The following is a 258018-nucleotide window of genomic DNA, read 5'->3' on the forward strand; positions in this document are numbered from 1 at the left end:
AATTTTTATCATAAATATTAAATTAAATAATCACCCTTTGTTTTTATTTTATTTTCCCTTAATTCAATATGAGATATGCCAGCAACAAGAAAACTTAATGCTAATGTTATGTTAATCATTTTTTAAACATTAATGAAACATTGACGTTTTCTGCAAAAACATACAAACCATGTTTTTCCATAATTAAATGTGGAATTACATAGTTTTCTAACAGAAATGTTAAAATTAAGTAAGGCCCCGGCAACTATCGAATATAAGAAACTTGCAAGCTAGTTAACGTGACAACGCCACGCAACCCGCCAATATTTGAACTTTTACAATTAAACGTACAATTCAGCGCTGAATAATTGTAGTAGAGAAAATTAAATTGAAATCAAAATTTGACCCAAAAAAAAGCTTTCGATGTTCTTTGTTTTTAGGAAAGTATACATTATTAACAAGCAATTAGCTCATTAGGAATTTTGCAATGCGAAAATGGTCAGCCAATAAATGCTATCTTAATCAGCGATTCATACATAGCTACATTTGCTACAAGGTATTTTAGTAATTACGCTCGATTCGAATATTTTCAGTTCAAGTCTAATTAGGGTACTAATTCCGTACTAAAATCGGCTGAAAATTATTAAAATGGTTTAGTATGTCCAGGGTAATTGCAGCAATGAAGTTTCTCCTATGGATCTGCGTGTTCTTCATTGGCCTATCCCAGGGTTACGTACGCTTGACAAATCTTAAGTGTGAAAGCTTAGACAAATCTTATATAGATTTTCCGGAATGTCGACTTAAAGTGCTTGGCAGAGGAATAATCGGCGCAAACATACATGTGAAGCTTCTGAAAATACCAGTGAATAAAATGATCATAAGATTTATCACATATCGAAAGCTTAGCGGCTACCACCCGTTCCTATTTAATGTTTCCAAAGACCTTTGTCGTACATTAAAGTATCCGAATCGCCAGGATGTGTTCTACTACGTTTACAGAGCATTTTTGCCCTTTTCCAACCTCAATCATACCTGTCCCTACAATGTGAGTATCTTAAAAATAAATATTGTACTTAAAATAATGTAAGCCTCTTAGAATGATGTTTACGTGAAGAACTGCACCTTGGACGAACGGATGTTTTCGAAGGTTCCTTTACCAAAGGGAACCTATTTGCTTACTCTTGAGATGAACGATGGCATCATAAACTGGGTTTCTATTGTGTCAGTCTACTTTGATATTGATATGGATTAGCTAAAGGAAGCACATTATATAACAGTACCGTTGAAGACAATTTGTAAACTATTTAAAAAATGTTTTTATCTTTATAAAGTAATGGAAATTTTAATAATGAAATCTTATTCGAATTAGTTCACTTTATATATACACTTTTTTTTTAAACAATATCAATGGTATTTCAAATAAAACACGCATGGCTCACATACTTATTTAAATTACTGTTTAATATATGGAATTATTTCAGTAACGATTTATTTTTTTAAAGTGTTCCATTTGAGCAGTTTCAATTAAAAATCCATCAGCATGTAAAAAAAAGCATTTAAAAACAAAGTTGTATCTCAAAAAGTTCAATATACATATATATACATAGGTATGTAATAGATGGCTTTATTTTATTCAAGCATACTTTTCATAATACTGAGCTGTTTTAAATTTGAGTGCCCCTTTGAATTTTAAACACTTCGGTATTCCTGGGAGAAGGTAATATGCCTATTGTCGATACGAGAATATTGGCGTTATCAGCGGCATGGGTGTTATCACCGGCATTTGAACAGGCAGAAAACTGATTGCGGCGGCAAGGCGTCTACGTTTTATCAATAGTTAATGTTTATTGAAATTTATTTTCTTTTCGTTAGGGTGGTCAGAGTAAGCTGCTCCACGTGGGGCCAGCATATACAAAATATTATCTCACGTCGTGTCTTTACAATGTTTATTAGAGTATGAAGGATGTGTGTGCTGTGTGCTGGGAGTGTTTTGGAACTGATACGGGAGTTAGCAAAACTTCCATCGGTTGCCGCACTCATTGCACATGACAAAGGTGGTCATCGGTTCGTCGGCGGAACGGGTCTGCAGCTGGTTGTAGGTGCAGTTGCGCTTCTTGCACTTGGCGCACTTAAGGAGATCGGTCTTGGTGCCCTGCACGGTGGCCAGCTGGGCATCGTTGATGGCCTCCTTGACAAACTTCTCGCGCAGCTTCTTCATCTCATCGCTGGCCATCTCCTCAGGCGTCATTTTGGCCAGCTGCTTGGCAGTGACGGCGCCGCACATGAAGTTACCACGTAAGCCAGGGTTCTTCGGATCCTTGAGATTGGCCACGCGCGATCTAATGCGATTCTTGTACTTCATGTCCGTGTTCTTGAACTCCGAGTAGATGGCATCCTCCAGTTCTGCGGCCATTTCCTCGGGCTCCCCACATCCTTCTGGCACTTCGCCTATCTTCAAGGCGGCAGCCAGCATTTCGCGGCACTTGATGCGCACGGCATCCGTCATGCCGCCGGAGGGAAACGATGACTGTGAGGACGAGGAAGCCTTCTTCTCCTTGTCCTTTGAAGAGCTGCTGCCGCTGCTATTGGACTTGTCCTTGCTGGAGGAGGACGAAGAGGACTTGGCGGCGCTCGATGACTTGGAGGCACTGCTGTTGTTGGTGGAGCCCTCCTTGGAGGAGCTGTGATTGGGCGTTGTGGGCGCCGGGCTGGCCAGAAAACGCTTCCAGTTCTTGATCAGAGTCTTGGCCAGGGCAATGACCTCATCGTCCTTGCTGCTCTTGCGCAGTTCGTTGACCGTCATGCCAATTCGCGTCTTGGTCAGGATCTCCAGGTTAATATTCAGAGTTTGAAGGGCCTTCAGCAGGTCCAATGCCTGATCCTGTCCCTGTATAACGAATACACTTTTTTTATATAAAATCTAAGGAATGATCCTAAAACTCACCGTGCCGTCGCTGGACGTCGATATCTTTAACATCTTCTTCTGGATCCGAAACACTTCCTCCTCCACGCTCATTTTAGCCGACTGTATCTGCTGTGCATACGCGACGTTACGGATCAGAGGTTAGGTAAACTGTAGTCAGCTACCGGCTGTCGTGTATATTTCGGGTCTGTGACAGATATTTGACGGCAACTGACCTACTTCCTTTTTTCCCTCCAATAAAAGTTGTTTACTATTTTTTTCGTTTCTGTATTCGCAGAACGAGTTGGGAGAATACCCTAATGCGTTTTAGTGGTACCGCATAGCGGCTTGTCAAGAAATGCCGGCCCATGCCGCACACTTACAAATTGCATCTGGAAAAACCAAACCATGGGATAAGTGTTACCGTTTATATAAGGGAAAGCACAATGGGCCAACCTCTGGAAAAGTGAGCGACAATTTTAGAAGAAATAATTTAAAATTTGAGTTTAAAGGGTGAAAATACAACTTAGCCACTTGAAGGATATTAATTTTAGAACAGTTTTTTATAAAAGTTTGATGCTACTTTTTATTTTGTTTTCTATATTTAGTTTAATTACAAAAATAATAATTTTTTATGGTTTAAATGCCAATCACCCACTTTCAACGCAATACTTTGCGCACAACGTTGCCAGACCGTCTATGGTTGGAGTCACAATTTAGCGACAGTCAAAGTATTCCACCATGGGTTGAGTCCCCGCTTAACGTATATTTAAATTCCTGTTGTGCCATATTTAGTACATTTTCAGAGCCAGCTGGTTTCCTACCAAAAAAAATAATAACGAAACGAAGCGGGTGCGAATCGCGGGCTATAAAAGCGATTCTCAACCTCCGATTTCAATCCAGACGCGCACAAGCAAGCGAGTCACAATAACTGCAAAGCGGCGGAGAAACAATTAAGTGAATAACAAATAATTAAAGATTTAAAGAGTTGCCGGCATCTTGCATAACTGACATAATAAATCCAAACAAAATGCAATCCATAACCCGACAAACGGTGCGAGCCCTTCCCCAAGTGGGCAAGCAAGGTGTGTGTGTGCGCTTTAGCGGTTGACCACTGTGCAGTGCTGATCCTAACGATCTATTTCCGTTTTACCAGTGAGCTATCTCTCGACGAGCGGAGCCTGGAGGGCAGCAGCAGGAGGTGGCGACATGGTGGTGGAGATCAAGGAGCCAAAGACCCGAACCGAAAAGCTGATGGCCTTCCAGAAGAAGCTGCGTGCCAAAACGCCGCTGGGCAAACTGGACGAGTTCTCGCGCCATCCCTACCAGGAGAAAGAGCCCCTCAAGCCCTGGCCCAATCAGACGAATCCCTACACGGGCGAGATCGGTGGACCCTCTGGACCGGAGCCCACTCGGTACGGCGACTGGGAGCGCAAAGGTCGTGTCTCCGATTTCTAGTCCCCAAAGAGTTCCTTAACTAGTACTTAGGCTGTTATTTAAATGCTACCATCTAAGACTTGAAAAATCAAAAAAACAAAAATGTATACTCGTGAAAAACTACTTATTGAATAGTGTAAAAAAATAAATATTTTTAAAGTAAAATATAATCATTAATGTGTTGAATTCATTTGGCAGATGGTCTTGACTCTATAGTAAAGCCAAAACAATTTTATTTTTAGGACATTGAAAGAACGTTGAAAATCGATATTAATTAATTTTTCACATCATGCAAGCCCAATTGCTAGATGCCAAAGTTAACTAATCTTTTTGGTCCTCATTTTCTGATGACTCATTTTGAAAAAACATATTTTACTATAAATCTGGGATTTTAAATTTATTTAGACAATTATCTGTTTCGGTTGACTTTTTAAATTTGTATTACATTTATGTGAAAATCCCATTTATTTCTGGTCCTCAAGCTCCGAATACAAGTTTCTCCAGGTTTTAATGCTAATAGAACTTAAAAATTATTTATGTGTATATATATATTATAAAATAACCAACAGCCTGACTAATGTTGTTCCTCCTCCAGAAGTTCGGAAATCAAGTTCTCACTGAGTTGCCATAGTTGCTGCTGCAGTGAAGTACCTTTAGACAGTTTGCTGGGTTCACAGAAGAAGCAGTTATTGAAGTACAGTCCGGACAACCCCGTCAGCTCGTTGGCAGTGGCACAGTAAATACTTGTGGCAGCGGCTTGTTGCTGATATCAAGTGGATAAAAATAATTAGTACAAATTATTTTATTAAATATGCTTTTTGAACCCACCAAGGACTTAGTAAATGGACGCACTATGGCAAAGAGTAGCCGGTAAAACCAATAGTTTCGCGACAGATCGGTGGATACCATATTGCCCGGATGCAGGCTGAAGACGGAAATTCCTCGTTGCTTCCAGCGCTATAAAAAGGGTTAACCAGTTGTATCTAATTGACCCGATTTCAATTTAATTTTGGGCATGACTCACCTGGGCCAGCTCCTGGGCGAACAAGACATTGCACAGCTTGGCATTGTTGTACGCCATCATGCTCCAGTATTTCTCCGGCGGCGGGGAAAGATGATGCACCGCCAGATTCTCCACGGGCAGATTGGCGAATCTGCAATAAAGGGGGATTGGGAAGTAGATTGTGTACGACGCATTTCTTTGACAGTCCCACTTAAGGAGCACATACACACTCTGCGCCCAGCTAAACCCACTGGACTTTGCACTCGCCGGCCGACAATCGCAAAACGAGTCTTGATTGGCATTGCCGCTGGCATAGCCGGCTCTAAAAGCGCTCTTTATTAATGAGAATGCAGAGGGCACAAACAGAATCAGCAGAGTGCAGGGCACTGAATAACTCTGGTGACAGTGACTAAGACCCACGGACAATGGCGACAACAAGTGGCTGCTGAAACAAAGCCACACAATAAACAAGGACACTCGGATATGAATATTGAACTCTATGATGAACCCACTATTCTTCCCTTTTTTTTACGAGGGAAGCCCCAACATCTTAATGTGTAGCGCATGCGCTGGCCGCATATTCCCCGAGGAAATAAAGGCGCAACATGAAAACATTTCTATCTACAACACCTCCGCGCACATTTTGGACTTTGGATTTGTTTTCATTTTATTGAATCTCTACGCTCGGCTTGGGGGCGATGTAAATATAACGTCGCAAAATGTATGCAAATTCGGTTTTATTTATAAGTATGGGCCGTACTCGGCGTCCATAATATAACCCGTTGTCGCTGTTTATTCTTGTTGTGGTAGGTACTGGCTGAGCAAGTAAGTGTTCTTTATCTGGTCTGATGTATGTATATACTTGAGCAAATTAAAAATTTATGCAGACTGATAAATGGCTGATGAAAGTAATTAAAATGCAAAATCGATTATCTCTTTGTTTACTGGGGTTTTTAGTTTGCAGTGGTGGGGATTATCTATTAATCAATATAAGGATTTTGTTTTATTTCAAATATATTTGATAGATATTATTATAAATATAGCTTCGAGTGAGATCTACCTATAAATAAAAGATTGAAAAGCATTTTTTGTTTTTGAATCTAATAAAGATATTTTTGTACTGTGCATATCTGAATATGTCTGAGTGAATTAATAATTTCTGCAGTTTGATGTGAAAAGAATTTCAATTGCACAAACAACCAATTTGTTTATGTGCTGTTCGAAAGTGGCTATCAGTTAGCACGGAGCTCTGATTGTCTCGCATTGACCCCAATAGGAACTGAGCGTAATTCATCATATCTGAGCGCTTTTGGTGGCATACATGACTATCCGCGAGTACTCCAAATGGCGCACGAGACTTTTGCTGCACGTTCGACAGGGTGAGAAAGATATGTGTGTACCCGCTCCATGAAGCCAAAAATGTTGTACGTGAGCAAAGCAACGAACGCAGCAGATACAAAACCACCTCCAATATCAACTACATCCATTTCAGTTTTATTTCGCCTTATGCTTCTTCCGTTGCTTCACGAGACTAGTTCCCCAATGATTTATTTTTTTTGTGACAGCATGCACAGTGGGTCATACGTTTCCCTAAATTAATCAATCTAATTTAGCGAGTTAGCGCAGATTGGGGGAATTGTGGGTGACTATTTAAATCTGCAGGAGCTTTGTAAGTGATTTCTACTTTGTTACATTTTCAAGCCGACTGTTGTTAGTAACTTTACATATATAACTAATTTATTTAAAATCAAATATAAATTTTTGTGAGTAAGCTTATTAATACCGAAGTTTAAAATTCTATAATTCACAAAATAAACAATTTTTGTTTGCTTTGTGAAAGTTAAATTTATACATACACATAATAATAATTTAAGAATGATATTCTAATGCCAAAGTTTATAAATATTAAATTCATTCTTATGTATTTATGTATGTACATCGCTTAAAAACAAGATAATACAAATACATTTTTTTTTATTAATTAAAGCAGGCTTATTTTTAGAGCTATGGAACTCTATCATTCCACTGTGCTTCCATCTGCACGTGAGGCTGATCATATTGCTTTTATGTACAAATTAGGGACCAGTTTTGATAATACAATCACAGCTGCGTCAGCATCGTAATTGTTTTTCTTTGGGGCTTTGTTTGATTGCGAGTGCGCAGCACGAAATGTAAACGAAGCCTTTGGTTGGGAAAAAATAATATATTCCAAGCCGAGTTCAATTACGTTTTGCCTTGAAATCGGACCAAGCCGAAAACATCTATTGTAAACAAAACTCAAGATGTGGGCAAACGAAAAACATTTTGGAAAACGCTACACTTGCCGGCATGGCTGAGGCGGAATAGATTTATTTCTGGCCTGGGCTATGAATAGTTGTGCCCCAAAGCGCGAATAGAAACCGGTCGGTCCAAAGTCCACAATGTGGATTCATAAAAGTGCAATCAACTTGCAAAAATAAAAGAAGACAGCTTGGAATGCCAGACACATATTTAAATCTGTGGGTGTCGACTATGAAGTATCCACTATAATACTTATTTTCTTTAGAAAACTTTAACGTTATTATTGCATACTAATTTTGCAAGGTCTTGAACAACATTTTAACATTCAATATTCTCACTTATTGGATGAATTAAGTATGACTTTATAAGACAAATTTGTTATTAGGTCCATTTATATTTCTTTCTTATTCATCTTATAAATGAAATATATGATCATATAAAATAATTTTTTTTTTACAATATGACATGTCCACAATTCAATCTCAATTAAATAAAATCCCCTTCAGATTTTTTTCAAAAACGGGTTGCACTAATGGCAAAAGCCCGCCGACAAAAAAAAGGTGAAACAAAAAAATGTGAAACGAGATTTACAGTGCCAGCAATAAAAAAATGTAACTGATTAACGTATAAGCTTAACCGCATTAAATGAATGGTTTTTTTTAAAGTAAATGGAATCAATTCAAAATAGTATACAACATGAAATATGTCGCCAAATAAAATATTTTTTAAATATAATTCAGTTCTTATTTTTTTCTACAGCAATTGAAAAAAATTTATTTTTAGCAGAATATTTTTAGTTAATTTCTAATTAGCGCCACGAAACTAGATCTTTTGCCTTTTCAAATAGAATTGAATTTATTTTTAATAAATTAGAATTCCTCTGCTGGTTTACAAATTAAAACATTAATTAAAAAATACATATATATTTAAATCATACTCCAATTCTATCCTAGAATCAGATTTAAACTTGAACTTCACGGAAAAACATATATTGGATTTTACCATATCAGAGTGATGTTTTCTGGGGCGATATGGCCGATATAGAAACTCAGACAATAAGCTATTCAAATCAAACTATTCCAATATCCCCTTGAATGTACTAATATCATATTTCAAACATTCTATAACTGTTGTAACCTATTCACCTCTATCTGTTTACGTGCTTAAGTGTACAAATGCCAATTTACCTGTGGGACTCGGATGACAGCACAACGATCCGTGTTTTGTAATCAAACAGTGTCTCCAATTGCAATGTCAGGTAGAAATGCGACAGGTGCGAGACCTGGAATGTGGTTTCCAGACCATCCTCGGTTTTTGTGTGGGGCAGTGCGAATACGCCAGCGTTCAGAATTAGATAATCAATATGGCTGAAATATATATAGATCAAATAAGCTTACTGATATTTGGGTTGATATGATTAGTAGCTAACCTTACGGTCTGCTTGATTTCATTGACAAATCGCTGGACTGAACGCAAGGAGCTGAGGTCAAGTGCGGCGAATCGACAGCGCGAACGGGCAGCCGGTCGCTCCTGGGCAATCCTTTCAATGGCAGCCTCTGTGGAGGTCCTGTTTCGGCAGGCGAAAATGATTTCACAGCCGTGTTGAGCCAGTGAACGAGCTGTCTCGAAACCAATGCCACAGTTTGCACCCGTAATCAAGGCCGTGCGTCCGTGCAAATCCTTGCCGTGCAGCACCTGCAGGGCCGTGGAGCAGGAGTCGAATCTCTGGCGCACCTGGGCCACATTTTGGGTGGGCTCCTCCACGGCGAAGGCCAAACGGGGATCCACATTCGTTCGCTGCTGCGTCTCTTTGTTGAGGAACATGAACCGCTTGCCCTGCTCATCGTAGTACTTCTCCCAGCCCAGAGGTAGCTCCCCGGTAATCCGCTTGGAGCGTCCCGTCCGCGGATGTGTCCACTGGGAGGTTTTGCCTTGCTGGCTAATGGAAAAATATAGTTTTATCAGATTATGTTTATGACTCTACTTGACCCTTGACTTACTTCACATAACAAACTTTTCCGTCATCGGTGGCCCGCTCCTCCCAACCTGGAGGCAGTTCATCCTCACTATCCGAGTCGGGTAGGGATATCATCTCGACTTGAATTTAATCTAGTTTTAAGCTTAATTTACATAAAAATCAAACTTATTTGGGAAAGGCAAAACAGCGCCGGCTTAAAAAAGTGTTGAAAAGTTTGCGAGGGATAACAGCTGATTGGTTTAACAGAAACAGATAGGCGAGACGGTTATTTAACATACCCGTTTGGTTGACAGAACCGGTAAACAGATGCCTTTAGAATTGAGCGGTTGTGCTTTTAAATTCAAAACCAATGAAAGTTAAAGAAGTTATTTTCAAAAAAAAAAGTGTAGTTATCAGATAATTTATATTATCAATCTAAATCGTTCACAAAGAATCTTTACAATAAAATCCTTACATTTATGTCAGAACTTAGTTACAACTATGGTAACCTAGCATTAAAAAAATATACATATATACAATAAACAAGACGATTCTGCGTCGCTTACTTTTGTGCTTTTACTTGGCTTGTGCAATTAAGACTTGATTTTATGTTTGATCGCCCATTACGTTTTTAAAATGATGAATTAAAAACGCCCACTTACGTTGATTAGAATTTAAGTGTTAAAAAGATCGTAGGGTAAACTTAACCTAATGAAACACAATTAAAAAAGTAATTATGCAAATAAAAATAAACTTCGTTACATTTTTATGATGAAAGCCCTAACCCCAAAAACTGCATTTTCAAGCCCATAACTTTTATTACAGTAATCCGATTTCAACGTGGCATACCTCTAAATGATTGTGGTTTAATCCTCTAAAAATCTGTATTTTCACTTTACTTTTTATTTTTAGGTCGATTTTTCGTAATTTTAATGATGTCACCACTTTCCAAATTTTCGGAAAATGGCTTTGCAGAAAAGTGACCAAAAACCTGCACTTCTGAGCCCATAACTTTTTTTACAGAAATCCGATTTCAAAGTGGCATACGTCTAAATGATCGTGGTTTAATCCTCTAAAAATCTGTATTTTCACTTTATTTTTTATTTTTGGGTCGATTTTTCGTCATTTTAATCACTCCTTTCCAAATTCTCGGAAAATGGCTTTGCAGAAAAGCGACCAAAAACCTGCACTTCTGAGCCCATAACTTTTCTTAAAGAAATCCGATTTTAATACTTCTAAATGATTGAGGTTAAATAAAATATCAGTAATATAATGGTATATTAGTGTAAGTCAAAAAGTAATAAAAAATGCATGGCTTGTTTTACTATATTATCATTTAATTTATTATTTTGAATCATTTAAAATGATTTATAGGCTTCCTAACTAAAAAGTCAACGGACTTACGTACTAAACCTTTATTATTTAATGATCCTTGGGATTAAGCAGCTGCTGGGGGCTCATTTATGAGGCCGTAAAACATCACCAGTTTGGTGGGATCGTGGCGCAATAGCACCATGAAAGGAGTGTCTCCTCGGAAGACAACATCCGGTCCGGATTTTTTGAGGTACGTCACCGTAGACGCCGCCGCCTCCGTTCCCTGCTCGTTCACAATGAAGTCAACCTTGTGGACAATGTCGTCCACCACCAAATCGGATCGCTCTCCTCCCAATCCGGCTCTTCGCTGGGCCTCCAGATTCTGCAGGCTGTTTCCGCCAAGCGAATTTGTCCTCGGGACCTCGTTTGTGCCGATCAGAGAGAGATCATTCTGCACGGGGCTGAAGATGCCACCCAGACCCATATTCTGCATGATTGTCTTCAGATTCGCCGTCTCAGTCAGATGCATCTTTGGGAATGCGACCACGGCGGAGCGTCTGTACATCCGGCTGATCATCTCCTCAGTCTTAGCCGCGGTCAAACGCTTCTGCAGCGCCAACAATTCACTCGCCGATGACTTGAGTGGCTGGATGATGTACAGAGTGCTTAGGTTTCCCCTGTAGGGCAATCCAATGATCTTGCAGCCCATCTCGTGATCCTCGTGGTAGGGAAACGTGCCTCCGGTGGCCATCATCTGTACCTTCACCACTGGACTAGATCCCTCTCCGTTCGGATAGAAGTTATCGAGCCTGGTGGCAGACTCAATAAAGTCCGTTTCCCAAAAGGCCTTGAAGTAAAGTGCGTTGGCCAGGATCATCCTAGTGCTTTTCGGGATATCGCCGGAGATGATGTTCTCGATGAGGTTATTCGTGTGGCCAGCCACCCAGGAGTTGATGTGGTAACGGGCTGTCGCCGGACTGCCCTCGAAATCCTGAACCTCCAGAGTCGAGTCGTAGACCTCTGCGATCACCCGTCTGTAAGTATACAAAAAAGTGGAGCAGATAAGTAAACAATCAATCAGGGTATGCAAACATCGTTCGGGAAAGTGGAGCAAGATTATTGAAGGCAAGGAATGGGAGAGAATTGCAATATTTTTAACCAGGTCCAATGGAGTCCATGTTTATTCAGTGAAATACAAACTTTCTACAATTTGTACATAAAGATAGATTTATTTTGTTTTGGTTAATCGAATCGGAAGGTTGTATAATTCTTATCAGTGTATTTTAATATAAAAGAAATGTTTTTGTTTGAAGTTTCTAAAATTTCAGTTTGTTAAGCTGATAAGAAAAGTTTTCTGATTTTATAATTTCAGGGTCAGTCTCGGCATTATGTAATGATTGTATTTTAATAATATTGTATTTTCTCCGTTAGAAATCTGTCATGCCATTTCAATTCGGATAATTTGTCTTGCTTTAATCTTATTAACCTTTTCTCTCTTTATTTTCTCACTTTCTCGGTTAGAAATCTGTCATGCCATTTCTATTCGGATAAGTTGTATTGCTTTAATCTTATTAACCTTTTCTCTATCTTTTTTTTCTCATTGCCCCCGCACAACGATGTCACTGGGGAATTCTTACAAGTTCTCCATTTAATTCTAAGCATTTTACTTATATGTTTCTCAATGAAAGCTTGGGTTTAGAAGTCCCATAAACAAATATGAAATTATATGTGTGCATTAGTCAACTGCAACTGTGAACTCTCTCATCCACTGAAAGTAGTTCCCTATATAGTCGTAGTCATGTTTCGTAAAGTCAATAAATGAAGAAGAGTTGAGAGCTTGAATAAAGCGTAGAAATGGGTAAGCTCATTTCTCCCCGGCAAGGTCTTTTTAAAACACCTATTGAATGTAAAATGAGGTTTAGGAAAAAGGATTTTATATTCAATTGAAAGATATAAATTTGTTCTCTGTGTAACACCTCAAGGCGATTGTTAATCGACTGGCATTTCCCAGCGCCCATCCCCAACCTGATCTCACTTTAGATCCAGTTTGCAGTCAATTATCCGCAGCGAAACTCACCTGTAGTCCGGGTTGAGTGAATAGCCGATCTGTGTGAATATTCCGTTGGCCAGCAGCACCACATGGGCTCCAGGTCGCTGGGCCCGTCGATTCGTTCTCATCGGGCTGTTGACTCGCCAATTGGTGAGTGGTCGTACTGGGGAGATACCCTCTATGGTGTTCTGCTTCAGCTCCTTAAGCATCAGACCGAACTGCTCGTGCAGCTTGACGGTGTCCGATATTCCAAAGACCGTGGATAGCTCCTCGTAACTGCGACCCTTGGCGCCCAGCAGTAGCAGAGCCAGCGAGTTGACAATACTCAAGGGCGAGAAGATTATCGTTTTCTTATTGCCATTACCCAGGTGCTGTCCCAAAGTGTTTGCAAAATGTAGCACACTTTGCGCAATAAGATCGGAAGTGGGCAGGTCCACGTGGGTGGAATAGGCAGCCGGAACCGGCTGCTTGATGGAACTTCCCGATTTTCGAGTCACCACAGGGTCGACTTGGGTGGCAAGGCTATTCACAAGGCCGGGCGATTGCAGGGCCGGCAAACTCGGCAGGGGAACTGGCTGGATAAATTGCGATTGCGACTGCTGTTGCCTTTGAGTCTGCTGACTTTGCTGGATTAGTCTATCTATATGGGCCATTGCTTCCGGAGTCCTAATGTCATCCCGAAATAGTTCCGATTGGCAACACACCGCATTCATCATGACAAGAGCCACCAGCAAGCGCCACATTTTGTAACAATACAGTTTTAATCTTAAACACACACAGAACTATATATGGATTTTGATATATATATGTGCGTATATATATTTTTTTTTTCTAGGGCTAACGCGATGTGGCCGCTTCAGTTGTTAGAGCCTGACTGAGGTTCTGTCGCTCAGCGAGCATCTTTATAAAACTGGAATTGCAAACTCGTTATCAAGCCAAGCAAGCACACTCCTTCAAGCGCTCTCCAGCCCCAGCTGATCTTGGAGAGCTTTTTGGATGACGAGTCACCGGTTATACCCCGAGTTTGTTTACATGGATTGGCATATCTCTGCACTTGTTATTGATTTACAATGATCGGTACTTTCTGCACTGATGTACTGCCCCCTATTCAATGTTCTTCGAACTCTGGGCGGAAATCCGTCCAAGCTCACTCTCTCGCTCAAAAAACCTGGGCCCATGACGAACATATTAAAATTCTCCCGGCTCCACTCTCTCTCTCTCGCGACGGGTGAGTAAATGTTTTAAATATTTATAAGCTATACTTTAGAATTATGTTAGATGCGTGTTCTCGGGCTTGTCATTGGAAAGTTGCCCATTGGAACCGTGATAAAACTTGGGTAACTCCCGGTGTTAGGATAAGATGAGCACAATGCTGGTCCATAAGAACTATATGCAAATCGGTTTTAATGACGATAGAAAATGCCATCGTAGGTATACGTAGTAAATTAAAAATAAGCCTGACTTGCATTATAATCAACTTGGAAAAAACAAGTAATTTGCCCAATGAACAATGAATAAAAACATTTTAAAATGCTGATTTTAGAAACCGTGCTAGGTAATACCAATAAAATGTTAGTGAAAGCTGACTAGAATCTTAAAAGGTGAATAAAAGATTCAAATTTTAAGTTTGATATTTTTAGTTGGCCTTGTGGTTTTTTTTTAAGGATCTGTATGCAGAGCGACTTTTTTATTTTTAAAAGCTTTCCTTAGTCGGTAAAATATTTGTTAGGGTACAGCTAAATAATAAATAGTGGTAAGCCTTTTATAAAATATTATATTCGCATATAAAATGAAATGTGAACATATATTTTGTCATAAGCTTATATGTTACAAAAGCCTGTGATCATCAATAAGATAACCTGATCCGGAAATTCGTTACGGAACAAAGAAAGATTTTATCACACGTTTCGGCAAGCAAAAATAAAAATTAAACGTGACTATAATTTTAAAGTACAAAAGAAAGGTTAATAACACCCTTAAAAACCATAAATATTTGAAGACCACGCTAAAAATGGTTTGGTTTGTATCTTGCACAAGGGTTAATTATTTTATACATTTAAAAATCGTAACAAATTTTATTATAAGCCAATTTAAATTTTAAAAGAGTTTTACTTCTCCCAGACAATTATAACCTTAATTACCTCTATTATAAAATATAAAGATAAGTATGTGCTGAAAGCCCCTTATTAATAAAATAGGAAATCTTCAATTACAATTGTCACGCTATTGCGAGTATTAAACTATTCTTAAATTGAAAGCATGATAATAAATCTATAATTCGATCAACTATATGGTGACTGAGCCGCTGCCAATAATTAACTTTGTACTAGTAAAATTTAATGGCTAACGAGTCATATAAATATTAAGTTACCAACAAAGTTATCCTAAAGTGGCAGACTGGAAACTTTCAATAAGTTAACAAATTAATGATAACTTACTATTGAACCCAACACCAAAAATAAACAATTTGTCTATCCAATGCGAAAAAAGTGAAAGAATAATATCCTCATAATCAGTGTTTTAACGAGTTTACAAATTTTATATAACATAAAATTATTGTTAGAATATGTCTTTGGAATAACATTATAGCTCTGAGGAATATTTAAATAAACGTAAGTATTCTTTACAATCAGAATACCTTACACCCTACATATTGTTACAAAAGCTTTAATTACATACGTCGGTTGTAAGATTGGGCCGAGTGGAAATTATTTGCTAGACAAGCATTTCCATTTGCACTTTAATAACAGACACTATGTTTACTCGTTTTATAATGTGAACTGCATTTATTTCATGTATTTATTTAAATTAGTACGTTAATAATAACTTTTTCTCATATAGAAATCGTTTGGTCTTGTTTGGCTGTGATCCCACTTTTGGCTCAACATTTTTAATTAGCCCAATAGGTTGTGTCTATAGAACGGAAGCCAATTTTTTCAAACATGTTCCTTGAAGCAGTGTTTTTGGTCACCACTGGGGCCATAACTTGATCTCCTAGTGCGGAAATCTTCTTGGCCATTGATTTCACCAATAAGCTGCCCAATCCCAAACGTTTGTGTGATTCCAAAACTTGCAGTAGACCCAAGCTTCCGATAGGTAATCTAAAAGGGTAAAAAATAATAATAAAGTCAAAACTGAATAGTATAAATATATTTCAAAAGTTTACCTCAAACACCATGCAACCAACTTTCCGCTGTCATCATAGGCTCCCAAACTCACATTATACTTAATTAAACATCTCACAAACTTTATTGAGCCGGGTCCACGATGTGGCCAGATTTCATTGATGGTTTCAGCATCTTCGACAGCCAAGTTTAATAGAGTTATGCCAGAAGGAACCCTGTATTTAAATGAATTAACATATTTGCCAACTAATCTAAATTAAATCAACTTACTCAATAGTAAATGTATCTATGAGTTCTTTGCTTGCGCTATACCAACACGTGTCGTCAGTTGTAAGTTCTTTAGTGGCATAATATTTCTTGCCGATATGTTCAACCACAGGTTTTAGGCGAGAACAAAATCCAAAGAAAACGTATTTATTCTCAAATACGTTTAAGCATTCTAAAGCTTTTGTTGCTCGATCCAAATTATGACTAAGAGTGTTGAAGTAAAGGTGCTTTAAAGGAGTTTCCAAGTCCACCTAAATGTAGGAAAAATTACGATCTGAAATATTAAGTCATTTATAAATATGGCAACACTTACAGTTAAAACAAAGGTTCCATCTTTCTCCCAGTCACCATTCAACGAAAAGAACTTAACTTTTAGTTCCGGATCTTTTTCCACCCATTTAATGAAATTATTTATGCACGGATAACCTTGGGGATCAGTATCATTTGTCACATACAAATCCCGCAGTTTAGTCCAATCGCTGCGGGGAATCTCAACCAACGAATCCGCCTCCGACATGCCGACTACCTCTCTTAACGAATGTCGATCGCAGACTAATCATGAATATTAAAACCAAGCAAAAGTAAAATACATTTTCTGGGTTCTGGCTTTAAGAGAATTTACTTTTTAAGAGAGAGATAAAGAAACAGTTGTTTGTTTATATTCCAAGTAAAACAAAACTAAAGAAAAATAGAAACACAATCTTCCGTGTGAAATTATCGTTGATTACGTCTTTATTTTTTGTATAGTAGAGAATGAGATTATATAATACACAAGTTTTTACATTTCTATGCAAATAACTGGTATCCGTTAATCGTAGATTAAAAGCGTTTATTGTATTCGTTGGAAAGTATGTAACAGCTAGAAGACTGGTAGAGGCTTAAAAAAACTTTTTCGGTTAATAATTACAATCAACACACTTGACCCCTTTTTATTATTTAATAAAAAGATGGAACCACAGCCCAGTACAGTTTATTGATGGGCTTAAAATCCAATTTCTCAAACATTTTTTGGGAGCTTTTGTTTTCGAAAACAACTGTAGCCAGAACTTCAGAGCCCGTGGCCTTAATTTCGTGAGCCATAAAGCGCACAGCCAAAGATCCCAATCCTTGCCGACGATGGGAGGGCAAAACATGCAAGTTGCTCAGGCTGCCATGGGGAGATCTAAAATAAATAGAACAAGAAAGGAAAGCTAACTTCGGGCGGAGCCGAAGTTGATATACCCTTGCAGAATACTCTATAAATTATATTCTCCAAAATTATTCATATGATGTATTCTTAATATTTATACAAAATCCCAACTTCCTAACTTTAACAAGAAAGGAAAGCTAACTTCGGGCGGAGCCGAAGTTGATATACCCTTGCAGAATACTCTGTAAATTATATTCTCCAAAATTATTCAAATGATGCATTCTTAATACTCATAAAAAATCCCAACTTCCTAACTTTAACAACACCAAAGTTATGACATTTCCAATCGTTCAGTTATATGGCAGCTATAGGATATAGTCGGCCGATCCTTATGAAATTTGGTAGGTCGGATTATCTGGCCAAATATAACACCCATAGAAAATGCCAACTTCCTAACTTTACAAACACCAAAGTTATGGCATTTCCGATCAATCAGTTATATGGCAGCTATAGGATATAGTCGGCCGATCCTTATGAAATTCGGCATGTCGGATTGATTAGCCAAATATAAAACCCATAGAAAATCCCAACATTCTAACTTTACAAACACCAAAGTTATGGCATTTCCGATCAATCAGTTATATGGCAGCTATAGGATATAGTCGGCCGATCCTTATGAAATTCGGCATGTCGGATTGATTAGCCAAATTCAAAACCCATAGAAAATCCCAACTTCCTAACTTTACAAACACCAAAGTTATGGCATTTCCGATCGTTCAGTTATATGGCAGCTATAGGATATAGTCGGCCGATCCCGGCCGTTCCGACTTATATACTGCGTGCAAAGGAAAGAAGGGTGTGTGCAAAGTTTCAATCCGATAGCTTTAAAACTGAGAGACTAGTTTGCGTAGAAACAGACAGACGGACAGACGGACAGACGGACAGACGGACAGACGGACAGACGGACAGACGGACAGACGGACAGACGGACAGACGGACATGGCTATATCAACTCAGGAGGTGATCCTGATCAAGAATATATATACTTTATAGGGTCGGAGATGTCTCCTTCACTGCGTTGCACACTTTTGACCAAAATTATAATACCCTCTGCAAGGGTATAAAAACACCAAAGTTATGGCATTTCCGATCGTTCAGTTACATATATGGCAGCTATAGGATAAAGTCGCCCGATCCTTATGAAATTTGGTAGGTTGGATTGATTGGCCAAAAATAAAACCCATAGAAAATCCCAACTTCCTAACTTTACTAACACCAAAGTTATGGCATTTCCGATCAATCAGTTATATGGCAGCTATAGGATATAGTCGCCCGATCCTTATGAAATTTGGTAGGTTGGATTGATTGGCCAAAAATAAAACCCATAGAAAATCCCAACTTCCTAACTTTACAAACACCAAAGTTATGGCATTTCCGATCAATCAGTTATATGGCAGCTATAGGATATAGTCGGCCGATCCCGGCCGTTCCGACTTATATACTGCGTGCAAAGGAAAGAAAGGTGTGTGCAAAGTTTCAATTCGATATCTTTAAAACTGAGAGACTAGTTCGCGTAGAAACAGACAGACGGACAGACAGACGGACAGACAGACGGACAGACAGACGGACAGACGGACAGACGGACAGACGGACAGACGGACATGGCTATATCAACTCAGGCGGTGATCCTGATCAAGAATATATATACTTTATAGGGTCGGAGATGTCTCCTTCACTGCGTTGCACACTTTTGACCAAAATTATAATACCCTCTGCAAGGGTATAATAATTTAGAATAAACAAGAAAGGAAAGCTAACTTCGGGCGGAGCCGAAGTTGATATACCCTTGCAGAATACTCAGTAAATTATATTCTTCAAAATTATTCATATGCCATATCCCAACTTCCTAACTTTAAAAACACCAAAGTTATGGCATTTCCAATCGTTCAGTTATATGGCAGCTATAAGATATAGTCGACCGATCCTTATGAAGTTTGGTAGGTCGGATTGATTGGCGAAAAATAAAACCCATAGAAAATCCCAACTTCCTAACTTAACAAATACCAAAGTTATGGCATTTCCGATCAATCAGTTATATGGAAGCTATAGGATATAGTCGGCCGATCCTTATAAAATTTGGTACGTCAAATTGATTGGCCAAATGTAAAACCCATAGAAAATCCCAATTTTCTACCTTTACAAACACCAAAGTTGTGGCATTTCCGATCGTTCAGTTATATGGCAGCTATAGGATATAGTCGGCCGATCCCGGCCGTTCCGACTTATATACTGCGTGCAAAGGAAAGAAGGGTGTGTGCAAAGTTTCAATTCGATATCTTTAAAACTGAGAGACTAGTTCGCGTAGAAACAGACAGACGGACAGACAGACGGACAGACGGACAGACGGACAGACGGACAGACGGACGGACGGACAGACGGACAGACGGACATGCTTATATCAACTCAGGAGGTGATCCTGATCATGAATATATATACTTTATATGGTCGGAGATGTCTCCTTCACTGCGTTGCACACTTTTGACCAAAATTATAATACCCTCTGCAAGGGTATAAAAAAATGCAGAATCCAGAGACCATTTTTATACCCTTGCAGAGGGTATTATAATTTTGGTCAAAAGTGTGCAACGCAGTGAAGGAGACATCTCCGACCCTATAAAGTATATATATTCTTGATCAGGATCACCTCCTGAGTTGATATAGCCATGTCCGTCTGTCCGTCTGTCCGTCTGTCCGTCTGTCTGTTTCTACGCAAACTAGTCTCTCAGTTTTAAAGCTATCGAGTTGAAACTTTGCACACACCCTTCTTTCCTTTGCACGCAGTATATATGTCGGAACGGCCGGGATCGGCCGACTATATCCTATAGCTGCCATATAACTGATTGATCGGAAATGCCATAACTTTGGTGTTTGTAAAGTTAGGAAGTTGGAATTTTCTATGGGTTTTATATTTGGCCAATCAATCCGACCTACCAAATTTCATAAGGATCGGCCGACTATATCCTATAGCTGCCATATAACTGATTGATCGGAAATGCCATAACTTTGATGTTTGTAAAGTTAGGAAGCTGGGATTTTCTATGGGTTTTATAGTTGGCCAATCAATCCGACCTACCAAATTTCATAAGGATCGGAGGACTATATCCTATAGCCGCCATATAACTGATTAATCGGATATGCCGTAACTTTGGTGTTTGTTAAGTTAGGAAGTTGGGATTTTCTATGGGTTTTATTGTTGGCCAATCAAACCCACCTACCAAATTTCATAAGGATCGGCCGACTATATCCTATAGCTGCCATATAACTGAACGATTGGAAATGCCATAACTTTGGTGTTTTTCAAGTTAGGAAGTTTGGATTTTTTATGAGTATTAAGAATGCATCATATGAATCATTTTGGAGAATATAATTTACAGAGTATTCTGCAAGGGTATATCAACTTCGGCTCCGCCTGAAGTTAGCTTTCCTTTCTTGTTTGTTTTAATTATGCCACGTAGCGGCGGAGAGTGTCGATTGGCGGGGGATGCGATGCGGCGAGTGTTCTGAATTTCCACGAAAATTTCATGTAATTATGGGCAGGGGTTCGGCGGTGTATGCGGCATAATTTTTATACCCTTGCAGAGGGTATTATAATTTTGGTCAAAAGTGTGCAACGCAGTGAAGGAGACATCTCCGACCCTATAAAGTATATATATTCTTGATCAGGATCACCTCCTGAGTTGATATAGCCATGTCCGTCTGTCCGTCTGTCCGTCTGTCCGTCTGTCTGTCCGTCTGTCTGTCCGTCTGTCTGTCCGTCTGTCTGTTTCTACGCGAACTAGTCTCTCAGTTTTAAAGATATCGAATTGAAACTTTGCACACACCCTTCTTTCCTTTGCACGCAGTATATAAGTCGGAACGGCCGGGATCGGCCGACTATATCCTATAGCTGCCATATAACTGATTGATCGGAAATGCCATAACTCTGCTGTTTGTTAAGTTAGGAAGTTGGAATTTTATATGGGTTTAATATTTGGCCAATCAATCCGACCTACCAAATTTCATAAAGATCGGCCGACTATATCCTATAGCTGCCATATAACTGATTGATCGGAAATGCCATAACTTTGGTGTTTGTGAAGTTAGGAAGTTGGGATTTTCTATGGGTGTTATATTTGGCCTATCAATCCGAACTACCAAATTTCATAAGGATCGGCCGACTATATTCTATAGCCACCATATAACTGATTGATCGGAAATGCCACAACTTTGGTTTTTGTTAAGTTAGGAAGTTGGGATTTTCTATGGGTTCTATTTTTAACCAATCAATCCAACCTATCAAATTTCATAAGGATCGGCCGACTATATCCTATAGCTGCCATATAACTGAACGATTGGAAATGCCATAACTTTGGTGTTTTTAAAGTTAGGAAGTTGGGATTTTTTATGAGTATTAAGATTGCATCATATGAATAATTTTGGAGAATATAATTTACAGAATATTCTGCAAGGGTATATCAACTTCGGCTCCGCCCGAAGTTAGCTTTTCTTTCTTGTTTTACCTAAGACACCATGCCAAGGGTTCTCCAATGGTATCCAAAACACCAGAAGTAGCGCCGTTCTCTATAAACCCCCTTATCAAAGGCAATGAATCGGTTGACCGATAAGCCCAGTGTTGATCTACCAAGGCCGCATGACTTGCACTTAGACAACCAACTTTAATTGAGGTACTTAAGCTGTAAGGATAATAAAGAATAAACTAATATCCCTAAAATATATTTATATTTACCTTGGTTTCCAAAGTGGTATTTTAGATTTCGAAAGGTGATAAACTATAGTGCCCTGATGCTCTAGTTCATCCAAGTCCTGACCCAAATGTAACCAATATTGCTCAACTAGTGGCTTTAGACGTTCTTCATAGCCACAAATCAAGTGAAATACTTTCAGGTCAAGAGAACACAACAATGAACCTAGATCCTCTAGGGAGCCACAAACGGTATCGAGGTAAATATAGGCCTTGCTTTCCAATTGATGCTAAAATTAAAATCTCTCATATAGTCACCAAGGCTTTCTGTAGTTGGAAATAACTTTTTACAATAAGTATATAGCTGCCATGAGTGATCCAGTCCTTATCAGCTGTATAAATCTTTATTGAGTCATTACCGGATGAGGGCTTATAATTTATAAAGTAGTTTATTAGATCGAAACCCGTGAGATTTGTTCGATCGCTGGCATATAAATCTCTCAACGCTGGCCACTGTTCACGAGAAATTGGTAGTAATGTTGAGTCCATTGTATTGTTAATTGTAACTGAGACTGGAAAAAATATACTGACAAACAAACCCAGCAGAGAGTTTTTATTAAGTCTGTTTGGGTCGCGTTCTCTTAATTTTCTTTACAGACTGACGTCAGAGAGCCAATGGGTTTGTACTTTCGCGCTAAACTAATCAGCTTCGTTAATTATTCGATAATATTCTTGCTCATTTTTGCGTGCTAATCGACTGATCGCCAACAGCTGTTGAAACTTGTTGATTTTGTTTACGTTCTTCAGCATGCAGATTTTTATATCTTTAATATAAATATATACAAAATATGTAATAAGTAAAAAAATTTTTAAAATATATATGAAGATTAAAAACCAGCCTTAAAGTATTCGGCAGACAAACTGGGAGAGTAATTAAAGATATTTATGGTGGAAATGAAAGGAAAACTAAAGATAAAGATATTTGAAAAAAAAAAGTTTTTTTAAAACTAAAATATTTTTGTACATTTTATTTACGACAGTAGCTAATGCCTAACTGGAATATCACATAAAATTACCGTAAATATTCCTAATGTATTTATGGCCCAAACTGATCATTTCTCAGAAACAGCAATATTTCAAATTTAATATCAATAAAAGGCGTTTTTAATATTTGTAATACATTTAATTAGTAACTGAGCATTACTCATAGCCCTCTTGTTTTTAATTTGCGTTGACAGGAAGACACTTCATAAAATATTTGTACACACAAAAAAACATATTTATATTTTGATGGTTGAATAAGATTTAATCGTCAAAAGGCAGAATTAAACTATTTTTTATCTTAATAAACAACATTTTTCATATATTAGTGTGCAATATTGTTGAAAAATATGAATGCACTTCTATACAATAAAATGCTGTTATCTGGTCAAAAATTATATTTAATACATCATATCATATAAATTTGTAATTCTGGGTAGTGTAGTTTCCAAGAAACTGACCATTATGCAAAACACTTTCATTTGAGTTTGCGTTGACAGAAAGATATAATGACAGCCACACCCCTTGAGCATCCTCGACACCTGAACCAATGAGTTAACCACGTGAGTTCGCACCAAGTAGCAATCAAAGTCAATAATAATTTACTATGTCCCTATTTTGTGTTCGATGCCACTAAAGCCGATCAATTTACTTACGCATGTCTGGTTTTTGGACACCCGAGGCCGTCGAGTAGATGACTCTGGGGTCAGGCATATGTTATGTAAAATGTGAACACTTCAGAGAAGATGCCCGATCTGTTCGGCGGCTAGAAGGCCTAATCAGTATCTATCGAATGTTTGAGCGTTATAGAACGCTTCGGTTCACCTCCGTCGACGGCGATGACGTGATCGCAGCTGTTACAGTTTAAGCTGTCTCGATTTTTGCATTCCGCGGGCAGTTTAACCAAAAATGACACGCCAGTTAATTGGGGACAGCGCAATCGTGGGGTTCTAGTGAAGCAGCAATATTCCGAAGTTCAAATACCACTCCTACAAATTCATCAAAAAATCAACAAAGTGGGGCTTATCATAGGCAGGCGAACCGGTTTGCCCACCAGATAATATTTATTTGGGTGTAGTTCGAATTGAGACATGGGTCAGAAACTTTCGTGTTGCAAAAAGTGCGATGATTGGGAATGGTGCAAACGCAAAGGCAACGGGGAGCCAAAGCTGCGAATGCGCAATGTCAATGCCAACTATTTGGCAGGTGCTCCAAAAATAGACGAAGCAGGTAAGTCAATATCACCAAAAATACCATATCAAATTAAGATTCAGTGATGAGGCTTTACTTATCTATTTGGAATACTTAATGTACATGTGCCAGTAGAAAATATAAGAAAAAACTGTTATTTTATGTAAATTATTAACCGCTTACTTATTTTTATTTTAATGTTAGGCAATAACCTACTTGCAGTTTAGATATTTTAAAATACTATTGCTCTTTCCTAGCTGCATTGTGATTTTAAAAAACAAATAAACATATGAACGATCTCTATTTTTTTACGAGTACAATTATTTAACATTTACACAGTCAAAGATCAAACTTAATTTTAGTTCTACCCAAAAGTGCCACTTTCTTAATATGTTTTGTTGGATTTCAATGTGTTTCAGTAGTATTAAAAATTGTTTTATTTTAGTGTATGCGACCGTTAAATTTGATTTGATCTTTGCGTTTCTCTTACTGAAATTGATTTATTTTATAGTGTATGACACCGGTTCGAACAATTATGCATCTGTTCTATAGTTTATGCCTTTTATGAATGCAAATTTGGTGCCGTGGGTGTTAAAAACTCATAGTTGTGCTACCCACAGTGTAGTTTGCTCCTCGAATTGCTCATTTTATACCTGGAATTTTTGAAAATTGAATTAAAATAAACAAAGCAAAAGCAGCTGCTGACTGACAGAGAGCTTACACAGCAGTTTGTGCCCCCAAAAATGTGATACAATAATTAATAGTGAAGAGCCAATGAATAAGAGCGAGCCTTAAATTGCCAAAGCCAATTGATGATGGGGTTTTTCATAAAGAATCGTTTTGGAGAGCACTCGATGCTCACTTAATGACCATGTAGAACAAGATGTTGCCAATGAACGATGACGTAGTTGCTCGAAAAAGCCAACAGCTTCCTAACAACAACGGGTCCATACCTGAAGCTAGGCTTCCCGTACATAATTAATAATAACCCAGTAGAACTCAGAGAGAGATTCCGAGAGAATCGAAGAGATGTGGTGAGCAGCACACGCATATAAGTCGAAACTATTTGGCCCAGGCAATTTCCGATCAGTCAAGTTCAAAGCGCCGCGGTGTTCACATCGAAAGATCTTCGAGCGGATCTAGTGAAAAGAATCTTTAAAGCGCAGTTTCCGTTAGTTGTATTCTTCTTTGGTCGCTATTACCGGTGCTGCTTCTTGTGCTAACCGTAACACATTAATTGTGGCTTAGAGCGGGACTTTTTGTATACCAAATCGTATAAGCCGGAAGCCAGAAATGAGTTATTGGTATCGGAATTATACGCCCAGTTGGCTGCAGCGATGGTTGCCCAACACTCAGCCCCGAAGAGTAAATCCTTTTCGCAGCACCCGACCTTCAGCTGATCTTGAAGGTACCTTTACACCAAAAAATTAAAAACCACTAATTACATTCGGTGGTGAATAAATAGCATCACTAAAAATATTATGTGAATCATTCAAATTGGATTATAATTGCTTTGGTAATTTATTTATTCGGTCTATGACCTCATTTTGTGTGTTGCTAGTTTGACAGTTTAAAAGGGTTCCCCATTCAAAAAATAAACAATTCAAAATATTTTGTCGAATTCCAAAGTTTTAATGCAAATTAATTGAAATTGATTTTTAAGCTGTTTTGCTTTTTTCGGTAGGTGACTTCACTTGGCGCGTTTTTTCTCTCTTTACCAATTTTTGTTATTATTTTGAATTTTTGTGTGAGATGTTTGGCAGGTTTAAGAAGTGATTTAAAAAGAATAAATCTCCACCTTTATAAATAGCTAAATCAAGCCAAGATTAATATCACGAAAAACAATCATGTTGTTTTCCCCTAATCTTTAGAATTTTCTATTATTAAATAGAACAGAATAATAGATTTTTTTTGCTGGTCTATGACTTCATTTTTTGTGCTTTTGTCTTGCTTATTTTTATTTCCGTTTTGGATTTTGCTTGCTTGCTAATTTACCACGTTTGATGGGTTTCGCTATTTTGTTTTGTGAAATCTATTACCGCATAGCCACACATATTTGCGTATAAGCTAAACTCAACACTTTTAGTATTCAAACAAATATTTGAATATGGATGATCGATCAATTTACTTATGCATATTGCAATTGAGAAGAATTTTCTATTTTTACGATTGATTGAAGATGAAAGCAAAGCGGAAAAGGTGATCAGATCAGCCATGTGGAAACATATGCCCCTAATAATCATAATTGCAAGTATTTCATGTTTTATCACTAAAAGAGCTAACTCTTAATTGATTTTTATTATTTTTCTGAAAAAATCCAATCAAAGAAAACTATTTTTGTTCCCAGCAAAATTGTAAATTTGTAAATTCTAATAGTGCGTTGGCGTCACATTGATTGTCCACTACGAAAATTAATTAGCTTGGCATTGATCTGTGGCACAAGTTTCCTATGTTTATGGCAAAAGGCGATTAGTCAATTTGATGCTGCAGCTTTGGGGACCACAATTGGCAGCACATTTGCTTTATGATATCATGGTCTGCCCCGAACACAAAAATACAAACGAAAATAAATCTTTTGAAATACTAAACGAATCGTTGACAGATTTTATTCAGACCCTGTCGAAATACTAATTATTGGCTTACTTAAGGAATCATAAGAACTATATATTTGGCAATATCTAGATTTTAGTTATAGATCAGTCGGTAAAACAATTAACCATTATATTTGGTTAAAATATAACAAAATTTCCATTGTTGACTGTCGGTTCTAGTTGCTGATAAATCGCATAAGTGGCAATGAACTCGTTCATTGATATATGAATAAATAAACAATTTAATTTTGAATATCAAAAAACTAAATATAATTAAATATTATTAAGATACATGCATTTTGGATAAAAATAAATTGGGATTTTAACTGGTTTTTACAGGTTTCAGAACACAATACAAATTTTCAGAGACTTAACTATAGATTAACCCATCAACTTATTTGTGCTCTTTAATAACTAAATACACTTTTGTATCTGACTCAACAGATGCCGCCAGTTCAGCAGTGCTGGGCGTATTAAGAGTAGATCTCTGCCTGGAGGACAACCATGATGAGCACCACACTAGTCACTTCTATGCGGCGGCTGCCAAGGAAGCCCTGATCGTGAGGAGAGGTGAGCCCTTCCGGCTAAGGATCCATTTCAACCGCGACTACAGCCCCAGCAAGGACGCGATCAGCTTCATCTTCACCGTGGCGGATGACACCAAACCGAGTCCTGGACACGGAACCCTCAATGCCCTTGTTCCCCATGACGGAATCGATTCTCTGGGGGACACCCTGGAATGGGGGGCTGGGATTGAGTCGCATGAAGGTCAAACGCTCACTGTCCTGATCAAACCACCATCCACCTGTCCGGTGACCGAGTGGAAACTGGACATTGATACGAAGCTGCTGGGAGATGGATCGAGGAGCTATCCCCTGCCCCTGCCCATTTATGTGCTGTTCAATCCCTGGTGTCCGGATGATCAGGTCTATCTGGAGGATCGTGATCAGCGCAAGGAGTACGTGATGCACGACACCACTCTCATTTGGAGGGGCTCCTACAACAGACTGCGACCCTCGGTTTGGAAAATCGGACAATTCGAACGCCATGTGCTGGAGTGCAGCTTGAAGGTCCTGGGAACTGTGGGCAGGATTCCGCCAGCCTACAGAGGTGACCCCGTGAGGGTGGCCCGTGCCTTGTCCGCTCTGGTCAACTCGGTGGATGACGATGGCGTCCTACTGGGCAACTGGTCGGAAGATTTCTCGGGCGGTGTGGCACCTACCAAGTGGACCGGGTCCGTGGAGATCCTTCAGCAATTCCACAAAACCCAGAAGTCGGTGAAGTTTGCCCAGTGCTGGAATTTCAGCGGAGTCCTGGCCACCATTGCCCGGAGTCTGGGAATACCGGCAAGGATCATCACCTGCTACTCCTCCGCTCACGACACCCAGGCTTCCCTGACCGTGGATGTTTTCATAGACTCGAACAACAAGAAGTTGGACGCAGAGACCACCGATTCGATTTGGAACTACCACGTGTGGAACGAACTTTGGATGCAGCGACCGGATTTGGGAGTGGGTCAGCATGGCACCTTCGATGGCTGGCAGGTGGTCGATGCCACGCCCCAGGAGGCCTCCGATGATATGTATCGCGTGGGTCCCACCTCTGTATCGGCAGTGAAAAACGGCGAGATCCTTAGACCCTTCGATGGAGGGTTTGTCTTCGCGGAGGTGAACGCGGATAAGCTCTATTGGCGCTACAATGGACCCAGTCAACCGCTAAAGCTCCTCAGGAAGGATACCCTGGCCATAGGCCATCTGATCAGCACCAAGGCGGTTCTGAAATGGGAAAGAGAAGACATCACCGATAGCTACAAACATGCAGAGCGTTCCGAGGAAGAACGGAGCACTATGCTCAAGGCCCTCAAGCAATCCCGTCATGCCTTCAGCAGATACTATCTTAATGACAATTTCAATGACATAGAGTTTGAGATGGAACTGAAGGACGACATTAAGATCGGGGAGGAGTTCAGTGTGGTGCTAAAGGTGACCAATAAAAGCGAGAGTCGCGCCTACCTGGCCACTGGTCAAATCAGCTGCGATGCTGTTCTCTACACCGGAGTGGGTGCCGTGGAGGTCAAGGCCTTGGGCTTCGAACTGGAACTGCAGCCCATGAGCAGCGACTATGTGCGCATGGAGGTCATCTTCGAGGAGTACTTCGGCAAGCTGTCCTCGCAGGCTTCCTTCCAGATTTCCGCAGCCGCCAAGGTAAAGGACACCGACTACGATTACTTTGCCCAGGACGATTTCCGGGTGCGGAAACCAGACATTAAGTTCCAGTTGGGCGACGCTGGTATCGTGGCCCAGAAGGAACTGGATGTTATCGTGCGTCTGGAGAATCCACTGCCCATTCCCCTGCACAAGGGTATCTTCACCGTGGAGGGGCCTGGCATCGAGAAGCCTCTGAATTTCAAGGTGCGTTGACATAGCCATTGATTTTGGGAATGGTTTGGGTCTAGCTTAAGTTTTAAGTTCCTTCCAAATATAACTAGATTGTGTAGATTAATACTAAAGTGGCAATCTCATTCGTAGCTTAAGGATATTGTGGTCAAATTTTAGTTAACAAAAAAGTTCTTTCCAAAACCAACCATTAACTGAAATCTCTTAATTATTTTCACAGATCACTGAGATCCCAGTGGGTGGCACTGCGGCTGCCACCTTTAAATACACCCCGCCCTATGCGGGGCGTGGCACGATGATAGCAAAGTTTACCTCCAAGGAGCTGGATGATGTGGATGGCTACAAGCACTACGAAATCGAACCCCGACCGGAGGATCTGCTGCAGCCGAATGTAAGCCACCGGAGCAGCAATATCATCCGCAGACGCACCGATGTTATAGCCTGATCTAACCTCAGTTGCAATGAATTTCCTTTTATATTTTGTAGGTTAGGAGATATGTTGTACATAATATTAATAATAAATATTAATTTTTGATATCTAAACTTTATAGAAAATGGAATTTCCATTGTTTTTGAGTATCATATCAATTTTTCTTGTATCCAGAAAAGAAAATACAGATCGGTTTTCAGAATCTTAGATTTTCGGTTATTTATGAATCACATTTACAACGTTGACATCGTTTGATAAGTATGTTTTCAAAAAACATAACGGCAGAATAATAACCTTACGCATAAAAAAAAACCATGAAAAACGTTTTATGTATAAGTAAAGTTATTACTATACCATTATCTAATATATACATGAATATGATATCTAAGCATTCTTTCAATTACACTGGTCTACATAATAAAATCGACAATTTCAGAAATAAACATTTTTATATACAAATAGACAGATAAAATACTTTACTTTAAACTTTAACCAAAAAAGATTTATACATAGATATAATTTTTTAATCAGGGAGTTAAGCTCCAGAAAACCAAGCTATCTTTTTTGTCAATTAATTTTGTAAGCATTTGTTGTAAAATTAAAATATCTCGTCACCACATATTTTTCATGACGATTTCTTTAAATTTTTAGAGTTATATAAATGTCATATCTTCAAAATTTTCCTTTTTATTAGTAATAATTGTTTTTAAAATAAAACTGAACATTACTCACAACGCCGATGACTGGGAAGTCTTTAAATTATTTTTCGTATAAAAGCAGCAAACATTTTCTTAAATTTTAGTTGAGCTTTAAGTTTGGTGGTGTTCGAATCGAAGAATTAAGGATCGGTCCTTATTTTATATTATTCCTCTTTTGCTAAACACGAAAGTAAAAAATGAGTCATAACTTTAATATGCTCAGTTGGCTCAACCGATTGTTGCCACATAATGAGCCCCGAAATCTAAATCCTTTCCTCAGCAGGCGACCTTCATCGGAACATGAAGGTATATCAATCTCCTAAAATTAAAATAGTTATATAACCTTAAAAGTGCACTGTTTTTGAAGCCATTTTTGAATATCTCGCTGATTTTGCAAAGGGAATTCAAGCAAAAAGTTTTTAATTTGTATCAAAATCGTACGGTTTTATCATAAAGTTACTTAATCGTCGTTGTTTTTAAATATAAATCGAAATACAATTTTAACATTTCAACAGATGCGACTGGTACAACGGTGCTGGGTGTTTTGAAAGTAGATCCCTGCATGGAGGAGAACCACAAGAAGCACCACACGAGATACTTCAACGCGGCTGCCAAGGATGCCCTGATCGTGAGGAGAGGAGAGCCCTTCAGGCTGAGGATCCATTTTGACCGAGACTACAGCCCCAGCAACGATTCGATCAGCTTCATCTTCAGCGTGGCGGATGACACCGAAGCGCAGCCCGGAATGGGGACCTTTAGTGCCCTAGTTCCCCACGATGCCATCGACTACCTGGGGGACCCTCTGGAGTGGGGGGCCGGCATCGAATCCATTGATGGTGGAACACTCACAGTATTGATCAAGCCGCCAGCCAACTGCCCGGTGACACAGTGGCAAATGGAAATCGACACGAAACTGTACGGAAGGGGATCGAGCTACTCCATGGCCTTGCCCATCTATGTTCTGTTCAATCCCTGGTGTCCGGACGATCAGGTCTATCTGGAGGATAGTGCCCAACGCAAGGAGTACGTATTGAACGATACCACTATCATTTGGGTTGGCTTCTCCAACAGTATGCATCAAGTGCCCTGGAAAGTCGGTCAATTCGAGCATGACATACTGGAGTGCAGCTTGCATGTCCTGGGCGCTGTGGGTAAAATTCCGCCAGCCCTGAGAGGTGATCCCGTGAGGGTGGCCCGATCTTTGTCCGCACTGGTAAACGTATTTGATGATAACGGCATACTGTGGGGCAAGTGGTCAGAAACGAACGATTACTCGGGTGGTGTGGCACCCTTCGATTGGACTGGCTCAATGGAGATCCTTCAGAAATATTACAAAAACAAAAAGCCGGTTAAGTATGCCCAGTGTTGGGTTTTCGGTGGTGTTCTGGCCACAATTGCCAGAAGTCTGGGAATACCTACTAGGATTATATCCTGCTTTAACTCAGCTCACGATATCAAAGGCTCCTTGACCCTGGATATTATTTATGACTCAAATAACAACAATTTGTCTCCTGAGTCTTCATGGAACTTTCACGTGTGGAATGAACTTTGGATGAAGCGACCAGATTTGGGAGTTGGTCAGCATGGACCATTCGATGGATGGCAGGTGGTGGATAGCACCCCTCAGGAAAGATCCATGGGTTTGTATCAACTAGGACCCGCCCCCGTTTCGGCTGTGAAAAACGGTGAGGTCCAAATATCCTACGAGTGTAATTTTGTCTTCGCTGAGGTGAATGCGGATATGGTCAAATGGCGCTATACAGGACCCAATGTACCGGTAAAGCTATTAAGTACCGATACCCAGTATATAGGTCAAAATCTCAGCACCAAGGCTGTTTTGAAATGGGAAAGAGAAGACGTAACCGCAAACTACAAATTTGCAGAACGTTCGAAGGAAGAAAGGAGCACTATGTTCAAGGCGCTCAAAAAATCGAACAATGCCTATAGCAAATTATACCTGAATGACACATTCAAAGATATAGAGTTCGATATGGAAGTGAATCACGATATCAAGATCGGAGAAGACTTTAGTGTGGTGCTGAAGATGACCAATAAAAGCGAAAGTACCGCACACGTGGCTGCGGGAGAAATTAGTTGCGACACCATTCTCTACAACGGAAAGGGTGCGCTGGAGGTCAAGGCCCAGGACTTCGAACTGGAACTGCAACCCCAGAGCACTGGATATGTACACTTGAATGTCGTTTTCAAGGACTACTTCGAGAAGCTGCGCCCGCACGCCGCCTTCCAGATAACCGCAACAGCCAAGATTAAGGACACCAAATACGAGCACTATGCCAACGAAAATTTCATGCTGCGCAAGCCGGATATTAAGTTCAAGTTCGGCGACTCTGAAATCGTGGTGGACAAGGAGATAGACGTGATTGTGCGCCTGGAGAATCCTCTGCCAATTCCCCTGCAAAAGGGTATATTCACAGTGGAGGGACCAGGCATCAAGAAGCCTCTAAAACTTAAGGTAAGTTGGATTTGTTTAACGATCCTTCTTTGAAATCAATAAGGATTCCTAGTCAAGCAGTGATTCCTTGTTGTTGAGAGCAATAACACCTAACCTCTTATCAAATCTCATTAAATTACAGGTTATTGAGGTTCCAGTGGGAGGAACTGCGGCTGGCACCTTTAAATACACTCCGCCCTATGCGGGGCGTGGCACACTGCTGGCCAAGTTCACCTCCAAGGAACTGGATGATGTAAGTGGCTATAAGCATTATGAAGTTGAGCCCCAATCGTAGGATGGGCTACAGCCCTATGAAAGACACAGGAGGAGAAACTTAGCCTGAATTAACTTTCATTGCCATTACTTTGTATTTTATACGATATGTCTTAAATAAACATATTTTACATCAATATTATTTATGTATAAAGATAAAGGAATATCAGTTACTCCAAATATCATCGATTCCCAGGGCATAGCTCGGTTTGTTGGCCGTCTTCACAAAGAATATTCCTCGAGCCTCTCGTGGAACAGGATCTCCCATTAAGATTTTTCCGCCTGTACAATTTTTTCCCTTAAGTTCGTCTAGTCCAGAGCAGGGAATACCATAAAAACCTTTAGGGGAATTAATGGATTCGGCATAATATTCGTAGGAACGTCCATGACTGCAACCAGCTACAAAAAATTGTGAGTTATATTTCAATTTATAAGAAAGCTAGAAACTCATTCCCATACTCACTGAAAATCTGTGAAAGCTCTTTGCAGCCAGGCTGCGGTGGTCCTCCGCCATTGGGGTAAAAATCCACCATACCGATCGGTTTTCGGAATCCCAAATAGCCAGCACAACTGTGAATCACATCCACAAAATTCGCATCCGTATCGTCCAAGTGATTCTCCGGCCCAATGCAATCCTCGAATGCAGGACGAGCTGGATCCAGGCCCGTGATGCGATTAACCCTGTATTTGGTGTATGAGCCAGCATAGCCCATTATGTGGGCACCCAGACTGTGCCCTATGAGGTGGATCCTCTGCGGATCCGCATCCTTTTCCTCCACCAAAAGATCTATTAGCTTGGCCACCGCCCTGCCCACTTGCACCGTATATCGAGCCGGGGTCAGATAGTAAATATTATCCGCCTGATCCTTCCAGTTAATGGCGAACACGTTCACCTGACCACGTTCGATATAGGCTCCGCGAATTGATTGGATGGAGTTGCTCATGGTGCTGGACTTCCAGCCGTGGACGAGAATCTTTGTGTCCAGGTCCGGATTGAACTTTTCAGCCATCTCCTGCCAAGTGTCTCGCTTGTGGCGCTGCGGAAATTCAAAATTATTGTCATCTATCCAGAAATCGGCACTGGAACTGGATTCGCTGTAAATGGTAAAAAAAAACAGCATTATCGAAATATAAACTATTTAAACAAAATAGTTTGAATGTTTAAAAAAATTTGGTTATAAGATTAGCTTGATTAGTTTGTTTAACTCAGACAGAACACTATTATTTTTGGCATTATTAATCAATATGTTTTGAACGTTGCAATACTATATAAATACAAGAAAGGAAGCAAACTTCGGCAAGCCGAAGTTTATATACCCTTGCAGTAATTACAAAATAATTTTATTTTATTTTTTATTTTACTGGAATCACTTGTTATCAGGCCAATTTAATTGAAGTTTGACATAAAAATTAACCATATGGCTTCTTTTCGCTTTCATAAAAAATTAGAGAATAAATTTATGGAATATTCAGGCAGAAACAATTTTGTTTGGCCAACATCTTGTTTATATGTATGTCAAATTATAATCATGTTAAGAAATCTATACGCACATGGCGCGGTTTTTATAAAAGCGAAAAAGAAACCATAACAAACCATAACTGATAACAAGTGATTCCAGTTAAATAAAGCACTTTACAAATACCAAAGTTATGGAATTTCTGATCAATCAGTTATATGGCGGCTATAGGATATAGTCGGCCGATCCTTATGAAATTTGGTAGGTCGGATTGATTGGCTAAAAATAAAACCCATAGAAAATCCCAAAATCCTAACATTAAAAACACGAAAGTTATGGCATTTCCGATCGTTCAGTTATATGGCAGCTATATGATATGTTCCGACTTATATACTACCTGCAATAGAAAGACAACTGTTGGGAAAGTTTCAAGCAGATAGCTTTAAAACTGAGGGACTAGTTTGCGTAGAAACGGACGGATGGACAGACGGACATGGCTAGATCGACTCTCCTGGTGATGCTGATCAAGAATATATATACTTTATAGGATCGGAAATGTCTCCTTCACTGCGTTGCAAACTTTTGATTGAAATTATAATACCCTCTGCAAGGGTATAAATATCACGTGTCTTAAATTAATCAATACCAACTGTTTCTCACTCACCTTCCATATAGTTCAAACTTGATGAGCTGGGGCAGATTGATGCGGTTTTCGGGCGGAGGTTCCACCAGATAAGCCACCTCCGGCTTACCCTGTCCATTGGGCATATAAATCCAGGTCTTATTGTAATCCTCCTGGGTCAGCGCCACCTCACCACGAATGCCAACTAAAAGAGGAGGGGTGGAATCTGTTTATAAACTAACCAGGATGATTTGAAACCTCTTTACACAGCAGGAGCACGGGTCGCACCACCTGGGCGAGGGCGGCAAAGCCAGTGATAAGCCACTGGACCACCACAAATGTGGTGGAGACCTCGTTTCGACATGGATTTATCACATTGCAGATGCAAGCCAGCGCATTCGAGGACATCTTGACCAGCTAACCGTCGATCGTCAACTGACCAGGCACCGATATCCAAAGATGACCCAAGGCCCAGATCGGAGCTCCCAGCTCCAAGCTCATTAAGACGGCTGACGCATTAGTAATCCTCGAAACCGGTTCCGACCCAGCAATTAAAACTTGGCCTGGAGCGCTTTAATTACTCAGCATCAGAAGCGATGTGTGTACGTGAATCTCGGTCAGCGGAGAAGTCGATGGAGACAAAGCCAGCTATGTATATCCGATTCCCCGTAACTCACCCATCCCATTAAGGGCCAAACCAAAGAGCCAGCAAAGCGCCAACATCTTTGCTGAAAATTAAACTTCACTGCGACTCGGCACTCGAAGGTGTTGATTTTATAGCGGGTGAGCCGTTGGGCAATGATAAGCTAGAACAGGGCTAGGTGTCAATCAAGACTGGAGTTTCGGACGGACTGCTACCCATGTTGAAGCTTCGGTTTTATGGGTCTTATCATTCCTACTCAGTGGGATGTCCAAAGCACGCCGCTGCTAAATTGGGTTAAGCCAAGTGGTTTGATGCATACTAAACAATGCAATGCAATTGCCCCATTATTGGAAAATAGAAGTAAATATAAATTATTATTATAAATTAAATTGTTTTTTTTTTTAAATGCTAAAAAAACGTTTTATTTATTTGGTAAAGTTAAAAAGATGTCTAGATACATTGAAATAATACATTTTGTCAAATTTTTCTTTATGTAAAATTTATTACTACACAATGTAGAATATATTTTATATTCAATATAAAATTTACAGGTTAGCTAAAAACTATAAAATTAAACAAATTACATTTTTTAAATTAAAATATTTTGAATTCTTATTTATTTGAATAAAGAAAATAACAGAGAATTAAGCATTTAAATTAGTGGTATGCAAATTATATTTTTTGAAACTAAAAAAGCATTTTGTGGTATTTACTTTTAAACCCGGTGGTATTTTTGTCGTTTTCGCCGCGGTCACACTGCTGTTGTGCGTCATTTTTAGAAACGCCGCGAATATTTTGCTATTGAAATCGCATCTGTTGATATTTCGCAAGGAGCAAACAAATAACAAAGAGTAGAAATGTCGCACACTTCACAGAAATACCGGAACTTTGTGGCGGAACCGATGGGCAACAAGGCTGTGACGGAATTGGCCGGAATAGGCGAAACCCTCGGCGGCCGCTTGACGGAAGCTGGATTCGACAAGGTGCGTGTGTAAATACGATGACGCCATGTGCTTAAATAAACAATGCGGAGCATGTTCACAATTAATTGCTTTTCAAACAATTCGTAGGCGTACACAGTTTTGGGCCAGTATCTGGTGCTGAAGAAGGACGAGGAGCTGTTCAAGGACTGGATGAAGGAGGTGTGCCACGCGAGCTCCAAGCAGGCATCCGATTGCTACAATTGCCTCAACGACTGGTGCGAGGAATTCTTGTAAAGGAAGCTCTTTGAATACGAGTACTTCGATCAAAGAGAATCTGCTAAAGGCACAGGCAAATCAATTAAATTCACGGCCAAACTGGTGGCGCAATCCTAGCTAAGCATTTCATGGTCATAAAACTTTATGTTAGTATGTAGTTAAGATGTAATTTAATGTCTAACCGGAATAAATGTACAGTCATGGAAAGGATGCTGCGGTTGCTTTGGATTTGAATGGGGTAGAAGTTGATACGTAGGGTTCCAAATGGCTACACATAAGCTGGAATTTGCTGACTGTCGGTTTAATAACGTTTGAAATATACTTTTGCAGGGATTCCGAGGACTCCCCGAATTAAAAGAAGGATCCAAGCGTAGTTAACAGCGAAAGAATTTACAGTGCCCTGTTAACTCGATAAAGGTTGTCGATAATTATGGCTTGCGTCTCAGCTAGTCGAGTTCATCCCTGCCCTGACAGTATTTTTTAGTATATTGAACATTGTGCTTTGGTATATTTCGACGGTCCTCCTACGGTCTGCAGACAAGAATTACGCGTGAAAAATTACCAATGAAAATCACGGCAAAAATTGCAAAATACAGCCAAGCGGTGCAATAAAGCGCAAAGTAAGCGATACAGAACGCGACCGCTCTTTAAGCGACACACAGTTCATAAACAAGATACGACGAATTCAACAAAGTGAAATTAACTCGGCTTTGGCGTATGCGTTTGCTTGTGCAATTGTGTGTGTGTGTTTTTCTTTGTATATAGACTCGCAGAGCGAGACGCCCGTATACGACGTCCGGACGGTGCGGCAGGTGCGCGAGTGCGAGCGAGAGAAATGCTCTGCGGGCTGCAACTCTGTGTTATTTCAGAGTTCCAGGCCAAACATTCTGATGTGCGGCCGAATCTAATCGACTTTTTGTGTGCATCGCCCAGCACTCGCCTTAGTTAATTAGTAATTGCGAACGGGTCCAATTATGCACTAAATTATGGACTAATCGGTCGTTTTTAGCGCACTCTCCTCCCATTTGCACATCCATATTCGTTTGCTCGCACTAAAAACGGTGAAAAGGTAGCAACAACGTTTCCTTGGAAAAAGCTGTAAATAGTAAACAAAATTGTCAAGTAAACGAGCAGAAGCTATCAAAAAGGTTCGAGTGCGTTGGCATCGGCTGCCCAGAGCGAAATACGAATTCCCACTTCAAGGAGGTTTAATTGGATAGCTAGAATTTAAAAAATTACAAAAAAAGAAGGGAAACAAGAACCCCACCGTTATCCCCGCCGTGTGCGTCTGTGTGTGTGTGCCATTCAAATTTCCCTGCGAGTGGGTGAGTGTGCGTGCGCGTGTGTTAGTTTTTCCTACCAATATTAGCCATTGGAAAGTGTAAAATGTAAGAGTAACATCTTCGAATATAGTTAAAAGCTAAACTACAGCCTTACAACAGCTGTTCCACGGCTTTTTGAGCTATAATTTACGATTTTTGCAAACGCCGTTGGCAACACTAAAAAGTAAAGAGAGTGCGGGTCGCGTGTACGTGAAGAGAGTTGCAGCGAGAGTGAGAGAGCGAGGTGGGGGCGTAGTAGTAGTACATAGGGATAGAGCGAGCGAGAGGGAGGCAGCCAGTGAGAGAGTGTCCTGCGGTTGCTCCCCCTACTCCCCCCTTTTTCGGAAAATTCAATGACCTCATTTGTCTCATGTACGGAACTTTGCTTTTCTTTCAAAAAACAACGAAACAGGACCAACCGTAAGACCAGCGAACAAACAAGTTCGAGAGAGCCATAAACAAAGGACTTTGCACTGGGCACCCAACGGCAGACGGCTGGCAAGACAAGATTAGAAGGAGCAGGAACAGGAGCCGGACCACGATCAGGAGCAGCTACAACACCCGGCAGACAGTACAGCCACTGAGAGCGACGTGAACCAATGGGCACCAACTCGGGAGCCACCGCTGGCATCAACAACAAGCCGGTTGGCGGTGCGGGAGGAGCCGGCGTCCTTGGCGGCGGCGGAGTGGGCGGTGCCAACTCCTCAATCGGCGGCGTCCTGTCTAACAGCCTGGGTGGCGGCGGCAGTGGCGGTCTGAGCATCAGCGGACTGAACGCTGGTGGACAGAACGCCAATGTTGGCGGCCTGATCGGCGGTGTCGGCGGAATGGGAAACGTGGGCGGCGATGACGGTGGCAACGGGATGGTCGGCGGCGGACCCAACAACCAGCAGGCCACCACGCCCCAGTACACAATACCGGGCATCTTGCACTTCATCCAGCACGAGTGGTCGCGCTTCGAGCTGGAGCGATCACAGTGGGACGTGGACAGGGCCGAATTGCAGGTGAGTGTTGATATTTCGCAATGAGTAGTCTCTTTTAAATAACGATGTTATCCGTTTGTCATTCAGAAATTAATTTTTGGTTTTAATTTGTTAGCCATCTGATTTAGATTATGGCCTTGTATTTTTTCTTTATTTTTCGATCGTAGGATTTTGAACAATAAAATCACTTATTTATTTTATCAATGCAGTGAAAAGTAAATAAATGATTTTATTGTTTCAACTACATGCAATTTTTTTTTAAATTCTTGTTATCTCAAATATTAATTCCGATTACAATTGCGAATATTTCTTAATTATACTTAATTTATTAAATTGCCGAGAAGGGTAATTTATTTACTGTGAATATATAATTAATGTTAATCCAGGGGTTTCCTAAGACAGTACTTAAGTTACCGTCCAATAACACTATTCGTGTTGAAATAATGTGGTTATACCCGTTACTCGTAGAGTAAAAGGGTATATTGTATTCGTGCAAAAGTATGTAACAGCTAGAAGGAAGCGTTTCCGACCCTATAAAGTATATATATTCTTGATCAGGGTCACTAGCCGAGTCGATCTAGCCATGTCCGTCTGTCCGTCTGTCTGTCCGTCTGTCCGTCTGTCCGTCTGTCTGTCCGTCTGTCTGTCCGTATGAACGCTGAGATCTTGGAAACTATAAAAGCTAGAAGATTGACATTTTGCATGCAGATTCTAGGAGTTCCTACGCAGCGCAAGTTTGTTTCAAAAAGGTGCCACGCCCCCCTTTACGCCCACAATCGCTTATATACAATTTTAAAAATTTAAATATTTCGAAAAAGTAAAAATGCAGTTTTATTGTGTTTATCAATACCTATCGAAATGTAGAAGAAATTTTTCAAATCGGACCATTCGTTAAAAAATTATGCGTGATCAAAGTTTCTCTCTCCATCTCCCTCGCACTCCCTTTACCTGAGTAACGGGTATCTGATAGTCGGGGCACCCGACTATAGCGTTCTCTCTTGTTTTAAAATATATTCATGCAATATCATGATTACCTTTTTTTATTTGCCAAACGTTATAGAAAATCGCTAGAACAAAAGCAATTTGGCAAGCACGTTTTTGAAGGTCCACAGAGGGTTAAAAGGTCCTTGCTTATCGACAGTGGGGGCTCACTTTCCATTTCAATGATTTTTCGAGGCGCTAATGCATGAACATGCAAGGAAAACAGCGAAGAGGAGGGGGTAAAGGAGGAGCCACAGGGTTGGCTGTCGGCATGCAAGCGAATCGAGTTGAGCAATTGCCGTAATCGAATTTATGCTCTGTTTGTCCCATATGGCAAACGATTCCCCAAAAGCCTTTACCGAAAAAACGAAGTTTTGCCCCGGGGAGGATGTTTTTATCTCATCAGCGGTGATGGATTCTCCCTCCCTTCATCGTCAGTGTCAATGTCGACCCACGCCTTATCGCTTTCACCTGTCAACCGGTATTGATAGCGATTCACCCACCCCACCCCTTGCAAACAATCCGTTACGGTCTAAATGCAACGTGACATTCAAATCTCTCCCTGCTTTGCATCATGTGGAAAATGGCAAGAAAAAAAACAAGTTACCAACGCACATTTGTCGCCGCGATTTTAGACCTGTTTGCCGTTTTGGCCAAAGCGAACCGGGTTCGGGTGGGCAGAGGCGACGCCATCTTAGCTGGGTACTTTTCACCAGTCGTGGATTCGTTCCCTGCCAGCATCTATTTATATTTCCATCCTCACCGCACATCTCTTTGTGTGTCAGTGCCGACTGCTGCGAATGCAACGTCCTTGTCTTGCTCAATCTCAGTTCCCCCGGTCTTCCCATGAAACCATCCACTTCCTACTCGTCCGGCTTTTCCAGCTCCCGTCAGGCAATTAACTTGTACAGTGTTAAGATTGTATTGGTTACAAGAACAATCTTATTTTGTAATATATATAGTATGAACATACCACATATTGTATTAAACTTACCAGCAACATCATTTTTAGTACGAAAGTGAGTGGCGGGTATCTCATAGTCGGTACTCTAGGTTATTTTTTATTTCGTTTGCTTTCAGAGACATTTTAGAACAGTTTTTACAATGATTTGCATACATTTAAGTCGATACTACTTTCATTTGTGAAATACCAAATATGGTAGATACAGGTGTTGGTTATGTTCCAATATTAAAGCAAAAATATTATCGAAAAGTATTTTTGAATACTTTTTATTTATTTCCAAATTTTAAAGGAAATGACTCTTAAAAATGAATTTATATTTTCAAAATAAGTTACTGTATACTTATGTTTTATCCTCACAATGCATCAGATTTAATCTATTCAGTTACACTGTAGACAAGAAGGGCGCGACAGCTGCTAATACATTTTCAATAATTGCAATTGTGTGCGAATGCATTTTTAGATTAGAGAAACCAACGCCGATGGCACTTGCCATATTAATAATTCTATTTTTACGCCCATGTATAGAATATAAGCATTTCCCAACTGTATTATGCAATAAAGAATTCCAAGCTCCCTCTTATTTTTGTTACAATGCGTTTCTAAGAATTGTAAATAAAAATTTGTAGGCTTCTTTTGGTGCAATTAATTTACAAATGCGCAATTGTCATGGCATCCGTAATTTGTAATTGCGGATACACGTTGAATGAAAACTAGTTGCATGTCACGAAGCGATTTGTGAAGAGCCTGCTTAAAAGGCGTTGGCGTGCGCACCTGGCCCTTTTGGCTCCATCGCCCATCTATTCCGAATATCCGCAATATTAGCGCTGCTTTTAATTAGCCAGCTTAAGGAGCCAAACGAATTGCCATTGAGGGATAATTTAAATGCACAACATGTTTCCATTAACAGCAGCAGCACAAAGAGTGTCGCTCCCGCTCGCACTCCCGCTTTTTTGTTACTATTAGCATGGGCAAATTGTTTTTGTTGCTAGTTCTGGTTCTGGTTCTGCGCGCGGCTCATTCCATTCCGCAGTCTTGCGTTTGCTTTCTACAATTGCTGCCAACAAAATAGGTACTCTTAAACTAGAAGCTATTCAAATAACAACCTTAAACAACTGTAAGGTATTTCATTTAACACTTCTAAACCAAGTATTTACAGGGAGATAAAGTACTTTCCTATTAATAGCATTATATTACAACTGACTGGCTTTCGCAAGAAACAAAAAGTACGTTATTAATTAAAAATTAAATTAAATTTAAAGCAATATATATGAAACTTGTAGGTATTGTAGGTAAAATACATTTGAAAATCATATATCCTAATGATTCAGAACTCTAATGTTTACCACATTCATTTAAGGCACACATTTGGTTACTCATTTATGTATAGATTACATTTTGCTTAATGTAAACATCAAAAACTATTTAGGCGACCTCATATGTATGAACGTGGGTGCCGCCCACATCCCATCTATTGTTTTTCTGCAGGAGGCGTCGTCATAGTTCTGGCAGAAGGGAGGAAGGGAGCAAATGGGAAAGCCGCAAAAGCAAAAGTTTCATTCTTTTACGCATTGCAACTATGTCAGGTGCAGTGCCTCGGATCCTAAAATCCGACCACCTCCTCGATTTTTCCTCCCAAGTGCTCTGCGAATTGCGCAGTCATAACTGCACTCTGTTGCTACGCTTGCTGAATGAACATGAAATGGGTTGGTCGCGGGGTGGAGTGTATTAAGTGGGGTATATTGCAGTTTTTACGCATTTCGTTTAATTGAACCGACAGCAAACTTAGATACCCCCACTGCTCCGAAGTTGCCTCTCCAGTAAATTGTGCCAGTTGAAGTTTTTTTTTTGTATTTCTATTAATTGAATTTAATTGTTTTCGTTGGCCTGACGCAGCCGAGCGTCAATTATGCTTCGCAACAAACGCAATTGGATTGCAACGGCAGAAAAAAGGGGGACAAAGCCATATGGGAAAGCTTTAACCAGCAGTATTAATTAATTTTCCATAATTTATAGTTTTAATGTTTTCCACTTAGGATTTATTACACACATCAGATAGCAGTAGCATTGCAAAACTTTCTCTTTCACAATTTGAATGATATTTTTACTTTTTATAATTTTGAAAAATTTGCATGAATAAAATTTTAAAATTATTTTCTTTAAATGATCATTTCGGGTGTATGATGAAATTATGTTGAATCTTTATGTATATCGAATTGAAAGTAATCATTGCATATTTGTCCTTATAGGCTCGCATCGCTATGCTCCTCGGGGAGCGCAAGTGCTTGGAAAGTCTCAAATCGGATCTGACGCGCCGCATCAAGATGCTGGAGTACGCGTTGCGCCAGGAGCGAGCCAAGTTCTACCGGTTAAAATACGGCACCGACCCGCCGCAGCTGAACGAGTTCAAGCCTTCGAACGAGGACGCCGGTCTGGCCGGGGAGGTGGCCACTGATTCGGAGGTGCCCTACAGCAGTGTCTCGAACACCACGTGGCGACAGGGCCGGCAGATGTTGCGCCAGTATCTGGCCGAGATCGGCTACACAGACAACATCATCGACGTGCGCTCGAATCGGGTGCGCTCGATCCTCGGGTTGAACAACAATGCAGAGCACGACGGCAGCGGCGGTGGTCTGGGCAGCGGACTTGGCAGCGGCACTGGCGGCGAGAACCTTAGCCCAAACATCAACGGAAATGAGAGCAACAAGCGAGCCTCGGAGACGGAAGGTAGGTGATTGTGTTACGACCCCCTGTTGGGAGATTTGAATAATTTGCTCACATCAGGCCGTCATACTCCCGCTAAAAAAGTGCAACAATCGATCGACGAAATAATCGTGGACACCGAGGCAGCTGTGATGGCGAACTTTGAGTTCCTGGGCGCCACCGAAATGTCAGACGACGACGAGATATCTGACGACCTGGAGATGGTGGCCACCGACAATGACGACACGGACGTGAAGTTGGCCAAACGCGCCAAGTCTGGCAAGGATATGCTCACCGAGGGTAGGTCCTATCCCTGATTACTCCCTATATTGGCCGCAGCCTGCCCCCTTCAGCCCTCTTCCCGCATGGGCCCGCCTCGCATTTACGCATTTATGTTCGCCAAATCATAGCGATAACGAAATCAATTCGGTTTTAGCCCCCAGCTCCTGTTTATCCCCTTGTAGAAATCCATCCTTGTTTATGGCTGGCTTCTTGTCTTACGCTTTTTGTTTCTGCTTCTGTTTCTTTGGCATCTCTATCTTCTACGCTCGTAGATCTTGAGGCCGATGTGGGAGAGCAGCTATTGAACGATATGAATCTCATGACCGAAGGTGCTTTTCAACAGATCAAAAATGCTTTCGCCCAGAATACAAAATCTAAACCACTCAACCCTCAAGCGAGTATACCGATAATGGAAAATCACAGAGAATCTTCTTACCTAACAGCTCGAATAAATCTAAAAAAGAATATTGTCCGTAAATTTGAGATGGTAGATATTTCTTAATTATTTCTACATATTTTGCAAAATAAAAAGTTCAAAAAATACAATTTTCGGTGTAGGAGCAAACCCAATAACACAGAGAATAGTTTAAATACAGATTTTGCTTCTAAATGTTGATACTACCAATACAATTCCTGTGGTAATGCAGTCTCGTAATCCTTGAGGTGTTGAAAAGAGCAATGCTATTTGATAAATACTTACAATATCTGTTAATTTTCCCACAGAGGTGGACGGCTCATTGGGACTGGGCGAGTTGGCCCAGCTGACGGTAAATAACGATTCTGATGGAGCGTACGATGCGAATTCCAAGGATGGAACTGGCGCCAGTGCCGGCGGTGCTGGTTACCGCAAGACCTGGAACGCCAAGTATACGCTTCGCTCGCACTTTGACGGAGTGCGCTCACTGATTTTTCACCCCGAGGAACCGGTACTGATTACCGCATCCGAGGATCATACGCTGAAGCTGTGGAATCTGCAGAAGACAGTGCAGGCCAAGAAGTCGGCTAGCTTGGACGTGGAGCCGCTGTATACTTTCCGGGCCCACACGGGTCCAGTTCTGTGCCTGGGAATGTCGTCCAGCGGGGAGACATGCTACTCGGGAGGCCTGGACGGCAACATCGAGTGCTGGCAGTTGCCGTCGCCGAACATCGATCCGTACGATTGCTATGACCCGAACGTGCACTCCGGCACGCTCGAGGGACATACGGACGCCGTGTGGGGCCTTACCACCATGCAGAGCAACATTGTTTCATGCTCAGCGGACGGAACAGTCAAGCTGTGGTCTCCCTACAACAAGGAGCCGCTGCTGCGCACCTACACCGCCTCCGAGGCGGAGGGTGCGCCCTCATCAGTGGACTTTGTGCGGAACGAGGTGGACCACATCGTGGTGGCCTACAACAGTGCCCACTGCATCGTTTACGACACCGAGACGGGCAAGCAGGTGGTGCGGCTGGAGGCGGCACAGGAGATGTCCGGCAACACGGGGAAATTCATCAACAAGGTGGTGTCGCACCCCACGCTCCCCATCACGATCACCGCGCACGAGGACCGCCACATCCGCTTCTGGGACAACACCTCCGGCACTCTGGTACATTCGATGGTGGCGCATTTGGAGCCGGTCACCTCGCTGGCCGTCGATGCACACGGGCTGTATTTGCTATCCGGCTCGCACGACTGCTCGATACGGCTGTGGAACCTGGACAATAAGACGTGCGTGCAGGAGATCACTGCGCACCGCAAGAAGTTCGACGAGAGCATATTCGATGTGGCCTTCCATGCCACAAAACCGTACATCGCCAGTGCCGGGGCCGATGGTCTCGCCAAGGTGTTTGTCTAAGAGGGACCACCACCTTCCAGGCCACGTCGGATCGAACGAATTCAGAATTCGAAATCCATAGTGCAGATTGCAGATGCCGAATCCACAGCCAGCAGCTCACAGCTAAGCGATTACGAGTTCGAGTTAAATAATTATACATACATTATAAATATACTATACATTTAAATCTAATTATACTTCAACCGAGAACAACAACCAATTATGCATACAATAATAAGAGAGGGATGAAACCACAAACATAAAAACCAATTGCTATAAAGTAAAACAAAAAAAAATAAATTCAAAACGAGAAACGGCATTTCGACAAGAGCAACAGAGTCAAGTAACAGACGAGAGTCGCGTAATCTAGGAACGTAATTATAAAGCAATGCATAATACGGCATATAACCACAAATAAGTGCAACAAATAAACATTATGTATTTGTTAAAATAACACACCGTAGCAATGAAAGAGTTTGATCTTGCTGTAGATTCCCCGAACAATGGGCGGGATCAACCCAAGATCGACCCTCTTTTCGGTTCTAGTTTTAATAGCACCACTTGCACAGCGATTGTTCGAAAACGAGTCGCCTATGAATCAGTCAGACTCCTGTACATTTTATATACATACACAACCACACACATATACATATATATATACTTATTAAATGCCCATGGCACAACTTGAAATTGGATCGTCTGGCTGGACAGATTCATAGGCACCCTCGCTGGGCAAGTGACAGGACACGTTTCCTTCCCTGCAGGGCGAACGAATGCGTCCTGCAGCTAGAGGAAAGTGGAATAAAACATTTACGTAACGATGTAGACGATCAAATTGAATAGACTAAGCAAGGCATATACACATAACCAACCAACCATATAAACCGACCCCATATTAGCGAAAAAGCGAGAAGAAATTGTATATTAACATTAATTAGAGGACAGTCGAGGTGAGACTAGGATGAAGACGGGTTATTAATGTCGAGAAGCGAGTCGAAAACGCAACCATACAAATCGCGATGTGAAACGAAAACCTTTAAAACTAGAATGTGCAGAATGCTTCTATAATTTCTTTTGTAATTACAAAGGGAGTACGCAATGCTTGATGAATTACGACCATGTGCAGATGAGATATAAATAATATTTGCAGGCAAAGCTATAAACCGTATGCTAAGCTATTTATTTAATTTATGCGTAGTATTAAATGAATGAAACAAGCAAAATGTTGGCGCCAATCACTGATCCAATGGATTTCGTAGTTGAATATAAATTAGATTCGCTTAACATGGATGCGTACTCGTAATTTTAATCAAGAAAATTTACGTTGAATGAAGATTTAGAAATGTGACTTGAACGTGAACGCCGAGCAACTCAATATTAGTTTTAGTATTACCAATTATTATTACTATTACGTGAAAACTTTCACTGACACACTCTCCACACACTTTACACCCAAAACTTGATATTCGAAACCGATGAATCAGAATCAAAAATCTGTTTACACCAAGCAAATCCTCTATTATTTTAATTACGTATTTTAATTTACGCCTTAGTTGTTACATTCAAGAACCCGAATCACGTTCTGAATCCCCCAGTGATTCAAAACGCTGATGAGAAGATGACGATGATCGCGATGGTAATAATAATAAAAGTGGTTGACCAGCAAGCGTCTACTCACAGTTATATAGCAGATTTATACATTTACTTATACATAAATCTATTGATTTCTAATTTTAATTGTAAATTTTTGATTTTTTATTACCATGTATTTTTATTTTAAATAAAGTTTTACAAAATGAGCCGTGTGACTTGCGACTGCCTTTTAATTTCCAAAATCCCTCAACAGAACCACGTAATTGATGAGAACGTTGTAGACCAGCTGGCTCTCGTTTGCAACGGTGGCAAAACTTAATAACTTCTACCGAAAAATCACAGAACAGAAACTCCAAGACACCATTTAACGTCAAGAAGCTGTTGCCTTTTCATTTTGGAAAAGTTTTCGCTGCTGGCAGCATTTTTCATTTCTTGAATTGGCGGATTACACCGCACAACATGAAAACATTTTTGTTTCCAACCAACACAAATCCACTGCCGTTAAAGACAAGATTCACGCATGCGTTTCGTTCCACAGTAAATGAAAATCCGAAACAAAATTGTCTTAAATTATGCAAACAAGATTATTGTAATTTTCCTGCATGCAAGCCGCGAACTAGAAAGTTGTAACAAATATAAAATTGAGAATACAATCTGGCTTTCGACTATTACTTAAGCCGCAAAAGTGTAGTCGAGGAGAGCACGATAAGCATTACTTAACTAAGTCAAAAAACAAAGTTCATTGTAGATTTGAGCATATAGGAAAGGTCCCAGGTCCTAAAGGAACACCCAGCACATAAGTTTATACATACATATATATAAAATGAAAAACAAAAATGCATATTAACTGAACGATACTTTTATAATAAATTGAAGATGAAGTACATAATACTCGAAGAAATACCATTCACACATTTCATGTTAAGATATAATAAAGTGAATAAATAAAATATTTAAAACAAGCTGATCGTTATATTTCTTAATGGTTATTTGGACATCAAATCCAATAAGATATGTATTTTTGAATTGACAATTTCTGGTACATATTTATTTATTTAAGCGCTAATGAATAATCATCCTTTAACGATTTTTACCATTGATTTACTTTTAGGGATAGCTAATCGTAAACTCTTAGTTTTGAAAAACCTACGTAATATTTTAATCTTGGTTTAATCCGCTCATTGTAATTTGCTTTATTCAAGCACATACACTTTCATTAAAAACATCATTATGCAGAAATTAAATTTATATACTATAAGATTAAGATCTATAAGATTAAACTTAATTTTGGTAGGCCTTATTTATGACAATTCTCTTCAGAAAATCGGTTTTTCAATTCGTCTACATCAGGCTTTGGATTTAATAGATACAAAAAACCATAATATTAAAAATAATTGAGTCGATTAGAAAACGGAGGTAAATTACACAGTTTTTGTTAATAGCTGCACATATTGAAAAACAGTTTCCTTTTAAAAGTGTTTTTTTACCTACTGCCGGAGCTTATGGCAGAATATACAAATACCTCGAATAACAACGGTTTTCTTTAAAGTGGAACTTGAATCTAACAATCTTTAAGCTAGTTCTATTAATAAGTTCTATAAATTCCAAATTCATTTGTTAAAATAAATAGAAGAATAGATACGAAAAATTTGTATCGCAAAGCTTACTAAATAGCTGTTTTATAACCCCTCTGAACTACGCCTTTGCAACAATCAGCTGTTTGATAAGACAATGCCGCGTTGCCAACCATCGCGCAGATGAATCAGCTGCCGTTGATTCGTTTCTGTTTGATATTTGTTTGTTCGCTGAACTATTCCTGCCCAATTAATTCAGTTAATCAAGCGAAACACTGTGTAGAGGATTCCACCCATCCGATTCAATTGAGACCAATCAGCGATGGACTTCACGACCTTCGTAAAGCCCTCAAATGGCGAAGGCGGCGGTGATGCGGATGGTGGGCAGAAACTGGAGTTCTGGAAGCATGTGGAGTACATCGAGAATCATGGAAAGCAGGAGGACGACTACGAGTACTGTATGACCGAGTTCCTGCGCATGTCGGGCATCTATTGGGGTACCACGGCCCTGGACATAATGGGCCAACTGGACAGGCTGGAACGGAAGTACATAATTGAGTTTGTAAAGCGGTGTCAGTGCCCGACCACTGGAGGATTTTCCCCCTGCGAGGGACACGATCCTCACTTACTGTACACCCTGTCGGCGGTTCAGATCCTGTGCACCTACAATGCCCTCGAGGAGATCGACTGCGAGGCAGTAGTGCGATTTGTGGTGGGATTGCAGCAACCCGATGGCAGCTTCTTCGGCGACAAGTGGGGCGAGGTAGATACCAGGTTTAGCTTTTGTTCGGTGGCCACCTTGACGCTCCTCGGGCGAATGGAGCAGACCATCGACGTGGAGAAGGCGGTCAAGTTCGTGCTGTCGTGCTGCAACCAGACGGACGGAGGATTTGGTTCCAAGCCGGGCGCCGAATCGCATGCGGGTGAGTCACGTCACCATGGCATAGCACTTATTTCTTGGCCCGTAGTCAATATCATCTCAATTTAAATGTTTCTATTATTATTAATTTTTCCTTTATTAAAGAGCACTGACAGAAAAGCTCACCAGTGTTAAGGAGAAGTTTAAGTTCCTTACCAATTTCTTAGATTTAAATTCTGCATCTTTTATTAGTTCAATTTTAATAGGTATATATATATATCCCAAATAACAAAACATAATTGTAAAGACCAAAAGTGTCTATTTGGTTTCTAAAGATAAATTTGTGGCCTACAGCACTTCTAAAAATATGAATATACCTGTCAATACGTTCCTAATTCCACCTATTTATCTTCCAAAAGGCCTCATATACTGCTGCGTGGGCTTCTTTTCGCTGACCCATCGACTGCACCTGGTCGACGTGGACAAGTTGGGCTGGTGGCTCTGTGAGCGCCAGTTACCCTCGGGTGGTTTGAATGGGCGTCCCGAAAAGCTTCCGGACGTGTGCTATTCGTGGTGGGTGCTGGCCTCCCTCACCATCATGGGTCGTCTGCACTGGATCAGTTCCGATAAGCTGCAGCAGTTCATCCTGTCCTGCCAAGACACGGAGACTGGCGGATTCTCCGATCGCACAGGCAACATGCCCGACATATTCCACACGCTATTTGGCATTGGTGGACTCTCGCTGCTGGGACATTCCGGCCTGAAGGCCATCAACCCAACGCTGTGCATGCCGCAGTACATAATTGATCGGCTGGGTATCAAACCGCAGCGATTGGCGAGACCATAAGGTCTTCAAAGAACAGTAGTTATAGCCAATATGTAGCTTAAAATCAGAACAGACCTCTACTGTATTCCCACACGAGTCCCCCTTAGTTTTATTTTGAAAAAGACCAAAATTCCACCATGCATGTACTCAATGCTCTTTGGGTTTTAACTTTGCTGTGCATTTACACAGAATGTATCCCCTCGATAAGCTATAATAAATATAGTTTGTAAAGCAAGTTAAAATCAGCAAATAAATATTTTATTTTATTACAGCAAGCCATAGAAGTGTTTTTAAATCTGAGTCTATTCAAGTAATAAAAGTAATTGTTGTACACTTAACAAAATTGGCTAAGGCACACAACATTTATAATTTCATTCAATAATTATTACATTATTTTCTACCCCTCTATGTTTTTCCCCACCGAAATAAACATAAAAGACATATTAGATCAGTTAACATTTGATTTATTTGCAAAAATAATTAAACTAACATTTGCATATGTGCAAAACAAATTGAAATGTTTGCATGGTGTAAATTTATATACATGAGGATACCAGTGTAAAGACTAAATAGTTAAGATCTTGGCAAAAAATTGCATTACTAAGATGGCGAATCACACAAAATTGGAATTACAAACTAAAAGCTAAGTGTAAGTGTAGTAACCGTGTGGGTTAGCTTCAATTAGAGACAATTGAAATGAATTTTACAGAACACAAATAATATTAATCGACCACATACATATATAGGCAATGTCCGAGTGTTTTTGGGTCGGTGTCGTAAGTGTGTTGTAGTGTGATTGTAGTATACTCGATGCACGTCTAAGGCACTCTATAAACAATTTCAGCTAACAATCTTTTTAAAATGTATTTCTTCAACTACGGACTATTAGAGGAGCATTAGGAATTACTGAATTTTTCGTCGCTAGTCAGAACATTATATGCACAGCCCAGGGCCCAGGAGATTTCGTGGCCATCTATTTTTTTGTAAAGCTGTAAATATAATTGGAATAAGAAAGTGAAACGAACTCTTTCATTAAAGGTGGACTCACCTTAATCTTCTTTCCATCGTTGAGACCAAATCCTTCGCGCAGAAGTGTCGAGATAAAGGTGAGGTCAAAGCACATGAAAGGCTGCTCATCGTTGGGGATTGCGCAGATCTCCTGAGCCTTCTTGCGGTAAGCCTCCACTGTGGTCTCTCCGCCAGCTAGTGGATCCACCAGTCCCGACTCGATGGCGCGCTCAAAGTAGTAGCTAAACGCAGCCACCGCATGTTGCTTCAAAGTGAACGGCTTGGGCTTGACCAGTGGCATCACCTTGCTTTTTACCAACTCTAAGCAAGCATCAAAGTCCACAATGGGCTGCTCGGCACTCGACTTGCCGTTCTCCTTGCCACTAACCTTGTAGTTGACATTTCCGTACGTCCACGTACGATTAGCGATTATCGGATTCACGCAGACGCTCTCCAGCACCGAATCCTCCTTCTTGTAACCATGCGTAAAGACGGCATGGCGGGCGGCCATCAATCCCAGTCCCAGATAGCTATGGGTGAACACATTGATCTTCTTGCTGGAGGTAACCACCTCGTGCATGTACTTATCGTACACGGGCACCTGTTCCGGATCCGTTGGCGAAAAGGTGACCTGTGTGCTGCCGCCACCCAAATCTAGTGCAGCTGCCTGATTCGTCTTGGACAAGCGGCCCAACAGGAAGTTCACGGTGAACCAGCTGAAGATGCCCTCGTCCGTGCCATCCATAATTTCCACGGCATCCATATCCACACTGAACTCGGACTTGGCAAAGAGATCGCGGACGGCATTTAGGATATTTTCCGCCTTACTGGCGGGCAGAAGTCTCAAGCCAGCTGTGGCCTTCAAAACCAGCGGCGTGGACGACCAGTGCTCCTTGGGTATGAAGGCTCTGGCTTCATCCAGCAGGAGTTTAATAGAGTGGGCACCCTCGGCGGGATTATCTGCAAATGAGCTCAAGCCCGGCTTGCGCTCCTTGAACAGCTCCTCGTAGAGCACCAATTTGTTGTCGATAAAGCTGCGGTTGAACTTGTAGGCCAACACACGGCTGCCCGTGGATCCTGCATCGATGATGGCCGCATACTGGACCTTGCTGTAGCCAAATTTGGAGGCCAAACGGGCCAAATACGGACTGGCATTCTCGGAGACAAAGCCTGCATCATCAGTGGTTGGTGGTTGTGTAGTTGGTGGTTTTTTAGTAACAACACGGCGAACAGAAGGCGAAAAATGAGGTTCCACATCAGAGTAGCGTACAGTAACAGTTGGAAAATCAGAGGGTTTAGTTAGTACAGGTTTCGAGACGACATTGTCTTTTACATAATACAAATGGTACACACCGAACACAAAAAGCAGCAGGATGACGGAGATGACCAGGCACAGGAAGGAGATCTTCAGGCCGCTGGGACCGCGGTTTCCACCGCTGCTGGCATTTGGGGAACCACTGCTTTTCCGCCGCGGCGGTTTCTCATCCGTGGCCAGCTAGAAAAATGCGTAAATCAATTAGTCTCGGTCGGAAAGTAGGTTATTTATAGTGATATTTTTGGCATAGATATGGGTCTACCAGCTTATATTCGTATTTCATGGCTCGTTCCGTTCCCTGCAATACCACAACTTTTATGCATTGCCGGCTTCTTGGTTGAAACACATTTCAGTTGTTTGCTCTTCAAATATTAACACGTTGGCTATTTGCTATCTCTTGAAATGTCAATGATTATGTTTTACATTTTTTTATTCTACTGTGGGCTTTTATCGTTCTCATGTGCCAGGGGTGCAGAGATAAGCTCATCGATAACGTTAACCAGGGCTGCAACATAGCTTTGGCAACGGTAATACAAGTTAGCTGCTAAAAAGCCGTTACTTAGAAAGTAACAGCTAAAATGGACTTTAAAAGTACTTTTTTCTCGCATTTAAATTCATATTTATTTTAATTCTTTCATTTTTAAAATCTCTGCTTCGATCAATCTGACAATATTTTTTTCAATAAACACGTTTATAACAATAATATTAAACATATCAATATCACAGAAAATTTGACAAATGTATTTATTCAAAAACGCTGTATATGCCTACACAGAATTTGCACAAGCCCCTTGAAATTAATTATCAGCTCTAGCTAGCCGGCAAAAATTAGGCCCTCTCAAAGTTCAAAGTCATGCCAAATTACACATTTTGCTATGGGAGCCGCACAGCAGTGTCCATTTGATTAGAATCAAGGCCTTATCAAGTAACCTTCTGACGATATGACCAATGATAAGACGCAATCAGTTTGGCTACGACAACCATGTCTGGGCCCACTAGCAACAATCATAAGTAGAGCAAAAAAAAAGATATCTTAAAGCCTTTTTTAAATATTAAAGTAGGGGCCGCAAACATGCCTGATGAAATTCCCATTGTTTAAACAAATGTTTCGTTATTATTAAGTGCCTGACGCAAAAATAGCTATAGGCAATGAAAAAACAAAACAAACTAGGGTCTAAAGTATATTTGGTTTACGAGTAATGGAGTTGACAGACGACTATATACATAAGTACAGCCATTAGCCATTCAATTTCAAAGCAATTACATTGATGGAATAATTAAAATAAGAAAAAAGAATGCTCATCAAACATTCAGGGTGTGAACTTATCGCATATGCTTCGAATGGCACGCTACTGTAATCAATAAATCAATTGTTATCTGAGGGCGACTTTTGTGCCGATCGACAATGAGTAATGCTTTTCAAGACATTTAAAAAGTATAATCATACGGAATGCTTTAATCGGGTCTACGAGGTATTCTTTAAATGATTACTATTTTTTATCACCTTGGAATATTCACCGTCAGATTTACTTTTGTTGGGCACGTATTTTTTTATAAAGATATTAAAATTATATATATTAGTAGATAATAAGCTGGATTCACGTTGTTGTATTTTTTTAATGAAAATAGTTTTAAAAAAATATGCATTTATGACTAAATTTATGACAATGTAAAACAAATGTTTTTTTCTAACCAATCATTAATATACACAAATCTATGAGAAAATTTTGTTATATTTATCTACTCTTAAAAGTATTAAAAACTTTAATTTTATATAGAAACACAAAAAAAGGAATTTTATCTTTTGGTCAGAAATAAGTGAGATTTGTGTTTTTTTAAATTTTAAAAATAAGTTATTCTGAGTAATCAACCGACCCTACATTTATGCTGGTAGGCAGTGGGGGTTCTTAAGTGGAGATTATGGAAAATATAGCAAAGAAGCCGGAGTAAAATCAATAACTTTGATTGCTTTGACGCATCTAACCAATAAACATTGGCAGTATCGATTAAGATATAGAGCCACACACGAGGGTTAAGGCCACGATCGCACTCTTTGCACTCACTTGCAACCTGTTCCGGTTTTGCCCCATCCTGTTCTCCACCCACATGCGATGCATTCGAACGTTTCAATCGTCCCCAAAAACAATTCGGTGTGTGTATCGGAGCTCTTTAAGGTTCCGTGAAAGTCTGAGATCTTCGAGGTTCCGAGAAAGCAATTGAAAAGTTGTCTAGCGAGATTCAGGAACGGGTGCCAACTCAATTGTTGTTTGTTTTTTTAGTAGCCCCCCAATGACCTTGCAAACGAGAAAATCGCTCAGCCTGGCCACCCTACAAAATATTCAAAGATAAACCGGCCGGCTTGAACAAAAATCCAAAACATGCGTACATACATATGTATATAAATTCAAATTCGTTTTTGTACCAGCCACCTATGATAACAATTAAATCATTATGTTAGAAAAACCCGTTTGTCAGACCCCTGTATATAATTATATACTCTCTATATGTAAATGGCTTGTAAAACACAATTTTAAATAAAAATTGGCACAATCTAAAAGAACTTGAAACCATTATTTAGCTAGTCATTTGTTTTTTTTACTTCCGCGTCAAAAGAGCAACAATTTGTAGTGTCTATGTGTGTGTGTAAGGCGTGTGTATGTGTGAGATGAAATTGGCATAAAATGTCCGCTTTTATAACCCTTTTAACCTTTGGCTTACTTTTCTCTTTCGCAAATCGGTGTTCGTCATGTTGTTGTCTTTACTTAATTATGTAAATTCACGAGCGGTGTTGTTTTGTTTTCGACTATTTCTGCGATCACCGAGCGGAACGCACTAATGTCGATCTAATAACTAGTTTAATTGGGCGCGCGTTCTGAAAGAACTCTGAACGCAAGCGAACGCGCACGGAATGGCGTCTTAAAATCAACTAAACACATTTATTTACCACCCGCTCACTTATATACTGCAGCCCTGTCAGCTGTTTGTTATCAGCGGAGTACGGTCACTCTGGGAGGGTTTTCAGGGCTCCGAGGGATGGAAAAAAATTAGAAGGTTTCTGAATAAAATATTAACCACTTTAAGACCTAATTAAATATAATTTAACTAAGTTAAAATTACAAAGTTGTATAGCAGTTTTTTACTGAATAATCCTTAGATAATCCTTGATTGGCCAATCTGCCTTCAAATTTATACAGAATAAATATAAAATTTGTTCGATATTATTATAACATACATATGTAGCGATTCTTATGATTTTTTAAAGTTAATAAACAAAGTACAATTCAAACTTTAAAATTATCAACATTAAACAACAACTTTATTTATTTCATCATAACGCTAAAAGATTAATGTGTACTAACGTTGAGAATATTTCTTACCTTAAAATGCATTAATTGATAATTTCAGCAAGAATGATAAAGAAACAAACATACTTTCCAAGAGATAAGACAGTGACTCCCAAAAATACAAGAAACCAATTAGAGTTGTAGGTGTCATACTATCGTTTAAATAAAAGTTTAAGGGCATTTATTGCTGAACTATATCATAAGCTTCTACGGTATATGTAAAAAAGCAAAACAATAAAAAGAATACATAACAAGTTAATTTAAAAAGCTTTCAGCTAAAAACATAATAAATGAAACATTGAGAAATTCTACCAGTGTTGGGTAGCGAGTCTAAACATTGCATTTAAAATTAATTAGCAGGCTGATGGTTTAAATAGCCACAAACTTACTTAAAAAGTATTCCACTTAAAAAGAAGATATTGTAAACAACTATAAAAACGATAATTACAGGTACAAAATATGTTATCAAGCTACAGACAAGACTGCTGTTTTCCAACACTGAGCCTATCGCCGCACAGCTGATTGCCCGCCAATCAGCTGGGCGATAGTTGCCTTATCGATAGCCCTGCCATCGATAACGATATGTGTATTTTCTCTCTTCTCTGCACCAACACAAAACACGCAACTAAATTTCGTTTAAAAACCCAAACTAAAAACAATGCAAACGGAACCAATTAAGTGATTAAGTGGCTAACGCGGCGGCGCCGAAAGCGAGCGCAGTGAATTTTCCGGATGAAATCGCGTTTTCGGGAAAACTTACACAAACAAATTTTTTTTCGTAAGCGCTCTCATGTTGTCTCTTTCGCACAGCAGAATTACTAGTTGCTGTGTGTGTGCGTGCGTGCGTTTGTGTGTGCCGTGTGCCGTATGTGCGTGTGTGTGTGTGAGTGACTTTGACTGCAGTTCGCGTACGTTTTTTATTAATACCACACAAAAACAACAACATCAAAAAGTAATGGAAACTAAACATATTTAAAGCGAGGAGAGCTGAAATCGGCAGAAAACAACAAGGCTTTGCCAACACCACCGCAACAACAACAACAAATTACTACGTGTGTGTGTGAGCGTAAGAGTATTTGTGTTAAATAATGTTTAAACATTTCTGATTTCGCACACAAAACAATTTTGAGTTGTAGTCACCAGAGAGAAACAATTGAAGCAAACGAGAAAGAGGTAAGTGCAAAAAGATATAGCCAATTGTTATAAACAAAATGTGTCAAAAGTTCGTCATGTCGTGCTCTCTTTTTCTGGCGCTCTCTCTCTCCCGCCACGCCGAAAAGAAATTAATTTTGATATTTATTTTTTCCCTGCTTTTGTTGCCCTCTCTCGCTCTCGCAAACTTTTAATTTTAATTTGCTATGCGCAGCGAATTCGCGCGCAAAGGCAGCAAAAAAAGAGGCAAAAGCAATGGCAGCAGCAACAACAATAAAGGCAAAGTTATAAACGTCAAAATGCCAGACGGACAATGCCGCCTCTCTCTCTCTCGCGCGCTCTTTCCGCCGTTGTGTGCGTGCGTGTGTGTTTGGGTTTGCTCGCTTTTTGTTTTTATCTATTATTTAGGTGTTTGCCTTAAAAGAATTACTAAAACAGCCATAAAAATGGCAAATTTTTATACATTTCTCAGTCAGAATTCTAAAAAATAGGGTTAAATACCAGTAAAAACTGAAAAAAAGAATGCGAATGCTTTAAGAAGGGGAAAGAGCAAAGAGGAGAGACCGAATTTCACACACACACACCTCAATCAAATTCTGATAAGAACAATTGTTAAATGTTTGAAAACCGACATTCCAATAGTCCATTCGCGCAGCCATTGGAAATAATCGGAAATGGTAAATACTATTTTGTTGGTATTCTTGGACATCTGATGAAATTATAATGCCAGACGGCATCAGAACAATGCCGTAGATTTAAGTTTGCAATTGGTTTGGTAAATTAACTTTTGTTAGTAAAACGTTCATTCTCAAAACCACCTATTCCAAGAAATATTTGTTTTCAATAGTAAGAAAGTTTACTCAATAGAGATTCCACTCTTTGAAAAACTTGTAATCTTCGAGGTTCAATTGAAATTGGTTCCACGACATGACTTCAATCACGTCGGCCATTAATGTACCTTTCTTTTTCTTTTAAGCTCTCTCAATAACTTTTCAGTAATTTTATTTGAACCGGTTATCCTATTTAAAAAATTGTTTAAAGTGCAGTTGATCTGGGATATTGATGAAACATCAACTTTTCAGTAATTTTATTTGAACCGGTTATCCTATTTAAAAAATTGTTTAAAGTGCAGTTGATCTGGGATATTGATGAAACATAGAAAGATTTAGTTCCCGAATTGCACTTGTAAATGCCATCCTTTTTACCAGATTGATAATTTCATATCTGTAGCATTTAGTGATAAATAAAACCATTTAATTTCGCAATTATTTGCAGTAATTAGGTGTTATCGGAAGGTCAAAAATATGTAAATGTTCATATTAACTTATAACTTTTCTTACTTATTGTGTAACGTTGCAGAATGTTATTTATTATGTTTTTTGCATTAAGATTTTTCAGGTTGTATATACGAAAAATCAGAAAAATTATAGCTTCTTTAATTTATGTTCTAGCTAGCTAAGCTCCAAAGATTTTATAAACGTACTTCTCTCACATATTTTCTGATTGGGGTTCCTTTTGTTTTTGTTATTCAAATGAACTGACGACGTCATTAAAATTGATTCATAAAGTCAAATTACAAAACAATCCGAACAAAAGGCAAACGCCGAGGTAAAGAAGATGACGAAGAGAGCGTTTTTTTTCTTTTGTTTTTCGCACGGTCTCAAATTCGAATTCCAATGTGTCTTCTTCCCTTTTTGTCGCTCCCGGGCCATTTTATTTACCCGAAATTGTTAAACAAATGTATAATCAATTAAAATTATAATATAAGACGATCTTTGGCACTGTTAAGTCGAACTCGCTCTTAGTAAACAGTTATACTAACAGTGAGTTCGACTGAGTTTGAGTTTGGGTTCGAGGGTTCGAAGCGGCTCTCTTGTGTTGCGTGTGAGTTGCATGCGGTTCGAGTGAGTGAAACGTCGCGTTATAACGGTAAAGCTATATAGTTCGCAGCCGGTCGAACACAAAATCGGCACCGCCGTCGCGACGTGTAAAAAATGTAAAGCGAAAATAGCCAAAGAAATATATGAAAAAAATTAAAAAATCGCGCCGCCCACTCGAAAATCTCCAATCAAATTCCAATAAAAGTGCTCGCCATCTATATATTTTATATATAAGAAGTGTGTGTGTGTGCAATCAAAATTTTTTCTGTGAGCAAAGTTCAGAGGCAAAAGCAAATAGAAAAAGCAATATCAAATAGCAAAGGCAAGAGCAAAAGCAAATAGAAAAAGCAAATCTTAATCTAAATCCAATGTAATCTTAATTTTAAAAACGTAAGTTTAAAAAGTGAAGAGTGCAAATGATAAAATGGAGCACATGTGCCATCCCCTTTCCACTCCGCCCCCCCTCTCGCTCTGGCTCGCTCGCTCGTTAGCGAAATTTCCAATGCAAAACGAATGGAAATCAACAGATCAAATACAAATACAACAAAAAATTCGCTTTCGCAAACAAAAAACAACAACAGTCGATTCGAAAAACGGAACAGAAGAGACTAACGAAAGAGGAGAGCGCAAAAAAAGTGAAATGCGCATTTTTTTATTGTCAATTTTTCAAACGGCACTTTTGGACCTGGACCGTGTGATTGTCTTGCTCTCTCTCTCTCACTCGATCGGTCTCTTTTTCTCGCACGATCGCACGCTCACTCTCCCGTTCTCTCTTTGCTGTGGTTAACGGAATTGCCGCCTTCTTCTTCTTCTTCTTCTTTGTTGTTGTTGTTGTTAGGCAAAAGCAACGCCAAAAAGGAAAGGAAACTTTTTTTTTGAAGCGGTGCGTTGCCCTTTTGCTCTTCCAATAACAACAACCACAACAACTAATGAATGAACGAGAAGCAGAAACAGAAACAACAACAAAGCAGATACATCGCTATAATTTTCTCGCTCAACTGGCGTCTTTATGACATTATGTACGCTACATTTTTGATTTTATATTTAACACCTGCTGTTCTTCCATCAACATCTATATGTGCATGTAATCAGTGCATCAGTATGTGTGTGTTTGCTGCAATTGCGATCAACAGCTGTTTCTGGGAGAGCCTCAGGAAGAGCACGCGATGCGAGAGCACGAGCGAATATGTGCTTTTGTGTGTGTGTCCTTGCGTGTGGTTCGGTTTTCTTTTGCGGGCATTTTGTTGTTGCAGCTGGAAGACTGCTTTCCGAAAAGGGGGTTTTTTGGGGGTTGTGGAAGATTTCAATCCGCAAATGACATCGGGATGGGATCATTCAAAAATTCGAACTTATAAAAACATTTAAAGCTTTGTTTAATTAATGAGCTAAAAATATTTGTGCACTACATGACGAACTTTAAGACACATTATTTAACATCCATTTAATTAATTTAAAGGACCATTTCATATTTACAGCCAACTTTATTATTAAAATCGCCTCAAATACAAGCAATAATAAATAATATAAAAACCGAAAGTAAAAAGTTCAACATTTAGTAAAGGAAAACAAATTAATTAAACACACTTGCATTAACGAAATCGTAGCCATTAGCTTTAAAAACGCGTAAAAATTTTGAGCAGAACTTAGCAAGCCTATAAAAGTACGCCTTCCAATAGTTCTTATATATACACGCATTATATACATATGCATATACATAGCCATAGCACTTACAATATAAATATATATACAACGGTCAAAGGGAATTAAAAACCAAACGGGAAACGAAGAAACGATAGAGAATCGTGGGAAAAGTGCGTTAAATTCTAACGGTGCAATCAAACCTTAATGTAGCCAAGCGATATTACAGCTACAATAACATATATACCATATAAATATATAGATATATATTTCTTACATCCATCAGATAAAACAAGAATTTTTACAATCCGCAAAAGTTAAGCAGCTTCAAAATCAACCAACGCAATTACTTTAAGAGAATTACTTTATCGGTAAATAGACAAGCATATATTGAATATAAAACGAATATTGAAGAAAAATTAAAAAAACAAGTGCAAATTACAACAAATTATTCTAAATATTAATTAAAATGAGAAATTTAAGAAATTTTCAATATTTAAATAAATAATTAAATTATCCTATTATTCATAGGTTTAAATAATGAATTACAAATTTTATAAATGCGCCCCAAGTGCTTAATTAAAAACAACACCACACAACCAAACAAAAACTATGTAAAACAACAACAACCTCAACAAACAGCGAATCGAGCAATATTATCAATAATAAATCAGTAAATTGTTAAATGTTAAAATTCAAATTTAAACAACGCTAGCAACCTGCCAATAGCAACAATTATAACACCAACTAATGCGGTGGATAAAAAACATCGCAAAATTAAGCATCCCACAACAAAAAAAATCAACAAGAGAACCCCAAGGAGTCGGATATCAAGTGGGGCTGGAAAAAGGATACGTGGTTTTCCCAGCAACGAAGTCCAGAGGCCTTGGATTAACTCAACGTCCATGAGGGCGGAGGGATTTCCTTCTATGAGTCAGCAAACAATTGCAGCAACAGCACCGATTGGATCCCCATATGGATATTCATATGAAAAAACTAACTAAGCCACGGTAAGTCGATTTACTGAATTTTGTTATAACATTATGCTATTTTTAAAGATATACAAAATGTCAAATTTATAATGGAATTTCTAGGCAGTTTTTCCAGCCTAACAGATTTTATAAGTGGTTTGGGGCTCAAACCCATAAAAATGTTAAAGAATGTTTGCAACACAATAAAAACTTTAAATAAAATAGGCTTACATGCATATCACTGTAGAAGAATTCTTTTAAGATAAACCCAATAGTTTAAGGCGCAATAAATTGATCTAGGACCAAGTTTAATCTCTGGACATTTCTTTCTTGTCCGTCACTCACAATAAACCAAATGCTACGCACACGACATCAAATCGGATCTGTTAAAACTTTTCTCATTTCTGCGACCGACCCCTTTTCTTTCCGGCTCTTTTCCTCATTTTTTATTGTCAATGAGCTGCTGCGGCCACTAAAATGTATAATTGAAAATTGTACGCCCACATTTACTGCGCTCACACAGGCAGACAAACAAACAAACAAGCAAACAAGCACAAGCACAGGCACTAGGCACATCCATAGAATAGATACGTATAAAGAGCAGTTCTACCAAAAAAGCAGAAAAAGGAGAAGAAAAAACGGTCCCCAGTTGCTTTTAGCGCCATGCAATAAACAGAGCGAGAGAGCGTTGCCAAGTTTTGCGGGTTTTCTTGGCCTGCTCTTTTACCAACAGACGGCTGAAAATCCACCTTCTCCACCACCCCCTTTCCGTTGGCTTGTCCTCTGTTGTCCCACCTTGAGCAAAGTAGAAAAATCTAAGTTTTTTCATACCAGCTTCTTTGAGAGTGGAAATGGGTATGTCGAATTGGTAGTAATCCATCGTACCTGGACAGCTTAAATACTGACCTATCAAACAAATCCTTATTCAAAAATTAACTTATTTTAAGTTAATTAACTTATTTTAAGTTAATTATCAGATACCACACAAAGTAAGTAATGTTTTACTCTGGTAATTCTTGATATTTGATAAAAAAAAAAAAAAAAGCCAAACTCCATTCGTTTTAATACAGTTGTCTGCATGTTCTGATTTATTTTAGAACTTGAATTTGAGAATTACTACTGACAATATATGTCATAACTTATTGTACTGAACTGAGGACAGCGTATTGCATAGTCGGAAAATTCCGCTTTAAGATTCTTTCTAGTTTGCTTCCCACTTTTCTTCGTGTTTCGGTTTTTTGTTGTACATTTTGCCGGCGTCGCCACGCACTGTTTCCCCATGGCTAACCCATTGTGCACTTTTCGCTGCAATTTGTCGAAAACTTGGTATTTTTTTCCTATTCGAAAGTTTAACCATAACAGATTTCTTTAGACCACTTCCTTCTGGGCGGAAGGGTGATGGTTTTAAGTTGGGCTTTAGTGGTCCCTAAAACTCTTGAGCCTTCATTTGATGCCCAAATTTTCCCAGGCGGAAAAGCTTGAATGTAAAAGGGTACGTTAAAAACATTTAATTTTTTTTTTGTTGTGTTACAAAAAACAAGGAATTTACTTCAATCATAATTAGTCCATCGATTTTTTGTAAATCCCTTTCTTTAATTTCAACTGGACTTTATTGAATTTTGTTTAAAGAAATTTGTTGCTATATAGGACTCAGCGTAAAATGGTTTATGATCATCTTAAAGTACATATAAAAAATAAACTTGTTTTGTTTATTATAAATATAACTTTTTGCAGTTACCTAATATTTTTTAATCTAACTCTCTAAAAACGTAGCTTTAAAAGGGTCTAATCTAAATAGTATGGAAAAACATGAACAATTTATTGTATGGGTTCTTGGTCATTTTATGACTTTTGTCGGCCCGAATATTGGTTGGGAGAATGAGAACTCAAAAGCAACTAGCGCACAAAACGTGTGCGACACTCACAACAAACTGATAAAATTTTAATTTCTCCAAAATTGAAATTTTAATGTGTGTCTAGAGCGCGGTTTACCCCTGCACCACCAACGCCTGCTCATCCCCCTTACGAGTGCACTTTGTGTCCTCCCTACTGGCTTTTCCCACCTTGCTGGGAAAATGTGCTATACCCTATGTGGCATTCAGACACACACGCGCACAAGTTTTTGGTTTTTGTGGGTTTCCCCAACCAACCAAACACCCACCCACCAGGCAAGACCCCCAACCACCCACTCGGCTGCCCACATTCTATTGCATTTCGGTCGCCCCCTTTTTGGCCGACTTTCTATCATTCGCTGCCTTTGGCATTGGCCAAAAAGCGAATTTCCTCCGTTGCGTCCACATTATAAAGTTGAATTATTAAAATTTGTCTGGTTGTGTGTGCCAGTTATGAATAGCTAAGTGGTTGCCAAGGAGTAGAATACGTCTATATATATATATATATGTATATAATAGTCTGCTTAAGAAGCCCACTTATACGGATTGGTTGATGGGACTAAGAGGAAATTTGCCTTATGCATGATTTAAAGGTGATGTAAATCGAATTATTGAGTTGTCATTCCTTAACTGATTTACAACTGAATGGCTGGGGGGACGAAAAGCTAGATCAATAATATTGACACATTTGGTGGCCTTAAATAGTTAAACTTCAAAATGAAATGGTATTTGACATTATTAAAAATATAACACATTTCCCATACTAATGATTATCCTTTACTGGCCCACATTTTAAATATTTGGACTCGTTCGCATCTAGGTTACACACACACATCAAACTGATTCAAATGACCACTCAAAAAGCATGAAACATAATCCTTTTTTGGCCATGATGCCAACTGAAAGGCCCATCATTGGGCTGCCTTGCTCTTTCACCTCCATCATTGGTCCACTTAAACTATTGACCCACACACCTAATTGATATGCTACACGTATAGTCGGCAATCAAAGTGCGGTATGTGAGAGAGGGGGTGAATGTGTGAGAGATAGCAGAAGCCAGAAGCCTTGGGCGCAATGAAATCTCTCTGGGGATTTTATTTTTTATGTCGAAATTATACATTTTATTATGTCATTTTAATGCTACAAAGGCACCGAACGTAAAATTTGAAGGGAAAAGGAGCAACAACATGCAAACTAAACAGTCATCCAACATTGCCTCCCCCGACGTTCCCCCATCTTATGTCAGACCATAAATCAGCAACAGTTAGGACCCAGAACGACCAGGTTCTGGGCAGGAAGGAAGTGCTGGGTAGTCCTGTTTTCATTTTGTATGCAAAAGTGAACAAGGTGGAAAATAGAAGAAGCAGCAGAGAAAGAAAAACAAATACAGGCGGCAGTGTACACTATACACACAAAAAACGAATCATTTGGAAATTTATATAAGAAATTTTTTCCAACTAAATATTTATTCATAACTATCAAATTTCTCAAACCACAAATTAGTAAAAAAAAGAAAGTGTTTTTGCTTTAATATATGATATTTTTTTATATCCCTATTAGAGCGTTTATAAGGTAGCATAAAGGTTTTATTTTTAACTGAAAAACTATTATAGTATTATTTCCCTTTCTGTAAAAATCGGTTTTAAAAAATTAAGGACGCTTTCGTACTTTGGGTTATTTTCCTTCTCGGGGACCCACCAACGGATCGGGTGAGAAAAAACCATGTAATTTTTATACCTTATAAAATTAAAACCAAACAAAAGGAATCGAAGATATGTGCGCACACACAAATGACAGATGTTAGGGTGGAATGGCAGGAAGGAAGGATGAGGACGAGTATAAGGACGAGGACGACGACGACGAAAGCAGGAACGAGAACTGTCATTGAGAGGCAGCCAAATTGTTTTATGTCTATCGATAAAGTAAATCACTTCCCCTTCTCGCACTTTTGTTTGCAAATAATTCGCTTCGTACTTTTTACAAGGGGTTTTTCATCCGAGTCCTTCGTCCTTTGACTGTTTACGCTTCTATATATATGTATATACATGGGTGTATGTGTTTCGGTGTGTGTGTGCATTGGCCGTCGCTTTATTTAATGACCCGAAGCTTGTGTTTGAAGCCCAAACCAAAAGCAAAAAAGCAAGGAAAAACAGCAAACGAATCTGAGCCACAATTGACACGTGTTGGGATTGGCATTGTACATATATGGGTGGTTTGGGTGGTGGCTTATAAAGGGGGCAACCTGAATTCGATTCAGGTTCATGCCCATTCACATATGGCATATACACAATCTGCGAGTTGCTAATTAAACAATGTGGGAGACGATAATCTTTGTGGTTGCTAAGTGATAACCTATAAACTCCAACTCGCATTTAAGTGGAAAAATATGCGCTAAATATATCTTCAAATAAGCAATGATAATTGTAATAAACATTTGTTGACTATGGAAAACTACATATCAGTAAAAATTTTTGTGTTGGTTTAAATCATGTCCTTCAATGCAAAGTACTTCTTAAGTTGTAATCTTTTCAAGATGAACTAGTTGATAAACCAACAGGTAGTAGAAAGGCATGTAAGATCAATTCTATAAATGTGTGCCTTCAAGTCTTAATTTTGTAATTCATAAAGCACCTTGCCTTCGTGCACCTTCCTGAAAGCCACTCCCAGAAATGTCGACCTGATAACACCCGTCCCTCCCATTTCTGCCATGACTTTCTCATCTAAGATGTTACCCCTTACCGCCACCACCTGAATGATTAACTGTTGCACACCGCGCCACGCCCATCAGTCAGTTGCAGTTAAAATGAAGGACACATATTGTGGAGGAGGTCAGAAAATGGGTGTGGTGGGGCTTAGGTGCAGTGTGTTGTTGCCTTGGCGATGTCCATGTCCATGTGAATTGTGTGGCTCCAACACTCTCCACCTCTTTCGATTTTGCTCGCACATTTCACGCACAAGTGCCGCCACTTTAAGCCAGCACACGAGAACTGGCAAAGTGAAGACAAGAAGAACTACTGGAAATTCGCAACACCGTCGCCGTCTGTCTACTCCCTATTCTTTGTCTTCTCCCCGCTCGTTGATTTATACCCTCCTAGCCAAGGATTGGATATTTTAAGATAGTTATGATGTTAAAAGAAGTGGTACCTTGACTCGGCGTTCTGTTGCTTCGAGGCATTCGGTTGATTTACGTTTTCTCTGTATATTTTTGATTTGTTGTTTACTGTCGTGCTTTTCTAAAAAGCTCCTTTTTTAAGTAAACCCAAGAAGAAGGAGTTTTCATTACATTATTTTATTTTTTTTGCGCAAAAAAAAAACATTTAAAATATGATAGTAAAGTAAATTTAAAAAAATGGTAATGAAAAAGATTTTAATAAGTTCTTTAGCATTGAAGACATTTTCCGAGACATAATCTAAACGATACTATTAGTACATATGGTCAAGTTATTATTTCCTATTAAATAAACAAGCCTTGACATAATAAAAAGTATATTTAGACTCAATGAAAGAGTATCCTTAGTTGCTGGCCTTCATATGCATGTCCTCTGGCTGGCATTTCTTGATGCCTTATTTTTGCCCTTTCTTAGATCACCCTCTTCCGCCGCCTCCTTCCGACCCGTCTACATAGATGACCATCCCAGGAAACAGTAAATAAGTTGCACTTTTCCGCTTACTGGGGGGTACCAGTGTAGCTTTGTGGAGGATTTTTCATCAACCTTCTCTTTGCCAAGAAATGGGGTGATGGGAATCCTTGGTGGGTTTGGTTACCGACAAATAAAAACAAAAAACTTATTTGCTATTTATTTGCAGTTGACTTTGTTTCTTCGTTATTAATATTGACAGGAAGAGGGCGGGGAATCGGCAAGGCTAAAGTGCGGGTAATCACGGGGAATGGGAAACGGTGGGGGAAAGGACATCGACAAGCCTTTGGGGTCTTTCGTCGGCATTGCGTGTTTGTTTTTCAGCTTAATGCGCTAAACTGGACGCTTCCAGCTCCGTTTTCCTCTTTGCCACTCTGTCGCTCAGTGTCGCTTGCGTTTTCCCACTTCCGGTGGTGCAGCGGAGGACTTAAGTTGTGGTTGTGGTTTAAAATTGTAACCTGAAGCTTTATTGAAGGACTTTTTAATGAGTGTTTCTGTTTGATTGCCGAGCACTGCAGGCGGGGAATTCGCTTCTTGGATTTTCGAACAAATCTTGCTGACCTGAGAAACGTGCTCTCTGAAGAAATTTGATCGAATAGCTAAATATACAGAAATATTATGCACAATATAAATGAACGTGGGTATCGGTTGGCAGCTGTGTACATCCGGTTCAGAAAAGTTTAATTTAAATGAATTTTTGAGATGATGGGATGATGTTTAACGAAAAGTATTCCAGTTTTAGCTTATCATAAAGTAATATAGTTTTATATTATAATTTAAAGATAATTAAAGAGTACTGACTAAAATAGAATACGATACAAAAAAAATTATTTTTTCCAAATTCTATTCCATTCTCTCTTGTCATATTTATTTCTAATTATCGGTTGCCACTTTCTGTTCTCTTCATTTGGTTAGTTTGTTGTTTCTACCATTTTTGTGGGCTTTTTCAACGTCAGCCGAAGCACCCACACAACAGCAACAATAAAACTAACACTTGGGTGGGTGTTGCCGGCGTCCTTTCTTTCACCGACTTCCCACTTCCCGGACTTTCGTCCTTTTCCGCCCGCCTCACACGTTCACCATAATTAGGTGTTAATATGACATTTTGCTTGACATTCAGCAACGGCAACAACAACTGAGCAAAAAGCTAGCTAAAATATTAATGCAATGCTTTGCCAACCTGAAATATTTGTGCACTATTAATGTGTGCACGTATGCACTGGCAGGAAAAGTCTGTGAAGTTCTTGAATCACGTAAGATGATATAAAAAGTCCTTAGTACTACAAGTCTACGTCTAAAATGACATTAAGTCGCTTTTTTATGCTAATTTGCGTTCATATTTCTTTCGGTGTATATATTTATTATTTATATGCATTTGTATGAGTAAGTGCTTTTTACTTGTAGTGCCCGCTCGCTCTCAACAATTTTGTTGTTGTTTGCTTAACGATCGATAAACTGTTTCAATGTGCGTTTCCTCCAGCTGTGCGTGAGTATCTGTGTGTCTGCATATGGCAGGGAGTTAGTATTGGTACTTTTGGATTACATTGTAATGCTGTTCTTCCGCTGTTTCGTCCCCTCTCGTTCACTCCACATATAGTATTTTGTAAACACACTGGGAAAATGCCACGACGTGCGAACAGTGATGGCAACAACGGGTTACAAAAAGTGGATAATAAAGTATCTGCAAACCAACATATTAACCTTCAAGAAATGTAGTTTAGTAATCTAGTCACACTTGATTATTTAAATTAATATTTTTTATCGAGTTTTGTTGAAGTTTGTCACCATAATCTTGTCTTTCGATGGTTCTTAAATATACAAACTCTTGAATGTTAATTAATCTTTACGTTATTAAAGAATATTATAGGTAAACTAATAAAATTGTAATTTTCTTGTGCAACATTCATTATTCTATTGCAAGATATAGAAAGACTTTGGAAAGCGACTTTTATTTGACTAAAAACAGTTCATTTGGCAACACTACCAGCGAGCACGGCGCTTTTCACTACCCGCTTTTCTTCATCTTCCTCCTCTTTGTTTATTTTATTGGTTGTTGTACCTTTTAGTTGAACATTATTCGAGACGTTTGCTCCTCGTAAATGTTTATCGATTGCCTATCGAATAGGGGAATTCCCCGCCATAGGGGGTTAACTTTGTATAACCAGGGTGTGTATAAAATGTAATTGCTGAAATGTGCGCTTAAACAATATGACAAGTGTTGTGAGTAGTTGAAGTGGGTTTTGAAAAATTTGAGGTAATATTGTAGAAAATTAATAGATCTGCTGAATCTCTCTTTTTTAAGCAAACTTTGTAAATTACCCTAATGGATTATTTGACAGTAATTCAAGTTCAATACAATTTAGTGAGGTAATCCCTTGCGGATCAAACATCCTACCAAAAGCCATTCATGAATTATTCACCTTAACACTTAAACCCTAAAATGAGGAGAAATGCAGCCCAATAACCATGGGTTGTGACAAAGCAACGACCCGACGTTGGGACATGCCCACATTTCGTTTATGAAAATGTATTCATTGAGTGGAGATGTGTGTCGCCGGCAAGGGTTAGACATTCTCGTAAATACAAAACAAGAAAAATGAGTGGAACCATCGACCCCTGAGAACTTGCCCGAAGTTGCCCCAGTTGCGTGACAGGGACGGCCAGAGGATGTGGGAAAGAGAGGTGCGACTGTGTATGAAGAGGGTTAGTCAGCCAAACTTACCGCTTTCGCTGTTATTGTGGGAAATTCTGGAAATCATCATAACTTTCTTTATTGTTATTCCTGGAATATTTCATAGCTCGAAGGTCAATTAAGCTGGGTCGAGAATGTACGATTTTTTTTCACTCCAAGCGATTCTTGTTTAATTTTGCTGCAGTTTTCGTGTCGATATGGTAATTCTTAACCTGTGAATAGAAATAACCCCTTGTCTTAATACTGATTAAATATGAATATGAATATAAATTATAAAAGATTTAATATTTTGCATAGATACCTATAAACTATTGCAAAGAATTTCAATCTGCTTTTCAATTGCCAAGTCCAATTGGATCTTCAGGTCACACAAACAGACTAGTAGAGAAAGAAAGGACCGGCAAAAGTTTTGTTCCTTTATACGCTTGGATGCAGGCCCAACATTGCTGATTAACACTTCATTTGCATGCAAAAACTTCAATCACTGACAAAGACCCAAGACCAAGGCGATGACAACTATGATGACGTCGTCATTCCAGCAACAACAATGCAAAAAACGTGTAAATGCATGTGCCATGAATGTCAACACACGCGCCAGAAGAAGGGGTTATGGAGGCGGTGGGGAATGGCAGAGAGGGGGAGGGGCAAGTCGGGACCCAACGCAGACATCCCAAACACACGCCCACACTTCCTAATCTCCCATCACGGCAAATGGCGAAGCCAAATGCATTTGGCACTAAGGAAAAACTTTTGGATTGCCTGGAATCTGCAATATGTTGCATTAGCTTGAGAGCCTTTCTCTTTTTCTCTCTGTATTTTATTTTTCTTCATTAGCCATTATTTTACAGTAACAGGATTATCATTGTTTATATTATTATAAGTTTGAGTTGTGGTGCAACAGTTTAACTAAGAAACAAGACAGTTATTTAGTACCTTAAAATGTGACTTAATCCATAAAAAGGTTAAGGACAGCCATTAAGAAAGGAAATATGCAAGTCATTATTAACCAGAATCATTTTTCAATCACCTAATTGGCCACCGAGCGAATATCTTTCATCGTCCGGCTTGAATTATAAACCCATTGATGAGTTAGGCAATCAATTCTTAATCACACTGCGGAATCTCTAAAGGGGTGGCACATGTCCTTGCTCATCCGCCAGTTGCGATTTTTCCAGAGAATATATTTCCATTCAATGCCAAAGCGGGGAAATTCCACAAAATCCAGACAGGCAATGTCGGTGAATTTTTTTTGTTTTCGTATTATTTCTGACCACCCACTTAACGCAAATGAAAAGCAGGCGGCAACAAAAACAACAATAATAAGAATCAGAAAAAAAGTAATTTTAGCTACAAGTTTGTTGTGTGAAAGCGCGCGGGGCGGCTATTTTAAAAATAAACATCGACAAGGCAGCTCACGCGGCATCAGAAAATAGATAGCAACTGAGGTGAGAATGGCCCAGAGAATTGCTGAGCGAAAGAAACGTGAAAGAGAACAAAATTAGATGGAATAAAAAAAAGGATAGTTCGTTAATTTCTAAATGCAATTCCCATGAAACTTATCTTAATTCATTATTTAGGTATCCCTTTAATAGCTTCTTCTTGCGTTTTCAATTAGTCCGTTGAATGATTCATTTATGCTTGGAATAGTTTATAAACAAATTTCATTTTCATTGCTTGTGTGTGTTGTCTGCTGCCAAGCAAACCCCCTTTATTATAAAAACAATTTCTCATAGCGCCATTTTAATGGCCTTATAATTGACAAACGATTCGTACAATTCTATTTTGAGATCTCTTCATCTGTTTATACCCTTGCAGAGGGTATTATAATTTTGGTCAAAAGTGTGCAACGCAGTGAAGGAGGCATCTCCGACCCTATAAAGTATATATATTCTTGATCAGGATCACCTCCTGAGTTGATATAGCCATGTCCGTCTGTCCGTCTGTCCGTCTGTCCGTCTGTCCGTCCGTCCGTCTGTCCGTCTGTCCGTCTGTCCGTCTGTCTGTCCGTCTGTCTGTTTCTACGCGAACTAGTCTCTCAGTTTTAAAGCTATCGAATTGAAACTTTGCACACACCCTTCTTTCCTTTGCACGCAGTATATAAGTCGGAACGGCCGGGATCGGACGACTATATCCTATAGCTGTCATATAACTGAACGATCGGAAATGCCATAACTTTGGTGTTTGTAAAGTTAGAAAGTTGAGATTTTCTATAGGTTTTATTTTTGGCCAATCAATCTGACCTACCGAACTTCATGAGAATCGGCCGACTATATCTTATAGCTGCCATATAACTGAACGATCGGAAATGCCATAACTTTGGTGTTTGTTAAGTTAGGAAGTTGGAATTTTCTATGGGTTTTATTTTTAGCCAATCAATCCGACCTATCAAATTTCATAAGGATCGGCCGACTATATCCTATAGCTGCCATATAACTGAACGATTGGAAATGCCATAACTTTGGTGTTTTTAAAGTTAGGAAGTTGGGATTTTTGATGAGTAGTAAGAATGCATCATATGAATAATTTTGGAGAATATAATTTACAGAGTATTCTGCAAGGGTATATCAACTTCGGCTCCGCCCGAAGTTAGCTTTCCTTTCTTGTTTTATTATACCCTTGCAGAGGGTATTATAATTTTGGTCAAAAGTGTGCAACGCAGTGAAGGAGACATCTCCGACCCTATAAAGTATATATATTCTTGATCAGGATCACCTCCTGAGTTGATATAGCCATGTCCGTCTGTCCGTCTGTCCGTCTGTCTGTCCGTCTGTCTGTCCGTCTGTCTGTCCGTCTGTCTGTTTCTACGCGAACTAGTCTCTCAGTTTTAAAGATATCGAATTGAAACTTTGCACACACCCTTCTTTCCTTTGCACGCAGTATATAAGTCGGAACGGCCGGGATCGGACGACTATATCCTATAGCTGTCATATAACTGAACGATCGGAAATGCCATAACTTTGGTGTTTGTAAAGTTAGGAAGTTGGGATTTTCTATGGGTTTTATTTTTAGCAAATCAATTCGACCTATCAAATTTCATAAGGATCGGCCGACTATATCCTATAGCTGCCATATAACTGAACGATTGGAAATGCCATAACTTTGGTGTTTTTAAAGTTAGGAAGTTGGGATTTTTGATGAGTATTAAGAATGCATCATATGAATAATTTTGGAGAATATAATTTACAGAGTATTCTGCAAGGGTATATCAACTTCGGCTCCGCCCGAAGTTAGCTTTCCTTTCTTGTTTTAACTTGTTTTTGACTTGACGCCTGATTTTTGCACATTCTTCATGGCATTAAATAATAATTGTCATTCAACACGTCATTAAATCGGTATACCATAAATATTTAATAGTGATGTAGTTTATGCTAACACATAAAAGGACTTTTATTCCTTAAAATTTCCATATCAATGCGAACTTTTAAAAGCACAATATATTGACAAAAATATTAGACAAATAATAATATTTTGTTCGAATTGCCGATTTTTTGCATTAAACATTTTTTTAACTTTATTAAATGTAATGCTTAAATAAAGCATCAATTCCACAAAGCATTAAAACTAAACGTGCTATACTTAATTGACTTTCATCCAAGCCAACTAGTTTCGCCAACAAACTTCTTAACTTGGCCTGAATCACCATTACCGCTATAATCAAGTTCTTAATACTTTTCCCCCATTTCGAATCGAACCAAATAGAGTTTGTCTAAGCAGCTGAGCACCGAGAATTAAGTAGCAGTCAAAGTAGCAACTCACATGGCATTCAAGGTTAACCAAGTTAATAATCTTTTTTCTGCCGATTTGAGGGCTTGCTGCCATCACGTTTCATCTGGCTGATAGCGCGTTCTTAGTGGGAGCGAGCAGGAAAGGCAGATGAAGATAGAGGGAGAGGTCAGAGAGATACACATTCAAGCGTATATAGATGTCTGATAAGTTGCCACTTGATAAGACAGCCGAGTGAGCTTTTTAATCGCATTGTTATGGAAATAATAATTCTATACGTTATTCTTGGACATTTTTGCACGTTTTCGCATTCGTGGGCGCGACTCTTTGTTATTTTTGTTTTGTTTGATGCTTTTGCTATCTGACTTAAGGATTTTATTGGCTTTCCCTTGCAAACCTGGTTCAATGTGTTGGTTATTGCATGGGAAATGTTTTTCAAGTGCTGTGCGATAGTAATGTTTAATAAGGCCAAAGATAAGGGTTTCCTGTATATATAAAAGTGTAATTATAAGTTCCAACAAATACACGGAACAAGTTTAATGTTCAGATTATGGGCAAATATGGCTACAAATTTGTAAAAATGGCACTTACAAGGTAAGGGTCCAAGTATGCTATTTTGTTTTTGTCTCTTTTGGGCTATTTGGTATAATAAATGTTATCTAATACTGACAAATGTGTAATCAAATCTCAACACTCTAAAAAGTTCTCCGTTAGGGGTTCGTAGCGTAAATCAACTGAACTCAATTTGATATCGATAACTGCAAGCAATCACACATTAGTTTGCCAATTTTTCATTTATACTTCCAATCGAATTATAACGGGCGTGTGAAGCCAACAGCAACTCAGACAAACCTTCCACTTGCACAACGTACAATGGTCATCAATGGGTGTTTTGTTTTCAGATTTATATTTTCGGTACAACAAGCAAATATTTTTGTTGTAAATTTTAAAAGTCTTACGATCTAAATTGTACCTATTGGAAAATACCGAAAATAATATTTGTTTTCTTTTTTCCCTTATATATTTATATTTAAAACTAATAAATTAACTAATAACTTAGTTTCCTTAAAAAATCCTTGCCAAGTTCTACTTGATATAATAATAGATAAGTATTTTCTTTAAATTTTATAAATTTTTACTCCAAAAAAGTGAGTTTGTCCATTGTGCTTTGGCAAGAAATTTGCCTGGCAAACGTCGTCGCTCCCAAACTAACCGAAACCTTAACACATTTTCATTTCTTTTCAACGCGCGCGCGGTTCCAAACTTGAAGTAACAAAGTTAGTTCCCTTCACGTCTCCTCTCGCAACACACAAAATATAGCACATAAGTACACTCAAAAAATCGTGATTAAATAGTTGATTTATAAAACAGACTTCTAGTTGATTTTGACAAATTAAATAAATATGATAATAAGGTTTGTCTCTAGCTTAACAATTTATTTTGTACTACTTAAAAATCGATAAACAAAGTTAAAATTCATTTAGATTTAAGGATAGTTGAATTAGTTGGTCCAACACAATTTCTGAGTGTAAGCGGTAATAGCAGGGAGCAAGATTCCGAGTCACGTAATTTAATAAAATGCCAAAGTCCTTGCTGCACACACCAGACAGAGAAATGCTGTGAGAGAGATGCGAGGAACGTGAGTCTCGACTACTTTGCCCCTTCGCCTTTGCCCACCTGCTCAACTGCTCACCTGTTTCGGTGACTCCCACGCGTGACACTACCCCCTTTTCGCCCAAGTTCTGGCACACGTGTCAATAAAGAATCGGCAAATTGGTTGGGTCGGAAAAACAGTTGGGTCTGCCAAAGGGAGTATCGAACGGTTGTGTCGAATGAAATTTCCATACAAATGCAGAACTTCTTCTGTGTCGAGAAAGTAATGCGCGAGCCGTCTTCTGTTTTGTTCACAATTTCTCGGTGCCCTGAGCTCACATTACACTTATAGTATATGCAATTGGCAACTCAACTGTTCTAAACGTAAAATAACACTTTTGGGTGGGAATGGAATGCAAGTTATTGGGTTTATTATTAAAACAGATGTTAATTTTGGTGCTGAGCAGTAGGTGCTCAGTGCAATAGTTATTAATCTTGGGATTATATGCCATGCTTAATTCGTTACATAAGTATTGAATACGACAAAATAATACTTTAATCTTTGAATCAAAGAAGGCATTTGTGATGATCTTCTTAAACCTTAAGATAGATACAATAGAATCAAGAACTTTAACAAGTTTTAATGCAATTTAAACATTAAAACTTCTTTACAACCATTCAAAATGACGAGTGCAACTGATTTGCCTATTTCATGTCCCTAAAACATTGCCCGTTTTCATGTACCACACAGCCATAGGCACACATTTCCACAGACTCACCTCAATGACGTAAAAGGCTATGCAAATTGCAATTGCAACATCAACATAAACAACAAACAAAGTGCAAAACTCTCTCTCAGACGGCGACTGTGACTGCAGCATCCCAAGTGAAATAGCAACAGTTGCACTCGAGGGGAAAGGGAAGCGGGACGGCGAAAGTTGGGGACGGAAACCGAAGCCAGGCCAGAAGAAACCGCACCCAAAAGAGCCAACAACACATTTACATTTCACCATTCTCTATCTCTGTATCATCCCGCAGCCCCCTCTGAAGTCCTTAACTCAACTTGACTCGCTCGTTTGGCGCTACTTTTGCGGCATATCCTTGCATATCCTGCCGCCTCCACTCCTGCTGCACTCTGTCATTTTCTTTTGTGCCTTTCTAATATGGTCTCGTTGCCTCGTTGCCGCCCGCCTTCCACTCGCTTTTAAGTTGAGCGCCTAAAATGCGACTGCAGCAGCAGCAGCAGCAACAACAACTACAACACGTACAAGGAACACATCCTTTTTACTTTGAAAATGCAACATTGAACTGTCAACTGCCTTCGCCCTTGCCTCTTGAGCCACGCCCCTTTCATCGTCGGCATCTCACAATCCATTGCAGTTTGGCATGCAATTTCCAAATGCAACTTACTCGCACAGCCTACAAAATCGTCAGTCGGTTGGCAAGGGACTTGAACACTATACTCTGGTATTATTGAAATACGCACTGGAGATGGGCGATGCAGTCTGGAGTATGCTAACAATTTTGTGTTTAATAAGATTAAGATTAACAAAGATCGAAAACACGAAAACAAATGATATAGGGTACAAACATGCATTTTTGTTTTAATTTTTTTAAAACAGACTACTTATAAAGACAAAACTGAAAACTTTTAAAACAATTTATAAGATGTACTATTTACTCTTATTATTTAATATGCCAACTTTTTAATATTTTACACATTCTATTTCACATTCCCATCTCTAATCTCTGCATTCCCTTGCTACTTTTTATGTGCGCTCCATTGCCAGTCCGAAAGGATTCTTCTGGTTCTGGTCGTGCACGGTGTCTCCTCTGTGTTTTGCCCGCTCTGGGTTTGGCCTCCGCTTAGTTTAGGGCAAGTTTAATGGTGGCTATAACCCAGAAATTGCATGAATACTCAAGTGCTTCCTTCTGTTCCCGTTGCGCCGTTGCTTCGTTTCTTCGTTGCCGCTCCTGTAACGCTTACTACAGTCCAGGGCTTGGCCCTCGTACATAAATCATCATTGCTTTTGAGTTTGCTCCGACTCGATGTCGTCGTCGGCAAATGTGAAGTTGTCCTCGTCCTCGTCCTCACTATCGTCGGGAAAATCGTCCTTCGTCCTTCGGGTTGGCCACCGCCTCCTTGGGCTTTTCGCCTATGTCTTTTGTTTTCGTTTTCGCCGCTTCTTCTGGCCTCTTCTGTTCGTTCGTTTTCTGCTTCAAGTGGCAGTTTCATTCTTTTCGGCTTGTAAACCTCTCCCTCCTTTTGGGCGGGAGTCCTTTGAAGCTTTTTTTTTTCCTTCCTGGCTGCTTTTTCGTTGTTTATGCCTGTCAGTGTTTGCCACTGCTGATATGTATTTTATAGCTCATTGGCGGCAGTTACGCTTCAGTTTTCCGAATCTTTAATTGAGCGTGTGCAAATGGAGTTTTCCCAGAGGAGTCCAGATTTGAATTACGGATAGGAAGTTTCCTCCTTAAAAGAGTGGGCAGAGGTCATGGCAATAAAATCCATCATGATTGATATGATGGCATTTTAAATGTATCGAGTGGAAAATGGATATTGTCTTTTGAGTAATGTTATTATTTCATTTTCTTTGACTAACCATCTAACGTTCCTGTTGGAAAGTTATAGTACAGCATAATAGGTGCTCATAAAGATTTCTGCAAATGTCTTTATAAAAGTAACCCTTCAATCATAGATTATAATACACATTATTATTGCCCTCTCTAATAGAAAAGGAAATTTGTTGTTTTGTGCGATAATTTGTTATCAATACACAGTAACCTATTAATACAGCGATAAATCGCCAAATGTCAGGGTATTTGATGTCAATAGCATCCATTATTTACCAATATTTAATAATATTTACATGCTGTTATGTGTGTCAATGCGTGTTATTTGATATGGGAAGCAACTTAATCCGCTTGTCAGTGAGCTTCAAAGCGGAATGCGAATTCCACTCGGCGGTTTTGTACACGTTTTTTGCAACTTGTTCTCCTTCTTTTTACCGCCATTTAACGGTGGCAGCGAGACGGCGCTTCATTAAACAAGCTTCTTGTGTGACCGACATACTTTGCTTAATTTATCAATACCAATTACGCAGCGTATGCACTCTCTTTCTCGGTCGTGTTTATGCTATAAAATCAATGAAATATTAAATTCGTGATAAAGTTGTCAGAAGTGTGCTGGTTATCAACTCGATGATAAAGCAATTTATTGAAATCGCTTAAATAGGCATGGAAATTAATTTATAATGTCGAAATCAAAAATAAATCTTTCGGCGTTGCCACTTTTAAGCCGAGCTACATAAACTGATGTTTATGAACATACTTTTTTATCCCATTTCATGAAATGGTCATCACATAAACGTAGTATGTGTCCGTTTAAAAACGCTTACATTGATTGATTACCTCGGAGGCGCGACTTTTGTTGCGTTTTTGCACGCGTGCCCCTCTCTTTCTCAGTCTCTCCCTATCCCTGTTCCCCTCTTAAGCTCCCTCAACAAACTTATGCATATGTGTGTGTTAATTGTTGTCAAGGTTGCTTTATTTAGTTTATGTTTTTGCTCATTCTTTCAGCTTCTTCCTCTTTCTCGCTTTTGCATATGTTTCTCGTTTTTTGACGTCTGGTTTTAGTATTTTCTCTGCTTCTGTTGTTTCTCTCTTTTTTGCTTTTATACCCAGTAATTGTCGATAAGGGTATATGGGATTCGATTCCAACCTTATGACAACCGCAATAATATTGAGTAATTAACAGTGTTTTTTTACTGATTTTAATTTTAAGATGTTTGATTTTAAAATTTTATTCAAGACTATTTTGTGTTTTATCTAGATTAAAAAAAACTAGATTACGAGAAAACTACTCTTAAGAAAGATAGTTGCAAAAGGGCAGTTATTGCCGGGTATCAAAAAGTTGTGGCACTAAACTTGAACGTTCTTTTCAGTTTTTTTTTCATTTATTTATTTATCTTTTTTGTTTCAACTGCTTGCTTTCTTTTTCTCGGTCGTTGTTGTTGTTCCGTTTCAAGCTTCAAAAGTTTTGTGTTGCTGTGATTTGGCTAATGCAATTTGGTAGCCGCTTTGTTTGTCTTTGGCCTACATTTTTTGTACGTTTTTTCCTCACTTTTGTCAGTTTGAGTCTTTATTTTTTTTTCAGAGCTTTGTTGCTGTTGATGATTTGATTTGATTTCACGCAATATATACACACATTTATCTGCCCCTGAGTGAATTTCGTTTTTAAGTTTTTGATTTTTCGGCTTCAAGAAATCACTTTTAATTTTATTCATCAGACATTCGGGTTAAGCGAAATGAAAAAGAGATGATAAAAATAATTGAAACCAGGCCACTGAGAAGTGTTGAGGCTTGTTTTTGCTTTCCGCAAATATTTTAATCAGAATTGCAAGCAGTAAATTGCAGGCAATAAAAAAAAAGTAGGGAAGAAGAAATATATAAAACGCGCTCAACTTTCTACCCAGTGGTTGTTGGAGTTGTTGTTTCTTGTTTTTGCGGCCGCCTGCTTCCATTTGTCACTCTCAATGGAATTCCACGCAGTTTGATCGATAAAACTTTAAAATAGGCCAAGAATAAAAACTGGTAGAACCACCATAAAAGCCGTCAAGGTCGTCTAAACGGGGGAGTTAAATTGAGAATAGTTAGTGTGAGTTCTAGAACCCATTTCAAATTCGATGGATCATAAAAATACCCTTATCTTTTAATTGGCACAATATGACTAAAACGGAATTCTAAATTGAATTAAAGTGTTTTCTATAAGCCACAAAACCAAATTTATTTGTTGACATTTTGTGGGGAATTAAACAAACATAAGCAAACTGTGAATATAATCATTAGAAATGGATGTAAGCGTTTCGAAGTCTACTTTAATTTAGGAATTTTAGGAATTCTTGTTTTCTTTTGTGGTTTCGTGTCTGTATATGTAAGCCGCAAACATGACAAACTGATAACAGGCAGAATTTGTACCATTAAATCAAGAGTGTTGAATCGCTTAAAAGTAAAAAAAACTGAGCAAATCTATAACCTGCTATCAGGCAAGCAAACAAACAAAGGGGAAAACGAAAAGAGATCGCAAGAAAGATTATCAAGAATATCAAGTAAGTATATTAAACTAAACGTTACGCTTCACTTGTTATGAGCAATCATTTACGACCGTTTTCACAATTTCCTGTGAAGCTATGAAAAAATAAAACTGGTCAGTTTAGCCTTTTAGCAAGTAATTAAATCATGGAAAAGGTTTTTTAAATATCATTATAGGTTGTAAGACAAGAGCAAAGGTTTTTACATCGTTGTTTAAGTAAACTTAAATAAATTAGCAAAAATAAACTATAATGGCTTAAAGATAATAGAAACAAAACTAAAGGGTCATTAGTTATGAAATTTTTAATCAAACTTCAACTTAGTTTTACATAACCACCATCACCTCCAACGACAATTTCCTTTCACTATAAAAAGAAAAAGACTTGCCCAAATTATACAACATTTTAGCATACGACAACTGTTGCCACGACCACATTCCATTCGTTTTAATTTTGCGTAGAAAACCTCCGATTTATACTGTATAAATGCCCTCTCAATTTAAAACTTTTATTTATTTTTCTCTTTACAGGTGAGTTATCCACGCATGGAATAATATTAGTAGTACTAGAAAACAAGCCAGTAAATGTAAGTAAATTCTTGATTTCTTATTTGCTAGAGAGAAAGTTATAGCCAAGTTCTTTCTTTGAAGTCCGTGTGCTGCAGTTGATAAGCCACTTAAGTGGAAATTTATGACTAGTTGCAAAATCGGATGAGTAAGGAAAATTAAATTTTTAACTGCCTTAAAACGTGTGAAAAGACACCCACTGATCAAGAAAGAGACAGAGACGTAAAACATTGTTGTGGTGGATGGGTATAAGGAATCGCAAGGAAAATGCTGTGTGAAAAATTTTATTATAGATTTCACTTTCACAACGCAAACCTTGCAAAGAAAAGTTTACGAGGCGTATGCTTGATGACTTTTACGACATTTTGACCTGCTCTAAAACTCTCCGTCAACCCCCAACAATGGTGCTTATTAAAAAAGGTCGAGAAGCAGGGCAGCAAAGAAGATTGGACTTTGTCATAAGCAGAAAGTGTAAATACGCTGTAAACTTTGTGGCTTAAAATGTTCTTCAAATTGTTTTAGTAAATTTAACTATTTTATACTATTATTTATTCAATTGGTTTTTAATGATGGGAAAATAACAAGGAAGTAAAAAAAGAAAAAAGGTTTATAAAGATTGCGTTTCAAGTTTATAATGCTGTGTTATTGATGATTCGGTTTAACAATATCTCCAAGTATGTTTGGGTAGAGCAATCAGTGACCATGGGAAAATTCTTTAAAGCCGAATTATTTTGTTAAGCTTCTCGTTTCGTTGTCAACTTAGACCTTTTCGTCAGGCTGTACCCGCGAGCAAACACTTTGGCTGCTCCACCCGGCATCAAACTTCGACCTTCTCCCCTCCTTCGTGTACTTATTGTGTTTGTCATCATACAGTTTGACAGCCTTTGGGTTTCACTTTTCTTGTCTTCTCCGTTGGCACGCGATGCGTGTGCCACTTGTTTGGACCAAGTTACCACCACCGTCTCGACGATGAACTGTCGTTGCTTGCTGCCATTTCTGCCTGTGCTTGTTATTGTTTAACTGGCAATGATTAATGGCAATGGCAGGGCAACAACAACAAGAAGAAGGTGTGCAAAGAGTCTTGAACATCGTTGGCATTTCTTTTTGCCAGTGACCCAGAAACATTTTACGCTGTCTTCTCATCGCCATCTGCCATTCACCACTCGAGGGTGATTAGAATTTTCGCCAACACAGAAATGATGGTGATAATAAAAGGAGCATTTTTATTGATTTCTTGTCTGACTCATTGGGCTGTCGGTCAACAAATGTGGGTACACAAATAATGTGAAATCTGAACGATATTGGTAATTTTATAAGTAGGAGCTATATGTTTACTCAGTTCCTAGTTAATTGGTTTCACTGCAAACAACCCGTATTTTTAATACTTCTAACAAATTCTATACATCATTTGGGCTTTTCTGAAACTGTTCGGTTGTTATGAGCAATTTTAAACCGACTTGTGTTTTTCAGAAACTCTGATTCATCTTCCCCCTCTATATTCAAATTATATTGCTAAGCTAACTGATAAATTTTTGAGTCACTCGATTAAGTACGAGTCAAGTTTATCATAAAACGAATCTTTGAATTCAATATTATAGAAGGCGTTATTATCCACTGTAACCCATTTCCTTTGTAAATATGTATTTTTGCGATACTTTTTTCCATTTCGATTCAATGATTGTTCAAGAGACAGCGCACAAAGTATTTACTTTTCCTTTGCTTTAATTTTCTGTGGCATTTCACATGCTTGGAGATATATTTTACATTGCTTTTACCTGTTTCATTTTATTTTCTTTGCCCGCCTTTTTATAAAGCTTATTTTATTACACTGCGAGCGACGCTCTTGCCATATTTCCCTCTCGCTCGCCCGGTCTGTGCGTCTCTTTCGCTTCGAGCTGACATCGTCGTTATGTGAAAAAACCTGCCTCAAGGTTATTGCCTTCTACCCGAAACCACCAAAAAAAAAAAAGAGACCACAAAAACAACCAAATTTCTCCATTACACGATGAGGCGGCTCTTTGTTTTTGTTGTTGTTGGCATCAGCTCATTTAGCTGATGCTACTTTTTTTGTTGCCTCTCTCTCTGAGGCTTTGCGGAAAATACACACCGAATAAAACCGAAAAAAAAGATAATACTAAAAACTTCTCGAGTTTATTATCTTGTGTACTTGGAAATTTCGACACTAATAATAAGGTCAAGGATTTTCATATGTTCTGAGTGCTTAAGAACATTGATTTTTTTCTAGCTCCTTTGATTATAAACCATTTGGAAGAACTTAAAGGACTCAAAATATTTTGAAATGTTTAGAATAACTCACAGATTTGGGATTAAATTAAAATTTTTACTTGAAGGACCAATGTGAACAAGAAGATTGGCAGACCAAAAAAAGTACACAAACTGGCCGAATATTATTGTAAACCAACTTCACATAACAATTTTAAGAAATTTTATCTACAATCTTAACATCTTGAAAATAAAGCAACAGCTTAATTAACACTTTACCCAGCAATCTACAATGTAAGCAGTAAAACATTGTATTCTCAGCCAAATGTTTGCTCTAACCAACATTTCAATGTCATTTGTTAATGTGCAAGTTCAAAGAACTTAAGCCAAATGCCAACAATAATTTTTCATTAGGCCAAAAACAACAAGATCGAACAATATTTGCTATACTTAGTTAATTGTGCTGCGGAGGTGAGAGAGCGGACAGTGGGATATTATATCGGGGTCGTTCGACTCTCTTGCCATTGTTGTTTACGGCAAACTGTCAACGGTGTCAACAGCACGCTACAGACATTGGGTCGACGTCATTTGGTCATTTGTCAAAAAAAAAAAAAAAAAAAATTACAGCCGAAGGCAGTCAGACAGACAAACAGACAGGCTCGTGTGCCTTTGGGTTGTGGGCGTTGGGTCTTTTTGGGGGGATGCCGCAGTTGGGGACAGCCGTCGAAAAATGGGAGAACAAAAAGCGCCCCTGTTTAAGTGAATCACACAACAAGCCAAGTTGCAGCCGGTGCTGCCAAAAAAAAGAAGCTAAATTAAGTAATAATATAATAAAATCTAGAAGTGTTTTCGATTCTTTTGTAATTCCTCTTTTACAAATAACATTTTTTTATACAACTAATAAATACCAGAACACCATAACTAAATATAATCAAACAATGTAATACTTCCATAGGTCTAACCACAATCCGTCACTAACAAATTTAAGTTAGAGGGATTTCAAGTTGTATTTTTGATTTTAGCCTTGTTAGAATACAATATGTTAGAAATTTTCTTCCTTTCAAAATTGTAATGCTATGATTCCAGCGCCCTAAACTACCATTATTAAAGTCAACATATTCAGGCATCACTGAGGCTATTTTTCAATTTAAGTATGACAGCAATATATTTTGTTGTTAATCATTTTCATCCAGCTCCAACTGATATGGTTGGTTGTTGCTAGTTTGCGCAAATTAAAGTGGCATGCAGAAGTTTTTCCATAGAAAAAAAGTAAGCGAAGAAAATACCAGCAATCACACCCACACCACTGCCGTTGATGAAGAAAACTAGAAGAAAAGTATGGAGAGCACCACCGTGCCGTTCTGGCAAAAAAGTAGCAGCAAAACAAGTTGATGAGTCTAAGTTGTTAAAGAAGTTGAAAAGTCAAAACTGGACGATGCGTTCAGTCTTCCTCTTCTGTGAAAAAGGGAGTTGGGATGAAAAGTCTGAGCGTTACTTCAAGCAGCTGTTCGGAAAGTTGTGTGAAGTGCTGTTGTTGCTGCTGTGAGTTTTCCATTTGCTGGTAAAGAAAGCAGGAATGAAGTAGGGCCTCTATTGCGCTGTGCTTTTTGATTAAAGGATGGTCGAATTTTTAAGGAGCTGACAAGTTGAGAGATACTTTAGTTAAGCTCAAGGGGAGCAAACAAAATACAAGACGATGAGGTCAAGTAGTTTGTCGTTAGATATATGTAATAAACCTTGGGTGATGCAAGCTTTTTGCATAGTATGGTTTGTATTTTACAGGTTATAGGCTTGAAATAAGAAATCGGGTTTTGTATACACAATAGAAGCTTTATTATCAAGTTATAACTATGAGTCTATCATGGTCTTAAAGTAAATTCCTAAAGAAAAGTATATCTGTGATTTTAGTTTATCAAAAGCTACTTTGACTATGCAATGTTTCGAATAAAATTATTTCCAACCCAGCTATATCAATTATAAACCAATGTTTATTAAGGCAAAAATAGGTATAATGAAATGAATAAAAAACAGTCGCGAAGCTCTAAAGAAACAGAAAGAAAACACTTGAGCCAAATAGGGCGAACAGGAGGAGGAATTGGTAGTACGAGTGGGACAAAATTGTAATAAAGGGGGAGTGTGCGCGGCAGGCAATGCGAAAATGTACGAAACAAGCTTTGTCCAACGAAAAACAAGCAAACCGACGAAATGTTAGTGCCGCAGGCTAGAAGCAACAACCAACAGCAGCAACACCACAGAAAACAGCAACAACCAGCTTCAACTTCATTCCAGATGAGACATCGAGGGTACCGGAGGTTTAAAGGGCAGAGGGATTTTGTGGGCATAAGGTCGTCCGTCGCTTTGGTTGCCAAATCTTTACCCCTCCACGCCTTCCATTTCGCCATTTGCAACTCCACCTTCTGTTTGCGGCTTTATCCTCTTGCAACCAGTTGCCACCACCAACGAAGGCAACAACATTGGGGCGAAGTTCCCTTTGAAGAGTCACAGGAACAGCTGCCGCCCCCTTAGTCTCCTCGCGAAGCATTTGATGAGTTTTTAATTGGTAGTTTTTTTTCCCATCTTTGAGCTGTGTTTTTCCTTTTTTATTTTAGGTGGCTCAAAATGGAAGCATAAGGTAGAGGGGGCTTAAAAAGCGGCTAGGACTTGATGGTTGAACTGCGTTGGGAGTTGGTTTCACGTATATTCAGCTGCTTATGCAAATACATCCAGATGCCGTTTACTTAATTCGTTGGTCAGATGATTGTAAGGAGGGTAAACATTGCTAATTGATTAATACCAAGAGTTGTTGTTATAATTAAATGGTTAAATGATGAAACTAAATAAAAAATCTATAAAACAGTTTTGCCTGATATTATTGACTTTTTGATTATTTTGCACTTAACCACATTTCGTTTGACTTCAGTCCATTTCATAACGAAGTGCGCTTATCTAAATTTGGATAAAGTCTGTACTTCGGGCGCATTTCTCTGTTGAGATAAATTAGCCATACATGTCACAGACATTTGTGTCATTGTCGTGCCAAGCCAAGCCGGTTCTAACCAAAAACACCACTACCTCCATATTTCTGGCCGCAATATCTTACCCCTCCATTACTGTCATCTTAATGATGTTTTGGGTGAGAAAAATTATTGACCACTCTCTCGGTGTTTGATATTAATTCGCTTGGGTTGCCGAATATGTATGTATATGTTTGCCTGTTTTGATGCATGTATACCATTTTTGTTTAATGTTGCTGTTTTCATTGTTATTGTCTTTATATTTCTCTGGGCTGTGTATTTCATGATTAAAATAGCCTTTTTTATGTATTTAATTTATATAGTTATTTTTATCCGAATTTCGCTGTCAATTTGTATTTTTGAGACAACTCTTAACCGTTAAAACGAGCTTAGCAACAGTTTTTATGACCGTTTTACTTCTTTATGGGTATTTAATATTGAGAGGGTTGATTGTATTAACCACTTGCTTTTATTTGATTTGTAATAATTTTTTTGCAGTTGTATTAAATTGTGGCATTTTAAATGGCTTCCAATGTAGGTTTAATTCGATGTAAGTAATTTATGCTGAGCGACATTTAATTTTTATTTCATTGTAAATTACTTGCATCAGGCATTTCAATGAACTGCTTTTTTTTTTGTTGCAGATGAGGTCATAGTAATGAATCACAAAAACCTTTCACCGAAAAAAAATATGTAACTTAATCCATTTAAAGTGAGAAAATTAAAAGAATTTGTTTATTTTAATGAAAATTCTGTGTATCATTGTTAGGTTTTTAAATTGATGATGTGATTATCTTTGTAAAGTTTTCGGATAATCGCAGAAATTTGGCATAACAAGTAACCCAAATTATGTGGTGCCATCTGCCAAATTTTGGGGAAACACCCGAAACGATCGACCTACAAGTAACTTGGCTTGTCTTACCTCCACTTCCAGGGGCTGCATTTAATGTGTGTCATTTAATGTCAACTTAAATCAATTGAAATGTCAATTACAACAAAACATGAAACGAAACGAAGACCCCAAAAAAATAAGAAAGGGAAAAGCAACCAAGGCAGACAGTGGTAAAGTTATGGACAAAGCAAAGCGGTGGAACTAAAAGGGGGAAGTCCTTATTTTTTGTGCAAGCCTTACATTTTCCAAAGCAATCGAGTCGAATTGAAGGTGAAATCGGATAGACGGAGAATGTTGAATGTTGGTGCCATCCAGGGGCTTCATTCACGACAGTCTGCTCCGTCTATTTTTAGGCGCACGAAAAACGGGTGTCAGTTTGGAAACAGGTTGACATCAAAGTTTTCGGTGTTTCGCAGTTCAAATGTCATCGCAGCCCGGCCCCAGCTATCCAAATTGTTGGGCATGCCCACCAAATCCGTTCAAGGAAGCTATGGCTGGCTACAAATTTCCGAGGACATGGCTTGGTTTGGTTACTTAGACCAGGAATTAGCACAAAAGGAAAAACCGTTCAGGGGAAGATAGACAGTGAGCAAACATGAAACGAACTTGCAATTACACAATCTCTCTCTCTCAGCGACAAGGCAAGTGAAAAAAGTTTGTCAAACTCTTAGCTGTCGATTTGTTTAAGCAGCTTTTTTGCAGTTGTGTGTTATATCTTTTTGCCAATTTCTTTTACTTTTGCACTTCTCGTCTCGCATTTTCTTTCTTTGTTGGTTTATATTTTCTGTTAGCTCTTGTTATGCAAACGGCATCCGTTTGAGGTAAATTTAAAGACGATGCTGGGCTTTTGGAGCTTGGGTTCACCTTTGATTTCTATTTGGAGAGTTGTGCAGCCAAACTACTAATTAGAAAGCCGAGAATGTATAAGCAAAAGAACGTCAAATACATATCTTCTTGAGTAAAAACCGGTTAATAATACAAACAATTTTGTATTTCATAATTCAAGAAGTAATTTGTAACAAAACAATTTACATTTTTAAATTTCTAGTATTAAAGTTCTACGATCATTTAAACGGCTCAAATGGGTATAAAAAAAATGGGTTTCTCTTACATTGTTTAGCAACACTTTTCTCTTTCATTGCTATTCTAAGGTGAGAAGTAAACCACTGGTTGGGAATTTGAATGGAGAAAAAAGTACGGGTGCTATATACGAGAAAAACATTTTTATTTTTCCGGTCCACGCTTGTCCTCCTTGCACATAAAAAATATCTGTGCATAATTTCATAATGAGGCACTGAACTAACACGTGGGCATCGTCTGCGGCAACTAAGCGTGGGCGAAAGGGGCGTGCCATGCTGGGGTGTGGGGGATTTCAGCATATGCTTCGCTTGGCATTTGGAAATGCGCTCGCATTTTCACTTTGAGAATGAGCAAATTGCTCATACGCCGCGTTGGGCGCGAGATGCGGGACAAAAGGACGACGGCGGTGAAGAAAAGTGAGCGACATTGGGTGGGGGTGCACGTCAGCTCATAATTATGGTTATATGAGCCGTGATTATTCGCTTTTGGCTGCAACGACTGCGGTGGTTCCTGTGATTTGGCCTGTGGCAATGACTAACTGACTAACTAAATGCCTCTTCAGGGGAGCTTTGGGGAATGGATTGGAATGATTGACTGACTGACTGAATAAGTGATGAGTCGGCAACAGAGGTCTTCTGAAATGGCTTGCCTTAATAGACGCTTAATTATCCTATTTCCTGGTTGGGTGTACACGAATGCTGTTAATCATAAACACGGAAAATTTAAATATTTTTTCTTTGGTTATTGAACTATACTTAAATTACCATTGTTTTTTGTTTAACGTGAATCTTGTTTGTTGACCTTGTAATATATTTTTCTCCTGCAAATACATTAGTTTATGTATTCCTTGAAACTACGTGACCGCAAGTAAATAAACGAAAGCAGAAAAACAGTCAGACCGCCAAACAGAATGCTCAATAAATGGAAAAAAAAAAACAAATGAAAGCAGCGGAAAAATGCAATAGATTCAGAGGCGGATAGATGGTAAGAGAACCGCGTAAAGGCAGTAAACTCATATTTCAACTATAATCTTATCAGATTTTCGATGTTGAATTATAGCCCGAAAAGCCCAATCAGAAGGAGAAAAGAGAATACAAAAAATGCATAAATAAACAGGGCTGAAAGTTGAAGAAATTTTACAAAATAAATAAAATATTTTAAGTTAAATGATTTTTATACCCTTAGCAGAAAGAATTATAACTTCAGTCCACGATTGCAACGCAGTGATGGGCACATTCCGAAAAATCGACCTAGCAATTGTGTTTAAGCATCTAAATATGGAATATTTAATATATAAACCTCAGATGGCCGAAGTTGACTTCCTTTCTCGTATTCTGTCAAATTTATAAGTTACCAAGGGCGCAGAAATCAACCAATTCTTAAGCTTCTGATGGATAAGCACATTCGGTTTTGAGCTGCTCACAGTCCTGATTACAACTTAGATTATCTTTAAGTAAGGCTCTTCTTAAACAGTTACAGTCAATAAAGTATTTTTCAAGGAATTAGTTTTATTACGATATTGCTAAAGGGAGAATGAGGAGGAGGGTGCCGGATGTTTGCACACATGGCTCTTTGCTGGCCTTATTCGAAAATAAATTTGCATGACGATGGCGACGGGAACGGCGGCAAACCAACAATTGTTGCGGCAGTGTCCTGCCACACCCCCTTTCCCGCCCTTAAAAAAAGCAACAGCAACAAAACCAACAGCAGCCAGTGGACGCCTGCAGGGATACACTTGCTCATCTCCAGTCCTCTTTTTCCCAGCCTGCTCCCAGTTGCTTCAAAATTTACGAGCAAAAGCATTTTCAAGAGTTTTATGCGCGTTGAGTGGCAGCGGGAGCTACGTTTTAGGGGGAGGACCCAAAAATTTAACTTTGCAAAAAAGAGGAGCATATCCTGCTGCACACACAGTTACGAATAGATATAGACTATACATGTATATAGATATGCGCACAGCGAAAAAAGGAAATAAAATCGCGTTTCATTTGAGTTTCCATCTCCTCTTTCATTTTGGTTTTTCTGTGTTAGTTCTCGGTAGTTGTTGTTGATTTTTAGTGCATTTTCCTAGCCAGTTCGTCAGCCAGGAAGTAGGAAATTTTCCGGTTTTACTGTTGAGCCTCCTGCTGCCAGGAAATCGCTCCTAGTGCTGAGAAGAGAGAAAAAAAAAACAGACACACTCTCTCACACACAAAATGAAAAGCGCGGAAAGTCCCCTTGGTCCTTCGGCGGCCCATCTATCCATCCACTAACCCCACCAAAGGCAATTGGGTTGACGGGCGTAGTAATTTCAGTTGAGAGACAGAGCAAAAGAGAAGGCTCTCTGGCGAATGGAAATGGAGCATTTATTGAACTTTTCGCAAAAGATATTTTTGTACTTTTTCGAAATGGGTTAACTGGGGGGGCCCCTGAAATGTAGGCCGTTTATTTTTGGTCCCGCATCCCCGCAACTGGGCGAATGAGATTGGATTCTCGGTGAGTGAAGAGTTTGTTCTGCTACTTTAAAGTTTTCCCCGGTTTTACCCATGCAATTGTAATGAGTTCAGGTTGGCGTTGGAAATGGTTGTAAGGATATTGACCAAGAATGGTGGCTATTACGAGGGGTAATAGTTTTGTGAAAACCATAAATAATATGTTGAAAGTAAATTTACCTTTCCATTTATTAAAAGCCTAACATTTTAAATTAAGTGCTTTATTATTTATTAAACTTTTCTCTTGAATGTAGTTTAGAGTTAAATGACAAAAAAAATTGTTATTTTTCTGCTAACTTTATAGCAATAGCTCGTTCACGAACAGTAAACAATTCTTAAAATATATAAAATAATTAATCAACAATTTTTACTGACAAGTGTTTGCTAGTTATTTTTGGAGTTTTGCAAATGCCGCAACAACCAAATAAATTGCCCAATTGCAACTCTCATATGACTGGCAAAGCAACTTTTGACCTCGACAAAAGAAAAACGAGAAATTCAACGATGTACACGAATATTCCATAGTCAATGCCGATTTTGATATGTAAAGCGTAAACATTTTTTTTTACGTTTTACTGGAAAGAATGAAAGTTCAGAGCAGCATATGCGGATTGCTCCTTGCCTGTTTGTTTGTCAGTGAAAATATAAATAAATAAATTATTTATTCTCCCGAGAAAATTCCTCCAACAGAACGAAAAAGAAGGTGGAAAAGAAGATCAACAATTTTTCCTTTTAATTTGTCACCTGTGCGAAAAATGTGCGGAAATAATTATCGTTCATTCGTTGCGTTGACACATTTCTTCGTCGTTTGTTGACTTCTTCGCTTTTATTTGCTTGTAAATTGCTTTTAATTTACGGCGAAATATGAAAAACCATATTGTATCAATGTACAAGCAATAACAACAATAATAACAATAACCATAAGCAACGACAATACAATCGTTTGCTATTTTTAAAGCGTTGCCAAATGTTTCATGAATCATTTCATTTGTATGGGCATGTTGGAAAGAGGTTAGCGATGAAGGCAAAGGGGGTTCTGGGGGACTGGAGATTAATAGGGTCGATGGTCAGAGAGCCACATTTGTGGAAATGGCAAGGCATCCCGCCAGCTGCGGCCAGATGAAAATGTCAAGTCATCGGGAAAATACCAAGGAAAATAAAATACTATGGTTTGTTGACTCGTTTGATTTGTGTATGAAATTACACATACGTATTTCATTATCAACTTGTGTTTTATTTTCCTTCTTTCTATTTACAAAATAAGTAATTACTTAATCCAATTTGCATTACTGACCTATCAAATAGTTATTTCCGTCTTTATCATTTGATTGGATTTCTTCGCAGTCTCTTTTTTATTGTTTAAGAGCTGCAAAACTAAAATCAAGATTTTCCCTTACTCTGCTTTGCATTTCTCGTTATTCTCTCTTACAATCTGTGCTTATTTCTGCTTTCTATTTTACACCTTGATGTATTTTTTTGCATCGTTTTTACATTATCTTTTTTTTTTGTTATTAAAAAAGAATTTTTCTTTCTGTTTGCTTCGTTTGCATTTCCGTTGGTCTTATCATAGCAGTGGGTGAATGTTTTCCCGAGAAACGCAAGGAGTAGCAAACTGAATACTAGAAAAAATAAAAACGACATACCAAAGCAGAAAATGTCGCGTTTAGCCAAGTTATAGTTGGTCTTGGTCATATTAAAAAATTAAAATGCTCTATAAAACTGAAGGCTTCAAAAACCAAAAGCTTTGAATTCCAAAAAAATGTTGTGATTAATTCGTTTGTTTTCAAGTTGAAAGTTGTAAAATTTGTAAGAAAAAACAACGATTTTTGAAAATATTGCCACTTATGCATGCTCGAGTTTTGCAAGCTCATATTACTTTTTGTCAAGTTGGATGAAAAGGGTATACAAGTAGGGAAAAGTTTGCTTTCCGTAGAAATCGTTCCCCTCACAAGTTACTGAATGTTGTGCGAGAGGATTTGTTTTTGTCGCTGCTTCTACTGCTCTGATGATTATATTGTAGTAAATATACGTATATAGTATATTGTGTCCCCCCCAATCTTTTTCGGTTAACAAACGCAACAGTGGAAACCATCAGAAGGCGGTAAAAGGGGAGTTCGCTTCTGGTGACGTCTTGCGGTCGTTCATCTAACAACCTAAATAAGTTTCGCTGCCTTCGCCTCCATGGAGAGAATACTATACATTTGTTTGTGTGCATATTTTATTTTTTATGGTAATGGAGCACAGACCCCGACGATCATCATCGTCATCGCTGTCGTCGCAGCCGCCGCCAACTCACTTGCTGTCCCACTGTTCCATCGACCGACTGATTCACTCTATGAATAGGCCTAGCCTAGCCCAAAACAACATAAAATAATGCCAAGAAAAACAAGAAAGAAAAGCTAACTTCGGGCGGAGCCGAAGTTGATATACCCTTGCAGAATACTCTGTTATTATATTCTCCAAAATTATTCATATGATGCATTCTTAATACTCATAAAAAATCCCAACTTCCTAACTTTAAAAACACCAAAGTTATGGCATTTCCAATCGTTCAGTTATATGGCAGCTATAAGATATAGTCGGCCGATCCTTATGAAATTTGGTATGTCGGATTGATTGGCCAAAAATAAAACCCATAGAAAATCCCAACTTCTTAACTTTACAAACACCAAAGTTATGGCACTTCCGATCAATCAGTTATATGGCAGCTATAAGATATAGTCGGCCGATCCTTATGAAATTTGGTATGTCGGATTGATTGGCCAAAAATAAAACCCATAGAAAATCCCAACTTCTTATCTTTAAAAACACCAAAGTTATGGCTTTTCCGATCGTTCAGTTATATGGGAGCTATATGATATAGTCGCCCGATCCGGCTCGTTCCGACTTATATACTACCTGCAATAGAAAGACAACTTTTGGGAAAGTTTCAAGCAGATAGCTTTAAAACTGAGGGACTAGTTTGCGTAGAAACGGACGGACAGACGGACAGACGGACAGACGGACAGACGGACAGACGGACGGACAGACGGACGGACAGACGGACAGACGGACATGGCTAGATCGACTCTCCTGGTGATGCTGATCAAGAATATATATACTTTATAGGGTCGGAAATGTCTCCTTCACTGCGTTGCAAACTTTTGACTGAAATTATAATACCCTCTGCAAGGGTATAAAAAGAGTGCGGGAAAAAATGGCAAACGGCGTTGACAGGCAAAGCTTGAAGTTCTTTTTTTCTGTTTTCTAGGAGAGTGCGTGTATGTCGACGACAACTCGTTGTGGCCACCTATATTTAGTCAAAAGTCCAACCGGGTTACCTTTTTAAGTGTGCTTGGTCGTGTTTGCCATTAAAGTCAAAACAAAAGATATATTTTTTAATATATTTAAAAAATTCGTATTAGTTCAGAGCTTTCTTAAATACTTTGACTGCCAATAACTCTATCATTCCATCGGAAAGTTAATTATATTTTAGCAAACTATCCACACTTAGAAAGTTTTAAGCTATTTAAAAGTATTTTACTTGACTTAATAAATGAATCTTGGCAAACAATCAATAGATTTTCATGACCACCTTGTGGACAATAGTTGAAAAACGCCTGTAAATTGATAAATATATTATCCTATCAAATCCACTTGACTTTCTAAACTTCGATTGAAGATATTTCAATCGCAACGAATATTCAGTTTGATATCGTAAAAATATTTTTAAATAAATAAAAACACAACATTTCAGTTTGATGACTCGACAAATGGCGTAACTGCAAATAGCAAATTCAACTAAATCCCCCATTGAGCCGGTTCAGCGGAATAAAAAAATACTAGCATATTCAATAAATAACAAAATAACTGTAAAGGTATTAAAAATCGATGGTCGGTAATTTGAATACACTTTCCAGAAAAATAACGTTATATGCAAATCGTTTACAATTAATATTTTAAACTTTTATCAAGATGAGCTAGTTATTGCACACAATTCACTTTTCTGCCAAATAAATTCCCAAATTATTTTCTACTCAATATCCAATAATAAAATTCAATCTACCTTGTACAAGGGCATGCAAAAATAACAGCAAACCGCACAGAAATCAACAAATCGACAGACCGACAGACAGTCGATGGGGAATGGATGGATATCAATAAAAACTAAATTACAAATACATAACAGATGTAAAAATAGCTCAAAACATTTTTATATTCGAGCCAAAAAATGCAAACACTTCAATTTGCGTTTGGAAGTGGGTTATATTGGGTGGTGCTGGCAAAACACTGGTGTGCAATTTGTCCTAGAGGTAAAACTCTTACTGAAATTCTGATACATGAAACAAAAAATCTAAAAATAAGTGAAGTCAGACAGGGAGAAAAATAACTTAAATTCTTTATTTCGTGACAGTGCGTCACATTATGAAATAACAGTTTTGTCTTATTTGATTATGGGAAATTGTATTCCATTCATTTGTTCATTTTCTGTAATTTTACAAATCTTAATGGAATATGGATTTTGTTTTATTTGAAACTAGCTATTGCGATCGGTACTGTTCAAAAGCTGTATCAATATTCATTTTCTCCCTTCCTAAAAGTCTATTTGTTTATTTTGCGTTTTCTTTTTGCGAGTTTTGTCATCAGAGCCCAGGGGGTTAATGGTTGAGGTGCACATACATATTCGCCATTCCGTCAGTTGTTCTCCATCTGTCGCAGACACCTGCTCCTCCTCCCCACAAAAAAGGAAAAACAAATAATGCGAAAAAAGTGGAAATAAAAAAATAAATGTAAAGTAGAATTTGTTTTGACTGAATGTCATTGTAGTCAACAGTCGTCAGTAGCCGACGGCACTGAGTTCAGCCAGCATTCTGCCTGTTTGTCTGCCTGTCATGGACTCTATGACGGTGATTATACATTTTTATTTGTTATCCCTGATTTTAGTATTTGTTTATTGTGCCATGTTTCAATTGGCCGTTAATTATAACTGAATACTCTTTTATAGCATTGCTGACATTCTATGGCACAAAAAAATGACTTAAAAAAGCAAAGTTTATGCATTTTGACAAAAATATATATTCTACTGCTATTGAGAACTTATACACTTAGCATTATAAAATAGTCTTAATTCTGATTTATTCTAAGAATAAATATCTGCATTTAGGTATTATTTATAATTACACAATTCAACTTCCTTAAAGTTTTCTAAATATCTTAGAAATATAAGGGGCGATAATCAAAAATGAAGGATCATTTTTATTCTAAGTGTTATCTGAACTCTAGCAAACAAACTCGCCGTGCCAAACCGAAAACGTTAAAAACTTCTAAACTTAGTTTACTTAGCCACACGCTGTGCCGTCCGATCTTATCCCCCACTCAAATAAAATAGTAATTTTGACAATGCAGGAAGAGGAGAGGCCGAAAAAAGGAGAAGAAAATTAATTTGCAATGCAAATTACTTTTAATAAATTTTATAACATTTTTTTTTCGCTTCCTACTAGCAAGTGGCAATGGGTATGGGTATGGGGCAGCTGTTGCTCACTTTTTTCTTTTAATGGTGGGTGGGTTGGCTGCGATATGGGGTGGAAAGTGGGCGGTGGGCTGCTGTCTATCTCATTGCTTGCCAGACAGACGGCGGGCAAAATTAAGCGTCGCAACGGCATTTTATGAAGTGGAGAAGAGACTTCAGACGGGGGAACTTCAGGCGGAGCACTGAAAAATGGAGGAATGGACAACAGGAACAGCCGATGACAGGGTGGATAATTTATGCCAGGGGTGAAACGTCGCGGAGGGGTCGATGGGTTCGTTGGAAGCATTTAATAAAACGCGCAGCAGCAAGAAAATGAAACCATGAAGAGGGGCCAAACTCCAGACATTTTTTGGCCAACTTCAGAATAACAGAAAACTTTGCTTCATCAGGGGGATTGGTGAACACAAAAATGTAAAATGCTTGTTGTCTTGGCTTAATTGAGGCTCGAATAAAGTTCGTTCGTAAGTTCAATCAAAGAATTCGGAAATTGGTCTGTTATAGTTTTCCGATGCAGCTGTTTAATTTACTTTAAAAAGAAGGGAATTTACATATTAAAATATAACCCGAGTGTCGAAAGCGTAGCACAGAATTAAGACGGTGAAAACAGTTGTAAATAAATAATAATAGATTTGCTTCATTCCTTATTTTATTATTATTTCTAATGACATCGCGTGCCAGACCAATAATAATCCAAAACCACGCCCCTCAATTGCCGCCACCCTGCCAAATTACCTCTAATAACTTTACTGGTTTTTGTTGCTTTCTTTTTCTCTATATTGTTTGCTTTTTATACCCTTGCAGAGGGTATTATAATTTCAGTCAAAAGTTTGCAACGCAGTGAAGGAGACATTTCCGACCCTATAAAGTATATATATTCTTGATCAGCATCACCAGGAGAGTCGATCTAGCCATGTCCATCTGTCCGTCTGTCCGTCCGTCTGTCCGTCCGTCTGTCCGTCTGTCCGTCCGTTTCTACGCAAACTAGTCCCTCAGTTTTAAAGCTATCTGCTTGAAACTTTCCCAAAAGTTGTCTTTCTATTGCAGGTAGTATATAAGTCGGAACGAGCCGGATCGGGCCACTATATCATATAGCTGCCATATAACTGAACGATCGGAAATGCCATATCTTTGGTGTTTTTAAATTTAGGAAGTTGGGATTTTCTATGGGTTTTATTTTTGGCTAATAAATCCGACCTCCCAAATTTCATAAGGATCGGACGACTATATCCTATAGCTGCCATATAACTGATTGATCGGAAATGCCATAACATTGGTGTTTGTAAAGTTAGGAGGCTGGGATCTTCTATGGATTTTATATTTGGTTAATCAATCCGACCTACCAAATTTCATAAGGATCGGCCGACTATATCTTATAGCTGCCATATAACTGATTGATCGGAAATGCCATAACATTGGTGTTTGTAAAGTTAGGAGGCTGGGATCTTCTATGGATTTTATATTTGGTTAATCAATCCGACCTACCAAATTTCATAAGGATCGGCCGACTATATCTTATAGCTGCCATATAACTGAACGATTGGAAATGACATAACTTTGTTGTTTTTAAAGTTAGGAAGTTGGGACTTTTTTTAAGTATTAAGAATGCATCATATGAATAATTTTGGAGAATATAATTTATAGAATATTCTGCAAGGGTATATCAACTTCGGCTCCGCCCGAAGTTAGCTTTCCTTTCTTGTTTCTTTTTTTTTTTGTCGTATTTTCTATTACCAAATTTGTATTTAGTTTTTCTTTTACCTTAGCATGGGGCATTTCATGTTGGTCAGTAATTTATTGTTCAGTGAAGTCTTATTTTGTATTTATTTTATTTTGGTTATATCCATGTATTAAATGGAAATTAAATTATGGTATTATAATTAGAGTTCTCTCAATTTTAAAATAATAGTTAGGGTATATCTACTTTGGTTCGCCTTTGTTAGTTTTCACTTATTTCGCTTATTTATTTGTTTGTGTTAATTTATTTTCATGTTGTTGTTGCTAGCTTGCTGTTAATGGGCTTTGCATTTCAGGTGTTACTTTTTTTTGTTTGTTTGTTGGTGTTGCCATGCCATTTTGACTTTTGAACAACAGATAATATGGTTTTTATTTGTTGGTTTGACTTTTGAAGTCATAATTCATTTGTCTTTTGGTAGGGGTTTGTACAAAATAGTATCAAATTAATGGCTTCTATTAATCAATTGTTTATCATACTTTTCCAAAAAACAACATGGAAAACAATCAAAGAGATTATTCTCTTTTAATAAATACATTTTTATTTAACAACTTACACTTTTTTGGTGCAACTCTAATTAATTAATTGATGTTCAATAGTAAAAAAAAATGTATGGAAAAAATATACACAAAAGTATTTGAATCGGCATTATACCTTTGAGTGAATCCTATTAAGGCCTGCTGTTTGCTGACAAACCTTTCATGGCCGTAAACCCCCTGATTCCCCCACTTGCTGCTTGCATGATTTATATTACTCTTTTGGCAGCTAATTACAATTGCCGAGCTAATAAATTTAAGTTATATTAAGTGCATTGGCAATAACAAATCATGAAGAACCAAAGTGGGAGGAACAATTTTTGCTTGCTAATTAAAATGCAGTCAGCCGAAGCAAAGCAAGCAAAAAGTATAATATGCATTCTGCGATAAAAAAAAACAAACTATATTTCCAAGCCATAAGTAAAATAAAACAAAGCTAAAATAAATACAAAATTGTATGTCAAAAAAAGTGAAGGTCCAAGCATAAATAAGCAAAAATGTAAACAAACTTGCTCTTTCTCACTCGCTCTTTGCCACATTCTCTATAGAATTATGCAAATTAACCGAGTGATTTTGTCCTTGAAAATTAGTACGATGCGCGTGAACTGAACGCTTTATACAACAAGTATATATAAGGAATATAAATGTTGATTTAAGGCGTGATAGAACTATTCTTCCAATTTTAGAAAGAATTTCATTTTGGTTATTAAACAATTGTAAGATTAATGATAGGTAAACACACAAACAAACAATGTAATTGAAACACTTAAGTTTCTATTCATTAATCATTCAAATTAATTTGTGTAAAGTCAGAACTGGCACAATTGAAGGTGTATATTCCCAATAGTATTTAAACTATTATAAATCTTTAGTGTGATAAATACCCAATAGCCAAGTGATTGTCTTGCTTTGATAATCACTTATTATTTTGAAGCCATTTAGGTAACATGACGTAAAATGAGAACTGTCACTGATTGGACGAAAACAATTCTAAATCGTTTGGAGAAAAGCTCGAAGGCTTTTGCTTGACAATTAAGGCCAGATGATGATGACGACCAAGGGTGCGGCTAAAAGGGGAGGTGTTAGGCGTTGGCATTTCGTGCAACACGTTGGCAAGGACATAACAAGTACAAGCCCTTTCACACATGTTGTTGTTTCATACGTTGGCCATGAAAAACGCGACTCGCAAAATTGTTGCGTGGTCAGAAGGCCGGAGAAAAAGGAGTTGGCTTAGTGTTGCGTACTTGGTGGACCACCGTAACATCACATGCTACATATGGCAGTCACTAACCCGCCCCCACAACAGCCACGCCTCTCTTTTAACCACATCCCCAACAGCCGGCTGTGTGTTAGTGTGAGTGTGTGCGGTTTCTGGGCAGTTTGGTGTGACAATTTTCCTACGGTTTTCCCGCATTTTTATTTTTCGGAGTCCCCGCACTTTACCCATTAGCATGGCCAATAAGCATTGCGGCTGGTTCTCCATCCCTTTGTTTTAGTAATTGCCGCTCAGTTTGAATGGGAAAACGAAGTTGGTCAATGTACGTGCATACATTGCGGGTTAATCCCCTCATTAGAGTGTTGGGAGGTGCGTTGGTGAGGGAAGTATAAGCAGATTTACGATAAGATCTGTTAAATACATACTTACATTTGTAGCTGCCGAAATAAGCTGTTTGATATGTAGTCTATTGAGTCTTAATTTCGTTAATTAAATAATATTGTAACTTATATGTAAGCCTTAAGCCTGGTCTATACAAAAAGTTACGAAACTGAAAAAAGTAAAGTTCGTTTAATATGTCAAGCAATTAAATGCACATTTTTTCCAGATCAGTATTTTTTCCTGACCGGTTTTCTTCGCTAAAGCGAACCACAAATAAGAATAATAATAACTAAAACAGTGACAAAATGAAATAATGTTAAATTAAATTTTAAACGATAAAATATGCTCTTCTGGGGTTTAACTATTAAGTGTCATTCACATTATTATCCCTTGATTATAATAAATCCATTTCCCTTCAGCCTGGCTTTTATTTTTGCTGTTAATTGTTGCATGTCTCGTCAGGGAGGCCAATGAACCTTAATTGTGGGCACGTGTCCTTCCAGTGGACACGCAACATAAATCCCACGGGGGGGTGAACTCACAAAAACAAACAAAAGGCAGAATATTAAAGCGTATATATTTTCGAAGTTGTATATTCAAAAGACTACCTGAAGGTGTTAAAATGTCATATAGAAAACTGAGGAAACAATGCAATGGTAAACAACGTTTATATTGTTTGTCTCTGCCTTACTAGCTTTTAAAGCCCCTTGCTAATATTTGCGTTTGCTTATCAACAAATGCGACTCGGTGTTTCTTCACACCAACGGCGACGTATGCAACGTATACGTAATAGGCAATCAATTGCTAAAGTCTGTGAGAAATGTTGACAACCAGCGTCAAACCCATTCGACAGTCAATGAAAAGAGAATTGTGCGAGAATGCCCCGACTTGTTTAATTTTTTCTTACATGCTCTTTTGCACTTATTTTTGTTCTCGTTGATTCTGTTGTTTTTTTTATTTATGTATTTTATTCGATTTTTTTTTGTATTGGCTTTGCGTCATCATCTGTCGCTCTTTTTCTCTCTCTGTTTCTGTTTTTTCCGTCATTTGCTTCGACTTCCCACATTGTCGTTCGCTTTTGTTTTAATTCTTCCCTCTATTTCTTTGCCTCTTGGCTTACATTTGGATTGCAAATTTTTGCTTGCTATTTATCGCTTTCTAGCCGATTTAATTAATTTTATTTCCACACACAAACATACATATGTCAACTAATATTAAATCGAATTTTTTCCATTTATCTTTGCAGGTGAGTTCAAAACCTTTTTTGTGAGGAAATAAAAGAGTGAGTGTAAAAATTAGCTTCTAAATATATTCCAAATAGTAAATCAATGCAAATTTATTTATTAAATCAAAAGAGAATGATACGATAAAAAAATAAATACGGATCGTACAAATGTATACCGCTTAAAAATGGTAAATTTATAAGTGTGTTTAAAAACATTTATTTAAAAGATTCAAATGTTAGTAAAAGAGTGTATCATCCTAGTTATCCACTTGACTTTTACATTCAAAAAGTTAAGAGTGCCCATCAACAAGTACATGTGGAAGTTGGGGTGGAAACTCATAAGTGGACATCAAAACCCTTTCCTGCAAATATAGTCAAAGGCCAAGTCTAGTCCAGGAATTGAGCTTTTTTTATAGTGAAAAGCCTATTGAGCTTTTTAAACAATAGTCGGTGAAAGAGAGGCTAGAGGCAGAGCAAAGAGAGAAGAAGGATATACTTTCTAAAGGCTTGATGAGTTGACTATTTGCAACGTGAGCAACAAATAGGAGCAGATCCTTTAAAACAACAATACCAAAACGATGATGATAAAAGCCCAAAGAGAACACAGAGCGAAAGGACATGACAAAATAGAAAAAAAGAGAAGGAAAAAACTGACATATGCTAACAAAAGCCTGGCTGGTGTTGGAGAGAAAGGGGTCAAAGTTTGTTCGGGGCGGGGAAAATGGGTAGCATACCAACTGTGTAGAGTGCATTAAACTGCACCGAAGTCAGTGCAAACATACACAAGAGGCCGAATACGTATGTATTGTTTTATGGCTAGAATGAGAGAGTGAATTGTGTTGAGGCATAAATTATGATAGACTCTCAATAGAATTTTATATTAATCACGTCTAACAATGCTTATAATATCTCTAATCAATATTTAAGCAAGAGATTCCTAATTTTTCAATCAAATTTTTTATTTTATTTATATATCGTTCTGAGCATTGTAAATAAAATAAAAATTTTGCCAAAATCAGCAGAAAAATAGCCAAGTGATCATTTCTGCCCGCTGTGGAAGTTGTTCGACGATGGCGGCGACAATGACGACCAAGTCGAGTAGCTTACGGAGACGGCGATTGGCGGCAAAAATCCAATCCACTGGTGGATTTACAAAAAGCTTCAGCTACATGCCAAAACCCGCCCATACACACACACACGTATGTTGTCGAAAACAATAATAAATCTCAGCAGTGGCAGAAAAATCATAAAAAAAAGTAATGTAACAAAGGCAGTCGGAGGCCCATAAAAAAGCACAAATAACTCAAATAAAAAGAAAGACAAAAGTACAAGTAAAATAAAATGAAATAGGCGGCGCCTTACCCCCACCAGCCCCTTTCATTTCATCATCATTCTCACACTCCGCTATCAACTACAAATCGAAACGAATCGAAGAGCAGATGCAACAAGAAGTGTAAGGCTACGAGGAACCAGTCAAAGTAAATGGTCGCCAAAAGGAAAGGAAAAAATAGAAAAAAGTAAACTTCCGAAAGTGTGGGAAGATGGTTATGTTTTTGGTCTGGTGGATACTGTATGAAATAATAACAGCGAGGGAAAGCTTTACAGACGAATATGAGTGTGGATATACATACATGTTGGTGCAATGCGAAATAATAGTACAAATGGTGTAATAAAACATCAGAAAGCAGCATAAAGAAAATATCAATATGAATTTTTATTGTAAGCCAAAAAACTTTAAAACGGGGCGTGGGTATTTGAAAATTTGTTGATCGATAAGACAAAAAAAAAACACTCTTTTAATATTACCTTAACTAAATATATCTCTAAGTTCGGCTATATTTATTTCAAAATAATCAAGTCTGGATAGATAAAAACACAAAGGTCAAAGGAAATGCGAAAACCCACTTACATTTCGTTAGGTAATACAAATTCATTTCGCTATATACATATATAGGCGAGCGATTGTTGGTGAACAGATATGACCCGACTCATTTAGACCGGCAAAATAGATGCGGCAGCAGGAGTAGCAACAAAGTTAGCCATTTATTCTGTCCAAACGGGAGGGAGAGGGTGGGGGGTGGTTTATAATTATAGTCGCTGTTGTATTTGCTAATGGGATGGCCCATGAATGGGCTTCGTTCGGGGCGTGGCAATTAAAGCACCTTGTCCAAGTGCTGCGATTTCGGGTAGAGTGCAATCAGTTAAATTGCAATTGGCGTATTTGGGAATTGGGCTTTGTAGCCATTAATACTGTATTTATAGAGGTCTTGTTCACCACGGTGATGACCTGAGCGTTGTAAATTTGGGAAGTAAACACAACTCCATTTCATCAATTGTGGTTGAAAGGATAGCGATATAGAAATATGCAAGAAACAGAAATTATAAATGTGAAATACTTTGGTCTTGTAATATACCTAATCCACAGACTAAATTAACATAAAAATAACAAAACAAAAATGAGTTGGATTTACTGAAAATAAGAGCTTTTACTCTTGTAGTCATTTAATCCAGTCTATTAGCTTCCGAAATGTCAATAAATCGAACATGCCAAAGCTAACAAACCAAAAAGAAAGTTTGCCTTCGACTATGCTTGCATTCCATGTGCCAGTAGTCAAGCAATCTAATATCAACTCAATATTGGCTAACCAAAAAAATGAAAAAAAAAAATCAAGGCCGAAAAAAGTTGGCAATTTTTTTTTTCAGCTTTCTAGTTACTTTTGGTCAAACGGAGTTGCAAGTTGAGCCGCACATCAACAGGATTTCGTTTCGCTCTCTCACTTTTGGGGTACAACATGGCGTATGTGTGATATTACGTATACGCAGGGTGTTTCAGCAGCACTTTAGACATTTTGATAATTGCTTCACAGTAATGTTGTTCTTGTTGCTGGCTTAGCTCGGCAGGGTCAACATGTCATACTAATTTTATGGCCTGCCTCTCCGTCTCATCCCGAAAAAGCCAGCCAAGAGTCTGTCTCGTCTCGTTTCGTTTGGTCGTCCGGTCTGTGAACTGTGAATGGCCTTTTGTGTATATAGGAGCAGGACATGGGTATTGCCAGGGAAAGTTCAGTGTCCACTGGAGTCTGGATTTTGGGATTGGGCAGAGGAAAAGGGCAAATGAGAACGAGGGTGCCCTGAGCTACGCATTTTTGTGGTGTTATAGTTGTTGAGTCGAGCTCTACTTGTCTTTTCTATACGAGTCCTGCCGCAGCAACTTCCAAGTGAATGAACACTCAAACGGACACACGACAATGATCGGCCACAAACTATGCTATAGTTTTCTCGGTTGCCCACCATTTTTTGGTTGAACACAAATGGGGTTAACATACCAAAGCAGTTGAAAATCGATGCCAACTTAAAAAGTTCTTTCGCATATGCTTTCAGCATACATTTTTTTTTTTTTTTTTTGGCAACTTTAGCTCTCGAACTTTCTGGCACTAGTTTCAATAAGCTACAAAATTCATTGATAGGGCATTGAGTTCCTTATTTCCTTGGCAAGGGCTGCACATGATTATTTGTCGATAATCATATGTGTTCCAATGATTTTAAGACTGCTTAATAATACAATTATAGTCATTCATAAAAAGGAAGAAATAAAAGAAAATGTGTATCTGATTCATACTTTTCAGTGAAAAAAAATAATTGAATGTTGTTCTTATCTAACTTTTCTTCACGACCAATCTTTCTGAATCCTTTCGATCGATAATTCAATTATCCGCCAAGAGGGGCTTTTCATTGTAGGACATCAATCAGAACTCCTCTATTAAATCACTCTGCGGCATGATGGTACAGAACAGAAAGTGAACAGAAGAAAGGAATTCAAATTGCCTGGCCGGCGAACAAGAAAAGCTCTGCACCTGACACTCACCTCGAAACGAATCTAGCTATTGGAAATAGGCCTAACTGTTGACCTTATAGCTTTTCCGTTTTTGCTGGACCGCTTCTCTGTGTACTTCCCTGGACTTTCTTGTTTTTGCAATTTTTTATCTTCAACAAGATTTATGCGGCTTTGTGTCATAATTCTAACGCTCTTTTCGTTTTGTTTTCCTTTTTTTTTTGTCTCTCTATGGTGCAAACTTATGTCGGAGTCAGGCGACAGGGAAAAATATGAAACACAAAAAGAAAGGCTGCGAGTGCAAACTAAAGTTTTCCGAGTTTTGTGCCATCTTTGTGGCTGATTCATTTATTATTGTCCTTTCAACTCTATATATTTTATCACACATGATCAATTTGTGGTAATCAAAAACGACTGAAAAGTATTACAAGAGTATTCACAATTAGGCTTTTTTTTTATGCTGCTCCTAATGCGATTTAATGTCTTACCTTTGCTTAGAGAAGTGAAGGAATGCCAATATTGTGGTCCAAGTGCCACACACGCACATTTATTGGGTTCTTTGCTAAATCCAGTCTTGAGGTTCCCTGCCTTTTTTTCGTTATTATCTGCGTTCCAGGGATTGTGAGTTATAAAAAAGTCGTTAATACAACAGTTTCTTTGTAGGTGATTTGTGCAAAATGAATAAAAAGATTACCTCCTCAATATACATTTAATTAAATGTGTAGTTGAGCCTTTGGGTAAATACCGAAATTAAATATAAAATACTATATGTATATGTATAATTTAATTAATACACAATATTCCTAAGTGGAATGACCAACTCGGTGCCTGTTGGTCTAGATTAAAAGTGAATAAAGTAGAACTATAAAAAAAATTACGCCTATTCTTGCGAATGCTGTCATTAATATATTTTAGTATTTCCTGCTAATTTTGACATCATTCAGTCTCCATATTTTGCGTTAGTCACAAAGTCATTGGCGAAAATATTCCAGCAGCTCAATTTGCCGGCGGAAAAATGTCGTTTTCTTATGGCTCACCCTCTACCCGGGCAATTACAACCAGTCCAACCCACATTTGACACCCAGCTGAGGAGCTCGAAGCGAAAATTTCATCAAAATCTGTCACGTACGTGTGGCCACCAGAATCCAAAATCCAGCACACACCCATCCACTTAACCCCATGATGATGACGATGTCGTGCTGGCTGCTGTGTGTTGTTCTTGGCCTTCCCAGCTTTGTTGTGCACATTAATTTTGACGAAAACAATTTCATTTAACGGCATTTCCGGCAGAGCAGCAGCAAGCATCAGTACATATCGCATCGCTAGACAGCGACACACAACTACGACATTTTAACCGAAAACCAACCCGAAACCCAAACCCAAACACACAAGTTGGCAGACAACACAAGATGAGTTAACCAGGCGCATAACTGTATAAGTATGTGGAGGACTGCGACAGCAACAAAAGGCCCGTTTGGCACGAGCATCTGGGCCTGGTCAATGCATTTCCCGGGTCCACTTGATTGTATTGTCATTGTCAGGGGCTTTTGAGTAGTTGACCGTTCTTGCGGATTCTTAATAGGGGTATATCTGTGACTCTGCTTAAAAAACAAAGCTTGAATATGTTTAAAAAATTAGGAATTAAATGAAAATGTCATTCCGAATCAGTATAAAATGAAAACACCTTAACACTGGAGTGCCCTAGAAAAAAAAGAAATTTAGAAGAAAATATATGAATGGTAAGCACACTGAAAAGAGTTTAGGAATCAAATTGAATTTTTAATAATACTCAATCTGGTTTTTAGGATGAATAATTAATGTGCGCTGAAACAATTTCTTATTATTGTTGAGTCATTTTGCTTTTATTTGTTTACAAATAAAATAATACGAATTTTAAGAGCAACTGAAATAAAAATTAATAAAAACAAAGTACAAATTGAATATAAGAAAATGCTTAGGATAAGAAATAAAAAAATTATTTTTTTTCTATTTAAACACTTGGGTATCATCGGCTTCGTTATGACGGAATAATTTCAGCATTCCTTGTGCTTATATATTTGCCATATTTGAAATTCCCATTATATTCCCGACTGCTCCACTCGCAAGTGTTGTAAGGGGAAGTTGTGTCTAACACGCACGTACGGCCAATGGCATGACCCTGCGCCCCCCGCCCTTTACCACCCCTTACCACCCAATTCCGCTCATCCCTCCGCTATCCCCTTTCATCCGACTTGACAAGATGCTTTGCTCAATATGCCAGTCAGTCACTTGGCCGGGAAAACATGGCCAAAAGGAAAAGGGGTAGGGGAAAACCGGAGTAGACATTTGGCGAAATGATTTTCATATTTTGCGTGCGAGGAGAGCTTGCTTGGTTATGCCTTCACATACTAATGCGATGTAAGCTCACACTCATAGGAGGAAATTTCATTTGAAACCAGTGCGCTTTTGCCCCTTCCACAAAATTCAAATTAATGAGGCGTGTCTCACTTATGTTTCGTTGCCTGTGTCAATATACTCGCAATAATATTATCGTTATTGTTATTTATTGTTGCTGCATATTTACCCAATGGCCACGCCCCGCATTTATGGCTTTTGCTAGGTGGCTATCGTAAGCCGCTTAAATAATTAGTTAATTGATTTCACTGGCTCTCTTGAAATATGTGCAATTATTTTTCGCTTTTCAGTGGTTTTTTTTCTGCAAATCATCATATGTGTAAAACGCTTTGGTCATTATTTTGATTAATTTTAGTTTTCGGTAATGCTATTTGATTGGTTTTTTTGCCGGATAATTAGGAGGCGCAAAAAGGTAGAGGATTAGTTATGAAATTATTAAACATTTATGCGAAAAACATTTTAAAAAATTGCCATGTTTTAAAAGACAAAATGAACAACTGAAAATATTTTGTATATATCGCCAAGAAGAATTTGTGATGGTTATGCATTCCTCGAAGCTTAAGTCTGACTGATTTATCATTTGCACCCAAAATGCACTTCAACACCTCCGCATGCCAATAAAATCGGTAAATCTGCTTCGTTGACTTCTTGCCCATTTACGCTTAATTCCTTTATTTATTTAGCTACGTTTTGACACTTAATTCCTCAGTCACATCATCTCCAGTCACTTCGAGTGCTGCTGCTCCAACCTCATCTCCATTATCATCATCTTCGACTTTTGTCTCGCTTTTCGCCATGGCAACCGCAAACAGTTTAACGCGACCACAGCGTCCACGGTTGTAATCAACTGCCACTCGTCCTGCGGCAGTCCACAGTGGGACAAAGACTAAAAGTACTCAGTAGATCTTTGTTGTTTATAGTGTATTTGTGGAAATTTAAAATAAACTAAAAGTTTTAGTTTCGCAACAAGAACTGTCTAAAAATTACCATATGCTTTTCTAGTGAGTGAAATCGTTACATTTAAATTTATATATTTATCGCAGTATTCCTGAAAAATAATTTTGACTAAAAAAGAAAATTAAATAGTTAAAATACATAGTTAAATTTAAGGTTGTTTTCTGTTTGTTGGATTTTTATAAACATATAACCTGTGACTAAGGAATATCCACTGTTGTTCTTACATTTTGTTTACGTTAGCGCTGTGTTCGCATTAAAAGCTACGCGGTTTTTTATTTATGGCCATCAATATTTTATGACGCGCAACGCGCATGAAAAACGGAGGGAAACTGGGAAGAAAGGAGCGAGTGAAGTAAGTGGTTGAACAGACGTAAGCATGCTGTCCTAGGAAACCAAGTTAGGTTTCTACCCTTCGGCTCCCGGAATCCCCTCAGCTAGCACTTAAAGCATAAACGCAATTAAGAAAAAATAAGTGAAGAAGCCAAGCCGAAGGACGAAGGAAAATAGGGAATGATGATGGAGAGAATCTCTTTGCAAATTAGTTTAATTATAAGGAAATGCCAACAAAAAGGCGGGAAAAGCGAAAAGCATCTGTAGGTATTTCATTAGCTATGCGAATAAACTTTGCTTGGAGCTAGCCATGTGTGATGTGATGCTGATAGCAGCATCAACTGCTAATCCCAGTCCATTTAATTAATATTTATGGGTTACAAATCCAGATAATTAAAGCAACAAAAAACTTCACTGCTTTACTGAGAAGCCATTATCTCAGTTTCCAAATAAATAAAATTAAAACAATACGCAAAGCGAATACATTTCCGATAGATTAGCTTATGCCCACTAAAAAATCAATAAGATTTATTAGTTTATTATAATTTATTTTCGTCTCCATTAAAATTTGGTTTGTTTTTTGTGTCCTTTTATCATTTCTAGTTAAAAATATTGTCCAAAAACCAAGCCAAAGGAAGTACATTTTATGCAATGGAAAATGTTTAGCATAATTTATGCAGAAATATTAAAAATAACGACACAAAATAAATACGAAATTTTCATACAGATTGCAAGTGCTGCAACAGAAGAACAGGCAAAGCGTAGGATTGTAATAATCCAGACTGAATAGATGAAGGCAAGCGGAAATAACTGTTTGCTGGTATTACTCGGAAATTGTGGAGAGTGATTCTAGAGTTAAGTAGTCTGCGTTAAAGAGGGAAATAAATGATAAATAAACGAATACTAGTTTGAACACGTACTGCTTTGTAGGTATCACAACTAGCAGGCAGAAGTCAGTAACAAGTATTCCTGCTATATATGCATTATTTCATTTACCTTTTAGGGCAAACAAATTTTATCGGCCTACCCGTGGCATTTTTGGAGTTTTGCAACGCTTTGCAATTTTCGCTTAATTGTGTTTTGTTGTGTGTTCGCTCGCGAATAAAAGCTAACCCCTAATGTCAGGTCTAAAGTATAGAGTGAAACGTGTGGTGGCGATGGCTGGACCCCAAAAAAACCCACACTCGTTGGCATGGGGATTGCTGGCATCCCACATCCCACATCCACATCCTGTGTCGGTGGCGCCAAAGCGTCCGCATAAGTTTGTTTTTAATGTAACCTTGTTAACAGCAGTCTGCGTTGCACACCGCCCATCTATCCATTCGCCCTCCATTACCCCACCACCCGTTTTGTCAGCTCCACTGGCCAACAGGTCGATGTCGATGGACATTAGCTGGGTGCTAATAAAAGGATCTTGTTACCCCTGCGGTTCGCAGGGTTCAATAACATGACGGCAAGCAATTAAAATAATTTGCATTACGTATACGCACCGTTGTTGACCGAACGAAAATTTCATTCAAGCCGAATTTAACTCAATTTCTGGCTTGTTAATAACGAAAATGTGTGTTTGATTTTGGGAAAATTTACGTACACCAGATATATATATATATATACCTTTTATTTAGAGTGTAAACCAAATAAGAGCTTGTTAAAGTTGCTTAAAATGGGTTGCGAAAAACGCAATAAATATAGTGAATAACAATACAACCGATCGATATTTGTTTTCTCATCTTTAGGCCAGAAATATAAATAGCAACCCTCGTATATACATAGTTCTACCGATAAAAGAAGAACTGGTATCTATATCTGTCTGTGTTGTCGGGTCTAGTCTTATCACTTCCCCCCCAGAGTCCCCAAACAAAACAGAAAGAAAATATAAAAATGGAAGGGAGCGCGCACATGTTGCAGAAAGCAGCGTAGAAAATACAATAAATTACGACAGATAAACAAGAGAACAGGGAGCACAGACAAAATAGAAACGCGAAAAAGTGGGGGCAGAAAAAGTTTGCTTTAACGCTTTGCTTCTCTCTGTATTTGCTTTGCCATTTTCCTTATTGTGGCTACGAGAATTATTATTATTGTCAGTTTTGTTTTATTATGATTTTGTAAATTTTTGTTATTGCCTAATAAATAATATGCACATAATTTTTGAGTCATCCGAAATATATCATAAATTAGTCAATTGTTTTGTTATGTTTATTTTTCATTAGTTTTTGTACATTTTTTACGAACTTTTTGAATTAATTGTGTTTTAAATTGTTTTGATATTTATCAAGGATTTAACGACAATTTTATGTAGTCTAGTTAGCAAATTTGTCATCTAAAAATAAAATCAAAAATATATTTAGTTTTTTATTACACCAGTAACATTGGTTTCTTTCTGGAAGTCACGTTTTCCGGGAAATTTAACAATAACAAAACAAAAATAGGAAACACTATTTAAGCCTATTTCTGGGTACAGTCGAGAACTAGATTCGTCTTTTGTCACGTTCTTGTTTCTACAAAAAAAAAATGGTATAAAAATGATTTAACAAAAATTATTTTTCAGTTTCATTGTTAACTTTTTTATTTCGCTCGGTGTTTTCTTTGCACACAATATTTACACAATGGAATACAGAAACTTGTTTGTAGCGATTGTTTTTCATCACGTTTTTGTGATTTTTCACCATTTAATTGAAATTAATTGATTAATGTTGAAAACGTTTTTATTGCCTTTGTTGCTGATGGTTTCAGTTGTTTCTGCTGTTCTGCCGTTTGGGGCTGCCATTTTCCAACTTGTTGAAAGTTTCCCCCGTCGGCTGTGTGTGGCCCCCCTTTTCCCGGCCAATAGTTTTCCCTTAACAAATTGCGCGATAATTTATTATGAGAGTGAAGACAACGGCGAGACCTCATCAGTTTTGTAATTATCTCAGTCTCGCCATCTCAGTCACTTCTTCTGCTACCATCTCTTTTTCGCACATACAAGATGAATTAGTTACGTTTACATTTTGGCAGCTGTACGCGATTTGCGGTCAAGTTGAGTTTACAATTTCAGTCGTTGGGGATGCAAAATAAATTTACCCCCGACTTGTATAATGAAAACAACATTAAATATGAATGGTATCACTTGTGGGATTAGACGAGTTTATGATTTATAAAGCAGACAAGGTAAACTGGCCACAAATATCGGCTTTCCTTACCTAATATTTTGATTTGTATTTTGGCCTGAAAATTGAGACGGAAATGCTAGTCAAAGCAACACTTGTGCATAACAGAATTCATAAAGTTAATTGATTTTCCGGTAAGTCGGTCAAAATTCAATGCAAATTCTATGCATTTTAGTTATTGGGATGGAGAATTGGCTTTGCTTTGCAGAAAAGCAAATACAGATTGTTTTATTTTTAACAGCAAATAGAGGCGAACCTTTTTTTTAACACCTTTTGGTTCCGCCCTTAACCGCTTAAAATACACTACAATCTTAACCACACGAAAACAGTTGAATAAAGTCCCATAAAATAATACAGAACCACAAATCGCTTATATCACTCAATAGAGCCTAAAAGCAGGCAAGGAAAAACAATTTAAAGTAACATCGACAACTTTAATGTCCCAAAGGGCAACAAAAGAGCAGTCCAAATAATGTTGTTAGAATGAGACAGGGAGAGCTTGAAAGGGGGGATATAGAAAGAGGCAGACATATAAAAAGAAGATGGACCGACGAAGGGGCTTCGCGCACATGTGTTGCCAAACGCAGCTACCAAGCAAAGATATCTGCTCGGGCATATAACATATAAAGAGGGGGTGGTTCTACGGTCGCGACGCACGAGTAAGTTGTCAAAAACAGCGGCAAGCGACAGCGGCAGACCCAAAGCGCCAAAAAATGTTACCCCAACTATCAAAGTGAAACTTTTGTGAAATAGGGATAGAGCGGGATAGAGCAAAGCGAAATGCTATAATGTAGATTATACACATACAAACTTGAAGTGGAAACGCCAGCGAAGAACTACCAACAGTCATGTACATACATATATGTGTTTGTTGGCCATGGTGGAGAGCAGTAGATAAAAGAATAAAACTCCCAACTAAACTTTAGATACATTTATTTCAAATGGAGTCACGGAAACCAGTCAGCAGAGTTCGCAACAGGAACTCATTTAGGCCTTAGAGGTACAATATCACTAAAGGTGCTCCTTTTTTATTTGTCCGATTAAAATACGAACTAGCTTAGATCATCATACCCAACATTATACCCAGTTGTATACACTTAAATATTAAATATATACATATCGTCTTTGGTAACCGGGCAGTAAGTAATGGATATCTCGTCGTTTTTTCTTATTTACATTTACATGTCGCTTTTAACTGATTTTGTATTGTTTATATAAAGTTGTTTGATAAATAACATAAATCTATATGCACAACAAAATTGTAGGATTGTTTAACTTGTATACAAAAATAGAAAAATCAGCAGGCCAGATGAGACTCCAGTGAAATTGGCCATTTTGGTTAGTTCAGTTTGATTAAACAGTGCTTGTCCAACTGTAGACCGGCAATCAACAGTGGCTATGGCGCCAACAACAAAAAGTGGAACGAACAATTGTTGCCAACCGCAAAACTTTTGTCGCTCGTCACTGGCTTTTGTTGGAAATAATGAAAAAAGAAGTAGATGGTTTTTGTTTCACTGACTGTTGTTTTTCCCCCGATGCTTTTGTAGTTCTTGCAACAATGCAATTTCAATTTAAACTGTTATTATTTTGTACATTTCACTTGAACAATTTCTCTGATTTGTTTTTGTTTTAGACGGCACAGCTGCTCGCTCGTTGGTTGAATGGGCGTTATTCTGACCCAATGGACGTGCTAGCTTATTGGGAATCGTCCTGTTCATGTACAGATATTTTCCCTTTGCTCTACAATTCATAGAACTTAAAGATATTACCAATACCAATACCAATGGTTTCTGAAATATTGTCCCTATTTTAATAATGTTAATATTATATATATAATTAATTTAAATATTTACAGGAAAGAAGTGTTTCCCATCGGTCCCTTTTTAAGAAATTTACCAAATATATATCCTTTTGATGGTATTTTTGTTTGCATCAGATCAGGAACACTTCAACACTCATTATTCTAGGTTTTCATAAACTTGCTTGTAAATCCCTTATTGCACCACTGATTTAATTATTACCTTCACTTAAAAGATACAGTTTTTCTGATGCCCACCACAAAAACAGTTTCCTGATCATTTTTATACCTTTTAATCCCAGTAGTCAAGAAAATTTGTACGAAGTCAATAAATAACTTTATTAATTATATTAAGCGGATTGAAATCTATTTATGAATTGCGCTACCGCCTAATAGATACTTAAATATATATAAAAGGAAATATTTTCTTGTAATTCAGGTTTCTCGGCACGATTGCTTTATACGCTTACACTATATCAGCGGGGCTTGAGAGACCTGGGGGAAGTGTAAAAATACCGGCGGTTAACCACAGGATGTTGCAGCCCACACTCACTTGCACACAACTCCTACTCCCTAGGCTATTGCCAGCACTTGTGGGCGTTGGATTCAAACCCCTTCGTTTAAAGTTACCTTCATATCTAAAGCCTGGCAATTTGAGACACTTGATTCAGTGGCCACGAGCAGTGCAATTTTGCTAACAGATCCACCGAGAAAGGGATAGATTTACAAGGAGAAGGATTAAGGCGAAAGAGGAAATTGTAGCAAATGTTATGCCATTTTATTAATGGAATTTTTATGTTGCTCATCCCTCTTTGTGGAATCTCAACCCTTTCTTTAAACACCGAAATTTGTTTACACAAAAAAGCAGCATTGCGCACAAAATGCAGTAATGATTTCATTCTCGACTCTGTAACCCACATCAATTTAAGTTAAATCCCTAAAACTATTATCATTTTAATCAAATCAAGACGTCGGACAACGAGCATAACAACAAAACCCGGCAACACCAAGCACAGTGCAACCATGCTCTAAGGAAAACGAAAACCGGTGGAAAGAATTAGGTGAAGACTAGAAGGGATATGCGGATAGAACTTGGGTTAAGGAAGAAGGTAGAAAACCTTTTCCATAAAGAGTGGTAAACATAAAATACTCTATTTTTAGCAAAAGCAAACAAATTAAGTACTAAAATTAAAGTGACAATTCCACGTTCATGCTTATAAATTCGCGGTGTTTTACCTACCTAAAGCTCCATTATCGACCACAAGAGCATTCTACTGTTTTTCTTCTATATTTAAAGCAGAACAATTGTTAGACTATAAATCTCTTTTCAAAAGCCTTTAATGTTATTTACTTTAATATAAATAAGAAAAATCATTGAAGGAGTTCAATGCGCAATTCTAACTTGGAAAAGTATTAACAACCAGGAGTCAAAGCAGGTAAAAAAGGAATACGCTAAAATGGAGCAACTAACACAAATGGCCAGGGCAGCCAGCCGGCAGAGGCCCACTGTGGATGCCGGAGTGGAGCAGCAAGATGGGAAAACTCTGACAGGACTTAACTAGGTGGAAGGGGAGCTCGAACTAGGACGACGACGTCTCGTTAAAAGCCAACGCCAGGTGGGAACAAAAAACGATAAAAGTAAGAGCTGAAACGCAATGCAGTTTTTTAGACCCTCGTCGTACGGTAGCATACTTTATGGCGGCGTCGCTGTTAATGAAGCAGGAAATATGCGTCAGCATCAATATGAAGCCAACCGAGCTGTTTGTATTTGAAAGCTAGCTGGAAGCCAAACGAACGTCGGACCGGACAAGTCAAGGTGTCCGGACAGCAGATAAACGCTGCATGTGCAGATAATAGTCTGTCCACTATGTACATACGTTTGTATATCCATGCAAATTAAACCAACTTGACAGTAAAGAAGCCAACCCACACGCTTTTCGAATGCGTGTGCATATGAAATTGATTGGAAACAGCAGGCAATCCAAAAAAGTAGGCAATTCGAATCAACTCAATCAAGGCTAATTGAAAGACAAATTGTCGTTCTATTTGCAAAAATAATATGCCCAATATAGAGAGTGCAGCCAATTGTTAACATAAGGTTAAAGCGTTCAATTAAACGACAATAATTTGGCTTTGAAAATTGGCTTTGAGTAATAAATTCAAAGTGGTGTTACAATTTTAAAACAAATTATTTGTGCACTTTACTTTATAAAACGCAGTAAAAGTAGGAGGACCCTTTAAAGCTATTTTCAATTTATAAAGAATTAACATTTCTAGTAAACAGATTGATTTTACACTTGACCAAAAGCTAAACTGCTCAAATTAATTAAATAAATTTCCAACCCAGAGACACAAACGATCTCTTTCGCCTCCGGCAGGTGGAAGACCTTAAAGATATAAATTAACCCACCTAAACCGAGTGGAGTCCAAAGTTGAATTCGAGTTTGAGGCGCTTTGCTGAAAGAAAGTTTAATGACTACCATAAAATTTGTTGACTTTGCTTGTACAGACATACGAAAGTACTGTGCTCGGTGCCATCCAAGGACTGTGTTGAGGAGCGGGAGGCAGGACGTGGGAAATGGGAAATGGGGTGGTGGCAGCAGGACACACGGTGAGGTAAAGCGACTGTGGCTATGGTCGTTAGTCTATGGCGCCCATTTGATAATAAATCCTGTCCAACACACACAACCCAGGTCACACTCCGAGGAGAGCAGACCTGGCTTTGTTTATGCACTGCCCAACAAAATGGGGATAATTCATCCCCCCGCCTCAACCAACTAGCTTCTTCCCCCTCTCTTGCTATCTGTTTCCTCTTAGCTGTATAGAATACCCTTGTCAAAGGTATTCTAATTTAGTTGGACATATTAAAAAGAAAAGTTGGCTTAGCTAAGCACTTAGCACTTAGATTGGCACACAAAGTTTATTTCTTAAAATTTATTGACCTTCAGAAATAAATCAAACTAACCGTGAATTCTTTTGAATGAACTTATCTTCTAAGAAAAGTCGAGCGGGATTTTTGTTGACTAATGAAATAATCTGAAATAGATTTAATGAAGTCTACTTATTTTATTCAGTAGTTTTTCAATTCGGAGCTATGATTTAAAAATTTAAAATTTTTGAGGATATCCAATAATATATCCATAGACATATATCCTTGTTCATGGGTATTCCATGCTTCGGTCAACCGAAATGGACTTCCTAGATTCCTTTTCTTTTTATTTTCACCTCTCCAGTTGGCGGCTTAGCGGCGGCATCGCTGCTTGTAGTTTCCATAGGGGAGTTAAGTAGACTTTTGTGTTATAAATTAGGCGTGCCAATGTGTGCAGTGACTGCCTTTTGCTTTCCTTGCTGTTAGCCCACTCTATTCCACAGCTCTTTTCTGTCCCAGCGTCATCATCTTGTGCTCTTGGCTCTGTATTGCAGCCACCTCCCTCGGCTGGTAGTTAGTCTAAATATGCATATGAATATGAAATTAGTCGCATGTGTTCGTTCGTTTCTGCCTTGGTCTTCATCCTGCCTTCGTCCTGCGCCTGCCCTGCCGTTGCCCCTTGAATTGAATTGAATTTTCTATGCCAAGAGCCTTGTGTCTTGTGTTCCATTGCCTGTGTCGGGAAGCTCTGGGTTTTCTGGGCGCTCTCGGTAAAAAGGAATTCCATGCGTAATTTAATGTTTGTGCATGTTGTTAAATGATTCACGATGAGCAGGCTGCAGCAGCCATGAATGAAGTGAACCTGATTGCCATTAAGGATCATCAAAACGAAACCAAAAGAGATTCTATTCTTTTGGTCATCTTTTAAGAAAAGGAAAAAAATCCTACTTTTCTGGTTGAGTAATTAATTGGACGATCTGATAACTGGATATGAAAGTAACCAGAAACAAAAAAGGCCCTTTGACAAACAGCATTCCTCAGACTTGTTATTTCGTTTATCAAAAAATATTCCATTAAAACTTGTTACTTCAACATTTCTTAACATAGCACACACCATCTTACCAAACTTATAGAAAACACACAAACGAATTTTTTTTGAACACCCCCAAAACCGATTTAAATGTTAATAGAGCAACGAACCCACTGGAAAACGACGAACAAAACAAATAAGAATTTATAACGTCGCGAATGGTGCTGAACTTTGGCAAGGAAGAATAGAAGTGCCAAATGGGGTGTTGGGGACCACTCTCCTGAAACATTTTTGCATAAATTTCATAACATATGCCCCAACGCAGGCGTCATCGGCTGCCTCTGAGTGTGAACTTGCCTCTTTTGGAGCCTGCACTGGGAATGCATCGATGAAATAATAAGAATTCAGTTTAGGTTTTAATGTAAACAATTCTAAATAAACAATAAGTTCTTCTGGTTAGAGAATATTTTTTTCGATGCCTTATCTATAATCTTTAAAAATCAGTGTTGAATTTTTTTCAGTGTACCTAATACACAGCAGAGTTTATATGATTTCGTATTCTTTCCTTTTATTCTCGACAAAAAATTTAATATCCTTTTATGCTAAAAGTATTAAGCTTTAAGTATTAACATTTTAATCTCAAATTTATCTTAATATTTTATTGTTTTCTTAATATTAGCTTTATCCGTAACAATATTGTTTTGTGTTTTCACAACCAGTTAAAGGATCAGATTAGTTCCTTTTGCTATCTGTTTGAATGCTCTATGAAAATTATTTATAAATACGTCCACTAAAATTGCAATCCCTAGACCAAAGCAAAAGTCAAAACGCAAATATACCAAATGCCGAAACGCACAAACAATAATACAAACGCACACGCAGAGTAGAAAAGGACAAATTATAGTAGCTTTAGATTAAATGGACGCACATTAAAACAGCCACACAGGACGGGAAAGGTTTGGGTGGTTTTTTTGGGTGGTTCGTCGGATGAGTTCAGTGGTTTTGTCCTGGACAGTCAGCTATACATATACATATAAATTAAGCAATAGCCAGAAACCAAAAAGGCGGCCCAGCAGAGCCAACATCAGAAAGTTTGTCAAGCTTTTGCTCTGGCTGCGGGGACTCGACTTCCATTTATTTTCGGTGACGTACATAAACTATTTGCAAGCACTGTGGGGGTAGGAAAAGTTCTTCTGAAATAAAATAATTAAATGTTTGCCTCTCTGGTTCTCCCTCAGTTGAGATGTTAACAAAATTTATAAGACAAATAAATTGTAGCAGGCAAAAAACACAAAACTGAATGCCCAAAGCCAGCAGATTTGTGACTCTACTTCTTTCGCGTTCAGTCAGTCATTCTGTCTGTCCCCTTTTTCGACTGAGCGGTAGGAAAAAAAGGGTCAACTTGGTGCGTCTGTCGCTTATGACCAAAAAATTAATTTAACTGACACGTTTTTCATTCATAAATAAAAAGTACATTGTGTCAACAAAAAAAAAACATCTGAGCGCTTACATTAAGAAATGGATAAATGGTTTAAATAGAAATGTAAAGAAAGTATTGCTTGTTTTTTACATGTCTTGTTTTGGACAAATAAACGGAGAAGGTGATTAATAGCTGAAGGTTTATATTTAAAAAATATTAGTGTTTTCAACCATCAAATCTAGTAATTTTAGCTTATGATGATTGTAAGCACTACAAATCGGCGTGTGTGAGTCATTAATTCTTCGTAAATATAAAAGAAACCATTTCTTGTTTTTTTTCGGAAACAAAAAGTGTTTTCAAATTTTCACTTAAAAGTTAAAAGAAAACATCGACACCCACTCTAATTCAAGGCACTTTGGTAACCGAGTTTTCCGGACTTAATTCACCTAGCCTGTGCAGTTCAAGTTGCAAATTTTCCATAAGAATACGCCCAAAAGGACATCGTTGTCCTCTGCCAGTCTCGGGTTAAGTGTATCTAAGCGCTGCACTCCAAGCCAAGCCAAGCAGATGCCGCATTTCCTCGGTTCTCGGCTTCCAGTTCTTGTGGCAAGTTCTCTAAATGAGGACTGAGAACTGAGGACACAGGAGTGTGACGTGCGTCGGCCATAATCCTTGCAGCCATATGTGGGTGGGTTTGGGTAGTTCGGTTTCCGTTTGCATAATGAGAAGGCGAGTGACATTCACTGTTGCCTGATACAAGTACTTATGTGTGGGGCTTGGGTGAACCCAACCAGAATCATAACATAGAACAACTCAATCGGTTACTTTGGGCTGCTACTTTCAATTTTTTTTGTAGTTGGACAACACTGCGAATGAGTGTTTCAAAGTTTCCAGAAAAATTACTTATACGAGAAGTATGCAAAATACAAATTTGTTGAGGTCTACATTATATAATGTATGTGATAAAAAACAAGTTAACACAATATCGCTTATTCCACGGTTATTTTATAAATAAAAAATATATAAATTTATTGTAGTTGAACAAGACTGCGTATGCGTGATTTAAAGTTTCCAGAAAAAATACTTATACGAGAAAGATGCCAAATAGAATTTTGATTGGGGGTACATTTTCTAATGTATGTTTTTTGTGAAAAAATGATAACACAATATCCCTTACTTCTCGGTAATTTTCTAGTTAATTAAATTGCTCTTAAATTTATTGTATTTGGACAACACTGCGTATGAGTGTTTCAAAGTTTTTATTAATGTTACTTATACGAGCCGTATGCCAAATAGTATTTTTATGAAAAAAGTATATCACAATATCGCTTATTTCTCGGTTATTTTCTAATTAATTAAATTTCTCTGAGAAGTAGGCAACTAATTTTTTTATCTTTTCTCCGCTCTATTTTTCAGGTACTGCAACTTTATTTTTCCTACTCACACATACACACACACACTTTTAGCGACGTACTCAAGCAATAAAAGACTATATAAGATACGATCAAAATACCCAAAAAACAAATCAAATTCAGCATTTACGAGAAAAGTCTGCGTGTAGAAAAGGAAAAAAAAACAACAAAAAAACAGAAAAGCAACAACGTAGTGCTTGTCAAACTGCAGAATACCAAAATGTTGCAAGCGCAAAAACAAAAGCAAACCAAGAGAAGCAACAACAAGAGCAGAAACAGCACTAACAATTGCCATTGCAATTGCAACAGCAACAACAACAACAAAGCGACGTTTCAGCGTCGCAAAATTACAACGATAACATAAACGAGCAATCGAGCGAGATAGTTAAAGAGCGAGAGGAAAAGAAAGGAGAAGTTTTGTTTTGCAATTTCCCTTCCAATCCGCCGCCCTTCCCCTTTTCCCTTCCCTCTTCTTTGGCTGTGTGCGTGTGTCTGTCTGCCTGTCTGTATGTGCCCTCTCAGCTGAGGATAATTTAATTATTTTATTTGTACTAAGCGCGCGTTATGGCACAGCAGCAGCAACAACAACAGCAACATCACAGCAACAACAACAACAGCATTCTCCTTCTTCAGCACCAGCAGCCACAACAAGAAGAACAACTACAGCAATACAATAACAATTTGTATAGCCAAAATTATAAGTAAGTTTTAGAGTCACCGCACTCTAGCTCTGCCTGTGTCTGTCTTCGTCTCCGTCTCTGTCTATCTCTTCGTCGCTGTTCATACATTCATATATTTGTTGTGTTCTCAAGCATGTCTGCACCACTACCACTACTAGACTTTAAAACCAGACAAAATCAAATGCAAACATTTGCACAAATTTAAGAACCCCGCTTCCCCTTTTGAAGAACAAATAACGCTTTCATAGCCATCAAACTGTGCTTGCGTGAGTGCATGTCTAACCAAAGACACCCATCGTATGCTTGTCAAACTATTGGCACCTAACAACACCCATGTGCACAAGTGGGTTAAATATTGACCAAAAAACAAAACCGGGTAGGTGAGGCGTAACCGTAAAAAATGTGCCAGAAAGTTGCACAAAATATTAAAAAAAAATGTTTATTAATTCCTTTTTTCTCTAGAAAAAACATTGTTTTGTTTTTTAATTACAAATATTTCTTATCTTTTGTAAAGTGTTTTTTTTTTGTAAATCAAATGGTCGAAAACCTTAGTATAACTACAAGTCTTTTTCGCCACATTACCACTAATACGAACATGTACCATATTTGTTTACAAATACGGTTTGCATTAATACAAGAATTTTAAATAACCATAGTTCTTAGTAAGGGAAACTAACAATATTTTTGAAGTATAACCCATACTATGCTTTTTGCCCATTTAAACTGTGGATTACTTTAGTCCTCGCCGAAACTTAAGCACGCAATGCATGCCAAATGGCTTGTTCTCGACGAATGTTTTGAAAATGGCAACTGTTTGAACGCCTCATGTTTGTTGTTGTTGTTGTATTTCCTGTGATGTTTGTTTGCTGTCTAGTTTATGTTGTTACTGCAACCAATAACAAAAAAAAACAAGAAAGGAAAGCTAACTTCGGGCGGAGCCGAAGTTGATATACCCTTGCAGAATATTATGTACATTATAGTCTCCAAAATTATTCATATGATGCATTCTTAATACTCATAAAAAATCCCAACTTCCTAACTTTAAAAACACCAAAGTTATGGCATTTCCAATCGTTCAGTTAAATGACAGCTATAGGATATAGTCGGCCGATCCTTATGAAATTTGGTAGGTCGGATTGATTAACCAAATATAAAACCCATAGAAAATCCCAGCTTCCTAACTTTACAAACACCAAAGTTATGGTATTTCCAATCGTTCAGTTAAATGGCAGCTATAGGATATAGTCGGCCGATCCTTATGAAATTTGGTAGGTCGGATTGATTAACCAAATATAAAACCCATAGAAAATCCCAGCTTCGTAACTTTACAAACACCAAAGTTATGGCATTTCCGATCAATCAGTTATATGGCAGCTATAGGATATAGTCGGCCGATCCTTATGAAATTTGGTAGGTCGGATTGATCGGCCAAATATAACACGCATAGAAAATCACAAATTCCTAACTTTACATACACCAAAGTTATGGCATTTTCGATCAAGCAGTTATATAGGATATAGTCGGCCGATCCTTATGACATTTGGTAGGTCGGATTGATTGGCCAAATATAAAACCCATATAAAATCCCAGCTTCCTAACTCTACAAACACCAAAGTTATGGCATTTCCGATCAATCAGTTATATGGCAGCTATAGGATATAGTCGTCCGATCCTTATGAAATTTGGTAGGTCGGATTAATTGGTCATATATATAACCCATAGAAAATCCCAACTTCCTAACTTAACAAACACCAAAGTTATGGCATTTCCGATCAATCAGTTATATAGCAGCTATAGGATATAGTCGGCCGATCCTTATGAAATTTGGTACGTCGGATTGATTGGCCAAATATAATACCCATAGAGAGTCCCAACTTCCTAACTTAACAAACAGCAGAGTTATGGCATTTCCGATCAATCAGTTATATGGCAGCTATAGGATATAGTCGGCCGATCCCGGCCGTTCCGACTTATATACTGCGTGCAAAGGAAAGAAGGGTGTGTGCAAAGTTTCAATTCGATATCTTTAAAACTGAGAGACTAGTTCGCGTAGAAACAGACAGACGGACAGACAGACGGACAGACGGACAGACGGACAGACGGACAGACGGACATGGCTATATCAACTCAGGAGGTGATCCTGATCAAGAATATATATACTTTATAGGGTCGGAGATGTCTCCTTCACTGCGTTGCACACTTTTGACCAAAATTATAATACCCTCTGCAAGGGTATAATTATAAAATAAAAACCAACATAAAAGGCAATTAGTGTAAGATAAAGCAGTTTAATAATAAGTTTTTAATCTTTTTGCAGTATGGAGGAGTACGAGCGGCGAAAAAGACGAGAGCGTGAGAAAATCGAGCGACAACAAGGCATACAGATCGACGATCGGGAGACTAGTCTTTTCGGGGAGCCGCGGCGGCTGACAGAGGGAGATGCGGAGATCACGGCCGCCCTGGGGGAGTTCATCGAGGCGCGGGTGTACATCAATCAGTCGACGGTGGGGATCAGTCGAAATGCGCCCGGCGCCGGCAATCCGCGCCTGCAGGCGCCACTGCCGTTGCAAGCCAAATCCCTTGGCCACTCACCCTCCTCCGCGTCATCAGGTTCCACTTCCGCATCCTCCGCAACATCAGCGCTGCCCGGCCAGCAACAACAACAGCACCACCAGCAACAGCAGCGACCGCCGACGTATCTGAAGCAGGCGGACAACAAGCCGCCATACAATGGACGCGGCGGCTATCCGGGCCAGCCCATGAAGAATGACATTCCGTCAAGCAGTGGCATGGCTCCGCCACGGGGCCCACCCAGATCCAATAGTTCCAGCAACAGCAACTCGTCCAGCGCCACAAACAACGCCAGCAGCGGCGGAGTCCCAGCCAGCACGGTGTTGGGGCCACCTCTATCCACCCAGATGCCCAATGGGCGGGAGAAGTCCTTTATTGGGCCGCCGCCTCCGACGCTGCACAACGGCACCGACAGACGCTTTGTGCCACCAGCGGTCAGCAAGCGACCAGGAGCGGGACAGCAACCGCCGCCTCCGGAGGTAATATTTTAACCAGTTACTTGAAGTTTTCAACCTGTTCAATCTTTTGGAATATATAGAACTTGGTAACACATTTTTTATTTTCACTTTGCAGAAGGACGTCAACAAGATATTTAGCGATATAGCGAATAGCTTCTCGTTCACGCCGCTCACATCGATAGCAGCCACGCCGCATGCGCCAACGCGTGAAAACTATAACCTAACGGCCCCCAATAAACAAAAGTATGCCATCGACATGATCGGATCACCGCCCTCCGCTGAGCCTTCGGTCGTCTTCTTCCCGCCCTCCGCTGAACCTTCGGTCGCCTTCTTCCCGCCCATTGCGCCTATTGCCTCGCCAATCGCCCCGCTGTTAACAACACCACCACAGGCTAGCCAACTGCCCTTGGGCGGAGTAACAGGTGTAACGACGTCAGCAGGAGAGGTTTTGGCGCCGCTCCACCAACTGCCACCCACTCCGCCCAAGGCAGCTTCCATTGTGACGTCACCGGTATTGGCCAAGCCGCTTAAAACGGAAAAGAACCACTCGCTGGAGAAGCAGGACTCGTGGTATGTGATGCTTCCTAAATTATATTATTGTTATACTTCAGCTTCCTAGCTAATTGCTTTCTTTGTTCTATTATTCAGCCTTGAAAACGATCTGGAGCTTTCCGATTCGGATGACGACCGTAAGAAGGAGAGGTAAGCCGAATTCCTGTGATGATTAACAACACACAAACTAAATCATCAACATTCTTCCAGTCGATCGGCGGTCAACAGCAGCAACAGCTCAGAGTCGGATTCCAGTGAATCGGGCAGCGAATCAAGCAGTAAGAATGATCTGCAGCACGATCCCAACCACCAGCAGCCGCATCAACAACTGCAGCAGCAGTTATCTATCCAGCAGCAGCAGCAAGTGCTCCAGCAACAGCATCGGCCCCAACCACTGACGTCCAACGGAGCCCAGAATAAGAAGTATAGGCATGAGATCATTGCCCGTGGCAGCAATACGATAACAGGACTGCTCAGCTCCAGTGGATTTGCAAGTAGTGGCAGTGGAGGATCCGGTGTAAACTCCAATGCATCTGTCGCCGCAGGAAGTGGATCAGGCGGAACTTTGAGCAGCGGAGGCAGCTCCTCAAACAAGACACCGTCGCCAACGGAGAGCAACAAGTGGACGCTAAGCCGGTTTTTCCACAAACCAGCCAATCAGACAAACTCCGAAAGCGTCTCGCCCGGCAATGTGAGCATGAAGGTGCCTGGCATCCTGCCAGGGGGCGCCCAAATCATTCCCGAGTCCATTGATGTGACCACGGCGATTGTAAAGAACGAAAAAATCAACGACGATCACATGGATATGGAGGAAGGCGAGGAGGAGGACGACGACGAGGAGCAGCAGCAGCAATTGCGCTATGGAGCTGGATTGAGTGTCACACCGGTGGCAGTGAAAAAGGAGGCCATCGATGCCGTATCGGAGCTGGCACTGGGGGCGATACCAAAAAACCAAATCAAACGCGAGTCGGCGGAGGTGCAGAATGCAGCCCGACTCTCGGATTCCGGGACCAGTGTCAGTGGCAGCTCCTCGAGCAGCAGCAGCAGTTCGGACAGTGCGACTGGTGGCGAGGTGGTGCCCATGCCGGGTCCCGGTGAAACGCTTCAGCTGCCCGGTGTTCCAGCCGCCATCACAACAGTTATGCGAGTGCCGCCACCTCAGTCACAAAAGGCTCCACAGAGCAACAGAGTCACCCTCACGCCTATCCTTCCACTGCCCACGTCACCGAAGCAAAGGCAAAAGAAGCCGCGCAAGAAAAAGCCAGCCACAAGTGCCCCCATTCTTGACTCGAGCGATGACGACGAACCGCCGCCCAAGCATCCTGGTCTGGACCATTCAGCAGTTTCAGTTCAAGCGCAGCCCGCAGCAGATACAGTGAAAAAGGGACGTGGACGACCTCGAAAACAGCAGCAGAGCGGTGGCAGTGGCAACCTCAGTAGTGCATCCGCCGGAAGCAGCTCCCAGACCAAGGGTCCCACGCTTACCGCCGCCAAGAAGCCGCTCGCTAAGACACCTCTAGCCATGAGCAGAGCGAGAAAACGCGACCATTCCAGCCAAAGCAGCTCCAACGGCAACACGCCCACCAAGAAGTTGGCGACGCCCCTGCTGGTCGCCGCCTCCCTTAAGCCGAAGGATGTCCATGCTGGCAGTAGTAGCTCCGACGAGGACAGCTCCTCAAGTGCCGGCTCCAGCTCCAAGTCGAGCAGCTCCTCTAGCAGCAGCGACGACACGGAAACGCAGAACACGAACTGCCGAATAGTCAAGCTGAACAAGACGAACGCAGTTCCGCCGAAGGCGCTGCTGGGCAGCGGGAGCAGTTCGCCGAGCAGCAGTGGCAGCGAACAGGAGGATCAGGCCAGAACGCAGATCGGAAGTGGACAATCGCTTACGCAGCAGCTACCGTCTTACAAACCGCTCCCGGTTAGTCAGCATAGTCAACAGCTTAGCAGTTCCGAGTGCTCTTCATCGAGCGGTGGTTGTGGAGGCGGCGGTGGCGGCAGCAGCAGTAGCGGCGAAGAGGACGAGGCGCGGCGCGAGAAAGAACGCGAACGGAAACCCAAGAGCGACAAGAACAAGATAAACACGCTGACGAGGATCTTTAATCCGAAGGAGGGCGGCGCCAAGAAGCAGGGTCAGGTTGTAATAATGGACCTGCAGGAGGAGCAACAGCAGGGAAAGCTGGATGCGGTGACACAGCCACTACAGGCTCCAGCGGTTGTCGCTGCCAACGTTATTGCGAAAACACGGATGACGCCCACGCAGCAGCAACAGTTGGGAGCCGGCCTAGCTTCTCCAGCGAGAACAACCACACCACACCTTACCTCCTTGATCTGCAAGATCGATTTAAGCAAACTCTCGCGAGAGCGCATCATGCGCCTTAAGAAACTTACGCCCGCACAGCAGAATGGCCATCTGACGCCCAAGGATCAGTCGGCGACAGCAGTTCATGTGCCCAACGGCTATGCCGTCGATACAAATCCCGCGACCAAGGTCAAGCACGAGCATCCAGTGAAACCGGAGCCGGAGCTGGACGCCGGCTATGAGGCCAAATTCAAGCCCAGCAGCGTGAAGCAGGAGTTCCAGCTTAAGCAGGAGCGCGACCGGGACAGGGAAAGGGAGAGAGAGCGGGAGCGGGAAAGAGACCGCGAACGTGAACAACCTCCCGGGCGTCGGCGGAAGCGCAGCTCTAGTTCCAGTTCGAGTCCCTACAAGGAGAAGAAGCGGAAAAAGGAGAAGGCCGACCAGTTACAGATGGGAAAGGAGCTGCTGCCTGTGCCTGTGCTTCTGCCATCTAACAACCACGAGCGAATGCAAAACCATGATCGCTTGTCATACGACAAGCTGCAGCTGCTCCATGAAGACGCGGCCGCCGCTGCAGCTGCTGTTGTTGTGGGTGATGTGTCCGCTCCAAATGGCAGTCCCAGCAAAAAGCTGCTGGCCATGTCACCCCTACCGCCTCCACCGACGGTGGCTACCGTCGCCTTGGTAGCACCCGCCACTTGCAATGAGGCTGTGCAGACAACAGCGCCCTTGGCGACGCCAATGGCAGTAGCAGCCACTGGGGCATCAGTTTTAGCAGTAAGAGCTCCTCCGGCGCCAGTCACGAAGCTTATCTACCGCTCCTACTTTGATCGCGAGGAGGAGCATCCCAGCGACGATCACAGGTAATTATCTCAATTAAGCTTAATTATTATTTTTCGACCACGGTACTAAGAAAAACTCGTTCTTTTTTTATGAATTAGAAAAAACAATCAGTTCCTGCAGGAGGCTATCAATCGAAAACATGCCGCCGACTCGGAGCGCGACTCCTTCAACCAGGTGACTTTGTATTTGGAAGCCGTTGTCTACTTTCTGCTGACGGCCGACGCTATGGAGCGCTGCAGCTCCGAGGCGGCCACCTACACCATGTACAAGGATACCCTGTCGCTTATTAAGTGAGTAAAGTGTGCCAACGTTTGTGCGCCCACCATTACGGGAGTGGTTGGAACTGCCATCAACATTAACATTTCAACAACTTTCAGATTTATATCCACCAAGTTTCGTCCCTACCAACAGTCAACGAACGGGCAGCACGAAACGCACAACAAAGTGGCCATACTCAGGTAGGTTATGGCTTTTACTAACTATAAAGAATAATTAGACATTCTAACAATGACGTTTTTTTTTCCTTCACACAGTTTGCGCTGCCAATCGTTGATATCGCTAAAGTTATATAAACTACGGAGGGCAAACTGTCGCGCCATCATTGCCAACCTCACGGATTTCTTTCGCGTTGGCAGGGGGGACATTGTCAACGGCAACACGCCGTCCTCCATATCACCGTCGAATTCGGTAGGCTCGCAGGTAAGTTTCCCCAGCAGCTTACAATCGAAGAATGCTTTTTAAATGCCGTGTAACTTTGTATTATTAAAGGGCTCCGGTTCGAACACGCCGCCAGGCAAAATAGTGCCTCAAGATATACACAATCAGCTGTGCAAGCAGAATGAGTATCTGAGTTATGTGAGTAGTGCTCACGAGTTGTGGGATCAAGCCGATCGATTGGTACGCACAGGCAATCATATAGGTAAGTTGAAAGTCTTATAACCAGAACTTCATTGATCGATTAATATCATCATTTCCCTGCAGATTTCTTTCGCGAACTGGATCACGAAAACGGCCCGCTAACGCTGCATAGCACCATGCACGAGGTGTTCCGGTATGTGCAGGCGGGTCTCAAGACGCTCAGGGATGCCGTGTCGCATCCGACGCATCAGTCGCAGTAGCGACAGCGGCATCATCAACCGCAAACGCAACGGAATCGGAGACGGAAACACCACCAAACGTGTCTAAATAAAAGTCAGGCCAAATTAGCAACTATTATCTACTACAAGCTACTAATTTAGTTAGTCAACAAAGGAGAAACGAAAGAAAAGAAATCGAAACCAACAACCTTCCAACAAAACGAAGATAACCACAACAAAAAAAACAACACAAGAAATGATTTGTTATTAATTTATAATTTTTATATGTATGTATTTTGTATATGCACACCATTTACTTATTTCCTTATGCTCAATTTTCAATTGTTTTAAGCATGTTAAGCTTTATATTTATGCCTAGTTTTAATTGATATTACCACAAACGAAAAAAAACAAACACACATTACAAGTTATATTAGCTATACGTCTAGTCTGTAAGCTCAAAAACAAATATCCAGCCCCTTTCCAGTCTCACCCCAAAAAACACAAACATTTTAGTTGAATTTTGTTTTTTTTTGTATGCGTACAGTGCACAGGAGGAACGGCTTTTTAAATTGTTTAAGTTTTAGTTAATTTTGCTTTGCAGCCTTGGTAAGGAAAAATGTTAGCAAATATAAATATATATATTATCGCCAATATAAAGAAAAGTTATAGTTATAAATTCTTTGTAATATTTCAATATGAATTATGTTTAATGCAACTATTTTATTAATTTTAAATTAATTTCTTAAAAAGCAATCACAACACGTTTTTAGAACAAAATACATGAATGAAAACAATATATATATAGATTAATATATATTTAAAATATATATATGGAAATGTATCCTTTGTTTGGTTTTATTTGTTTTACCCAACCAACCTGTCCCCAAGATATTCGATTTAATTCATAATGGGTGCCTCAAAACTCTCACACAGACGCAACAACTAATAGTGCATTAGTAGACTTAAACGAGTTAAAAATCAATCGAAATAGACTTGCCCTTGAAATAGATATATAAGCTGTACATATAGCCGCCGATATACAAGAAATATATTTTTAAATGCCAAAAAAACGGAATGATGTAAACTACTTTAAGCCGATTGCAATCGGCAGGATTTGGGATAGGATAGGTTGGTAGACATATGTATGAACATAATGGGCATATATAGAGGGATCGTTGAGTTAAACAGTCAGCATTTTCTCGTTGACTCATTTTTGGCATATAGAAAAATCGAAAACTACGAAAATCAAAGTAAAACTGTAACGAAAAACAAAACAGAAAGCAAACAACAATTAAAATGATTATTAAATTATTATTAATAATGGTTCTGGGGAAACAAAGCATTCGCATTCAACAATTGAAATGGAAAACAAACATTTAAATTATAGACAAATTTTAAGTTGCCACTAAAGAATGCCGATGGAGAATATGCGCAATTTTATTGTGCAATGCAATTAAGTGTAATTATTATAAATTAATACACATACATATGTATTGTTAATAATTAAAACGCTGTAAATAATACAATTACGTAGACAGGAACACTCGGACACACACATGCATATAATTAAATTAAACATAATTACATGCATATTTATACACACTTATATATGGGTATATATAAAGATATATAAATATATATATTTTTATATATATACACGATGAATAAAACTAAACCAACGTAGAAATTATAGTTAAATTTTTCAAAACGACAAGATTAACTTGCAGCAATATGCAACCGACAACAACAAGAACAGTAACAACAAATACAACAAACGAAATGCGCCTAGTAATAGTTAATAATTATATTTTGTTAAGCGTTATTGTAGTGAAACAAAGCAAGCAGGCAGATCGAACAGCAAAACCAACAGAATTAAGTTTTAAGCTGAACATTTGAAAAGCAAGGCGAGAAGAAAACCAAAATAAATGCAAAACAGCAAGTTGTTCATAAACAAAACTAGAAGTAAATATATATTTTGTACAAATATAATTAAATTCAGCCGCAGCTAAAACCAAGTACACTTATTAAAGTTTAAGCAACAACAAACAGAAACAACCAATTTAATATGCAATTACCGTAACAGTAGTTGATAAATCAAACGAATAAAACATCAAAAATTGTAACATTTACATATCTTTCTATAGTTTTATTTTCTAATTTCAGGGGTGTCGTGTTGTAGAACTTAAAATTATTAATTTTTTATATAGTTACGGGAATAAAGTCCACTTTTTGTTTTTGCCTTTCAACATCTCGTACTTTTTAATTATTTTATAGTATGGTCAAGTATCAAGTTACAAGGGGAAAACAAGTTAGCTAAGATCATCTGTTTCAATGCAACTAGTCTACCCGTTTTAAAATGTTTTAAACTTTTGAAGTTGCCCTTTTTAAAAACAATTTTTTCTTGAGGTATGCAACACATTTTAGTAAGATACAAGTTATTTTTGACGCACGAATCAGTACGAATTAATCATCATAATAATACTTTTTTATTTGATTATTTTTAAAAGCGTGTAAAAATCCTTTATTAACAATTCTTTATCGTGCAGTGTTGATAAACCACCAAATGATCTTAAAGCGCTGCCAACCCAGCTCAAAGTGTTCGGTTTGCTTACAACACCGAAAAGCTGCAAGCGTGAGATCTGTTCCTGGAAATATTTTTCGCATATTTTCCGAACCCAAAGAGGCTGTTGTTAAACCGTAAGGTAATTTGCCATTTCATTGGCTTAAGTGCTACTATGTCCAATCAAGAGCACATTTTGAATGTAGACAAATCAACAAAGTACAGTCGCAATAAACGCAGGCGTTTCCAGCGCCAACGATCCAAGGTGCTGGCACAAATCCCAGCCCTAACTAGAAAAGAACCTGAAACTATGGACTCCGTTTCTATTCGACAAAGGAAACGCCGCTTTAAGAGCCACGTTTCTGAATGCATCAGCGAGGAAGAGGTCGCCATTAAAAGGGAGTTGCAAATGTCCGAAGAGGTTCCAGTTAAGTGTTGGAATATGGAGGAAAAGGACACTGCTTCCGCACAATTTTCTTTAGGTTCAAAATTCCAGAACCCCAAGGAGCCCTTAAGTTTGAACCGAGCACCATATCATGCCCAGCCCTGGAAACAACCAGTACTATCATCGGCTATGCACCAATCAAACCAAATTGGAAATTTCCAAACCAAACTTTTTTTTAAAAGCCAAAATCTACTGAAAAGTGGGCAAGCCAAAAATGATTTGACGCATTGGAATTCTGGAATAACTCAACATCGCCAGCATGGGAACGTTCCAGTAAGATCAGGAGCAGCTATCCATCAAGATGTGAATCGATTACAGCAATTTACAAGTCGAAATTTTAACCCACATCAACAGTGGAACGCAAATATAAATTATCAATTTCCAACCGGATATTCGGCGTCAGTTCAACATGGGAATCCTGGAAGTCAGTACCTTGGCCCTTCGATGGGATTCAGAAATGGTGGTATTTATCAACACCTACCTCCGTTTAGGCAATTAAACAACAAAACGTAAGGTAAGGGGAAACAATTTTTACCCAAATATATGTTCAATAATATCAGCGATATTTAAAAACTCCATTTTTTTGATCCAAAATTTAAAATATATATAAAAAACAAATGTCTTTATAACATATTGTTTTTCTACCTTGCTTGCTCGAATCAAATGAGTATTCTGAAGGTGTGAAATCATTTTATTCTGACAATTTACAAGGAAAACTTGAGGCAATTTAAAGCCTAATATATTCAATAGAACTTAATAAAAAAAGGTAAAATATAAAATAGATAAAAAAAAAGCAAAGTCAAGTGGTAATTTTATTTGTTTTTCTGACACTGCTCAAATTATCAAAGTTAAGTTACCAATAGTTTTGGACGCACTGCTCCCAGCGATAGTTTCGAAAGCATTGGGTTTCATCGCCTGAGCATAAATAAATGCGCGTCCGTTTGGGTGGGTGGGTTGTTGTTATTGTGCACAAACAGCAACAAAACAAACCACATAAATAAGGAGAGCGAGGGATTGTTGCATACTTGTGGGCACCGCGGTGGGGTTGGGGGTTCAGATGGGCCATTCCGCTCGCAGAGTTCAATGGTCTTTTGACACAAATGATGTCAAGTTGAGCTCCCGCTCCCAAGCTCTCTATTTTTCTCTCTTTGTGGATGCCAAGCCCCTCTTGCCACCTCCATCGACTTTCAGTCAGCTGCCCCTTGGTTGTTGTTGTTTAAGTGTTTGTTTGGGTGCCTTTTTGGCTCTCAGCCGGCTTACGGTTCTCGGCTCTTTCACTCTTTTTGGGGCTCGCTCTCTCCTGAATGGAGAACCTACCGCAATTCGTTTCGTGTTCACGGCTGCATTTCCTTGTTTATGTTTTGCGAAGGCGAAATGTAGGGTACATCGGTTAAGTGCCGAGCCGAGAGAGAGCGAGTACCGTTATGTTGTCAGAGCTGTTGCAGCCTGCGCAACTTGCGGCTGCAGCTTTTTATTATTTGCAATTCCTTTGACTTCGTATTCTTCCTCTTCCCCCTATTAATTTTCGTGTGTTACAATGGGACAACTTGTATAATGGTAGTCACAGCCCACCTAGGTCCTAATACTTACATATGTATGTATCTTTTTATTCTAAAGTATGATAAGTATGTGCAGATTAAGTAAGTGCAGATTACTTATCATACTTTACAATAAAAAAGATATTAGGACCTAGGTGGGCTGTGACTACCATTTTTTATATTTTTTGACGAGGAAAGGGGCGTTTTTAATTCCAAAAACTATAACAGAATTTTGAAGTTCACGAAACCAAAAATCGAAATCTTGAATATAAATGGCCTCCTAGGGTCTCATTTTAATTTTCGTTCCCAGATATTTGCCCCACTGTACATGCCAGTGCAAAACTACGCAGTTATGCTGTGCATAGGCCCCTCTTTCCCCCTGAAAACTCTCTACCGCTCCCCCGGGCCCCCTCTTTTAAAACAGTACTCAACTGTACGCCAATTGGAGGAGGAGCTGCTGCTGCAGCCGACGACCGCGACGCGGCAGCGCTGTCGCGGGTCCTGGCTGCAGTTATCCTGGCGGCAATCGAACACTTTAATCATTTAGTTCTTGCACTCTCCGGCAGCAAGTTGTGTTTTTTGATTCTCGTCGTATTGTCGTCGTTTCTGAATTGTTGTATATCGGTATCAAAAATACACACATCTTGCATACTTACGCCACTACGCCCACATATGTACATTCATATGTAAATGCACGTAGTGTTCAAAATACATCGGAATCTGTTCAAAAACCCTTAGTGTGTGCGTGCTAAACTTAGTTTTGAAACACTCATTTGCAACGAAGGAAATTTTTCAGTTTTTTTCACCACAGAGTTGTGAAAATTGGTGTGGTATACTTTGCGGCGCTGGCAAATAAAAGTAAGCAAAGAGGAAGACTGCAGCGGAAATAGTTACAGCACAATATTTGTCTTGTACCGTGGAAAGTTGAAAGTGCCCACACCCAAAGTCGATTTTTCGCCTTGCATATGTGCAAGTGTGTGTGCGAATAGTAAAACGGGACTCAATGGGGGCTCACAGTCGGCGAAATCTCAATTTCTCTACACTCTGATATATATTTGCCGCCTACACACACACCCAGCAGCATTTCGTGCAGCGCCGGCATCAAATTTTTTTTCGCTGCCTGCAGCCGCCATTTAACCTAAAAAACGCTGCACAGGAGCGCACTTTTAAAAGGGGGGTGGATCCAAATTCGGTCCAAATAGATTTTGGGGCGCTTTTTTGCCTTTTCTAAAAATTTAAATTTTATTCTTATACTTTCGACGATTTTTGTTGTTTTCTATTTCCATATTCAAATAATTTAAAATATACACTAGACACTAGGCTTAGAAATATAAATGTGTAATATATAAACTACGATTTCCTTTAATACTTTAGAAAAAAAATAAAAGTCTTTTCAAATTATGTTGCTTTTATGATTACCAATTTGTTGTTGACTATAAATTTAAACCCTTTTTTGCGGGAACCGTGTATTTATAGACCGTCTATTTTTTGTATACTTTTTTTGTTATTTTAAAATGTAATTTATTATCTGAGTCCCTGATCACGGGGCTCCCCTCCGAACCGACCCTGCTTCGGCAGCGCAGTCAACGTGGACGCTAGCTTGCAGTTCAGTTCGCTCTCAGAGCTTGGTTTCTCTCACTCTCTCGAGCTCTTTCCATTGCATATCTTGTGGCGCGCTCAGCTGACTGCTGCGCTTCCGCTGCAGCCTGCGCTCTTACTCTCTTTCTCTGTCTATATCTCCTGTTTATTTTTGCCGCACCCAAATGCAAGCGGCCTCAGAAATCGTCCTTAGATGTTCCGCCACTTTCTTTAACCCTTCCTTCGCTTAGCACTTCGTTCTCTCTCCTTGTATCCTTTGCCAAGGTGTGTCACTTTTTTGTTTTGTTCTTGCCCTTTGAATGCGTCTTCCTTTCCATTCCTATCAAAGTGTGTCTACCTGCATAAATATGTAAAGCAATCATATCCATCAATTAGCCGGAAACAATTTTCAACTATTTATGAATGAAAATTAATGGTTGAAAGGTGTGCTCGGACGGCCAGGGAATCAAGGAGGATTGCAGGATTCTTACTAGCTTTTTAAATTACCAATTGAATTCGCTTTAGATTTAGCAATCTCCGCAACTTAATGTTATGATGTGCCTTAATTTTAGTGAACTATATATGGTCGTTTTAGGGAATATTATTTAAATCATTGTAATTTTAAAAAAAGTGTCAACACATTTACAATAATAGTAAGATTTAAAAGGTATTTCAATTAAAAAAACGTATTTTGTAAATACCATCAGGTCGGCCCACTATATCCTCCAGTTGTCATAACATTCCACTTCTATTTGACGTTCTTGAATAAACAGTACAAAAAAACATCACGGACAAATGTTTGTAAAGGCTTTTTACCAACTGTTTTGCAAAAGATAGCCACCATGAGCTTTACATTAAAACAGCTGTTTTTGAAACAAAAACTGCACTCGGAGTCAAGCAGAAACTCTTCCGAATTCAAATTTTAACAAGTTCCCATAAAGCAATTTTAAAAATACTGTGCCCGAAATGTGTATGTTTGTGCAAAATCCAATTATAAATTACCTCCGCCGTCGACCATCTCAGGGATCCACGTTACGGATATATATGTATAAACACTATAGCAAACATATAGTCGTGTAAGTTCTGATCCATTCCCATCGGGATTTCTCTTCCCTCGAACGGGCAAAGAGCAGACGACAAGTTCTGGCCAAGAAGTTTCCTCTCTCTCGTTTTTCCTCTCGGTTCTCTCCCGATTCTTGGACATATAGTACCATACTACTCGCCCCCGTCAGTGGGGCATAAAAATAATTTCCACGCCGCTCGGCAAAACAGTTTATTTCTGTTCTGTTGAGTTGCAGGAACGCGTTCTTTTCTACTTTCCGTTCGGTTTTATTTCCTTATTATTATTGTTATTACGAATTAGTTTCACGTTTCGGTTTGGCTTGGTTTTTCCTTTTTTTAACGGCACACAATCAACACAATTTGATAAATAATATTCCAGAAATTATTTGCTTCGGTTATTTGTATGAGTATAACTTTTCCGTTTGTCTCGCTTTTTGTTTTGTGGAGCGCTTTCCCGTTCGGTTTCGTTTGCTTCGGTTATTAATAAAAATATAAAAACCAATAATATCCCCTGAAAATTGTTTCGTAATCGCATTGAAACATTGATATCAGCAAAGTGTCTAATTCGATTTGCCTGGATACAATTCAAAGGTAACCCAGGGGATTTTGCATGACTTCCCTTCTTTATGTAATTGGAAAAATATTTCAAGATATTGGCATTTTTCTGAATCACTTGCTCTTCTCTCTGCCAACAAACTAACCTCAAACACAAGACGTCAGCAACTCACATCAGCTGCGATCTGGCTGTTGTTGTTTTAAAAATATTTTCGAAAATATAATCTTGCCGGCAACGCAGCGGCGCAATTCTTCGCTCTTGTGCCTTTTCACACACATCCCACCATTTGATTGTTTATTTTTAAAATATAATTTTTTCGCACGATTTGCGGCGGTGAATGCAACAAACTGCCCAGATAAATTGAAAATTTTGAATGAAGGTGGAGCAATCTGCTCTAGATTTTGCGGCACTTTGGACAATAATAAATGTTTTAGTAGATTTTTGAATACACTTAAAGGGGCATTTATAAATTATAGATTTTTTTATTTAATGTTGACGCACTCAGAAATATGTTTTATGTTTTTAAGGGGAACAAATAAATTATGATTTTATTTTATTTTGATCCGTTTAAAGCATTTATTAAATAGCATTAATAATAAGTTGCTATCTACATGTACATATGTAGATACTTATTGCGTGCCACAATCATAAATGCCAATTTGAATGTGGGCTAAAAATACTTTTCTGTTTTTGGCCAATATGTTGTTTGTGTATCAAGAAGCAGATATGCTTAACTAACGAGGTATAAAAACAACAAGGAAATAAACCATACGTCAAATAGTATTTTTAAGCTATAAACAATGACACCTTCGCATTGTTCGAATCCAAATGCTTTTTATTTATTCATTCATAATTTTATTCACTTTCAATGACTTGACTCAAAAGGCTTCTACATATATAGTAAATTATAAGTGTACCAAGGACTTTCAAGAGAAAGTTTATATGTTTTTTAGTTATATATCTTATTTTACGAAAGAGTTACACTTTTAGCGTCAAGATATAATTAATCAAATTAGGAAAACAAGGTCGTAAAAAGTAAAAAGGTTATTTAATTTAATAACATTAACCAAGCCAAAAATTTTACTAGGCCTTCAATTCAATTACTCTTCAAAAGGGGGCTATTTTAATTGCATCGATTTTTCAGTCAATACTTGGGTATTTTGGCCTTATTTGCATTCAGTCAGTCTGTTAGTTTGCCAGCCAACCAACAAATTTGCCAACCACAGAAGCGAAGAGCTCTCGACATTTGTATGGGTTTATTCAAAATGTTTACTCTTGTTATTTCCCCCATTTCCGAGAACTGGAGGGGAATAGGTTTTAACAGACCCGCATTTCATTTAAATTAAATTAAAATAATTGATTTTTATTGTAACTTTGTTTTTCCTTCTATTTCTTGTCTTTCAGTAATCTCTTTGGCATACCATATATCTTTTTTGTAGTGGATATCATTGGCGATGCGCTTTTAACTGTGCTATAGTAAGAGCTAGGATCAGGCAGCATTTTGTTACCCGCGTCAGCATCTGAAAAGGGTAAGCAAAGCTTCAAGATAACCAATTTGGATTTTAATGTAATCTTAATTATTCCTTTGCAGACTTCACAGCAGTATTATATCTACAGCCACATTTTTGATTTACTCACCATCTCTATTTCTGTCTATTGAGCAAGTTTATCCGAAGAAGAAAGCCGTAAAGTTGATAGCTTTTCTAGTGAATCGCGGTCACAGTAATAGCACAGCCAATCCTAGTTGTAGACTCTTTTTCAGTAATTTTCAATATTCATATTTATGATCAAAGATTTTAAATGAAATGTTTAAAAATACATTTTGTGATATTAGTTTGACCGCATATGTAAAATGCATTAAACCGTTTGAGGGACTTACTCGCTTGTGATAAGTTAAGAAATACACCTGGTTTTTAATAAGGAAATCCCTTTTGCACCAGTTTCCGCACCATGGTCGAGGGTCAGACAGCCGTGCAACAGCAACAACCATCCGGCGGGGGCAATGCTAGCGGCGTTGGAAGCACCACCGGATCCGGCGGGGGACCGACTCCTGCCAACAATGTGACCAATAGCCAGGCTCAAACGAATGGAGGTACAACTGCGGTAACGACTGCGGCATCGGGCACTGGATCCACAACAAATACGACCGGCCAGGCCACTGCTAACAATGCGTCGAACAACAGCAACAATAGTAACAACAACAATAACAACGCCACGGCAAACAACAACAATAATGAACCAGACCCCAAGACCAATTTGATTGTGAATTACTTGCCTCAGACAATGTCGCAGGACGAGATTCGTTCGTTGTTCGTCAGTTTCGGTGAGGTAGAAAGCTGCAAGTTAATACGCGACAAAGTTACAGGTGAGATATTAATAAAAACCAACGCAAACTTACAATTTAAAAAGAAACGAACTGCAATTGTTACTTTTGCGTTTTGTGAATTCAAAATTTTTAATTAATTCCTGGTTAGCCTTTTTAAACGCCAAAGTTAAACATTTAATTTCTTCATAAATGAATTTTTTTTTATTTTGTTATTCTTGCATAATATTTCCCCTTAATTGCAGGTCAAAGTCTGGGATACGGTTTCGTCAACTACGTTAAGCAAGAAGACGCCGAAAAGGCAATCAATGCGTTGAATGGCCTGCGGCTGCAGAACAAAACCATCAAGGTCTCCATTGCACGACCCAGCTCCGAGAGCATCAAGGGTGCCAATCTCTATGTATCGGGTCTTCCAAAAAATATGACACAGTCGGATTTGGAATCATTGTTCAGTCCATACGGCAAGATCATAACCTCGCGTATTCTTTGTGATAATATCACTGGTGAGTTGTGATAATAGACAGAGAAGAGAATATATGGTAGATATCGATAGTTATAATAAGAATATAAAAGGACAGTCAAAGGAATCCGTTTGTTAATGGATTTTCGATTGTTGTAGTCTTCTTTAAAAAAAGCATGCCCAACTAAAATGATAAACAAAATAATAGTCTTTTGGCGTAATTTTAGTCTATAGCCTGCACAATTTAGTTTCTATTTTTGCTGGCGCTCCACAATATATTCTCAATTTTAATTAGTGAATTATAATTAATGCAAATTTTATTTACAATTTTATTTTTACATGTAATACCAAATAAGATGAACATGCGCCGGGTATGTTTTAATTTTTCTTATGTTTAACTATTTTCCACTGCTGTTCATCGCTCATAATATGACACTTATTATTTAATTTAAAAAGGAATAAAATGAACCTCTGCAAGTGCTTAAATAATAAACCAGACATTTACAACACATTGAGATGTAAAAAACACATATTTGTTTATACAAATAATAGATTCATTTCTTTCGTCTAGAGAGTGATATGAATCTTTTTTTAGTACATTTTTTTTCAATCTTTTCTTTCAATATGTGGTTAACTTCTGGTCAATAATCCGAATTTGTTGCCTTGCACGAGTATTTGCAGCTCACGTTCCTTATTAAATCTTCATTATCGAATAGTAATGCATGGCACACAAAATATTAAAGATCTCTTGCATTCGCATTGCTTCTGATTATTTGCATCCGCTTCACATTTGCCTGCATACTGACCTTTTTGTTGGTTTCAGGTCTCTCCAAGGGCGTTGGCTTTATACGCTTTGATCAGCGATTTGAGGCCGACCGGGCCATTAAGGAGCTAAACGGCACAACTCCGAAGAATTCCACCGAACCGATAACCGTTAAGTTCGCCAACAATCCTAGCAGCAATAAGAACAGCATGCAGCCGTTGGCAGCCTACATAGCGCCCCAAAACACGCGGGGCGGTCGAGCATTTCCGGCCAATGCTGCAGCCGGAGCGGCAGCCGCCGCCGCTGCAGCTGCGATTCACCCCAACGCGGGCCGTTACAGGTCAGGAACTACTGTGGGAGGCAGCTTACTTGTTTTAAAAACTCCGTTCATCTAAGACATATAATTAAATTAATTAAGAAACACACTTTTCAAAATGTAATTAAACATATTTTCTTTACACCGCAGCTCTGTAATTTCGCGCTACTCACCGTTGACCAGCGACCTGATCACCAATGGCATGATCCAAGGCAACACCATTGCAAGCTCCGGCTGGTGCATTTTCGTCTACAACCTAGCGCCCGAGACCGAGGAGAATGTGCTGTGGCAGCTGTTTGGGCCATTTGGGGCAGTGCAGTCAGTCAAGGTAAGCTTTGTGTGCCAGCAATCTATTTCGATCCTAAAATGGTTTGAAGCTTGCTATACAATACAAGTATTATTCAGTTAGTTATCTTTGCGATCCCCCTAAAACTGAAAAAGATTAAAAATATTAATCTGCTTTGGTGATTAAAATTGATAGAAATTAATTTTTCCCAAGTAGTTTTAATTGGATCAGAGATACACAACTATAAGAACGTTTAATTTATTTTATTTTGTTAGGTTATTCGTGATCTACAGAGCAACAAGTGCAAGGGCTTTGGCTTTGTCACCATGACAAACTACGAAGAAGCGGTCCTGGCTATTCAGTCCCTAAACGGCTACACACTTGGCAACCGGGTGCTTCAGGTCAGCTTCAAGACCAACAAGAACAAGCAAACGTAATTATTATCCAAGTTGGCTGCTGTTGTCAATGCCAATGCGGCGGCGGCGGCTTTCGCGGCCAATGGTATAGTCCTCCACAATCATCACCACCACAGCAATATCGGAAGCATCAACAACAATAATAACGGCAGCAATGGCTGCAACACAGCAGCCTATCAACTTGGCAAATACTTTAACCACAGCAACAACAGGCAGCACAACATCAACATAAACACTAGCAATACCAGCAAACAGAAGCAAGCGAACTTGAGCAACAAGCAACAATCAATGGCGCCACCTAAGAGATTAGCTAGCATCACTGCAGCAACAACAGGAGATGTGGCGGCGGTCACAACAGCCACACACAACAGAAGCAGTAGTCCCTCACTGTCCAGTGGCGATGCAGGAGCCTCTGCCACCGCCGCATCCTCCTCGTCGTCGTCGAGCAACATACTAAAAACATCCACGAAATTCATTTACAACAAGCCGCAGAATCAGTACGAGTTGCTGCAGCAACAGCTGCAACTGCAACAGGAGTTCGCCCAGTTCTTGACAAATGTGGCCAACAGCGCCGCAACACCACCCAGCAACAGCTCAACCGGCTCGGGAAATCAGCGCAATGGAGGAGGAACCATCGGCATGGGTCTGGGAATGACGGCCAACCATTCAAGCGGTGGTGGTTCGGGCAACAAAAACAGTAACAGCAGCAATGGCTATATGCCCACCTGGTCTAATTGGTTCTTTTAAACTTTATTTTCGTTAGTCATCAGCCCACTTCATTGATTCTTTGTAGATTTAGGCAACGATTTTTCAGTTTTGCTTATTTGCACTAAGTTTGAAGGATCGCAAAACCCTTCGAATCGGCAAAAAAATGGAATGGTTAATTTTTGGAGTTTTTTTATTTTGTTTGCCAGTGAATTATAAGTAACTATCACTTAAAAAAATAAGTTTATTTTTTTGATTAAGTTTTGAAGAACAGTTTTTTTAATTTTTGCATATATGTTTTATTGATCATAGATTGAATTAAATTTGTAAAACTTAACTTTTCGTTGAACTTTTAAAACGTCTAGTCGACTCTCGCAAAGAGAAAAGCTTCCAGAAAGAGAAGAAAAGGTAAAGCTGTAGTTAAGTTTTTGTTTGATATGTAGAACAAAAAGAGCATACTCTACGGATATTTTTAAACAGAGAATAACACATACAAATGGCAGGCATAGAAGCCCCAATCCACCAAAGAATAAAAAAATAAAAAACTTGACAAATATTTAAGCTATAAATAAATGTATAAAATGAGATACGAAAACAGAACTGAATGCGTAAACAGATAGAAGCGTTTGGCTTATAGGCAAACCACTTTGCAAACAGACAATGCAAAATGAGGAGGAAAGCTAGATGCGAACAACCAAACATAGCAAAACAAATAAGACACACACGTGTTTATGTTTTATAAATTTAATGTATAACTTTTGCTAAAAATAAATGATGTATGCATAATATTACAATTAAACCTTTTATTCTCTATTAACATTTGTTCAATTGCCCAGTAATTCTTCACCTAGCCACTTTCATATGTTATTCATTACCTATCTTTCAGTATAAAGCATTAATATAGGCTCTCAAATCTTGGTAGTATCATTAGCGTGAAATCGAGTGAGCAAGTAAGCGACAAAAAAAGAGCTGATAGTAAGGCACACATGAGAATTTCTTCAAATACAACGAATAAATATTTAAGAAAATTTGAAAAAAAGCCAGTGGAAATATAATACCTGTCGGATCAGAGAGAGAATAATAACAAAAATCAATCAACGATTGTAAAGCTTTTACAAAAGCCAGCTAAATAATATAAGCACGCCACTCAAATCGAAGTTAATGTAACTAAAGACAAAGATCAGAACAAAGTCCCTCCCTAGACAAACAAGCGACAAAAAAAGAAAAGAAAATAAAGCAAGATGTACGTAAATAGATGACAAAACGCGTTTCAGCCTAACGAATTTGTTTAAGCCCAACTCAACAGCAATAACATAAACTAAAAATGAAACGAACAAATTAAACAAATTGCCAAACTAAATATAGCAAATTTTAGATCACAAAAATGGACATGAATATGGAAAGTGTGAATTGAGCTGATATAATGATTGGAGTTTATGGAGAGCCCTGCAAAGACATATATAGAAAGGATATCGATATCATGGTGCTTCACAGAATTCCTTTTAAAATAAATAAATTTCTTAAGAGTCCTTACAGATAAGAGGATTTTTTTTTAACATTTAGTTTACACTAAATGGCTTGGGAAACTAAGATATCTTTTGTTATTCCCTGATTTATTAGTTTTTATTTGTAACTTACAGAGTCTCTGAAAAGGAAAAATCGAAATGTTACACGACATTAACTATGCTATATCTCTCTAAAAAATCTATAACTATTTATGAAAACTATTACATATGATTAACAATATATTGATGTTGTGTATTGCAAATTTTAAATGTATACATACAAACATACCAAGGAAATTATTATGAATACTTCATGGCATGCATTAACAAAATCCATTTTCATGTATACGTCAAGTAAATTTATTGCATACTATTTAAAACTAATTACCATGAAGAAATTATATATACAAATATATATACTACACATATATCGTTATGGAAACGGTTGCGATTATTAGCTAAATATGGATGTGTGTAAAGCATACAAAATCGGAACGCCAATATTTGTAGAGCTCAAAAGCTTTTTCTCCCCTAATCCTCTTAAATCTACTAGAAAAACCAAGAAAAAATGAACCCTCACATTACTCACACTCATGCGCAAAAGCTTGACTGAAAATAAAATATAAATTCTGGCTTTTAAGCGGTAAATTAGAAATAATACCTTCCAGCAAGTCTCAAAGCAAGTTCAAGAAAACCTAAAAAGAAATATAAAGACAACACCAAATAAAATGTTTTTTATACAAGATGTAAAAAATTGAAGCACAATTTTTTGTGCATATGTGTGGCACAGGGGAATAGCAGACATGAATAGACATGCTTAGACATGATATCCAGTCATACGCAAATAAGTGAATGAAAAGCATGAACAACAACAAAAAGCAATCGATTATATACATTTTTTAAGATGAAATGTTTTATAAATTATAAATACAAATGGAAGAAAACCAAGAAAGTATTTTAAAAAATTTAAATATATACATGAGTACTATATACAATATATTATATTATATATACCTACATATTAAATACTTAATGGGTATGGTAACGAACAAAAACACCGCACAATAATATACAAAACAAAACGAAATCGAAGAAGGGAATGACACGTCAAGCGAGGAGAAACATACGTAAAAAAAACAACAAATACCAGAAAGTTAAACTAAATGCAGAAAAGACTAACGAATCGAGAAAACTATGAAACCAGCAAATTTATAATTTTTACATGGAAAACGCAATAATGTTAACATTTGAAGAAGACGAAAACAAAGCGCATATCTTGAACAAAATGAATGAGTACTCGAACTCAAATTGATGAGGGATCTCAAGCAACGGAACTAAATCGAAATACACAAAAAGTCGACAAGTTACCACAAATTTTAACTACCAAGTGAATGGCTTAATAACTGCACACTTTTATACTTTTACACCAAAACAAACGAAACAAAAGCAAAAACCAAAGACGTATGTATGTATGTATAAATGGCGACCGATCGTTTCACCGTGCAAAGACTTTTCTCGAGGAACCTTCGTGTTTGAGTTTTGTAGCCAATAAGGTTGTGCAAATGCCTGCAGACGCAACCGAAACCGGAAGTCTGCAGAGCGCCCTCTTTTAGCGAAATGCAAACGGTGAAGCGGCAGCTCTCAAACAAACATAGTTTCTGCACTTGCAACCGCTGCACCGTTTACAACCAGCTAAAAATGTCTGTTTCTCTCACACAGATCACACATACCCCACAACAGACACACTCTCTTTACCCACTAGTCTCACTTAAATGAATGTTGAATAGCAAAGAAACCAAGAAATACTACGAACAACTCGTGTGAAATCGATATGAAAACCTAGCCGTTGCAATCTATCTGAGAAGTGTATTTGTGACTTTTAGGTGTAGCTATATACGAAGAACTGGCGCCCCAAGATCTGTTAAATTTTCAATGGAGAATGCCATTGTACTAGGAAAAACTCGCTGCATTCACACTTTCCCTAATTTAACCTGTATGAAAGTACTACAAATTGGGTTTATAGAGTCTCCTGGCCCAGATCTTTGTTTAAGCTGCAGCATCCTTAACAAGACCCGGCTATCGATCATATTAAACGGACACGAATAGCATTTTGTAGTGAAAATCATCAGTAAGTTGCGGACGGAAAGACGCTCTTTATATATGTTTAAATGTTCAAGTAAGAAATGGAAACACTTATAATATATTATAAATTAATTAAAACCAAATCTTAGTCGAAACGAACTTAGTCAAAGGTACTAATTTTAAGCACTATTGTTAAACGCAAGTCAAAGGCAACGGATGAAAAAACACTTTAGCCAAAATGGAAACAAAAATATTGAATCTTAACAGAACTCAGAAACTCTAGTGGCATTCGCTCTTTCAAGCTCAACATAAGTTAATGAACGTATTGAATTCCACATAACACATTATAATAATTCAAAATAATTTATATTTGTCTATCGGTTAGCTTGCATACATTAGCCACATATTACATATGCAAAACTATGCAAGTTTCTTTCTCGTCGTTAAAAAAAAAACATAGTCAAAATATTGGTGGACAGTATCGTATTGTAGTAGCAAATATGTATTTATCTTTAATCATCACAGAACAAATCTTAAAAAAATTATTCCAATTTAATTAAAGTGCATAAATTGTATATTGAATTACTGTCGAGTTCTCTCATATGGACACAAAACCTTAACGATTTTCTTAAAATTTTCATTAAATTACTTAAAAGACAAAAACCAAGAAACCGAAACAAAGAAAAATCACAATATTAAGTGCGGAAAATGTCAAGCAAATTTATATAGCATATTTACGGTATACTCTGTGCAAGATTTATTAAGAATCAATTATACTTCATTATGGATTACTCTGAGAATTTACAAACAACAAACACACACTACACACGATGAATGAAAGCAACAATTTATTCAAATAAAGCTATGAAATGATGTGTTTAAAAAAATTCTACGTGGAATATCTTCATTTCTTAGTAAGGGCGGTCAAACATTTTTTAGAAACTAAATTTTTTATTTCCTCATATAATTTCATTATCTAGACCCTGGCATTAGGTATAAACAGTACTCAATGTTTATAAATTTTGAGAAGTTTGTAAAATAGTAAAGAAAACATTTTAGACCCTTTAAAGAATATTAGTTCTTGATCGGGATCACTATGCTAGTTGATGTAACCATACAAAATGCGAAAATCGGCTATTTTAATAAAAGATTTATCGACTCCTACACGAATTAGTAAAACAAAACGACTCAATTAAAGTAAACTAGGAGGAAAGAAAACTTCGATAAGCCGAAGTTTATACACCCTTTCAGCTATTCCAAAAATGAAGCTAGTCTCCCTTCTAGTTTTTTATTAGTAGTTTATTTTTTATTTTTGAGAAAACCGATCAGAATTAAATTTTTTTCAGTATAAATTTAGTAGTTTAAATTTCGCTTATATCTTTTGGTTTATGTAACTTAAATACGAATTTATGACGTTTTAAGGAATTCTTTAACGATTGATTAATAATACGACCAATTATTTTAGAATGTTTGATAATAGTACGATTTTCAAACCCATTTAAATGGCCATGTCCATCTTGATCGTGGGGTAGGGATTATAGTCGACTATCTCAAAGTCCTCGAAGCGGAAGTCTTCGATGTCCTGCACCTGGCGCTTGATCACCAGTTTGGGGAAGGGTCGCGGCGTACGCTTCAGTTGCTCCTTTAATGGGTCTACGTGATTCAGATAGACGTGGGTATCGCCAAACGTGTGCACGAAGTCGCCAGGCTTCAGACCCGTAACATGAGCGATCATGTGAGTGAGAAGGGCGTAGGAGGCGATGTTAAAGGGCACGCCCAGGCCCATGTCGGCGCTCCTCTGGTACAGCTGGCAGGAGAGTTCGCCGCGCGTCTGGGAGACGTAGAACTGCGCTAGGCAGTGGCACGGCGGCAGCGCCATCTTCGGTATGTCTACTGGATTCCAAGCTGACATGATAATGCGCCTATCCGAGGGATTCTTCTTGATGGTGTCGATTACCTGACGCAACTGGTCGATGCCCTTTCCAGTATAGTCGTCCTCGCAGGTGCCATACTCTGCGCCAAAGTGCCGCCACTGGAAACCATACACCGGGCCCAGATCGCCGACAGCGCGCTCCGTGTGCCCCAGATTGTCCAGGAACTCCCTGGTGCTGTTCCCGTCCCAGAAGTGCACTTTCTTGGCCTGCAGCAGCTTGGCGTCCGTTTTGCCGGCCACAAACCAGAGCAGCTCTTCGGCCACACCGCGAAAAAAGACGCGCTTGGTGGTCAGTAGAGGAAAGGACTCTCTCATGTTGAAGCGCATCTGGCTGCCGAACACGGACAAAGTGCCCACTTTGGTGCGGTCTGTGCGCCGCTCTCCATTTGCAATGATGTGCCTCAACAGGTCCAGGTACTGCTCCTCATCCCGGTTAATCGGCGTCTGATTCTTTTCCTCGTCCTCCAGCGCCAACGGCTTCGTCGGCGTATCGTTTTGATCTTTTTTTGGTGACACAACCATTTCGGAAATGTATATTGGTGGCAAAAACTTCAGAATGCATTAAAACAGGCGGGAAAATAATATGATGGCTCCGACTGGCAAAACAGCGGTTTCGAGCGAATTGGCAGGAATCGAATTTATCGATATTTTTCCGTTTTATTTTGAAATTTCCAAAGTTAATCGTGGTTGTTTTTATAACTAGCTACAAATTTAAAAAAAAACGCATGGATATTGAAATTAAACATCTACACATTATTACAACCATTTTAGCCAATGTTTTTAGAACACACGAATCTAGAACGGGAGAGTAGGTTACTTTATTCAAAAATACCAAATTAAGATGGTCGAACTACAACAAAACATAATAGTAATGACGCATTTAACAAATTAAATCGGCCGGTACAATTCGTACAGGCATCGATAAATAAATATAATAAACAAAAATTTAGCTGGAACAAATTAATGATGAGGAATGAATTAGTCCACAAAAACAGAAACATAAAGTAATCATCTAAATATTGAAGAAAATAGTGATCGGACAGTGATCGCTCCCTAGGCATTGCGAGCGGATCTCGTGCTCCACCACCTTAGGGACAAATCGTTCCGAGACTATGCAATAGTCGAGTCGCCAGCCAACATTGCGTGCCCGTGCATTTGCCATGTAAGTCCAGAAGGTGTAAGCGCCCTTCCGTTCGGGATACAAATGCCTAAATGTGTCCACAAAACCGAGTCCCAGCAGCTCTGTCATCTTGTCGCGCTCCTCCTGGGTGAAGCCGGCATTTTTGGTGTTGGTCTTAGGATTTTCAAGGTCAATGGGCATATGGGAGACGTTCATGTCGCCGCAAATGACCACGGGCTTAAGGCAATCTAATTTTTGCACGTACGCTTGGAAGGATTTCTCCCAACGCATACGCGGCTCCAAATTAACCAGTTTTCGTCCCGAATTCGGAACGTATACATTGATCAAGTAGAACTTTTCGTACTCTGCCGTAATCATGCGTCCGACGTCATCGAACTCCTCGTTGCCAATACCGTACTCGACGTTGATGGGCATAATCTTGCTGTAAATGGCGACGCCGGCGTAGCCACCGGGCATGCACAGCCAGTAGGGATGGTAGCCCGGGAGGCGAGTAACCTCCTCCGGTAGCTGATCGTTTGCGCACTTAGTCTCCTACAAGGAAGTTCGAATTAGCGTAAATTGTAGGTAGGGAAACGGTAGCTTACCTGCAGGCAGAAAATGTCTGGCTCCTCAAGGTCTATTAACTGAAGTCCATCCTTTTTAAGCCAAGCTCTCAGGCCGGCCACATTCCAGCTAGAGATTTTAAAGTTGAATTCCTTGTCGACTGGCAAAGCGAAAGCGTCTTTATCCAATGTCGCATTGGATTTTACCTCCGCCTTTTTGGCTGCTTTGGTTGCTGGAAAACAAAAGTTGAGCATGTTTTGCAAGCTTTTCAATACGGCAGCACCACCGCAACCGGATTGCTCCGCCAACATACTTTTCGAGCCAACATCCTCATCATCTTCAGCATCATCAGCCTTAACAGCTGCCCTTTTCCGGCTTCGAACTGAAAATATAGATTATACTAATATGATATAATATGATGTATATTATTGTTTGCCCACCTGGTTTGCTTTCAGCTGCAGGCGCTGCTGCATCCTCAACACCTTCCACAGCCTCCGTCTTAGCTGCTGCCTTTTTCCGACCTCGAACTGTGAATTAAAAATGGTTAAAAATGGTTTTAAGATTTATATTTTCTTTAAGAGCCGCTTACCTGGTTTGCTTTCAACCAAAGGCTCGGTGTCTGCATCCGCACCGTTTTCCTTTTTGATAGATTCCTTCTGCCCGCGCTTTTTTACGGGCGCCGGCAGATCCTCTTTGGCCACCTTCTTGGCGCGCTGCTTGGTGGGTTTAGCTGGAGCCTTGGGCTCTGTTTCTTTTGCAGCTTCGCTATCCTTTGTTTTGATGGTTCGTTTTTTGACAGCTGCCTTTGGCGGAGCTTCTAGTTCTTCTGACACTATTTCGAAATCACCTACAATCTCGGGTTCCGGTTTCACGGCCTTAACCTTCTTGTTCCCCTTTCTGCCGGCCTTTGGTGGCTCCTCATCCACTTCAGCCTCCTCGAGGGCAGCTGCGATCTCCGAATCCGCCAGTCGCTTTGTACCTCGTGCCCGCTTGGCAGCTGCCTCTGTTTTTTTGGTCATCTCTTCGGAGGGTGCCATTGGTTCTGGCTCTTCCTCGTTTGCCGGTGCTGTCTCTTTTTTCGTGCGCCGCTTGGGTGGCTCCGCTGGTTCCTCCTGATCGCCATTGGCCTCTACCGACGGCTCCTTCCGCTTCCGTCCTCTGGGCTTTGGGTCCTGGGCAGCCGTTGGCTTCTCGATCTTGGTTCGTCCTTTAGTAGGCGCCGGTGCATCTTCCTCGGGAGCAGGAGTGGTCTCCTTCTTGGCCCGCGGCTTGGATACCTTGCCAGCTGGTGGTTCTTCTGCAGTCGCCTTCCTGGCGCGTCCCTTCTGCTTGGCCACCACCTCGGCCTCCCCGTTTTCTTCTGTATCCTTCGGCTGCTGCTTCTTCTTGCCACGTGCAGCTGCTGTGGGCGCCTTTTCAACCTCGATTTCCGCGGAGTTTTCCGTAGCTACCGCCTTAATTGCTTTTTTCGAGCGTGGCTTTCCCTTTGCCGGAACTTTGGCTTCATCGGCGGCAACTTGGTTTTCGTCGGGAATTCCATTGCCATTTGGAGTGGGAACAGTGGCTTCGGATGCCACCGCCTCTGCTTGTTTTTTCGTAGTTTTAGTGCGTGGCATGGTACAGTTCTATTGGTATTGGAGCGAGTAGTTCCACTCTTCACAATTTATTTTTAAAGATTTTTTTGTTTTTTTTGCGAATTTTGCACAGCCGCTTCCTCTTGGTCTGTCCGCTCCCGATATCAACAAAAAGAAAACTGCGCGGGCAACGCGATTTTTCAAGGCATTTGATTTTTCGCTTTTCAACACTATTTTTGTTCCACTTCTGAAATGCTTACAATTTGTGACGTCTGTGAAACATCCACTAATTTCAATTATTAAGAGATATTTACTCTTTTCATCACAAAAAAAGGACATACAATAGTTTCATACGCTATTTAAAAAATATTCTAAGAACAATTTAATTTATATTCGCTGAAACCATTCTACGTCACCTTCTTATGTTGTTAAGCATGGACGATTGAAGTCTTTACCAACACTAGTATAATTTAGAATTAAAATACATCCCCGCTGTGGCAAATATTTAAAAAATTGCCACAAACCGATGATTAATAAGTCTTCTTTTGTTCTTTTACGAATAATTGACATTGAAAGATTGAAAAGGTTACCCGAAATCCTTACTTTAAGTTTCTGGCCTGCTAAAACCGCTCCATAATGCCAAGTGAAATAATTACACTGCAGCTGGGACAATGCGGCAATCAAAGTGAGTTTATTAAAAAGGGACACATCTGTTCGCTTGCTAATACCTTTCATAGTTGGTTTTGAGTTCTGGAAGAGATTGTGTCTTGAGCATGGCATCTCTCCCAGCGGCGTGCTGGAGGACTTCGCCACTGATGGCATGGACCGCAAGGATGTGTTCTTCTACCAGGCGGACGACAACCATTACATCCCTCGAGCAGTGTTGTTGGATCTGGAGCCGAGGGTGATCAATGCCATAATGGGCTCCGCATACTCTAAGGTGGGACACAGTACGAAGACATTAGATTCTAAAGGCTGACATGACTTCTATTTCCTCTAGCTCTACAATCCAGAGAATGTGTACCTATCTAAGCATGGAGGCGGCGCTGGCAACAACTGGGCCTCGGGTTACAGCCAGGGCGACAAGCTGCAGGAAGAGATATTCGACATAATCGACCGCGAGGCCGATGGCAGCGATTCGCTGGAGGGTTTCATACTCTGCCACTCCATTGCCGGCGGCACGGGCTCTGGAATGGGATCCTTCATCATGGAGCGGCTAGCAGACCGCTATCCCAAGAAACTCATTCAGACATTCAGTGTGTTCCCCAACCAGGACGAGATCAGCGACGTTGTAGTGCAACCCTACAACTCCATGCTGACCCTAAAACGTCTGACCACCGCGGCGGACAGCGTAGTCGTTCTGGACAACACTGCCCTTAACCGCATAGCCTGCGATCGTTTGCACATCCAGAATCCGAGCTTCTCGCAGATCAACAATCTGGTATCCACCATAATGAGTGTGAGCACCACCACTCTGCGGTATCCCTCTTACATGAACAACAATCTCATGGGACTAATGGCTCCACTGATTCCGACGCCCCAGCTCCACTTCCTTATGACTGGCTACACGCCTCTGACCAGCGATTCGGATGTCAACAGCCATGAAACGGTTAATGTGCGCAAAACTACAGTTCTGGATGTAATGCGTCGCCTGCTGCAGCCCAAAAACATGATGGTGTCCACGGGACCCGACAAGGCCAACCACCACCGCTACATTTCCATTTTGAACATCATCCAGGGCGAGGTGGATCCCACGCAGGTGCACAAGTCCTTGCAGCGCATCCGGGACCGGAAGATGGCCCACTTCATTCCCTGGGGTCCCACTTCCATACAGGTGGCCCTCTCCCGCTCCTCGCCCTACGTGCAAAGTAACCACCGAGTGTCCGGCCTGATGTTGGCCAATCATACAAGCATCTGCTCGCTATTTGAGCGGGCTCTTAACCAGTACGATAAACTGCGCAAGCGTGGCGCTTTTCTTGATCAGTTCAAACGCGAGGACATCTTTAAGGACAGTCTCGATGAGCTTGACGATTCTCGTGAAACGGTTGACTGCCTGGTGCAAGAGTACGAGGCCGCCACACGCGAGGACTACATGCAGTTTTCAGTAAAGCGAGGAGCAGGGGGTCCAGCAGACTCCAAGTCGGAGGACGCAAGGTCTGCAACCAGCAGCGGTGTCTAGCTCATTCGTGCCAGCAGTTGTGTGCCATGAGTTTTCTCGAATGTATTTTAAAGTTTATCTTCGAAGTTTATCTTCGAAGACGTCGGGATTTGAAATCCCAAAGTATTGACCAGCACATTGTTTGTAAGAGTCGTATCTATGTAGTGCAGTTACGTATTTAACGTAATTTAACGTTTGTATTTAATTGCTAATTAAACAAGACATATATTTAAACAAACGTTTTATTTGAGTTTTCTGTGTATTATCATTTCTAGTATAAGGTATTACAATCCTTTAAAATAATAAAATGTTTAAAAATGGTTTGCAACTGTTTTTGTCCAAAAGGAATATTTATTTTTAGTGTTCTTTGGATGTATGTCATTATATGATGTTATAATATAAAAGGAGGGGCAGTATGTCCCGATACTGCAGTAACAAGTTATACATGTAATCGGTTCAAAACCAAATATATGGGAATGTCCTAATAGCTTCTTGCTGGTAAATTCTAATGTTTAGGGTGCGTTATGAAAGATTAATTGTTAAGTACAATTACTTCTAAGCATTTAATTGTCTCTAAGGAAAAGTTGAGATAAGTTAATACCCTCTTTTTGACAAGTTTAAGATAGAATTACCTTGAGATCTTCCTAAAGCCTTGGCTTTCCTGGATGATGCTTGCTTACGATGAGCACCTCATTATGCGATGGTTTTTTCTTGACCTTCGTCCTGCTCGTGATCTTCCTGCTCGTTCCCTTCTTCCTGCTCGGGACCATCTTCCTGCTCGGGTTCTTCCTCCTCATCGTGTCCTTCTTCTTGCTCATGATCTTCCTGCTCGTTCCCTTCTTCCTCCTCATGGCCATCCTCCTGGTCATGACCATCCTCCTGGTCATGACCATCCTCTTGGTCATGATCTTCCTCCTGCTCGTTGTTTTTCTCCAACTCGTGGCCCTCCAGCTTCCCGTGCTCCTCCTCAGAATTTTCCTCACCGTGGTGCGCCAGCTGCTCTTCGTCGGGCTCCCCATCAACTATCTCCTCTTCACCTTGATTATTTTCTATGTCATCGTCATCTCCCTCGTCATCGTCATCGTCCCCCTTAACTTCGTCAACGACAGTAAGCTCAAGATGACAAATATATTCTTCCCCATCCTCCTCAGTCAGGTCTATTTGATCGGACTCGGTCGATGGTTTCTTGGTTTTGGGTTCCTCTGCCTCCGTCTGGTTCACGCGAACCGCTTTCAGTGCACCCTTGCCACTGATCATGCGACATGGCAGCTGGCTAAAGCGGTAGCTAACGGTCATGCCTTTCTTCCGCAGCAGCTCCAAAGCCTTGTCGTCAATGATGATGGTCAGCATCTTGCCGTCCTTCATCTTGATGGAGGGGGCAAATTGCCAAGTTTTTGACCGAAGGTCTGCATTTTGATCTTTTAGAAGATCAAATGTAACTTTGTCGGTCTCTTCAGCAGAGCGTGGCACAATGATAGTAAACCCCTTGGTGGCGGGTATCTCATCCTCCGGACAGGACGACAGTTTGATTCCCGGGATCACTTTGATTTTCGGTACAACCTCATCCAGCCACTGCCTGGAGCTTTTGTCCAGACAGGTGACCAAAATCAGTCCGGGGAGAAATTGGATGCCTCCAAAGTTGATGCTGGTTTTCCAGCCCTTTCGCATTTCCTCTACGAGGCTAGCCTCGATCTTAGATAGCTGCTTCTTGTTCAAAACGCATTTGGGATATTTTTCTGCCAAGACGGCCATTGTGAAGCGTTTCTTACTGGAGCCCATTGATGTCGACCCTCCTCCTGGGGCCCTTCTCTGTTTCTTAGGCTCTTTATTGGCTCTTCCGCCAAATGACTTGTCTTCAATCGGACGCTTACGGCCACGATCATCCGAAACAGACAACTGCTCAGAATGTTTACGGCTGCGTTCAGACGGAGCTGGTTGCTCCGGCCGATTGAGAGAAATGCTTCTCCTATAGTCCAGCACCTTTTGACGAGCTTCTTTCTCGGTGCAACCCATGGCTATGTACTTATGGTACCATTTGAGTGACCCACCTTTGAAGCCGTCCAGATTGATGCGTCTTTCCGAGACCTTGGTCACAGCCTCCTCTGTATTGCAGCCCATCTCAACGTAGCGATGGTACCACTTGCGCCTTGAACCGCTAAGTCCATATATGGCATCGCGAAGGTGACTCGGTGGCCCCCTTTCTTCCTCTTGCATGTGCATGGGCTGGGGCTCACGCTGGGTCATCCTTGGGGCTTGCCACTGGCCCCCCTGATTGGAGGGTCCGCGATTGCCTGACCACGACAGATTGTTCATGACGGTACTTTGTCCCGCTTTCTCTTGTTCGTCGTTCCACTCGTTTCTGTTACGACTCCAAGGAGACCTGACCTGCGGGGCAGCAGGGTAGTCAGTGGATGGACCAGGCAAGGAGTTAGAGTTCGAAGAGCTCCAGAGGGCCCAGCCGCCTAGATTGCGACCCATCTGGGAGGAACCCGGTTGGCCGGAGTATCCTCCCGATTGGCAGGTATAGTCGCCCGATTGGCCGGAATAGTCGCCCAAATGTCCGGAGTAGCCGCCATCCCTATTGTCTCCATAGGTACCATTACTATTACCGGAGCCGCGGCTATTGAGCCACTCTCTTTTTTGCCTGTAGCTCGGGTCCATTTTTTTTTTTATTAATTATACTCACTTAAGATATTAGTGCACTTGCCGACATCCGCTGCCAAAGTGAGGGGTTAAATATGTACCCTTTTCAGCTAGAGACTGAAAAAGTCATGGCCTTCTTTGCGTGACACGACTAAGCAGTTGTCAAATTGAAATTTACTGTTTATTTTGGAGTCAACACACTAGACCTACAAATTTGTTTTAACAAGTTAAATCATTAATTCTGTTAATAAACATATAACAACAGTTAGTAACGATTGTGTTACGGTGCCATCTCTAACCATAAAAAGTCCACTTGTAGTGTTGGTAAATCCCCAGAAATTTTAGATATGATGCATTTCAAATAAAATCAACTTTAAACGGGATAATGATCAGTAGCATTTCCAATGGCCTCAAACCAACTAGACGTGCAGCAGTCGGAAGACCAGCCGAAGATTTCCACCTTTGCTGTAATAGATCTGGAGACGACTAACTTGCCCGAACACAATTACAATCGTGTCGGCATTACGGAGCTGTGCATTTACGCCTTTGAGGCCGATCTCATTAAGAAAGGTGTGGCTCAGAATGAGGAGCAGGGTCAGCAGAAAGTGCCGGCGCCACCGCGCGTGTTGCACAAGTTGAACCTACTATTCCAGCCGTCAATGATGGTGCAACCGGAGGCCGAGAGTATCACAGGTTCGCCATAAAGTGCATCCTAATATTATGAATCATCATTGATAAGTGATTATCTTGTTAATTTAATGATTATCAGGTCTAAGCAATTACTTGCTGGAGCGGGAATCCAAGTTAAACGGGGATTCCGCACAACTTATCATCAGCTTCCTGAAACACTTGCCAGCTCCAGTTTGCCTGGTAGCTCACAATGGCTGGGGTTTTGATTTTCCCATTCTGAGGCAGGCCTTTGAAAAACTTAACATGGAACTTCCGCATTCCATGACTTGTGTGGACTCACTACGTGCCTTCTTTGAGATAGACGATAACCTTGTAAAGGAACAAAGTCTCTTGAAGGTTCCAGGGAATATGCAGGAACTTGATCCAAATGATGAAACTGAAGCTGACACGCAATTTGAATCCATTAACGAAAATGACTCTGCCATAAAGGAGCCAAAAGTTGCCAAGCAAATTGACTGGAGAGTCAGGAATGAAACGACTCCAAAGCGTCCTATTCTGACCCCAATGGAAGCTTCCGTTAAGCGCAAGTATTTATTCGGTGGCGATGACGATGAGGATATAAAACCTGCCAAGCTTAAAACCCAAGAGTTTCGATCTCGCCGAAAACTCTTCAGTGGTTTGATGTGTGCCGAGACAAAACGCTTTCCGCCCCGGGGTATTTACAGATTGGAAAATCTGTTCTCTAGAAAATTTCAACGGCCGGCAAGTAATGCCCATCAGGCTGAGGCGGACGTCGACATGCTCATGAAACTCATCCAGCATTATGGCATGGATTTCCTGGCCTTTGCTGAGGAGCAAGCAATTCTCTTCCACCAAGTAAGGCCGCTTGGTTCCCCAGTTGGACGAAAATGGCGCGCAATGTAAATGTATCCTACTTATAAGTTTTTTTGCATGACATTGATTTTAATTTGTGATGCATTTATATTTTATATCCTTAAGGATTTCTATGTCTTGTATAGGAAAAAATTATATTTCATGTTTAATATTTTTATATAAAATTTTACCATAAAACTGAAATGGTTAGGTACAAATATTTAATATTTTATTCTATTTTAAAAAAATTTAAAAAATAAACCGAACCTAACAAATTTTGGCTTAATAATTCATCATGGATATCTATTTGACAAGAGAAGAACAAAATCGTAATCGTTACCATGTACAAATTTGCAATAATTTTTTATTTAAAGTTTCTTAAATACAACTGAGGTAACCACGTTGCCCACCTTGCCACCAAACTTGAAGGTCGGTGTGGGAATAGTATGGTATTTAATAAACTTATCAAAGCTTTGCTCCAGTTCATCCTCCGTCCAGTTGCAGGATGTGATGACAAACAGGCTGTCGGCAGTGCGTAACAACTTCTCCACCGTCGCGAGATATAGGGCACGCTTCTCCTTGGGACTATCCGGACAGAGGCTGACTGCATCATAGGTTCCCTTGTCGTGCACTACATCAAAGGTGCCCAGATCGTCCTGTGGCTGTGTCAAGTCTGCCACCTTGTAGCTAATCTCCAGGTTGTTATCCTGCGCTATATTATGGGCCAACTCGACGGCCTTTGGGGAGTAGTCCACGCCGGTCAGCTGACCGTATCCCTCATTGGCCAGCCCCACGAGAAACATCCCATTTCCGCAACCCAGGTCAAGTACTCTCGCCTGTTTGCCGATCTCTTCCTGCTTTAGCAGCCAGTCGATCACGCGCTGCTGCGAGTCCTCGTCGAACCAGATCTCGCCCACATCCCCGTGGTTCTTGTAGTTACGAATCTCGCGATTGTAGCTAGATTCCCAGTATTCCTGGGTTCCCAGTTCAGATCCATGCTCGTTTTCCATTATTTATGATTATTAAATAGGGATGGTAGTGAATTTTGAACAGCTGATTTTGCGCGACGAGTCAAGATAACGTCGAATGGTTAGATTCAAAAATGGAACTATGAAATATGAAACTCGGGGGCTTTTTTTAAGTTGCTCTTAATTGACTCTTTAAAAACTAGATAAAACAATACATATTTTATTTTAGTTTCAACTTTTTCATTTTGATTTGCCAAAAAATTAAGACTTTAGTTAATTTCATATATTTATAATTTATTGATATATTTTTAATAGATTTCTCAGACACTACAACGTACTTTGTATATTAATACATCATTAATATTAGTAGCTTTAATTTTAACTAAATTACAATTCTCTGGATCATTCGCTGATTCTATATTTCTAAACGGTATATAAAAGTTAGAATGCAATATAGACATTAAACAAATTATTAGTCTGCTGCCACATTTCATAACCTTGATACGATTCCTCAACGATCCCCATTGCTTGTGTGTTTACAATCATATCTTAGTATTTAAATATAGTGAGAATTTGTTGTTGGTTTAAAAGCTTTTAAACGACTTGTTTGCATCATGGGCCACATGCATACCACACAGCACACCTTCATAACCGCCGCACCTTCTGTACAGTTAAATAGTATAAAAATAATTTGTTGTAATGATGAACGAGTTAAAGCCTATGATTTATACACAGAAAGTCTAAGATTAGGTTGCAGGTATTGCCGCTAAACCCTGGATGATGCAGTGCTTGCCCTCTGTGCTATCGGATGTGAAATTATTTTTAGAAGTATAGTTAGCTGCTAGGTATTACTTGTACAGGTGTAAGGAGCTACGCTTAACGTATTGTATGCAGGTTGGTTTTCTTCTGTCGAGTGGCTGGGCAGGACTTATCCTCCCAGCCGGGCTTAAATCTAGGCGTTCTATGTACAATAGACAGACGGGTTCAAAAACCGACTTCTCAGGTCTGCGTGCGTCGCTCGTAGTCGCTGCGTCTGTAGTCGGCAGGATAATCTCGCGACATCACCGGATAGCCGCGGGGGTCACTGCGGTAACTGGGCGGCGGTGGTGGTAGGCCAGGAACGACTCCATTTGGCATTCCATAGTAGTTAGGCGGCAGGTAGTGGCTCGAGTAAGAATGAGGCGGCAGGCCAGAGGGATATCTAAAATAGATTACCATCAAATAAAAAAATATAACGTAATCGATATAAGAGATTGACTACTTGAGACTTGCTGATAAATTACCTGCGCTTGTCGGGACGACGATCGCGCTCGCGTTGTTCGCGATGATAGCCGCCGGGAGCTCCTCCACTGCGCGGATACCCATCGTAGCGATCGCGTTTGTATTCCTGGCTGTACCTGTAATAAAATCATAAAATGAATCTTCTTCAAGCTAAATCGCCGATTTTGGATATTACCTTTCACGGGGATGCCACCGCTCCATCTCCGGGGTGTAGCCGGACGGAGCAGGCGGTGGTTCGTAGCCGCCTCTACCTCCACGATTGTTCGGTGTGGAGGGGGAGGTGGGGCCTTGTCGCCGGGAGTTACTGCTGCCGCCACCTTCGTAACCTCCACTGCTCATAGGTGGACCACTGCCACCGTAGTAATCGGCGCTGCGATGGTGTTTTTTGCGCTCCTCATGGCGATCCATGTTCAGCCTTTTGAATGACATAGACTTAAGGTGGTCACCGATGCCCCCACCAGGAATACCAGATACTCCGCTGCTGGCCTCAGCATCGTTCTCATCACGCTTCCGCTTCAGAGGCGAGTCGTTAGCAAAGCGACCAGTTGAGGCTGTACCTGTTTCCGGATAGCGCGACTGCCCAGTACGTTCTTTGTCCTTGTCCTTCTTCTTTTTTTTACCACCACTTTTGTCGCGCTCCTTGTCTTTTTCCTCTGCTGAGAGGCCGTTGCGCTTTGACTTGGTAGGACTTCCTGCCGTATCCTTGGCTTTTCCCTTCGCCTCGCTTGCGTCGTCACCACCGCCCGTTTTCTGCTTCAGTGCGTGCTTGTAGATTTTAAAGAGACGTTTGGCATCCAGCTCAGTAAACTTGGACACAAAATACCACAGGTTGCTGCGCCACTCCTTTTTTTCTGGCTCACCGTAGGGATTTAGGCAAACGTCAATCTGCTTGCCGATTTGCAAGAGGCAATCCCTAGTGTGCTGCAGCTGATCCTGGTCGGACAGACTAACATCCGGCTGATCCAGAGCCTTTAGGGCCTTCTTCACTGGACGCATCTTTTCCTTGCACTCATTGAATATGCTGGGATCTAGATCGCCCAGCACCTCCAAAGCCCTTGGTTCGTTGTTGGCCGTAAAGTGCATTGGCTTATTGCCGTTGTTGTCTGAGGCACTAGTCTTTTTCGACCGGGCCTTGGACTTTTTGGTCTTTTTAGCGGTGCTATTGGACTGTTCAGCGGCCGGAACATTGTGTGGCGACGCGATTGATGGGTCCACCTGACTGGTACTGCTCTCGGCGGCGGTGCGTGCATCGTTTGGGTCATCGGCGTCCTGCGACTTACCTTCGTTATTCGAGATAGCTGTCTGGCTTGCCACTTTGGCCTCGTTGGCACGCGAAGCTCTGGGCCGACGTTGTCGTCGTTGGCCGCCCTTGGTCAGCTCCACGTTCTTCTTGATGATCTTGAGCAGGTACTCGGCTCGCGTCTGCAGTTGCTTGGCCTGCGGCTTGCGCGTGTCGTTTAACAGGATCTTGTCCGTGAGCTTGAGCGTGGGGTCCAGCTTCATCTGCTCCCAGGATCCAATACCGTATTGGTAAATGCCGCACAGCAGCTTTGTGTCCTCCTCATTGCCCCAGTCCACATCGAAAACTGCGGCGCGCGTCTTGATATTGAAGCTCCACTGCTGGCGCTCATCGGGCATGCTGGGCATGATCTCGTTGAGCGGCTGCAGCTCCTGCTCGCAGGCTATCAGCTTTTTGGCATTAAAGGAGACGCCACCCAGCTTCACAGAAAAGGTGGCGCGTGCGCGGCGCTGCTTAGCGCCCGGCGTCTCATCCACGGCCGCAGTCTTGTTCTCTTCTTCCTTGTGCTCGTGCAGAAACTGAACGCAGCGGTCATGCAGCATCTCTCCGAGGCGCTTCAGCTCCGCCAGCGGCTTTTCTTGCAGCTCAGCATCGCATGCAATGGCCTCCATGCGGTGAAGTGGGGCGGGAAACTTTTTGTAGCTGCGGATGAAACGACGCAACTCCGCATCCGTGAACCCGGTAATTTTCTCCTTCATGGTAGGGCGTCCTCGCTTGCGGGGTCGGCCATCGTCACCACTACCGTCGGAGCCAAGCTCGTAGTCCGAGTCGCCGCCGGAGTCGTCAGCCTGCTGTTTAGCCTTACCCCCCTTGCCGCCTCCACGCTTTGCCTCATTTTGGTTCGCAGCGACCGTCTTCCTGCGAGGCGGCAGGTATAGATCCTCCATCTCTTTGGCTCGCGCCTGATCGTCGATTGCTTTGCGGAAGCCCTCCGGAATGATGTCGTCCCAGTCCTTGCTGTCGTCCTCGTCGCCGGCGGCATCATCCTGCTTGTTAGCCGAATCGCTCGGCTCCTCTTCAAAGGCTGCTATGCTAGCCACCTTGAAAGCGGACAACAAATCGTCTGCTGGCATTTCAGGGTCCTCGTTGCGGGTCTCTGCCCTGCGCAGAATGTCGTCAATGTCGCAAACCAGATCGTCGTCATGATCCTGCTCATCCTTAAACAACTCCTCTGCCCCAAACTTAAGGATTGCAGATAGATCGTCCTTGTTGAACGGATTCGAGTTGGACGAGTGCCCGTTGCCGCTCTTGTCCAGCACAGTGCGACCCGTAGTGTCCATCCGCTGAATGACCAGATGGTCCAGCACCATCTTCTGTTTGGCTCGCTCCACGATCTGCTCCTCAACGGATCTGGCTGTGACAAGGCGATAAATGTTAACCTGGTTTTTCTGTCCAATGCGATGGGCTCTCGCCTGCGCCTGTAAATCGTTCTGAGGGTTCCAGTCAGAGTCGAAGATAATCACTGTATCAGCGGTGGCTAAATTTATGCCCAATCCACCAGCTCTTGTGGAGAGTAGGAAGCAGAAGTCCTGACTGCCGTCGGCATTGAAATGATCTAAGGCCTGGCGCCTCATTTCACCCTTAATGCTACCGTCGAGTCGCTGGAACGGCCAGTGACGCTTCTGGAGGTAATCAGCCAGGACATCCAGCATGCGCACCATCTGTGAGAAAATCAGAACGCGGTGGCCTGTCTCCTTCAACCGGCAGAGAAGCTTATCGAGCAGCACGAGTTTTCCGGATCCCTTCAGTAGAGTTTGCAGTGCCTCATCCTGTTGCAAGCCCATCAATTCAAATTCCGAAGGTCGTATAAGGGCAGCGTGGTTGCAACACTTCTTTAGCTCGATGACTATGTTCAAGAAAGTGGAAGTACTGCCACGCTTTCCTTTTCGCAATGCATCGAAGTTTTTGGTAAGGATCCACTTGTAGTACTGCTTTTGTAGCGATGTCATCTCGACTCGCAGGATCTGCTCAACTTTAGCCGGCAGCGACTTCTCTACGTCCTTTTTGACCCTACGCAGGATATACGGCTCGAGCTGCTGATGCAGCCGAGTGTAGCCCTTGTCCTCTGCGTTGCCGTGCTGCACCTCAAAGTTCTCCCACGTGTCGAATTTATCCGGCATGATGAAGTGCAGCAAAGCCCAAAGCTCCTTCAATGAGTTCTGCAGCGGAGTGCCAGTAATAAGAAGACGATGGTTAGTGTCGAATTCCTTAAGCGATTTATACAGCAACGAGTCGTCATTCTTAAGACGATGCGCTTCGTCCACGAGCAGCGCAGCCCACTGAAGAGTACCCAGGAATTGCTTGTCCTTCAGCACAATCTCGTACGTTGTGAGGATGCAATTGAACTTAAGTCGCTTGGAGCCCTCAAACTGCCACTCGTACTGCTGGATCAGCTCGCGTGACTTGATGTCGCCGAGGTAGGTGACGACATTCATGTCAGGAGCCCACAGGTCGAACTCCCGCTGCCATGCCGTCATGGTGCTAAGCGGCACAACGCACAGAAACGGCCCGTACAGATGGTTCAGCTTGAACAGCGAGTACAGGAAGCAGATGGTCTGGATGGTCTTGCCAAGTCCCATCTCATCGGCCAGGATTACCGAGTTTTCCTTGCACCACGAATGCAGCAACCAATTAAGGCCATCCATTTGGTAATCTCTAAGTGTCAGGCCCGCTGAGAGAAACTCCGGCTGGTTCTTGATACGTGAAAATTTCGGGCGATATTTAAGCACTCGGCAGTGGCGGGAGGGTGTGCACTTGGAGCATTCGCGCTCGGTGAACTGCTCCGCGCAGCGTTGCCATTTGCGCAGTACCAGAGCGGCGTCCTCCCAGGTTGACTCGGCGTACGGAAGAGATTGCCACTTGCACAGATACTCCTCGGCGCCGTCATCCGGCTTAGAGCCCTTGGCAATAATGCGATCCACGTTGTTGTATGACTTGAGCAGCTCGTGCTGCAGTTCCAGCTGGCACTCGAAGTAGTCGATGTCCTCGGGTCCGGCGTAGCGACGCCAGTAGGCCTGGTCCTGTTCTTTTTTGATGAAGTTGTCCAGCTTCTTCATACCCTTGGCTTTCATATCACGCAAGGTAGCCTCCGATTCCCAGGTGTTGTGGATGTACGACCAGCCCTTCCACTTGATCAGAAACTGTGACTCAGCTTCAGCGTCGGAACTTTGCTTCTCATCAAATCCAGCATTTGGATCGAAGCCGTTCTCCTCGATGGCATAGATCGTTGTCTGGTTGCCAGTGCATCCCTTCTTGCCGAACCGCTGGGCCAGGATGCGCTCAATAGTCTCGCACTTCTCCTCTTCCTCGGCTGCGGCGGCAGTGGTGGCAGCCTGGCTTTCATCGTACTCAAACTCAAGCAGATCCTCCGAGTCGGTAGCCTCGTCCTCAGAGGCCTCCTTGTAGCTAACTGCAGCGGCCGTGCGACGTGTAGCACAGCTGGTGAAAGAGGATGAACATGAATCAGGATATGTGTTGAAGCATCAGGATCGGGATCATTACCGTTTGCTGGCGTCGTCATCGTCACTGTCCTCGGAACTAAAGGATTTTACCCTACGTCGCTGCTGCTGCTGTGCGGGTTTGCTTCGGGAGGTAATTGCTGCTGATTTGCGCCTTTGGGCGGCGGACACATCCTCATCACTGTCCTCGCTTTCGTCGCTATCGTCCGAGTCCCAGCTGGCATATAAACCGAATGCATTTGCAAAAAAGATTTAGAAAAAGGAAGCTAAAAATCTCACGTTTTCTTTTTGTTCTTGGGAGTGGGAGCTTTCTTGGTTTTTTCTGCTGCAGTCGGTGGTTTGCGCGCCTGGCGCGTTCTCTTGGGTTTGTAGTCCTCCTCCTCTTCCTCCTGAATGGAGAAAGGTTAGGAATTTTTAAAGAAATATCCGCGGATCCCGACTTACACTGCTGCTGCTGGAAGATGTGGGCGAGACGTTGGCAGAACTATCACTTCCTTCGTCGGCAGAAGCATCGCTGGTTGGCTGCTGCTGACCAGCCTCAGTCTCATCGTCTTCCTCCTCATCCTGCTCCGGCTTAGGCAAGCTGATGCTGGTATTGGCATTGTTGTTGCTCTGGTCCCTTTGATTTGCTGGGTCATCCGATTCGGAATCGCTGCCGCTGGACCCGTCACTGGAGCTGTCCTCCTGATCGTCTGTGAATCCGTTTGTCTTGCTGTCTGCCTGGGCAGCAGCGGCCGTCGGTGGAAACCCTGCCACCGATAACGGTTTCTCCTCCGGCTCTGGGGAACTGCGTCCATCGCTAGAGTTGCCCGAGGAGCTATCCGAGTCAGAATCGGACCCAGAGGAGCCACTACCGCTGCCACTGCCACTATGGTCGGTGCCATTTGTCTCGTCCCTATTATCATCTTGTTCGTCTGAGCCAATACTATTCGCCGATTCATTGAGTGCCTGGTCAGTTACAAAGAAATTAAAGGTGAAATCAGTCTAGGCTGCAGGTAAAAATACTTGGTGTCAGATTACCGTGAGGAACAAAACAGTTTAAGTATCAACACGGGCTTTGGGCCTGCCAATCGTGGCCAGAAATCGCCAGTATTACTTTAAAATGTAACCAAAATGGTGAAAAAGGTAAAAGGTTATCCTTTTTTCGCTCCCCAAGGGCAGATCACAATCATACTGAGTCAGAAAACTGTTATGCAAGACAATTGATGACATTGTGGAAGAATAATTAGCCCTAATCCCCTCAAGATTAATGCCTAACTTCAAAACCAACGAATCCTTATTAAAAACCCGTGAACTGCGAAATAAAGGGCTTTGGGCACTAGTAGAAAGGCTACAATATAAAACAGAGTGGTTAATCGTTTAGTAAAGTGCACGATGATGGCTTCCACGGTGCAAATCCTCTCCAGAATTTCGCTTAAGCTACCTTTAATGATCAAAAATGAAGAACAAATCTAACAACGATCGCGGCACCGGACAGCACACGAAGGAATCACATGACTACTTCACACAGTACGCGGTAGCCACAAAACACATATCCTGGTCAGAAAAAACGGGGAAATCCTTAAAAACAAACTGGTTTTTGGACTCCTGGACACGATCTTCCCATGAAAAAAGCACAAAACTATGGATTTAGGCTTGTCAATTGAAAGAAAATTATTTTTAATAATGGGTTCTGATAAAGGAAGGAGGAATTCCAGGAAATCATTTGCCGGTTGCCTTTTGGCGGGTTCAGAATCCCCAGGAAATTGGACAGAAATCCGCCAGAGGAAACTTTGCACCTAGCAATTTCTGATTACGTAATCGATGAAAATTTTCAATTTGGTCGGAAAAATAATGAAATCCATGTAATTTGAAGGATTTTTATAGCCGCATTAAATGAAAACAAACCGAAATTCTTGAATTTGAGCGGATTTTGCGAAAATGGGTACCCAATGGATTTTTACAAAATCCACATTGGCTGCCACGTCGGAGCCTTACGAGCAGTCAGGCAGGGTCAAAAGGATGAAACACATACGGGATAATGGCCAAATCTATCCTTTTGTCCAAATGCTCCACTAGCAGCCGCGCGGCGACCCATCAAAGTGCGGGTGTCTCGCGACGAGGGGACTTCTACGGACTTCGGGGCTGAACAGCCACGCCCACGAAACGGAGCGTTTGTCACGTATGTAGCACTTGTTTTACGTTTATACTCACACGACAACTAGGATCAAACTTATTTGAATTGTCTCGCTTCGAATGATAGAAGAAATTCATAGTTTTTCCGATTTTTTCACACACACCGACGTTCGATATTCACAGCTTTTTCAAGGCCTACTCACCTGGCTCATTATATTGTCGTGGTAGCACACACAGTTGCCGTATAGCGCTCATTAAATACAGGGCATTCACTTGTTTACGGTCGCTGGCAAATGTTTATGTTTTTTCTGCAAGCCACTTGTTTTTAAATGCACTTTATCGAAACAAAAAGATCGTTTTTCACGTTTTACTCATGCGACGCAGCAGAAATCCACCATTTTGAATTAGTGTGGACGTGCGTAATAAGATGGAGATGACATTGAACGATAGAGGTGAGCAAAAATATATATCGAAATTAAAATTTAAAAAATATTTTGTTATTTTAATATGCAGTCTTATATCAGTGGTTAAAAAAAATTCTGACGTGTCATTGTATATGTGGTTACCCATGGTGTACAAATATTAATACATAGTTTTTTTTATGATATCTAAAAAATTATCCAATGGTGCTCTACTTGAAAAATCAAGATCCAAACATTTAATATTAAATCTGTTTGCTTCTGCTTGATACCTGTGCTTTTTAAAGGTCTGTAAATATACCGCTCGAAAATGTGCAAAAGTAATAGTAATAACTCACTGCTTCATTTATGTTTAATTTATATCTTAGTTATTCTATATAAGCACAGCTGACTTTAAAGTTATGAATAATTCGATTTCCACAATTCAATACTTTTCACTGTCGAGTAGGGCAATACTGCAGCCATAAACCTTAATTTTATATATTCTTGAAAAATTAAACTGATAAAAAAGAGGAACTTTTACATTATATTTGTAATCAGTGTTTTCACTATTACAGGACCTGGGTAGCTAATATCCAGTATTTACTGTGCTGCGAAATCGATAACTTATCGCACCTCACAGGTGTCTTAGAAGTCAGCTGTGGGCGGTGTACATTACAATTTAATCGTATCGTTTTGTGTTCTGGAGCTGGAACTGCGATTTAATTAAATTAGGGGTTTGGACATGTAGCACAGCTGGACCATACGCCAACATGAAAGAAGTGGGCATCGCGCTGCCCAAATCACGTGGCGTTGGCGTAGGAGTACTTGGAGCCTTCCTGTTGTGCTTCATATTCTACTACTTCTACGGGGGTTACATGACGTTGGCGCTCTTCGGCATCATCATCCTACGTACGTATCCGTTTCGAGCAGACTTTCGCATTCAAAATGTTCCCTTTCAGTGATATTCTACTATGCTCAGGACCTGCTACTCTATCATCCGGACCTGCCAGCCAATTCCCGCATTTACGTGCCCATTCCGACGATGCACAACTTGCCTCACATCACGGTCAGCATCAAGACACCCGACGACGTCACTTTGCACGCCTTCTGGATAAGCCAGCCGGAGGAGCGCTCCAAGTCGGTGCCCACGTTGCTCTACTTCCACGGTAACGCTGGCAATATGGGACACCGCATGCAGAACGTTAGTGGAGGCCCAAAACTGGATACCAACTCCCTATTACAACACTTTGATTTATTTCTCAGGTCTGGGGCATCTATCACCACCTGCACTGCAACATTCTTATGGTGGAATACCGCGGATATGGCCTGTCAACTGGTGTGCCAACTGAAAGAGGCTTGGTAACTGACGCTAGGGCGGCTATTGATTATCTGCACACCCGCCACGATCTGGACCACTCCCAACTGATCCTCTTCGGGCGCTCCCTGGGCGGAGCCGTGGTCGTTGACGTGGCCGCCGATACCGTGTATGGCCAGAAACTAATGTGTGCCATTGTAGAGAACACATTTAGCAGCATACCGGAAATGGCCGTGGAACTGGTCCATCCGTCTGTGAAGTATATACCAAATCTATTGTTTAAGAATAAGGTAAGTCTGAGGCTTATATAGTTGAGATTCGACCCTATTTTCATATCCCCTTGCAGTATCAGTCCATGAGCAAGATAGGCAAGTGTTCGGTTCCATTTTTATTTATATCGGGCCTTGCGGACAACTTAGTGCCACCGCGCATGATGCGTGCCTTGTATACCAAATGCGGCAGTGAGCTGAAGCGCTTGCTTGAGTTCCCCGGAGGATCGCACAACGACACCTGGATAGTAGATGGGTATGGTTGGCAGAAATTCTTTTTTTCCTATTATCCATTGGTTGCTCTTTAGGTACTATCAGGCAATCGGAGGATTTCTGGCCGAGCTGCAGCAGGAGCCGCTCCAAAAGGCGCCGGAGAAGAGCAATGTCTGGGTGGAGCTAGAGCATAAAATTATTGATGTATAGCTCCTAGACCCGAATACATCAAGTGTTCAATTGACTGTGTTAACACTGCGAATGGTTTAATACTTATATACACAAACGAAATATTAATCTGTATATGAAATGGTTTTAATCGAGACATCGCTATATGCTATGTTGCTTTTTATGTGCAGAGAATAACGTGCTAGCGATATGGCTGTTGATTTATAATAACTATTATTATCCGCTTAAACAAATGAACCCACTTTACAACCCGAATTTTTCCAAACTCCTATCGGCGCGAAGTTTATTTGTACTAAGCTATTAAAAACTACGACTTGACTAATATGTAATTGGTGGCCACTTAATATTATTGAAATTAATCAGTATTTCACAAAAGAATAATCCCATTTTCTGGACTGATTCCTAATTTGCCAGATTTGTTCAAAAGAGCTTTCATCCCTAGCACGTTTACATTTTGTGCTGGTTCCATTTTTGAAATGTTAAACTATTTAATTGTTAAGATTGCGACGGAAGCCAGATAAACTGTCTTAAGTTTAGACTTAAGTAAACAAACATTGGGCAAATTAATAAACAATGCAAACAAGTGCAAGAATAAACAATATTCGGCAAACAATGTTTAGAATCCAATAAAGTCCTCGTCAGCACTGTCATCACTAAGGGGCGTAGATGGACGCTTGCGGCTAATTGTTTTTTCCTCTAATGGTTCCTCCTCTGGCTTTGCCACAATCTCTTGAGCCTGCGACCGGTGGTGAAAGACAAAGGAGACGCACTTGCTATCCGTCCAAGCCTGGGCAAGGATACTGTCGGGCAGACCACGATTGTTAGAGCAATGGAACCACTGAGACAAATGCGATGTGCAGTCAGTGTCATCGGGCGGAGGCTTTGTTTGAATATTTTGTACGCAGCGTTTGCATTTAAGCCTAAGTAACATTTTTTTAATAAATACTAAATGAATATAAAAAGAATTTTCTTACTTGTCGTGCGTATCAGACAGAATGTTTGCATCAAATCTAAACAAGTCCTTAAGGTCTTCGCGGGTAAAATGCTTTTCGGCCGATTCGTTATTGTCAATAATTGTGCTCGACAAGGACTTTTTGTGCGTCTGCCGCTGGAGGATCTTTTCCTCAATCGATCCGCTCTTTAAAAATAAATTGATCCAGTATAATTACGGAAGTTCTGAGAGAAGTACCGTGAATACTTACCGCTACCAAGCGATAAATGTAGCAGGGCTTCTTCTGACCATCGCGCCACACTCTGGCCATTGCCTGCTCATCGTTAGCCGGATTCCAATCAGGATCAAACATGAACAGGCGATTGGCTCCAATCAAATTTAAGCCGCACCCGCCAGCCTTGCTGCTCAGCATGAATAGGAAGGTATCCGACTGTGGGTCATTGAACCGGTCAACAACCTTCGATCGCTTCTTGATGGACATGGTGCCATCAAGTCGGACAAATCCGTACTTTCGCTTTCTCGCAAGTTGCTCAAATAAATCCAGGGTCTGTGTGTAGTTGGAAATGAGGACCACCTTGTCATTTCCATCTGCCCGTATGGCGGCTAGCATAAAGTCCAGCAGCATGAACTTGCCACTCAGCTCAGGATTGAGATCCCTTAAAGAAATATTAATATGTTTTAGTCCAATACAACAATACTGTTAGAAAACAAAATCTTGTGCACACTTACTTCGGTTTGTAGTTACTCGGCAGGACGTTTTGCGAATTCTCAAATCCCTTTTCCCGTGCAGTAATCTTATCATAAATAAGATCTGGATGACTACAAATTTTTTTCAGGGTTGTGATGTCCGCTAGGGCCGTTAACGAGGCTTTCTCATTACAGTCTTAAAAGAATTTAAATTGTGTACAAATTTTAAAGTACGTTAAGGAATGGCTTACCCGCCAGACTGCGGCGTACTTGATCCGATTTCAAGAAATTCATATAGAGCTCAAGCTGAATAGGCGTAAGCTTTGCGCAGATGACCATCTCAAACTTTACGGGCAGGTATTTTGTAAGAATCTGATTGGTGCGACGGATGATGCATTGATCGACCAGCCCTACCAACTCCTGCGTTTTCTCCATGGCTCGTTTTCGCTCCCCTTCCGTGGAGTCTGCATTCTGGCCTCGGAGAATACTGCTTTCGAAGTTTCGCTTAAAAACAGCAGCCGTGCCCAGCATCTCTGGGTTCACAAAGTTCACCAGACTGAAGTACTCCGTGAGGTCGTTTTGGATAGGCGTTCCGGAGAGCAGGACCCGACGTTTGGACTTTAGGCCCATAAGTGCCTGGTATGTGAGGTTGTCACTGTTCTTCAGCCGATGTCCCTCGTCGCATATAACCATTCCCACCTCGTACTTGCACAGAATGTCAGCATAGATGCGGAATGTCTCGTAGCTAATGAGCAGAACAGGGGTTCCAAGCCGCGACGAAGTCATGGAGAATTGCTCGAGGGCCCGGATGGTGTTCTCCTTGTTGCCACCCTCCATGGGCAGGCAAAGAAGCCGGCCTTGCAGCCACTTGGTGAACTCCTTTTCCCAGTTCTTCACCAGCGAGGACGGCGAAACGACTATGACCTTGTTAATAGTCGGCTTGCTTTCGGGACCTTGCCTTAGAAGTGTCCACACTAGGGTGACGCACTGTAGCGTCTTTCCTAGACCCATTTCATCGGCCATAATGCAACCGTTGAAGTTGCCCCGTTTTCCCTCGACACACTCGTACATAAAGCGCACCCCCTCCCTCTGATGCGGCCGCAGAATGTTGCAAAGCAGCGGATCTACTACGACGTGCACTAGGACCTGGCTGGGATCCATGGCCATGCGCTCGTGCTCCGAGTAGGCGGGCGGATTATATAGAACCAGGGCGTTGCAGGCCAACGGATCGTGGAGGGGTCGCCGGGAAATGCAGCGTTTTACTCCTAGGCAGCGGTTTCCACCGTAATCCGGAACGTAGTTATCGATGGGCACCTTGAACTTTCGGGCCAGCACCTTGGCAATGGCCCGCTCATACTCGCTGTTTGCAATGCGAATGGGCAGGGGAAGGTCTTCTGTGTTACCGCCATCTCGCAGGTCACTGTGGCGTCTCCTGTCAAGCTCCTGCTCCCGCTCCAAATCCTGCTGGCAGGCTCGTTTGTTCTTCTTCAGCAGCGGCGGAGTGAAATAGTGTCGCGACTCGGGACGCTGAGGACCCCGTTGGCTGGGCGCCAGGCTACGGCGCTTTAGAGGAACTCGGTTAAGTGGGGGATAAAATAAAAAAACAATATTATTTACCATTTCTTGAGTTTCAAATATCAGTCGCGCGAACAGCTGATAGGGATTTACGAGTCTGGTCACACAAAAATTGCAAGTCGCAAATATAATCGATGACTCGCCGACAGTGAATTATAGGTATTTTAAATGGGATATTGTTTTAAAAGTATGTTTTTAATCATTTTCCAACTAATTAAGAATTTATATTTCCCCAAACTTTTATATTGCATAAAGGTGTAAATAAAAATGTTGGAAAACCGCACGCATTATATGTATACCACAGAACAGGTACAATAGTTAATGTTGATGTAACTATAAAGCTGATCAACATTAAAATGGTACTTCCCAGCCAAATTAATATAACAAATAACATTCTTTTGCAAAAATATATGATGCTAAATCGTTTCCAAACAAAATAAAAATTATAATTATAATTATTTTAATATAAATGTATGTTTTCTGTCTTGTTAGCCTTTGCTTATACTACCCGTAGATATATTGGATATCTAAAAAAGGAAGTACTATTTTAACGCTCTACTTTTGCTGATCAAGATATAAGACTTTTTGCATCATGATCAGCTCTCTATCAGTGAACAGTGATCAAGTAGATTCGCTGATTACCAAAAACCGCGATATGTTCGATATATCGATATGTTTTGTGAGTAGTTGCGCATCTCTAACTTTCTATTTCTGTGCAGATAAAATTGTAAATATTTACGCAAATTTGCGCTCTAAAACGTTTAGAAATATTGAAAAATTATGCATTAGAGTAAGAGTTGGTTTGCCTTCCACTTGTTATCAACAAAAACAGCTTCAAATGCACGAAATTACTGCTGTCAGGACGCATCTTTAATCCGCAAATCTGCGGAAGTGTTGGTATAAGTACAAGCACTTAATTGTATTTGTAATTGTAATTGCCTAAGTGCCAAAAAAAACGCTGAAATGCAGCAAGCGTAAAAATAAATAGGGCTAAAAAATAATAATAAGCGTGGCGAGACGATGTATTGAGAGCAGAAAACAGCGAAGACGATGACGATCAAAGCCAAATTCATCAGGTGAGCGAGCAGCAACAACAACAACGGATGCCCAAATAGGTGTGCACACGTATGCAGGTGTGTATGTGTGTGTAAGTGTGTCACGGCGTGCACTTGTTGTTCTTGGGTTGATCATTAGTAAATAGCGAACATTGAGTAAATCTGCCTCTCTTTTTAGGTCCTAAATATTAACAAAACAAGCAACATTGAAATACTCACCACTAAAGCACAACCCGAGATAACAAAGTACCAGCACAAGTCAAGAAGAGAAGCACACGAAGCAGTTATCAGCGGACCAGCGCCACTAAAAACAACCAAATCGCACACACGAAACTAAACGATGTGGCTGCGTCAGAGCAGCGGCGGGGGCGTCGCCTCAGCCGGACACGGCGGTCCACTACGTCAGCGACCCATCGATGCCGCCACGGATTGCGATCCACGCGCCTGCTACGACAGCTTCTGCAAGCACTGGCAGCAGGCTTTCGAGATCATTCAGCATAGCGCTCCGCCCTCCCACGACGACGTCCTGGGCGTGGTGTCACACTTGGACTACATGGTCACCCTGCTGCTGGTGGAACTGCATCACTGCAACAAGGTCTCGCTCCCGTCGGCCGAAGCCAGTGGTCCGCCCGCGGCGCCCTGCCTGGAATTTCTGCTCAGCGAGAATCTACTGGACAAGCTGTACGAATGGGCCTGCACCACTGGGCGCTATGCCAATGCCGTCCGTCTGGAGCAGCTGAAGCTGTACGAACTGCTCGTCAGCCATTCGCGCCATCAGCTGCTTTGCCACGAGCCCTTCCTGCGACCCCTGCTCAAGATATTGGCCTCCAGCCAGGGCGAGATATTCCCGCCTGATCTGGAAAAGCGCCTCGTTATACTACTGAACCAGCTGTGCGTGGTTCTCATGCAGAACGTCCACCTGCTGGACCTTTTCTTTTTCTCCGCCCAAACACAAGTGCAGGAGCAGATTCTCAACGGCAGCGTCGCGGCACCTAAAAGTGGAACCACAACCAAGTAAGCATTACAGAAAATAGAAAATAGAATCCTTGATAGGTAAAAAAACGTTGATATGATATTTTTGTTATGAATCATTGACCACTATAGCTCTAAAGCCCGATAAGACAAAAATAATAAAAACGAACTGACCTTGGTATAGTCATAAATCGTGACTGTTTAAATTGTTTTATACAATCTAATTCTTGTTTTACTTGCAGTTTTATTATCTTCTCCCTGCTCATCCCGTACGTGCACCGCGAGGGCAGTCTTGGCCACCAGGCCCGCGATGCCCTGCTCCTCTGCATGGCGCTCTCGCAAAAGAACTCCAACATAGGCACGTACATAGCCCAGTACTCCTCAATCTGTCCCCTGCTGGTGACCGGTTTGGGCGGTCTTTACTCACGTCTGCCCAACAGCATCGAAATCAGCTCCATTGACTGGCACCGGATCACGCCAGACGATGTAACCGAGATCCCAGAGCTCACGCTATTCATGAATGCCCTCGAGTTCTGTAATGCAGTGGTTCAGGTGGCCCATGAGATGATCAAGCAACAGCTTCTGGACTTCATGTACCAGGGGTTCATTGTGCCCGTTCTGGGACCTGCTATCCTCCAGGTGAGTGTTGTAACGCTTTTGTCTCGTCTCCGTCTCGGTCTCTTCTCGTGAAAATTTGTCTTCGATGCATTTCTGTGGTGTTGGTTGCAAGCGAATCATATATATCCTATTAATTTGTAATATTCTTGAAATGGGGAACTACGTAGGTATTGGTTAAGAAAAAGTTAAGCCCAATATGTAAGCACATACAAAAGTAATATTTTAATAACAGTCTTACATAATGAGAGTGATAAGTAAAACCGGTAATTCTTCAGTGCCGTGCTTACAGCTCAGCTGTGTTAAAAAGCATTTCAAACAATTTCATACATGAATTTATAACTTGTTTGGGTATTATTTCATTTATTTTTAAGATTGAATGTGTTTTAAGACCATAACACATTTTTTTAATTCAATGAAATATGAAATTTAAACGGTTAATTCTAGTAACGTAAGATATATTTTGTATCTAGATTGGGGGAAGACTTTTTAAGAATTGACCAATAACTACGCTATTTCTTATATATTTCATTTAGAAATTCTGTCAGCTCTTAGGGATCTGCACCGCCTTCAGCTTTCTGTTTCTTGTGTGTTTCTTGTACCTTTTCCTCCCCGTAGCTAACCACACACACACCTCGAAATCTCGAAACAACTTTTTGCGCTCCATTTTCGCAGACACTGAAGGGCAAACATTTTCAGACGAACATCGACTCGCAAATCTCGGCTATGTCGTACCTGGACCTGATCCTGCGCTCCATTACCGAACCCGGATTGCTCCGAGCCTTTGTTCGCTTCTTGCTCGATACCGAAAAGTTTGACGGAGAACGAATATTGGATGCTCTGGTCGAACGGCTTAACTCACCCGATGCCAATCTCTGTATGGTTACGATGGCATTGTTTGACACCTTGCTGGGACTGCACTGTGAAGACCTTATGCTGGAACTGCTGCTGAAGTTCATGCTGCCGGGAAAGCATGTTCCCATCTCACATCGCCACAAGATCAACAAGATCGATCCGTATCTAAACAGCAGTGAGTTCTTTCTGGAACTCTCGCCTGATGTGATGAAGAGGGCCAGGGATCTGGCCAGGCCCAAGAGTATCCACGAACCGGTGGTAAGTGATCTGACGCCTTTGCCCAGTCTCCCATCTCCTGTCATGAGCAAGACGATTGGAGCCAACTGGAATTATTATGGAGTACACACGGGTGATAGTTTGTATGCGAATATCCAGGCATATCTCTTCGAGGCCCACTGGCGAATTGCCCAGTGCCAAAGGGATTGCCTCAAGTGGGCGAACAGCTATCGCTATCAAAAGTGGCCCCGCCACGGACAGGGACGAGTTCACGCCCACGCATTGGAACTGGCCAGACAGTTCTTTTGCGAATTCGGAAGTGGAGCTCTTATTGCCAACGAGACGGGTGAGAAACAGCTGGACAGCCTACAATCGATTGGCGAGTCCAGTGGCTACGAGTCCTTCAAATGGCGCCCGGCGGACGAGGAGAGCGAAGCCACGGATACAACTTTGGCCACAACAGCTAGCGATGCAGATCTGGAGCACAACAGCAGCAGCATCAGCAGCGTGCTGGGTGGATCCGGTAGACGAGAGATTTGGCGCACATCGCACAACAATCGCAACGAATTGCTACTGACGGATCTGGACTTCTCGGAGGATTTGTTTGCGCAGGGCACCGTAAGCTTAGGTAAGAAAAGTTGTTTAATAATCAAATCGAATGCCGATATATATTCATTTCCATTAATTATAATCGATTTCTTAAAGGTCCCTTTCTCAACGCCATCTGGGGCAAACTACAAACCTTTACGAGCAACTCGCTGTACGTAAATCTTCATCTTACCGGGTTGATCACTCGATTGGCCTGGTATCCCCTGCCGCTGATTCACTCGCTGCTGCTGCGCTCGGATATCGCCATCACTTCGGATACGCCCTCCTTCCACCAGGTGCTGCGGATTCTCAAGCAACAGATAGACGCAGAGCTACCGGTGACGGAGGATTCGCTTGAGATCATTGATGTGGCGCGTTCGTCCCTAATTGATCGGGAGTTCCGTTTGGCAAACGCACGAAAGGGTAACGACGGCTCTCCAATGCATCACAATCAACAGCAACAGATGGCTACAAATTCCGGGCAGCAACAGGGTCAACTACGATCTGCCTATGCGACTCTATCGGCTGCCACGCCCGTGCAGGCAACGCCCACCAGCGCGTACGATCCGTTTAAGCGGAGCGATAACAAGAGGCGGAGCATCAGCAAGTCCATAACTAGCATGTTTAGCAGGAAGTCGGCCTCCTCGTCGATAGCGCCACCCAATGGCTCTTCTGGTGAGTAGTAGCCGGCAAACTATTTCTCGGCACTCTTTTGCACAACTTTTATATTTCTTAAAAAAAGAAAAACCAAGAAAACAAAATAGAAATCACAAACAGTTTACGAATCTGCAGCGTTGGATGTTGGAAGAGAGTTGGTTTTGGGTCAAAATAAATACACACATCACTCACAAAAACACACTTACACATACTTCAGCCCTGCATTAGTGCCTGATACTATAAATAAAGCCATGTAATTCATTTGTCATTAATGCAAAGTAAACATAGAAGTCATTAAAACATTTAAATATATGGTGAAGCATATTATTGTGGCACTATTATGAACAGGACTCATTCGGGGCTGTATTTGGTTGACACATATTTCTGTAAAATTCCCGCAGGCGTTGTTTATAATAAATTAATTTCTTTTATTTCTTTATTTTTTTATTAAAAAAAAAAAAAAAAAAAAACAAATCTTAGCTTCATCTGGCTTATCACAAATTTACGCATTCTTCACCGGTAAATATTTCACGCTTGATAAAAGTTATTAAAGTTTTAATCAAACCTAACCAAAACTGGCATAGTCTTGTTAATATTAGTTCGTAGTTTCGTTATTCCCGTAGAGCTTTGTACATTTTACTTTTCCACTAAACCAAAAAAATAGTTGCAAGTAGAATGTGATGAACATCTGTGAAATCCCATTTATATGTAGTTACTGTTGCTGTTACAATTAACCCAAAAGGTCAATAGCACGATAAGACTTTACTAAACCCGCTTGAAATTTGTAGGAGCTGCTTCGAATCTGGTGGGAAATAGTGCCGAGGGAAGAGGATTTTCCCAAGGGCAGCCAGCCGCCGGGACATGCGAGACCAGTTTAAGTACGCAACCACAACCGGGAGCAACTCGCACAGGATCCACAACGACGGCTGTAGCGGCCTCTGGAAGCAGCAGCAACAGCAGCATTGGCGGATCCACACAAACACTCTCCGCCCAATCGAACACCACAACCCACTCGTCGAACACCCTGCACGGCCTGGATGGAGGTTCAGCCGCTGGTGGTTTCAACTCCGAGCCAGTGTCCCTCGACTCGGTGGCCTCCATGGGAATCATTGCCAGCACGAGTGGCACGGAGCGGTCCCGGGATTTGGCTCTATGTGCTGTACTCATGGATGAGTGGCTCAAGGAGCTGGCGGCCATTGCGCAGGAGCAAAGCGTTGTGCTGGTCACGGAACAGGGGCCTTTATGATCGCTTGGAGCAGATAGCAATGCAGATGGTGATACAGACGACTTGTGTATACATTATTTTACGGATTTGTTGGCTTTTGTTTGCTTTAACCAGCTACTCTTACGAAATTATTTCTTTTTACCTGTTGGATTATCGATATTTATATTTTTAACAACCATTTCTAACGAACAATGCCGCAGTTTTGAACAGATTTACAATTTAATGCAAACGGACTCAAACAAAAAACACTCACACGTTATCCAAGATAGAATGTAGGTTAAATGTCGTAAGCGGATTAGGACGGTGGATTTTAAGTGTTCAGATGTAATCAAATATTCTAATTAACAGCCGTATGCAAAATTTACAACGTTTTTAGAGAGAATTATATAACACACATACTATGTATACATATGTATTTTTGCAATATATTTTATGCTTTTATGTACATACATATGCAAGATCAAATTACCCAAGTTATGTAAAGCCAACTTGAAAGTATTAAATTGGTTCAAGTAAATGCACAGCCAAGAAAGATATATAAGATTTTTCTGTTTTACGGTTATTCAATGAGTCATTTGATTCTTGTTTATATGTGTATGTTGGTATACCTGATATTCAGGTATTATCATAACCACCCCTTGGGATTTCTAGTAATAACTGTAAAGATTTTTCTATATACAATTGAGAACTTTAGTAAAATATTACAAGTCAATTAACATCCAATCAAATAATGGATTCGTCTCATCGAGCTGAGATCAATCCAGTGCTTTTTTCGCCGGAGTTGCTGCGAATTAGGCAGCATGTTGATCATCAGTCGTTTACCAATGGTGGAGCAGTCGCGCCAAAAGATAGTGTACACAAATGAGTTCCTTAGTGTCCTGTGGCGGCTGCAAAGTAATGGTGCCGTTTTTAAAGTGGAGACACAACTCCTGAGGTTGATACAGCCTTGAGTCTGTCAAAACCGGCACCTAGCTCTGCTCCAAAAGGAATCGTTGGCCGTTTGCGTGGGATCGCAGTTGTGTGGATTGCGTTGGTTGTTGCTCACGAGAAACGCGTTGTTGCTGGAAATCGAAAAGGTAATTGGAATTGCCAGTGAATAATCAGCTCAGAGCAATTTTTAATTCAAACAGTTCGGCTTTAAAAATGTGAAAGGCTGTCCAATATTCATAAGTACTTATAAGTACGAGACAAAAATCGCTACAAAAGTATCCGTGCGAGAATACACAAAATTTATAACAAATTTTTTTTTATTTATATATTTTTGAATATAAAGTCGTATTAAGAACAAAACTTAAATTCATATTGGAATGTAAACTAAATTCTTAACTTATGTAGAATCGATCCAGTTAACAATTTGCGCCCCTGCTAAATTTGAGTGGAGTTCCATACCGAGTATATTCGATTTTTTCAGCCTAATCGATCGTAAAAATATCGTTCACGATAGTTGTATCTATCCCATCTCTAGAAATCCGTCCAATTCAGTCACAAAACTACGGTCGTTGTGATCGTTCACTGTTTAAAAAACACAACTATAGATCGCCGGTAGAAATATCTCGTTGTTGTTGTTTCCCTGCAAAACAATCGTGTAATAAAAATGGTAAATTTCTGCACACCCTGTTTTTGAGATATTCGCATCGGTGATTAACTATCACTATATTTTTGCCAATTTTGTTAATGTTCTTTGGCCTTAATCGCGAGTGTCAAGAGAATTTCCAAATGTAAGGAACACCGGCTCAAACCGCCTTTTTTGGGCTTTGGCGTTGCGAATACGAAAATAGTTCGCGAAAACGCAGCAGGCGACGCGTCTTTTTGGCTCTCGAAAAGGGCAGGCTGGAAAACTCGAAAACTGGAGCCAATAAAAGATACATACAAGAAAAATAAGCGAGTGCGCGAATTCGACTGCGTGTGCGCTGCGAATGTGTTTGTGCGGAACCAAAAAAAAAAAAAACAAACAAACAAAACTAGTGTGAAGAATAATTTGCGCTGTTTAAACAATTAGCCGCAAAACAAACGCCGGAGTGATTGTATCTGTGTGTGTGCATCTGCATCTGTATCTGTATCCCTGGAATGCGCAGTCGCGCATGCGCAAATATTTGTGATTTGTTTTGAAAGGAAAGAAGGAGCAACAGAGAAGGAGCGATCGAGAGAGGGAGAGAGATCCAAAGAGAGGGATCAGATTGGAATAAAAAACACATCTCCTGGCATTCGCAAAAGGTGAGTTTTGCTGTTAGATTGGCAACAGCAATTGCAGTTGTTGTGGCCAAAGTTTCCATTTTCCCCTGCCCACGTTTTCCAACACAGTGAAAAATTAATATACATTTTCATCTGATAAATTAGTTAAGAAACATTTCTAATCCATCGTTTTTTGGCATCAAATTAAGATCGAGCTATAAATATACTTGAATTGTGGTTGCCACATATCTAATTTGATTTATAGAAACCTTATTTTGTAGAAGGTTAGAGGTTTGGAAGTTCGATTGTAGTTCTATATATAGATTTACCTTTTGAATACGACCCCTACAAATTTATGTTTTTGATTTTATATTTTTGTATTCTTAGTGCTCTAATAATCCAGAATGTTTACGGCACAATATTATAAAAGTCTTTCCAAAATGTAAATATTTAGATGCCATCGTCCCTATTCTATTTGCAAGGTAATAAAGGTACTAGTATGTTCGATAAAGACTACTTATTTTAAACAAGAGAGAACGCTATAGTCGGGTGCCCCGACTATCAGATACCCGTTACTCAGGTAAAGGGAGTGCGAGGGAGATGGAGATAGAAACTTTGATCACGCATAACTTTTTAACGAATGGTCCGATTTGAAAAATTTCTTCTACATTTCAATAGGTATTGATAAACACAATAAAACTGCATTTTTACTTTTCCGAAATATTTAAATTTTTAAAATCGTATATAAGCGATTGTGGGCGTTAAAGGGGGCGTGGCACCATTTTGAAACAAACTTGCGCTGCGTAGGAACTTCTAAAATCTACATGCAAAATGCCAATCTTCTAGCTTTTATAGTTTCCGAGATCTCAGCGTTCATACGGACAGACAGACAGACAGACGGACAGACAGACGGACAGACGGACAGACGGACAGACGGACAGACGGACAGACGGACAGACGGACATGGCTAGATCGACTCGGCTAGTGATCCTGATCAAGAATATATATACTTTATAGGGTCGGAAACGCTTCCTTCTAGCTGTTACATACTTTTGCACGAATATAATATACCCTTTTACTCTACGAGTAACGGGTATAAAAATTACAAAGTGAACGCACCTGCTGTTATGAATTTATGAAGAAGCCAAAATAAAGTGTTTAGTTTTGAGGGCATCTTTTATTGTTAATTTTAACTGAAACATACATACAAATTATAACTTCTTTCTAAAAATATAAACAAATAAAAACTTAATTTTTTGAAAGCGTGTGTTTAAGTAATAACGTATAGCATTACTTCTTTACGTGCATAAAACCCACGTCCCTCGGTTAAAAATCCCTGGGCTCGGCCCACTCGAAATTAACTCATTGCCCCCTCTTTTTCCCTTCGATCCCGAAAATTGCTCTATTCTCTTTTCGGTACGCCCACTTTGTCAGCGCTACGCCCACCTTGGCTATTTGTTCTTCTTTTGTCTTTGGTTTTCCCAACCGAAGGCGGCAGTTTTTCCCTCCACTTATCGCTCGGACACTATGGATGGGATGGCCCATAAAAAGTCCGGGTAAAAATCAATTTTCAAAACAAGCAGGACAAAGAGAAGGAGAAAAGGAATATCGGACGACAATAACATCAATTTTGAGGCATTTATATGCGCCAATAAATTCAAGAGAGAGAGGGAGCGAGAGATATGTACATATAGTATCGTATCCGAAGAAAGCAACAAATAACAGGCAGAAAGATACACGACAACGCGCAACAATAAGACACAAGATCAAACAAAACCAGCGGTGCAGCATCCATGTTGTTGTTGTCGTTGCTGGTGCGGCAGTTGCAGCAGCAACAGCAGCAACAACAACAGCACTACATCAGCAACAGGTAAAAGCAGCGTTTCGAAATGCCCGCGAGTGAAAAAGAGACAGCGAGCAACAACCTGTTACATCGACTTCTGCCTGAAATATGTAAAGTCAATTTCGTGTATCGGAAAACTGTAACTAATGCCAAAGCGTCGGCAGCACCAGCAGCATTAACCCATTAACGCGAAACGGAGAAATCGGCCAAAAACCCACTACTTTTCCTAGGGTTATATGCCAAAGCGGGTTGGAGAAAATCGGCCAAACAAAACAGCTTCTTCAAAAAATTAACCTGTTTGCATAAATTCAATTACGAAAATTAAATCATTGTCTTCGTCTGGCAATTTTATACTTAATAGTGTTCATCGATGATCAACAGCACGCTTCGTTCTTATCTGAACATAATTAAGTGATTTGTTGTGTTGTGTCGGATGTCAACAAAAAATGTGCAGGTGTTTTTAGCCAATAAACTGCTTTTAAAGAATATGAAATATTTGAAGCGAAAATGGTTTATTATTTCTTAGGCTTTTTTACGTTTTATAACCAAGTCACTTGTGGGTGTTTTAATTATTTAATATAGCAATTTATTCTGATTTTAAATCATAATAAAGTTTTATCACAAAATCGCATGCTAAAAGAAAATAAGTTGAAGTACTTTCTAAAATATCGTATGTTTTAGTATTTGATATTGGTTTCTTTGGTGTTGTAAGCCCAATTGGACTTAAGGAATGTAAGGCTTGTTACAAATATTTATAAGAGTTTCCTGACTTGGCGTGGCATCTTAATGGGTTAAGATCTGTGCCCGCGGCCAAGTTCGTTGTACGCGGCGGAAAATAAAAGACAGCCGAGTAAGAAATTTTTGTCAATGAAAGAAAACTTTCTTTTGGGCTTATCCACGCCAACATCGCCGCCGGTCCTCTCACACTCATTCGTTTTCTTTCTTCCTCGCTGGTGATTTTGTTTTCTGTGTCGCCTTATTTTTTTATTCTTCTTTTTTGTTTAATTGGTCGGTTTTTAGATTTACGCGCGCCTGCCGCCATCTGCAGTATCGGGCGTTTTTACGGCTGGAGACTCGGCTTGGGCCTTGGTATCACCTCGGGGTCTTCATGGTCCATTAAGACAATTTAGACTGGCTTCTCTTTTCCGGGCGTTCATCGAGTGGGAGTGGGAGTGGCAGGGGCGGCATGGGAGTGACTGCTGCGTGGGAAGGTTCGTCTGTTTGTCTGTCTGTCATCTTGGGGCTGCCAGTTTGATTGCCTCCAAGTCAAGTCATCCAGCCATCGAGTGTCCAAGTTGCCGCAACAAGTGTCCCAGTTTATGGCCCGGCTAGAAGCCAGCTACTCGTACTAGAACTAGTTTAAGTTTCCTGTCCCGGCCGCCATCGCTGGAATCTCCTCCACATAGTCACATAGTTGCACACACTTGCGGTGGGAATGGTAGAAGTACCAACCAACAAATCAACAATTAAGTTCACTAAATATATTTAATAGGGTTTCTGAAATAAAAAAATTAACTAAACAATGAAAAATCTTTTTTTTTGATTTTTAGTGGCATGAATATCTGAGCAATTTATAATATAAAATGTATTTAATTAGTAATTACCCAAACATATTCGAAGGGGAGTGACATAAGTTGATAAAATTGTTCCATCTCCGAAATTTCCCTATGCTTTTTGAGGAATAATATAAATTGATATTGTACAATAATTAAAACGTCCATGAAGACTTATAAACCATATGAGTGACATATTTTGTGCTATTAATATGACCGCAACTGTGACTTGCTCACGCTTTTCCTTTGGGCTCAGTTATGTTGACTGTTGCTGCCGTTTCTGCGGTCGCCGCACCCTCCAGCCCCCCAAGCCCCCTAAGACCCCTTTGAACCAAACCTACTCCCCTGTTATTAACCGTTTGGCCACATTTTCTCACACAGAGAGCGCAAAAATGCTTCGCAGGCCACTCTGGCAATTGGCGCGCCTCTGGAAATGACAAACGGCCATGGGGAACCAGAAGGGGGCGTCTCAAGTGGAGCTCCACTAAATTACTGAAATCTAAAAATATTCTAAGCATTCTCCGGGAAAATTGATTCGGAATAACTGTATCAGAATGCTAAAAAAACAAGTCTCAGCTGGGGATGCTATAAATTCCTGAAATTATCGAAACGGGACCGGTTGAAAGTTATGATAAGTGATCTATAGATCGTCATATCATGTTCTGAGCATGTAAATCAGATAAAAAAGCTTACAAATATAATTATATGTCTTCTACTTGGGGTAAGTTTATTGTATTATCTCAGATTTTGCAGAGACTTTTATAACAGTAATTTTTAAAAGGATTTCAGTATGCCTTTTAAATGAAAACTACATTTATGAAAAAAATATATACAACGAAGTATTAATAATATTAAAATAAATGTATTAACGTGACTAGTGCAGTAAAGAAAAGTTTCATTTTTCATAGCGTACCGAAACAATAAAATTGAAATAAATTTAAATTTAAGGGAAAGCATAAAACATCTATTAGTCTGTGCATTTTGGATGGCCAGTATAAAGTACTCTATATTCTTTTATCCAGAAGAGGATTTCATTACACACCAAACGGGTTCTCCACATATCTTTGTAATAGGTAAATGATCCAATTCGACATAAATGTCGAAGGAATGTAAATGAGATCAGTCGACTGGAACTGTTATTAGATCATCAATGCTCAAATTGGATCCGATCATCCGGGCTTTTCGTTCGATTTGAAGAGTGCTCCACTTCAAGTTCATTAGCCAAAGGCCTCCTTAACTTTCCATTCGCTCTGCTTCTGGCCAAAACTGGCCGCCAACGTTCTCCTGTCGGCCCAAAACAGCCCCACGTAACTGTAACTGATTTGACCTCCCATCACTTAGCTACCAAAAAACCTCCTCCAAAAGCGTCGTTTTTCTCTGCTGCTGCCGTTTTGGCATTGTGAATAGTTATGGTTATGGTGGAGATGGGGGGATTGGGGGTTCGGGAAACCGACGGATGCGACGGAACTGAGGGGCGGCATTGGGTCTGTTTTGATGCTCGCTTGGCGGAGCGGTGTGACCTCGACAACAAATTTCTATTGCATGCAATTTGGAGAATATCGCATGTGCAAATGAACATTAACACTTGGCGGTCGCTCGAGAGATGGACAATAAAGAAAAGACCAAAAACTTGTTTGTACAACAGAAAGCAATGACAAAAAATATTAGTAAAAACAACGAGCAAAAGAGAACGAATAGGCAATACACTATTAGTTAGAACAAATATAGAGACGAATTCGATTTAAGATAAAATGGATAAAGTGGACTATTATTAATGTTTACTATGCAAAACTTGATAGTCACATTTACATTTTACAATATAGTAAAAAAACATAAAGAATATAAGTTATAAGCTATAAAATTTTAAAATGCGAGTTTTTGTAATTTTGATTAAAAGTTAAAATAGCTTTGCAGAGCCGTTTAGTATTGCTTTTCATTCAACGCCTTCTATTAGGGTATAAAAACATCAAAAACGGCAGCCCGGGGGCAGAGCAACGAGGGAAAAAGTGCGCCTAGAAATTAGAAAGTACGCGGTGGTCTGGAGGAGAGGCTGAATCTGAAGTTGAGGCTGAAACTGAAGTTGAGGCCAAAGCTAAAGCTAAAGCTGAAGCTGAAGCTAAGGCCGAGGCGGTGGGTATGTGAGTATAACTCGATTTGTGACTGTCATAAATGGCGGAAATTGTGGGGCTCGAGACAAAGCGGGCTTGGGGACCGAGGCTTTCTGGCTAGCTTTCTGCTTTCTACTGCCGGTCTTCAGCTGCGGCTTTTTCCAACTTTAGCTCCAACTCCAACTCCAGCTGCAGCTCCATCTCCGTCTCCGTTTTTCTTTCTTGCTCGACTATAATTTGTGCCATCAGCATTTTGTTGTCGTTATCGTTAGCAAAGCGAGAGACCAGAAGACTGAAGACGAAGACCCGGGCAGAAGACTGAAGACAGAAGGCAGAAGACTGAAGACAGAAGACAGGCGACGGCAATGAAGCGTACGTTTTGACATTTCTCCTGCTCCGCCGGCCTCTCTCTTTTGGCATGCTCTCCATAATTATCCGAGCGGAGAACGCAGAACGCGCTGGTGCCACAATTTGGCCAGATTTTTATTAATTCCCACCTTGCGCTCCGCCCTCCCTTTATGACTTATTCAATACGCCGCCGCAGAACAGCATTAAGAGCTGCCCCAACCACCATTCAACCGCCTCAGCCGGAGAACCGGCTCAAGTTCGCCTCGATCTGCGTTTATTATTACACTTAATGTGACTTGATTTATAAACAAGAGCAGCGGCAGCACAGCCTCCACCGATGGACTGACTGGCCCCCACCATCTTTCTGGTCACCTCCAGTCCTCTTTTCCAGCTGTTGCGAAGACAAGCGTTCGACATGCCTCACTGGCCAAGTGAAACACTGGGCGAAATACGATCTGCCAGTGGAACTTAAATCAATATTGGTCAAGTATCACATTTGCATAGTACCTTTTGTAAAAAGAAATCTTATCTTTAGATGTTAAAGTAATTTTTAAAATTGTAACTGGCTTGAAGTGCTTAACAGCCTTTCTTTCATTCAATAAATTATTTAAAAAAAATTAATTTAAGAAGATGCAATTGAAATTTTAAAACGTAATACCATAATAATATAGAAATAAATATTTAACATCGAATATATATTTTTACGGGACCACAGTTAACCGTACATATTTTAAGCTTCAAGTAATAACTTTATTAGCATTTCCCGAGGTGCACATTCAATGTTGGTATTGGGTTACCCAGTCGCCCGGTCCCCACCATATTACCCCGACTTCTTTCATCACCGCTATATAGGAACTGTCTTTTAATTAGTTCATAAATTTCATGTTGAAAAGCTGCAACGCAATTTCTTACGGTCTCCAGCGTGTAACACTTCCCTTCTCACTATCTCTTGGGCCCAATCCAACAACTCCGTTCCTTCCTGAGACCGGGTCTTTCAATAAATCGTTCAATCCGGAAGTTTGTTGCGCTGGCAGACAAAAGAAGTGCCGCCCCTTTTGCTGCTCTAAGCGGCTTTTGTGTCCAAGAAAGGAAATAGAATTCCTACCTCCGCCCCTTCCTTTTGGCTGAAAGAGATTCTCAGAGTCATTTTAATGGTTTCCGCTTTTTATGGCATTGCTGCTCGGGCATTATTATTGGTAAAAAATTAATAGAAATTTAATTGGGTGGGAGATGGAGTGCAAAGGGTTGAAGCGAAATTGGTTATTTGCCGTAGGCATTTAAGCATTTATTGCGCATGCGCGCCAGCTTTTGGGGCTGTCGCTAATTGTTATTGCTCTGGGTCGTAGTTCTTTATGGTTTCTTCACGATCCGCTCTTTTGTCTGGACGTGTGTGGGAGTGGGAGAGGTTAAAGTGTGCTAATGCTTACATAACGCTTTGTTTTCGGGTTTCTTTTATTGTTTCCTCCCCGCCTCTTTTTCACGTCTTTTGTACGTGAGGTAGGCCTATGTAGTTTGAAGAAGGTCGAGAAAGTCGAGGACATTTTAGGACCGTCATAAATTACTATTTTGGGTTCCGTAATTCGTAAGATAATTCGAAAATGATGGATAGTCTCTATTCTCACTCTCAGTTTGATCCAGTTCTTTTCCTTGCCTTAGTTTTATGACCATTACAAGTCGGGAAAACGGAAGATATGGAACCAGATAGTCTCGGATAAGTATAAATCAACGTTTGACTGTGAATTATCTGATTTGAAAATATCTCTCGGTTAAATAGGGATAATTTGATCTAATTTGTGACCCTTTTTTTTGAGTTACGAGGGCTTGTATTAGGAAAAATGAGAGTAACAAATAAATAATAAATAAAAGTAATAAATCAAGATAAACCCACAGTACTTAAATACTTAGAAGTTCAAAAAAGAACTAAATTTATTACTCAAATTTGTACTCTGTCAACTAAGGTGCTTGACCCCAATTTAACATAATTTTTTTCATTACTGAGATTGAATTAATCTCAATTCTTACCCAAACATTGTTGGACGCCCAAACATTGTTGGACGCCCTGAACAATCCACCTACACTCGTGGTAACCTGTAATCTCCAAATATCACACCAAATAGAGCACGCGCTCTCTATTCTTTAATTTGAATTCAGCCGCCCACGGTTATTCAAAAGTTTTGGGGAGCGTGAGTTATGGAAAGAGGGAGTTCTTCTAATAAAGCTATAGAAAACAAAAAATCGAAAGTAGCCGGCCGGGTTTCGAAAAGAATTTCAGCAGCCCAAAATTAATGAAATGCCTGAGACAACAAAAGAATTCAAGCATTAGCATACATGAATTTATTCTTCTTTCTTAATTTTGTAAGGTAAAAATATGTGGAGGGAGGCATGATGAAACAGAAACTTGTGCACCCCAGAGATGATGAAGAAATGTTTAGTCTTGTTGTTGAAGAATGTTTTTGGACTGCCTCCAGCCATATAATAATTAAATATTTGTACATATGAACTTTACTGGGTTACGGGGCCAAGAAAAATAGGAAAAACATATAAAAACGCGGAGATGGAGGGCGGAGACTCTTCTAAGCCCGGCTTGATCTTAAGTTGTTATGTTTTTGCTTTTGGCAAGAACCCCGCTTACAAGTCGCTCCATTCCACTCCATTCGATGCTGGCTTTAAGATTAATGTTTCTCTGTACGCCGACTCTTGAAAATTAGCATATTTCAACAATTTGCGGCTTGTTCTTCGTTAATGTGGATGTTGTAACTGCTTGCAGATCCCCGTCCAGTTTTTAGAGGGCGTGGTAATGAGTTCTCGCCGAAAGATTCTCGTATGCGATAAATTCGAAAGTTACCGAAACCATTTTGGGTTTCATTTGTTAGCTTAGTTTTTTGTCCGTTTCTGTTAATTTACATGCATAAATAATTTGCACAAAAGTGTTTGGCGTTGGCTGGGAGTTTCGCGCATGAAATGGCCAAGTTTATGGCTATCGACGGGCGGTCGAAGTCTCGGGGTCTTGAAAACTCGGAGACTCGTCTACCCCACTGTCGTAAAAATCAAATATGCGACGCAGACTTGACACAAATGATACCCATAAACCATAACAACGTAAAGCCGAGAAATGGAAGTTGTATTCAGTCGATTGAGGGATTGGCGAGAGCTATGTTTTCTCGATTTGTATTTGGATTTGGCCAGGGAGTGGCTTAGATTTGATGCCTATTCAGGTTCAGTTTGAGTCGCTTCTATTAGGTCTGACTTGAATAAAATATAGATAAGAGACCTCCGGAGTTCCATGAGGTTCATAAAATAATCTACATATTAATTATTTTTAGCTGGTTGTTGTTTTCTTTATTTTATGCAGCTCAGCACATAATTAACCAGATTATAGGCTATTCGACCCCTGGGGATCGTCTTTGCAAAAAGCTGGAAGGTGAGTGCCAAATTAATAGATCTTTGGACCTCTTATACTGCGCTATTAAGCGTTTTATTAAATTATGTTGGGATCTCCATTTTAAAATCTTTATTTTAAGCTAATAGGTTTGAGTTTAGTCCAGTATATAAATATAATATTTATGATTTACGTGTGATACAACTTTTTAATTTTTTTAAAGAATTTGAAAGGAAAATATTCTTTTTATTGGTTTTCAATTTTAATGGGCATTGTTGCTTAACTTAATTTAGATGACTCAAATCTTTAGTTTTGATTGGAAGTATTAAAACTGAAATCATTAATTGTGAACACATTTTTAATATGATTTTAGAATTTCTAGAAATTATATTTGGAATAGTGATTTAAATTTCTTTGTTTTTAATGGTTTTATATTTTATTTGAACTCTCCCATAAACTCTAGACATTTCTCTATAAAATCCCTTTCTATAAGCCCTTTCTTTTTTCCATTAACCAACTGGAAAATATAATTCCCACAGCTGTTAATCAAGCTACTGCTCCAGTTTGGAGCTTTTCATTAGGAAAAGCCGCTGCATTTGTAATCAACTTAACCCCCGTCTTCACCCGTTTGCATTCCCACCACTTTATTTTGACTTATCGCTTAACCTTCACTCACTTATAACTCTTCCCCTCGCGGCTTTTGTTTTCTTAGCTTTGTTTTTATTCGTTAGCTTTTTGCATTGTTAAGTTTTGGTGTCTTGCCTACTGTGCTACACATGGCTCTTTATGTTTGTGGCTGAGACATAAAAAATATGTGGGTGGCATCACCATGTGCGATTGAAAATTGGAGTCAAATCGTTTTTGATTTTGGTCTATAATCGTGGCGTATGCATTTCAAGCGTATCAATTTCTATGGCCATGGCTTGGGTACATTTCCAAGAACTCCTGGGCCAGAGTGTCACGTGCAACATAATCGTCTTTCGATGGTTACAAATCTTCCCAAGACGAGCCCGTTGATAAATGGAACTTTAAACTGAGAGGCGAGTTTGTGTCTCGAGTCTTTTGAATGGTGGTGTGTGGATCCTTTTGTGTCTGCCTCCCATTCATTCATCCATTCATTCACGAACATTTTCGCTCTTCCGCCAAAGTTTTTATCTTTTTTTTTTTTGTTTAGTTAAAATTAAAGTTAAAGTCATCTGTATGACTTAACGTCGACGTCGACAGCGACGCTTGTCGTTTGTCATTCGATCCGAGCAGCGAAGGCGTTTGATATTTATTCGGTTTCCCCAGGTTTTTTGTCGAGCAGCATTTGAAAAACGATATATAGAGACGCGTTGTTACCTTGTACCACGCGTTTTCTGGTGCGTGCAATGCAAATCCGCATCCAATGCAATGGAGCGTGCAGCCCCGATCGGGAGACTTTCTGTATTTCCCATATTCTTGTGTTTCCATGTGGGTGTGCAGGTTTGCCTGTCGCATTCGCCATGGATTGTGGGTGGCTGAGTAAAGTTGGCGGTGGTCTGACTTGGAGGTGAGCTGAAATATATATACAGAGCTAATAAACAAATAATTGAAAAAGGGGCATTTCCTGCCATAAACCATAGTTAAATACAAATAAGGTCGAGAATTTGTAGTCTGTAACCGACTTAAATGAGCGGTTTGTGTGCATAGATTTAGCAATTAGCTTTGTTCAAAAAGCTATAGATCTGGAATTATAAATTTGGTACCTTTATATTGTCCATTGAGAATAAAATTTAAATAACTGCCAACGAGAGGGAAAATATAATTTATTGGCTGCCCAAATTCTGGACTATAATTAACCATAAGTGACTGGGATCATGGGTTATTATTCCGGTGTGGTCGCCATTCCTGCCCTGTCCTATTTCACTTCGATTGAGTTCAACCCAAACAAGAGCCTGTGTCTTTTTATTACGGACTTCATTGTCTGGGCGCGCGGTCACTTTGGGATTGTTGTTAAGTAAGTGTACTTAACCCACATGACTTGCGGTTTTCGCCTTTCTCAGTCTGGGGTAAGACTCTGTTTCTGCCCGTTGCTGTCATCACTCCAAAAGGCCAAAAAGCTGTCATTGCCTGCGATCTTGTGGCCACAGTGCGTATGCGTGCGCAAAGAGATTTCTTAACCTTGAGTGACTTTGAGCGTTTCTCAACCAGCCTTCCATCCATCCATCTATCCATGTTTATTTATTTTTCCCCCTTTGGCTTTACATTTATTAACCAATTTTTTTTCGCTGATTGTATTTTGGGTTTATTAAATTACGGCTTGCACGTGTGCGTGTTTGCGTACTTGAGTCTACGTTCATTTCCTTAATTAAACACTTGTTTCACGGTCTGTTGGGCAATCTCGCAAAGCGAATATGCCGATCGGAAAGGTATTTAAAAAAATGGCAAAGATTAGCAAAAAATTAAGTTGATGAAGCTCATTTGCAGAAATAGTAATCAAACAGCAAAAAATGATTATGTAAAAAACGATCGACAGCAATTATTTATGGATAGCAACAGCTTATCAAGTTCACTCAAAAGTTGCTTCATCATTACATTTAAAGAGCTGTTTTGCGAAAAAAAATAAAGACGCGATATTGATTTATTGCAAATTATTTTTCAAATTTACTATTCATTGTACAACTCTTTTTTTCATTATTTAATGTAATCTTAAATTAAGTTATGTTTTTTAAAGCCTTGATAAAAAATCGCTAATTGATTTCAATGAAAGTTTGGGGGAAAATGAAAAACGTTTTCTGATCAAGATCTAATTGATCGAACTGTGTCATAAGATTTGATGTATTTAAATAAAAGTATTTATAAGAAATTTAGTTGCGTATTCATATTTTTCTTACGATAATAAGTTGGGATCCACTTCCTTTGCAGATCGTGCTACCAGTTTTTGTTCTGCATGCCTACTTGCGTGTAACTTTCAGTTTAACCCTTTGAGATGTTTTCCTTTAACTCGCCTTGTATCTCGCAGTTGCCATCTATAACAAATAAATTCATGGCTAGACCCATTAAAAACTTATTATGCTTTGTGTGTGCCACTCTTGTTTTATTGTCCATTGTCGAGTTGGGATCTGGACTAAGATTCCCAGTCTTTCAGCCGAAGAAGCCACCCACTAAGTTGTGGGAAAAGTAATTTTCATAATTTTGCACTCCGACACCTTCACCTCCTCCTGTTTGAGAATCAGAAGCCACTTTAATACGAAAGGCCCACGGGGGAAATAAGTCTCGGCTCGTTACAAATTCATACTTACATAAAGCTGGGCGAGAGCCGTGAGTTGGAACCTCATATTAAAATAGCACTAATTATGGCAATTTGTTATTGGCCAAACCGAACTGAGGCCAACGCCTATGCCATTTCTAAGCCATCAACAAAGGCAGCCATTAGCCAGATCAAAAGTTTATTAGCGAAAGGAACAGATCTTTCGGGGCGGGAGGCGTTAACCCGCACGCATAAGTAGGCAAAAATATTAAAATAATAAGAGGTAAAATAAAAGAATAAATACTCCGCGCTAAGTGCGTTGAATACACTCATCGCCGAAGGCCAAACACGCTCTTACACACGCATATTAAAATGTGTAGGTACATTTTTATTTATTTTTATATTATTTTCCCCTTTCCACTTCAGCTTTGGCTTCAGGTACCAGGTGATGATTTGCCATTTGCTGGAAAGGGGACTCGTTTCGGTTCGCTAAGGGTTAAGGAGGGAAGTTGGAAAAGGTTAAGTCGCAGTATGTGTACATGTGCCACAAATTGAAGACTTTTTATGGGTGTACCCTTGCCAATGGGGTTTATTTGTGGGCTCAAGAAGTTGGGTTATAAATTGGCCGATTATAGATCTTTCTAGGCGATGAGAAACTGATAGTTATTGCTACAATACGCTTGAGGTACTTATCTTATCTGCTTAGTAAAACAATTTTTTTTTTTGGGTTTTTACAAAATTGTAATTAACTAATTTATATCTCATTCAAGGTACTCATTCAAGGTACTACGATAATTAATTTGCCGACAGTATTTTATTTATTAATACAGTTAACTACGGTTATATCCTCATTTGACCTTTAAAATTCTACCAGATTTAAAGTTACATACATACATTAAGATATGAATTCATTACAGTCTTTTTCAATTGCTAGAGTATTCCAAGTTCTTTTAGTATTTTTCAAAATTAATTTCACTCCTTCATCATTATTTGCAGCCCGCGAAGCTTTTCATTTGCTGTTTCCCCTCGTTTTCTCATGGGCCAAGCCGAAAAAGGGAGATTCGCCGGCCGCGAATGGGTCTGGGGGGCAGTTGAGGGTTAAGTATTGGCATTTCCGACTGGGAGACCGAGACTCGTCTTCATTGAAATCGAGCTCAGACTCACAATCGGACTGGGGACTCAAACGGGGACTGGATCCCAGTTTCAACTTGCACACGGCAGGGCAATCAAAGCCAGTAAATCTACACCAAAAGCAACAATAGCCGGGGAAACAACAACAACGAGAGCAATATTTGTGCTCATTAAGCGTAACTGACACACGAATTTTTTTTTTTTTGGAGGGTTTCTTCATTTTGCAAGTCGCCAAAAACTACGCCAACGGGACTGAGTTTTTTCTGGTTGAGGCTGTGACTCAAGATCTCGCCCCCCAGTCTCCAATCTTCCCTCTTGTCTTCCAAGGGAAGAGCTGCTGCTTTGGGTGCTGTTGCATTGTTTTCTATACTCTTACTCGGGGTATAAACCTTAGTGACTTAACAGTGTTCATTAAGGAAATTCTGTATAAATTTCGAAATTACTCAGAAATTTCTCAGATCCTGCTTAGAAAAAATATTTTTGAACTACTGCAAGTCTCTGCAATTGACACATTTTGACAAAAGTTATTATGACATCCACATTTGTTTTTGGAATAAAAAGCCCTATTATTGCCCATAAAGGGTATTTCAATTTTTGCCTTTCTGATATTTTTGACTCCCTTTTTCGCTTTGCATTTTCGTTTTGCTTTTGGCCAATTTCAGGCCCCCCAAACGGGCAGAGAGCGATTGCTATTATTTTGAGGTAATTCGATGATTTACAACTGTTGCCGTGTTTTGTAAGTTTTCTTTTCAGAATGCCACAGATCCCACTGGCTGTCCGACCGATCTTTATGTGTGTGTTTCAGACCCCGGGTCTGGGTGCAACAATGAAGGGCCCAACCTCGACCAGTCCCTCGCCACATTCCTTTGTTATTTTCGCAATTTTTTTCCCCAGTCTCTTATTGTTTATTTTTTTCGTTTTCTTCGTTTTGTTACTGCTGTAATTCCTGGACAACCCAAAGATCTGAATGAGTTTGGTGCATAGGGGGAAGTGGTCGCCTTTTGTAAATTCTTTCGCGGGCATCTTACATTTCACACCTGTTGTCATTTCTCTCCCCCTGATTTTATGTTTATGTTCAAAAGAGGGGAATCCTGGGACGTTTGGTTCCCAATTTGACAGCGTAAATAGCTTAAAAAGGGGGAGAACTCGAGATCTATGGCATATGTCAGCTGTAAGTGATACGCAGATGTTCGCTTTGCTGAATTTAAAAAAAATTGATTACTTAACGCTTTGTCTGAGACTCAACACTTGGCCATAAGTTTTAATGTGGAATATAATAATACTAAACGATTATGAACAAAAAACAAAATAAAACTCTTGAAATACAAAAAAATAACATTTTAACTTGATTTTTGTATTTGCGAATTTCTATTTAAATGATTTTCCTTAGACCTTTGACTAAAATCATTCTTATACAAATCATGATATACAAACAATTGTTAGTGTAATTGAAAAATAAAAAAATATATTATGAATATCATAAATACTTTTGCATTATATCTTAAGAGATTTTTTTTGGCACACCTTTGTAGATCGTGTTCTGATGCAACACTAAAATAGTCATTACAAAAAATTGCCCTTCCAAATTACCATAATCATGTCAAGCCCCGAAACTCCGCAACATTTCAATTTGGCAGGCCCCGAGAGTTGCCATCCATCAAAGCATGAACAATTTCACTTTCCAGATACAAATGCGGTGATATGCGATTCAGTGCATCGGGCCTGGCTTTCGGTTTCCAAACCAGAAGCGGAAGCCTCCGTTTAGTCGACGCACATCTGGTGATTAGACGCTCCAGCGCCAACCCATCCAATCCCAGCCAGAAAGCCAAGACCAACGACAAATTCCCTTAGCCACACAGAGAAAAATCTACATGTTATTATTATGAACTACAATTTTATAGATTTAAAATATTAATAAATTCGTGTATATAATAATTTAAATATAAATCATTTTCAAAATATATTTTTATTGAAAAAATGATCGAATTTGAACTCATTAAATATTATAGAAATATAAATCGATGTCTTTTTCTCCGTGTGTTGGCGACATTTTGGCGACGCTTCGTTGCATTTTGTTGAGCACTCCACTCCGTGGCGAGGACGTGTGTGCCCGCCTCGTGTGCCATGTCATGGCTCCAGTGGTGCGATAAATGCTCATTTCACTTTCTATCAGCGTCTCGCGGCAGTCTAATGGAGGTTTAATTATGCTGCGCTGGCGGCGTGCCCTCGGCTGTCGCATAAATTACACCGAGCAATGCCTTGATTTATTGTATGCCTATATGGCATTTTTTCCACTTAAGATTTTCGCTAATGCCTTGCCCATTTTTTGTGTTATCTTGCAGTGACTTGACAATATGACTCCGAGGTCGTAGACTCCGGAAAAAGAAGGAGAGGGGCGGCAGATAAACACCGAAACGACACAAGGCGAACAAGGAACCAACCGAAAATGTCCGGCAATCAACAACAGCAGCAGCAGCAACTACAACAACCGCAGAAGTCATTAACTAACAACGCGACAGCAACAACCACAAACGGAGCAACCACTTTGGGCCATAATTTGATAAAAATAAATAGCGTTGACAAAATAATAGGCAAAACCCAGGCTGCGACGCAGGCAATTAACAAATTACAACAGCAGCAACAGCAACAACAACAACAGATCCACCAACGACGCTCTTTATTACCAGCAACAGGAGTAGCAGCCGCAGCAGCAGCAACAACAACAAATCTCCACCAGCAACACTCATCGCAGCAACAAAGCGGAACGCCAACGCCAGCGGCTCTGTCGCCAGCCCAAAAGCAGCAGCAGCAACCACATCAATTGCAGACGGTGGCCACGATACACCAGCCGCACTCCACGCAGCAGCAGGCATTGACTTCCCGCCTGCCCATCCAGCAGCAATCCGCTAAAGAATTGCCCAATCTAGCTGCCCAGCAGCCGGCGCAGCAACGTCGCAGCTTCCACTACCAGTTGCAACATCATCATCAGCAGCAGCAGCAACATCAGCAGCAATCTCTGCGCAGCCCGCAGCTAAAGGCACCAGCTCCCGCCCACTCCATCCCGCCGAGATACCAGCCACCCCCCCAGCCAGCCACCGGTATCTTGAAGCCCCACCTGCCCCTCAAGTATCCGCCGGATATCCCCCAGTTATCCAGCATCTACATACCCGAATCCATCAAGCAACAGCAGCAGTCACGCTATTTGCCACACCAGCCGGCAGCGAAGGATATGCTGAAGTTTGTGCGCAAGCCGGACCAGGAGCACCCATCGCCCAATGCCTCGGTCACGTCCAGCGGCACGGGAATACCCTCGACCAATGGCGGCGGACGCCTGACCGCCGAGCAGAACCGCCAGCTGCAATCGCTGGTTAATGAGTTGCGGGCCCTGAAGGAGCAGAATCAGCGACTGCTGGACGACAACCAGGAGTTGCGGGATCTGTGCTGCTTCCTGGACGACGACCGGCAAAAGGGACGCAAATTGGCCAGGGAGTGGCAGCGATTTGGGCGATACACGGCCAGCGTGATGCGCCAGGAAGTGGCCGCCTACCAGGTGCGTTAACCTCTAACCAATCGTCTAGCCACAAATAACTAATGATTTTACCGTCCCACAGAACAAACTACGTCAACTGGATGATAAGCAACAGGAGCTCATCACCGACAATCTGGAGCTGAAGGAGCTCTGCCTGTACTTGGACGAGGAGCGTGCCCATGTGGCGGCCAATGCGCTGTGCGCCGGATGCGGGGCGGCCACCAGGAATGCCCTGCGAGATGATGGGGATGGCTCCAGTTCGAGCACGAACGCGGATGAGACCATCACCGCGTTGAGGAACTATGCAGAGCAGCGGCAGCTACCCCAGGTGAGCAAATGGAGATACTTTTTAAAGGAATCTTTGCTAATAAGGAATTATGTTTATTCTCTGGCCAGGATCTACGTCATGCCCACACGCTGAACGACCAGACGCTTCAGTATGTGCGCTCGCTGGAGCGGCGCATCCAGCAGCTGGAGGAGGAGCGCTCCACGCCCACGGCCCACCTACAGCAGCAGACGACGCCCACGCCGCAGGCTACGCCCACGCCACAGGTCACATCCGCAACAACACCAGCCAAATCAGCGCCATCGCCCCACCAGCAACATCAACAGCAGCAGCAGCAGCAGCAGCAGACCCAGCAGCAACAGCAGGACATTGTGGCCGCTGCAGCGGCGGCAGCGGCGGCTATCCAACTGCCGGAACCGATTGCCGGACGCCCGGAGGCGGTGGTCCGTGCCCTCCAGGTGCTAGAGGTGCGGGAGCAACTGGAGCGCGATCGCCTGGGCAATCTGGCTGGGAGCGCTCTCGATCAAATGGACGACGGCGAAAAGGCGCTGGTGCGCGAGATGTGTAACGTGGTCTGGCGCAAGCTGGAGGGCAGTCCACATGGACCACCTGCCCTGGAGCCGCTCTAAGCCGGCAGAGAGACCCAGACCCAGACCCACAGGCGGATACAACCTAAACCGGGCTAACACTTAGACTCTAATGTTTAATGCTAACTTATGCCGTAATATTTAACCCTAAACATTGTACAAAGTTCAAACCACAACCTAAGCTTAAGCTACCGCAAAAAGCGAAAGAATACTCAAAAATATTTGGGATACTCCAGCAACTGATTTAAGATAAAGAACAATAAATTGCAATCAATGTTAAATATTTAACCATAGCTCATCATGTAACATAACATTTGCACATCTATTTAAATGCAACTTTTATTTTACACCTTTGGTATTTTACCAATTAAGCAGACATATTTATATTGTACGATTCAGCTTCAAAATCGAGCTTTAACTGGTCTTAAAGCTTGACGGTTTGGATGCGAATCAAGATGACCTGCTCAGCCCGATGACTCCACAAAATCAAATAATCAACACAATTGTTGTTTATCTTCGATTTGGACCAACTTTCTTGGGATCACTCTTTTTAATTAGTTTGTAACTCTGCTGATCAGTTGCTGGGGTATACTTACAATAATTTTTTTACTTATTATAAACTTTGACTGTTATTTTTGAATGCCAAGAGAAAAACTACTTTCACGAAAAATTTGCTAACTCGAAATACAATGCAACAAATATTTCCATACTTATCAATGGGTTTTTGATTTTCAAAGTGCTTTATTGGAGAATGGTTAAGAGACAAATATAGAACGCTGATTCATTGTTACAACCGTTTCAGAAATATCTTGATTCTGTAATAAATCTAAGCGCATTACACGCTTTCTACGCTTTGCTGGACCTTACATGAACGCATTCTCGCTTACATATGTACATGGTTTTCAAGACAAACGTAAATTACCGCAGAGCTGTTTAACCTGATTTTTCTTGGCCAATTTGCCCATATCGCACTCATTCAGAAAGATCGCCGCACGCGGGACAGGATGATGCGGCAAGAAACGGCACGAAATGCAAGCCAAAGCCAACCCACTTTTGGCCGTTCTGGTTTTCCCGCTTTTGCCGCTCTTCGGCTAATTCATGCATTATCCGTGGTTTCGGTCGCGCCTCAGAGCTTCAAGGCGCGAACATGTGAGTTTTAACTTTGCTGTCATTAAATATGCAACCTTTCTTTGTTTTGCTTTCATTGTTTCCCCTTTTCCGTTGGTGCGGATTGCCTTAAACGGATAAGAATCAGTTAAAAGGCGTGTGAAAAAGTTAAGGCAGGAACTGAGGAGCGACTCAGGGACGAAGTTGTGGATTCAAATTAAAATAATAATTTTCCTTACTCTGATTAAGAGGCAACCTATGGCAATATGCTCACATAAATGTCTCGTAACTTGACTTCTCTTACATCAACATCTTAATTTCCTTTTCTGAGAAGTGACCCAGACAATTTTGGATACAACTTAAATCGGTATTCTCTAAAATTGTGTGATTGTAAATCTCTTTTGACCTGTATTAGAATTTTCTTTTATAATTGTGGGTCGAATGTTGGTCTTCAGTGTACACTTTGCCTACTTACTTAAACACCTATTAGTTGTGCAGAATATTTGGTGGAAGTTTTTTACTCGTTCCCCTCTAATCAATCGGCAGGTGGGAAGTCCGCTCTCAATAGTTGACATACTTTGTAGACCCACAATCGAAATGGAACATTAGACCGCCGAAAATAACAAATTCGCCGAGATTATAGGAGAGAAACCACAGAGAAAAGCAGTTCCAGACAACCGCAGAGTCACCAGCCACCAGTCACCAGATCGAGCAGCATCCGCGCATCTCGAAAGATGGAGTCGGGCGCACTTATCATTCAACTTCGCAGCGAATCGCACGCGCTAAAAAAATAATCGGAGTGTGCTAAAAGTAGAAGGAGTCGCAGCTGAACACATGGCATGGCGGTGAACATGGACATGGAAGCCATAAAAATGCTGTCGTCGAGCCAAGAAGATGGCAACCTGTCCTACTCCAACTCGAAGTTCAATTGCAAAGAAACAGCAAGATTACGAGGCGGTAAAAAAAGACGATGCAGTCAGAAGAGCAGTGCCAGAAAAAAGAAAGTTATTGTAGCCGGTTGTGGCCACCTGCTGCCGTCCCTCGCCGCTGCACTTTGCATACTGATCTTCCAGTTGGGGCTGACTCCTCCAGTGAGGTCCATGTCACCGGCCAACGAGACGGTCTGGCCACCGATGCGGCATTACGATATTTGGGACGACCACTTGGGCGATCTTGGCGATTTTGAAGGGGAGCCTTTGGCGGAGGAGGCGGATTTCAAGCTGCAAACAGGAGTGCAGGAGGAACTGGACATCGAGATGCAGCAGCAGGACATATCAGAAGGGAGTTTAAATCAGACAAACACCAGGCAGGGAAAGGGTGAGTTCTAGGTAGAACTACGAATTTTAGGATATCATTATTTAAATTTTTAAAAGTCGAACTATATTAGATAAAGGAAACCCCTTATTAACTGAATGAGCTTCTAAATTATATTTATTTTACTTAATATTAAATGATTTTAATATTTGTAGGCGTAAATTCTATTAATCCGTAGAAATATGTTTTAAGTCCTCGATCATCATTTTCTCTTCCCATTCCAGTGATCCATCTATTTCCGGTGCCCGTGGATGGTGATTGTGTGTCCAACGATGGTCGGCGGATGGGCAACTGCCTGAACGCCTACGAATGCCGCCAAAAGGACGGACAGGCGAGGGGAGAGTGCGCAATGGGATTCGGAGTGTGCTGCGTGTTCCTGGCCAGCTGCAACACCACGATCTCCAACAACATCACCTACATCGTGTCGCCGGAATTTCCCAGCTTCATGCCCAGCAACTTCAGTGGCTGCAGCCTGCGGGTGAAGATGATGAGCGATGAGATCAGCCAGGTGCGGATCGACTTCCACCACTTCACCTTGGGTCAGCCGAATCGAAGGACTGGCGTGTGTGAAGGAGATGTGTTCAGCATAGGCGGTGGGCCGGGGGGAAATTTCTCTCTTTGCGGCCAGAACAGTGGCCAGCATTGTGAGTATACCACAGATCTAAAAATAATTACCTATATAACTCTATATCTTTCAGTGTACTATGATGTGGGGTCCCGATCTTCGCCCCGACAAGCTACATTGTACGGCAGTCTTCGCCCGGCAGATGCCAGTAATAACAGCACCAACAACTCCACATCCACAGGAGATCGCTTCATCGACATCAGTCTCAATCTTTCCAATCGTCTCCTGCCCCTTCGCATTTGGGAGATGAGCGTGGTCCAAATCCCCTTCAATCAACGAGCTCCGGCAGGCTGTCTGCAATATCACACAGGCACAGAGGGCATTATGCAAACCTTTAATTTTGCCGAAAATGGGAGACATTTAGCCAATCAGAACTATCGTATTTGTGTGCGTCAGGAGACGGACATGTGCTCGATTGTATACCAGCCGTGCGATGAGCTGTCCTTCCGAATTGGCGGTGGCGGACGAATGGCTACCCGAGGTGGTGGGGGTGATGAAGGATCTCTGTCAACGTCGAATAACGCCGCGGTCCAATCAAATCCCGCTGTAGCTCAATCCGATGTTGCAGGTGCAACAGCAACATCGGTTAATGCAGCAATGACCACGGCAGCTCCAACTTCCAGCACCCTGATGCAGATGCTGGCCAACATTGCCAACTCCACCACCACATCGTTAATGACCCTAATGTCCGGGAACTCTACCACAGCTGCTAGCGCAGTATCTTCATCCAGCAGCGGCAGCAGCACGGCCGCAATGAGCACGACGACAACATCGACCACTCCAACGCCGTTACGTTCTAGTACTGAGGCTTCCACCACATCGGAAGCACCATCATCCTCGCCAGCTAGTGACGATGTGGAGGGTTCAGGTGGCGAGGACGGGGAAGCTGGCGATGATGACGACGATGGCGGGTTCTTGTTCTTCAGGAGTCGACCGACCACAGAGGAACCGGGCGTTTCTCGACGCCCACGTCCAAGTGGAGGCTTCGACATTATGGGCATCATTCGCAACGCCCTGGACTTGCCGCTGAAGTGGCGTCGTCGCCAGGCTCGACAATTCTTTAGCACTTGTTCGGATCGGATTACAATGCCGTGCATCATAGAGGATTTCATAGGCACCGGGTTGGGCCCACTTCCCGGATGCGAGCCCGTTCACTGTGGCGCCCAGTTCTGCTCCTCGGGTGTGTGGCCTTGTCGCATCGAAAGCACTGTGACTCCATTTTACATAGGTGTCCATTTCGGCAACGGACTGGGTGCTGGCAAAAGCAATGCCGAGGATAATGTGGGAGCTTGTCTGCGTTTTTCCCAGGTGCAATGCATGTAAGAATTGGTGGGACCTTAAACTTTCATTTCGTTTTAGAAATTTGGATTATAAAAAATCAATTTTCCGATTTGCATCCAATTGATGTTTTCATATAGCTGCTTTTATCTTATTTTGAAATAAGCTTTTACATATTCTTTTTCTATTTTAATTTAATTTAGTAAACTTACAGACTATGTTAGTGATGCCCCGTTTACCTTACTTTTTTGAGGGGCCGCCTTGTATACAAAATTTTGTACATGACGGACACGATTCTCCAACTTATTCGAGCTTAGTTAAGTGTACATTTGAGTTTCAATTATTAAATAAAGCACAGTGGGGGAAATCAGAGTATTCTTAGCTTTTTTATAGAGCCTTTTTAATTTTGTTCAGGTAATGAAAATATATTGTGCAATCGGACAAAATGCAACCAAAAGCAATAAAAAAGTGTATATTTCCGTGTTCTTTGTTTGACTTAAGTTGCCGGTAATGTGTGCGTTTGAGAATGCGATGCCACATAACAATGGTGCCCTCTTTTAGGGCGACGACTCTTTGGATTGAGCTTAATAACACACTAAATTATAATACTAAAAATACTCGCCCGCCGCCTTATAGGCGCGTGGACAGTTTTGTTCGGCATACTTGGCGTAGGCGCTTGTGGAACCTTGTTTGATGGGCAGCGTACTAGAGTGTTTGTTCCATACGTGCACAACATACGAGTCCTTGCAGCGGGCTATCGTCTCCTCAAGCTTTTCCGGCTCGAAGAAATCGCGCCACTTTTTCCAGGGGACGGCGTAGAAAGCGCCCCTCCCGAATACCTTGAATCCGAGACAGCGCTTTGGATCCTCCTGCATCACGCCGATGTCCTTGGTGCCGCATATTTTCTGGGCCACACGAGTTATAACCCCAGGACCGTTGTTGCCCCAGTCTCGGCCATTGAAGTTGTACTGAAAGTCGCGCAGACACGATTCGGCGATTTCGTGGCCAAAGCCAGTGGCTGCCAAGCTCATGACCCCAGCGGCCAAATGCGTGTTGGACTCGGCGCCTGTGTAATTGGGGGGCACCTCCTCCATGCTCCGCAGCACTACCACATCCATGTCCAAATAAAGACCTCCGTAGCGGTAGAGGGTAAGATAGCGCAGAAAATCCGAAATGTGCGAAAACAAATATCTGGAAGGCGAAGTCAGTAATGAGTAATATCAAAGGAGAGTGACTAAGATAACCTCGAGCGAAACAAGCGTCCGTCTTTGAGCCACTCATCGATGGGTGTGCCGGCAGCATAGCTCCAGAGATTAAGGCGCCGAAGATGCACATTGCTGTAGCTGAGAATGGCGTCGACCAAAGGCTGCTGATGGCTGTTGTTGCGACCAACGGTAGAGATTCGATATGTGGGACCGGCGAACAGGACGAACACTTGGAAATTCGGATTATGCAATGCTGCGGACTCGATTGCGCAGGCCTGGCGGGCGGTGAGCTTCAGTTTCTCATACTGCCTGTTTTTGGTCTGGTGGCAACTGGTCTCGTGGAAGAAGATACTTCTTCCGGGCGTGGGCTTTGGCGCCGCCAGCAGCACATCCTCCAGGGGACTGGTTTCCGCATCAGGAACCGGCGTCTGTGTCGCCATCCCTTGGCCTTCCATGAAACACAGGTAGTTATCATTTTGCCAGGTGTAGCTATAAGCAATGCTGCCGACGATCACCAGGATCAGGACGCCAAACAGAAGGCGCAGTCTTCCGTTGTGAAGAAAGCGTGCCGCCAAAATGGGCAGCCGCAGGAGCATAACTGGAGAACTGAAACTGGGAGCAGATAAGAGATTGCTTTATTGCAGTTGACTGTAACTCACTCTGTGATCGCTGCTAACCCTACATCGCCGGTGTCATGCTTAATGATAAGCAAATTCAAGGTAATACAAAAAAGGGACCACAACAAAGCAATGTGAGTTATCGATAACTTATCGGTGAGGGTAGTTTCCCTCTGGTATACTTATGGTATATTACCAGTATTCATTTTTGTGGGTTATTCAAGAATTTGGTGTACGGTCACACTGACGTCGAAAGCGGCTTTTGCTTTGACAATTTTTTCACCGATTTTTCAATTACCGTACGCAACGTGAACTGGCCGGCGCAGAAAGACCGGTAGACGACCCATTACCCATATAGCAAAATAGTGAAATGAATGTTCCTCCTAGCGTGGGCAATGGAGGAGCGCCACCAGGAAGGGGCATGGGCTACACGCCGTCAAATGCCATTGTGCCGCAGTTTCCGCCGCCCGGATTCGCGGCCCCGCCTCCTCCAGAGCTGGCCGCCGCCTTTGGAGTGATGGCCTCCAATTCCGAGTGGACGGAACACAAGGCGCCGGACGGACGACCATACTACTACAATCAGACCACCAAACAGAGCTCGTGGGAGAAGCCGGAGGCCCTGATGACGCCCGCCGAACAGCTGCACAACCAGTGCCCCTGGAAGGAGTACCGCTCCGACACAGGCAAGGTGTACTACCACAACGTGGCGACCAAAGAGACCTGCTGGGAGCCGCCGCCGGAATACGTGGACATGAAGGCCAAGGCGAAGGCTGAGGAGTGAGTAATTTGCACTGCGTTTTTTATTTATTACTTGCTAATATCATGTTTCTTTCCAGAGCTGCAGCCGCCGCAAAGGCAGTGGCGGCCATGACCTCATCCAGCTTGGCAGGCATGGTGCCACATGCTGCACTGGCCAATATTCTGCCCGCCGCCCTGCCTGCTGCTCCCAGGATACCTACGCCAGAGATCCACTCGCCCCTGACGCCCAGCAGTAACGAAAACTCGTCATCCGCTATGGACCAGGCCATGGCAGCTACTTTGGCGTCCATTGAGGTGCCCCAACAGAATAGTAAATAAGACACCCTTACTTCTACTTTCTTGAATTAACAACATTCTCTTCCAGCTAAAAAGGATGACAAGTCTGACAGCGCTGTAGTCTTTAAGGACAAACGAGAGGCCATAGAGTCGTTTAAGGAGCTACTTCGAGACCGCAACGTGCCCTCAAATGCCAACTGGGATCAATGTGTTAAGATCATCTCAAAGGATCCGCGCTATGCCGCCTTTAAGAACCTTAACGAACGCAAGCAGACCTTCAATGCCTACAAGACGCAGAAGATCAAAGACGAACGCGAGGAGTCGCGGCTGAAGGCCAAGAAGGCGAAGGAGGACCTAGAGCAGTTTCTCATGTCCAACGACAAGATGAACTCGCAGATGAAGTACTTTCGTTGCGAAGAGGTATTTGCCGGAACACGAACATGGACGGTGGTGCCGGAACCGGATCGGCGTGATATATACGAGGATTGTATATTTAATTTAGCTAAACGGGAAAAGGAAGAGGCGCGGTTGCTGAAGAAGAGGAACATGAAGGTTCTGGGTGAGCTACTGGAGTCGATGACATCCATTAACCATGCTACCACATGGTCAGAGGCTCAGGTCATGCTGCTGGACAACGCGGCATTTAAGAACGATGTTACCCTGCTGGGAATGGACAAGGAGGATGCCCTTATTGTTTTTGAGGAGCACATTCGTACCCTGGAAAAGGAAGAAGATGAGGAGCGCGAGCGGGAAAAGAAGCGGATGAAGCGACAACAGCGAAAGAACAGGGACTCCTTTCTCGCACTCCTCGATTCCCTACACGAAGAGGGAAAGCTCACCTCCATGTCGCTGTGGGTAGAGCTTTATCCGATAATATCCGCCGATTTGCGATTCTCGGCCATGCTCGGCCAAAACGGTTCAACACCTCTAGATCTCTTTAAGTTCTATGTGGAGAACCTAAAGGCTCGTTTCCATGACGAGAAGAAAATCATTCGTGAGATACTAAAGGAAAAAGTATTTGTGGTCCAGGCTAAGACGTCCTTTGAAGACTTTGCCACGGTTGTGTGTGAGGATAAGCGTTCGGCCAGCCTGGATGCGGGCAATGTAAAGCTAACCTACAACTCTTTGCTGGAGAAGGTAATATGGAAGTTATTTTTCCGATGCATAATTTCCATTATAATTATTTGCAGGCGGAGGCCATTGAAAAAGAGCGAATGAAGGAAGAGGTGCGACGATTAAGAAAGCTGGAGAATGAGATCAAGAACGAGTGGCTGGAGGTCAACGTTTCAGTGGCCGAGCCATACGAGAGTGCCAAAAAACTGGTGGAGCACCTAGAAGCATTTGCATTGTACGAAAAGGAAATCGGCGTTGAAAAAATCTGGGAAGATTTTATAAAAGAGAGCGAAGATGCTTGCGGCCATCACCACTCGCGGTCACGCAAATCGAAGAAAAACAAGAAGCATAAAAAGCGAGTGAGGTCCACTTCCAGATCGGACATCGAGAATGAACAGGTTGAAGTGGAGAAATCGAAGCGAAGGCGCTCCAAGTCACGATCGGTTAGTATGCATATACGTTTAACATTAAGTGCTAGAAGTAATTTTACTTCCGAACAGCATTCCCTGAGCTCGATCGGGAGCATCGAAAGCGAAAAGTTGCTGAAGAAGAAAAAGAAGCGCAAGAACAAATTGCGAGGTGTACGTAGCAAGTCCCCCCCAATCCCCGAATCTCAAGAGATCTAACAAGGCTTACATTTCAGTCCTCCTGCGAATCGGAAATACCAGGAAACCAGTCGCCCGGCGCCCAGGCTCTCCTGCAGAATGACTCCAACTCGCATTCACCGGCCAAGAAAAAGAAAAAGGAGAAGAGAACAAAGAAGGACAAGGAAGGCAAGCGACACAACAGACACAACCGCTCCGGCACGCCCCTCAGTCCCGCCCAGTCTATAGAGTCAGCAGGATCACGAAACGAGGAGCTGACGTTAAGTGACGGCGAGCTGGAATCGAAGCGAGCAGCCCTGCTGGCGCAACTAAGCGAACAGTTGGACGAGTGACCAGTGGGTGGGCGCTGAGTCTAAGCCGACATAGACAGCGTGCGGCGTAATCTAGCTCCAGCTAAATGCGGTTTACGAGAAGCAGCTGGCCTTGGACTTAGTAGCTGGACAGGTTCACACAAGTCCTTGTCTTCTACTGCACTCCGCATTATTTAGTTAAGATGTAGTCCTGGCCACCAGCACAAGCCACACAGCAAACCCTTAATGTAATTTCTTAGTCGCAATAAGTTTCAATGTAAAAATGAATTAAAGCTAACAAGTCAAGTTTTAAGTTGGACGCAAAAGATTTTGAGTCTCTTCATCAAAATAAATGAAAAATAACATAATTACAGACAATCAATTTGATTGCTCCATTTTCATATTTTGAAGGAGCTTATTTGCAGTATGATATGGATTTCTGTTTACTACATTCTAGATTGCCCTCCAATTTTTAAAAGTCGATAGGAAACACATTATTACTTTTTACTATGTTTAATGACATTCTCGACAAACGCACAAATGGAAAAGTAGTTTTTCTTGTTGTGGTACTAAAACTTAAACTCCTTGTACTTCTTTGTGGTCTTGGCCGGATCCGTTTGCTGTCGCTTGCGCTTTGATTTTTGCCGCGCCACATGCTCGGCCAGCATGTCTGACAGATCCTCTTTCTGCAGGTGATTTTGCTGCTCGCGCATCTGCTGCTCATAACGCTGTGCCATCGCGTCGTTGTCCATGTCCAGTTCGCTGGGATCGAGCGCTAATTCCACGATGCCCTCGCGATCTGTGGTGGATCGTACTGCTGGCTGTTTGTTAGCCCCACTGCCACTGACATCGTATACGTGTGTTGATCCCATCATGGAGGCGCCTATGCGGTCAGTGCGCTTTTCGGGCAGCACTTGGTAAAGAACAGGGGTTTCATTGCTGGGGAAAAATAAATATTGTGATTAACTGGGTTCACAACAAAAAGATCTAGTTTAACTTACTCTTCCATCTCGGCTTCGATTTTCTTTTTGCGGAGCTCAATGTTTTCGGGGGTTTCCATGCCCGCTGGCACACTAGTGAGTCCAGAAGGTGTAACCAGTCCCTCCACTGGCGTTACTAGGCCAGTCTCATCCTGTTGATCGCCCAAGTCTTCACCATCTTCCTCCTCCTCTTCGGAAGACTCTTCTGACTCCGATTCCAGTTCACCCCATTGATTGCGTTCAATGTCAGCCTCGTCAATGCCATTCTAATACATACACCATGTTTAATAAATTTATGTGGCAATGAAATTGTGCTACTCACATCCAAGTCCAATATGTTGGTTCCAAATACGTCACCGTACAGCGGTTTTCCATTCTCATCCACTGGCGGCTTGCCCCAACCTCCTGCATGATAGCCAAACGAAGTTCCGTCTGGGATCGGCGCGTTAAGGCCCGGAATTTTCAGATTTGGATACGAGGGCGGCGGCCCGTAGCGCTGCTGGGCAATCAGCCACGGCGGCGGAATCTTGTGCGAGTTGGGACCAACGGGCATACCTAAAGCAATGCGCAATTCCTCGGAAAGATCGCCTGGCTTCTTCTCTTTAAGGCGCGTCTCAAACTCCTTGCCCTCATAGTACAGATCGCCATGAATTGTCATGCGGGGCTTTGTCTGCCACTTAAAGAAAGCATCGTGCAGTTTTTGGTAGTCAATGTCGATCTTCCCCATTTTGGGACGCACTCGTTCCCGCATCTTAGCCTTGAGGGTTTTGGCGTCCTCACGCTCTTGCAGTGACTCCCGCATTTCCATGATGCCCGTCTTTTTAATAAAGGCGGGAAGATCGAATGGAGGCTTCTCAATGCCCCTTTTGCCCTGCAAATATTTTCGCTTGAAGCACCAGTGCCGTGGCACTTGCACTGTATTCCTATAGGCCTTCAGTTGGACCAGTAATTTCGGATCTCTGGCAGTAACATCGTGCATCTCAACTACATCGGGTCGGGAGACCAGCTGCTTCAACTCCGCCACACTCAGACGGGTTAGTTTCTTTAGCTTCCGCTTGGAAAGCTTCTCTTTGTCCTCCTTGTGCTCGTCGTCATCATCGCCATCGTCGTCTTCGTCCTCGAGGAGTTTGTCGGCGGCCTTTTTGTCCTTGGACAGGGATTCGGGATCAAGCGAAGATTTGTCCTTTTCCGCAGGCTTTGGTTTGTTCTCCAGCTTAAAAATTTCGAAGACTCGATAGAACTGGCGGTACATAGGCGCCAGGTCTGCAATCGTTATCTTTTCGGGCACATATCTTTGGAAGGAGAGCAAAATGTTAGGGTTTTTATGCATAACCTTAGTGCAATGACTTACTCTATTGTCACATCCTCTTCGTGAGAATCTCCCGTCTTCTTATCCTTTTCTTTTTCATCACTGCGGTCCTTCCTTCGCTTGCTACGACTTTCTTTGTGTTTGTCTTTCTTTTCCTTTTCGACGGCCTGTTCGTCTCCGCTGCCCGGAGCCTTTGTCTCCTGTTCCTTCGCATCCTGATCCACGACCTCGTGCTCATCTGCTTGGGCCAACTGCTGCTGTCGCTCGAATTCCAGCTGGTGGCGAATCTTCTTGTTCAGCTTCTTACGCTTCTTTTTTTTTTTGTTCCGCTCCGCCTTACTCTGCTTGCCGGCCTTTTCGCCATCGCCACCGTTCACCTGGTTATCCGCATCCTCCTCGCTGTCCTCGCCCACATCTGCCTCATCGCCGTCCTGCGTTACGCCCCCACTGCCCCCTTGAGAATCGGCGTCCACGGTAAATTCGGCCGCACGCTGATCCTTTAGCGCCAGCACATCCTCCAGTGCCTTGGGCAGCACAAGCTCGGCGGTGGATTTCTCGGTCTCCACCCCATCCTCGGAAGCTTCGCCGGCAGCATTCCCGCTTCCATTGCCGTTCTCATTCCCGTTGGCCGCCGCACTTTCGTGCTGCTGCTGATCGAAACGAATAGACATAAGCGGCGTGGGCTGGCCGGCCTGAAACGTGAAACATTTAATAGTGGAATAGCCGGTTGCGCAATAAACTCACCTCATTATTTACCTGGTCCGCCATATATTAATTAAATAATTTTATAAAAACCAAACCACCAGCGAAAAAACAAATTTTAGCGATGGGAGAAAAGAGATAAGTGCACCGTAGCGATTGCTCGATAAAGTTGTACAATAAGTTGACAGCTCCTTTCCATAGGGTGACCAATGAACTGTACCAAAAGCGTGGTTTCTGCCGACAGCTGATTTTTGATCAATTATCATTTATAGAGGTAAATAATTGTACAAATATATTATTTCGTTTAATACTTACAGTATTAATTGATGTTTTGTTTATTTACTATGTAGCAAAGCATAACTAAAGCTCATTTCAACTACAGGAATCTTAGAGCTCACAGGGTGCTCCGAGGACACAAAGATGTTTAAATTTAATTTTGAAGTGGAAGCGGAATCTCGTGAAGATCCAGAGGCCGTTAAAAGTCCTATTTTCAGTAATGAGGGCGATTCCGAAGAACCTAAACCGGGATACACAAAGGATATAGATTGGTATCAGGCAGAGAAAGTAAAGCCAATAGATAACCTTATTTCAACACTGGATTTCTACGAGTTGAATGCTAAGGAAATGGATGTGGGAAATATAACAATTCGACACCTTGTAGCTGGTTTTCTGCTGGAGGATATAAAAGCCCAAGCACAGTTGGAAAACCTTGATATAAGAAAGTCTGAGGAAAACCATTCTGATCTAATAGCCGGGGTCTACGAGGGAGGTGCTAAAATATGGGAGTGCACAGAAAGCCTTTTATTATATCTATCCGAAGAGCATGAAGACTCCTTCTGGAAGGATAAAAGAATCCTGGACTTGGGATGTGGTTCCGGATTACTAGGGATATATGCCATGAAAAAGGGTGCGCGAGTCGATTTTCAGGACTACGTAAGTGTAAAACTAATCCTAAGGTTTGATATATTAATAAATCCAATATTTCAAGAACAAAGATGTTTTGGAATATATCACATATCCAAATATCCTGCTAAATGCAGACGAATCGCTAACTGAAGATGAAAAATTGGAATTTTTGGACAACCATACAACCCTATACGCCGGGGATTGGTCTCACTTCGCTCACCTAACGAAGGAAGTGGAGAAATACGATCTAATACTTACCTCAGAGACAATTTACAACATTGAAAATCAACAAAAGCTTTTGGAAACCCTTGCTGATCGCTTAAAACCGGATGGAATCGCTTTGGTCGCTGCAAAATCTCATTATTTTGGAGTGGGAGGGGGTCTGGAACAATTTTCGGAAAAGATCAAGCTTGGAAATTTGTTTCACATTCAAAATGTCTGGCAGTCGGACGAAAATTTAAAAAGAGGAATTTTACAATTAAAATTTAAATAGTTTAATTTTGAGTTTATTGGGGCTTTTAATATTAAAAACTATCCATATCAGACGAGACTTTATCCGCGAGTATTTGCGCTGGAGATAACAAGGCTTAAGCAAAAATTTAATGATGATAAATATATTTGCAATATAGTGTGCGTATAAATTTAGTACCCAAAAGTTTTAAGAAATGCTTATCTTCTTATCATCTTAAATGCGAGAACAGCACAGAAGGTCAATAATATTCGAACTGATCGGTTCATACTTATTTTGGATGATTAAACTTTTTTAGTGCTGTTATTGTTAAAAATAAAAAATGAACGAAGCTGAAATAAGAAGGCTTTTATTGTGTTTGGTAATCGTTCTTCTTACGGAAACTTGGATTTGGGTAGAGGGTGAAGTCACCTCGTAAGATTCCCAATGGAAAACTATACAAAAATTAAATTTTTAGTTTACAATTTTAACTATCTAGTATTTTAAAAATGTGTTCGAAAATCATAAGCAAAGATGGCAATCTCTTTTTCTCTTCTGTAGTTAATCACAATATTAATATTCGACTTAGCGGAAACTCCCGACTAACTATCAGCGAGGAGTTCCATGTGATAATGCTTGTAACGGACATCGGTGGCTCTAGAAAGCGGTCCAATAATGAGTGGAACGCGATGGAGAGTGTCGGAGTCGTCCGAAAGCGGCAGATCAGATGGCGTTCCTTTTGTCCCAATGATTTGTACGGATCCTACAAAAGTAAAAAAACAGGTGAGTTTAAAGTGGGTTATAAACTATCCAACATAGAGATTTCAAGTATTTGGATTGACACATATTAAATAATTTAGAAAGTTTGGTTTGGATATGGGATATATAATAGGCCTTATAAAATATAGTAATTTAAAATGGTAGTTGGTAACTTTATGGCACCTGCATAACGAATTTTTTGAATATTTTCTGAACAACTTGGCGCTTAAACTTTTTTCACGCGGCGCCTAAAATATTGGTTAAAAAGTTAAGTTGGCACTCCCCTTTACGCGGAGCACCCTGTTACAGGGTGATGTCCGTCAGCTGAGTTGTTGTTGTCGTTATTCCGGACAAATTGTAAGTAAATTCGTTGTGCCATAATTAAACAATTAAAATGGAGACATACAGCACTGATAATTGCGTTTGAAACGTTCCTCCTGTTTGCCAATAGGGCGTGCACTAATCTTATCTATACTGTTTCCGTACACGCTGTCCGGAACTCCCTGCAAAATCATTGACCAAATCGATGTTCTTAATGTCTGCCGGCTCCTCCGATTTTGTGACTGCAGCTCGAAGATCGGAGGACGTGGAGGCTAAGTCGGAGGAGAACAGCACTCTCTGCTGCTGTGAGTACGTGGGGGAGAAGAGCCAAAAGCGATCGCACATCTTAGGATGCTGTTGTAACTGCGTTGACTTCGACTTGGTGTGCACAAGGTGAGAAAGTAAATTCAATACAAGCTAGGATACAAATTATCTTCCTTAGACTTGTCACTTGCCGAGCTATCGATCGAAGGAACATAGACGGTATGCTGATCGCCTTTCAGGACCGACTACGTCTGCCATGGCGCGGCGGAGCCAAGCGAATTTCGCCGGCAGCCGTGGCTCCGGCGTTTATTGTCCCACTCATGCTGGGATTGGCCACTTTGAACTCAAAAACAGCCGTGGTGCTGATGCTCACTTTGGTGGGCTTCACCATCTGGGGCGTTCAGTTAGCCAAGAAAACGGCCACGCGAACCAACTTCTTTCTGAGCTGGCTGGTCTTCTCGGTGCTATACATGATTATCATATTTGAGTTCCAGGTGCCACTGCTGGAGCTGGCGCCCGAGGAAAATTATGCGCTGATGTTCTTCTCCTGTGCAGCCCTATACTGTCTCTATTCCACCAAGGTTCTGTCTCCTTTGAATCTTGTCTCGGCCCAATATGGAACCACGCCCAAGGATGAGTTACCAGGTATCGCGGAGGCTTCTAGTAGCGAGGAACAGGCAGAGGCCCAGATCACGCTCCAGATGGACAGTGTATTAAGTCTGGAAGACGATGACGAGGTGGTGGACATGGACACTGCTGAACGGTCGGGCCTGATGCATGGGCAGCCCAACATCTGCGAGATCTGCCGAAAAGTGACACCTAGACGGGCATACCACTGTCTCATTTGCGGAACTTGCGTGAAAAGGCGGGATCACCACAGCTACTGGCTTAACTGCTGCATCGGGGAGCGGAACTACGTGTGGTACATAGTCGGGCTGGCTCTGTCGGAGATTGCACTCCTGCTGGGTGCTAACTTAACCCTCACTTCGATTTGCCATCCGTTTATGGTGGTGCGGCCACTGGGCTATCCTGTGCTCCTGCCCGACGACTGCAGTGAGGTGTTTGAAGGCTTTGAGTGAGTAAAACATTTGAATTAAGACCATATTATATATACTTGCCTTCCTCAATCAGGCTTGGAATCTCCTTTGTTGTGGCTTGCTATGCCCTGCTCATCTCCGCCTACGTCGCCTTTATACTCACTCGGCAGGCCTACTTGTGGTGGAAGGGCTCCACTCTGCACGAATACAAACGTGCCTCTAACGCCGCAGGTCGCAACAGAATCTGGAGCAATTGGCGAGCCATTCTGAAGTGATCGCTCACATACCAAAAAGTAGAAAGCACAAGCTTGTCGCCCAAATACAAAAGTATTTCACTATAAACGCTGTTCCCCTGGTAGTCGTACTTAGTCGTAGCGCTTTAAGGTCTTATATGCAATTTCAAATTTATTCAAAATAAATATAATTAAGAAACTATAAAGTGAACTTTTAAGTGCGCTACCATAAGCTATCCTCTCTCGGTTTGTAATCAGGCAACAGCTCCCAGATCTTCATGCGCCATCGCTGGCGTCGCTCCTCTGTCTCTTTTTCGATTTTGAGGATCTGCGGCAGGCGCCGCCAACAGTCCAGAACCTTCCACTTGAGGTGCCTAGTTAAGATGTTTAAATACAAAAATGAATAATCCTATACATATTTATTTACAGCCACCTACCACTCGTGATGAGAGATTGCCTGCCTCGTCTTGGTGTCCTCAATCATCCGACAGCGCGTAGAGTATTTATGCCACCGTCCGAACCAGTACTCCATGGCATGGAGTGCATGCCAATCGATGGCCACCAGCATCTTGCTTTTCTCATTCTGCACATAAATCATCCAGGCGAACAGAGCGCGTCTCTTGAGGATGCTATGCCAACACCTCTCCGCTCGGATCATCTTCTCGCGCTGCTTATAGGCCGTGTAGTTGTGCCACGAGTGGAAGGCGTTCTTTTTTAATAGCTGTCGGCGGGAATCGTAAGAATGTTAATATAAATTAATATAATATAATTAATATAATATAAAGACGTAGTCAGAAAAAACATACCTGACTTCGGAACTCCTCGCTCTTGACCAGATTCTCGCGCTTGCGCTGCAGAAGCCGTTTGAAGCCCTCCATGCCAATCCGGCTTAGCAGTAGCCGGCGACTGAACTCCACTGCCTTCCGCTGGTTATCCATGAAGCGCTGGCGTTCCCGCTCTTTTAGGATCTTGGCCATTTTCTCCTGGCGTCGCTTTTCTTTGAGGACCTCTATTCTCAGGCGCTTGGCCTCTTCGTCCTCCTGTCGCTGTAAGATTCAGGGAGTAAAGGTATGTTAATAGGAGCTATAAGGTATATTTAAACATTCCTATAAATACCCACCTTGGCCTCCTCCATCGCTACCTTGGCCGCCTCCCTTTCGGCATCCGCCTGGGCCCGCCGCTGACGAGCCTGCTCATGACGGACACTTCTTTCTGTTGCCCGTTCCTGCATGTGCTGCAAGAATCGTGGCTGGAGCAGTGCTTTACCCTGCAGCCGGGCCATCTCCTCGTCATCCGCATCACGAAGACTGCCTATTAGCTGCAGGCACTTGGCCTTAGCTTTGGCTTTGGGATCCCCGCAGCGGATAACCGTTTTCAGCTCCTGTTTGAGATCCTCCCGTGCTTCTTTGGCTTCGTCGCTGAGTTTAGTCAGTTTAAGCTGCATGATTAGACGCTCCTGGCGCTCCAGCTTGATCCGCTGTAAGTCAATAATGTCCTGCTGTACTTTAAGTCTGGTAGAAGAACCCCAAATTAGGGATATTTATAAATATTTGTATATCCTTAAAAAAAAAGAAGAAACATACTTATTCTTAAACTGTTTGGCCATCTTGACGGCTTCCTCCCGTTGCTCCAGAGACTTCTGGGTTATCTTACTGGTCTCGGCCACAGTTTCTGTGCGCTGTCGCCTCTTTTCCTGCCGAACCTTGTCCAGAAACGCATTGATCTTTTGAACCCGATTGTCCCGCGCCTGGTAGGATTGTCCCTGCTCCCGCTCGATCTTCTCCATCGTTGTAAAATGTATCCACTTAAGGAAGTACTTGCGCATAACCACCATTTGAGTGTTGGCCCTGGCTTGGAACAGTTGGTCTATGATCTTCTGCTTCTCGTGAGTGGGTGCCACACCCGAGTCATCTTCACTGCCGCTGGACGATTCCGAGGGCTCAGGTTCCTTGGGATTTACTACCACCTTGGGCAATTCTATTCGTCGGATGAGCAGGGGTTCCGGTTCAGGATCGGCCTCTGAATCACCGATTGGATGTGTGCTTGGTGTTGGAGTTTTCTTTTGAGGCAACTGAAACTGCACCTGCTTTGGCGGAACAGGCAGCTCCTTATCGAGCTGTTCGTTTTGCTCCTCAGCAGCTTCCAGTTGTAGTTCATAAAGCGCTTCCTCGGCTAAATCGGAAATTACGGAGTCTATGCCATCGCTGGTGTTGGAACAGGTCGACGATTCTCTTTTCAGCAAGGAAGAATTACCGTCTGGTTGCTGCTCCTGCTTATTCTCCTGCTGCAGCTCCTCCTCGTGTCTTATAGTGCGGACATGAAGCATCTGGCGCTCGGCTGCCGCCCGCATAGGCCTAAAGAACTCCTCCGTGGAGGTCAAAGGACTCGGGGTGCGGCACCGCAGGAGTTTCGCCTTGCTCTCATCCGCTTGGACTTGCTTCGTGAAGTTCCGATACTCCAGAGCATCAAAGGATATCACTTGCTCCTCCAGGAAAGTGGGGAGCTCCATCACCTGGGCTTTGTGCTCCGCCCACTCGCAATCCATGTCCGCCTCCTTTTCCGGTTCTGGTCTTAGTTGCTGGATAAGGCTCTTGGTGGCCGCTGACTTGGTTTCGGAGCACATCTGCGCCATCTGACCTAGGGCCTGGACAGGAGTGTTGTAGAAGTTATCAATGTGCTGGGCAGCCTGGGCCAGACTCTTCACCAGGGGTCCATTATTCAGTTTGAAATCCGGTTTGGTCGGCGGCACTCGGTGGGACTTGCTCCGCTGAAATTGCCTGGACAACTGCTGGCGGAACTTCTGCAGCTGGTTGTCGATGAAACGCTGCTCCACCTCCAGATTGTGTGCCTTGGTAACCTCCAAAGAGTGGGCGTGGTCATGGGCCAGGGTGGCCAGTGGCAGTTTGTGAGGTATCTTCTGAAACTGTTCGAAGAAAAATGGAAATCAATACATTTTTCTTATGTTAAGTTTACTACTAGTGTATCAGGCTTAGTACAATAAATTACTTATTAATTTGCGATTAATTAGTTAATCGTCAGTTTTAATTTAATTATCAAATTAAAGTTGTTTCCCTATGATAAATTTAATTTTAAATTTCTGTTAAACTTATTAAAATTAAACAGCTCACTTTCTTATAGTATTTATTTCCTCTCACCATCTTATGCCGCATGTCCATAATAACACTAGGATTAAGCTGCTTGGGATCTTCTCCCTCGATCAGAAGGCGCTCCTGTCGCCTTCCCACATAATCCGCCTCGATAAGGCGACGCACTGCATCCGTCTTCAGGCCCAAAGCATTTGTCTGCTGGTGACGTTTGCGGATGCGATCCCATCGGGACTCCTTAATGGGCTTCTCACGACGTTTTATATGCGACATATTATTTAAATGTTGTCTCGAATTCTAATAGTAAAATCTAGTTTTTTCTATTTGAAAATAATATGGTAACTGAGTGCAAGGAAAAAATTCGTAAACAAGTTGAATTTATTGTCCTGACAACGAAAACTAGCGGCCCTACTCCCGTTACCAATTTATATTCAGACCTTTATGAAATGAAATAACCCCTTAAAAGCAAACACATTTTATTGCTTTCAAAGCACAGCTTGATCCATTTTAAAGTTTATATAAATGCCATAAATATTAGATAAGTCGATAGGTAACAAAAATTTAGAGGACTTTGCAAGCTTAGTTTAGCAGTATATTTCGTAGTAATTGAGTGAACTTTAATATTAACCGGCAGCCGGGTCCTTCTTGGTCTTTTCCTTTTTGCCCTTTTGTTTCTCAGCGGCTGCCAGCTCCAGATCAATAGGAGCGGGCTTGACGAACGGGATCTCATCCTGGAACTTGGCTGGTAAGTACTTCTTCAATGGTTCCGGCACCTTGATGCCCGTCTCTGTCTGATGGGTCTCCAGGATAGCGCAGATTACTCGAGTGGCGGCACACATCGTGGCGTTCAGCATGTGCACGTAGTCCACGGAGGCGTTCATCTTCTTGGTTTGCCCGTAACGCACCAGCAGACGGCGGGCCTGGTAGTCCAAACAGTTGGAGCACGATACAAGCTCTCTGTAGGCGCCGCTGCCACCGAACCAGGCCTCTAGATCCAGCTTCTTTGAGGCGGCATGGTTGAGGGCCCCTGATACGATGTTCACCACGCGATATGGAATGCCCAGAGACTGGCAGAACTGCTCTGCATTGCCAATCATCTCGTCCATCATCTCCCAGGACTTGTTGCCGTGCGGGGAGGTGAGCACGAACTGTTCCACCTTCTCGAACTGATGGACGCGGAAAATGCCGCGAGTGTCGCGACCGTGGGAGCCCACTTCCTGTCGAAAACAGGTGGACAGGCCAGCGTACTTGATGGGCAGCGATGCCTCTGGCAACCACTCATCGCGATGGTAGGCGGCAATGGGCTGTTCAGAGGTGGCGATCAGGTATTTCTCGTCGACGCCCACCTCCTCGGCCTTCTCGCTCCCCTTGCCCACAACTTTGTACAGTTCTTCGTCGAACTGCGATAGCTGGGCCACCTCCTGCATCACCTCCTTGCGCATAAAAAAGGGCGTATACAGAGGAACGTAATCACGGGCATACAGCAGATGCAACGCGTGCTGGATGAGAGCCTGCTCCAGGAAAACGGCTGCTCCGGTGAGGAAGTAGCCACGTCCGCCCGACACTACGGCTCCCTTTTCGGCGTTCATGCCATCGATCATCACGATGAGGTCCACGTGCGAGTACTTGCCGCGCTTTTCGCAGTCACCAAAAGTCCGTTCCACGCGGTTCTCCTCCTCGTCATTCGACACTGGGACAGATTCGTGCAGGTGGTTGCCCACCTCCCGCAGAGAGGTATTCCTCGTCTGCTCGGCCAGCTCCAGTGACTTCTGGTTCTCCGTCATGGCATCGTCGATAAGGACGCGCAGCTGCTTGATCTGATTGACGGTCAGTGGCTGCAGCGTTTCGGCAACGATCTCAGTGAGATCCTGAGTGACGCCGGCCGGCAGATCCTCGCTCATTGCGCCCACCGGCTCCTTTTTCTTCATCTTTTCGCCGATCACCTTGCTGCAGACGTTCTTCACCTTGTTCAGGTTGTCCGCGCGGTGGCGGCACTGACGCCATTCCGTGTCCTTGGCGATCACCGTCTCCACCAGAGCCACATCCTTGAAGCGCTTCTTCTGGTTATCGCGAACGGCGTCGGGATTCCCACCCTTGTCGCTGCGAAACAGATCCAGATCCAGCACCATATTAGCTACGCTTTAATTTAGTTTCAGTCGCGGATTAGTTAGTTCGTCGGCGTTTTCACAACGTGGCTGGCTTTTTGCGTCAGCTGGGTAGTGTTGTAAAGCGCAGAAAGGTGTTGCATTTGAAGGGGTTTCTATGAGGACGAAGTGCATTATCGTGACTCATCTTATTCCAGTAAGATATTGAGTGACTCTAAGATACAAGCACATTTATTTGTCCAATCCAAATAAACTGTTGTGCAACTTTAATTTAGTGCTGAAGGTTAATTTGTATAGTTTTTATAATTTTTTCTATTAATTATATATGGGAAATAAATTGAAAATTTCGGAATTTTCCAAAGTAGCTTATATTAAAATTGTATTTTTTTAGGAGGTAGTTTTTTCTTTAACCTTTTCTTACTAGTCTCAAAGTTAATTTATTAACTGATTTTTAAATACTAAGTTTATGATAAATATCAAGCATACTAAGTTTATGATAAATATCAAGCATACGTTTTTTTCGGCACAATTTCAAAATAATCTCTCACTTATTCACAACACTGGCAGTGGGAACGGCATCAGCCCTGCCTTTCCCAGCTGTTCAAAAAAAGTCCGATTGGAGAACACAACGAACCTCTAGCTGATTGCCCTTCCAAAAATGAGCTTCATTGATCAGGAAGTTACGGAGATCCGGGCCAAATGTGAGAAGCAGGTGCCCCACACGAAGATCATCATTTGCTCTAGCTCCCTAATACGGGTTGACATCTACCCGGAGCGGCCTAACCGATCGATGACCGTGTGTTTACGTTTCCCACAGAACTATCCGCGGAGCACTCCCATCCTGGTGGAGCTAAAGAGCCGCGTGTACTCCGACATGCTGCTGACGGAGCTCACTCGGCTCATCGATGACTATGCGCGGGACTTCATTGGAAAACCACAGGCGCTCTTGGTTCTGGCCTTTGCCCAACAGTATTTATCGGATAATCCGCTCTGCGTCTGCCTAGACGAGATCAAACAGCTAAGGGCGGACATCAAAACTGGGGGAACGGAGAGTCAGCTTAAGCTGAAGCAAAAGAACAGGAGCGTGGAGCTGGTGGCCAAGGGAGGCCTCTTCACGTATAGAGTTACGGCTGTAGTCCCGGATAGTTATCCCATGCAGAGTGTAGAGTTGCGTGGTCAGGAATCCAATCTCCCAGCCGTACTCGTACGCTACCTAAACGGCCAGTCGCGTGAGATAGCCCGTCAGTGCGTGGAGCCCCCGATCCGACTAAGCAAGGAGGCACTGGCCAATTTCCGACCAGTCAGAAGCTTGCAGCGTTCGCTTAAGTTCTGCCTGGAGGCCACCCGAGATTTCCATATAGAACTTTGTCCAATTTGTGATAATACGGTGCTGCCGGAGGATCCGCAGGACATTGAAACGGATGACAATGCGGACTCATTCATCGAGCGCGTATATTGTGGCCACCTTTTTCACCAGGGTTGCCTTAAAAAATACCTGTCGGAGCCGCCCTTCCCCAAAGGCGGAAAATTCTGTCCGGCCCAGCGTCGCCATCCGCGATCGGATGCCCAGACCTACATGGGGAGGACCCAGGGCGGAGTAGTCACTGTGCCCCGGACTCCGGACGACGGTGTGTGCGGCATAAAGCTGGCTCACGATCGCTGGGTGGTGAGCGTAAAGACGGCGGAGGCTCGCTGGGCCCAGAAACAGGCTCGTCAGCGGGAACTGGAGGAGGTGGTGGACTTTCTGCAATAACAGAGGATTCTACTCGGAAACAGCTTACTGTGTATGGTTATGTATTTTGTGATTTCTATTCGAATACGCTTATATTGCTAATGATAAAATAAATAAAATGAAGATGAAGTGCGACTAGGTTCGATATGAGCAAGGGTCCTGCATATCTTGTTAACTCGATGTCAATAAATTGAACACACTACAGTGCAACAGTCTTTTTCATCTCGACTTTTACAAATTTTGCACGAATTTGATGATGAGAATATTACTTAGACTTAATGGTAATAAATAATCTAATCTGTCTATACCCTTTTATGACATAATATAATAGCAATAAATAATAATTCAAATCGAATTAATTTAACTTAAATTTTGAGAAAGTGAATAGTCTGAAAACATGTTTGTTTTTGTTTCAGAAGCCTATTAAATAAAGGGAAACTAGTTAAATCGTTAAATTTTGTTCTAATTATGAAGGAATAAACTGGAAGCCCTTTGGGTAAAGGCTTATTTGGCTAAACTTCAGAAATCCGTGACTATTTCGTCGTCCTCGTACCGCTTAATCGGATCCCCCTTGATCAGCGATGAAATAAGACTGTAAGGTAATTGATAAATATATTCAATAATGTTTGAGCAGTAGTATGGAATCCCCAACTCACCAGTACAGCCCCACGAAGAACATGACGAAGTAGTAGCCCAGGTAAATCATACAATTCCGCAAGTGGACCTTTAATAATCCCCGACTGTGTATGTCTACCGGATCGTAGACACCCAGGCTATCACGCCGCTGGCGATTAAGTTCGTAGAAAAGCCAAATTACCATCGGCAGGTTTAACAGAAACATCACCCAATGGCCACCAATAAGCAGGAGACCACAGAGCAGGGCGTGGGATCCGAATTTGGGTATGACCCAGAAGTTGAGGCGCCGGCAACACTCCTGGGCATTCAGATAGTCGCACTCCAGATCCGCCAGCGTCAGGACCTACAAAATAATTTGACTATTTAATATTGTCCTCTTAATGAAAAACTAAACTCACATAGTAAATCAGGAGCAGAAGGATGGCTCCGTATACCAACAGGGTGATACAAAAGGTGGCAGTTTCGGGCAGAAACATTATTGCACGTAAGACTCACTTTTTTACTTAAAATTACAGGGATTTTCTTTGTTATTTACAGATTTTGCAGCATTTCGCGTTTGATTTGTTTTTAATTAAGAAAATGTACTATAAAATGCCATACTGCGTTTGGAAAACCAGTGCTGCAAAGCGGTTTGGCGATTTACCAGCCATAAAAAACGAATATTTTGATTTTAAAAACTTCTCCATTTTCTGGTTTCCAAAAACAAATTGAAGAAAGAATGTGAATGCGGACTTCTTATGGACCTAGTAGAGGACGATTATGTTACCTCGTATCCTAGTTATAATTTAAAAAAAAACTCACTGCCAGAAGATTAGAAGTCCCAATTGGACCAAAAGTAACTGAAGATGATGAATTCAACCTTCAAGACGTCCTTAAGGAGAGCGGTGGCGCTATATCGCGTTAGACTGTTCCAAAACTTTCGTCTTTAAATATTAATAATCCATTTCAAACAATCGATGGTTTTTGTGTTCAATCGATTTCTAGCGATGATTTTTAACATAACGACCAGCTGTTTTTCCCGCGTACGGCTACATTGTTTCTATAATCATAACAAACCGTTATTTGTTTTTGCGAAAAAAAACTTTTATTTTAAACTTAAGTACTCCTTGATTTATATATCGGCAATGCAGGCTGCCGGTTGCAATGCTATCCTGTCCCTGAGGCAGTTCGTCCTGCTCGCCAGGCGGCACCGGTCGGCACAATCCGCGCTTTCCGGCTCCCAAACAAATGCCCAACAAATACCCCCGTCACACGAGAAATGCGGGGACAAGATGCGAGGATGGCAGCTCCACAATTACGGTGACATCGACGAACTGCAGCTTTCAGAAAAGGTAAAGATTCCCCAGATACGTAGCTCCAATGAGTGCCTGGTCCGAATCCGGACGACGGCAGTTAATCCCATCGACCTGGCCATGCTCCGTGGTTACGGAGCCGCGGTACTAAATAAGATGCGCTGCAAGTCCGGCGATGGCATCGAGTTTCCCCTCATCCTAGGCCGCGAATTCTGCGGAGAATTGGTTCAGACGGGCATGGGGGTTGCTTCAGATACTCTGCCCTTGGGAGCCCGTGTCTGGGGAGTGGTTCCTTTGCAGGCCAGCATCGGAGCCCATGCGGAGTACGTAGCCGTGCCTTCATACTGTGTAAGTGCTTATGTTACTCAAAATAACGCGCAGCTAATCGAAACCAAAATTCTCATTACAGCTCGCTCTGGCTCCCAAAGAACTGGATGACAACGAGGCCGCCAGCGTTCTGTATGCCGGATTGACGGCGTGGTCGGGCCTTTATATCACTGGAGGTCTGGGTGGTCCATGTGGAGCCACCACATCTTCTGGCGGTGGTGCCCACAAGCGAGTATTGGTTCTGGGCGGCTCCGGCGGCGTTGGCTCCTTGGCCATACAAATCCTTAAGTCCCAAAAAGTTCAGGTTCTCGCAACCTGCAGTGAAAATGCCGTGGAAATGGTTCGGAATCTGGGAGCCGACTTCGTTGTGGACTACAACAACAGCGAGTCCATGAAGGAGCTGTGCAAATATGCACCATACGACATTGTTCTGGACTGTTCCGGCCAAGGAGGTCAAAAGGCGGCTGAATCAATGTTTGATTACCGGCAGTACATCACCTTCTCATCGCCACTGCTGGCAAACATAGATAAGCAGGGACTGGGTCTGGGAGCACTTCAGAATGTGTTTGACCTGGTCCAGACCAATGTAAAGTCCGTCTCGCAACGCGGCGGTCTTGTAAAATGGGGATTTTTTAGTCCCGCTCCGCAAGGTATTCAATTCCTGCAAAAATTGGTGGATCAGCGGAAGGTTAGTATTATTCCCCTGAGTTTTTATGTTTACTAATTCGCTTCTGGCCTTTAAGCTGATGCCGCTGATCGATAGTAGCTACGGGTTCGTTGATCTGCCAAAGGCCTTTGAAAAGATGAAGAGCGGACACTTGCGGGGCAAGATAGTGGTGAAGATCTGAGCGGAAATATACGAATAACCGACAAATATTGTTGGTTCTGACCCATTAAAAAATTCTGTTGGTTAATTAAATCACTAAAGCTAATTAATTTATAAAACAGCGAAACGTTGACGCAATTCAAATGCATCTTAGCACGCGGTTCAAAAACTAATTTGAAGCCACTGACGCATATGATTACTTATAATATAAAATAATCGCCGATCGGCCTGATTTGATGGCTGGCGTTCATCAAGGATCACCTTTAAATCACCGTGAAAATCCGGCATCTAATCGACTACACATATGCAGCGTTTAGGCTGAAGGGCAACTGGTCGTTAGGTAGCTGCAGCTTAAGTGATTCAACTGGGGCAAGCATACTTCCTAACACTCGCTGGTCGTGCGCCCATCGTAAAACTATTCTCGGACCAATGTTGACGAAGCACGACACACGCCATCGGTCTGCTAAAATTTCCGTCCGTCTATATTTATTCCATCGCCTGCCTGGCTAGCTGGCCCATCATCGGCCAATACCCAGATTCCTTATCAAACATTGAGTGGTCGGCGGGGCGATTCCGCAGCACGCGGCCTGCTCGCTCTAATCACATCGTTCACATGCGTTCGAAACGCTACTTAGCATCAAAACATGACCAACTCGCTATCACCAAGGTTGAGGCTTTCCAAAACCGAACAAAAAGTCTCTATCGCCGCTATCATCCGACATTGGCGACAAAGAAAGCGAAGAATGCACGCGTCTCTGTTTTGTTTTGGTTTTTATTAATAGCTCTCAATTTGTTACCGGGCCGTGGGTCTTAATATGATCGAAATTGACAACTGTTTCTAGCTGATGTCCGAATACTCTTTACGATCATAATTAACTATGTGTATAGTTAAGACAAAAATCAACTGCTTAGGAGACGTACTTTTTATATAAATTATATCATAAATGTGTGTCAAAACTTACCAAAGAATCAATATACCCTAAAGTACTTATAGAGTTTGCTAAGGGAAAATTTTGTAGATTGAGGGTTGTGAAGACCTTGAAATCCCAGCCTTATCTAATGTCTGAATAAAATTAGCTATTATTGGAAAAAATTGTCAAGGCAGTAACAAACCTGAGCACTTGATATTTGTAAGCGCTGTCCAGAGTAGTTGTATTAAGCATAATACTGTTATGTGTCATCCATTTAGTGACTGCGATTTCGTAAGTACTTGATGCTAGAGCTTCGTCAACTTCCTTACCTTTGCTAGCATTATTTTCTTAGATGCAATTAAATCATATACAATTGTTGGTGTGGCACCAGGAAGCGGAATAAGAAATTTGTTTTTCCATGAAGCATTTATTTAGAAATCTTCCAATCTTTGCAGTCTATTAATCGAACCTAATGCCTTGATCGAAATTGGGGCAATCTATAGCGGGTTTGGTAGAATTTTTTTGGAAAATATTTGCATCTGATTAAAAGGAAATGGGTTTCGTAAATACGCATTTATTTTGTCTAGCGTATTAATTTGATTTAATTTGGTATTTTAAACAGTGAAACAGAGAGGGACAACTAAGTGGCTTCGATCAGGGATGTACGTTGTCTTGGATAATTTTCCAATCAGAGAGGCCTTGACTGGGTTAACGTCATACATATAAAACATTATTTTTCTTACTAGTCAGTTTTTTATATGAGTCGGAACACGAAAGTCAGTCATTTTAATACTTCCTGAAAAAAACAAATATTTTAATATTAGTAAATAGTGAAACTAAATTCGTAATAAATATAAGAACTAAATTATAATGGATAAGAACAACCCCTCATTGCTGCCTTATATAATGGACCTGCTCAGTCGACAGCCGAAGCTATGTGAGTTATTTTTATTCTCGAAATTCTGGTTTTTAGTTTTTTTAACGAATTTTCGAATTTGGAGCTCAAGGCATAATTACTAGTGATTTTTTTTTAAATCCAAAAAAAAAAACAATCTATTATAGATTTTTATGAGTCTGAAAAATATCTAATACCAAATTTTTTTATCAGTCACCACCAAGGAAGATCTGGTCAAGAGCATCAGGGACATAGTGCTCGAGGAGCACATCGGCCCTTTCGGCAGTCTCGAGGGTGCTGTTGAGTTTTCCCTGGATGTGGGCGTCAGTCTTGGCATCATCTCTTTAACCGACGAGAAAGTCCGTGTGCCTTTTAACTTCCGCATGAGCCGCCATAAGGAAAGAGAAACCGGTGGTGCCCGGATCTCGCCAAAGGACGGGCGCAAGGCTATCAGGCAGCGGATGCCAAAACCACCGGCGAAGGCGGCCAAACTAATGGGGAAAAAGGGTGCAAGGCTACGAAAAGTAGCGGGCAAGGCCGTTGGGAAGACGACGGGCAAGACAGTTCAAAAGAAACGTTGCTAGCGGAACTAAGTCCAAGTGAATACTCCCAGACAATAAACCACCCTGCTAAGAACAGTATCCGGAGCTTTTTGTTGAACTGGCTGGGCGGGCATTCGAGCAACTGGGTTAACTAGGCGATGTCAGCTGCGATGGCACACACTTGGACTAATTACCAGGGCAGGGGCACAAACAAAAATGTAAAAAAAAAGGGGTACACCTGTCCTTCTTGACGTCGCATTTTCATTTGATTTGTTCGAAGTTAGAGGCGAGTTTTGCATGAAAATGAATTATTCAGGGACTTTCGGTGGTAATAATGAGATCGGTGGGCTTGCTATGTGCTATGTCTACGAGGGAAAATTAAAAATGCGGTATTTGGTGGCCACCGATCCCCCTGTCCTCGCAAACCCAATGTATATAAGGAATCCAACGAGTGTAGCCCTTGTTCAGTCTGTCTGCGAAACAAGTCGGATCCATACGTGCCCACCAAAAGGATATATAATCTAATTTTAACAAGAAGGACCTGCTATCCCAGCCGATATCCCTATCCTGGTTATCCCCAACGGAATACAAAAAGGATACGCGATCAGTGGACCAAAGTGAAATAGGTAGCCATTGAAAAGTGTTTTACCTTACCCAAAATTAAACAACGTTCGAATAAGTGTCATACGAAATGTGAGTCAAGTGCAGACGATCAAAAGTGGCGTGTTTTAACATGCGATCTATTTTTTTCTAATGAATATCATGAAAATTATAATTTCTCTGGCGTAGGATATCATGCGGAGGGATATCATGCTATACAAATAAATAAAAAAAATGCATGTGCCAAGTGATTTCTTATCTATATTTCAAAGAATTTCTTGAAGTATATAACTTAATAAAAATGGTGTGATGTTTGAATGCCAACGATTTGTGAATATGTGACAGAGTTATACAAAAATAAATTATAAAATTTCGATATACGTTTATTGATCCTTGAAAGGGATTTGTTTAGTTATTTTTTTTGTGAAAAAAAGGATCTGCAGCAATATTTTAATAAAACAATCCAAAGTTTTACTTGTGGTTTAAGGAAATGAACAAATTACCAAAATATAATTTGGGTTCACAATTAAAAATGGTTTCGCGACTATCCCTTGTTTATACAATAATAATTTATTCTCTAGACACTTCGAATGTTTATTCGGAAAACCTTTGATCGCATCAGACAATTCAGTTCATATGTGCGCTCTGGCACGCGCCACATTTCTAGATTTGAATGTTACCATAGCATATTTTGGGAATGTTCTATCAACAGCTTATCAGGACAATCCCCCTCTGCTTCCACTTCCCAATTCCCTTGAGGTGCAATGCACGAAGTGGAGTGCTGGGCGATTATCTCGAGAGCCGGCTCCCGTAACTTGGCAACAAACACCCAGTGTCCCGTACCCGGCTCTCCTCCGGATCGAATTGGATTGTGCCGAATAGGCGAATCGTACGATCGATGCATATAGTTTTTATTGGGAAAAAACGGGACTGCTGCTGCAGGGTTCCTTATCAGCAACAGTCATTAAATCAAAAAACAATCATTGATTGCGATCGAATACTCAATACTCATGAAATGTTGATTGGTCACTTTCAATGGATAGGGTTTATATGGACATCAAAGATTAGTTGAGCGATTTAAAAAACCATTTTAAAAATGCTAGTCATCTGAATTTCAAGCTTTTGAAATTCTGAATATTTGGGATATGTTATACTCGTATATGTCTTCGGGTTTAATTTCAAATCCAGATCGCAGTATTATTTTGGCAGTTTCTTTTTTTTTTAATTTATAGTTACTTAAAGGTAAAATAATTGTAAATGTTTCCGTTGTATCCATTACTTCCGAATCGGCTGCCAAATCATATAAATATTAACTAATCCTTTTAATTGTTATTGATTGTTTTTTATTATTTGACAACAAATAGTGCTGGCTATTAAAAGATTAAAGTGGGTTAAATTGTTTAGATTCTTAAAAAAAAAAAGGTTGAATTGTTCATTTGGGAAACATAGTGTCAGATTTAAACATAGATTTTTTAATTTCTGCTTTATTAGCTGTTTGTTAATAGAGGGCAAAATTAATCAAAGTTTAAATAATATAATGTTATGTAAAAATATGCAGATCAAGGAGGATCATTTAGAGAAACAACTCTTTAAAAGCTACAACTGAGCTTATATTTGTTTTCGTAGTTTTCCAGTCCATTACAAACTGTCTTTTCTATTTTAATTTAATAGGGTGCAAAAGTAACCAAATACCTTCCGATAACGTTAATTTAGTTTTTAGCACTTATTTTATTGAATCTTTACGAATTGTCCAAATCATTGTATAGATCGGCCCCATACAGACTGAGCCTAAATAAAGCAAAAGGCAGAATGCCCAAAAAAGCCCTTAAGGAGACGGCGGCGGGCGAAGATGGAGACATTGTGATCTCGGGTCTGTCCGGGAAATTGCCGGAGAGCAGTAACATCGAGGAGTTTAAGTACAACCTGCTCAACGGCATCGACATGGTCACAGATGAGCCCCGCCGATGGGAAGCAGGTTAGTGCCAAAAGTCAGCAAGGTTGCCTTTAAATAATATAAATAATACAAAATATACATAAATATGTAACTTGTGTTCTTGAAGTACATACAACTTTCCTGCTAGAATTCGGCCCCACCTAAAAAGCAAAACGATACGTCTGAATTGTCTGACTCATAGCGCACGTTCAATAAACAACCCTTTTGAGTTTTATTTTCGTAATATTTCTTTTACCCCCTCCGATCAGTGATATCCACGTCTCGATCTCCTTCGGTCGCGGAAATAATTCCCAACTGGTTATAACAAACTTTGAGTAGAGAGTCCCATGGATTGCCGACAACGATTATGTCTTGAGCTTTGCTTCAGTTGTGGAGTGAGAACTTACGCAATGGAGCAAAAGTGAGAAGAACATATCCGAGGCAATTTTTTTAGTGCCTGGCCGCGTTCTGCCGCCGGGCCGTAAATAATCAATTTTAAACTGGTTTAGGTTAATTAAGGGGTCTTGAGCTGCTGCCATTTGATCCTGTCCTGTCTCTCTTTTTGTCAAATATACTAATTGCATAGAATTTTTTGTATGCCTTTACTTGGGGCTTAAAGTATTTAATATTATTTAATACAAATTTTCTTTATAAGTTGATGTCAATGTCTTGAAATCTTTTCCATGCATGTATTTCAATAAAATTGATTAAATTCTGAATTATATGGCAAGCAAAATTATCGTTAAGCCAGCTAGCTAAACAAATATTTAACTTAATTAACATTTTGCAGTACAACAAATTTAAAATTGTAGATTGTCACAAATTAGTTTGGGTATAAATAATATGTTTTATTGTGCAATATAGAAAATAAACATTTTTTTTTTCAATTGCATCTTTATTTTAAACTTTGCCCTTTGTAAAGGCATTTATGGACTCCCTGAGCGCATGGCCAAAATGAAGGACTCCGATCTGGAGAAGTTCGACGACAAGTTCTTCAGCGTGCATCAGAAGCAGGCGGAGCTGATGGACCCCTGCATGCGGATGCTACTGGAGCTGACTCACGAGGCGATCATCGACGCGGGCATTAATCCCGCCCAGCTACGAGGCAGCCGGACCGGCGTCTATATTGGTCTCTCCTTCGTGGAGACGGAGCACGAGATTCCCAACATGGAGCCGAGCAGCATTAATGGGTATTGCCTGACGGGATGTGCGCGGGCCATGTTCGCCAACCGGATCTCCTACACGTTCGACTTCAAGGGTCCCAGCTTCATCGTGGACACCGCCTGCTCCAGTTCGCTGGTGGCCCTGAATCACGCCTTTGCGGACATGCGGGCGGGTCGCTGTGATTACGCCCTGGTGGCGGGGGTGAATCTCATCTTGAAGCCAATCTTTGCCCTGCAGTTTCTCAGGCTAGGAATCGTGAGCCATGACGGCGCCTGCAAGACCTTCGATGCGGCGGCCAATGGTTATGCCCGGGCGGATACCTGTGCCGTGGTTCTGCTCCAGAGGCGGAAGGAGGCCAAGCGGGTCTACGCCAGCATCCTGAATGTCCGCACAAACACAGATGGCTTCAAGGAGCAGGGTGTGACTTTTCCGGATGGCCGCATGCAGCAGGCCCTCCTGCAGGAAACGTACAGCGAGATTGGCCTGAATCCGGACGAAGTGGTCTACGTGGAGGCCCACGGCAGTGGCACGCCCGTGGGCGATGACCAGGAGGCCAACATGCTTAGTAACTTCTTCTGCCGACCCTCACGATCCAGTCCGCTCCTTATTGGCTCCGTAAAGTCCAACATGGGCCATGCGGAGCCGGCTTCTGGGGTGAGTGCGCTGGCCAAGATGATAATCGCCATGGAGGAGGGGATTATCCCAAAGAATCTGCATTACCGAACCCCCAATCCTTCAGTTCCGGCTTTGGTCGAGGGACGCCTCAAGGTGGTGGATCGGAACCTGCCTTGGCAGGGTGGCATTGTGGGCCTGAACTCCTTTGGCTTTGGAGGAGCCAATGCCCATGTGGTGCTTAAGTCGCATGCCAAATCCAAAGTGCCAAAGACATCCTCAAACGCAGCGGAGGCGGAACAATCCCTGAGATTAGTCACTTGCTCTGGGCGCACGGAGGAGGCAGTGCGGCAGCTCTTAAAGGTGGCCACAGATCAGTGTCACGATCAGGAGTTGCTCACCCTCATCAATGACATCCACTCGCATCCGATTCCGTTGCATCCTTTCAGGGGATACGCTGTTCTGGACGCCAGTGGGTCTGTTAAAGAGGAGGTGCTGGAATACGAAGAGGAGGAGCGACCCATTTGGTTCGTTTACGCTGGCATGGGCAGCCAGTGGGCCAGTATGGCCAAGGATCTCATGCAGCTGACCGTGTTCAAGAAGTCCATACAACACTGTGCCAAGGTGAGTTCTTTATCTGGTTTTAAATAATTATAAAGTTTATATTTGTCTCGATCAGACAATTGCTTTATTTAACAAACAAAACCCCTTTTGCTACTTCTGTTCTTCTCAGATATGAAAATCTTACATTTACCTCAGGTACCATCCCCTATTCATAAGCATTGCATACTAAAAGGTGAATTCGTGTTCCTTCTCTTGCCATATAATTCCCAACTGGTTCTAGTATTTATGGAATAGAGAGGGCCTTGCTTGGCGGTGAATAGTTACTCTGGTTTCTCTTCAATTGTCGAATAAATCTTTCGCCTTTTACTAAAGATTTCCGTGGAGAGGAGCACTCAAATGAGTCTAAACGGAATTTTTGCTTAGTGCCCTGTTGGCGTATGCCTCTGGGGCCATAAATAATAAATTACATATCTACATAGCGGGCAGTAACATTTTTTTTCAAACGCTGATCAAAGGCAGTTGATTTCTAACTGTTTGGAATCTTTTTTGGAATTTTTTCTTCAACTTCCTCCCATGAATTTATACTTAGCTCCTGACAAATATTCCTTGAGGGGCCATGAATAATAATGTCATTGCAAAACTCTTTACGATGGATATATTATTTGTTGAAATAGAAACTAGTTTTTTGAGAATGTATATAATATCAGCATTACCTTTTTGCATCCATTATTTTTTTCAGGTTTTGGCGAGGGTGGACTTTGACCTTATCGATGTGCTAACCCGCTCCACGGATCGCACCTTCGACAACATGTTGTATTCCTTCGTCTCTGTGTCCGCCGTACAGGTGGCATTGACGGATCTTCTCCGGACTTTGGACATCCGACCAGATGGAATCATTGGGCACTCGGCCGGGGAGCTGGGCGCAGCCTACATGGATGGTTGTCTTACGGCGGAACAAACCGTGTTGGCCGCCTACTGGCGTGGCAGGAGTGTCCTCGACACTCCAAATTTGCCGCGCGGGAAAATGGCAGCCGTGGGTCTCAGCTGGGAGCAGATCGAATCGCATATCCCGAAGGATTGCTATCCAGTGTGCCACAACAGCGATGATAACTGCACAGTTTCTGGGCCATCGGATTCAATGGACGTGATGGTAGATAAGCTCAAGGCGGAAGGAATCTTTGTCAGGGAAGTGGGATCCGGAGGCTATGCCTTCCACAGTCCGTACATCGAAGGAGCAGCTCCTATGCTACGCAGAAATCTAGAGAAACTAATTAAGGAACCCAAAAAGAAGAGTCACCGATGGCTGAGCACCAGCGTCAAAGAAACGGAGTGGGACACTGAGAAGAATCATCTGGCCTCCGCTGGCTACTTTATAAACAACCTGATCTCTCCGGTGCTTTTCTACCAAGCGATCAAGAAGATCCCACAAAATGCCTTAATTGTGGAGATTGCACCCCATGGACTTTTCCGGGCGATTCTCCGCTCTCTGAGTCCGCAGATCAGCTATGTGAGTCTCATGCAGCGGGGTCATGCCAACAACTTTGAGTTCCTCTTGAGCCAATTAGGCAGACTCTTCGCCGCCGGCGGGCAACCACAAATCCTAAAGATCTCTCCATCCATAACCTATCCCGTTTCCCGAGGCACGCCCATGCTTGGTTCCCTGGTGGGTTGGGATCACTCGCAGAAATGGAACTACCCCAAGTTTAAGGGTGGACGGCAAACTGGACAGCTGAGTGTGGAACTGGACTTGGGCAAGGAGGAATATGCCTATCTGGCGGGACACACGATCGACGGGAGGATCCTTTTCCCGGCCACCGGTTATATGACCCTGGCCTGGATGAGCCTTGCCCAACAGCAGGGGCTGGACTACCTGCGCACGCCCGTGCTCTTTGAGGATGTGGTCTTTCATCGGGCCACGATTCTTGGAGTGGGCACCGTGGTGAAACTAACACTCAACTTCTTTCCGGGCAGCAGTGCCTTTGAAATCTGCGAGGGCAGCAGCCTGGTGGCCTCGGGAAAGATTCGTCTGGTGACCAATGTGCAGCAGGAGCAGCTTCAACTGGCTTCACTACCGGGAATTGCTGGCTCTAACAAGCTAAGCACCAAGGACATCTACAAGGAGCTACGACTGAGGGGCTACGACTACAGCGGTGTTTTCCAGGTATGTTTTCGGGCCTATAATTAGAATAAGAATATATATATATTTTTTAATTTATATATTTAACCAATATTGTATAATATATATAAAATTAATTTGCCAGGGCATTTTAGAGTCAGACATTGCGGCAATAACTGGTCGCCTGCAATGGGCTGATAACTGGATCAGCTTCATGGACACCATGTTGCAGTTCCGCATTCTAAGCAACAACATCCGCGAACTGTACGTTCCCACGGGAATTGAGAGGGTGCTGATTGATCCTCTGAAGCACTTAGAGCTGGCCAAGAAGAGCCAGCAGAAGTTGACTGTCAACTGGCACCGCAACATCTCGGTGGTCAAATGTGGTGGCGTGGAGATCCACAAGATGAAAACCGCTCAGACACAGCGACGATCTGGAGGGCAATCTGCGCCCAGCTTGGAGCGTTATAGGTTTTGGCCTCATATTCAGCACATGGGACAGCGTGAAGATCATCAAAAGTCAAGGGGCACGGCTCTGGCTGTGGCCATTCAACTGATCATCGAGAACAGCAATGGAGCCGTGAAAATTAAGGGCGTAGAACTGGCTGGAACTCGAACCAGTTTGGATACTCTAAGTGCCCTGCAGCTCCTAGAACTAATCGAACGAGAACCCGTCCTTGTAGGTGATCTTACAGTAGTCAGCACCGCCTCCAGTGAATCAGAGCTCAGGGAGCAACTCAAGGAACATGGAATTGGGGTGACAGCCAAAGATATCGCAGATGGTGCCGTGGATCAGCAGTGTCACTTTGTCTATTCTGTGGATACTCTGGCGAAAAATTCTCTCAAGGATCTCCAGCACTGCCTGGATAGCCTTAAATCCGATACGGGCTTTCTGCTCCTGGAAGAAGCAGCCAGCAGGTATAACATTATAGGAAAGGAGAAGTTGAGTAAACTTAAATTGGTGTCTGTTTTCGAGCAGTTCTTTGGAACCGATCGAGTTCTTGTCTTGGCCAGAAAACCACCGATTGTTAGGCCCACTGAAGCCCTAACTCTTCAACTGACCAATAGGCAATTTAAGTGGGTCAACGAACTAAAAAATTCTTTGGTGAAAGCCCAGGCTGACCAGAGGAATCTCTACTTGGTGGCACAGGGTGAACCCCATTCCGGAGCCCTTGGCTTGGTGAACTGCCTGAAGCGGGAATCGGGAGGAAACTGGCTTCGCCTCTATCTCATTCTAGATGAAGGCCTTCCCCAGTTTTCTCTGGAGGAACCGTTCTACGCTGATCAATTGGCCAAGGATCTGGCCATAAATGTGTACAGAAATGGAAGCTGGGGCACCTTCCGTCATTTGAAAATGGAATGCCAGCCGCCTCTGCTGCCCGTGGAGCAGGCCTATGTGAACACCCTCGTGAAGGGCGATCTCTCCTCGCTTCGCTGGATCGAGAGTCCACGTTCGAGTCCCACCCAGACGCATTTAGAACCCTGCACCGTTTACTATGCTCCGCTTAATTTTCGCGATGTGATGCTGGCCTCGGGAAAACTGGGCGTGGATGCCCTTCCCGGAGACTTGGCTTACCAGGATTGTGTCCTTGGGCTTGAGTTTGCTGGCAGAGACTCGTGTGGTCGTCGCATCATGGCCATGGTCACTGCCAAATCGCTGGCCACCAACTGCTTGGCTAACAAGAATCTGCTCTGGGAAATCCCAGCGAAATGGACCATGGAGCAGGCTTCGACTGTGCCCTGTGTCTATGCCACGGTTTACTATGCCTTGGCTGTGAGGGGACAGATGAAGAAGGGCGAGAAGATCCTCATCCACGCTGGCTCCGGAGGAGTGGGTCAGGCGGCCATCTCTGTGGCTCTGGCTCATGGACTGACCGTCTTCACCACCGTGGGCAGCAAGGAGAAGCATGAGTTCCTGCTGAAGCGATTCCCCAAGCTGCAGGCTCGTCACATTGGCAACTCCCGGGACACTTCATTCGAGCAACTTATCATGACTGAAACCCACGGTAATGGAGTGGAACTCGTGCTCAATTCCCTTTCAGAGGAGAAACTCCAAGCCTCGATTCGCTGCCTGGCTTTGAACGGCCGCTTCCTGGAGATAGGTAAATTCGACCTGAGTAACAACACCCCGATGGGCATGTCTGTGTTCCTCAAGAACACCTCCTTCCATGGAATACTTTTGGACAGTGTGATGGAGGGTGAGGAGGAGATGCAACTCACTGTGGCCAAGCTGGTGACGGAGGGCATTAAGAGTGGTGCGGTGCAGCCGCTTCCAACTACGGTATTTGCGGAACAGGAAATCGAGAAGGCGTTCCGTTTCATGGCCTCTGGCAAGCATATTGGCAAGGTGGTGATCAAAGTGCGTCTGGAGGAGGAACAGCAGGCAGCTTTTCCGCGTCTCCGCCAGATTCAGGCCATCCCGCGATCCTACATGCATCCGGAAAAGAGCTACATTTTGGTGGGTGGACTAGGAGGATTCGGCTTGGAGCTGGCCAACTGGCTGGTCTCCAGAGGAGCTCGCTTCCTGGTATTGAACTCACGCTCGGGAGTAAAGAGCGGCTACCAGGCCTTGATGATTCGTCGCTGGCATGACCGGGGTATCCAGGTGCAGATCGATACCAATGATGTGACTACCGCTGTGGGCTGCCAGAGAATGTTGGAGGTGAGCAATAAATTGGCCCTTGTTGGAGGCATCTTCAACCTTGCGGCTGTGCTCCACGATGGTCTCATCGAAGATCAAAGTGCGAAAAACTTTGAGAAGGTGACGGCACCTAAACTATTGGCCACCCAACACCTGGATAGGATTTCCCGAGACATTTGTCCCGCCCTGGAGTACTTTGTGTGCTTCTCCAGCGTGTCTTGCGGCAGGGGAAACCTGGGACAGACCAACTATGGATTGGCCAACTCCACCATGGAGCGAATCTGTGAGCAGCGACAGGAATATGGTTATCCGGGTACTGCCATTCAGTGGGGAGCGATCGGTGACACCGGCCTGATCATCGAGCACATGGGCAACAACGAAACGGTGGTGGGCGGCACAATGCCGCAGCGGATGACCAGCTGCTTGGAGACCATGGACCTGTTCCTTCAGCAACCCCATCCCGTCATGGCCTCCATGGTGGTGGCGGAGAAGCGCAAGGCGGAGCAGGCCAATCGGATGAGTCTGATAGCCACCATCGCGAACATCATGGGACTGAGGGATGTGAAGAGTGTCTCCGACAAGACAACCCTCTTCGACCTGGGCATGGACTCGCTAATGAGCACGGAGATCAAACAAACGTTGGAGCGGCACTTTGATTTGGTTCTAAGCGCCCAGGAGATCCGCCAGCTGACCTTCAGTGCCCTGCGGCAGATCGACGCCCAGGAGCCCAGGGAATCGGTGTCCTCCAAGTCCGCCGCCACCGCTTCACCCACTGCATCCACTGTCAAGGAGGTGGCCCGAGTGGAAGTGCAACCCCAGAGCGATGAGACGCGCAAGGTATTCGCCAAGGAAGTATTACCCCAGGAGGTGATGGTGCGCCTCCAGTCGAAGGCACTAGTGGCCAGCGAGGATCCGGCAGTCTTCTTCCTGGCACCCATCGAGGGATTCACAATAGCCGTGGAGGCGCTGGCCGCCTCGCTCACATGCCCCGCCTACGGGCTGCAGTGCACGGAACAGGTGCCCCTGGAGTCTATTGAGGCCTGTGCCGCCTACTATCTGCGCCAGATCCAGAAGCTGCAGCCCCTAGGACCCTACCACATCGTGGGCTACTCCTACGGCTGCCTGCTTGCCCACGCCATCGGGGTGGCGCTGGAGCAGCGCCGCTTTGGGGTCAAGGTCATCATGCTGGACGGTGCGCCCACCATGGCCAGCGGCTACGTCCAGGAGGCTAAGAAGCAGACGGATGACCTCAACCGTCAGCAGTCTATGACTCTGGCCTACTTTGGTGCCCTGCTCGCCGATGTGGACTACAACCAGGTGGGTCTTGGGATAGGCTTTGCTTAATCTTCATCCTTTTAATGTTTTTTTATATTAATAGCTGCTGCAACTCCTTGACGGAGTCCAGACATGGGCGTCTAAGCTGGATAAACTAGCCGACACTCTGGCCGGCCACACGAATCAAACCAAAGAAGTGGTGAGTCATTAGGTCTTCGATCATATAATTAGTATTAAAGATTTATATATATATTATATTTTTGCATCGCCATTTTATTTATTTTTAATGTGATTAATTAAGAAAAACATTGTTATTTGCGTTTATTATTATTATAGTAATTATTATTAAAGATTTATATATATATTATATTTTTGCATCGCTATTTTATTTATTTTTAATGTGATTAATTAAGAAAAAATTTGTTATTTGCGTTTACATGGGCACAAGCCTGTATACTTCGCGATTGATCACTACTGAGCATCTATTAGATTGTTGATCAATTCAAATACAGATAGTGCTACTTATAAAATAAGTTAACTCAAAAATACTCGTACTAAAGGGTGTGTTTATTTTTTTTTTGTAATACTTGATGTTGCCGAGAGAAACTGCACAAGTGTTTATTTTTATTGCCGGAAATAAGTACCTCAATAAACTCAGGTTAAAAAAGTTACTTAAATGTTATGGTAATTTAAAATAATAAATCTTATAAGTTTATTGACATTTAAAAGGTTTTGGGGTAATTTAAGTTATGATAAATTAAAATTATATTGAAGATGTCAGGTTGTATTTTGTACTGATCTCAGCAATCCTTCGCCTATTTCCACAGATCAAGAAGGCAGCCTGCATGTTCAAACAGAAGCTCCTACTTTCTGAAAGTTACAAGGGCGCCAAACAGCTCCAGAGCGATGTGGTGCTGATCAAGTCGGCCGAGCACAATGCGATAATGGCCCAGGATTATGGCCTCAAGGAGGTAAAAGTCTCATATAATTTCTATGCAGACGTCTACCACCAATTTTTTATTTTCTCATCTGTAGATTTGCAGTGCCCAGATCGATATGCACGTGGTGAAGGGCACACATAGGACTTTCCTTAAGGAGCCACACACTCTTCAAATCATTGAACGCGTCCTGAGGAAGCGTCCCTAGTGGAAGACCTGTAGTTTGTAGTCCTTTTAATTATATTATGTTGATGAATTATTCTGTACCTCCTAATGTATCCCCTTACCAGACTAATACACGTAGCAATCGCGCATCGATTGTTTAAGTATAATCAGCTTATTTTAATACAGTGAAACCTCGCTATCCTAAAAATTGGTAGACCGAAAATTATATCCATAAACGGTAGATAATTGAAGATGGTTGCTTCGCTTTTAATATAAATATATATACAAATATATACAAATATATAAAGTCATAATAAACAAACTAATAGCTAATTCTAATTTTATAATTCAAAATTAAACCTTGTCAAAATTTGTTACTTAAAATGCCTTGTTTTAAGACCTTTACTGTAGTTTAAAACGTTCGTAACCCTAATATTCAATAGGGCAAATCGGTTAGAGAAGTTCGACTGTGTTTTTAATTTAACTGTCAAATTATACTCGCGTGGCACTCGCATGATTTTCTCGATGAATCACAACGGTCCGAAGCTATCTGACCCGTGTTGGCTGGCTGGCTGGCTTTATTGACCCAATAGAACAGACTTCGGCGTACCTTTCCATAATTGATAATGCCTCCCACTCTATCGCGGCTGTGATCTCGCCAGACGATTAAAAATCGACGAAAAAGTGGTCCGACTTTGGCGGGCAAATCAAAATTTCTACATCTCCGTCACGCACACAACAGCTGACCATTTATCGCTGTTAATGCGAATTTAAGCGCCGCACAGAGTCAAGCAACAACAACAGAGGTTTACAGCGCCCGCTAAGTTAATAACAGCAACAATAACAGTAACAAAGAGGAAGCAAGCTGACTTGGGTAAGCCGATGTTTAAATGCCCTATGAAAACGGAAAAAGGTTTGCTTCTGGATCAAAACATTCAAATATATATACGAAAATATTATCCATTTACCCATTGCATATAACACAATCTGACATAAGACGTAAGGTTCTCGGTTTTTATAAAATGTTTTATAAATGTTCTAAAAACGTAATCTATTTAGAAACCTATTTAAAAAACTTAGTTTACTGCTTTCTGTGTGTAAAAAAAACTGATACGAAATGTAAACCCACCCAGCTAATTTTTAATCTTGAATATTTAGAAATGATCGAATAAATTGCTTGGGAACAGATGCTTATAGATTAAGTCTACAAGGTCAAGGATGACAGGCCAAAAAGCTCACCGAATCTGTAGTACTTTCTGCAAGGGCATGCGAACATCGGCTCTGCTATCGACTCGCCCACAAGGGTTAACCTTAACAGAGAGGGCAGAGAGCGCAATGAGAGCAGCGCAGCGAAAAGCTCTCTGCCGACATCGACGTCGCGCCGGCGGGTGTCATATAAAAGCCAGCGCTCACCTGATTCTCGCATTTCCGTTCGTCGCAGCAGCCCGCCGTTGTCGTGTTTTACTGAACCGCTACGCTACGTTTAAAATAAAAAATTTAACCGTGTGTGGCAAAGTAATTTGCAAAAACTAATAGCCAAATAACGGTAGAACGGAGAACTTTGAGTCGAAAGCAGAGTGCCCGAGAGTTTCTGGATTTCTCTAGTGTTTCACGTTGTGGTTATAGCGGTTTCCCCACTCAGTCAGGACCAACTGTAAAGGAGCCTACATAAATCCACCACTACCCCGCCCGCTCTAATACAAAAACTCGAAAAACAGCTGTCGAGCAATCGCCTGATTTTTAGGTATGTACAAAAAAAATGGCAGCCGCAGGAATAAAACAGCCGCCCCAATCCCTATGTGTGTGTGTGTCTATGTGTGAAAGAGAAAATGAAAACGAAATTTTCTGGACAAAAAAAGTGAATTACGAAAGAAAAAAGCAGTAAAGTGTGGCAAAAATAAAGAAAAATGGTTAGATCAAAAGTTTTCAAGTAATCTTACAAATTATTTCACTAAGTCAGCTAAAAATACGAATTACTGAATTTCGCCTATATTCGCTTCGCGCTTGGCTTACACAGCTTTTGACCTTTAGGACCCTTGGGCCCGACCAAACCCAAAGTGTTATTCCATACGCCCCCTAAAACATCAGTTCCTGTATTCAGACAGCAAATTACGGACGCTAATTGCAAAAGTCGGAGATGGAAAAGGTCAAAATCCCAGTCTCCCGTCTGCCGACCTAAGAAGCGTTATTTATAAAGAAGGGCTTCTCGATAGGGTTTCGCCTTCTAATTGTCAGCCAGAAGCAGCAAAAGTTTGATTTCTATGATTTCTTTGCAAGCCAACGTAAAATTAATATTAAGGGAACGGCAAATACACAATTAGTGATTGATTGTATATAAGATGATGTAAACATATTAGTGAAATGTTATGCTTTGACCAATTCAAAAAATCTTTCCTTTTCGTTTATGACTTTTTATTGCTCAGGACTTACAGAATTTATTTTAAATACAATTAAAAATCTAGAAAAATGGTACTCAAATTAAAATCGAGCAACATTTTGAAATCAGTGAACATTTTAAAATGATATATTTAACAAATTAGTGTAGGTCAGACCAGGCATTTCCTGGTTGCGTGTGAAAATATCGTTACTTTACAACCATGCTAACGAAACAACCATTAAGACCCAAAAATTAAATTCTAAATTACATTTAATATGAAAATAAGGCAAAGTAGAGTCATAAAGCATTTAAAGGCGAACAAACTGTGTAATCAAATACTTAAAATGTTAGTAGAAAATTGCAATTTAAATTACAATGAACAGCGATAAATAGATGCTTAAAAATTGAAAAAAATAGAAAAATGACAAAATAACATTTTAAAATACGAACAAATATTCTAAATATACTCAAAAGCTGCATTTCTAAATCGAATTAATTCTCAGAATCTTGCCAGCTCCATTTAAAGAATGCTTAAATAGTCGAAAGTTTTTTATCAGCCCGGCGATCGCTTTGCATAAAAAGCAACTCGCCCAGAAATCCATAAAATCAGCACACTCCCAACAAAACAAACAAAAATCGTGTGATTGGAAAATTTCGAGTGTCTGGCTAATCTTTATCGGCAAATAATAATGTCGCTTCCTGAAGTACACGCGTCCACTGGCGATCAAACATTTCCGATCCAGGTGCACGGTCGTATGAGTAGGCAGCGCCTTATCACTCTTATCAGCGAGTTTTGGAATCACCCCATGGCCCAGTCCCAGTACCAGGCGTTATCTCTTCGTTCATGAACTTGAAGCGTCACCAAAGCTTAGATGGAGTGGGGGAGGTTAGTGAGGGGAGTCTGTTGTTTCGCGTACACGTGTACTTGATGCCCCAATCGATAACTGTGAAAATAAAACCAAGTGCAAAAATAAACAATGTAGAGTGCCCTATGTAAAAGGGAGGGGTACTGTTTTGTTTGTCCTCCGTGTTTACCTATCCAGTGACGCAACTTTCGCAATATGGCCTGATGATGGATGGATCGATTGGGATTGGGGGGCTATCGATAAATCAATACCCTCCCCGTGTTATTACGGTAAAAGGATACATATTGTAATTGTCCGATTACACTTTAATCCAGAGGTACATAGATAAACGAGCTTAGAATAGCCGGGCAACCGAAACTATGAAAATAATACTTCAATGAACTTGAGAAATCACGCCACCTTATCTCACTAAACAAATGGTACACGCGTCGAGCTCGTGTGTGTTTGTGTGTGTTTCGGTGGAAACTAGTGGGGCTGGGGCTCTACGTCTGCCGGTTGGCGTGCAAATTTCGCCTCTCTCTTTCGCTCCCACCTCCGATTACAATGGCAAAACATAAACATAGAACCCAGACGCGACCGTCTTGTCGAGCCAACGGCCTTTTGATGATAGATAGATAAGTTAGCTGAGTCGACCGATTTTTACCGGCAGTCCATTGTTACACATGGAAAAAATCTGTATAATTCGAATCAAGACAATTCAGAACTTGATATTGAAAAACTTGTTAATAAACTAAGAAAAATAATAATTTAAATAATTTATTACATTAGAGATTTTTGAAATATTTTGAATGTCTATTTGACGCAGTATCGGGAACTTCGCAATTAGTGATAAATTCCTAAACAAAATTATTTTATCATTTTTCTACCTTATCAGATGATAAAAAGGTTATGATAGATATAGATATACCCAAGTAAATAGTTTTCCTCAGTGTATTGTTTATTGCTGTTTTGTTGCTGACCGCTTCTAGCAATTTTTTTTTTTTACTTTTTCTACCTTATCAGATTATATCAAAGCTAATGATAGGTATAGAACCCAAGTAACCAGTTTTTCTCAGTGTATTGTTTATTTCTGTTTTGTTGCTGACCGCGCTTAGCTTCTTCTTCTAACGACGCTTTCGGCTTCCCCAATTTCCAGCTTTAACCGACTTAGTTCGTCAACTCTACTCATTTCATTTCCCTTCTTTTGTTGAATCATTCCACTTCGCACAGCACATCGTACGAGTTTCTCGGCGAATAAGAAAGCAGCTTGCTTTTTTACTCAGTTTGAGTGTGTGGCCTATGTTAACGCAATTGGTGTTGCACTGTTAACATTGCTGCCACAAGTTGCTGTTAACGGTTAGTGGTTGTTAAACTGTTGAAAGCAGAAAGCCGCCCATAACAAATCATGCCGTGCGCCGGTATATGCGCGGTCAAAGCTCCGCCGGCATCACCTGATTTGCAATTTCTACACCAACTTTCCACCAGCTGAACATCTAAACAAAAAAAAGATAAATCGCCCGGCATCTCGTTCCAGAGAGCGAAAGCTCTGCAGAGGAGGGTGGCAGAGAGCTTTATGTTGGCTTAACAGCGGGGGCTGGCACACAAGATCTAGAAGTTTAGATGACAAATTTATAAATAGCATAATAGTTTTTTCGTCTTCAATATCTTTTTATACCCTTGCAGAGGGTATTATAATTTTGGTCAAAAGTGTGCAACGCAGTGAAGGAGACATCTCCGACCCTATAAAGTATATATATTCTTGATCAGGATCACCTCCTGAGTTGATATAGCCATGTCCGTCTGTCCGTCTGTCTGTCCGTCTGTCTGTCCGTCTGTCTGTCCGTCTGTCTGTTTCTACGCGAACTAGTCTCTCAGTTTTAAAGATATCGAATTGAAACTTTGCACACACCCTTCTTTCCTTTGCACGCAGTATATAAGTCGGAACGGCCGGGATCGGCCGACTATATCCTATAGCTGCCATATAACTGATTGATCGGAAATGCCATAACTCTGCTGTTTGTTAAGTTAGGAAGTTGGAATTTTATATGGGTTTTATATTTGGCCAATCAATCCGACCTACCAAATTTCATAAGGATCGGCCGACTATATCCTATAGCTGCCATATAACTGATTGATCGGAAATGCCATAACTTTGGTGTTTGTGAAATTAGGAAGTTGGGATTTTCTATGGGTTTTATATTTGGCCTATCAATCCGACCTACCAAATTTCATAAGGATCGGCCGACTATATCCTATAGCCACCATATAACTGATTGATCGGAAATGCCACAACTTTGGTTTTTGTTAAGTTAGGAAGTTGGGATTTTCTATGGGTTCTATTTTTAACCAATCAATCCAACCTATCAAATTTCATAAGGATCGGCCGACTATATCCTATAGCTGCCATATAACTGAACGATTGGAAATGCCATAACTTTGGTGTTTTTAAAGTTAGGAAGTTGGGATTTTTTATGAGTATTAAGATTGCATCATATGAATAATTTTGGAGAATATAATTTACAGAATATTCTGCAAGGGTATATCAACTTCGGCTCCGCCCGAAGTTAGCTTTTCTTTCTTGTTTATTTTTTTATATATTAAATAAATGATAAAATCTTTTAAAATAAAGTCAATGAAATTTAGCAACAAATAATTTTTTACTACCAAAAAGCTTATAACGAAACATAATTCTAGGACAAATAAAATTTAAAATCCGTTTGATGTACTTTTAATTGTTTAAAACTCATATACACAATATATAGGTATAATTATGTATTTCCCAGCAAAATGAGTGTGATTAAAACCCCAATCAAACATGTAACTAATGTTATAAAAGCAAATTTATAAAAACATTTTGTTTTCTGTTTCCATTCTTTTACAGCCCCTGCAACTAAACCTGTTGAAAGCCGTGGACCAGCCGCAACCTGTTGCTTTTAAGCCCAACAATTGCAGCACCCATCAGCCCCATCATTCCCCCAGCACCCAAAACAACGGGAAGAGCGCTCGCGCCAATCGCCGTCGTCGCCGTAGACGCAACAAGCAGCAGCAGAATTCTCAGCAGCCGGACGCTTTTCGGGAGCCAGACGCGCAGCTAACACCGAGCACCTCCTCCTCCACCCCGAACTCCGCACCCAACGATAGACAGGATCACCTGAACTCCCACTTTAACTGCAACTCCCACTCCCAAAACCAAATCGACAAGATGCCCGCCCGATTCGCCGAGGAAGTAATCACCGCTGAGCCCGCACAGCGTGCCGCCCCCCAATCGGACCTGGGTGGTGGTCACTATGTGCCGCGCCAGCAGCACCTCAACGATGAGATCGCCATCTCCGGATTCTCTGGCCGTCTGCCGGAGAGCTCCACTATCGAGGAGTTTAAGCAGAACCTCTTCGATGGCGTCGACATGGTCAACGATGATCCTCGCCGCTGGGAGCGAGGTACGATCCAGTTTTAATTGATAAAAACCAATTTTAATTTGAAGCATATAAATTCAAAAATTAAATATTTTTATATATTTTCATCCCAAAGTTTGGCAATCCTGAAGATTAATAATCAAATTTACAAATAAAGAATAAGAAAACTATTTTTAGAAAGTTATACCAAATATGAACCCTATCAGAAGAAAGATCTTAATATTTTGTTTCAAAATTGCAGGTCTTTATGGACTACCCGACAGGATTGGCAAGCTCAAGGAGAGCGATCTGGAAAACTTCGACCAGCAGTTCTTCGGCGTGCACCAGAAGCAGGCGGAATGCATGGACCCGCTGTTGCGTATGCTGCTTGAGCTGACCCACGAGGCAATCATTGATGCCGGTTTGAACCCCAGCGATCTGCGTGGATCGCGCACTGGTGTGTACATCGGTGTGTCCAACTCGGAAACGGAGCAGCACTGGTGCAGCGATGCCGACCGAGTGAATGGTTATGGCTTGACGGGATGTGCCCGTGCCATGTTTGCCAACCGCATCTCCTTCACTTTTGATTTCAAAGGACCCAGTTACAGCATTGACACCGCGTGCTCCAGTTCCCTGTACGCCTTGGAGCAGGCCTTCTCCGATATGCGAGAGGGAAAGGTCGACAATGCCCTGGTTGCCGGAGCTGGACTGATCCTCAAGCCCACCATGTCGCTGCAGTTCAAGCGATTGAACATGTTGAGTCCGGATGGCAGCTGCAAGGCCTTCGATGAATCCGGTAATGGATATGTCCGTTCCGATGGCTGTGTGGTGCTGCTTCTGCAGCGTACTTCGGCTGCCAGACGTGTGTATGCCTCCATCCTAAATGTGCGCACCAATACGGACGGTTTTAAGGAGCAGGGCATCACCTATCCCATTGGCAAGATGCAGAACCGTCTAATCCGTGAGACCTACGAGGAGATTGGCCTGAACCCTGCCGATGTGGTCTATGTGGAGGCCCACGGTACTGGCACCAAGGTGGGCGATCCCCAGGAAGTCAACTCCATCACGGACTTCTTCTGCAAGAACCGCACTAACCCTCTGCTGATTGGCTCGGTCAAGTCCAACATGGGGCACTCGGAGCCCGCCTCTGGTGTCTGCTCGGTGGCTAAGATCCTTATTGCCATGGAGGAGGGTGTCATTCCCGGCAATTTGCACTACAACAAGCCCAACCCGGATCTGTATGGACTCGTTGATGGTCGCCTGAAGGTGGTGGACAAGAATCTGCCCTGGAACGGTGGCATCATTGGCCTGAACTCCTTTGGTTTCGGTGGCGCCAATGCCCACGTGATTCTGAAGTCGAATCCCAAGCCTAAAGCTCTGACTCCCAAGGATGGAGCACCAAAAGTAGTTCTCGCCTCTGGACGCACCTTTGAGGCTGTGGAGCAGCTGCTGGAGTCCGCCGCCACCCATGCCGATGATGATGAGTACCTACAACTGATCAACGATATTCACTCAAAGGCCATTCCGAATCACTTCTTCCGTGGCTACGGAGTGGTGAGCAGCAAAGGTACCCTCCAGCGGGAGGTGATCGACTCCACCGATGAGAAACGTCCCGTTTGGTACATCTACTCCGGTATGGGCAGCCAGTGGGCTAGCATGGCCAAGGATCTGATGCAGATCGAGGCATTCGCCAAGAGCATTCAGCGGTGCGCAGATGTACTAAAGCCCGAGGGAGTGGACCTAATTGACGTCCTCACCCGCTCCACGGATAAGAGCTTCGAGAACATTCTGAACTCCTTCATTTCGATCGCTGCCATGCAGGTGGCTCTCACGGATCTGCTCAGCTCATTGGGCATTCATCCTGACGGAATTGTGGGACACTCGGTGGGAGAGCTTGGATGCGCCTACGCCGACGGCTGCTTCACACCTGAGCAGACCGTTCTGGCTGCCTACTGGCGAGGAAAGAGCATTCTGGATACCCAGCTGGCCAAGGGCAAGATGGCCGCTGTGGGATTAAGCTGGGAGGACGCGCACGGTCGTGTGCCCAGCGATTGCTTCCCCGTTTGCCACAACAGCGAGGACAACTGCACCATTTCCGGCCCGGAGGCCTCCATTGAGGCTCTGGTCGCCAAATTAAACGCCGAAGGTGTCTTCGCCAAGGCAGTGAACTCGTCCGGCTACGCTTTCCACAGCAAATACATCGCTGAGGCTGGACCCAAGCTACGCAAGAGCCTGGAGAAGATTATCCCGAACGCCAAGAACCGCACCTCCCGCTGGATTAGTACAAGCATCCCAGAGTCTGCCTGGAACACCCCGGTGGCCAAGCAATCTTCGGCTGCCTACCATGTCAACAATCTGCTTTCGCCGGTGCTTTTCCACGAGGCTCTCCAGCACGTTCCCAAGAACGCTATTTCCGTGGAGATTGCACCCCACGGTCTGCTGCAGGCGATCCTAAAGCGAGCTCTGGGCCCAGATGCCACCAATTTGAGTTTGGTGAAGCGAGGCCACGAGAACAACGTGGAGTTCTTCCTAACCAATGTGGGAAAACTCTTTGCCGCTGGCTCCCAACCGCAGGTGTTGAATTTAGTTCGTCCCATCAGCTACCCGGTTGGTCGTGGAACGCCCATGTTGAACTCAAAGGTCGGCTGGGACCATTCCCAGAAGTGGCTGGTGGCCAAGTTCGGCAAGGAAACCTCTTCCGGCGAGACCATTGTAGAAGTGGACCTTTCCAAGGAGGACGATGCTTTCTTGGCTGGACACACCATTGATGGCAGGATCCTGTTCCCCGCCACGGGTTACATGACTCTGGCTTGGCAGACCTTCGCCAAGATGCGCGGCAGTGAGTTCCACAAAACACCGGTGGTAATGGAGAACCTGGTGTTCCACCGAGCTACTATTCTTAACAAGAACGCCGTGGTCAAGTTTGGCATTAACTTCTTTGACGGAACTGGCGCTTTTGAAATTTGTGAGAGCGGCAGCTTAGCCGTCTCGGGAAAGATCACCATTCCCGAATCCATTGACAACGAGGAGCTGCCCCTGGAGGAGCAAACTCCCAGCGCTGTGGCCAAGGAGCTGGTCACCAACGATGTGTACAAGGAACTACGCCTGCGCGGCTACGACTACGCCGGAATCTTCCGCGGCATCGTTCGTTCCGATACTGTGGCCTCCACTGGAAAGCTGCAATGGGTGGACAACTGGATCAGCTTCATGGACACCATGCTGCAGTTCAGCATCCTGAGCAAGAACCTCCGCGAGCTGTACCTACCCACTCGCATTGAGCGAGCTGTGATTAATCCTGCAAAGCATTTGGAGCTGTTGAGTGCCCTTACCAAAGAGCAGCAGGTTGAGACTGGACTTGCAGTGCAGTGGTACAGTGATATCAACGTGATCAAGAGCGGTGGCGTGGAGCTGCGCGGCCTGAAGGCCAATCTCGCCCAGCGTCGTCCTGGGACACAGGCTCCACCCACCTTGGAGCGCTATCAGTTTGTTCCCAACAACAATACCACGGATCTGCATGAGAACTCTGAGAAGGCTCGCCTGCACGCTTTGGATGTTGCTATTCAAGTGATCATCGAGAACTCCAGCGGAGCCGTTAAGCTAAAGGGTGTGGAGCTGGCGAACGGACGTAATCCGGATGTGCTGGTAGCCAATCGCCTGCTGCAGATCATCGAGGGTGAGCCCGTGCTTACTGGCGATGTAGCTGTCGTTACTTCAAACAACAATGAGGAAACTATTACCGCTGCTCTCGGGGATTCCGGTGTGCGCGTGGTGACCAAGGATGTGCTGAAGGAGCCGGTAGAGCAGAACTGTCACTTTGTCTTCGGCATCGATGTCCTGTCCCGCCCGGACACCAAAACTCTGGAGAACTCCATCGCCAGCATTCGCGAGAACGGCTTCCTGATCCTTGAGGAAACGCTGCCCACTTATACCAAGACGGGTCGTGCTCTGTTGACCAAGTTCGGCTTCGTTGTCGTTCAAGAACAGAGTCTGGGAGCCACCCGTGTGCTGGTTCTCGCCCGCAAAACTGTGGATCTAAAGACCCGTAAGTCCGTGGTGGTTTTGGCCACCGAGCAGAACTTCAACTGGGTGGATGATCTGAAGACCGCTCTGGCCACTGCATCCACGGAAGAGCAGTATGTCTACGTGGTTTGCCAGGGAGAGGAGCTCTTTGGAGCCGTGGGTCTGATGACCTGCATCAAGAACGAGAATGGTGGCAAACTGGCGCGCCTGGTTTTTGTGCAGGATGCCAAGGCTGAGAAGTTCTCCCTGACATCGGCACTTTACCGTCAGCAGCTGGAGAAGGATCTCATCTCGAACGTCCTGAAGAACGGAGCCTGGGGCACCTTCCGCCACCTGAAACTGGAGACCCAGCAGGCCACTCTCCAAGTGGAGCACGCCTATGTCAACGCCTTGGTCAAGGGCGATCTGGCCTCGCTCAAGTGGATCGAGGCTGCCCAGGCGGATACCGGTGTGACCGTTGACAAGAATTTGGAGACCTGCACGGTCTACTATGCGCCCATCAACTTCCGCGACGTGATGCTGACTTCGGGCAAGCTGGCCGCTGATGCGCTGCCCGGAGATCTGGCTGAGCAGGACTGTGTGCTGGGTCTGGAGTTTGCCGGACGCGACTCTCAGGGCCGTCGTGTTATGGCCATGGTGCCGGCCAAATCCCTGGCCACCACCTGCGTGGCTAGCAAACGCATGATGTGGCAGATCCCGGAGAAGTGGACTATGGAGGAGGCCTCCACGGTTCCTTGCGTGTACTCCACCGTCTACTACGCCTTGGTTGTGAGGGGACAGATGAAGAAGGGTGAGAAGATCCTCATTCACGCTGGTTCCGGAGGAGTGGGTCAGGCGGCCATTTCGGTGGCTCTGGCTCATGGATTGACCGTCTTCACCACCGTGGGCAGCAAGGAGAAGCGTGAGTTCTTGCTGAAGCGATTCCCCAAGCTGCAGGAGCGTAACATTGGCAACTCCCGTGACACTTCCTTCGAGCAACTGGTGCTGCGCGAGACCAAGGGACGCGGAGTCGATCTGGTGCTCAACTCGCTTTCCGAGGAGAAACTACAGGCTTCGATCCGCTGCCTGGGTCTGAATGGACGTTTCCTGGAAATTGGCAAATTCGATTTGAGCAACAACAGCCCACTCGGAATGTCCGTGTTCCTCAAGAACACGTCCTTCCATGGCATCCTGCTGGACAGTGTGATGGAGGGCGAGGAGGAGATGCAAAACCAGGTTGTCTCCCTGGTGGCAGAGGGCATCAAGACCGGAGCCGTGGTACCCCTTCCCACGTCCGTGTTCAACGACCAGCAGGTGGAGCAGGCCTTCCGTTTCATGGCCTCTGGCAAGCACATCGGCAAGGTCGTGATTAAGGTGCGTGACGAGGAGGCGGGCAAGAAGGCACTGCAGCCCAAGGCGCGTCTGATCAACGCCATTCCGCGCACTTATATGCACCCGGAGAAGAGCTACATTCTGGTCGGAGGCCTCGGAGGATTCGGCCTGGAGCTGACCAACTGGTTGGTGACGCGTGGAGCCCGCTACATTGTGCTGACCTCTCGTTCCGGAGTGAAGACCGGCTACCAGGGTCTGATGATCCGTCGCTGGCAGGAACGTGGCGTTAAGGTGGTGATCGATACCAGTGATGTGACCACCGCCGCCGGAGCTAAGAAGCTGCTGGAGAACAGCAACAAACTGGCTTTGGTCGGAGGCGTTTTCAACCTGGCCGCCGTCCTTCGCGATGCTTTGATCGAGGATCAGACCGCCAAGGACTTTAAGACGGTGGCGGATCCCAAGGTTACCGCTACCAAGTACCTGGATTTGTACTCCCGCACCATCTGTACGGAGCTGGACTACTTCATCTGCTTCTCTAGTGTGTCCTGCGGGCGTGGCAACATTGGTCAGACCAACTACGGGTTGGCCAACTCGGCGATGGAGCGTATTTGCGAGCAGCGCCAAGTTAGTGGATTCCCGGGCACAGCCATTCAGTGGGGAGCCATCGGAGATACCGGTTTGGTGCTGGAGAACCTCGGCGACAACGACACCGTGATCGGAGGAACCTTGCCCCAGAGGATGCCCTCGTGCCTGCAAACCATCGACCTGTTCCTGCAGCAGCCGCATCCCGTCGTCGCCTCCATGGTGGTGGCCGAGAAGCGCAAGTCGGATCAGTCGGCCGGAGTCAGCCTGATTTCCACTATTGCCAACATCCTTGGACTGCGTGACACCAAGAACATCCAGGACGGAGCATCGCTTGCCGATCTCGGCATGGATTCGCTGATGAGCGCAGAGATCAAACAGACGTTGGAGCGAAACTTTGACATTGTTTTGTCCGCCCAAGAGATCCGTCAGCTCACTTTCGGAGCCCTGAAGGTTATGGATGGTGGAGCTGAAGCCAAGCCAATCACGGCTGCTCCTACCAATGCAGCAGGCACTACAGAAACGTCCATCACCTCTGGTGGATCTTCGCGCACGGCCAGTCCGTTGGGCGATGGCACCCAGGTGGTGTTCACCACATCGCTCATTCCCACCGAGGCAATTATACGGCTGGAGACAAAGGCACCTGCGAATAGCAAGCAGAGCCCCATCTTCTTTATCTCCCCGATCGAGGGCTTCGCCTCCGCTTTGGAGCCGCTGGCCAAGCGATTGGAGGTGCCCGCCTATGGTCTTCAGTTCACGGAAGACGTGCCCTCCGATTCCCTGGAATCGGCAGCCAAGTTCTTCATCAAGCAACTGCGCACCGTCCAGCCAAAGGGTCCGTACAAACTAGCTGGCTACTCCTTCGGCTGCCTGCTTGCCTACGTGATCGCCGGCATTCTAGAGGAGACCAACGAGGTTGCCAACGTGATTATGTTAGATGGAGCCCCCACCTACGTCAACTGGTACACCAGCAGCTTTAAGCAACGGTACACGGACGGCAGCAACGCCGACAACGACAACCAGAGCTACGGCCTGGCCTACTTTGGAATCGTCCTGGCTAACATCGACTACAAAGCGGTAAGTGTTATGTGCAAATTAGTGACACAGCCACTTTTTTGTTTTCCAGATATGCCTTTTGTCTATTTATATCTGAATTATCTTATTCAAAAATTATGTTTTATCACTGCAGCTGGCGCGACTGTTACTGGTGATTCCCACATGGGAAGAGAAACTCGAGAGGTTCGCTGAGCTGATAAGCAATGAAATTACACAGCCCGTGGAAACGGTAAGAGCATTAAAACTAGAAATATTTTACATTTTATAAATTGTTTTATTTTTTCAAATTACAGATTAAGAAATCCGCTACACTGTTCTACAAGAAACTGGAGCTGGCCGACGGCTACCAACCAACGCTGAAGCTTAAGTCGAGCGTGACCTTGGTCAAGCCCACAGACAACTCTGCCAAGCTAGACGAGGACTATCGCCTTAAGGAGGTACGTTTACAACCCACCATGAATGATCAACCAGATGCTAAATTTATTCATTATTTTGGTAGGTCTGCACAAAGCCCGTGGAAGTTCACACCGTAGAGGGCAACCACCGCACCTTCCTAATCGAGGATAAGTCTTTGAAGACCATCCAGAGCATACTGAAGCGTCTGTTTAACTAGGCTAGGCAGAGAATTAGCATAAGAGTTGTGGATGCGGCATAGCACAGCGACTCACACGATCATCACCCTCTCACCGTTACACCCATTAAATACTCGGGTTCTTTGCACCATGTGGAACCACGGATCACACATCGACACCTAGTTAGCATATTTAGTGAATGAATTTACGTTGTTGAGCTGCAAGGAATCGCTCGCTCCATCCCAGTTACGCACAGCTAGAGGAGATAAGTCAACGGATCGGATTGGAATGGATTGGATTGGATCTGCCTAACTGCCGTCTTGCAGCGCTGTATTCTTTGGTCCAAAATTTAGTCTATAGTCGCTACGATTCTGGGCAGTTGAAATGATCCAAGACGAGAGGCCCAATCCATCACACTTAACGCTTTGTGCACCGTACAGTTCAGTACCAGACATTCCTTGAGAGCTAGACGGCACCAGACGTCCCAACTTACCAAATATATCTTTTATGCTCTATCTATAACGTATGTCGCATATTCTAGTTTAATTCCCTAGTTGTAAGCCTACAGTTTGTAGTCACGCATGTAATGAATTTCATTCCTCGAACTAACCCAAGAAAAGAAAATACAAAATTTGTTATCTCTCTTGATGTATAAAATAATCGCCCAAAAATGATCACTCATGAATATTGTGGATATTAAAGTTACACCATACTAAAAATTAACTATTACAATGAATATTTATTTTATTATTATATTTTTTCTTAGGTCAAACTAGGGCTATACAAATGTATGTGTTTACTTTTTATACCCTTGCAGAGGGTAATGAAATTTTTTAGCTGTGAATGCTAATCGATTGGAAATTTTATAACGAATTCAACGAGGTATGGCATTCCATCGTGCGACCATTATTTCCCATGGTTTTTGTCAAAAAACCGCAAAAAAAGGTGATTTTTCCGGATCTTTCGGATTTTGGCATTTTTCATAAGGGGTTAGTTCATCATTTTTGGCGAAAACTCGACCAAAATGAAATTTTTTAGCTGTGAATGCCAATCGATTGGAAATTTTATAACGAATTCAACAAGGTATGGCATTCCATCGTGCGACCATTATTTCCCATGGTTTTGGTCAAAAAACCGCAATAAAAGTTGATTTTTCCGGATCTTTCGGATTTTGGCATTTTTCATAAGGGGTTAGTTCATCATTTTTGGCGAAAACTCGACCAAAATGAAATTTTTTAGCTGTGAATGCCAATCGATTGGAAATTTTATAACGAATTCAACGAGGTATGGCATTCCATCGTGCGACCATTATTTCCCATGGTTTTGGTCAAAAAACCGCAATAAAAGTTGATTTTTCCGGATCTTTCGGATTTTGGCATTTTTCATAAGGGGTTAGTTCATCATTTTTGGCGAAAACTCGACCAAAATGAAATTTTTTAGCTGTGAATGCCAATCGATTGGAAATTTTATAACGAATTCAACGAGGTATGGCATTCCATCGTGCGACCATTATTTCCCATGGTTTTGGTCAAAAAACCGCAAAAAAAGGTGATTTTTCCGGATCTTTCGGATTTTGGCATTTTTCATAAGGGGTTAGTTCATCATTTTTGGCGAAAACTCGACCAAAATGAAATTTTTTAGCTGTGAATGCCAATCGATTGGAAATTTTATAACGAATTCAACAAGGTATGGCATTCCATCGTGCGACCATTATTTCCCATGGTTTTGGTCAAAAAACCGCAATAAAAGTTGATTTTTCCGGATCTTTCGGATTTTGGCATTTTTCATAAGGGGTTAGTTCATCATTTTTGGCGAAAACTCGACCAAAATGAAATTTTTTAGCTGTGAATGCCAATCGATTGGAAATTTTATAACGAATTCAACGAGGTATGGCATTCCATCGTGCGACCATTATTTCCCATTGTTTTGGTCAAAAAACCGCAATAAAAGTTGATTTTTCCGGATCTTTCGGATTTTGGCATTTTTCATAAGGGGTTAGTTCATCATTTTTGGCGAAAACTCGACCAAAATGAAATTTTTTAGCTGTGAATGCCAATCGATTGGAAATTTTATAACGAATTCAACGAGGTATGGCATTCCATCGTGCGACCATTATTTCCCATGGTTTTGGTCAAAAAACCGCAAAAAAAGGTGATTTTTCCGGATCTTTCGGATTTTGGCATTTTTCATAAGGGGTTAGTTCATCATTTTTGGCGAAAACTCGACCAAAATGAAATTTTTAGCTGTGAATGCCAATCGATTGGAAATTTTATAACGAATTCAACAAGGTATGGCATTCCATCGTGCGACCATTATTTCCCATGGTTTTGGTCAAAAAACCGCAATAAAAGTTGATTTTTCCGGATCTTTCGGATTTTGGCATTTTTCATAAGGGGTTAGTTCATCATTTTTGGCGAAAACTCGACCAAAATGAAATTTTTTAGCTGTGAATGCCAATCGATTGGAAATTTTATAACGAATTCAACGAGGTATGGCATTCCATCGTGCGAACATTATTTCCCATGGTTTTGGTCAAAAAACCGCAAAAAAAGGTGATTTTTCCGGATCTTTCGGATTTTGGCATTTTTCATAAGGGGTAAGTTCATCATTTTTGGCGAAAACTCGACCAAAATGAAATTTTTTAGCTGTGAATGCCAATCGATTGGAAATTTTATAACGAATTCAACGAGGTATGGCATTCCATCGTGCGACCATTATTTCCCATGGTTTTGGTCAAAAAACCGCAAAAAAATGTGATTTTTCCGGATCTTTCGGATTTTGGCATTTTTCATAAGGGGTTAGTTCATCATTTTTGGCGAAAACTCGACCAAAATGAAATTTTTTAGCTGTGAATGCCAATCGATTGGAAATTTTATAACGAATTCAACGAGGTATGGCATTCCATCGTGCGACCATTATTTCCCATGGTTTTGGTCAAAAAACCGCAAAAAAAGGTGATTTTTCCGGATCTTTCAAATTTTGGGATTTTTCATAAGGGGTAAGTTCATCATTTTTGGCGAAAACTCGACCAAAATGAAATTTTTTAGCTGTGAATGCCAATCGATTGGAAATTTTATAACAAATTCAACGAGGTATGGCATTCCATCGTGCGACCATTATTTCCCATGGTTTTTGTCAAAAAACCGCAAAAAAAGGTGATTTTTCCGGATCTTTCGGATTTTGGCATTTTTCATAAGGGGTTAGTTCATCATTTTTGGTGAAAACTCGACCAAAATGAAATTTTTTAGCTGGAATGCCATTTGATTGGAAATTTTATAACGAATTCAACGAGGTATGGCATTCCATCGTGCGACCATTATTTCCCATGGTTTTGGTCAAAAAACCGCAAAAAAAGGTGATTTTTCCGGATCTTTCAAATTTTGGGATTTTTCATAAGGGGTTAGTTCATCATTTTTGGCGAAAACTCGACAAAAATTAAATTTTTAGCTGTGAATGCCAATCGATTGGAAATTTTATAACGAATTCAACGAGGTATGGCATTCCATCGTGCGACCATTTTTTCCCATGGTTTTGGTCAAAAAACCGCAAAAAAAGGTGATTTTTCCGGATCTTTCAAATTTTGGGACTTTTCATAAGGGGTTAGTTCATCATTTTTGGCGAAAACTCGACCAAAATGAAATTTTTTAGCTGTGAATGCCAATCGATTGGAAATTTTATAACGAATTCAACGAGGTATGGCATTCCATTGTGCGACCATTATTTCCCATGGTTTTGGTCAAAAAACCGCAAAAAAGGTGATTTTTCCGGATCTTTCGGATTTTGGCATTTTTCATAAGGGGTTAGTTCATCATTTTTGGCGAAAACTCGACCAAAATGAAATTTTTTAGCTGTGAATGCCAATCGATTGGAAATTTTATAACGAATTCAACGAGGTATGGCATTCCATCGTGCGACCATTATTTCCCATGGTTTTGATCAAAAAACCAAAATAAAGGTTTTTGTCCGGAATTCCCCCTCGGACACCCAAAAAAAACCAAAAAACGGTTCGCATTTTTGAAACAATTACTTATTTATTTAAGGGGTTTTGAATTTATTTAGCAAAAAATATTTATAGGTATTTTTTAACTGTACGATTTTACTTATTTTCTCTTTTGCAACTTATTTTCCGATGATTACTGCACCTTCTCTCACAGAATATTTATTTTGATGGGTGCCGCGACTCTTACTCTCTCACACATAATAAAAATAACATACTTAAAAGTTAATGACAATGCTGCGTGTTACAAACAAAGTTAGCGTATCCTGAACCTATACATATAAAACTCGCATATTTCGGACACAATCCAATTTTAACAAAATAAAAACATAACGTAAACTAATGTAGTTAGACTATAACTAATCCATAAATCATACATATTCAATAGAAACTTATTTGATTTAATTTCATGCACTTACTCAACGCTTTCATAAGACATTAAAGACTAAATAATAAATACGGGTACTTCTAGAATTTTCATATAAAACACAAAATTAAAGCTTAGCTCGGGTCGGCGATGCAGCTTCAGACCTGAAATTCTAATTGGTACATTATTATATAGACGTGGCAGGGGGACGGATACCTCCCCCCGGACCACAAATAGCGGGCATTAAGTTTTCAATTAAGGACATCGAGTGAGTGGAGGCTAGTATCTGGATTGGATCGAGCAA

General features: G+C 41.4%; 41 protein-coding genes and 1 non-coding gene across 62 annotated transcripts; 24 read left to right on the forward strand and 18 right to left on the reverse strand.

Moving 5' to 3' along the window:
• Positions 1 to 658: 658 nt before the first annotated feature.
• Positions 659 to 1231, forward strand: LOC108046490. The gene is made up of 2 exons (XM_017126189.1): positions 659 to 1024; positions 1076 to 1231. The coding sequence occupies exons 1-2, from the start codon at positions 659 to 661 to the stop codon at positions 1229 to 1231; spliced, it is 522 nt and encodes a 173-aa protein (XP_016981678.1).
• A 569-nt stretch (positions 1232 to 1800) lies between these two features.
• Positions 1801 to 3247, reverse strand: LOC108046522 (transcription elongation factor S-II). The gene is made up of 2 exons (XM_017126233.2): positions 2924 to 3247; positions 1801 to 2866 (listed from the first exon to the last, which is right to left on the reverse strand). Exons 1-2 carry the CDS (start codon positions 2993 to 2995, stop codon positions 1988 to 1990), a joined length of 951 nt encoding a protein of 316 aa, XP_016981722.1. The 5' UTR covers positions 2996 to 3247; the 3' UTR covers positions 1801 to 1987.
• A 459-nt stretch (positions 3248 to 3706) lies between these two features.
• Positions 3707 to 4488, forward strand: LOC108046476 (succinate dehydrogenase assembly factor 4, mitochondrial). Its single transcript, XM_017126174.2, has 2 exons — positions 3707 to 3966; positions 4038 to 4488. The coding sequence occupies exons 1-2, from the start codon at positions 3912 to 3914 to the stop codon at positions 4337 to 4339; spliced, it is 357 nt and encodes a 118-aa protein (XP_016981663.1). The 5' UTR covers positions 3707 to 3911; the 3' UTR covers positions 4340 to 4488.
• A 252-nt stretch (positions 4489 to 4740) lies between these two features.
• LOC108046523 (WW domain-containing oxidoreductase) lies at positions 4741 to 9792 on the reverse strand. 2 transcript variants are annotated; one of them, XM_017126235.2, is made up of 7 exons: positions 9602 to 9792; positions 9031 to 9540; positions 8789 to 8968; positions 5343 to 5472; positions 5147 to 5275; positions 4886 to 5081; positions 4741 to 4831 (listed from the first exon to the last, which is right to left on the reverse strand). In XM_017126235.2, the coding sequence occupies exons 1-6, from the start codon at positions 9691 to 9693 to the stop codon at positions 4893 to 4895; spliced, it is 1230 nt and encodes a 409-aa protein (XP_016981724.1). In that variant the 5' UTR covers positions 9694 to 9792; the 3' UTR covers positions 4741 to 4831; positions 4886 to 4892. The 2 variants fall into 2 exon arrangements, with proteins under 2 accessions (XP_016981724.1, XP_016981723.1); XM_017126234.2 differs by having other exon boundaries at positions 4741 to 5081.
• A 1082-nt stretch (positions 9793 to 10874) lies between these two features.
• LOC108046514 (serine protease inhibitor 28Dc) lies at positions 10875 to 13801 on the reverse strand. Its single transcript, XM_017126226.2, has 2 exons — positions 12950 to 13801; positions 10875 to 11906 (listed from the first exon to the last, which is right to left on the reverse strand). The coding sequence occupies exons 1-2, from the start codon at positions 13663 to 13665 to the stop codon at positions 10997 to 10999; spliced, it is 1626 nt and encodes a 541-aa protein (XP_016981715.1). The 5' UTR covers positions 13666 to 13801; the 3' UTR covers positions 10875 to 10996.
• A 1879-nt stretch (positions 13802 to 15680) lies between these two features.
• Positions 15681 to 16853, reverse strand: LOC108046475. Its single transcript, XM_017126173.1, has 4 exons — positions 16628 to 16853; positions 16318 to 16565; positions 16089 to 16262; positions 15681 to 16023 (listed from the first exon to the last, which is right to left on the reverse strand). Exons 1-4 carry the CDS (start codon positions 16829 to 16831, stop codon positions 15813 to 15815), a joined length of 837 nt encoding a protein of 278 aa, XP_016981662.1. The 5' UTR covers positions 16832 to 16853; the 3' UTR covers positions 15681 to 15812.
• Positions 16854 to 17016: 163 nt separating this feature from the next.
• Positions 17017 to 22791, reverse strand: LOC108046489. Of its 2 annotated transcripts, XM_017126187.1 has the most exons (4): positions 22536 to 22791; positions 22230 to 22474; positions 22003 to 22176; positions 17017 to 17476 (listed from the first exon to the last, which is right to left on the reverse strand). In XM_017126187.1, exons 1-4 carry the CDS (start codon positions 22731 to 22733, stop codon positions 17251 to 17253), a joined length of 843 nt encoding a protein of 280 aa, XP_016981676.1. In that variant the 5' UTR covers positions 22734 to 22791; the 3' UTR covers positions 17017 to 17250. The 2 variants fall into 2 exon arrangements, with proteins under 2 accessions (XP_016981676.1, XP_016981677.1); XM_017126188.1 differs by lacking the exon at positions 22003 to 22176.
• Positions 22792 to 24027: 1236 nt separating this feature from the next.
• Positions 24028 to 30483, forward strand: LOC108046512 (annulin). 2 transcript variants are annotated; one of them, XM_044460256.1, is made up of 3 exons: positions 24028 to 24455; positions 27452 to 29418; positions 29624 to 30483. In XM_044460256.1, the coding sequence occupies exons 1-3, from the start codon at positions 24317 to 24319 to the stop codon at positions 29846 to 29848; spliced, it is 2331 nt and encodes a 776-aa protein (XP_044316191.1). In that variant the 5' UTR covers positions 24028 to 24316; the 3' UTR covers positions 29849 to 30483. The 2 variants fall into 2 exon arrangements, with proteins under 2 accessions (XP_044316191.1, XP_016981713.2); XM_017126224.2 differs by lacking the exon at positions 24028 to 24455 and adding an exon at positions 25518 to 25824 and having other exon boundaries at positions 29624 to 30432.
• A 245-nt stretch (positions 30484 to 30728) lies between these two features.
• Positions 30729 to 33278, forward strand: LOC108046472 (annulin-like). Its single transcript, XM_017126167.2, has 3 exons — positions 30729 to 30837; positions 31047 to 33004; positions 33126 to 33278. Exons 1-3 carry the CDS (start codon positions 30729 to 30731, stop codon positions 33276 to 33278), a joined length of 2220 nt encoding a protein of 739 aa, XP_016981656.2.
• Positions 33279 to 33422: 144 nt separating this feature from the next.
• On the reverse strand, positions 33423 to 36151 carry LOC108046480 (pancreatic lipase-related protein 2). Its single transcript, XM_017126177.2, has 4 exons — positions 36013 to 36151; positions 35378 to 35540; positions 33720 to 34351; positions 33423 to 33655 (listed from the first exon to the last, which is right to left on the reverse strand). Exons 1-4 carry the CDS (start codon positions 36056 to 36058, stop codon positions 33423 to 33425), a joined length of 1074 nt encoding a protein of 357 aa, XP_016981666.1. The 5' UTR covers positions 36059 to 36151.
• Positions 36152 to 36719: 568 nt separating this feature from the next.
• LOC108046484 (barrier-to-autointegration factor) lies at positions 36720 to 37387 on the forward strand. Its single transcript, XM_017126180.2, has 2 exons — positions 36720 to 36961; positions 37049 to 37387. The coding sequence occupies exons 1-2, from the start codon at positions 36836 to 36838 to the stop codon at positions 37193 to 37195; spliced, it is 273 nt and encodes a 90-aa protein (XP_016981669.1). The 5' UTR covers positions 36720 to 36835; the 3' UTR covers positions 37196 to 37387.
• Positions 37388 to 37673: 286 nt separating this feature from the next.
• Positions 37674 to 48031, forward strand: LOC108046493 (striatin-3). 4 transcript variants are annotated; one of them, XM_017126192.2, is made up of 5 exons: positions 37674 to 37797; positions 38912 to 39503; positions 43674 to 44151; positions 44209 to 44427; positions 45133 to 48031. In XM_017126192.2, exons 2-5 carry the CDS (start codon positions 39099 to 39101, stop codon positions 46242 to 46244), a joined length of 2214 nt encoding a protein of 737 aa, XP_016981681.1. In that variant the 5' UTR covers positions 37674 to 37797; positions 38912 to 39098; the 3' UTR covers positions 46245 to 48031. The 4 variants fall into 4 exon arrangements, with proteins under 4 accessions (XP_016981681.1, XP_016981684.1, XP_016981683.1 ...); XM_017126195.2 differs by having other exon boundaries at positions 44233 to 44427; XM_017126194.2 differs by lacking the exon at positions 37674 to 37797 and adding an exon at positions 37860 to 38246.
• Positions 48032 to 49559: 1528 nt separating this feature from the next.
• Positions 49560 to 51352, forward strand: LOC108046502 (geranylgeranyl transferase type-2 subunit beta). The gene is made up of 2 exons (XM_017126209.1): positions 49560 to 50313; positions 50669 to 51352. Exons 1-2 carry the CDS (start codon positions 49713 to 49715, stop codon positions 51094 to 51096), a joined length of 1029 nt encoding a protein of 342 aa, XP_016981698.1. The 5' UTR covers positions 49560 to 49712; the 3' UTR covers positions 51097 to 51352.
• Positions 51353 to 51523: 171 nt separating this feature from the next.
• On the reverse strand, positions 51524 to 56326 carry LOC108046501 (ectonucleoside triphosphate diphosphohydrolase 5). Of its 3 annotated transcripts, none has more exons than XM_017126206.2 (4): positions 56117 to 56326; positions 53437 to 53578; positions 52124 to 53253; positions 51524 to 52064 (listed from the first exon to the last, which is right to left on the reverse strand). In XM_017126206.2, the coding sequence occupies exons 1-4, from the start codon at positions 56144 to 56146 to the stop codon at positions 51972 to 51974; spliced, it is 1395 nt and encodes a 464-aa protein (XP_016981695.1). In that variant the 5' UTR covers positions 56147 to 56326; the 3' UTR covers positions 51524 to 51971. The 3 variants fall into 3 exon arrangements, with proteins under 3 accessions (XP_016981695.1, XP_016981696.1, XP_016981694.1); XM_017126207.2 differs by lacking the exon at positions 56117 to 56326 and adding an exon at positions 53661 to 53852; XM_017126205.2 differs by having other exon boundaries at positions 52124 to 53578.
• Positions 56327 to 62207: 5881 nt separating this feature from the next.
• LOC108050484 (AF4/FMR2 family member lilli) lies at positions 62208 to 131655 on the forward strand. 3 transcript variants are annotated; one of them, XM_044459827.1, is made up of 10 exons: positions 62208 to 62422; positions 124039 to 124771; positions 124866 to 125320; positions 125399 to 125452; positions 125513 to 128467; positions 128546 to 128737; positions 128825 to 128905; positions 128981 to 129146; positions 129216 to 129366; positions 129429 to 131655. In XM_044459827.1, exons 1-10 carry the CDS (start codon positions 62388 to 62390, stop codon positions 129563 to 129565), a joined length of 4959 nt encoding a protein of 1652 aa, XP_044315762.1. In that variant the 5' UTR covers positions 62208 to 62387; the 3' UTR covers positions 129566 to 131655. The 3 variants fall into 3 exon arrangements, with proteins under 3 accessions (XP_044315762.1, XP_016987679.1, XP_016987681.1); XM_017132190.2 differs by lacking the exon at positions 62208 to 62422 and adding an exon at positions 121051 to 121742; XM_017132192.2 differs by lacking the exon at positions 62208 to 62422 and adding an exon at positions 121051 to 121547.
• A 3251-nt stretch (positions 131656 to 134906) lies between these two features.
• LOC108050482 (ELAV-like protein 2) lies at positions 134907 to 143333 on the forward strand. Its single transcript, XM_017132188.1, is given in 8 exon segments — positions 134907 to 134927; positions 138670 to 138794; positions 138857 to 138950; positions 139206 to 139630; positions 139834 to 140091; positions 140872 to 141151; positions 141278 to 141455; positions 141689 to 143333. Coding segments are annotated over 5 exon segments (2019 nt in total). The 5' UTR covers positions 134907 to 134927; positions 138670 to 138794; positions 138857 to 138950; positions 139206 to 139215; the 3' UTR covers positions 142577 to 143333.
• Positions 143334 to 147399: 4066 nt separating this feature from the next.
• On the reverse strand, positions 147400 to 148655 carry LOC108050483 (thymidylate synthase). The gene has a single exon (XM_017132189.2). It carries the CDS (start codon positions 148574 to 148576, stop codon positions 147620 to 147622), a length of 957 nt encoding a protein of 318 aa, XP_016987678.1. The 5' UTR covers positions 148577 to 148655; the 3' UTR covers positions 147400 to 147619.
• Positions 148656 to 148848: 193 nt separating this feature from the next.
• Positions 148849 to 151513, reverse strand: LOC108050476 (recombination repair protein 1). Of its 3 annotated transcripts, XM_017132181.2 has the most exons (5): positions 150328 to 151510; positions 150179 to 150265; positions 150052 to 150120; positions 149780 to 149970; positions 148849 to 149726 (listed from the first exon to the last, which is right to left on the reverse strand). In XM_017132181.2, the coding sequence occupies exons 1-5, from the start codon at positions 151352 to 151354 to the stop codon at positions 149067 to 149069; spliced, it is 2034 nt and encodes a 677-aa protein (XP_016987670.1). In that variant the 5' UTR covers positions 151355 to 151510; the 3' UTR covers positions 148849 to 149066. The 3 variants fall into 3 exon arrangements, with proteins under 3 accessions (XP_016987670.1, XP_016987669.1, XP_016987671.1); XM_017132180.2 differs by having other exon boundaries at positions 149780 to 150120; positions 150328 to 151513; XM_017132182.2 differs by lacking the exon at positions 150179 to 150265 and having other exon boundaries at positions 150328 to 151512.
• A 229-nt stretch (positions 151514 to 151742) lies between these two features.
• LOC108050478 (tubulin gamma-1 chain) lies at positions 151743 to 153542 on the forward strand. The gene is made up of 3 exons (XM_017132185.2): positions 151743 to 151997; positions 152050 to 152252; positions 152313 to 153542. Exons 1-3 carry the CDS (start codon positions 151949 to 151951, stop codon positions 153489 to 153491), a joined length of 1431 nt encoding a protein of 476 aa, XP_016987674.1. The 5' UTR covers positions 151743 to 151948; the 3' UTR covers positions 153492 to 153542.
• Positions 153543 to 153788: 246 nt separating this feature from the next.
• On the reverse strand, positions 153789 to 156382 carry LOC108050477. Of its 2 annotated transcripts, XM_017132184.2 has the most exons (3): positions 156157 to 156380; positions 154103 to 155855; positions 153789 to 154043 (listed from the first exon to the last, which is right to left on the reverse strand). In XM_017132184.2, exon 2 carries the CDS (start codon positions 155781 to 155783, stop codon positions 154164 to 154166), a length of 1620 nt encoding a protein of 539 aa, XP_016987673.2. In that variant the 5' UTR covers positions 155784 to 155855; positions 156157 to 156380; the 3' UTR covers positions 153789 to 154043; positions 154103 to 154163. The 2 variants fall into 2 exon arrangements, with proteins under 2 accessions (XP_016987673.2, XP_016987672.2); XM_017132183.2 differs by having other exon boundaries at positions 154103 to 156382.
• Positions 156383 to 156441: 59 nt separating this feature from the next.
• On the forward strand, positions 156442 to 157873 carry LOC108050479. The gene is made up of 2 exons (XM_017132186.1): positions 156442 to 156806; positions 156883 to 157873. The coding sequence occupies exons 1-2, from the start codon at positions 156518 to 156520 to the stop codon at positions 157665 to 157667; spliced, it is 1074 nt and encodes a 357-aa protein (XP_016987675.1). The 5' UTR covers positions 156442 to 156517; the 3' UTR covers positions 157668 to 157873.
• Positions 157874 to 157952: 79 nt separating this feature from the next.
• Positions 157953 to 158656, reverse strand: LOC108050480 (EEF1A lysine methyltransferase 2). The gene has a single exon (XM_017132187.2). The coding sequence runs from the start codon at positions 158624 to 158626 to the stop codon at positions 157985 to 157987; it is 642 nt and encodes a 213-aa protein (XP_016987676.1). The 5' UTR covers positions 158627 to 158656; the 3' UTR covers positions 157953 to 157984.
• Positions 158657 to 158857: 201 nt separating this feature from the next.
• On the reverse strand, positions 158858 to 167165 carry LOC108050485 (chromodomain-helicase-DNA-binding protein 1). Its single transcript, XM_017132193.2, has 7 exons — positions 166942 to 167165; positions 165068 to 165571; positions 164903 to 165012; positions 164667 to 164840; positions 160041 to 164603; positions 159868 to 159981; positions 158858 to 159785 (listed from the first exon to the last, which is right to left on the reverse strand). The coding sequence occupies exons 1-7, from the start codon at positions 166948 to 166950 to the stop codon at positions 159584 to 159586; spliced, it is 5676 nt and encodes a 1891-aa protein (XP_016987682.2). The 5' UTR covers positions 166951 to 167165; the 3' UTR covers positions 158858 to 159583.
• Positions 167166 to 167758: 593 nt separating this feature from the next.
• LOC108050497 (protein ABHD13) lies at positions 167759 to 169726 on the forward strand. The gene is made up of 5 exons (XM_017132209.2): positions 167759 to 168048; positions 168099 to 168340; positions 168403 to 168744; positions 168801 to 168979; positions 169032 to 169726. The coding sequence occupies exons 1-5, from the start codon at positions 167910 to 167912 to the stop codon at positions 169144 to 169146; spliced, it is 1017 nt and encodes a 338-aa protein (XP_016987698.1). The 5' UTR covers positions 167759 to 167909; the 3' UTR covers positions 169147 to 169726.
• Positions 169381 to 172425, reverse strand: LOC108050496 (DNA repair and recombination protein RAD54-like). Its single transcript, XM_017132208.2, has 6 exons — positions 172382 to 172425; positions 171016 to 172327; positions 170807 to 170960; positions 170328 to 170733; positions 170100 to 170263; positions 169381 to 170045 (listed from the first exon to the last, which is right to left on the reverse strand). Exons 1-6 carry the CDS (start codon positions 172382 to 172384, stop codon positions 169742 to 169744), a joined length of 2343 nt encoding a protein of 780 aa, XP_016987697.1. The 5' UTR covers positions 172385 to 172425; the 3' UTR covers positions 169381 to 169741.
• A 593-nt stretch (positions 172426 to 173018) lies between these two features.
• LOC108050492 (FHIP family protein GG24907) lies at positions 173019 to 179058 on the forward strand. Of its 5 annotated transcripts, none has more exons than XM_017132200.1 (7): positions 173019 to 173472; positions 173573 to 174408; positions 174609 to 175005; positions 175657 to 176680; positions 176758 to 177315; positions 177778 to 177816; positions 178086 to 179058. In XM_017132200.1, exons 2-7 carry the CDS (start codon positions 173735 to 173737, stop codon positions 178541 to 178543), a joined length of 3150 nt encoding a protein of 1049 aa, XP_016987689.1. In that variant the 5' UTR covers positions 173019 to 173472; positions 173573 to 173734; the 3' UTR covers positions 178544 to 179058. The 5 variants fall into 5 exon arrangements, with proteins under 5 accessions (XP_016987689.1, XP_016987688.1, XP_016987690.1 ...); XM_017132199.1 differs by having other exon boundaries at positions 173019 to 173415; XM_017132201.1 differs by having other exon boundaries at positions 173019 to 173415; positions 175681 to 176680.
• A 937-nt stretch (positions 179059 to 179995) lies between these two features.
• On the forward strand, positions 179996 to 199382 carry LOC108050498 (putative mediator of RNA polymerase II transcription subunit 26). The gene is made up of 4 exons (XM_017132210.2): positions 179996 to 180736; positions 196610 to 197817; positions 197879 to 198124; positions 198193 to 199382. The coding sequence occupies exons 2-4, from the start codon at positions 196714 to 196716 to the stop codon at positions 198709 to 198711; spliced, it is 1869 nt and encodes a 622-aa protein (XP_016987699.2). The 5' UTR covers positions 179996 to 180736; positions 196610 to 196713; the 3' UTR covers positions 198712 to 199382.
• A 1233-nt stretch (positions 199383 to 200615) lies between these two features.
• Positions 200616 to 203053, forward strand: LOC108050494. Its single transcript, XM_017132206.1, has 3 exons — positions 200616 to 201093; positions 201315 to 201734; positions 201789 to 203053. Exons 1-3 carry the CDS (start codon positions 200616 to 200618, stop codon positions 203036 to 203038), a joined length of 2148 nt encoding a protein of 715 aa, XP_016987695.1. The 3' UTR covers positions 203039 to 203053.
• A 63-nt stretch (positions 203054 to 203116) lies between these two features.
• On the reverse strand, positions 203117 to 204980 carry LOC108050495 (lactosylceramide 4-alpha-galactosyltransferase). Its single transcript, XM_017132207.1, has 3 exons — positions 204858 to 204980; positions 204238 to 204810; positions 203117 to 204184 (listed from the first exon to the last, which is right to left on the reverse strand). Exons 2-3 carry the CDS (start codon positions 204792 to 204794, stop codon positions 203602 to 203604), a joined length of 1140 nt encoding a protein of 379 aa, XP_016987696.1. The 5' UTR covers positions 204795 to 204810; positions 204858 to 204980; the 3' UTR covers positions 203117 to 203601.
• Positions 204981 to 205042: 62 nt separating this feature from the next.
• On the forward strand, positions 205043 to 208226 carry LOC108050493 (pre-mRNA-processing factor 40 homolog A). The gene is made up of 6 exons (XM_017132205.2): positions 205043 to 205592; positions 205652 to 205884; positions 205939 to 206987; positions 207041 to 207406; positions 207464 to 207544; positions 207607 to 208226. The coding sequence occupies exons 1-6, from the start codon at positions 205186 to 205188 to the stop codon at positions 207898 to 207900; spliced, it is 2430 nt and encodes an 809-aa protein (XP_016987694.1). The 5' UTR covers positions 205043 to 205185; the 3' UTR covers positions 207901 to 208226.
• Positions 208227 to 208355: 129 nt separating this feature from the next.
• Positions 208356 to 211003, reverse strand: LOC108050487 (splicing factor 3B subunit 2). Its single transcript, XM_017132195.2, has 5 exons — positions 210892 to 211003; positions 210190 to 210839; positions 209161 to 210130; positions 208860 to 209104; positions 208356 to 208797 (listed from the first exon to the last, which is right to left on the reverse strand). The coding sequence occupies exons 1-5, from the start codon at positions 210913 to 210915 to the stop codon at positions 208428 to 208430; spliced, it is 2259 nt and encodes a 752-aa protein (XP_016987684.2). The 5' UTR covers positions 210916 to 211003; the 3' UTR covers positions 208356 to 208427.
• A 34-nt stretch (positions 211004 to 211037) lies between these two features.
• Positions 211038 to 212562, forward strand: LOC108050490 (histidine protein methyltransferase 1 homolog). Of its 2 annotated transcripts, none has more exons than XM_017132197.1 (3): positions 211038 to 211123; positions 211200 to 211782; positions 211838 to 212562. In XM_017132197.1, exons 2-3 carry the CDS (start codon positions 211270 to 211272, stop codon positions 212246 to 212248), a joined length of 924 nt encoding a protein of 307 aa, XP_016987686.1. In that variant the 5' UTR covers positions 211038 to 211123; positions 211200 to 211269; the 3' UTR covers positions 212249 to 212562. The 2 variants fall into 2 exon arrangements, with proteins under 2 accessions (XP_016987686.1, XP_016987687.1); XM_017132198.1 differs by having other exon boundaries at positions 211070 to 211123; positions 211232 to 211782.
• On the forward strand, positions 212276 to 215028 carry LOC108050489 (palmitoyltransferase ZDHHC23). Its single transcript, XM_017132196.2, has 5 exons — positions 212276 to 212385; positions 212765 to 212986; positions 213532 to 213676; positions 213726 to 214622; positions 214679 to 215028. Exons 2-5 carry the CDS (start codon positions 212836 to 212838, stop codon positions 214857 to 214859), a joined length of 1374 nt encoding a protein of 457 aa, XP_016987685.1. The 5' UTR covers positions 212276 to 212385; positions 212765 to 212835; the 3' UTR covers positions 214860 to 215028.
• Positions 215022 to 218229, reverse strand: LOC108050486 (calponin homology domain-containing protein DDB_G0272472). Its single transcript, XM_017132194.2, has 6 exons — positions 217973 to 218229; positions 216401 to 217740; positions 215938 to 216328; positions 215624 to 215863; positions 215255 to 215538; positions 215022 to 215191 (listed from the first exon to the last, which is right to left on the reverse strand). The coding sequence occupies exons 1-6, from the start codon at positions 218192 to 218194 to the stop codon at positions 215041 to 215043; spliced, it is 2628 nt and encodes an 875-aa protein (XP_016987683.2). The 5' UTR covers positions 218195 to 218229; the 3' UTR covers positions 215022 to 215040.
• Positions 218230 to 218400: 171 nt separating this feature from the next.
• On the reverse strand, positions 218401 to 220157 carry LOC108050502 (serine--tRNA ligase, cytoplasmic). The gene has a single exon (XM_017132214.2). It carries the CDS (start codon positions 220048 to 220050, stop codon positions 218545 to 218547), a length of 1506 nt encoding a protein of 501 aa, XP_016987703.1. The 5' UTR covers positions 220051 to 220157; the 3' UTR covers positions 218401 to 218544.
• A 443-nt stretch (positions 220158 to 220600) lies between these two features.
• LOC108050499 lies at positions 220601 to 221962 on the forward strand. 2 transcript variants are annotated; one of them, XM_017132212.1, is made up of 2 exons: positions 220601 to 220738; positions 220844 to 221962. In XM_017132212.1, the coding sequence occupies exons 1-2, from the start codon at positions 220685 to 220687 to the stop codon at positions 221777 to 221779; spliced, it is 990 nt and encodes a 329-aa protein (XP_016987701.1). In that variant the 5' UTR covers positions 220601 to 220684; the 3' UTR covers positions 221780 to 221962. The 2 variants fall into 2 exon arrangements, with proteins under 2 accessions (XP_016987701.1, XP_016987700.1); XM_017132211.1 differs by having other exon boundaries at positions 220601 to 221962.
• On the reverse strand, positions 221804 to 222989 carry LOC108050501 (protein cornichon homolog 4). Its single transcript, XM_017132213.2, has 3 exons — positions 222793 to 222989; positions 222415 to 222737; positions 221804 to 222350 (listed from the first exon to the last, which is right to left on the reverse strand). Exons 1-3 carry the CDS (start codon positions 222868 to 222870, stop codon positions 222278 to 222280), a joined length of 474 nt encoding a protein of 157 aa, XP_016987702.1. The 5' UTR covers positions 222871 to 222989; the 3' UTR covers positions 221804 to 222277.
• Positions 222990 to 223415: 426 nt separating this feature from the next.
• Positions 223416 to 224932, forward strand: LOC108050474 (reticulon-4-interacting protein 1 homolog, mitochondrial). The gene is made up of 3 exons (XM_017132177.2): positions 223416 to 224034; positions 224096 to 224701; positions 224757 to 224932. The coding sequence occupies exons 1-3, from the start codon at positions 223519 to 223521 to the stop codon at positions 224859 to 224861; spliced, it is 1227 nt and encodes a 408-aa protein (XP_016987666.1). The 5' UTR covers positions 223416 to 223518; the 3' UTR covers positions 224862 to 224932.
• A 1316-nt stretch (positions 224933 to 226248) lies between these two features.
• On the forward strand, positions 226249 to 227286 carry LOC108050475. Its single transcript, XM_017132178.2, has 2 exons — positions 226249 to 226687; positions 226859 to 227286. Exons 1-2 carry the CDS (start codon positions 226621 to 226623, stop codon positions 227227 to 227229), a joined length of 438 nt encoding a protein of 145 aa, XP_016987667.1. The 5' UTR covers positions 226249 to 226620; the 3' UTR covers positions 227230 to 227286.
• Positions 227287 to 227643: 357 nt separating this feature from the next.
• On the forward strand, positions 227644 to 239362 carry LOC108050473 (fatty acid synthase). Of its 2 annotated transcripts, none has more exons than XM_017132175.2 (8): positions 227644 to 227880; positions 229554 to 229762; positions 230643 to 232120; positions 232800 to 234221; positions 234322 to 238134; positions 238196 to 238291; positions 238920 to 239063; positions 239128 to 239362. In XM_017132175.2, the coding sequence occupies exons 2-8, from the start codon at positions 229597 to 229599 to the stop codon at positions 239236 to 239238; spliced, it is 7230 nt and encodes a 2409-aa protein (XP_016987664.1). In that variant the 5' UTR covers positions 227644 to 227880; positions 229554 to 229596; the 3' UTR covers positions 239239 to 239362. The 2 variants fall into 2 exon arrangements, with proteins under 2 accessions (XP_016987664.1, XP_016987665.1); XM_017132176.2 differs by having other exon boundaries at positions 227644 to 227813.
• LOC123037843 lies at positions 232381 to 232499 on the forward strand. Its single transcript, XR_006417650.1, has one exon. It is a non-coding gene; the product is annotated as a U5 spliceosomal RNA (small nuclear RNA).
• Positions 239363 to 245298: 5936 nt separating the features above from the next.
• LOC108050471 (fatty acid synthase) lies at positions 245299 to 254073 on the forward strand. Its single transcript, XM_017132174.1, has 5 exons — positions 245299 to 245854; positions 246072 to 252799; positions 252912 to 253007; positions 253072 to 253215; positions 253278 to 254073. The coding sequence occupies exons 1-5, from the start codon at positions 245620 to 245622 to the stop codon at positions 253389 to 253391; spliced, it is 7317 nt and encodes a 2438-aa protein (XP_016987663.1). The 5' UTR covers positions 245299 to 245619; the 3' UTR covers positions 253392 to 254073.
• The last annotated feature ends 3945 nt before the right edge of the window (positions 254074 to 258018 follow it).

This window comes from Drosophila rhopaloa, unplaced genomic scaffold (assembly GCF_018152115.1).
Source record: "Drosophila rhopaloa isolate 14029-0021.01 unplaced genomic scaffold, ASM1815211v1 contig_2, whole genome shotgun sequence".
In the NCBI taxonomy this organism is placed as follows: Eukaryota; Metazoa; Arthropoda; class Insecta; order Diptera; family Drosophilidae; genus Drosophila; species Drosophila rhopaloa.

Excerpts from the sequence above, each read along its gene's own strand:
- LOC108050499 (XM_017132211.1), top strand. The coding sequence starts at position 220,685 with ATGAGCTTCATTGATCAGGAAGTTACGGAGATCCGGGCCAAATGTGAG.
- LOC108046472 (XM_017126167.2), top strand. The coding sequence starts at position 30,729 with ATGAGTCATAACTTTAATATGCTCAGTTGGCTCAACCGATTGTTGCCA. Across the intron at positions 30,838-31,046 it reads ACCTTCATCGGAACATGAAG|ATGCGACTGGTACAACGGTG; the intron begins GTATATCAATCT and ends ACATTTCAACAG. Across the intron at positions 33,005-33,125 it reads AGAAGCCTCTAAAACTTAAG|GTTATTGAGGTTCCAGTGGG; the intron begins GTAAGTTGGATT and ends ATTAAATTACAG.
- LOC108050495 (XM_017132207.1), bottom strand. The coding sequence starts at position 204,794 with ATGCTCCTGCGGCTGCCCATTTTGGCGGCACGCTTTCTTCACAACGGA. Across the intron at positions 204,185-204,237 it reads GGACGCTTGTTTCGCTCGAG|ATATTTGTTTTCGCACATTT; the intron begins GTTATCTTAGTC and ends TTCGCCTTCCAG.
- LOC108050485 (XM_017132193.2), bottom strand. Across the intron at positions 164,841-164,902 it reads CCCAAGAACAAAAAGAAAAC|CTGGGACTCGGACGATAGCG; the intron begins GTGAGATTTTTA and ends TTTATATGCCAG. Across the intron at positions 159,982-160,040 it reads CGGTGGCATCCCCGTGAAAG|GTACAGCCAGGAATACAAAC; the intron begins GTAATATCCAAA and ends ATTTTATTACAG.
- LOC108050474 (XM_017132177.2), top strand. The coding sequence starts at position 223,519 with ATGCAGGCTGCCGGTTGCAATGCTATCCTGTCCCTGAGGCAGTTCGTC. Across the intron at positions 224,035-224,095 it reads TAGCCGTGCCTTCATACTGT|CTCGCTCTGGCTCCCAAAGA; the intron begins GTAAGTGCTTAT and ends TTCTCATTACAG. Across the intron at positions 224,702-224,756 it reads AATTGGTGGATCAGCGGAAG|CTGATGCCGCTGATCGATAG; the intron begins GTTAGTATTATT and ends CTGGCCTTTAAG.
- LOC108050489 (XM_017132196.2), top strand. The coding sequence starts at position 212,836 with ATGCTTGTAACGGACATCGGTGGCTCTAGAAAGCGGTCCAATAATGAG. Across the intron at positions 213,677-213,725 it reads TTCGACTTGGTGTGCACAAG|ACTTGTCACTTGCCGAGCTA; the intron begins GTGAGAAAGTAA and ends TATCTTCCTTAG. Across the intron at positions 214,623-214,678 it reads GAGGTGTTTGAAGGCTTTGA|GCTTGGAATCTCCTTTGTTG; the intron begins GTGAGTAAAACA and ends TTCCTCAATCAG.
- LOC108050501 (XM_017132213.2), bottom strand. The coding sequence starts at position 222,870 with ATGTTTCTGCCCGAAACTGCCACCTTTTGTATCACCCTGTTGGTATAC. Across the intron at positions 222,738-222,792 it reads TTCTGCTCCTGATTTACTAT|GTCCTGACGCTGGCGGATCT; the intron begins GTGAGTTTAGTT and ends ATTATTTTGTAG. Across the intron at positions 222,351-222,414 it reads TTCTTCGTGGGGCTGTACTG|TCTTATTTCATCGCTGATCA; the intron begins GTGAGTTGGGGA and ends ATTACCTTACAG.
- LOC108050473 (XM_017132175.2), top strand. The coding sequence starts at position 229,597 with ATGCCCAAAAAAGCCCTTAAGGAGACGGCGGCGGGCGAAGATGGAGAC. Across the intron at positions 238,292-238,919 it reads CGAATCAAACCAAAGAAGTG|ATCAAGAAGGCAGCCTGCAT; the intron begins GTGAGTCATTAG and ends CTATTTCCACAG. Across the intron at positions 239,064-239,127 it reads AGGATTATGGCCTCAAGGAG|ATTTGCAGTGCCCAGATCGA; the intron begins GTAAAAGTCTCA and ends TCTCATCTGTAG.
- LOC108050478 (XM_017132185.2), top strand. The coding sequence starts at position 151,949 with ATGCCAAGTGAAATAATTACACTGCAGCTGGGACAATGCGGCAATCAA. Across the intron at positions 151,998-152,049 it reads GGGACAATGCGGCAATCAAA|TTGGTTTTGAGTTCTGGAAG; the intron begins GTGAGTTTATTA and ends TACCTTTCATAG. Across the intron at positions 152,253-152,312 it reads TGGGCTCCGCATACTCTAAG|CTCTACAATCCAGAGAATGT; the intron begins GTGGGACACAGT and ends TATTTCCTCTAG.
- LOC108050493 (XM_017132205.2), top strand. The coding sequence starts at position 205,186 with ATGAATGTTCCTCCTAGCGTGGGCAATGGAGGAGCGCCACCAGGAAGG. Across the intron at positions 205,593-205,651 it reads GCCAAGGCGAAGGCTGAGGA|AGCTGCAGCCGCCGCAAAGG; the intron begins GTGAGTAATTTG and ends GTTTCTTTCCAG. Across the intron at positions 207,407-207,463 it reads GGCGCTCCAAGTCACGATCG|CATTCCCTGAGCTCGATCGG; the intron begins GTTAGTATGCAT and ends ACTTCCGAACAG.
- LOC108046484 (XM_017126180.2), top strand. The coding sequence starts at position 36,836 with ATGTCGCACACTTCACAGAAATACCGGAACTTTGTGGCGGAACCGATG. Across the intron at positions 36,962-37,048 it reads CGGAAGCTGGATTCGACAAG|GCGTACACAGTTTTGGGCCA; the intron begins GTGCGTGTGTAA and ends AACAATTCGTAG.
- LOC108050494 (XM_017132206.1), top strand. The coding sequence starts at position 200,616 with ATGGCGGTGAACATGGACATGGAAGCCATAAAAATGCTGTCGTCGAGC. Across the intron at positions 201,094-201,314 it reads AAACACCAGGCAGGGAAAGG|TGATCCATCTATTTCCGGTG; the intron begins GTGAGTTCTAGG and ends TTCCCATTCCAG. Across the intron at positions 201,735-201,788 it reads CCAGAACAGTGGCCAGCATT|TGTACTATGATGTGGGGTCC; the intron begins GTGAGTATACCA and ends TATATCTTTCAG.
- LOC108046489 (XM_017126187.1), bottom strand. The coding sequence starts at position 22,733 with ATGGACTCAACATTACTACCAATTTCTCGTGAACAGTGGCCAGCGTTG. Across the intron at positions 22,475-22,535 it reads ATGGCAGCTATATACTTATT|CATCAATTGGAAAGCAAGGC; the intron begins GTAAAAAGTTAT and ends TTTTAATTTTAG. Across the intron at positions 17,477-22,002 it reads CCCTTGGCATGGTGTCTTAG|ATCTCCCCATGGCAGCCTGA; the intron begins GTAAAACAAGAA and ends TATTTATTTTAG.
- LOC108046512 (XM_044460256.1), top strand. The coding sequence starts at position 24,317 with ATGGGTCAGAAACTTTCGTGTTGCAAAAAGTGCGATGATTGGGAATGG. Across the intron at positions 24,456-27,451 it reads TCCAAAAATAGACGAAGCAG|ATGCCGCCAGTTCAGCAGTG; the intron begins GTAAGTCAATAT and ends CTGACTCAACAG. Across the intron at positions 29,419-29,623 it reads AGAAGCCTCTGAATTTCAAG|ATCACTGAGATCCCAGTGGG; the intron begins GTGCGTTGACAT and ends TTATTTTCACAG.
- LOC108050477 (XM_017132183.2), bottom strand. The coding sequence starts at position 156,131 with ATGGACCCGAGCTACAGGCAAAAAAGAGAGTGGCTCAATAGCCGCGGC.
- LOC108050492 (XM_017132200.1), top strand. The coding sequence starts at position 173,735 with ATGTGGCTGCGTCAGAGCAGCGGCGGGGGCGTCGCCTCAGCCGGACAC. Across the intron at positions 177,316-177,777 it reads GCCACCCAATGGCTCTTCTG|CTTCATCTGGCTTATCACAA; the intron begins GTGAGTAGTAGC and ends AACAAATCTTAG. Across the intron at positions 177,817-178,085 it reads AATTTACGCATTCTTCACCG|GAGCTGCTTCGAATCTGGTG; the intron begins GTAAATATTTCA and ends TGAAATTTGTAG.
- LOC108046493 (XM_017126192.2), top strand. The coding sequence starts at position 39,099 with ATGGGCACCAACTCGGGAGCCACCGCTGGCATCAACAACAAGCCGGTT. Across the intron at positions 39,504-43,673 it reads TGGACAGGGCCGAATTGCAG|GCTCGCATCGCTATGCTCCT; the intron begins GTGAGTGTTGAT and ends TTGTCCTTATAG. Across the intron at positions 44,428-45,132 it reads CAAGGATATGCTCACCGAGG|AGGTGGACGGCTCATTGGGA; the intron begins GTAGGTCCTATC and ends ATTTTCCCACAG.
- LOC108046480 (XM_017126177.2), bottom strand. The coding sequence starts at position 36,058 with ATGTTGGCGCTTTGCTGGCTCTTTGGTTTGGCCCTTAATGGGATGG. Across the intron at positions 35,541-36,012 it reads TTTGGCCCTTAATGGGATGG|TTGGCATTCGTGGTGAGGTG; the intron begins GTGAGTTACGGG and ends CTCCTCTTTTAG. Across the intron at positions 34,352-35,377 it reads AAGTTTGAACTATATGGAAG|CGAATCCAGTTCCAGTGCCG; the intron begins GTGAGTGAGAAA and ends TACCATTTACAG.
- LOC108050497 (XM_017132209.2), top strand. The coding sequence starts at position 167,910 with ATGAAAGAAGTGGGCATCGCGCTGCCCAAATCACGTGGCGTTGGCGTA. Across the intron at positions 168,341-168,402 it reads TGGGACACCGCATGCAGAAC|GTCTGGGGCATCTATCACCA; the intron begins GTTAGTGGAGGC and ends TTTATTTCTCAG. Across the intron at positions 168,745-168,800 it reads ATCTATTGTTTAAGAATAAG|TATCAGTCCATGAGCAAGAT; the intron begins GTAAGTCTGAGG and ends ATCCCCTTGCAG.
- LOC108050498 (XM_017132210.2), top strand. The coding sequence starts at position 196,714 with ATGTCCGGCAATCAACAACAGCAGCAGCAGCAACTACAACAACCGCAG. Across the intron at positions 197,818-197,878 it reads AGGAAGTGGCCGCCTACCAG|AACAAACTACGTCAACTGGA; the intron begins GTGCGTTAACCT and ends ACCGTCCCACAG. Across the intron at positions 198,125-198,192 it reads AGCAGCGGCAGCTACCCCAG|GATCTACGTCATGCCCACAC; the intron begins GTGAGCAAATGG and ends TTCTCTGGCCAG.
- LOC108050480 (XM_017132187.2), bottom strand. The coding sequence starts at position 158,626 with ATGGAAAACGAGCATGGATCTGAACTGGGAACCCAGGAATACTGGGAA.
- LOC108046476 (XM_017126174.2), top strand. The coding sequence starts at position 3,912 with ATGCAATCCATAACCCGACAAACGGTGCGAGCCCTTCCCCAAGTGGGC. Across the intron at positions 3,967-4,037 it reads TCCCCAAGTGGGCAAGCAAG|TGAGCTATCTCTCGACGAGC; the intron begins GTGTGTGTGTGC and ends CCGTTTTACCAG.
- LOC108046501 (XM_017126205.2), bottom strand. The coding sequence starts at position 56,146 with ATGACGAACACCGATTTGCGAAAGAGAAAA. Across the intron at positions 53,579-56,116 it reads CCGATTTGCGAAAGAGAAAA|CTGGCCACGGATGAGAAACC; the intron begins GTAAGCCAAAGG and ends GCATTTTTCTAG. Across the intron at positions 52,065-52,123 it reads ACGATGGAAAGAAGATTAAG|CTTTACAAAAAAATAGATGG; the intron begins GTGAGTCCACCT and ends TTATATTTACAG.
- LOC108050479 (XM_017132186.1), top strand. The coding sequence starts at position 156,518 with ATGGCCTCAAACCAACTAGACGTGCAGCAGTCGGAAGACCAGCCGAAG. Across the intron at positions 156,807-156,882 it reads GGAGGCCGAGAGTATCACAG|GTCTAAGCAATTACTTGCTG; the intron begins GTTCGCCATAAA and ends AATGATTATCAG.
- LOC108050484 (XM_017132190.2), top strand. The coding sequence starts at position 121,606 with ATGGCACAGCAGCAGCAACAACAACAGCAACATCACAGCAACAACAAC. Across the intron at positions 128,906-128,980 it reads AACAAAGTGGCCATACTCAG|TTTGCGCTGCCAATCGTTGA; the intron begins GTAGGTTATGGC and ends TCCTTCACACAG. Across the intron at positions 129,147-129,215 it reads CGAATTCGGTAGGCTCGCAG|GGCTCCGGTTCGAACACGCC; the intron begins GTAAGTTTCCCC and ends GTATTATTAAAG.
- LOC108050502 (XM_017132214.2), bottom strand. The coding sequence starts at position 220,050 with ATGGTGCTGGATCTGGATCTGTTTCGCAGCGACAAGGGTGGGAATCCC.
- LOC108046514 (XM_017126226.2), bottom strand. The coding sequence starts at position 13,665 with ATGTGGCGCTTGCTGGTGGCTCTTGTCATGATGAATGCGGTGTGTTGC. Across the intron at positions 11,907-12,949 it reads TCACTCAACCCGGACTACAG|ACGGGTGATCGCAGAGGTCT; the intron begins GTGAGTTTCGCT and ends GTATACTTACAG.
- LOC108046475 (XM_017126173.1), bottom strand. The coding sequence starts at position 16,831 with ATGTCGGAGGCGGATTCGTTGGTTGAGATTCCCCGCAGCGATTGGACT. Across the intron at positions 16,566-16,627 it reads ATGGAACCTTTGTTTTAACT|GTGGACTTGGAAACTCCTTT; the intron begins GTAAGTGTTGCC and ends TCCTACATTTAG. Across the intron at positions 16,024-16,088 it reads TTGGTTGCATGGTGTTTGAG|ATTACCTATCGGAAGCTTGG; the intron begins GTAAACTTTTGA and ends TTACCCTTTTAG.
- LOC108050475 (XM_017132178.2), top strand. The coding sequence starts at position 226,621 with ATGGATAAGAACAACCCCTCATTGCTGCCTTATATAATGGACCTGCTC. Across the intron at positions 226,688-226,858 it reads CAGTCGACAGCCGAAGCTAT|TCACCACCAAGGAAGATCTG; the intron begins GTGAGTTATTTT and ends TTTTTTTATCAG.
- LOC108050483 (XM_017132189.2), bottom strand. The coding sequence starts at position 148,576 with ATGGTTGTGTCACCAAAAAAAGATCAAAACGATACGCCGACGAAGCCG.
- LOC108046502 (XM_017126209.1), top strand. The coding sequence starts at position 49,713 with ATGGACTTCACGACCTTCGTAAAGCCCTCAAATGGCGAAGGCGGCGGT. Across the intron at positions 50,314-50,668 it reads GGGCGCCGAATCGCATGCGG|GCCTCATATACTGCTGCGTG; the intron begins GTGAGTCACGTC and ends ATCTTCCAAAAG.
- LOC108050496 (XM_017132208.2), bottom strand. Across the intron at positions 170,961-171,015 it reads AGTACGCCGCAGTCTGGCGG|ACTGTAATGAGAAAGCCTCG; the intron begins GTAAGCCATTCC and ends AATTCTTTTAAG. Across the intron at positions 170,264-170,327 it reads ACATTTATCGCTTGGTAGCG|AGCGGATCGATTGAGGAAAA; the intron begins GTAAGTATTCAC and ends TTATTTTTAAAG.
- LOC108050476 (XM_017132180.2), bottom strand. The coding sequence starts at position 151,354 with ATGCCACGCACTAAAACTACGAAAAAACAAGCAGAGGCGGTGGCATCC. Across the intron at positions 150,121-150,178 it reads TGCAGCTGAAAGCAAACCAG|TTCGAAGCCGGAAAAGGGCA; the intron begins GTGGGCAAACAA and ends CTATATTTTCAG. Across the intron at positions 149,727-149,779 it reads CAGACATTTTCTGCCTGCAG|GAGACTAAGTGCGCAAACGA; the intron begins GTAAGCTACCGT and ends ACTTCCTTGTAG.
- LOC108046490 (XM_017126189.1), top strand. The coding sequence starts at position 659 with ATGAAGTTTCTCCTATGGATCTGCGTGTTCTTCATTGGCCTATCCCAG. Across the intron at positions 1,025-1,075 it reads ATCATACCTGTCCCTACAAT|AATGATGTTTACGTGAAGAA; the intron begins GTGAGTATCTTA and ends TAAGCCTCTTAG.
- LOC108050490 (XM_017132197.1), top strand. The coding sequence starts at position 211,270 with ATGTTTAAATTTAATTTTGAAGTGGAAGCGGAATCTCGTGAAGATCCA. Across the intron at positions 211,783-211,837 it reads GAGTCGATTTTCAGGACTAC|AACAAAGATGTTTTGGAATA; the intron begins GTAAGTGTAAAA and ends CAATATTTCAAG.
- LOC108046522 (XM_017126233.2), bottom strand. The coding sequence starts at position 2,995 with ATGAGCGTGGAGGAGGAAGTGTTTCGGATCCAGAAGAAGATGTTAAAG. Across the intron at positions 2,867-2,923 it reads CGACGTCCAGCGACGGCACG|GGACAGGATCAGGCATTGGA; the intron begins GTGAGTTTTAGG and ends TTCGTTATACAG.
- LOC108050486 (XM_017132194.2), bottom strand. The coding sequence starts at position 218,194 with ATGTCGCATATAAAACGTCGTGAGAAGCCCATTAAGGAGTCCCGATGG. Across the intron at positions 217,741-217,972 it reads TGGACATGCGGCATAAGATG|TTTCAGAAGATACCTCACAA; the intron begins GTGAGAGGAAAT and ends TTCTTCGAACAG. Across the intron at positions 215,864-215,937 it reads TAGCGATGGAGGAGGCCAAG|CGACAGGAGGACGAAGAGGC; the intron begins GTGGGTATTTAT and ends TGAATCTTACAG.
- LOC108046523 (XM_017126235.2), bottom strand. The coding sequence starts at position 9,693 with ATGATATCCCTACCCGACTCGGATAGTGAGGATGAACTGCCTCCAGGT. Across the intron at positions 8,969-9,030 it reads GAAATCAAGCAGACCGTAAG|CCATATTGATTATCTAATTC; the intron begins GTTAGCTACTAA and ends TATATATTTCAG. Across the intron at positions 5,276-5,342 it reads TCGCCCAGGAGCTGGCCCAG|CGCTGGAAGCAACGAGGAAT; the intron begins GTGAGTCATGCC and ends CCCTTTTTATAG.
- LOC108050487 (XM_017132195.2), bottom strand. The coding sequence starts at position 210,915 with ATGGCGGACCAGGTAAATAATGAG. Across the intron at positions 210,840-210,891 it reads CGGACCAGGTAAATAATGAG|GCCGGCCAGCCCACGCCGCT; the intron begins GTGAGTTTATTG and ends TTCACGTTTCAG. Across the intron at positions 210,131-210,189 it reads GAAGAGGATGTGACAATAGA|ATATGTGCCCGAAAAGATAA; the intron begins GTAAGTCATTGC and ends CTCCTTCCAAAG.
- LOC108050471 (XM_017132174.1), top strand. The coding sequence starts at position 245,620 with ATGCCCGCCCGATTCGCCGAGGAAGTAATCACCGCTGAGCCCGCACAG. Across the intron at positions 253,008-253,071 it reads TTACACAGCCCGTGGAAACG|ATTAAGAAATCCGCTACACT; the intron begins GTAAGAGCATTA and ends TTCAAATTACAG. Across the intron at positions 253,216-253,277 it reads AGGACTATCGCCTTAAGGAG|GTCTGCACAAAGCCCGTGGA; the intron begins GTACGTTTACAA and ends TTATTTTGGTAG.